The 288,358-nt window shown below is 43.6% G+C and overlaps 1 protein-coding gene across 1 annotated transcript; it reads left to right on the top strand.

The window, feature by feature from the left end:
* Positions 1-86,178: 86,178 nt before the first annotated feature.
* On the top strand, positions 86,179-234,215 carry LOC126235336 (uncharacterized). Its single transcript, XM_049944058.1, has 7 exons — positions 86,179-86,272; positions 96,517-96,707; positions 104,985-105,232; positions 139,547-139,814; positions 168,387-168,656; positions 227,720-227,945; positions 233,905-234,215. The coding sequence occupies exons 1-7, from the start codon at positions 86,179-86,181 to the stop codon at positions 234,213-234,215; spliced, it is 1,608 nt and encodes a 535-aa protein (XP_049800015.1).
* Positions 234,216-288,358: the final 54,143 nt, after the last annotated feature.

The raw sequence follows: 288,358 nt of genomic DNA, 5'->3' as shown, positions 1-288,358 counted from the left end.
GTAACAAGCCAGTCAGTATGTATAGAATGACGTGTTCAAACCTACCTGAATTTCTTTTTGCACCCTACTGAAAAGTATTCAGTTATGCTGCAAAATTTCAGTATATATATAAAAAGATTACGTTAGTGTCTGCATTTAATGTGGCAACATGTTAAAAAGAATTCGATGACTCATCAAAATGAGGTAAGCATCCACACACCACACACCACACACACAGAGGAGTGCACGCGCATGTGTATATATATATATATATATATATATATATATATATATATATATATATATATATATATATATATATATATATATATACAGGGTGTTTCAAAAATGACCGGTATATTTGAAACGGCAATAAAAACTAAACGAGCAGCGATAGAAATACACCGTTTGTTGCAATATGCTTGGGACAACAGTACATTTTCAGGCGGACAAAATTTCGAAATTGCAGTAGTTACAATTTTCAACAACAGATGGCGCTGCAAGTGATGTGAAAGATATAGAAGACAACGCAGTCTGTGGGTGCGCCATTCTGTACGTCGTCTTTCTGCTGTAAGCGTGTGCTGTTCACAACGTGCAAGTGTGCTGTAGACAACATGGTTTATTCCTTACAACAGAGGATTTTTCTGGTGTTGGAATTCCACCGCCTAGAACACAGTGTTGTTGCAACAAGACGAAGTTTTCAACGGAGGTTTAATGTAACCAAAGGACCGAAAAGCGATACAATAAAGGATCTGTTTGAAAAATTTCAACGGACTGGGAACGTGACGGATGAACGTGCTGGAAAGGTAGGGCGACCGCGTACGGCAACCACAGAGGGCAACGCGCAGCTAGTGCAGCAGGTGATCCAACAGCGGCCTCGGGTTTCCGTTCGTCGTGTTGCAGCTGCGGTCCAAGTGACGCCAACGTCCACGTATCGTCTCATGCGCCAGAGTTTACACCTCTATCCATACAAAATTCAAACGCAGCAACCCCTCAGCGCCGCTACCATTCCTGCACGAGAGACATTCGCTAACGATATAGTGCACAGGATTGATGACGGCGATATGCATGTGGGCAGCATTTGGTTTACTGACGAAGCTTATTTTTACCTGGACGGCTTCGTCAATAAACAGAACTGGCGCATATGAGGAACCGAAAAGCCCCATGTTGCAGTCCCATCGTCCCTGCATCCTCAAAAAGTACTGGTCTGGGCCGCCATGTCTTCCAAAGGAATCATTGGCCCATTTTTCAGATCCGAAACGATTACTGCTGGACATTCTTCGTGAATTTGTGGCGGTACAAACTGCCTTAGACGACACTGCGAACACCTCGTGGTTTATGCAAGATGGTGCCCGGCCACATCGCACGGCCGACGTCTTTAATTTCCTGAATGAATATTTCGATGATCGTGTGATTGCTTTGGGCTATCCGAAACATACAGGAGGCGGCGTGGATTGGCCTCCCTATTCGCCAGACATGAACCCCTGTGACTTCTTTCTGTGTGGACACTTGAAAGACCAGGTGTACCGCCAGAATCCAGAAACAATTGAACAGCTGAAGCAGTACATCTCATCTGCATGTGAAGCCATTCCGCCAGACACGTTGTCAAAGGTTTCGGGTAATTACGCCATATTATTGCTACGCATGGTGGATATGTGGAAAATATCGTACTATAGAGTTTCCCAGACCGCAGCTCCATCTGTTGTTGAAAATTGTAACTACTGTAATTTCGAAAGTTTGTCTGCCTGAAAATGTACTGTTGTCCCAAGCATATTGCAACAAACGGTGTATTTCTATCGCTGCTCGTTTAGTTTTTATTGCCGTTTCAAATATACCGGTCATTTTTGAAACACCTAGGCTTATCAGACAAAATTTATTGCTATTATGTATACACTTTGAGTGAAAAACTGAATGTGGGTGTAGTATCATTTTGCACAAATTAGCTTAAGTATTTCAGAATGATCAACACTATAACGTATGAGACTAATGCTCTCCCTCCTGTTAAACTGAAGGAACTTTTAGTTGAAATAAACAAAATTGTTCTATTATATGTCACTTTTTGAATTTTTAACGTAATTAGTTAATCAAAAGTCACATTTAATGTTTTCTACACTTTCACATGTAAACAAAAATCGCATTTAAATTCCTCTTTCCACTGCACTGCAGTTCGAAAGGAGCAAACTACAACACCAGAAGAAAAAATGACAATCATTACGCAATATTAAGATTATGCAGGGCACAGAAAAGGGTGCATGATGTTGCAATCAATATTTTTGATTACTTTCACAGTTGTATAAAATGTTTGATAGGAAAGCAAGACTTGAAACTAACTGAAAAACTTCCCTCTTGACATCTCCTATTTCACAGAATAATTTCTGTTATTGTAATGTGTAAAACATGCTGGATAGCAGCTACTAACTCCCATTTGTAAGTCTCCTTGTATTTTTTACTAAATAAAGAACCTGTAACTGATCAACATGTTGGCATATTTAAAAATGAATATGTGTTAGGAATATAAAATGACTCGGTCCACACCATTACGATTTATCACACAAATGATTCATGGAACATGAAACTATCTAACTCAATCTTGAGGTATACATCATATTTTACGTGTTCATACATACACAAGGATGTAGTGATCCAAAGCTGAGGTATCCATATATCTGGAAATACGAAACATTTATCATTTTGTGCGGATCAGCAACGACTACTATATGGCGGTGCAGTGCGTTCGACACAGTTGTCTATAATCATCAGTGGTTAACCCAGTAACATATTGTTTCATATCCCTTGCTCTATACATTATGAATTCGGACTCATCTTCGAGTGCATACTTTTCAGCTTGTAGACTAATATATTTAGTAATAAGATCACACCAATTAGCTCATCTTTCATTAATCAAAACTTCTATTTATCGACAAGTGGATTTCTATATCTGCTAGAGAAACGGTTGTGCCGTTTTGAATTAAATGAAATGTAATGTCGTGTAGCTAGTGCCTGCCGTCGGGTAGACCGATCGTCTGATGTAAGTCTTTTTACTTGACGCCACTTCGGCGACTTGCCTGTCGATGGGGATGATATGTTGATGAATACAGCACAACATCCAGTCCCCGAGCGGAGAAATTTCTCCGACTCAACTGGGGATCAAACTTGCATGACAGCTATCGACATGGTTGCTTTCCGCGCTGCGAGAGAATCATCTGGAGTGGAAGGTTATGCTGGAGCCACCAGGAACACATCGTACGATCATGTGAGAGCCGTAACTGCCATTGTAGCTAAGGTGATCTCAAGCATGAATGAAGGTAAGGGCAGTGAACTGCAGGAAATGGAACGAGACACATCTTCTGAAGGCCAGCAGTATCGATGGACGAACCAATGATGTGTCAACAGCGGCTAGACAGGAGCGGCGTCCAAGGCGTCCATAATGGCGTACATGGCCATGAAGTGTCTGAATCAGTACTCGCAGAGGAACGAAGAAATTATGGGGAGAGCCACGAGTGAGGGCCTCGAGAAGCTGCATACTATTGTAGGCACTGTGGGGCATGGCCGCTGTGTGGACAGAGCAGACTGGTGGAACTGTTGATGTCTTTTCGTCAACGCACAGACAGTGTTCCCAGTCCAGGTGCAGAAAGGGGCTTCTACACATCAAGACAAATATTATCTGAGTGATTTTGCAGCTGACAGTTGCACACTGATGGTTTTGTGGTTAATACTACGCACTGTGTAGATTACTAGTGGTGCAATGGGTGTGTTTGCTAGTCACAAATCTTTCACGGAAGTTCATGTGGTCACGTGTCAAGACGTGGTTGGTTATTAATGGCACACAGGAGTTCTGTCTGTGTGCTGTGAGAGAGAGAGCAGTTCAGTGTGTAACTATACTCTCAGGGCGTTATTAATGGCATTCACCCAAAATATTTTATTTAAACTACACATTGAAGATGATAGTATCTTGTTACTTGACTATGGGAACGAATAATTGTTTGTATGTATATGGATATAATAAGAGGTGTCCAAAGCTGGTTTGGTAGTGACTTGTGCGTAGTTTGTTGTGGTACCTATCTGGTGACAATAGTAGTAGTAGACCAGTATGTAAATGGGTGTTATGATCCTAGTTCAGTTTAAGAGTTGTCTGTCATCTCAGGTTTTACTGTTTCAGTAGCCTCATAGATTATTTTTGGTTACGATTGTAAATTGTTAACGTTGTTGCCCAGTTATGTGTATATTAGGGCAAAGGTTGGATTTAATTCTTTGATTCAGTGTAAGAGTTTTGTTTTGATAGTTGCGTGGAGCCTTGCGTAAGGTCGTTTACAAGACGCATTAATGTTTTGTTTCATCGAAAGTGCGTTTCTTTTCTGTTGCTAATATTGTTAGTTTTATCCCCACGTTTGCACAGTCCAGAATTCAAATTTCACTCCATCTAAATCCTCTGCTACATAAAATATAAAATTCGACGTATACAACAAACAATTAAAGCTGCCATTTGTCGTTTATGCAGATACCGACTGCTTCCTGTAGCCGGGCATTAGTAATGAAATACATGTGGACAAACAGCACAGTAATGTATTCTGTGCTGTTAGTGACAAATAATCTGTCAGCTGTACTGAGGTGCAGATTGCACGGAATGGCTTAGCAAACAATTGTATTTGATTGCAGAACGCAAAAAACCTCTTCCTGTTAAACAAGCAAATGATTTTTGTTACCAAAAAAGGAAGAGACATCATCAATTTACCTTTGAAGCTGACGATGTGAAACATAGAGATCACTGCCATTTTAAGAGCAGATTTGGTGGAGGTGAAAATGATATATTTAATTTAAATTACAGATCTAATATTATGGTACCTTTTATGTTTCACAGTCTAGTGAATTACGATGCGCATTTAGTAGTTATGAAACTACTGAAATGTGAGGAAGAAGGAAGAAGGAACTAAAATAAATCCATGCTATGTTTCTGTGATCGAGAAATATAAAATATTCATTAAATCTTTTGCAGTGGGCTGCCTTCGCGACATACAATTTAGGCTTCCAGATTCCTTACACTCTCTGGCTTGATCTTCAGAAAAAATGTATCTCATATTTAAAACTAGACAAGTTGGAAACAACAAGATTATTCCCCATGTTGTGTCTAGGAATCCTGCATACTCGGCTCGCTAGACACACAATCAAACAACTCGTATTAATGAGTTTTATTACAACAAGGCAAGTAATTACTTAACTTCGATCTGAGAATTCTTGTAGTCCTTTATAACTGAACAATTACACAGACGTATCGCAACCAAACGGCGTCTTACAAAATAATGAGTCATCTCCAGAATATGCCCGCATCTCGTGGTCGTGCGGTAGCGTTCTCGCTTCCCACGCCCGGGTTCGATTCCCGGCGGTGTCAGGGAGTTTCTCTGCCTCGTGATGGCTGGGTGTTGTCTGCTGTCCTTTGGTTAGTTAGGTTTAAGTAGTTCTACACTCCTGGAAATGGAAAAAAGAACACATTGACACCGGTGTGTCAGACCCACCATACTTGCTCCGGACACTGCGAGAGGGCTGTACAAGCAATGATCACACGCACGGCACAGCGGACACACCAGGAACCGCGGTGTTGGCCGTCGAATGGCGCTAGCTGCGCAGCATTTGTGCACCGCCACCGTCAGTGTCAGCCAGTTTGCCGTGGCATACGGAGCTCCATCGCAGTCTTTAACACTGGTAGCATGCCGCGACAGCGTGGACGTGAACCGTATGTGCAGTTGACGGACTTTGAGCGAGGGCGTATAGTGAGCATGCGGGAGGCCGGGTGGACGTACCGACGAATTGCTCAACACGTGGGGCGTGAGGTCTCCACAGTACACCAATGTTGTCGCCAGTGGTCGGCGGAAGGTGCACGTGCCCGTCGACCTGGGACCGGACCGCAGCGACGCACGGATGCACGCCAAGACCGTAGGATCCTACGCAGTGCCGTAGGGGACCGCACTGCCACTTCCCAGCAAATTAGGGACACTGTTGCTCCTGGGGTATCGGCGAGGACCATTCGCAACCGTCTCCATGAAGCTGGGCTACGGTCCCGCACACCGTTAGGCCGTCTTCCGCTCACGCCCCAACATCGTGCAGCCCGCCTCCAGTGGTGTCGCGACAGGCGTGAATGGAGGGACGAATGGAGACGTGTCGTCTTCAGCGATGAGAGTCGCTTCTGCCTTGGTGCCAATGATGGTCGTATGCGTGTTTGGCGCCGTGCAGGTGAGCGCCACAATCAGGACTGCATACGACCGAGGCACACAGGGCCAACACCCGGCATCATGGTGTGGGGAGCGATCTCCTACACTGGCCGTACACCACTGGTGATCGTCGAGGGGACACTGAATAGTGCACGGTACATCCAAACCGTCATCGAACCCATCGTTCTACCATTCCTAGACCGGCAAGGGAACTTGCTGTTCCAACAGGACAATGCACGTCCGCATGTATCCCGTGCCACCCAACATGCTCTAGAAGGTGTAAGTCAACTACCCTGGCCAGCAAGATCTCCGGATCTGTCCCCCATTGAGCATGTTTGGGACTGGATGAAGCGTCGTCTCACGCGGTCTGCACGTCCAGCACGAACGCTGGTCCAACTGAGGCGCCAGGTGGAAATGGCATGGCAAGCCGTTCCACAGGACTACATCCAGCATCTCTACGATCGTCTCCATGGGAGAATAGCAGCCTGCATTGCTGCGAAAGGTGGATATACACTGTACTAGTGCCGACAGTGTGCATGCTCTGTTGCCTGTGTCTATGTGCCTGTGAGCCTGTCAGTGTGATCATGTGATGTATCTGACGCCAGGAATGTGTCAATAAAGTTTCCCCTTCCAGGGACAATGAATTCACGGTGTTCTTATTTCAATTTCCAGGAGTGTAAGTTCTAGGGGACTGATGACCATAGATGTTAAGTCCCATAGTGCTCAGAGTAATTTGAACCATCTCCAGAATAGACAAACAAAAGTAACAATTCTGGTCCTAGCGACCGCTTCTAACAAAAGTCTGTCCTGGAGGCAGGTCGGTCAGCGTGCGATTGGCTGACCTCTTCTCAGAGCTGTGTCTTCTCTGTCGTTCACGACTTGCGTTCCAGCATTGACTTTACATTATAACACCCCTCGACAGGGAAGCATTTAATCTGATCTATAAGAAAGGCGTGTAAGTACGAGAGTAACAACTTCTTTTTGTTTCCGATAGTTGAAACATATAAAAGCTTGCTGAGTGTTAAACAAAAATCAGATAATGATAGGAGCTGAAGAAGTCAGTTCAAATTTGTACCATGGCAGCGACTCCTATCATTATCCTAGACAATGATGAACCCAAACATCTCAAGAAAAATGTAATTATATTAGGTCTAAGGAAAATCAAATAGCAGGATTACAAAGCGGAGAGTTGGGCACTACTGTGACCTCTTGCTTCTGGCCAGTGTGCTAGAAAATGTGCAGACTCTCTGCCTTAAAACGCACGAACTAGACTGAGATCATTATATAATCGCACCTGGCTTGGCATGGGAGCATGTCTGAAGACTGCTAATTTAAAACTGAAACTACTTATGGACACAGAACAAATATGTTTTGTTCAGCATGCCGTGAGAATTTGTAATGTGAGATCACACCAGGTGATTCTTATATAGGCTCCATTTTAGAAGTGTAAATCATGTATCCTTACTTTCCATGCTGTTTAACCTACAGTAACTGGTCCAAGACCTCAAGCTGGACTTCGGTCTTTGCCCTCCGTCAGATAGACGATGACAACGACAATGAAAACAGACTTTCTTTTTTTTTAATAAAAAATCTGTGAAATCTTATGGGACTTAACTGCTAAGGTCATCAGTCTCTAAGTTTATACACTTCTTAACCTAAATTATCCTAAGCATAAACACACACACCCATGCCCGAGGAAGGACTCGAACCTCCGCCGGGACCAGCCGCACAGTCCATGACTGCAGCGCCATAGACCGCTCGGCTAATCCCGCCCAACAACAGACAGTTGCTCCTAATTTCGTCAGGGATTTTTCGGAGACAGCTGATACTGCATACATTTCAGCAAGTAATCATTAGACGAAATGTAAGGTTGTGAATAGTACAATACGTCAGACCTACATTTTTTGGAGATTTGTGACAAAAAGGAAGGTATTGAACGATTACTAAGATGTCTCAACATCAACAATGTGCAACTAATTGCTGCCTCACATTATAACCGTCTTTTCACTTTCTGAGTTAGTCAATACTTTGGACTGTGGATGGAACGTTACTCTAGTTAGATGCCGTATGTCATTGCTTTCATAGAATGTTTCAAATTCATTTGATGATGTGAACTGAGGGCCGTTGACAGACACTATGATTTCAGGCAAACCTTAAAGGCAAAAAATAGAGGATAACGCCTGAACTGTGCTACATCCCACAATCATCCAACGAATGTTCCAAGAGGGACCCGCAAAGTCTATGTGCACACATTGCCATAGTGATAGCGACTTAGGACAAGCGGAGAATTTTCGTAGCGGAGCGGACTGATTTTCTGCACTTGCGTGACACTGTGACGTCGTCTGTTCTATTTGGGTGTACATACCCAGCCAAGTACAGTGTTGACGCGCTAACTGTTTCGTAAGGACAATCCCCCAGTGTCCTTAGTGAAGTAACTGCAACACTTATTCATGAAAAGCTTTAGGGATCAACACACGTGACGGTCCACTGTCATTGTGAACAAGATCACACTTTGTTGTATAGCGGGGCTATGCCGACGTGCAAAGTATCGGCGCAAGACAGAGTTGTTGGTGCTACGCAATGAGCGAGGCCAACATTGTGCGAATGTATTTTAGCAAAGTGTTCAGATCTGAATCAGCTTGCACGGCCTGTGCAATTTCCTTATAGTTCAGACGAAAGGATTGGAGCATTGAGAATCGCAAGCATCGACATGACAACAAGATGCAGCAAAAGCGTCAAAGTCTCTAGAAGGGCCAATCGGAAGACGTGAAAGTGCGTCCGCATTACCATGTTTAGCCGTCGGACAATACACAATGCAATTTTTGGGCAGTTCGTACAGGAACCTGCTTCATCGGATTAAACAAGGACTGCAATGGCTTTTAATCCGGCTGAGGAGAATTTTTTGCTGTACAAATAGCGGTGGTAATTGGTGGCACCATACACAATAGCCAATGGCTCTTTCTCTATTTGTGAATAGTTACACTGAGCTTTGGACAACGCTTTGGATGCGACAGTGATGGGCCTGTCTTTATCTCCAAATCTGTGCGTGACCATTTATAAAGGGGTTTTGCAACAGTAAGCAAACTGCGCCTCTGACCGTGATATCAAGGTGACATACCAAAGCTAACAGTGGTTAATCATCTGCAGGCGGCGACTATTGGGAGGCGTGGCAGATGGATGGCACTCTCCGAGTTCGCCACTTACCGGTTCCTCCGGGAAGAGGCGTTGGTTGTAACCTGTGTTCGCCGGTCGTCGCAGTGAAAGAAGTGACTTTTAACCACTTATTTCTGCAAAATACATCTCTCCTTTATCGATGCTACGGCGGTCCTTCAAATGGTTGAAATGGCTCTGAGCACTATGGGACTCAACATCTTAGGTCATAAGTCCCCTAGAACTTAGAACTACTTAAACCTAACTAACCTAAGGACATCACACACACCCATGCCCGAGGCAGGATTCGAACCTGCGACCGTAGCAGTCCCGCGGTTCCGGACTGCAGCGCCAGAACCGCTAGACCACCGCGGCCGGCCGGCGGTCCTCTGCCGCTGCTTGTCCGGGTGCGCCGCAACCGCCCTGCAGCTACTCAGGAAGGTGATGCTGCGCCCCCCACCCTCCGTACTCGAAGAAGCGGGCTCGTGCGTATGTGTCTTACACACGCCGGCCTAGGAGGTCCTCGATTCCCTCCCGCCACTGTGGCTCATCTCTACTCTCTGAACCTCGATGACGGTTGCCGTGTGGTCGAGAAGTGCTCCGACCCTGGCAGGTAGGCCCCATGGCTCGGCTGAAGTGTCTGGAACGCTGGTGTCCTGGCCTAAGTCGACACGGAAAACCCCCCAGGCCTTCTCATCTGAGTTGGAAGCTGTTAGCAGCGCCGAACTCGTGGCTGGTTTTTACGGAGAGGAAGACATCTGTCCGGTGGCTGTTGGCGGTGATGAATACGAACAGGAAACGTACTACAGACTTATACCCTGCGTTAATACCGTGTCAGAGAATCGAGTAAGCGGTTCCTGTACGCCATCGGTCCTTCTGACCAACTACCCTCGGAACTCAAATGCTGGAGTTTTTATAGTGTGAAATATCAGCCGGTGTTGATCCATCGTCACTTGTAATAACCGCTTAGGCGCTCTGTTTCCTTAACACATTTGTTATACCAAGAGACGATTCCGTGACAACATTCAGTACTGCTTCTTGCGTTAGCGATGCGGCTTCTTACTTCAAGTAACAAAGTTACGTGATACTTCTCAGTTGTATTGCTTTGCTAAGCTCCTGCTGATGCCAGCTACCCAGTTCGCACAAAACACTTATGTCCTGCTTTCCGCCTAACCTGGTGATGTGATGAAACGCTGCCGTTTCGTGTCGCGCTTGTTGACACTCCTGCAAGGAACACGAAGTGAACGAGGTCTCCCAATTACGAAATTCTTCTGCCAGCTGCCTGATACAGAGTTGGTACGTAACACTTCTGATCATACCCGCAAATAAATAGATAGATAGGAAACACTTCCTAGAGGTAACACATCTCATTTGACGGAAATCGATTTTCATCGTTCCTAATGCCAGTAAATAAATACATGTAACTAAACTGTTTAGCACTTAGCACAATATGTAAGCAAACACCATTGTATGAAGGTTATGTAAGAAGTCTAGTTTAATGATGGTAGAATGAACAGTATGGTAAGGATGATGAACGGATATTGCTAGCAGTCACTGCTATAAATCCGTCACATTTATATGATTTCGTTATTTCTTCATTTATAGCTTCAAAATGCGTCTCTCTTTATAACTTACCAATAAATTTAAGTGAATGAATAGACTTAATATGCAATGTTTCTTTCAGAAACAATACACCTCTTAACCGTGGACGTGTCTGGAATCTGCATATAAGTTACAGTTTGTGAGTGGCAGGAGGGTGACATTTGTTACAATTTTGCAGGAATGTGAATTAATCTGTCACACTTTTGCTGTAACATGGAGGGTAATTTCTTACAATTTTGTTATAGCGTGGAAAACTTGCCACAGTTCTGCTATAATGTGGAAAGTAATTTGTTACAGTTCTGCTGCGAGGTGGAGAGCTGTTTGTAGTAGTTTTGCTGTAACATGGGCAATTCATTACAGTTTTACTGTAATGTGGACAATTTCTTACGGCTTTGCTGTAACACAGAGAGAGATTTGATACAGTGTTGTTGTACCATGGAGAGTAATTTGTAACAGCATTGTTGTAACATGGATGGGAATTTTTTTCAATTTTGTTGCAAAAGGGATCAATCTGTTACAGTTTTGCTGCAGTATGGAGGGAGTTTGGGTACTGTTTTGTTGCAACATACACAAGTAGTTCCACTATTTCTGTAACATGGAGAGAAATTTGTTACAGTTTTGCTGTAATATCCGCTACCCGATAAAAAGTTTAAAGGTTTCCAGACATCTCCATGTAATGTGGAATTGAGCATCAGACGTCATAGGAGGTGAACAGACCAGACCAAAAGAAGGCTGTGAGTGTTGTGTTGTCAGTAGAGAAGTGGTAGCAGCAAACTTTGTTGATCAGGAGAGTTCAGTGAGTCACTGCTAAGTGATGCATGAAGTGGTGTAAACAGTGATGCTACTGGAGAATCAATGACTGGAAATAAGTGATTTGGAGTGGTTGGCCATGCTCTACCCTTCGACAGTCTGATGGGGAATGTTGCCTGCACCGAGCGAGGTGGCGCAGTGGTTAGCACACTGGACTCGGGAGGACGACGGTTCAATCCAGCATCCGGCCATCGTGATTTAAGTTTTCCGTGCTTTCCCTAAATCGCTCCAGGCAAATGCCGGGATGGCTCATTTGAAAGGGCACGGCCGACTTCCTTCCCTGCCCTTCCCTAATCCGATGAGACCGATGGCCTCGCTGTTTAGTCTCTTCCCCCAAACAACCCAACCCAACCCCAATGTTGCCTGCCATTGTGCGTAGTGACAGCAGTGAAGTATGGAGTGGGGGATGTTATTTTACGGCGTTGTTGTGCCATAGTTACCTGGTCCCGTTACTGCAGTTGAAAAAATAAAAAAAAAACATTAAATGTGCGAAGGTATGAGCTGCATTGTACACAGATTACAGTAGAGAAACAGCCTGGAGATGAAGATCGTTTTTATTAGTGTGACAATGCACACTGTTATAAAGGAGTGTCTATGATGCAATGGTTTGTGGGCAGTAACATTCTAGAAACCGACTGGTCCACCCAGAGTCCTGATATGAATCCACTGGAACAGCTCTTGACTGAGTTAGAAAGTTGACGTTTCTCCAGACCCCTATATCCTTCATCACTACCTTCTTTGCCTTCAGCTACTAAAGAAGAATTGACTTCCATTCCTCCTCGGACATTCAGACATACCATAGAAAGTGTCACCAGCAGAGTTCAAGCATTCATGAAGGCGAAGGGTGGACGCACCCCACATTTGGGTGTAACATCGGATAATTTGTTACAATTTAATTGTAAAATAGGTTGTGTGTTACAATTTCTATGTAATAGTGTCGAACTACACTCCTGGAAATGGAAAAAAGAACACATTGACACCGGTGTGTCAGACCCACCATACTTGCTCCGGACACTGCGAGAGGGCTGTACAAGCAATGATCACAAGCACGGCACAGGGGACACACCAGGAACCGCGGTGTTGGCCGTCGAACGGCGCTAGCTGCGCAGCATTTGTGCACCGCCGCCGTCAGTGTCAGCCAGTTTGCCGTGGCATACGGAGCTCCATCGCAGTCTTTAACGCTGGTAGCATGCCGTGACAGCGTGGACGTGAACCGTATGTGCAGTTGACGGACTTTGAGCGAGGGCGTATAGTGGGCATGCGGGAGGCCGGGTGGACGTACCGACGAATTGCTCAACACGTGGGGCGTGAGGTCTCCACAGTACACCAATGTTGTCGCCAGTGGTCGGCGGAAGGTGCACGTGCCCGTCGACCTGGGACCGGACCGCAGCGACGCACGGATGCACGCCAAGACCGTAGGATCCTACGCAGTGCCGTAGGGGACCGCACCGTCACTTCCCAGCAAATTAGGGACACTGTTGCTCCTGGGGTATCGGCGAGGACCATTCGCAACCGTCTCCATGAAGCTGGGCTACGGTCCCGCACACCGTTAGGCCGTCTTCCGCTCACGCCCCAACATCGTGCAGCCCGCCTCCAGTGGTGTCGCGACAGGCGTGAATGGAGGGACGAATGGAGACGTGTCGTCTTCAGCGATGAGAGTCGCTTCTGCCTTGGTGCCAATGATAGTCGTATGCGTGTTTGGCGCCGTGCAGGTGAGCGCCACAATCAGGACTGCATACGACCGAGGCACACAGGGCCAACACCCGGCATCATGGTGTGGGGAGCGATCTCCTACACTGGCCGTACACCACTGGTGATCGTCGAGGCGACACTGAATAGTGCACGGTACATCCAAACCGTCATCGAACCCATCGTTCTACCATTCCTAGACCGGCAAGGGAACTTGCTGTTCCTACAGGACAATACACGTCCGCATGTATCCCGTGCCACCCAACGTGCTCTAGAAGGTGTAAGTCAACTACCCTGGCCAGCAAGATCTCCGGATCTGTCCCCCATTGAGCATGTTTGGGACTGGATGAAGCGTCGCCTCACGCGGTCTGCACGTCCAGCACGAACGATGGTCCAACTGAGGCGCCAGGTGGAAATGGCATGGCAAGCCGTTCCACAGGACTACATCCAGCATCTCTACGATCGTCTCCATGGGAGAATAGCAGCCTGCATTGCTGCGAAAGGTGGATATACACTGTACTAGTGCCGACATTGTGCATACTCTGTTGCCTGTGTCTAGGTGCCTGTGGTTCTGTCAGTGTGATCATGTGATGTATCTGACCCCAGGAATGTGTCAATAAAGTTTCCCCTTCCTGGGACAATGAATTCACGGTGTTCTTATTTCAATTTCCAGGAGTGTATGTGACCAGTTTGCCACAATTTCTTTCGATGATTTATAACTGAGTATAAAGCAAGAATGTAACCGTAATTTTTTTCAGTTTGTTACAACATATTGCAAACAAGCTGCCAGTGTAAATTAGCCATCAAAACTAATAATGTGAAATACATAATTGTAGTAGGAGAAGATTCGTATGAGAATATCCTGTCAGTTGAATGATAACCATTCGAAAGTTGAGGAAACAGTTCACATAATTATTGTATAAGATTTCAAATATGAAACACGAGATATTGCATCTTGGGGACAGATTGCGATTTGAAAGGGTAATTGATCGAACAGGCAAAATTATAGTGTTAGTATTACAAGGTGGTGGTCACAGGAGGTGAAAGCTTAGCAGATACATGTGTATTCATAAGTGTATACAGTTCTCCCACCAGAAGTGCACAGAATTGTCTTTGCAAAGACATCCAGAGACAATGACTCTGTTAAGGTGCAGTGTTACTCATAAAAGATCCGGGAGGCAGCATGTACCATATGAGAGAATGTTTGCTGTTAGTAAAGCTGTAGTAGAGATCACAGTTAATTGCGGGTTTCACTGCTTCTGCTGACATAGTAATAACTACACAACTTCAAGGTAAGCCCTACTTTTGTATCACATAGTTACTTATTAACGGTTTTAAGCATAGTATGTTTTCGACTATTGATGAATAAACCCATGCATTTGGGATAACACTAGTAAGCAGGATCAAGGATGAATGGGTACACCCTGTAAACTGACCAACATTAGCCCAATAGTATCCCATTCTAAATATTTGTTAATGTTCCGATGGTTATGAAATACGTAAGATAGACAGATAAAGCTAAATGGAAGTCACAAGGTTTTGGAAGAAAAGCAGAGCAAGCTGTAGCTGAAGATTATTGACTGGAAAAATTACTGAAAATTTAGCACACTGCAAATCAGATTACAGAGTGGACCTGAGCTTAGTAAAGAAATGCGATTTTCCTCCTCCTACAAACAAAAAGGCTCTAGCTAACCATGTTAAAACACCTGAAGCAGCAGCTGCCCACAAAATGCAGTTTCGTGTCAGTTCAATTTTATGAAGTCAGATTTAGTTGTTAAAACTTGGTTAGCAGCTGGATATACGCTGATGAGCCAAAACATTATGACCACTACCAACAGCGAGGTTGAATCCCTTCTGGTGGTGTTGTGAGGCATTAAGGAAAGAATGTAAGCGGAAGAGGGGTGGATGGGCAATCATTATAGCGAAGATACGGGCCGCAAATGCGGAAATCCACTGATACAAGCGGTTTTGAGAAAGGGCACATTGTTGTGGCGCTGAGACTGGAAACGAGAATCACTGAAACGGCGAAGCTGGTCGGCTGTTTGCGTACTACGTCACGAGCACCTAAGGGAAGTGATTGAAGGATGGTGGAATAACGCGTCATCCATTTGGATGTCCACGTCTGATCACGGAACATAGTGGTCGGAGGATCCTCCGCTGTGTAACCCAGGATAGGTAGCGATCTGTGGCAGATACGACGACAGAGTAGAATGCTGGTGCAGGCACAAGTGTTTCGGAGCACACTGTTCAAAGGGCTTTGTTGAACATGGAGCTCCACGTCACACGACCCCTACCTGTTCCTGTGTCGACGCAACGACATCGTCAGTTACGTTTGCAGTGGTCGCAGCATAACCAAGTTTTCACCGTAGATCAATAGATAGGTGTCACCTGTCGAATGCATCGCATTTTTGTTACAACAGGTCGACGGAGCCGGCCGGGGTGGTCGAGCGGTTCTAGGCGCTACAGTCTGGAACCGCGCGACCGCTACGGTCGCAGGTTCGATTCCTGCCTCGGGCATGGATGTGTGTGGTGTCCTTATGTTAGTTAGGTTTAAGTAGTTCTAAGCTCTAGGGGACTGATGACCTAAGAAGTTAAGTCCCATAGTGCTCAGAGCCATTTGAACCAACCAGGTGGACGGTTTGGTCCGTACACGCCTTTATCCAGGAGAATAGCTGCTTGGAGCGTGCACCGCGCCACAAATGTCGGCCGGTGAGAGTAGAATTTCGCTATGGTGTACATTGAGTCTGGCTTCAATGGGACCTTTGGTAGTACTCCCAGACACTACAACGGCAGTAAACTACGTGAACATAATTGTGAACCACCTGCATCCCTTCGAAGTTAGAGTCTTCTCTGATAGTAATGACATCTTCCAGCAGGATAACTCCCCGCGACACAAGGCCAGATTCGTACTGCAGTGGTTGATACTGAACTCACAGTGCTGTCTGAGTCAGCAAATACGCCTAATCTGTACCGATTGGAACACATATCGGGCGCCAGCTGCATGCTCACGAACAACCGTCCCGTAATTTGCGGGAATTTAGTGGCCTGCGCGTAGACACCTGGTGCTACATACTTCTGGAAACCTATCAAGGACTTGTAGAATCGATGACAAGCAGACTCGCTGCTGTACTGTGTCTGAACAGTGGGCCAGCTCGCTGCTAAACAGGTGCTCATAATGTTCTGGCTCATCGTTGTATCTCACGTATTTACTCAAACTTTACTAACCTCTTGTTGTAGACAGAATTTAAAAAGGTATTGAAGATGAATAACAATGTGTACTGAATTCGTATATTTCCACTGCATGACAGCATAATTGGGTTTGGCGGCATATGTTTCTCTCAGGCGTTTTGCCGTCGTTTTAGAGGCAGTATCTTGCAATGACGCCGGTACACAGTTTGGCTGGTTATTGTTGCTTTCACGTGATTAAACTTGCTGTGTTAATATTTGTTTTGCCCATCTGTACCAAATGACAGGGGTCTTGGAAGGACGGTCCGCGCTTGGTCTTCCTGTATGGTGCAGTCTTGTGCTCCTTGCGTTTTCTGTTTTATTTTCTATTTGGTAGTCCTTCTTCAATGTAGCTATTATTAAAGAGGGTCTGTCTGTTGGTATTTGATAATTCTACTTAACTGAAGCTGTTATTATTGAAGACTTGTCTGTTTTCTATTTTGTAATGTCACTTAACCGTAGGTGTTATTAAAGAAGGCCTCCTTTTTCCTATTTGGTTATCTTACTTAACTGCTGTAATCATTGAAGTCCTGCCTGTTTGGTAATTTTACTCAACTGAAGCTGTTGTTCCATTTTAATTAAATCAAGAGCTCTTTCAGAATTTGGGTTAGATGAAACTCGTATTACTCAAGGCTTATCTGTTTTATTGCCCTATTGTTGAGATCAGATATCTTACTCAGTCTGTGTTGTAATTAACTGAAATTGTGACTGCCAAAGGCCCACCTGTTTCAGAGGTATTTATGTCAGAATGGCAGTAAAAGAAAATGACACGATGGTGCATGGGCTTTAAACTTTCGCCTTACATCGCTTTATCCATAATTATTGCAGGCTTTGTCATTTAAAGGTATTTACTCTTTTCAGTCACGTCCTATATCTATAGCTGTCTTTCCGCCTTTCTTTGTGTAGTCGGATATTGGTCTTTCTATTCCTCTCTGAGCTACTCAGTGTCTATGCCTCATAGCCATAAGTTATTCCTGGTAGTATACATTGCTCGCAAACTTTCTTCAGCTCAGCGACATCATACATTTGAAAACTAAAGATTATCTTCTGTAAGCTTGCCACGAAAATTTAAATACATGGAAATATTTCTGGTATTAACTCTTTTTCACATTTACAAGTTGACCCCAATTCATATACTCCGTGACCCTTCGAAGTTCTGTACTTTCAGCACACCCATCCTCTAGGTGTAGAGTCCCTGTCTAGTAATCTAATCGTCATGGGTCCGGGTTTTAAGCCCAACAACTGTTCATATTTTGAATAAACATCATCAGCAATGGGGACTGAAGTCTTCCGGCATAAGAAGTCACTCTCATTCTGGCAACGACTTACTCGAAGAGGGTGGACGAGCGACATAGATTTAGGGCACTCCATTGCCCCTTTGGTGGGAAACTGCTCCTACAAGTCGGATGAATCAGAAATTATCAACGGTATGAAGATGCAGTATTCAGTGAAAACCACTGCATGATAGGCATATTGTGGAATACAACATGCCTGTGCTTGGAAAAGTGTCATGGCGACCTCTCCATTGGCAAAAGATTCGGACTAGTCCCCCATTTGGATCGCCCTGAGGGAATTGCCAAGGATGAGGTGACCATGACAAAAACATTGAATAACCAACGAAAGGGTAATGTGCTACGAATCGGAGCGTGGAATGTCACAAGTTTTAACGAAGAGGGAAATCCAGATAATTTGAAAATGCAAACTCAAAGGATCAGGATCAGTGAAGTGAAATGGAGAGACGATAAGGATTTTTGGTCAGAAGAAGATAAGGTAATATCAACCACACCAGAAAATAATGGTGCGGTTAGGATTTGTTGTGATTGTGAAGTAGAGCAGAGAGTGAGCAAATGTCAACAGTTCAGTGATAGTGATTTATTATCAGATTCGATAACAAACCAACGTACAAGCAGAAGACGAAGAGATAGAGAAAGTATATGAAGGTATTCAAGGAGTAATTCAGGTATGTAAAGGGAGATGAAACTCTAGTAGTCACTGGCGACTGCAACACGGTAGTAGCGGAAGAAATAGAAGAGTGGGTTGTGGGAACGTACTGGCTTGGCGGTAGAAATGAGAGAGGAGAAAGACTAACTCTGCTCTGCAATAAATTGCAGTGGTAATAGCGAACACTGTGTTCAAGAACCACAAGAGGAGAAACTATACTCAAAAAACACCCAGAGACATGGGAAGACTCCGGCTTGATTACAGCATTGTCAGACAGAGGTTACGAAATCAGATATTGGATCGTAAGGCGTAACTAGGTGCAGATGTAATCTCAAATCACAATTTACTAACGCCAGACAGCAGACTGAAGTGTAAGAGAGTAGTCTAAAAAGAACTGGTCAAAGGGAGTGGGATCATGAAGTACTGAGGAATGACGATAAGCGTTTAAAGTTCACTAACGATTTGTATACTGAAGTAAGGAATACCAGAGTAGGCATTTAAGTTGAAGATAAGTACACATCAATAGAAAAGTCAGTCACGAATTTTGGACAGACAAACAAAGGTTAAATGAAGATAACTGCAAATAAACCTTGGATTTTGTTGAACGCAGAGGAGAGTATGGATAGGTGCAAAGAGTACATAGAAGGCATCTATGAGAGGGGCGACCGAGCGAGGTGGCGCATTGGTTAGCACGCTGGCCTCGCATTCGGGAGGACGACTGTTCAAACCCGCGTCCAGACATCCTGATTTAGGTTTTCCGCGAATTTCCTAATTCGCTTCAGGCAAATGCCGGCATGTTTCCTTTGAAAGGTTGTGGCCGACTTCCTTCCCTGACCCGATGGGACCGACGAGCTCGCTGTTTGGTTCTCTTTCCCAAATCAATAAAACCAACCAACCAACTGAGAGGGGGCGGGTAACTAGTCTGATGACGTGAAATAAGTAGTGAGCGTCGACATTGAAGACATAGGGGATACAGAATTAGAGTGAGAATTTAAAATAGCTCGGGAGATCTGAGATCAAATGAGGCGGAAGGGATGGATAAAATACGATCGCAATTTTTAAATCCATTCCAATATTCAAGTTGGTGTATACGATCTATGTGAAACGTTACGCTATTGGTAGGTCAGGCCACTGTCTCTAATAGAAGATCCTTTCCTTAGGGAAAGCGTATTTCGTGCGGAAATCGGAGACCCGAGGGAGAGAGACCGGGAAGGTGAAACAATTCGTGGCCGAGTTGGAACCTGGCGGTGAGGCTTGTTGTGTTCCGGAAGTTGATGGCCGGTACAAACGTGGCAGCGGTATCAGGAAGACACATTCGGGCGGTTTCCTGGATCATGAAGCATTATCACCTCAGTTGGCGTCGGCTGCAAAACTTTGGACTTTGACGTCTGGGGCATGTACCGAGGGTAGATGCAGACGGCCGCTGTGGTGAAGTTGTTTATCGGCTCCACACTGTCCTTCCTGTATCGTTGTGTAGATTTGTCTGATGATTTCCGATTTGGTTTATCCGATGCGAGTGAGCCAATGTCGGCAGTAACCATAGCTACAATTGCAATTTCCTGTACGACTACTGCACTGTTTAGTTCAGTAGTTTTCTGGTTGTTTGTTCGAGGTTCACGCCCGGTTCCATATCAGACTTCTATTTATTAATGCCGCTTATGTCTCTAGGCAGGAAATTTGTGGGTTCAAATGGCTCTGAGCACTATGGGACTTAACTTCTGAGGTCATCAGTCCCCTAGAACTTAGAACTAAAACCTAACCAACCTAAGGACATCACACACGTCGATGCCCGAGGCAGGATTCGAATCTGCGACCGTAGCGGTCTCGCGGTTCCAGACTGTAGCGCCTAGAACCGCTCGTCCACCACGGCCGGCCAGAAAAGTTGTGCGTGCACACCTATAACACTACTGAATTTGTTTCTTTATTTAAAGTTCCAATCTGAGTGTTATTTACTGTAAGGCGTCTAATTTGTGGCCGCGCATTTATATAGGGTGAGTCACCTAACGTTACCGCTGGATATATTTCGTAAACCACATCAAATACTGACGAACCGATTCCACAGACCGAACGTGAGGAGAGGGGCTAGTGTAATTGTTTAATACAAATCATACACAAATGGACGGTAGTATGTTTTTTAACACAAACCTACGTTTTTTTAAAATGGAACCACGTTAGTTTTGTTAGCACATCTGAACATATAAACAAATACGTAATCAGTGCCGTTTGCTGCATTGTAAAATGTTAATTACATCCGGAGATACTGTAACCTTAAGTTGACGCTTAAGTACCACTCCTCCGCTGTTCGATCGTGTGTATCGGAGATCACCGAATTACGTAGGGATTCAAAGGGAACGGTGATGGACCCTAGGTACAGAATGGACTGGAACAGCACATTACGTCCACATGCTAACACCTTTTTATTGGTCTTTTTCAGTGACGCACATGTACATTACCATGAGGGGTGAGGTAAACGTACACACGTGGTTTCCGTTTTCAATTACGGAGTGGAATTGAGTGTGTCCCGCAATGTCAGGCCAATAGATGTTTTTCATACACATTTATAGTGCAGTATAAAAGAGAGATGAATGTACTTATGAGGTAGAATTCTGATTGCTTGCGTATCTTTGATGTTCGGAACACTGTAAGTTACACCAGAATATAATTCTGTTGTTGTTACTGCTGATGATGCAGTACACTGATGCTGCAGTATTTTAGTTGCTGACGTAATTTTGATAAGTGATGTAGATGTTTATGATACTATTTCTGTAAACAGTTTTCTAGTGCCGCATAGAAGAGAGAGATATGAAATTTACAGGTGGCGTAGAATTTTGGATGGTTAAGGTTTTTATGTTGGAAAAATTATGAGTACTTTTGAAATCGTGTGTTTGTGTGTGTGCGTAAAGGCGTTTATGTAATTTTAATAAATAATCGAATACTGTTAAACGAATGATGCCAATTCAGCTGATATACTAATGTAATTATGTTTATGTGGAAACTGGATTCTTTTGAAAATGATGGAAAAAAGTAATCAGAAAGTTTTGAGCAAACCTACCGGTACTTCATTTTAGATAGAATACCGCATTGTTATTGATTGTTTTATTTTAATGAAAACTTTGCCACCACCACCATCTTGCAATTTTAGGTGCTGTAACTGGCCAAAAAGATTTCCACCAGTGCCATTCGCACTTATTTTAAGTTGTGTGATTTGCTGAAAAATTTAAAAATTTTCCTGTCGGCACCATTATGAAGTTTTTTCCAAATTTCCTGCCATTGCCAACTTGTTTTTTTTTTTTTTTTTAATTTTCTGCTGTGCCATCTTCCAGTTTTTAAATTTCTTACCCACCGCCATGTTGATGTCGTCATGTGGTTAAGGTCATTGATGACGTCATGTATGCATGTGATGGACACATTCTGGCCTTCACGTACTTCAGCAGACACATTCTGGCCTTCACGTACTTCAGCAGACGTTTGAATGTCGAGGTGCGCTGGAGTGCCTATAAATATGTTCGTGTCCTGTTATCAGTTTCGAGTACGGCCCTTTTTAAATTGTTTCTGTGTAAAATCAAACAATTATATATATTCTATGGTTTTTTTGTTGTTAGAGAAAATGAATCGTTTGTGGTACGATACACTATTATACACTCCAGAAGTATGAGTTGCCTTTTTGGCTGAAGATGGAGCCATTAATCGTGTAACACGTGGTCGTTTAGAGCGCGTTAGACAGATATTAGCACGCAGGTCTCATCTGTGCTTTAAGGTAAAGGACGACATTTTCATCAATATTTCTGAAACAGTGTCCATTACATGGCAGTTTGAACACAGTCTCTGAATATCACTGGCGTCGAAAGCTTCATGACCCCTACAGAGGAAACGTTAGTCTTGTGACAGTTTTTCACATTAGACGTGCGTCTTTTTATCTCTTATCCATCCTTAAAGCATTTATGAACTATGAAATTATTCTGTTGGGTCATATTTGTGATGTAAAGCACAGCCGTCGTACTATTCACTATTATCATGTCAGAGTTTTTACTGTCTTTGTTGGCAGCCAAGTATTAGTGAATGTAATATTTACGATTGCCTTTTATTATGGAGTTTCTAAATGTAAAATCAAATGCATTTCTCCTTATATAAAAATATACCGATAGCACAACATTAGCATAACAATTTATTATGTCATGATCGCTTATACAGAGTGAGCTTCGTAAGACAGTTTCGTTATGGGTTACAGATGTCAAAACGAGGTTTCACGCAATTGATAGCATGCTGAGGAGCACATATGATTTTGTTTAAATGTTTCTCTTAACTCTAGTATCAAACAAATATTGAAACAAGTACGGTTTTGTTAATGGAACCGTATAATTTTCTTCACTGCATTCAACAGCTCTTGGAAAGACACTTATAATGATACAGCACTAGTTAATCTTGACGGTGAAATCTTTAACAAAAGAATCCGAGAAATATACTAATATTGGAAATCAGTGTGGCCGGAGACGGTAATGCGGAGTAAAACCTGCCAAGCAGAGCTCTCGTGGCTGATTCCGACGTTATGTAAGGCAAGACAGGTCACGCTACCAAGATGGAACCTCATTTCCTTTACAACACAGAGATAGGGTCTGTAAATGGAAATACAACATACGCTAGCTTCTGGCGCATCAGGTGGGGCTTAGCAAAACTACTTCAAATTTATGCACGTTTCCAGATTTTTGTGGAAACAGCTACAGTCTCGTCAGGCAGTTTTCCGTTTAAAGCCTCCGCATTGCTCCTTACTTCTCAAAACCGTAACAGAAATGTCAGTCTTACATACTTCATAGTAATAAACAGCCCTATTCACGGAAAAAATAAACTATTGTCTTTGACAGGAGACGCCTCAATGTTAGCGGTAAAAAAACTGCTTTGTGACAAAAGTATCTGCAGATACTATGCGAAATCGTCATCAAAGGGAATACGCTGTAAATAAGGTAAACATTTTATTCAGAATGACTGACGACATGTCACCCATAAAATAAATAGCAGAGGTTGAAAGTACCGTTTCAATATACCCGCCTGGCTAGCCACGCGGTCTAACGCGTTTCTTCCCGAGCGGGAAGGCGTCCCGGTCCCCGGCACGAATCCGCCCGGTGGATTAGTGTCGAAGTCCGGTGTGCCGGCCAGCCTGTGGATCGTTTCTAAGGCGGTTTTCCATCTGCCTCGGTGAATGCGGGCTGGTTCCCCTTATTCCCCCTCAGTTACACTGTGTCGGCGATTGCTGCGCAAACACGTTTCCACGTACATATACTCCATAATTACTCTACCACGCAAACGTTTGCAGTTACACTCGTCTGGTATGAGACGTTCCCGGGGAGGTCCACTGGGGGCCGAACCGCACCATAACCCTGGGTTTGGTGTGGGGCGGTAGTGCGGTGGGTGGACTGCTGTGGCCTTTTGTGGGGTTGTGAACCGCTGAGGGCTTCGGCGGGACGAAGCCTCTCGGTCGTGTCTAGGCCCCGGTTTAATACGCAATACACACACACTGCTTCAATTAGAACACGACAGTTTCGGGCTCTTAATGCCGAAACACCAGTGTTCTAAATAAAAAGAACTTTACAACTGAAGCGGTATCTGCAACCCCTGCTATAACGCTCATTTTCGGATGTTCCTCCGACAGCACTGTTTGTCATGAAATAACTGGCTCTGAGCACTATGCGACTTAACTTCTGAGGTCATCAGTCGCCTAGAACTTAGAACTAATTAAACCTAACTAAACTAAGGATATCACACACATCCATGCCCGAGGCAGGATTTGACCTGCGACCGTAGCGGTCGCTCGGCTCCAGCATGTAGCGCCTAGAACCGCACGGCCACTCCGGCCGGCGTCATGAAATAAATATTTTTTTTTAACGAAATGTAGTTTTAAACTCTACTTCACCATGTGCTTAAACAGTTTACCATCGACTGAAGGGCAGACTTGCTGTAGCAGTAAGAGAGACAGATGAACAGATAATAGTACGTTGGCTGATACGTCACTGCTTGCGTGACGATTCGACAGCGCGTATTGTCTGAAGTTATGGGGGCACCACGATAGACTGCATCTCTTGTAGAGGAACAAGTAGAATGTTCGTAAGAAAGTGTGCGTACGTAGTTCCATTTAACAACCATGGGAAAATGTGAGGTCCTACATGGAATTTCCCACGATGCTGTACCATATTTTTACACTTCATGTTCACTGGTGTTGTATCCAACGAAGCCAGCATTGATTTTCAGCTTACCAGTAGCGCATGTTGTGTTAATTTACATTGCCGCGGTTTGTAAACGATAACAAAAATGTAGTGCAGAGCAAATCGTAGTGGAGAGCAAGCCGATAAAGTTCGGTACAACGTTCCAAATCACGTTTTCCGAGTACCTGATGTAGTGTCAGGTAAGGACGAAATTTATGTCAATACAAGATTCGAATGACCCGTGTGGCTGATTCCGCATTCCTTGGAAATATGTCTTGTGCCAGAATGGGGACTGACAAGTGTCGTTGCCAGAACAGTTTCTTCATATGCTTTGTCAGTCGCAGTCTTCATCCTCGACGTTGACGGTTCCTGTTCACATTATTCACCTAATGATCGTGCAAGTTTCTTGTGCGACAGATAGCGTCAGTCAAAATAGACATCTCTATACCGCTGTATCGACTCGACAGCATTCCTTTGACCTTCGTCGTATGAAGATATCATTTATATCTTCTCCACACTCGTGTGCATATCTAAACGCAAAGAAGGTTTAACCAGAAGTGACTTGCCTGTAGACAACACAGTTCATGATAGTGCAGTGCAAACAAGTAAACTGTCGAAGGGCTTGGCTATCATGAGCGAGTTCACGACGTAATAGCCTGTTCGAGCCAACCCGTCTTAAAATTTTACAGTATTTCTCGTATTCTTTTCTGAGGAGTTTCAGCCTCAAATTTAACAATCATTGTATCTCTGTACTCTTTTTAATTGCTTTCGGGTGCCGTTGGAAAAAGTACATAATGATATTTTAAGAAATAGTGTTTGCTTCAGTACCTCGATCGGTGCAAGAGTTAACAGTATCTATTGCGCACCGGAGTACGTGCCTCTTAGGGTACAACCATTTGCCGGAAACCTTTTTCGATATCTCGAATCGTTGACGAACTGAACTGGGTGTTACGTATTACGTGAAAATACACACACAATCGCTTTCAGCAAGTAGCTTCCTTTACATACATTGATATATTTTAGAGGACTTCATGAAATTCAGATTACATAACTGTACTTGTTATATATTTTCACGTAGTTGTTGGTGGATTAATCACATCTGAAGATGGCAACTATTTTCCGAAACTGGTAATGAGCACATTTTTATATATTTCAGTAGTCGTGACGTAATAAATGTTGGTGTACATATTTATAAAGGGTACATGTCTCAAGTTGGCAGTATGTCAACTTTTCAAAAAGATAACATAACAACTACGCAGTTAATTCATAAATATGACGAAGGAAAATAGTAACATAGTTTATAAACGAAGTTACGGAGCCCATATATGTAATTAAATAGTCGCAGTGTAACCAACGAATATATATTTACTTATATGTGAATAAATAATGGCTGCATTTTGTAAAATAACCGCTTGGAAACGAGTTATGCTCGAAACTGATGGCGGAAAAATAAAATTACATAAAAAAGAATAAATTGGAGCTTTCGAGGAATAAACTTTCAAGAAAATGTCGTTCATAATAGGCTGTTCTGAAGTGACACCGGCCACGAGGTTCTTTAACGTTCCAATGAGATGAAAATCACTTGATGCAGTAGCCAGGCTGTCTGTTCCAATACAGCCCATAGGAAACGCCAGATCAAATCACGAGTAGCCAAGGGCTTAGGCTCTTGGGCGTTGTGGACATCTTTCGAAAGCAACCCTCGTCACTTCCTCTGAATCGTCTTCTGCAGCATGACGCAATAACTGGTTTCGCTCACAAGTCCACCGTGTCTGAGGGCCAAATGGAACACCCCGTGGATATCAGAACATTGAGGCGTTAACTTCCTCCGCGGATACCTCTACTTAGACATCTTATAAGAAAGGGTGTTGAATCGAGGTCTGTGAGGGAGCTTCCATAACATCCCTGGTGTCATATCTTTCATCCACGTTTCCTTCTCTACTTGTATCCTATGCAGCAATGGAACACCGTCCGCCGGACACAGCAGCAAGTGCTGGAGACACAGTCCTATAAGTTCGGCTTTATTCTCGCACTATAGTTGCCGCAGTACCTGGCGAGAACACATCTTTTGGTAGTTCATTGTGTTGTTCATGATATCCACTACACTGCCAGTGGAGACGATAAGTTAGTGTGCATTCTGACATCTTCGAGTCGGCATACCTGCCGAGACGTTCTAACCTATGCTCTCCTTGCGCACCTATCTGCCTCACCAAATTTCTGTGTATGAAAATGCACTTGTTTTTCATGACATTGCAATAGTTCCGTAAACTGTCACTAGCTGATGATGAAATGCAGCTGCGTGTATTTAGAAAACTACGGCATAGCTACCTCTATCCACCGATGCGTTTTGAAAGCTTTGCCCATCTTTACTAAAGTGACATTGTATTTATTTCGCCCGAAGTATTTGCGTACCTATGGCAGCTATTATTATCATAGTGAACCACCGTCGTATGTTGCTCGCGGAGCCTGACATAACAAATACTGATAAACTGAAGTTGTGTGGTTTTTGATCTGAAGCGAGCCTTTTTTAGCAGGCACCATTTATGGGAGTTGTGCGGAGAGTCAGGTGTTTTAAATGTAAATGGTATAAAAGACTGAAATACGTATGCTTGTAAAACAGCACCTACCAAATTCCTTGACCATGGACGCTGCATCCCAAATTCGAAAATACATGGTTCGTTATTGAACTTGTAACCAGTGGTTTCTTGAAGCAGAAAGCTCCACGGTACCGGAGGGGAGAGTGGGTGGGTGGGGGGGGGGGGGTATTCTGAAACTTAAGGGGTGCGTTCATTGTATAAGTCAGACTTATTTATATTTTCATATACTTTATCACCACTGTGTGGGTGAAACGGCCTGGGTCACTACTTTGAAAGAAATATTGTTTCTACCTATTACAGAATCCGTTTTAGTAAATTTTTGTACGTTACTCCATATAAATATGAACACTGGGAGATGAGAAAGAGACATGTGGAGGGTATGCAGGGTGGTCCATTGATCGTGACCGGGCCAAATATCTCACGAAATAAGCGTCAAACGAAAAAACCACGAAGAACAAAACTTGTCTAGCTTGAAGGGGCAAACCAGATGGCGCTATGATTCGCCCGCTAGACGGCGCTGCCGTTGGTCAAACGGATATCAACTGCGTATTTTTAAATAGGAACCCCCATTTTTATTACATATTCGTGTAGTACGTAAAGAAATATGAATGTTTTAGTTGAACCCTTTTTTTCGCTTTGTGATAGATGGAGCTGTAATAGTCACGAACACATGGCTCACAATTTTAGACGAACGGTTGGTAAGAGGTAGGTTTTTTAAATTAAAATACAGAACGTAGGTACGTTTGAACATTTTATTTCGGTTGTTACAATGTGATACATGTACCTTTGTGAACGTATCATTTCTGAGAAAGCATGCTGTTACAACGTGATTACCTGAAAATACCACAATAATGCAATAAATGCTCAAAATGATGTCCGTCAACCACAATGCATATGTTAATACGTGAAACGACATTCCTCTAAACAGCGAGTAGTTCGCATTCCGTAACGTTCGCACATGCATTGACAATGCGCTGACGCATATTGTCAGGCGTTGTCGGTGGATCACGATAGAAAATATCCTTTAACTCTCCCCACAAGTAGAAATTCGGGGACGTCAGATTCGGTGAACGTGCGGGCCATGGTATGGTGCTTCGACGACCAGTCCACCTGTCATGAAATATGCTATTCAATACCGCTTCAACCGCATGCGAGCCATGTGCCGGACATCCATCATATTGGAAGTACATCGCCATTCTATCATGCAGTGAAACATCTTGTAGTAACATCGGTAGAACATTACGCAGGAAATGAGCATACATTGTACTATTTTGATTGCCATCGATAAAATGGGGGCCAATTATCCTTCCTCCCATAACGCCGCACCATATATTAACCCGTCATTTTCGCTGATGTTCCACTTGTCGCAGCCATCGTGGATTTTCCGTTGCCCAATAGTGCATATTGACGGCCGGAGTGACCGTGCGGTTCTAGGCGCTACAGTCTGGAACAGAGCGACCGCTACGGTCGCAGGTACGAATCCTGCCTCGGGCATGGATGTGTGTGATGTCCTTAGGTTAGTTAGGTTTAATAAGTTCTAAGTTCTAGGCGACTGATGACCTCAGAAGTTAAGTCGCATAGTGCTCAGAGCCATTTGAACCATTTGAATAGTGCATATTATGCCGGTTTACGTTACCGCTGTTGGTGAATGACGCTTCGTCGCTAAATAGAACGCGTGAAAAACATCTGTCATTGTCCCGTAATTTCTCTTGTGCCCAGTGGCAGAACTGTACACGACGTTCAAAGTCGTCGCCATGCAATTCGTGGTGCATAGAAATTTGGTACTGGTGCAATCGATGTTGATGTAGCATTCTCAACACCGACGTTTTTTTGAGATTCCCGATTCTCGCTCAATCTGTCTGCTACTGATGTGCGGATTAGCCGCGGTAGCAGCTAAAACACCCACTTGGGCATCAGCATTTGTTGCAGGTAGTGGTTGACGTTTCACATGTGGCTGAACACTTCCATTTTTCCTTAAATAACATAACTATCCGGCGAACAGTCCGGACACTTGGATGATGTTGTCCAGGATACCGAGCAGCATACATAGCACACGTCCGTTGATCATTTTGCTCACAATAAACCATACATCAACACGATATCGACCTTTTCCGCAATCGGTAAACGGTTCATTTTAATACCGGTAATGTATCACGAAGCAAATACCGTCCACACTGGCGGAATGTTACGTGATACCACGTACTTATACGTTTGTGACTATTACAGCGCCATCTATCACAAAGCGAAAAAAGTGGTCCAAGTAAAACATTCATATTTCTTTACGTATTACACGAATATGTAATGAAAAATGTGGGTTTGTATTTAAAAAAACGCAGTTGATATCCGTTTGACCTATGGCAGCGCCATCTAGCGGGCCAACCATAGCGCCATCTGGTTTCCGCCTTCAAGATAGACGAGTTTCGTTCTGTGTAGTTTTTTCGTTTGATGCTTATTTCGTGAGATATTTGGCCCGGTCACTATCAATGAACCACCCTGTATAAAGCTCGTCGGAGCGACGCGGGAAACAGCGCAGTCGTTGTTGTAATGCGGAAACGGAGCTGTTTTTCTGACGTCCAATGGGGCATGATCGTGGACTTTTGGGCCAAAGGTGGAAGCATTTCCCAAACGGCTGGGTCTGTAAACTGTTCGCTAACAACTGTGGTTAAAATATACCGCACGCGGTAAAATGGCGTCACCAAAAACCATTGTCGAGTCAACTGTGGTGCACCACGGGCCGTTGATAGAAGGAGTGAACCACGGCTGCGGAGTTGTATAGGGTTGCGTAGGCTTCCAACTGTAGAGTAGCTGACAGCCCAGTCTCCTCAACGACCGTTCAACGAACGTTATTGCGCCTCTACAGCAGGTGCCTGGCTCATCACTCATCCTGACTGCTGTTCATCGGCGACAAAGGCTTGAATTTGCACGGCAGTACCGCAACTGGACGCCCAGTAAATGGCAACGGCGGCCTTTTCAGATGAACAAAGTTTTATGTTGGGAAAGACGACCGTTGACGCGTCTGAAATTAAACAGACTGCGACAGTCGTCGGAGGGGTCGTGTCCGATGGAGGGAGCGTTATGATCTGGGGAATGTTTTTTGTCACATTGCCTGGGAGATCTCGCTATTCTAGAAGGCACAGTGTGTCAACGCAAGTATGCGTCTATTGTTGGGGACCAAGTCCACCTCTAGACGCGGTTTGTTATTCCTCGGCTCGATGGCATCTACCAGCAGGACAATGCAACTTGCCGCACATCTCGCAGTGTAGGGTTTACCGTACCTCCTGGTCACCAAACTCACCTAATTATAAGCCACTCCAGAAGCTGTGCGACCACCTTGATCGGACTATTCATGGCATGATGGATCCTCACCACGGCCCAGGAGTCATCGGCTATGCTTTCCTGTCCGTACCTTTCAGAACTCATTGACTCCGTTCCTGCTATCTCGCAGCGATCCGTACCGCAAAAGGTGGTTATTCAGGGTTCCGACAGGTTGTCACATTAACTTGGCTGGAGAGTGTATTATGTTGCGGGGATGGAATTCACTTTCAGTCAGCGCGTAAGCTATCTTGGAACTATAATTTAATTAGGTATAACCACTCGAACACATTTGTGAAGATGTTCATCTTTGAATATGTTTCCTTTTCAGTTGCATTCATGGTAGACAGATCTCCCACAAGCAGGCAGAACAGAACAATGCTTTCGCTCTTAGTGTTGTGTAGACTAAGGATGCTTCTACATCTAAATCTACGTGATTACTCTGCTATTCACAATAAAGTGCCCGGCAGAGGGTCCAATAAACCACCCACTCTCGAACGGCACGCGGGAAAAACGAACACTCAAATTTTTCTGGTCGAGCCCTGATTTCTCTTATTTTTTCGCGATGATCGTTTCGCCCTATGTAGGTGGGTGCCAACATAATATTTCCGCTATCTGAGGAGAAAACTGGAGATTAAAATTTCATAAGAAGATCCCGTCGCAAAGAAAAAGGCCTTTGTTTTAATGATTGACACTCCAATTCACGTATGATGTCTGTGACACTATCTCCCCTATTTCGCGATAATACAATGTAATGTGACATCGAAACGGGTTTCATAATAAAGAGTTAAAAATTTGGGATTGAAGATGTGATGCAGTATACTTAAAAGAGAGTTGGCAATCGATTTTTTTTTCCGGGCAGCATTTAAAGCCCTTGAAATGCAACTCATTAACTAAGTATATGATAGCTAAGTATGCGCTGGAACCCTCTGCAAATATTTCTTCAAAGCTGTGTAGTACTGCTGTCTCAGTTTCGCTCTACGCGCCAATCTGGATTATTACACACTGAATTCGGCGTTCGGTATCATATCACTTGCACGGTGAACTATATGTGCTGTCTGCATGGGAACCTAAAGCGGCTCGCAGTTATCATCCGGTATTGACGGGTGAAGTCGGCGCGCGTCCAGTGCTGGGGGTGAAAGCGATCGCGCCGCTCAAACGGTTTCAGCTGTCGGGCGAGCACGCACAGTGCAACAAAGCAGCTGGGTGGGGCAGGGCAGAGAGCCGGGGGCCGGCGCAGTGCGCGCCAGGGGCGCCGGCGGCCTCAGATTGAGCCGGCCTGTCCCGGCCTCTAATTAGCGGCAAGATCAAATGGAATCCCGCCAGGTGATGTTGTTAGCGACGTGGCCGCCGGAATCCCGCAATCAGCCCCGGGCGCCCGCCGGTCCGCGCCGCGCCGCGCCGCGCCGCTACTGACGCTGCGGTCCGCCGGACAACAAGCAGATGGCCGCCGACACAGCCGCCGCAGCGCGTCCCCGCACCTGCCGAATGGCGCAGCCGACACCTCGGGGTAGATTCTTCCTTTACTGAGCCTTCTGATAACGGTTGAGTCGGACACACGGACAGTGTATCGCAAGCTAGCAGCGTTTTTTACTAGAGCTTTTCAGAAACACACTTTGAGACAGTAGACAGTAGACGTGGTGAGGGAATTCCGCTCGCTAACCACGGCTGTTTCTCGTCTATCGCCGCGAGGTAGCATTCGTGAGAGAATTGGGCAGTACACACGAGATCGCAAACCTAGCAACAGCTGCCGTCAGCCTGCATTGGAGAAGCCATTTCGAGAAAGACCACATGGTTTCAAGGACGTGAAAACTTTTGTGAGTGTTTTGCTACGAAACAGGATCTGGACGCAAATTACGGGAGGTGCGCCAGGAAACGTGCTCAACATCCGAGAACCTTTCCCATCTTACTGTTGTGTACATAGTTCCACTTAGTCAGCGCGTACACAACTTTCCCACTAGAGCGCGCCCTGCTAAGCACAACAGCGCAGGCGCAGCACTCGTCTGTCTCCGCACTACGAGATGGCGCTGCCTTAGAGACGGACCAAATTCTGCTTTCACCGATCCACGTATTAATATGTAATGCAGCCAATGAGATTGCTGCTAACGCAGAACCTTTTCTCCTCGCGGATCACACTCGCGCAGTGATACATGAACGCGTGAGGTATTATAACGAGTGTACAGACCCCCGATTAGTCAGTCTGCATTTGTGTGCACCAGTCTGTACCAGTCTGCATTAGTCTGTACCAGTCTGTACGAGTTCTACATTTGTCTCTACCAATCTATAGTCACGTTTCAGTCCACCAGGATTACCATATTCCTGTACATAGGCATGAAGATAAATGTATAGACACTTTTGTCAAGTAAAATGGTTCAAATGGCTCTGAGCACTATGCGACTTAACTTCTGAGGCCATCAGTCGCCTAGAACTTAAAAACTACTTAAACCTAACTAACCTTAGGACATCACACACATCCATGCCCGAGGCAGGATTCGAACCTGCGACCGGAGCAGTCGCTCGGCTCCAGACTGTAGCGCCTATAACCGCACGGCCACTCCGGCCGGCTTTTGTCAAGTATCAGAGATATATATGAGAATAAGATTAACGTACCAATACCAAAGGAACTTCAGATTGTCAAATGTAAATAGCATCCAGAACCAAGTTAAGTAATTTTTATGCTTGTTATTATTTTAATAAATGTGTGTAAAAATCAATCAAGTTCTGTTTAAAGTTGGTCACCGTCAATCTGCTACTCTAAGCGTGCAAGTGGCATTTCTATCGCCTGACCTAACGGCAGAAGATAAACACGCCACGATAAGACCCCAAGACATATTGCTGACACTCGCGTACTTCGTTAGAGCGACAAGTCAAATGCCGGCCGCGATGGTCTAGCGGTTCTAGGCGCTCAGTCAGGAACCACGCGACTGCTACGGTCGCAGGTTCGAATCCTGCCTCGGGCATGGATGTGTGTGATGTCCTTAGGTTAGTTAGGTTTAAGTAGTTCTAAGTTCTAGGGGACTTATGACCACAGATGTTGAGTCCCATAGTGCTCAGAGCCATTTTTGACAAGTCAAATAATCTGATGGTGTGTGTACTGACGGTCTTAAAGTACGCACACCACACCTACCCAAATTCCCTGCCTGTTACACACTACTAACGTAGCGTCACCTACCCGTCGACGCCCTCGGATTCCCACCAGTGATCGGCTTGGCGTGAATATACACTAAGGGAATGGGTCTTTGGTCCTCGCCACCATATATATGTTGTCTCTTCATTCGCTGCTGGCCGACGCAGTTAAGGCAACCGATCGCGTTGAGTGGGAGAGACAGGTTCGAATCTGATCCGGCACAAATATTCACCCTTTTACTACTGATTAATTTTAATGCCCTTATGCGGATCCGTAAATAAGTATTTTTATGGCCGCTGGCTCGCATGAGGTGTCTGCTGTCTCTGACATGTCTCAAAGGATAGACTCTACACGCTTACATACCTATCGAGGGATGCGGAAGCAGCGTTAATTCGAAACAACAAACGGCCAGTAAACATGGGCTCTAGAATTCATATCTTAAGAGCTATAGGCACTTCATCATCTGCGATACTGTGAAACAATTTTTTTACCTCGAGTTCTATGATTTTTATATTTTGTGTGTTAATAGTACAGACCAAAACAAGAAAAAATTTACAAAGAAATATGGGCTGTAATATTCAGATCTTAAGATCTATGAGCACTTGTTCAGTAGAAAAGATGTGTCTCTCAATGCTGATAGCTATAGGTACCCACATTAGAGACGATGTTTAACAGATTTTCTACTTGTAATGATCGGTTCTGTCATATCCCTGAATAATTACTATTCCTTCTGCGATACCCTGTATAGGCAAGTATCATTATTTCTTGTTCTGGTCTGAATTTGATATTTAAGAGAGCTAACCAAGACTGCCTACACAAAATACTTATACCGTGTTTGTGTTCTAATGGTGTCGTTTCTTCTCGAATGACACCATTCCAAACATGAAATAGCCGTAACTGTTTATTTACTCTCCGTTGACAACCCTTGCGTCTGATCAAACAATTCCAATAAGTGGTGAGCAGTAACGTACGTGCTGCTACTCACTCTAGTGCATCGAGCCTAAAGAAGGCGAGTCTTGCACACTATGTGAATGACAGAAAGCTACATAACTGATGCCTAAAGATGGCGCATTTCTTCGAGGAGGTAGTTAAAACCTTATGACTGTCCTTCTTACTAACATTCACATCAGTTTTTGCTATTAATTACTCTGTCTTTTTTGTTTGTTTTTGAGTCATAAGTCTTCTGACTGGTTTGATGCGGTCCTCTCGTGTGCCAATCTGTTCATCTCAGAGTAGCACTTGCAATCTATCTCCTCAATTATTAGCTGGACATAGTCTGTGTCGTCCTCTAGAGTTTTTGTCCTCTACAGCTCTCTGTAGTACCATGGGAATCATTCCCTGATGTCTTAACAGATGTCCTATCATCCTGTCCCTTCTTCTTGTCAGTGTTTTCCCATATTTATTTCCTCTTTGATTCTGCGCAGAACCTCCTTATTCCTTACGTTATCAGTCGACCTAATTTTCGACATTCGTCTGTAGCATCACATCACAAATACTTCAATTCTCTTCTTTTCCGGTTTTCACGCAGTCATTGTTTACTGTATACTGTGCAAAATTAATAGCGATAGCTGATATGAGTGTTAGTAAGAACGATAGTCGTAAGGTTTTAATTATCTCTGCCGCCACTCCGTCGTTCCTGGCCGTTCTGTAACTGTCGGTCCCTCCATCCATCTTGGCCACGGCGGCGCTTAGGGTGAGACTCCTGTCATCCAGTGATTCAATACAGTGTTCAATGCTGAGCGCAGTCGGTGCATTCAGTGTATTCGATAGCAAGCAGTATTATGCAGCGATGTCCGCCGTTAACGTGTGAAAAACAGTGACCACTATTTGACTGCATTTTGAGCATGCGAGTGTGTTCTATGAAATCGAGAATTTTGCTAAATTATATGCCGTGCCCCTGACAGATTTGTATAAGAGGTGAACAAAAGCTTCAGTTCAAAGGTTGTACAATCCATAAACAGGTTTACCAATCAGGCAAAATCCACGTGCACATTGAGGAAATCCTTCCATCAACGCACCAGCTTGAAGATACCCATCTGGCAAACTACCTTGTTCTGTTGCGTGAGTCAGTCCGTAACTATCAGCTCGCATCATCATCCGACAGGAATCGTCGACATTTCGGGGCCTTTTTTAAAGGACCGAACGCATGATAATCGCTGGGGTGAGATCAAGACTCGAACGTCTCCCAGCTGAGCGGGCGTAATTTCTACGTTACGACATTTGCGTTATCATGAAGCGGCAGCATACCTGGGGGCACCATTCAACTAAGGCGTGTTTCGAGAGATATTCTGCCTCATTCACATTCTTCATTCTGCAAAGGATGTCTAGCGGTATTTGTCCTTTGGCGGGCAACTAAAGAATACCAACACTTTGGTCCTGTTAAGACGCATTTGGTGAAAACGTCATCGCAGTTTACCTTTTTGCAATTACCGCAAAACAGCAGGAAACCTCCACCTTGCTGCACTCGCTGGACAGTGTGTCTAAGGCGTTCAGCCTGACCGGATTGCCTCCGTACACGTATCCGACAATTGTCTAGTTGAAGGCATACGCGACACTCATCGGTAAAGAGGGCGTGATGCCAATCCTGAGCGGTCCATTCGGCATGCTGTTGGGCCCATCTGTTCCGCGCTGCAAGGTGTCGTGGTTGCAAAGATGGATCTCGCCATGGACGTCGGGAGTGAAGCTGCTCATCATGCAGCCTATTTCGCACAGTTTGAGTCGTAATACGACATCCTGTGGCTGCACGAAAAGCATTATTCAACATGGTGGCGTCGCTGCCAGGGTTCCTCCGATCGACAGTCCGTAGGTAGTGGTCATCCACTGCAGTAGTAGTGCTTGGGCCACCTGAGCGAGGTATGTCATCGAACATTCCTGTCTCTCTGTATCTCCTCCATGTCCGAACAACATCACTTGGTTCACTCCGAGACGCCTGGACACTTCCCTTGTGGAGAGACCTTCCTGACACAAAAAAATGGCTCTGAGCACTATGGGACTTAACATCTGAGGTCATCAGTCCCAGTTAGAACTACTTCAACCTAACTAACCTAAGGACATCACCCACATCCATGCCCGAGGCAGGATTCGAACCTGCGATTCGAACCTGCGACCGTAGCAATAGCGCGTTTACGGACTGAAGCGCCTAGAACCGCTGTTCCTGACACAAAGTAACAATGCAGACGCGATCGAACCGCGGTATTGACCGTCCAGGCATGGTTGGACTAAAGACAACACGAGGCGTGTAACTCCTTCCCGGTCGAATGAGTAGAACTAATCGCCTGTGGGACCCTTCCGTCTAATAAGCGCTGCTCATGCGTGGTTGTTTACATCTTTGGGCATCTCTGAACAGTCAAAGGGACTGTGTCTGTGATCCAATACCCACAGTCAACGTCTGTCTTCAGGAGTTCTGGGAACTGGGATGATGTGTGTAGATTATCTTAAGTCTGAGAATTGTTTTAGTATGTTACGGTTAATTGCAGAAGTACAACAACTTATATGTAGTACTGAAACGTCCCCTTAGAAAAATAAATGAATTACTGTGCTGATAAACCTCTTACATTATTTGATTTTCAAACAGTTGAGCAGAACTGAATGTACTCAGACATTTCGCTCTTTACCTATTCTGATCAACACTAAACTGACGCACAATATTTTTAGCGCAGTGCTTCTAAGTCCCTCTTCCCGTGTTGGAGCGCGAGTGACCTCTGAAATATGTAATTCTTGTATTACTTGTGCCAACTGATCTTGTACTTACCGGATTTCTCTTTTGTGTTGTGTATTGATTTGATTTTGATTTTGTTTGAATTTTCTAATTTGTTCATACTCTTCCTTGTCAGTGAAGGCTACGGGTCTTCTGTCATTCAGATCATCATCTACCTTTGTAGATAAGTTAGTGAACTGATCCGAAAGTTCGGCTACTTTCTCTGATAGTGAACTGATTTCCTCAGTGTGTTTTTCTGAACCAAGTTTCAGAGTGTCCATTTGTGTTGAAATCGTATCTACTGTGTCCTTTAAGTTTTCCTGAGTTTTTGCAAGTTGCGTAACCGAATCGGTAGATGCAACTGAGTCAGTTTTAGCTTGCAAGGTGTCGTTATTTTCATGAAAAATAGTTTGCAGTTCTTTTATGGCTGCTTCGTGATTCTGTAATTCATTCTCATGCCGCGAAAAAATAATCGGAAAATGCTCACAAATTTCCATTTTTACTTCATTACAGACTTTTTGAATTTTTAATTCGACCTTAAGTAACCCAGCAGTTAAACCTTCACGTGTTTCTTGAAGTTTTTCTTTAATTTGTTTCTAATTTTGTTCCATTTGTTGCTGTGATTGTTTCTGATTTTGTTCCTTTTGTAGCAATAATTGCAATAATAATGTATTAGTGTTCCATGTGCCTCCTGGCAGTGCATTTGTACCGGCAGCATTCGTATTTTGAAAAGCGGAAAATTGTGTCTTGACTTAATTGAGAAAAAGTTGAGGGCGCAAAACCTGAATCTACAGTATTTGCAAAATTTTGTCCTGTCATTTCGGATTCCTGAGGCGATCTGTTGCCGACCGATCGATCGACAATGCTTCCCTGTTCACTAATTGTTTCACTGTCTACACCATTATTTGCCACCTGGTCCATTTCCCTCTTCACAATTACCAAATTACTATTCTGAATATTTGTTAATTCATTACACGGTGGCGCTAACACACTGCTCTCGTCTTCACTGTCATTTCTCAGTTCACTTTGGAGCCTAGTGTTGCGTTTTTCACAAGCCATAACTGTCAAAATATTTCATACGATAACACAGAAAAACCCAATTTGAAGAGAAAAATAAGAAAACACATTAATATAGCACTGAAAATAATATCCAGTTAATTGCAAGCGTGGCTGCGAAATACTTAGTGTAAATCTACATGCATGCCACAACTGTTTTACTGTGCAACAATGAAAACCTAAAACTACAAAGGAAAATCTCCATACAATCACATGCTAGTAATAAACAAGAACTACACTAATTACTCAAACTACAAGAAAAAAAAAGCAACAGAAGATTCCAGTGAGGTGTCCTCGGCTAAGAGTCGACATATGAAACGTCCCCTTAGAAAATTTATAAATGACTGTGATGGTAAACTTCTACGTTATTTGATTTTCAAACAGCTGAGCAAAACTGAACGTAATCAGTTTTATCTTTACTTATTCTGATCATCACTAGACTGACACAATATTTTTAGCGCAACGCAACCTCACTTTCAAAAATCCCTACAAAAGAATGGCCCTGATTAACATTAACCTATACCTTTCAAAACTCACTTACCTCACAAAAATCTTCGTTCCTCGAACTACTGCAATACAGCGAACGCCACTACTGCCAGCTAAATAAAAGATTCAAACTACAGAACTCACTAACTACTGATAGGCATAGTTAGCAAATGAAAGATTGTTATAAAGAACAAGCAATGTATTTACCTTAATAGTGTTCAAAAGTCAAAATATATATAGCAGTTCATTGCATCTAGTCTTACAAATTTACTGTCTCTGATGGACACACGTCCAGATCACCCGCTCTCAAAACTCCGCTATCTCTCTCCCCACATCCACCACTGCTGGCGGCTCACCTCCAACTGCGCAACGCTACGCGCTGTTCACATCCAACTGCCCAACACTACAATAGCGAATATTACAACAATGCTAACCAGCCACAGACTGCACACAGCACCGGCAGTGATTTTCATACAAAGCGCTACGTGGCGTTACCAATATAAAAACCTAAACAGCCTACATACAGTACATCCACAGCCGAAATATTACATGCTGAAGAAGAAGGATCGCTGCGACTGTTTAGAAGCCACGAGCAGTTGCCCAAACTGTATTTGCATCATCAGGTGTTCATAGTCAATTCACAGAAGCTATCTGTTTAGAAGCCGGAAGAACCACATACCCCAACATTCTAATGAAGCTACTTAAAATTTCTACCTCGCAAATGTATGAAAATCGACAAAAAGAAAATGGGGCTAAGGCCATCCAAAAACTTCCGAAGTAGACAAACTTGGAAGGAACCGTTGTTGGTGGTATAACACCAGCTGCCTTCACTTTTTTGCCTCTTCGGGTAAGCATAGCTCGTTATGTACGCCCCTCTCTCTTCCCCTCCCAAACTGTACCAACAGACGATGCGTCAGTATGTGTGCGTGTGAATTTCTAAGGCACCAAACTGCTGAGCTCATCGGTCCCTAGACTTACAAACCACTTAAGCTAACATAAACTAACTTATGCTAAGAAAAACACACACACCCACCCCTTAGGTAGGACTCGAACCTCCGGTGGGAGGGACCACGCAATCCGTGACATGCCGCCGTAAACCGCGCGGCCACTCCGCGCGGCGCGTCAGTATGAGCAGCGTCGCTGCTGAGCAGTGCTTACTGGGCTGGAGCACACCTCTGTGCATCATGAAGCAGCTATAGATTATACAACGTTTACATTATGCGAAAAAATGTCTAAGTATGGATTAAACTCACTGAAGTTTGTGTAAGCATTATATTCATTACTGCTAATTTTCAGTCTGACAGATTCATTATTCCAATCCAAATTGGCTTAATTTCTTCAAATCAGTAAGTATCTTGTACTACGCGCATACTAATGTAGCCTGTGTTCGTACTCATGATTCAAACTACGTCCATACCAAATTTCATCGAAATCGGTCCGGTGTGTTGTTCGTGAAGACGTAACAGACAGATATATTTTCGCATTTATAATATTAGTACGGATGAAACTTTGAATTGGTTCCATGATATGAATTCGATGGAATAAAGCCTGTGCGCTCGCCCAAGGTGTGCTAAAGTTATCTGCGAAGACCTCATGAAAATTCGTCAAGTGGGTTTTGGAGAGGCGTGTTCAAACAGGCAGAAACGGCAGGTTTACAGATTTCTTGTTGGTATCGGTTAGAAACCATTGCTTATGTATTAGCAATCAAGGGCTTACCAATTTGCTTTTTCCAGAATAATTGTGAGGCGTTTACGAACAACCACTTCATTGTGAAATGTTGCCCAAGTTCGAAGTTATCAGAAATTTCAGTTGTTCGTTGAAGGTTCCATCTGACTGGACGCGAATTTTACCCATTGAACATTGTTGGAAATGTGGTACGTAAATGATGGGGCACCGGCACATCTGTATTCTGATATAAGACCACACTTGAAGCGCTAATACAAGATATACAAGATGTACCACCTTGGCCCCTAATATACCTTCACCTCAATCCTGTGGATTTTTCTTTCAGGGATCATCTTAAAAGTGAATTGTGTAGCATTTTTGGTGATCCGGTTGAAGAGATAGAGCAGCAGATACTACACTATTGTCAATTATTATGAGATGACGCTTAGCTCAATGCAGAATCGAATGAAGTATTGACTCCATATGGGAGGACGACACAGGAAACATCTTCTTCAACGCCTACGAGTGTACAGTAAATTGTAACATACAACGTGCAGCAGCAGTACTGCCTGTCTTGTTACGGTAGGCCATGGGTGAAATTTGAGACCGATTAGATGGAGACTTAATCCAAACATTCACATTTCAAATACATTTTTACTTACTAAGACAATTTACTGAAATGAATGGTAAATCGTAACGACACAATCGCTAACGGCTCTTTTGTAGATCCGTATTTACCGTAATGAGATTTTCACTCTGCAGCGGAGTGTGCGCTGATATGAATCTTCCTGGCAGATTAAAACTGTGTGCCCGACCGAGATTCGAACTCGGGACCTTTGCCTTTCGCGGGCAAGTGCTCTACCATCTGAGCTACCGAAGCACGACTCACGCCCGGTAATCACAGCTTTACTTCTGCCAGTATCTCGCCTCCTACCTTCCAAACTTTACAGAAGTTCTCCTGCGAACCTTGCAGAACTAGCACTCCTGAAAGAAAGGATATAGCGGAGACATGGCTTAGCCACAGCCTGGGGGATGTTTCCAGAATGAGATGGTAGAGCACTTGCCCGCGAAAGGCAAAGGTCCCGAGTTCGAATCTCGGTCGGGCACACAGTTTTAATCTGCCAGGAAGTTTCATATCAGCGCACACTCCGCTGCAGAGTGAAAATCTCATTCTGGAAACATCCCCCAGGCTGTGGCTAAGCCATGTCTCCACTATATCCTTTCTTTCATGAGTGCTAGTTCTGCAAGGTTCGCAGGAGAACTTCTGTAAAGTTTGGAAGGTAGGAGGCGAGATACTGGCAGAAGTAAAGCTGTGAGTACCGGGCGTGAGTCGTGCTTCGGTAGCTCAGATGGTAGAGCACTTGCCCGCGAAAGGCAAAGGCCCCGAGTTCGAATCTCGGTCGGGCACACAGTTTTAATCTGCCAGGAAGTTTCGTATTTACCGTTTTTGTTCCTTCTGTCATAACTCTCAACTGTGTCAATTATACACATGATCAAAAGTATCCGGACACTTCGTTGAAAATATTTACAAGTTCATAGCGCCCTCCATAGGTAATGCTGGAATTTAATATGGTGTTGACCCACCCTTAGCCTTGATGACAGCTTCCACTCTTGCAGGCCTGAAGGGGAATGGCAGCCCAATTTTCACGGAGCGCTGCACTGAGGAGAGGTACCGATGTCGGTCGGTGAGATCTGGCAGGGATATGGCGTTCCAAAACATCCCAAAGGTGTTGTATAGGATTCACGTCGGGATTCTTTGCAGGCCAGTCCCAAAAAGTGATGCTATTGTCGTGTAATCACTCCGACACAGGCCGTGCGTTATGAACAGGTTCGCCATCCCCGAATTGCTCTTCAACAGTGGGAAGCACGAAGGTGGTTAGAACATAAATGTAGGCCTGTGCTATGATAGTGCCACGCAAAATAACAAGGGGTGCAAGCCTACATGGGAAACACGACCACACCATAACAGCACAGCCTCCGAATTTTACTGTTGACACTAAACTCGCTGGCAGATGACGTTTACCGGGCATTCGATGTCCAACTCCAGATCGCCACATTGTGTACCGTGATTAGTCACTCCAACAACTTTTTTCCACTGTTCAACCTTCCTTTGTTGATGCTCCTTACACAAACGAGGTGTCGTTTGGCATTTACCGGCCAGATGTGTGGCTTATGAGCAGCCACCTCGACCATGAAATCCTAGTTTTCTCACCTCCCGCCTAACTGTCATAGTACTTGCAGTGGATCGTAATGCAGTTTGGAAGTCCTGTGTGATGGTCTGGTTAGAGTCTGCCTATTATACATTACGACCCTCTCCAATGTCGGCGGTCTCTCTCAGTCAACAGACGAGGTCAGCCTGAGAGCTTTTGATCTGTACGTGTCCATTCACGTTTCTATTTCACTATCACATCGGAAATAGTGAAACTAGGGGTGTTTAGGAGTGTGGAAATCTCGCGTACAGACGATTGACACAAATGACACCCAAGCATCTGACCACGTTCGAGGTCTGTGAGTTCCGCGGAGCGTTCCATTCTGCTCTCTAAGGATGACTAATGACCACATAGGACGCTGATATGGAGTATCTATTTGGCAGTAGGTGACAGTACAATGCACCTAATACGATAAACGTACGCTTTAGCGGGTGTCCGGATACTTTTGATCAGATAGTGTATTAATCTTCGTCACAGAATTTATGCTGTTACTATGGAATACGGAAAAACCATAGCTGACGCCCAGACGCCGCTGTTGAATCGTACTTTCTCAGCGTCAGTCATAAAGTGTTAGCAGAATCATCGGCCTATGAACGCCAATGGTCTGAGTGACACATTGTGTTAGTTCTTTTTATTAGTTTCAATTTTCACAGCTGAATCTACAGTAAAAGCAGTTACTATCATCACACAGCTAGAATGAAATTTTTTTATGACGGAAGATGAACTCGCGTCTATCCGCAGAGCACGGAATTAATTGTTTTTCGAATGTATACAGTATCTATTTCCCAAAACAAGAGAAGGAATTCAAGTAATCGTCATTTTCGTCTCAAGGGATATTATACACATTCTTAACGAACTGGAGTCTTACTACACTTACCAGAAGCGAACAGGAGGCGGATCTAGCTGTAAATGTGACGCCGGCCGAAGTGGCCGTGCGGTTAAAGGCGCTGCAGTCTGGAACCGCAAGACCGCTGCGGTCGCAGGTTCGAATCCTGCCTCGGGCATGGATGTTTGTGATGTCCTTAGGTTAGTTAGGTTTAACTAGTTCTAAGTTCTAGGGGACTAATGACCTCAGCAGTTGAGTCCCATAGTGCTCAGAGACATTTTTTTGTAAATGTGACCCTGGGTAATTGGCAAAACCAGAATTCGTTAAACAAAATTGTATTCATATCAGTCTCACCACCGAAGGCGACCGAGTTGAATTAGCTCTAAGTAGGACTTGCTTTTCCTTTTTCTTCCTTTCTGTCGTCAGCCTTCCAGTTGGTCTGACTCTGTCATCTAACTTTTACTATCATGTGTTAAACTCTTCATCTCTACTTAAATATTGCAGGCAATTCCTGCCTGAACTGTTTTCCGTATCCTCCTCTTTGGCTGCTACTGCCACAGTCCATCTCTACTGCGTCTTCCAGAGGTAGGTTAACTACAATTGGATAGTTTAGCAAATATCCTATTACCCTGTGCCTTCTACTGGAAATAGTCTTCCACAGATTTCTTTCATCAACTACCCGCATCATTCTTTATCGGTCCACATAATTATTAGCATTCTTCTATCGCATCACAGTTCATAAGTTTTCAGTTTCTTATCTCCATTTATGCTGGTCCACGTTTCACTCCTTACAGTGCTGTGCTTCACATATACCCTTCCAGAAATGTGCAAGCTACTCTGGTGCAATAAATCATCATACATTTCTCTCAAAGTAACCACGCGTACGTAGAAGATTTTTTCTTTTTTTTTGGTCATCAGTCTACTGACTGGTTTGATGCGGCCCGCCACGAATTCCTTTCCTGTGCTAACCTCTTCATCACAGAGTAGCACTTGCAACCTACGTCCTCAATTATTTGCTTGACGTATTCCAATCTCTGTCTTCCTCTACAGCTTTTGCCCTCTACAGCTCCCTCTAGTACCATGGAAGTCATTCCCTCATGTCTTAGAGGATGTCCTATCATCCTGTCCCTTCTCGTTATCAGTGTTTTCCACATATTCCTTTCCTCTCCGATTCTGCATAGAACCTCCTCATTCCTTACCTTATCATTCCACCTAATTTTCAACATTCGTCTATAGCACCACATCTCAAATGCTTCGATTCTCTTCTGTTCCGGTTTTCCCACAGTCCATGCTGTACTCCAGACGTACATCCTCAGAAATTTCTTCCTCAAATTAAGATGTCAAAGTAAAACTGATAAGCTGATCTTTCCTTTGAACCCGATACTGCAGGGGGACTACTTTTGTGAATCGGCGGGAAGCCTTAGTCGTACTTGTTCTGTGCAGTGCCTTCATTGATTCGGTTCCAAGTAGCAGGTACAATGGCGCATAGAAAATGTTCGAAGCAGCAACCACACTAATTATGTGGATATGACTGAACGTGCAAGTAGAAAATCTGATTTAAATAATATTCCGGGATGCCATTATGGTGCGTTTATCAATAAACACGCTGAACAGAATTACTCAGTTCAATACACTTGATTTTCTAGAATAATGAAAACAGAGAGCAAATCTGACACGGAGTTCAAACCAAGAGTATCTCCTAATGCCTACTGACTTCTTTTGTGCCACACAAGAGTTCCAAAAAACTTGGTACGGCTTCGGAAGGATCCGTACTTTTTCGTAGCGCATGCACCATCATTTGTATCTTATTACTATTATTTTTCTGTATAATGTAATAATAGTAAGGAATCTTTAACGACAGCCTCTAGTATTAATTATGCTAAAAGTTGATTCTAATAATGAATATTTGATATATATAACAAGCAGTCGTTTCGCTCCTCAATGTTGGATGATATTCCACATCTATGACCCCGTTCAGCTCCTGATCCGACCAGCGTTTCTGTAGCGACGTACGGTGTGGCCATATTCACTGTCTGTTTCCTAATAGTGGTAACTACATCCATGCGCGTTGCAACAGCGATCTGTATCACCGCTCGCGATAGCAATCTATTCAGTTCTTGTGTAGCATTCAAATAGTCTGTGAAAAATGACAGTACAATCATGTCTGAAATAAGTGGAACTTTTCCTCATTTCCGTATAAATATTTAATACCCGTGAAGATCTTTACAGACGAAGGCTCCTTCACCTGTGTCACTCCACTTTTTTCTGATACATTAATTGCTTCGGAAATCTTGTGTCAGATGGATTCCTATATGAGATTTTGATTTTATTTCTTTCTCCTCTAGTTCTCATTTTTAACGTCAGGCAGTTCGTTATTCTCGTCGATATTACTCTTCACCAACATCTCTTTTCTTTCAGCCACTTTCTAAAGGAATGGCCTTTAGAGAAGGATCTGGAACTTGATTGGGGATGGTAAGAAAGGATATCGGACAAGTCCAATTGCGCCAGCCCAGCATTAGACCAAAGTGATATTGGGAAACAATGGAAAGCTTAAATCAGAAGGGCTGGACGGGGATGAAAACTTACATCCGACGTATTATTGCACAGCTGCACCACCACGTTAAGGTTAAGTTATATTCAGTTCTAAGTGGACAATGCACTCCTTTTAATAGGCTTTCTGTTGGCTTTACTTCCGATCGGAGGGGCATCGTCTGTGCTGCTAAGTAAAATAGGGAACAAAACAGCGTAGAACACAAAGCAAGGATACGGAGCAAGCCTAATACAGTTGTTTTTACAGTGTCCAGGATGGAGCTGGAGATATATATTGAAGAAACAGAGAAGTCCTCAATCACTGGAAAAAAATTATGATGTAAAATATCCGAATAAGTGAAGGGAGACGCACAATGAGAGTTCCGTACAAACTTAAGTATATAGGTAGTTATTTTGTCCCGGGAATCGAGAAAATGGGATGATTTCTGCTTGTTGTCGATGTCGATACTGGCAACACGTCAAAATCCGACTTTTAAATGCATTGACGTTTCACACCGTCAACACAGCGCAGACTTCAAAATGTGATATAAATTTCATCTTGTTACGTCTATCATTCGTGAGGAAAAGGGATTTTAACAGATGGAGTGACGGACATACGGGTAACAAATGACAATATAGTTGAAAAGTAAGAATTTTCCAAATTTTTCTTGCTCTCTGCAAGTTTCTCAGGAGAGCTTCTGTAAAGTTTGGAAGGTAGGAGACGAGATACTGGCAGAAGTAAAGCTGTGGGTACCGGGCGTGAGTCGTGCTTCGGTAGCTCAGATGGTAGAGCACTTCCCCGCGAAAGGCAAAGGTCCCGAGTTCGAGTCTCGGTCGGGCACACAGTTTTAATCTGCCAGGAAGTTTCATATCAGCGCACACTCCGCTGCAGAGTGAAAATCTCATCTGCATTATAGCTTGTTTGTCCGTTCATGGAACGAAATATATCGCTGATTCTACGTATCAGGTATCCGACAGTTTGTTGGTAGCTTTGTGGAGGCACGTGGCATTAGAGGTAAAAGCACAGGTCATGTAATTTGCGTAAAAAGCGGGCCGCTGATTTGCATAAACAGTGATGGCGCCCGACGGCGACCAGATGGGTTCCGTAGGATTTACGTCAGGCGAATTTGGTAGCCGAGACATCAACGTGAGTTGACTACAATGCCTCTCAAATCATTGTAACACGGGTCTGGTTCCGGGATACGGACAGTTATACTGCTGAAAGATGACATCGCCGTCATGGAAGGCATCAAGCATGAAGGGATGTAGATGGTTGCCAAGTGTTATAGTGTCTTGGATTATTAGCACAGATCCCATTCAGGTGCAGGATAATGTCTCACATAGCGTAACACTACTCCTACCAACCACCACCGGTGGCGCGCTGCACGTTTTGAGTAGCCGTTCACCTCAATGAGGGCGTTTGTGCGGACGACCAGCAACCCAGTGTAGCAAAAATGCGATTCACCCAAAGAGCGGACACGTTTCCATTGATCAAAGGTCGAATCAAGATGGTCCCGTGCCCACAGCAATCGTAATTGACGATGTCGTTGGGTCGACATATGAACACGTAGGAGTGGTCTGCTGTGGAGCTCCATGTTCAACAATGTACGATGAACGGTGTTCTCCGAAACACTTGTGCGTGCACTAGCAATGTGCTCTTTCAGCAGATATGCCACAGGTCACCACCTATCCTGCTATACAGAGCACACAAGCGTCTGAACCACACGTTCTGTGTAGAGTAGTATACGTACAACCATTTACGCCTAATGGTAGTTTCACTGACCTTCTACCTCTTTCCACAGATGCTAACAACAGTAGTGCGTGAACATTTGACCAACATCGCTGTTTTTGAGACACTCGCTCACTGTTTCTGCGTAATAGTAATCTACCATTACTCAAAGTCGCTTATCTCAATGGAGTTTTTTATTTATCTTCACTAGGGTGACCCCCGTCCGTGTCTGCGGCATGCACGTAGTGGTGGGCAGAGGTCATAACGTTTTTGCGCTGGATGGTCATATGACCTGAAGTACGATAAAACGAGACAGAGAAAACCAGACTTGACACACAGAAGATAGTTAATTTAATTACAAACAAATCTTAAAATATGAGAAATCTTAGTAAAAATATAAAATATCAAGGACACAACAAAGTGCATTCGCAGCGTTAGAATAATGCAGAGAAAGCTACGTATCAGATTCAGACGAACTCGAATCCCCGCCAAAAAACAAGAACGAACGAAATCAGATCTAGCGTAAATCGCGATAAACGGGAAGCATTCGATGCATTCCGGTGGAACATTTTCTTCTTCTTGTATACGCCTTCTGAGGCATTAGCACAAAAACACCTGAAGTTAGCGTCCTACGTCAATGGAACTCGTTGTTGACCACTGCTGCAGCGAAGCGGAAGATGACAAATTGTACAATGAAATGCAAATTACGGTCTTACAATTTCTGAAGGAGATTACAACGCTGTTCCAACTTTTGGCCGCCAGCGGAGATGGAAATGACGGTTACAGAATTAAATGTGCTCGGATCTGGTATGTGCCCGTTAGATTATTCATTGATCACACCGAGGAAGTGTCACTCTTTTAGCATTAGTTTATCGCAGGACAATGGAAAAATGGGGCAATGGAGCTAGCCGCTAGACGCAACAGATGACACACATTGTACCAGTCAAGAAGATTGGTTATAAGTGCTACAGACCTATCTCTTTGCTCGTTGTATTCTTACGGAGCACGTGTTATCCTGGGTATCTATCCCTATGTAAAAACAAACGTAGCTTCCGGAAGTACCCATGGTGTAAATCACAACTTGACCTCGAAGGTTCACTAGCTCCAGGAATCTGCACGTAACCGATTTCAGGTGGGTGCCGTGTTCCTTCATGTCCAAAGAGGTTTCGATACAGCTTCACACCGTCACCTAGTCTACGAAGTGCTTGATGCGGATATCCAAAAAGATATGAGACTGGATTGAAGACTGCCGGCCTGGGTGGCCGGGCGGTTCTAGGCGCTACAGTCTGGAACCGCGCGACCGCTACGGTCGCAGGTTCGAATCCTGCCTCGGGCATGGATGTGTGTGATGTCCTTAGGTTAGTTAGGTTTCAGTAGTTCTAAGTTCTAGGGGACTGATGACCTCAGAAGTTAAGTCCCATAGTGCTCAGAGCCATTTTTTTTTTTTTTTTTTTTTGGATTGAAGACTTATCAGTAAGTAGATTGGGGAGGTATCGTCGGAACGATTGAAGCGTCCAGCGAAGTTCGAAGTGCACTGATAGAGTACTTGCTGTGTAGGATATAGGGTGATGAGACAAAACATTATAACACTGTTGACCGCGAGACTGGATGCCGCCGGATGGTGTAGCGACCGCGTGACGAGGTAAGGGAGAACACAAGCGAACAGAAATAAATGGGCAATTATTACAGTGACGCTGTTGGCCTTAAATGGGGAAGTTTAATCACACAAACGACATTGAAAAGAGGCAGGCTGTTGGGCACGGCGTATGGAAAACGGCGAATCTGATCTACTCAACGAGAGCTACTGTCGTGTGCATATATAAAAACTGCTTGAAAAACTTGAAAGCACAACTAGGGGACAAGGTATTTGACATCAACGCCTAATCACAAAACGTGGAGGCTCGCCTGCTGTGGCACGTCTCATGACGGAACAATGCTGGTGCAAACACACATTATTGATCATGAGACTCTTACGTGTGACATGTTGAGTCAAAGACATTTGAGATGGTAGTGGGTACGGGATGATCGCCATAGGAATGTCGGACAATGGAAACGTGTGGCCCGGTCGAATGGATCAGCAGGCCACAGGGTCCATGGTTGCGACCTGATACTGCGTCATCTAGGTGAACGGCTGCTCGAAACGTGCACTGCGCCCCAAATGCAGTGAACTGAGGTTAAAAAATACATGGGATACCTCATAACATCGTGTCGGACCTCCTTTAGTCCGTCGTAGTGGAGTAACTCGCCTTGCATGGACTCAACAAGTCGTTGGAATTCATGAATTATTGAGTCATGCTGCCCCTATATCCGTCCATAGATACGAAAATGTTGTCGGTGCAGGATTTTGTGCACCAAGTGACCTGTTGATTACGTCCCTTAAATGTTCGATAGGATTCGTGTTGGGCGACTAGGGTTGCCACATCATTCTCTTGAACTGTGTACAATGTTCTTCAAACAAATGATGAACAGTTGTGGCCCTGTGACATGGCGCATTATCATCCATAAAAACTCCATCGTTGTTTTGAATATGGCGTCCACGAATTGCTTCACATGAGGTAGCCGAACATAACGATTTCCATTAAGTATTTCATTTAAGCACAGCCCACACCATTTCGAGGTCACCACCAGCTAGCAAGGTGCCATGTTGACAAAGTGGGTCCATGGATTCGTGGAGTGTGCGCCACCCTCGAAACCTACCTTCACCTCTTACCAACTGAAATCGGGACTCATCTGACCAGACCACGGTTTTACAGCCTCTAGGTTCTAGGAGAGGCCTTGAAGGCGATTTGTACTGTTAGCAAAGGCACTCGCGTCTGTCGTTTGCTGCCATAGCACATTAACGCCAAATTTCGCCGCACTGTCCTAATGGATCGTTTGTCCTACTCCCACATTGATTTCTTTGTTATTTCAGGCATTACTGCTTGTCTGTGGGCACTGACAATTCTATGCAAGTGGCGCTGCTCTCGATCGTTAAATGAAGGCCGACAGTCTCTGTGTTGTTCGTGATGAGAGGTAATGTCTGAAATTTGGTATTCTCGGCACTGTCTTAACACTGTGGATCTCAAAATATTGAATTCCCTAGCGATTTCCGAAATGCAGTGTCCCATCCGCCTAACATCAACTACCTTCCACGTTAGAAGTTTTTAATTCCCGTCGTGAGGCCATAATCAGGTCGGAAACCTTATCACATGAATCACCTGAGTGCAACTGACACTTCCGCCAATGCACTGCCCTTTTATACCTTGCTTATGCGATACTACCGCCATCTGTACTGTGCATACCTCAGTGTAGTATGCTAATCACTTGGGCTTCCAAAGGTTCTGTGGCTGCATCTGAAATCTGTGGACCAAGTGAGCACTATTGCAGACCACCCATCCTTCAAGTCTTCCGCGACTGCGATGATATATTCCAGCAGGATAACTGTCTGTGTCACAAAGTCAGAATCGTACTATAGTAATTTGCGGAGCAGGATAGTAAACTCGCATTGATGTCTCGGATGCTGTAATCGCCTTATTTAAATGGATGGAACACATCTGGAACACTATTGGGCGCCAGCTCAAAGTCATAAACCACCGAGCCGTAATTTATGGGACTGCGAGCCTATTCGTAGGCTTCTGGAGCCACATACATCCAGAAGCCTACCAAGGATTTGTCTAGCCATCGCCAGTCAGAATGGCTGCTGTATTAAGCTCGAAAGATGGAGCAACAAACTGTCAAGCTAATAATGGTTTAGCTCATCAGGGTATATATGCATGGCAACAAATGTTTTATTTGGCAATGTGTAACTTGGTAATATCCAGAAACTCCAATGTGTGCAGGTTTTTGACGCTGTTGGAGACTTTGTGGGGCGTATAGAAAGATCTGCAGATGATCAGCGCCTTGTGCAAAGCTAGATATTAAGTAAATGTCACGTAAAAAGTTCGTGTAGTTATATTTTAATTCGCCAGTCTATGTATAGCTACTAACACAGTTTCACGGAAATATACTCAAGGCTGTAGCTAAGCCATTTCACCACAATATCCTGCCTTCCATAAGTTTGTACACTGAAGAGCAACAGAAACTGACACACATGCGTAATTTCGTGTACGGCCCCCTCAAGCACGCAGGAGCGTCGCAACACGGCGTGGCATGGATTCGCCTAATATCTGAAGTAGTGCTGGATGGGGGGTGGGGTGGGGAGGATGGAGGGGGGGGGGGGGGGACTGACACCATGAATCCTGCAGAGCTGTCCATAAATCAGTAAAGGCACGAGGGGTGGAGATCTCTTCTGAACAGCACGTTGCAAGGCATCCCAGATATGCTCAAAAATGTTCATGTCTAAATACCCGTACACATTCGCTCGATACAATTGAAACGTGACTTGTCCGATCAGGCAACATGTTTCCAGTGATCAACAGTCCAATGTTGGTGTTGTAGGCCCCGGCGAGGCGTGAAGCTTTTATCGTGCAGTCATCAAGAGTATACGAGTGGGATTCGGCTCTAAAAGCCCACATCTATGATGTTTCATAGAATGGTTCGCATGCTGACACTTGTTGATGGTCCAGCACTGAAATCTGCAGCAATTTGTGGAAGGGTTGCACTTCTGTCACGTTGAACAATTCTCTTTAGTCGTCATTGGTCCCATTCTTGCAGGATTTTTTCCGGTCCCAGCGATGTCGGAGATTCGTCGGATTCATGATATTCACGGTACACTCGTGATACGGTCGTACGGGAAAATCTCCACTTCATCGCTACCTCGGAGATGCTGCGTCCCACCGCTCGTGCGCCGACTATAACACCACTTGGATACTTAAGTCGTAGAGCACTTGACAGTAAAACGAAAAGGTTCGTGTCTGGAACCATTTAACAATTTCATTCTACCAGTGAGTTTCAAATCAGCGCGCACTTCGTAGCAGAGTGAAAGTTTATTCAGAAAATGTTGTGTAGTGCGACTGAGTAGATAACCGATGTCGACTGACTGAGATCTGCGATTAGTTCTGGAAACAGAGGTAATCTAGAATATCTCCGAGCGTTTACCCAGAGCGACTGAATGTTTATCGGCGTAAGACATCAAGCGATGAGGAATGTAAGAGACAAACTTGGTTTTACTGGAAGAATACTATCTAAGTTCGTACACGAATGAGTTCGCTTGCACAACCCATGTTGGACCTATTTTTGAATACTGTGTTTCAGACTGTGACTGTCACAAGATATGTTTGCACGCTACGTTTCTTAGAAGAGGTAGGGAAGATCTAAATCGAACTACATCTTTCGTTATAAGTTTATTTTGTGTCATGGGTACGCTCATAAGCGACAGTGGAAAATGCTATAAGAATGTGCATAAGGGGAAGCCTGACGTCAAAATCTCTTGAGCATAAATTTCAGGAGAACAACTTTTTATTTTCTCTCTCATAAATCTTGTGGAATAATTGTGTCGGAAAAAAATTAGAAGAAATGAGGCCCACACAATGATCCCTAGTGTTTCCACGAAAGGAACAGAGGTGGGTAGCGTGACTGTTGTGCCCGATGCAACTTCAGTCCACACAGTGGGTAGTAGCGTGTAATGTAGACGTAGATATAGCTGTGCACCAGTCAGGGTACAAGAAAATATTGCACATCGTTTCACACTTTTATTGTTCGTAACTGTATTTCCCTTACCAGTTATTTCATTGGAATAATGACACGAATGATTTACAACCACCACCAGCAGAGTAGAAAATCATCTCAAACTTTTCTGCACTTGTTTTAGGCCTTAACACTGATTCTTTTATTTATCCTTAAGGTTTAATATGAACACATAAACCCAACATGGAGCGAAAGTGCTACTTTCAAGATGATTTCAGAGATGATCGACTGAAGTTGTGAAAAGTCTGAAAACACAAAATTACCCACAATAATGAGAAGAAAACATTGGCACTTTGCAGCTATTTCTGCATTAAAAGTTCTGAATGCTGTGGTTATTGTTATTCCTGTTCTCAGAATTGTAATTATAAAGCTTACTGTCCACAAGAAGATACGTTTACAACCAATGTGACGTACAACAGGTATACAAGACAGATAGGAACAGTAAACATTATTGTCTTTAGTCGACATATTGTTGACGTGACTGTGGTTTTGGATTTCTCTAGGTATGATAAGTGAACGAAAACTTAACTATGAACACAGATACATGTAATATGATAAGAGCACTGTGTAATCCCACAATCTCGTTACCCTCGCCCATCTCAGATACTTAGCTGTAAGATGTATTTAGTCGATACTTCATTGGGAGAGCATGAAGTGTTCTAAATATAAAATCTAAGGCAGAATGCCTGGATTCTACACTGAAGTTCAACCTATACGTCGAATAGGCAATGAAGAGAATAAAAAAAGTTTCAGCAGCAGAACTAATGTTCACGGTGAAAGGACTATCAATGACAAGATTCCGTCTCGACATTGCTGTGTGAGAGCGAGCAGGAATAACAGGCCCTGCTAAATAAAATATTATAATCAGCACAAACTATGGAATTTGAGTAAACCAAAGTAGTGATTCAATCAAAATTGAGGACCACGAAATAGACGAAGTGAAGGAATTCTGCTACACGACAGACAAAGCAAGGAGAATATAAAAAAACAGAACAGCACAGGCAAAGAGCGTTTTACTGGGAAAAAGCAAGTCTAGTAGTATCAAACATAGGCCTTAAATTGAGAAATAAATTTCTGATAATGGCCGCTTGAAATACAGAATTGTGTGGGAGTGAATCATGGACTTTTGGAAAACACGAATAGATGAGATCCGAAGAGTTTGAGACTAAGATGTTACGTAGGTTTTCTGAAAATTATCTAGACAAAAGGAAATAAATGAGGTGCTCCTCTGCAGAATATATCGAAAACGCTGACAAGATGGAGGGACAGCGTGGGTGTAAGACATGTGGTATGAAAGCTGGGAATATCTTCCGTTGTACTGTATGTTAAAACAGTAGGCGAAAACTAACGGAAAAGAAATCGCAACACCAACAAATAACATATAGTAATGAAATTTCGGAAATACAGTTGTTTAAATAACATATCCAAATTATTGGCTTCATTCCTCCAGTGTCAGGCAGTATGTTGGACCACAAGTTTTCTCCAGCAAACTCTGCTAATTGCCAGGTTTCCAGCTTACACCCAGTTCGTGCCCGTGTAAAGATGATCCTTTGCAAAAGTCCGTTTCCAGATGTTACGAGGTCTTTGTCTATTTCTGAATCCATCCATTGGCTTTCACAACAGTGCTGATTTGGGGGTTCTTCCATAATTCATGCATATAAAACGCCCCGTAAGCTCCAGTCTTTTTTCAGAACCGATTTTGTGTAGGCTGCATAGAGTACTTCATTTGAAACGTGGTCTGACTTAAAAAATTCGCCTCATGTATCGCTGGTGGAAAATATTGAGCTTGTGTGCTGGTTTTTCTGTAGTTTTCCAGGTCTCACATATTTGTATGGCCATCGGTTGGATGATTCAGTATTTCAGCCAAAAGTTTCGCGGGTGTAGGCCTACTTATAGAACCTAATAGCCATATGCATCTTATTCGTTGGAATGGTTTAGTAGTTCTCCCAGGTCCACTACTGATGATTGTATGTACATCTCCGTTATTACAGATAAGGCTATCGAGATGCCGTATGTTGGACTATAATTTGAATAAAGGCATTTCCACTTTTTATGTAAATTGCTTTTGTCTTGTCAATATATTTTTGGTGGACCTACAGAACTGGTCATTCAATCCAGATTGGAAGCCTTAATTGTAAACTTTGTGGCCCTGCTGCCGGAGAAACGATATCATCAGCAAAATCCAGATCCGTTAGCCTATACTGCTCATTCGAACGGATGCTCATAGTTTTCTCGTTATGAAATCTACGACCCATATGAAAAGGAATCGAGACAAAATGGATCTTTGTCTGTCTCCTGTTAGAATGCTAAGGAAAGGGGAATTTTGATTTTCTATTCTTACACGGCAACTCGGGTTTTGGTGCAGTTTTCTGAAAACATCAATGAGACAATCAGGAATTACATATATGCTTACAATATCGCACAATGGTTCTGATATATAACGCAAAAGAAGAAATACGCAACAGAATTTAGGAGCTGTGGTCAGTTGTTGAATTCTGTGCGATGGTCTACTACATTTCTCAGAATAAATATACATTGGTAGCGGTATCTCCCACTCCGAAAGCTACCACTAACTTGCTGTTGCTAGTACCCCTCTTAGAAGAATGACGCGTAGTGCGGAGAGAAGTGTCATACGTTTTCAGTTTGTGCATACTATTAGATTTCCTTTCTTCGCTAGTTTAGCAATGATACCACGTCTCCAGTCTTCAGGAAAGTGTCTTCTTTGCCAACAAGTTTTCGACAGTCCAGTAAAGTAATGAGCTAAGTCCGGACCTCTATATTTCAGAACTTCGGCTGAGATTTCATACAGTTCAATCGCGTTATTGTTTTTGAGCTTTGTTATTTCTATCGCAGCCCTGCCTTTGTGATACTACCTTTTTTATCATTAGCTCTTGTGTTTTTGGCTCATTTTCTAAGTGTAAGCATTATGTGGATTGTCCTGGCTTACAGTTCCTTTGAAGTGTCCAACCTACCGGGAAACTTGTTCCTCTTATAGTAAGATCGACGAAAATGGTTCTCCTTTTCATGTGTTAGCTACATATTTAATTCTTGCATTTCTGAACGACAAGTTGTTTGCCATTTAGAATGAGACTAAAAGGGTTGGGATGTAACCAAGGGTATATCATGGCCGCGCTCGTGGTCTTTTGGAGGTGGGTTGGGTTTGTGATATTCCGTTATGGGTATCTCTCGGTCAGTTGCGGCATGAGGGAATTTTGGATCACTATTTGAGCGGAAAATCGGCTGCTCTAGCAAACGCACTTTTCAGCACCACTGTTTGATTTGCACGTATTTCTCCGATGCTGCAGAAGTAACAGAATTTCTTCGAGTTGAGCATTTTAACGATCGACGATTGACTATTGTTGTTTACCAGAGGAACGTGGAAATGTTCGAAGACAGTTTTGGTGAACGAGATTCGCTGAGTTAGATCACATCAGGCGTTCGAAATTATTCGGCTTCACACGTGATTGCACACGTTTGTGACAATTAGGAGACTCTGGATCATTTAAAAGGAATTTAATAAGACTTTTCTCGACCTGTCTGAATTAATAAACAATTTTTATTCCGTTGGTGAGATTGTTTCGCCTATAATTATTTATCAACATCGACTTTGTAATTAATGCTTTTTTTGCAATTGTGCTAGACTCTTTTTTCTCCTTCGCACATTCAGAATTGTTAGTGTTGTTTACGAGGCTCTCGTATGACATAATAACCGAGTTAAGCGATGAGTTCGGTACAGATGGCCGAACGCCATATTTGCCACGTAAACGGTAGCTTATTATTTGGTTGATCTCATACAGATATCAATGCATTACAGAAAGGGTAACGTATGGCGAATGATTTTTATCATTTTTCAACGACAAATTTTTAACTTTCAGTACTTCATATAACTATTGACCGAATTACATAATTGAAATGCTGAGATAATCTACTCATTGAACGGTGTAATCTCATATTAAAGGTTTAATAAGTATTATAGTCAGAAGCCGTGTTCATGACTAGAGGCAGCCTAACTCATGGCGCCAAAATTACCCAGACTACATTCATCAAGTATTTGAGAAGTACAGCACTTAACGACGTCTAAAAAACCTTACACGTAATTTCAAACCTTCACGAAGACCCTTATCGCTGACATCCCTCATAAAATAATGAAAATAAAAAAGATTATCACTTACTACGTCATGGAGTAAAACTTGTACATCAGGCATGACGTTTTAAACTACCATTTCTTTACTGCTAAATCTATTCGTTACACTTTTCAGAAAGTAGCTACATATATGACTGAACGTACGGGCAAAATTATATTACTACACGACACACATTTAAGGATACATCCAGTCATAAACAATGAAATACGTTGGAAACTACATTTTACTTAAAACATACCGTAAATTACCCGGGTATGCGCGTTTGATAACGAAAGCACTTAGCAACTTCCAATAAAGTTTAAACATAATTTCAAACATTTTGCAAACGCTCTCTCACGTGCTTCACCTGAGGAGCACGGAGTGGCTCCGCAGTTTGAGACGCCATATCACAGATAGCGCGGCCCCTCCCGTCGGATGTTCGAGTCCTTCCTCGGGTATGGGTGTGTGCGTTGTTCTTAGCGTAAGTTAGTTTGAGTGTAAGTCCAGGGATCGATGCCCTCAGCAGTTTGGTCCGTTAGGAATTGACACACACACACACACACACACACACACACACACACACACACACACACACACACACAAACAAAAGCGCGCGCGCGCTAGACGTGAAATAACACATAAACTCATTTGTAGAACAGTCATACATTTGAAGCGGTTGTATACGTGGAAGTTCGATTGATTAAAGAACCCATGGTAAAGGGTTCAATGGTAACGTATTGTTAAATAATGCGCTAGTGGTACGCGTCAGTTTTTGGGGAATCGAAAACGAAGAATGAATGGTCACATACCTCGCGCTTCTACCATAAAGAAAAACTGCAGGTGTAACAGCCTTACACTCCCTTTTCTTCTCGTTTCCACATTATTTTCTTTCTTTTTCGAGTCGACTCTGTTTGATGGTTGCAAGTTCCATACACGCTCCGCGCTCGCGTCTGAGATCATTAAGCGCGTTCAGCACTCGTAATTTTGCACACGCTGCGAGTCGCTAACGATCTGCAGCCTGCAGGGAGGCAGGTCGTACGTGGCCGGGCCCGGAGCTTACCCCTACCGCTACCGTAGCAGGGAAACCAGCCGCGTGCCACACGTCCACATGTCTAGACCTTACCCCTACTGATAATAGTTTAGTAGGGGCTCCTATATGTTGCGCCATCTATTAAGTTTCCGTTAAAGACCGAGGGGGGCTGTTGTTAGCCTTTAGTTTTCTCTGTATGGCCTCTACTGGTACGGTACTTGAGGAGCTGCATAATATTCGACGCTTATGATATAAATGTCACTTCTTCGTTGTCATATACTCGTAGTTACATCTTAGCAACATTCCGTCTGCACACATTCGTCAGTCAAGAAGTTCTATGGTTAATCGTGCCGCTGTTCTTGACCATTGCAATTCATTTTTTCACTTACTGTTTGTCCCTAAGCATGACTCAGTTATTGGCTTGTAAGTTGTAAAGATTGTGTTAAGATATAATTACATTTTCGAATTTCGCTCGGTGCACACCTTCTAATTTATCTACATTAAGAGAGAGTTTAAAAAATGTTCGAATGTGTGTGAAATCTTATGGGACTTAACTGCTAAGGTCATCAGTCCCTAAGCTTACACATTACTTAACCTAAATAATCCTACTGACAAACAAACACACCCATGCCGGAGGGAAGACTCGAACCTCTGCCGGGACCAGCCGCACAGCCCATGACTGCAGCGCTAGACCGATAGGCTAATCCGCGCGGCAAGAGAGAGTTTCCAACAGTTGCACGAAACTCCCGTTTTCTAGAGATGTAACTGTAAACTTCCGCGATCGGAAGACGCTTCGTCGTAGGTAACAGCATCACCTGCGTAAAGTGTAAACATAACAGTTAATATCCAAAGCTGATTAATACATAACATTGTACTAGTCCCAATATGCTATTCTGAGACAAAAGGCAATATCACATATGACAGTGGTTGACCTTACATCCAGTGTAGTATGGTAAATTCTGCATGTCCAGAAATTTCCGTAGTGACAACCTGGTTAGATCACCATTACAAACTTGTGGCAACTTTTAGTGGATGTCTATATGATAAATGAACTGAAAGCTATCGGATATTTTTGTCCATTGCATTATGGCTGTCATTTGTAATGAACAGGTGATGGGTTTTGCATGGTTGACGCCTTTTAGTCATGGCTGGTTTCCATGCATAGGGTCAATATGTTATATGTAGATCGCGTTCTATAATTCTATTGCATACAGGAGAAATTCATGAACAACTGCTATCGTGTTGCCCTTTTGTGGATAAGTGTAGACAAAACAAATGTTCCATTACTCTCATGAACAAGCATGCAAAATACATCGGCAGCTCGAAAAGTGCGGTGTTGAAGTTAATACTTAAAATGGTAAGACTCAAATCAGTTAATGTGATATCACAATACTGCAGCGTAAAAAAGCGCAAATTACTTTCCACATACACACTTATTCACCAAATTAGCGCCCAAAATACTAAATTGTGTACACAGCTGCTAAATATCCATGTCCACTAACATCCGAAATTTTGGAAACTAGGCCTAATAAGTCAGGCTTATAATTGCTGAAAAATACGCATTAATCAAAAAACGCTGCCCGAAGCAGGCAAATACACAGACCGAATGTCTGTAGACTAGGTCTACTCTTGATGTAAGTTACAGCACATACTGGAAATATATATTGCAACATTTAAATGATTCTAAACCACCATTTTAGGAAAAATGTGTGTGTGTGAATTTCTAAGGGACCAAATTGCTGAGGTCATCGGTGCTATGAACAACACACACACATGGACTCGAATCTCCGGCAGGAGGCCATTTTAGGAGGGACAGAGATAATACTTTATACTATTCACAAAAAATATAATCGATGATATTGACTGAAAGTTACTGCTGTTATTAAAAATGACACAGGCCCAATGGAAGCCATGTAGATAATAGTAGTTCGAATCACGATGCTCTCTGAAAGCTTTATAGACTGTATTTGCCCTACGTTATTGCCCTCAATATTCTAAATATACGTCAGCGACGTGAAAAGTGGGATGTTCACATTGCAGTGGCTTCTTAATACGTGAAGTCCTGTAACCAACTACACCGCCAAAAATACTACACGCAATACAATTGTCTTATTGTGGAAGAGTAGAATAAGGTGCTTTTGTCACCTAAATATCATTTAAACCGTAGAAGAACTTGAACAGCTTGTAAACACATGACAGTAACAGTGAGACATGAGACTTTTCGAAAGATAATGTCAGAGTCGTTTTCTCGGGAAAACTATTTATACGGCGAGGCCATTCATACTTTGCAAGCACAAATTAAATATTTCATCATCTAAATAGTCTGTGTAACTCATTAAAACACATATTTATTGTAATATAAGCGAAATTGCTACGAAAATTCGATTTCGAACGCCTTTCAAGCTCAATAAACCATGGAAATACGCCTGAAGCCAGCCTCCAAAGCTATATAGGCTAAACAAATGCCATAACACGTATTGAAGTAATTCAATTATGTTTAAACTGTTGTGTTCTAAATTTTAGTGTGTCACAGCCGGAAATGACATTAGAGATTCTGCCAACGCATGATACTGCCTCAACTGAAATATACGCCTAACATCAAGTCATCAACGACATCTTTCATGTTACAACTTCCAACATGCGAAACTTAAACAAAATGGCTCTAAATGTAACTAGGTAAGGTACCTCAACATTGCAGTGTCACACTATGACAATGCCTGTTTGCAGAAACGAAGATATCGATATCTCATACACGGAAAACGGAGACGAAATAGTGCGATTACGGCAGCAATAGTGATGAGTAATTACCAGTAACTGCCGAAGTGATGTAATTGTATTCCATAACCAGGTAGTTGCGTGCTTATCGAAACAGTCTTGCACAGGTATCAAACACAAGATTCAATCCGTGATGGTATCCTACCCGGTACTACCATGTTCCTTAGCGAAAGAAGATGCAAAATACTCGTATTTCGTGTAAGTACATATCTGTATACTTTATAAAATCTATAAGGTGGTTACCAATACGTTTAATACTCCTGGGCGTGTGATTTGACATGCATAACATATTACGTAAGTTTTACTGTGCAAGTACTGAGAGAGATGGCGCAGTGGTTAGCACACTGGACTCGCATTCGGGAGGACAACGGTTCAATTCCGCGCCCGGCCACCCTATTTTAGGTTTTCCGTGATTTCCCTGAATCGCTTCAGACAAATGCTGGGATGGTTCCTTTGAAAGGGCACATCCGACGTCCTTTTCCATCCTTCCGTAATCGGATGAGACCGATGACCTCGCTGTTTGGTCTCCTCCCGTAAATTAGCCAACCAACTCTGCAATTGGAGGCCACCCATGTTAAACAGTTAACCTCCACTGTCTTCTCGTATCACGTAGCCCTAGCTGTCGCTCTATATTCGAGATGTTGCCTCCACATGAGAAAATCGTTACACAATACCGTAGCATGATAGTTTCGTTCATATGTATTCCTTGAGTAGTTTCGTCAGAGTAGTATGTGAATTGCCGGCCGCGGTGGTCTCGCAGTTCTAAGCGCGCAGTCAGGAACCGTGCGACTGCTACGGTCGCAGGTTCGAATCCTGCCTCGGGCATGGATGTGTGTGATGTCCTTAGGTTAGTTAGGTTTAAGTAGTTCTAAGTTCTAGGGGACTGATAACCACAGCAGTTGAGTCCCATAGTGCTCAGAGCCATTTTTTAGTATGTGAATCCAACGTGCACTGTGTATAAATTAATGACGTTATAGCATATCCCATAGAAATAACGGTGACTAATAATGTTATAGAATAATGATATATTCCGTAATTTGTGTGTGACAGAGTACCAAACCGTTACTGACGGACTGTGCTGATGTCGCTCCTGCGAAAGACAAGCTTCCCCCCTCCCCCCCCCCCCTGTTTTTAACATAGCGCTTCTGTCGGAGGCAGAGTAGCTTATTATAGATGCAAGCAATCGAATATAGCTAATGGCCCACCTGTACGCCAGTAGACCAACAGTATATACGTTGTTAAACACCAAGCAGCGACTGTTGCAACTTACTCGTTAACTGATACCATGTGGAAGCATCTGGTACAGCGTATAGCGGAGCACATCTTAAAAGTGTTAGACGGTGTATAAGCTTCATCAAAGTTTACTAATTCTTGCATGTGCATTCACGCAAGGAAAACAACTCTTTCTTTAATTTAATTTGGCGTATTTTTAATAACATCTAGCTTAATTTAATACACTTAAGGGCTTTTGCACATGTATCCCAGCTATAAGACCCTATTGCACCTTTTATTTGGATTCTAAATTTTCTATCAGAATACATACGAGTTGCAAGTAAAGTTCTGGCAATAAAAACATAACAACCGTCTGCAAAGTTTAAGAATGATGGAATACCCTCTTACACTGATACTTCAGAAACGCTCCATAGCACCCTGCTCTCGTGTTTTAAAGGTGAGCTTCTCTGCAAACAGAAAAGGGCAATCTATGTGTGGTGTTACGCAGTCTGTATACTGGAGCAATAAGGTCCTAAGCACCTTTATTGTTTTTTATGTACAAAAGAAAGGAAAACCGGAAATGTGGGGCCTCGAAGTTAAAACTAAAGCGCCAAAGAAACTGGTATAGGCACACGTATTCAAATACAGAGATATATAAACAGGCAGAAACTGCGCTGCGGTCGGCTACGCCTATATAACACAACAAGTGTCTGGTGCTGTTGTAAGATAGGTTACTGTTACTATAATGGCAGGTTACAAAGATTTAAGGGAGTTTGAATGTGGTACTATAGTCAGCGCACGATCTATGAGGCACAGCATCTCCGAGATAGCGATGAGGTGGGAATTTTCCCGTACGACAATTTCACGAGTGTGCCTTGAATATCAGTAATCTGGTGAAACATCAAATCTCCAGCATCGCTGTGGCCGTAAAAGGATGCTGCAAGAACGGGACGAACGCATGCTGAAGAAAATCGTTCATCGTGACAGATCTGCAACTCTTCCGCAAATTTCAGCAAATTTCAATGTTGTGCCATCAAGAAATGTCAGCGTGTGAACCATTCAGCGAAACATCATGGATATGGGCTTTCGGAGACGAAGGCCAACTCGTCTACCCTAGATGACTGCACGACACAGAGCTGTACGCCTCACCTGTGGCAGTCAAAACCGACATTGAACTATTGATGACTGGAAACATGTTGCTTGGTCGAATGAGCTTCGTTTCAAATTGTATGGAGCTGATGGACGTGTACGGGTATACAGAGAACCCCATGAATCCATGGACCGCGCATGTCAGCAGGGGACTGTTCAAGCTGATGGAGGGTCTGTAATGGTGTGGAGCTTGTGCAACTGGAGTGATATGGAACCCCTGATACGCCTAGATACGACTATGACAGGTGACACGTACATAAGCATCTTGTATGATCACCTGCATCCATTCACGTCCATTGTGCATTCCGACGGACTTGAAAAATTATACCAGCACAATGCGACACCTCAGATGTCCAGAATTGCTACGGAGTGTCTGAAGGGACACTCTTCTGAGTTTAAACATTTCCTTTGGCCACCAGACTTTCCAGACATGAACATTATTGAGCATATCTGGGATGCCTTGCAATGTGCTGTTCAGAAGAGATCTTCACCCCCTCGTACTCCTACGGATTTATGGACACCCCTTCAGAATTCATTGTGTCAATTCCCTGCAGCACTACTTCAGACAATAGCCGAGTTCGTGCCACGTCGTGCTGCGGCATTTCAGCGTTCTGGCGGGGGTCGTACACGATATTAGGCAGGTGTACCACTTTCTTTGGCTCTTCATTGTATAAGGGCTTGCTCCGCTTTCAGCTACCTAGTTCCAGCTACTTTTAAAGGTCATATAACTACCCACATCCCATACATATAGATCATCGTAAATGGGAGCCTGTTTAGGATTTTTGGCATGACAGCGTATAAGGAAGCGTAATATGTTCTCAAACTTTATTAATTCTTGCATGTGCATTCATATACAGAAAACAAATCTTTCTTTATTTTCATTTGGTGTAATTTTAATAATGTCTAGTTTAATTTTTAACTTATAATTTAAATCTACATTTGGCTGCTCCAATTCTTTTTCCAACCAGTAATTTTACTGGTATGTATTTCAATACATATCTAAGTTTTTTTCCAGTAAACTATCTCGTTTATAGCTTTGACAATTATCTCTCTTCCTTCCAGCAGTTCTTCTAGGTGAAAGTATTCGGGGATTTTAATTTTACCTTTTATTTCTTGCATAACGCAACTGGCATCTTCCTTGGTGTACGCTACCATCTCTTCTGCAGCACGTTAGGTTTTCAACTTTCGCAAATGAGCCGCCATTTAATGCTGTTATTCCGTTGGCTTTAAGCTCTCCAAGCGGTTGTTTTGTTACTATGTACACAATATCGAGCCCAGCACATTTTGATACAATACAGGTATCACCTGTAATCTGTTCCACATGGGATTGGAGCTTTATAAACAGAATTTTTCGTGCTTCCTTTAATGTATCAGAAATGCTCCAATCCATCATTTTCGGCCAGGACTCCAACATATGGCCGCTTATCAGTTCTATTAACAGTAAATGCAAATATGTCATATTCTCTAGAGTTAGTCTGATTACACAGTGTTTAAAGCAGTATGTAAGCCTTGCCTGCACATCTGCAATAGCTTGTTCTTTTTCCAGTTGCAGTTTATGTTCTTCCTTTACGACATATTTTCGCCATATACCCCAGTTTCCGTTCTTTTAACATCGATCTCTTTCATTTCCAGTTTTGTTTTTCGTATACACACCACAGGAATTACACTTAAAGGAGTGATTTCTATAAAGGGGAATTATTTAAATCGGCGCAATAGATTTATTCTATACCAGTCCCATTTCGGTGACATCTATATTGTGGAGAATAATATCCCTGACTGGGAGAAGTATGTTTTCCCTTCTTTGATATAACATTCCTTTGTAATACTTACGTCGTCTTTCATGAAAACGATATTAAATCTCTCCACATAGTTTACAGGCAGATAATTAAAATTTTAAACTGACAGAACGCGATTTATAAGCTTTTCTCTGTGCTTTTAGAAATGGTTATTTGTACCCAGTCTATTTTCGTGTTTTCTTATTTTCACAGTATAGAAACTGCAGAACGTTGTTAAAAATCACATAGTAGCTGTTCTGCGAGTTATTCGTTAATTGAAATCACACAGACGTGATTGGCAAAGAGTACAGCCGAGCACATCGTAAATAATGTTCGTTAGATTTTAAAGGTCTTGCAAAAGATCAAAATCAAGAGCCATTTTGTGGATGTATATTGTAGATCCAGCCGGCTATGGCCACGTTCTTTACTCAAGGTGGATATAAAAGTTTCTCGTAGACGTATGTCTGAACACGTTATAAAATGTACTAGGTGGTTACTGATAACTTAGTTCACGCCTACGTTTGTGATTTGCCGTATGAATTTATTATACACCTTTATTCTACGACTGGATCGGAGCTCATCCATATTAAACAGTCAATCCCAACTGTCATGTCATTGTTTACAATCACAATAGTGTTTTTCTAGCAGAAGTCGTTGTTTCATATTAGACAGTTTCAAATCCCCATTTTATTTTAAAAAAAGCAGAGCAGATATCGTAGGCGGAATTGAATTGTGTTGGGGCTGTACTGTTTATAGTCAGGACAGTTAAAATTCTGAATGAAGTCGTTTTAGCAGCTGTTCTCTATCAATCTTAGCACTGCCGCTCCCTCAAGGATCAAAATCGATATAATTACGATAGGGGCGTCTCTATCTCCTGATAAGAGAAGTATTCATAACGTGATAAATACTCCATATTGTTATTTTCCCTACGTGGCGGTATGGATTGACATTGCTTCTAGTATGATGTTAGCTGTAGATGTTAGAGTGCACATGCTTCCATACGCCCTCTCTACGTTGATACTGTTACTGCAACGAGTGCATAACTTCAAACATTAGGCAGATGGTCTTCAAAGAAACGCGACTCCTTTATTGCAGCAACTAGCAAAGCTGTGACAGGCGGCGGTAGAAACCATTACAATTCAATTATAATAACATCAAAGAGAAAGGCAGAGAAGGATGAAAAAAAAACAAATGCTATTTCGGTAGTTGGTTGGCTTTGCGCCTCCTGATAGGGTTGTGTAACATTCAAATCCGTAAATTTTTGCATGTGTAATGGAGGAAAGGGGGAGTCCAGTACAGTGAGACTCACTGAATGTGCTTATTTCGATAGTTCCTCTTTTTCTTTGTTTTTGTCTCTAGGGAGGAGGGAGGGTTATAGTTCGTGCGGCTGGTCCCGGCGGAGGTTCGAGTCCTCCCTCCGGCATGGGTGTGTGTGTTTGTCCTTAGGATAATTGATGACCTTAGCATTTAAGTCCCATAAGATTTCACACACATTTGAACATTCTAGTACTTGTGAGATTTTATTGTGTTTAATCTCTGGAATGGACTCACATTCTGTGGCTCTTTCATCCATCGGATTGTGTGACGACCGTAAAGCTTCCACTGAGAGATGGAATAGAGAATGAGTTTAGTACAGTTACGGTAACGACAGCTAATGGATATAAGGAGAGCATCGCCAGGAAAATGTTGAAGAAACTGAAGAAAGAAAGCAAAGATGAAAATAAAAAGGATTCCCACCATAAGAAAAATATTTCGCACAGACGTACAGTGATGCACACTCATAGCAGACCGGCTATAGTTTTAAAAATGTTTCCGATTATAGGTATGTTGGTAACAATACTACCCCATAACGTCCGCAAGCAACGTAAGATATTTTTGGGTACAGACGTTTTTAACGTCAGTTGTGAACACTGTTGTACCGGTTCCTACACCTTTCTAACTAAATAATTAATTTCAAAGATTTTAAAGTTTTGATTGGAAAATAACGGCGAACCAGTTGTAGAAGTAAACGATTATTAACCTTTTACCACGGTTTTGACAAATATAAATTGGTCTTCTTCAGAAGAAAAATAGAATCGTAAAATCACTTATTTACATAAATGGATGCTGAAGCCCTAGGAAAAGAGCCTTACAGGTTCAACATCCGTTTATGTCAATACGTGACTTCATGAATCCATTTCCTTCTGAAGAAGACATACTCATGTATCCCGAAACTATGGAAAACCGCGAGACGTGGCGCAGTGGTCAGCCCATTGGACTCGCAGTCGGGAGGATGACTGTTCAAACCCACGTCCGGTCATTCCGATTTAGGTTTCCGTGATTTCCCTATATCGCTTCAGTCAAATGCCAGAATGCTTTCTTTGAAAGGGCACGGCCGACTTCCTTCCCCATACTTTCCTAATCCGACGGGACCGATGACCTCGTTGTTCGGTCCCCTCCTCAGAATCAACCAACCAACCAGACCACGAAAATGGATTAATAAACCTTCAATTCTGCATCTGACTGGCTGTAATTAAGTAATTAGCATGAGATATGGAATGCTTCTGCCATGCCATGTTAATGCACCCAACAAGCTAACGGCGAAAGTTACTTTTTTTGTTCGCGAGGGCTAAATTGAGTAATTCTTTACAAAAAATAGAGAATTTTGCCGAAATCCTCTCCTAGCTTGAATTGGGACAGGTTTGTTTACCTCGTATCTTGTATAGTTATCTTGTTGCCTCCACTGGATTTCTTCTCCATCGACCGCAGGTGGCAGCAATCGTAGAATTAACATTGAATGCTGTTATAGGATGCGACCTGATTTTTTTTTAATTTCTCGATATTACTTGTAAGATACTAGAAACAAAATAGCCTGGAGGCATTCTAATGGCAATACTTAAATCTATGTTCACGTAGTGTTATCGTCACCACTGTAAGTTCACGAAATTACCCCACTCGACTTCAGCAATTACTAAATCGTACATACGCGATGTCGCATAGAAAGGTCTCCCGAGACAGTGTTAACAACTAATCCACTTTTACGTTTAAATACAAAATGTTCAGAGTACATATGTGCTGCCACTTCGAAAACTACTCCAAGGCTGTATCATAAACGTTTTATAAGGCTAGCTAATACTTTCACTAAAAATGAAATGTGCTTATGGCATTTAAGGCCGTGTTCCCCCTTCTGGGGAATTCCGCCACCCGATGCATGTGTTTTATGTTGACGCAGCTTTGGCGACGTTCGCGTCAATGATGATGAAATGATGTTGAGGACAACACACTCATACACGCAGTCTCGAACGGAGAAAATCTCAGACTTGGCCGTAAATCCAACCCAGGCTACATGTGATAGACAGCAACGCCAATCACAAGACCGCAAGCTCCCATACACTTTCATTTACTTTGAATAATATAAAAAAAAACTCACTTGCAGTGAGTACATGATTCCGGTATGAAAGTTAGTTCCGTAAGAGGCAGTCAAACGAAACCAAGACACATGGAAAGTAAGTAAACTGTTTATCAATTTATAGTGGGACCACTGTAGGACAGGGTGGCAATGAGCCATGATAGTGCGAATGGGTCCAGAGAGAGGCATCTGAAAATATTACAAAGTTCTTAATTGGTCCATCTGCTATGCTTGATACTCCACGTCAGTTATGGTGGCCTGCATGCCGCATGCCGCATGCCGCATGATGTTGATGCAGATACACCTCCGAGCGCCGTGGCCCTTGTTGCGTGAACCGGTCAGGTGGTCCCTGTACAAACGTCGTATAGTCAGCTATGGTGTATCTGCTACAGCCCCGGGTTAGGCTCGGCTGCGTCATTGTGGTAGACGCCCAGCATGCTGAGACGCCTATCCGACGATGGCTAACGACGCCTGGAATGATGTTCTGATGGCTGTAAGCACTATGGGACTTAACATCTAAGGTCATCCGTCCCCTAGGCTTAGAACTACTTAAACCTAACTAACCTAAGGACATCACACACATCCATGCCCGAGGTGCCTGGCATGTGTGGGGTGCGGTCAGCTGTCCCCTTTGCAAGAGTCAGCCGTGTTGCTGGAGATAACCTGGTCCAATTGCGCAGTGGCTGTTGCCTCACCACAACCCCAAACTGGTATCTTTTACTGGCAGGCCTATGTGGCGTTCTTGTCTGGCAAATCACTATCGTCTTAGCAGAGCTGCAACCTTAAGAATAATTCTATTACAAAAATGTCCACTATTCAGAGTCGTCAGCAGACGCTTGTTGTGCATACACTGATCAGCCAGAAGATTATGACCAGCGACCTACTATCAATATAAACCCGTCCAGGCGACAGCGGCGTCATCCGGCAAGGAATCACTGCTTGTCAGACACACATACAAGGTGCATGTTATATCCGTTTGTGTACACCGGGCACGAATCTGTCGTCCTCCGATGGAAAAGCTCCTTGACACCTGCACTGTGGGACCGAGACAAGATGGTGGCGGCTCCGTTATAATATGGTTAACATCAACTTTTGCATTCATGGGTCCAGTGGAGCCCTTTCAAGGTACCATAACGGCCAAGGAGTATCATACACTGGTCGCAGACCACATGCAGTCCTTCATGAATACCATGTATCCTGAAGGCAGTGGCATTTTTCAACAAGATAATGTGCCATGTCAGAAAGCCGGCAGTGTGATCGAGTGGTTCGAGGAACACAGTAGCGATTTCCAGTTGATATCCTGGCACCCAAACTCACCAGATCTTAATCCGATTGAACACATGTTGGATGTGGTTGAACGTGTCGTCAGAGGACGACTTTACGGGAATTAGATGACTTGTGGGTACTAATGTGATGCCAACTCCGTCCAGCGACCTGCCAAGGCTACATTGCTTCTATGCCACGTCATGTGAACGGTGTTAACCCGGGCCAAAGGTGCACATACCGATTATCACGTAAGTGGTCATAATGTTCTGGCTGATCAGTTTATATGCCAATACTAGTCACATACCTTAAAACAGAACTGCCACTGTCAGTGTGGAAATGTGTCTAGCCCCTTGACGCACTAGTATGTACAGTGCAGCTGACTTCGCTGCACTGGCCCTGTTGAAATATTACAACACCCCGTATTCGTCACCTGTCAGCACTTTTACAGTAGACCACACAGGGTACATCGTCATGTCTCCTTTACTTGTAGCATCCTTTTTCCTGTCGATACTTTTTCGCGTGAGTTTTCGCTCGTTCATTTCATATGCTGTCGCCAATAAAATGGGCTTTGTCGGCAAAAATTGACTGAAATAGTGATTTGTGGAAGTTCGCTCCTTCAGCAAAGAGTTTAGGAGTTATAATAGATGAAAATCTAAATTGGACAGAGCACGTAACTGCAGTGTGCAAAAAAGCATCAGCATCCCTTCATGTCCTACAAAAATATAAAAAACACTTCCCTTTCGATCTCAAAAAGAAATTAGTAGAAACGCTTATACTCCCAATCATTGACTACAGTGATATTATCCTACAAGGCCTCTCTCAGGAAAATTCGCGACGTCTAGAACTGGTCATGAATGCCTGCGTCAGATATATCTGTGACGTTCGACTTTTTGATCACATTTCACCAGCATATGCAAAATTGTCCTGGCTGCGTGCAGAAAAACGCAGAGATTTCCATACACTCTGTGTCATCTACTGCCTTATAAATGTACACTGTGCCTCATATATCTCCTCCTCCCTAACGCTCATGTCGGAACAACATGACAGAAACACACGTTCCCATTATAATAAAATCCTCTCTGTTCCACTGCATCGCTCAGTCACCTTCTCCAAGTCCTTTACAGTAGCAGGAACCAGACTATGGAATAACCTCCCTCGTTATGTTAGAGAACTTAAAAACATGTCCGGCTTCAAAAAACAGTTAATGACGTATCTACTTAAGCAACAGTAATGCCTTCCTCTGTACATGAATGCACTTCACCTCATTACTTCCCTCTTTCCCCCTCCTTAAATCTCCCTTCCCCAAAACTCGCTACACTAGTAAACATCTACTTTACACACCAAGATATTAATGTACATCTGCACAAATCTTCATTACTATTGCCAATTTTTCTCATGTTTATCATTATTATTTGATTTTTTACTGTTATTATTATTGCTTTTATCATGATCTGTATGTATAGCACCTATTGTAAAATACTGCCAGCATTTACTTTATTAGGTCTTAGTCATGTTTATCATTATTATTTGACTTTTTTTTACTGTTATTATTATTGCTTTTATCATAATCTGTATGTATAGCACCTGTTGTAAAAATACTGCCGCATTTACTTTATTAGGTCTTAGTCACTACTCTTTATTCATATTGTCACTAGAGTAATCTAATTTTCTCATTTAAACTATTGTCATGAGGTAACTCTGATGTGTGAAATACTGCATGTGTGGAACACTGGTCCGATGTAAGAGAGGGCCTGATGGCCCTAATCTGATCAGGTCAAATAAATAAATAAATTAGTAAATAAATAATATAAATACTCTCTCAGCTTATACTATACAGGGTGCTTGTCGAACAGAAATGTATAAATATTGCCGGTATAAAACAACACCATGAAGAGAGACGATATAACCACCTATCTAGCTTTATTGTTGCAATGATAAAAGTAATATTCTTTCCAGACTGGTTTTAACCGTGAATTGCTTTTCAGTAACTTAATGAAAATGAATTTCACTTTTTAATGGAAGCTGTTAACTCAATATTGTTGAGCAAAGTTGTTACTGTTGATACGGGATAGAGCCTTGAAATTTACTCTTTGTTAAACTCAAATTGTAATTAGCCTGGCTTGAATGTAATGATTTGCAAATATTAAGCAAAACTGTTTAAAGTTATTTACTCCGCTTATCTTGTCGTGTGAAGCTTGTAAATAACCTACGGTTCCAATTTTAACGTAGTGGTTGCCTGCGTGCCACTGCAACAAACGAAAGTCAGATGGCCAAAAGAATCTCCATATGAGATTTTTATGTAATTATTTTCTTAATTATCTCACGTAGAGCGAGATGAAATGAACACACTGTTACGTTTAGTACTTATATTGCGACAAGCTGCTTACATACATCGACCTCTACAAGAAAATTCGTCCATAGCTTTTCGCTTCCAAAACAGAAATAACAGAATGAAGACCATTCTTCTTTTGCACTAGTAACACAATTCATTGTCAGAGATTTTAAAGAATATGGCCCCATGAGCTATTACAATACATAGATAATACGGAATTAAATAAATTTTTACATTAACTAAATTTCAGATTTCTTTCACTTCCTACTGTTTTACATTTATTGAAAACTGGATAATCGGAGTTTTCAGGTTAACACGCACTTTTCCTTTGTCTTTAGTTCTTACAGTCCAACATAATTTTTCCAAATGATGATGCAAGGCTCACAATAATGTGTCCATGTATGGTCGGTATGCTACACATTACCCCTTCTACGAACAAGAACCTTAAAACCAGTTTGTAAAAGATACAGAGAAAATATATAACCAAAGAAGTAGGCGATTTGCCAACCTGGGTTTAGATAATGCGTCCAGCTTTAGATACTATGCTGCTTATTAGACTATTTATCTGACTTGTTTTGAGCTTTTAGCAGTTCTACTTCCACGGCTTGTCCTGTTGCGTCCTTTGCATCTTTTCTGCATTCACAGTAAGGTTATACACACACTCTCTCTAACGATCTAGGGATCCAGTCTACTGGAATCGGACTGTTGTTGGGTTATGCAGATGGTCGGATTTCCACCTCAAAAGAATAAAAACCACACACAGCAGAATTAGAGCCACTGTATTACTGCACTCAAAATCACTGTTACGCGTCGTTGTCCATCTCTGAACTGCTCTGCTTGCTGCATACCTGCTGAGTTGAGATGCGCCCTTCCTGCACGGCAGTATACTGATCTTTGGAGAGGATTAGTTCAGGTACTAGAGCTTGATTCAGAAATGCTGGATTTGGTGCTGGCAGTAGCTCAAAAGGCACATCTGGCCAGTACCGCTGTGGTTGCGGGATCTTCACTTGCGTGATTTCCGTAATTGTGGCTGGTAGATTGGATTGGAGGTTGTCTCAGTTTCATCACATATAGTCCCACTAATAGCCCACTTCCCTAAGTTTTATCCGTATGGCCTCCGTAGATTTCCCATGTTAGTAACATCTCGCTGCTACTACCATATCGTCATAAGTGCAATAAAACCATTGAAAACCTGTTTACTGGAAATGCGACCTGTTTTCCACGATATCATCAAACAATCTACTCCCTCCGGTCTAGTTAAGAACACTGGCGTTGCAGATGTGCTATGGCTGGTTCGTATTATCCTCGTCAGATGCAGCTTGACCTTCCCTCTTTGTAACCCCTCATCCATCATTACTCCATGCTTGCTAGTATCATCCGAAATTAAAAATATGCCGTGGATTCTCACCTGCCCGAATTTTCCAAAAACTCCCCACTTCAATGGATGCATGTGAGTGGCATAAGACTTAAACTGTGCTTATCTTCTTGAAACCGGGAGTCGAATTATAGTATACAATAGTCCTCGGTCAGTTTTCATTTTTACTGATGCTATGTGGTAAGTGATGGGTAGGTTGGTCTGCTGGATTCCGTAATTATGCTTAACTCAGGCCGTATGTAGCTCTGTGCTTTCTGTAACTCTGACAAGTATTGTTCAGTCGACATAATGGAATAATGCTACGACTCGCATTGTTGCCCTTGACGTATCACAACCAGAGCACAGGGCCAGATATCATCCATTCTCTTTCCTCAGATGGTTGCTACTAAGATAGTAAGAACTCTATTCACCAACAACAATATAAAAGAAAAAGTACCTACACTAACAAAATATATTCACTACACTGATACAGATAATGCAGATATATAAACAAAAGAAATCCTTGACAACAGCCCTCATCTTCTTGATCCTAACGTATAAGGTGCTTTGTGTACAGGCTGAACCACATCTTCCTGTCTCTTCGTCTGATGCTTTCTTCTCGGGTTGTTTTCCACCTCCCTCCTTGAATCATAATTATCGTAATTGACACTCCAGACTAACATCCTGTTGTTAATCATTGCTTTTGCAACTGTCCCTGCCTGCCGGTTTGGAAGCATGTACTGAGAAAAGTTATGTATTATTGTGTAAGTCTCCAGGCTTTCATTGCCGTTGTCACTTAAGATAAAATATTCTGGGCTCTTAGTGGGTGTCATATTTCCTTTTAAAATAATAAACGTTTCTACCCCTGTGTTGGAATCTTCATGAGGCTGCTTCTAAAATAATCAACGTTTCGACCTCTCTGCTTGGATCTTCTTCAGGACGGTGTCTAACAATAGTGGACACCGAAACATTGTGAAGAAGATCCCAGCAGAGTCTTTGAAACGTTGATTATGTATTATTGTTAACACGAGTCGCTTTCCTGCTGACAATGAACGGTCCTAATATATCAGTCCCAAACGTTACAAATGGTTTTGAGGCTTCTGTTAGACTTCGCAACAGTACTTGTTTACGTTTCAACCTAGCTCGCTGTGCACACTTTACACAGTTTCTCACGTATTGGTCCACAACCTCTTTCCTTCCTCTACACCAGTATCTTTGGACACTGTTCTGTTTGTTTCCCTGCATTCTCTGTCACCAGATAACAGGTGATCATCTGCTTCCCGTAAAAATCCTACTTAAACTTCATTGGTTTTACTACCTCCGGCTCTAGTCTTGTTTGCTTGCACAACAGTCCATCACACTTTCTAAACTGCGATTGCGTCCTGTACTGTTAAAGTAATGTTGCTGCCTGTCACTTCACAAGGCCGTGACCAAGAGTCTTCAACAAAGTTACATTCCTGCTTAATGATTCTGCATTCCAATGCTTCTTCCTTCGTTTGTATATTATTAGTAGTCGAATTCTCCCATGTTCTCAGTCTCCCAGACGTGTTCTCCCGTACCAACAACCACTTTAGAGCTGTGCAGTAGGTGACTACCCACAACACTGAGATAACGCTGGTGGTGGACGATGTGCACCAGGTTAGACTCGCTGCCCCTTGGTAAGAATCGGCCATGCTGCTGGGAATGTCTTGGGATGGCCAGTTGTGTCTAGGGAAAGGACTTGGAGCATAGACCAGTTGCCCAGCTATGCCCTCGAAATGGTGTCTTCTACAGACAGGTCTAAGTGGCGTCCTCATATGGAGAGGTGCAGTGATACTGGTAGGACTGAGAGACAAATTCCAACACAGAAATGACCAGTAGTTACCCATTTGTAGTGGAGCGCTCGTTGTGCAAACTACACTCCTGGAAATTGAAATAAGAACACCGTGAATTCATTGTCCCAGGAAGGGGAAACTTTATTGACACATTCCTGGGGTCAGATACATCACATGATCACACTGACAGAACCACAGGCACATAGACACAGGCAACAGAGCATGCACAATGTCGGCACTAGTACAGTGTATATCCACCTTTCGCAGCAATGCAGGCTGCTATTCTCCCATGGAGACGATCGTAGAGATGCTGGATGTAGTCCTGTGGAACGGCTTGCCATGCCATTTCCACCTGGCGCCTCAGTTGGACCAGCGTTCGTGCTGGACGTGCAGACCGCGTGAGACGACGCTTCATCCAGTCCCAAACATGCTCAGTGGGGGACAGATCCGGAGATCTTGCTGGCCAGGGTAGTTGACTTACACCTTCTAGAGCACGTTGGGTGGCACGGGATACATGCGGACGTGCATTGTCCTGTTGGAACAGCAAGTTCCCTTGCCGGTCTAGGAATGGTAGAACGATGGGTTAGATGACGGTTTGGATGTACCGTGCACTATTCAGTGTCCCCTCGACGATCACCAGTGGTGTACGGCCAGTGTAGGAGATCGCTCCCCACACCATGATACCGGGTGTTGGCCCTGTGTGCCTCGGTCGTATGCAGTCCTGATTGTGGCGCTCACCTGCACGGCGCCAAACACGCATACGACCATCATTGGCACCAAGGCAGAAGCGACTCTCATCGCTGAAGACGACACGTCTCCATTCGTCCCTCCATTCACGCCTGTCGCGACACCACTGGAGGCGGGCTGCACGATGTTGGGGCGTGAGCGGAAGACGGCCTAACGGTGTGCGGGACCGTAGCCCAGCTTCATGGAGACGGTTGCGAATGGTCCTCGCCGATACCCCAGGAGCAACAGTGTCCCTAATTTGCTGGGAAGTGGCGGTGCGGTCCCCTACGGCACTGCGTAGGATCCTACGGTCTTGGCGTGCATCCGTGCGTCGCTGCGGTCCGGTCCCAGGTCGACGGGCACGTGCACCTTCCGCCGACCACTGGCGACAACATCGATGTACTGTGGAGACCTCACGCCCCACGTGTTGAGCAATTCGGCGGTACGTCCACCCGGCCTCCCGCATGCCCACTATACGCCCTCGCTCAAAGTCCGTCAACTGCACATACGGTTCACGTCCACGCTGTCGCGGCATGCTACCAGTGTTAAAGACTGCGATGGAGCTCCGTATGCCACGGCAAACTGGCTGACACTGACGGCGGCGGTGCACAAATGCTGCGCAGCTAGCGCCATTCGACGGCCAACACCGCGGTTCCTGGTGTGTCCGCTGTGCCGTGCGTGTGATCATTGCTTGTACAGCCCTCTCGCAGTGTCCGGAGCAAGTATGGTGGGTCTGACACATCGGTGTCAATGTCTTCTTTTTTCAATTTCCAGGAGTGTATTTGAAGCAGTGGCTCTTTTACTTGACCTGCCTATACATGACACCCAAGTTTGCTTTAAATACATGCTGTAATGGTCGTGAGCTTTAGTTACCTTTGAGATTACCTTGGAGATACATTGAGATTGAACATGTGGGCTGATGTTAGTCATGGCGACAAAGGGGCTACAATCAACACCTGCCTGAGTTTGATAAGATCTTGTAACAGGGCTACGAGAAGCTGTATTATCTTCCACGACATTGCAGAAGGACTGGCAGGAATGTCGCCATGTACAAGATTTCTGACAGCAGTGGCAATAAGAATGTACGATTGCAAAAAGACTAGGCTCCTGAGGGCCATGTGGCACTACCTAGAGGGACGACCATCGTGTTCGGCGTGGGGCTAGGTGAATCGTACTGCATCTGCAGCAGCAATTTGAGCAGCAGTTGGTACCGCAGTGACACAACGGTTAAAAACTGTTTACTACAAGGACGGCTTCGTGCCAGACGACCCGTCGAGTGCATTCTACTGACCCGAAACCACCGCCATTTGCGACTGCAGCGATTTCAAGCGACAGCTAATTGAAGGACAGGGTGGAGTCTATTGTGTTCAATGATTAAAGCTGCTTCTGCCCTGAAACCTGTGATGTACGTGTGTTGATTAGAAGGAAGCCAGGTATGCGCCTGCAACCAACTTATCTGTGTGCTAGGCACACTGGACCTATACCTGGAGTTAAGGTATTGGGCGTGGTATCGTACGACAGCAGGAACACTCCCGTGGGTTTCTCGCACATCCTCCCTGAAACTTTGCACGTCTATCTGGTGATTCTACCTGTTGTGCTGCCATTGATGTACAGCATTCTAGGGGGTGTTTTCCAACAGGATAACGCTCACCCACATACCGACGTTTTGACCCAACACGCTGTACAGAGTGTCAACATGTTGCCTTGTCCTGCTCGATTACTGGATCTGTCTCCAGTCGAGAACATATGGGACATTATTGAACAAGACTCCAGCGCCATCCACAAATAGCACTAACTGACCGAGTTCAACAGACATGAAACTCCATCCCACAAACTCATATCCGGTATCTGTACAACACAATGCTTGCACATTTGCACGCTTGCATCCAAAAATATTTCAGCTACATGTGTTATTAACGTACCAACATTGCAAGTTGCAATGGCTTATCTCAGGCTTACGTTAACCTGTGAACTTACAATGTTAATCACTTAAATATTATACCTTGAGAAATATATTAACGATATTTCATTACTATACATTAATTATGTTTTGGTGCTGCGATTTTCTTCTTCTTCTTTTTTTTTTTTTTTTTTTTTTTGCATCAGTGTACGATTTGAATTACTAAACACAATCCTAATAGGGACCCAAAATTTCATCAAGATGAAATATTTGTTGGTTCAGGTAAGTCAACTATGGAATTATTAATAATTTTTATTAAAGGGGGTCCTAATCGTAAGGGTTTATTCATTATTAAATTATCCTATTTTACGAATAGGTCCTCGATTAATATTAGTGATTTTAACTATTGCGAATGGTATTCCCCCAGGGTATTTGAAAAGTCTAGTTCGCCATACTCTGGTCGATAGTCACTTGTTCTGATTGCTATGGTTTTCATAGGTGATGAAAACTGCAGAAGTGGTAATCCAAACTCCTAGAGCCACTGAACGTGCAAGACAGTTGATGGTTGACAGTTGTACACTCCACTATAATCACGGTAGTCGGCATTTTGAACGATACCTCCGAGGAACGTTTAACATCTGTAACATATACTGTAAGAACAGATTGAAGACACTACGATAAAAGCGTTCATATTTTGTTTTGAGGGCTGTTACATTACTTTGTATTTTGTGTTGTACATTTGGTAACTGGATATTAGTGGCTTTTCATTGTTGTAAAGGTATTTTCATGGAAATGACTGTAATTCGGGTAAGAAACCGAAGAAATCTTAGTTTCCTTATTATTCTGTAACGGAACGTCGGAGACTATGGGTTTTCTGTGCCAAAATACTCAGAAAACATCCCTAAATAGCTTTAGAACTTTCGTGGCAGTTCGGGTCTGGTTCACCTTGTGCAGTTTGAGGCATATTAGTTAAGATCCGTAACTGTGAATATTTCTGCAAGTGCCAAGTAAAATATGCGACTTTCAGTTGCAAAGTTGTTTGAATTCAGTTATTGAAACTAGCCACTCCCACATTCCGCGATTTAGTGGCTTTAGTGGTAAATCAAGAGACATGCATAACTGTTATCAGAGAAGCGTAGTTGTTAGATTTCAAAATTACTGTTGTTGGATACTTCATATGCGTCACCTTGTATACAGTATCCGATCGAAAGTATTCGGACATCTATTAGAGAACATTAATAGAGGTGTGGCCAGCCTTCGCCATTGTAATGTCCGGAACTCTGTTGCAAACGCTTTCAATGAGGTATCTGACTGTCCGTGGAGGAAAAGCAGACCATTATTCCCCAAGAGCCGAAACCAGTGGTATTGGATGCTGGATTTTGCAGTGAAATTGACATTTTCTCCTCCAAAAAGTGCTCCATAGGATTAAGATCAGTACTCTTGAAAGGCCACCCTATTTCATGGAAGTTATTGTCTGTAAACCATTGCTTCATAGATGTTGCTTTAAGACAGAGTGCATTGTCATTCTAACCCGATCGTCTCTGAACTGAATGCAGGACACTGGCTCGTACAATATGTTCGTACCTTTCCTCATTTAGCGGTTACTTAAGCGTAATAAGGGGAACACACCGCCGTATCGTAACACCACCTCCTCCACACTTCACTGTGAGCACTATCAGGCAACGTTATGCAGGCATTCGGCTAGCTCAGACCCTTCCGTCAGATATCCCAAAGGTATAGTGTGATCTGTTTTGCCGTTACTGCTTCTAGGGAACAACTGACAACACTCCCCACGCTCTTTTATACTGGTGTGCTGGTGTGTCAGACGCCCTTAACATCTAGCGGTCAATTCCGCATTAGACTGGGGCACCGGATGCTACTTCTCAGATAGTTTATTTGATGTAACTGCTCTGCAGTTTAAGCGTTCCTTACATTTTACACTTGTAAAAGTGCTTTGGTACAGTAATTTTGGTGAAATAAGTGTAACAGGTGCACCACTTCGATACCATCAAAGAGCGTTACGTGATCCACAGAACGAGTTTTAGGTAAATTGCACATTGTGGTGCAGGCGACGCAAAGTTTGGAGTCCAGTACAGGCGTGTTTTTGTGATTCACGAGTTTCTTTCTTTACAACGTGGCGAACAAAGGATCAAGACAGGACAGCCACAGTTCCGCTCCTGCTTCCGCCTGCGCCACGTAGTGCTGGGAACACAGTTTACTGCGCGCTGTCAAGGAGTTCCGCAAACTGAAAAATATCTCCTGTGCATTCAGAGTCCAGCAATTTCAATAATACGGAATACCTCCTTCTTAAAATACTCCAGTCCATTGTTGCTGTCCAGAAGACAGTAATTCATTCATGACCCTTCTTAATAATTCGTAGACTTCGCTTCATATTGAACTGTTAGACCTCACCCTTGAAGTTGCGCTCTACCAAAACTATGGTTTGGTAGTTCTTGTGCACTGAGTAAATAACGAAGTAAATCGTAGGATTGCCGTTAGTGCTGGTAGAATTGGTAGGAAAAGAAACATAAACGAACGTGTCAGAGAGAAAGTCCATTGTGTATTTCATATCCTTACAGAATATAAGTTGCATTTTGTAATTACTTTTGATGCAAGTGCAGTTTACATGCACAAACATAAAAAAGTCATTTTGTACCTAACAGAATGTTCTTTATCATGACCAAAAGCAAAAGTTCCCTGGTATTATTGATGGTTTATGAATAACAGAAACATGTTTTATGTAAGCTCTACGTAGTATTTAAGCGATGTTTGACATATTTTTTGAGTTTTTTCCCTTTAATTTTACCTTCTTGTTGGGGAAATTCTATTTCCTAGATCTATATGACAAATATGTGTTGTTTTATTTATTTTTACTACAAAAACCTTCTGTTTCACGTTACCAATCAACAATTTTTGAATGAAACCTGTATTAAACACTGACAAATTCAGTTGTGGTATAAATACTGTTTATTCTTAAGTAACAGACAGAAGGATAACTACATAGAACAAAAATGTTCCGTATGTTACTCGCCCCTTTATATCTCCTCTCAGTTTCTAGGTGGTTTACTGCTTCTGGTTTGTAGGGGAATCTAGTAAGACACTAATCGTATAGTCAAAGTAAGTGATCGTTATAAGCCAACACTCGGTATGTATGCAACACACCCAATGTACAGGTAATGCGACCTTAACTGACCAAAGCTACTAGGAAAACTACAGTACTCTACACTTACTTATGGTAGTCTACGGGAGCCTACGGTAGTTTTACAACTGCGCTCACGCTTAATTCACTAAAATGGTCAATATATTTCTAAATTTGCTTATGTAATTATTTTCTTTATCGTAGATTCTGTGGTATTAAAATAATTAAATTTACGTTTAGATTACTGCTGCAAAAATTTACATAAAATTTATCACAAAAACACAGCCAGTTTTTCTTCACTTTATGTTCTATTTTTGCGTTACAGTCTTCAGAAAGACAATTTCCGGACTAGCCCGTTAACGCAGTGGAATTGGTGCGAACTGTTTACTACAAAACTCAAGCATCAATGCGAATTTGCCATGAGGTCTCCCGTTGCTCATTTATCGGCTCTTCCGTTCTAATCTCTTCGGTTCTGAAACTCTTAATGACATTACCATGACTATTTTCCTATCATAACCCTAACTCTCAACTAACGCACATCAGTCTTGGCATTGCTTCACAAGGGAATACTGCGTGTAATTCTCTAAAAAACCTGACTCCTAATGCTCGCTAATTATGTGTAGCGTAATTTTGCTTGTGCTTCTCTGTCCTAACCCGTGTCGTCTGCGACCACTGGTGCGGCCCAGCCTTCTTAACCCTTTCCGTGTCACCGGTAAACGTATAATTAACAGCAGTATTGTACAAATGCTGTATCGACCACCAAATAAAAAGCCATCAGCTGAAAAACCCATTGCTTTATTTGCCGTGTTAGTGTTAGAATCCATCTTCGGATTGTCCAAAAACGAGAAATACACAGCAAATAACAGAAGATGCAATTGTAAAATGAATATACAAGAGCATGAAACTACTAGTATCGTCATACTTTTGTAGTTAAACTTTTGTTATTGGCTATGTATGTCTGTTTTGCAGACAATCTGAGGCTCAAACTTCCTGGCAGATCAAAACTGTGTGCCGGACCGATAATCGAACACGGGACCTTTGCCTTTCGCGGGCAGGTGCTCTACCATCTGAGCTATCCACGCACGACTCACGACTAGTTAATCTGCCAGGCTATTCGGCAGTTGAGCAATATGGATGCAGCCTTACTGTGTGACTTGTCACAGCTACGAGGTACATTTATACACTGCGAGAGAAAAAAAAAACTCACTCAAGATTTATTGTTGCAACAGTGCATGCAGAATACATGAAACGATTACATTTTTAGGTTAATAGCACGAGCGGTTCTGAGGTACCGAATAAAACAATGAAACTCCCTTATTAGTATGTGGTGTATCCCTCATGGGGGCCGACGCAGGCGGTGACTCTGGCATCCAGTGGCTTGTACAGATGGCGAATACTCTCCTGGGACACGCTATGCCACGCCTGTTCGGCCTGCTCTCGTAGTTCTGTAACAGCTGCTGGTTGACGAGTCGCACACGTGCTCGACTGGAGACAAATCTGGATATTGTGCTGGTAAGGGAAGTTACGTGCAGGGCATATTGAGTTTCACGCAGTGTATGAGGGAGCATTATCCTGTTGGAACATCACCTTCCTGATGCAAGTATGGCAAAAAAAAAGCGGGTCTAACAACATACTGCACGTACTGTGCACTTGTTAGCATCCGCTCCAGAAATACAAAAGGTGAACGGGAGTTGTAGTTTATCGCACCCCAGAGCAGAAAGCCTTGGGTGTGGCCAGTGTGTCTTGGACGGAAGGAAATGTTGCTCACCATGAAGAACAGCTGTACAAGATCGCTGGGAGGAGTGTCTTCGATGAATGCACTCTTTGAGGCAGCACTCACCAGGTCTAACGAGGCAGATCTCACCAGGTCTACATGACGTCATAAGCGCAAACGAACATCACCTTCATGCAGGTGGAATATACTTTCATCGCATAAGACCATGGTGCGCCATTCCATCTTCTAAGTCATCCTCTGATGTCACCAGTCTAGCCGTGCACGTCGATGCTGTGGAAGACTGAGTGGAAGACTGCCTATAAGTGTGCTTCGTCTAAATCCCACAACACGTCTGGGCTCACAAGCCGTCTTATCTGTGCTGATGTACGATCTCTCACTGCTACCATTACAATACGACTATTCTGGCGGACGTCTGTGCTGCATGGATCTCCAGAACCTCGTCTACGGGAGCGAGAATGTTCTCGCGACCACTGATACCAGCATCGTTGCAGAACTCGCGCAACTCACCTTGTGTGGAAATTACATGAAAAGACCATCACTCGGAAGACTATAGTTTGACCCCTTTCAAACTTGCTCAGTTCTCTGTAGCAAACACGAGTGCGTTTCCATTGTATGGTTTCCTGGTTCACACGTTTGCTCTCTGTTGTGGTGAAACTGAAGTGCTGGACTTCTATGTGGCAGGTAGAAAGGTAACAATATCTTTATCTGTACATTATAAAGATTGCGGGCTCATGGTCCTTAAGGCTTTATCGTGGTTACTGGTGTTGACGTTATTGAGGGAATTCAGTGACGGCACGAGGTGCCAGCGCCGAGGCATGACAGTCGTGTATTCCAGATGTCCCGAGTGCGGATACAGCAGTTCGACCTCATCCAGCAACTTCCGTGAGGTGCGTATGGTCAACTCTTGGACAGTCGGCTGGTTGATCCAGAATTCATACACACCTCGGTGCCCCCCAGGATTAGACACAAGCACCGATTCTGAAGTCGTTGAATGCGTTGGAGATTTGAAGGAAATGTTGCTCACCATGAAGAACAGCTGTACAAGATCGCTGGGAGGAGTGTAGCTCGGAAGAAGCCAAGTTTCGGGTGGACTTGCAAACAGTGGTGCCAAACAGAGGTGCCAAACCGTGGGTACAGTTGTATGGTGAGGTGAATGGTCAGCACCCTCTCCTCCTGGACGTGTTGATTAAAGAGGAGTTTGGTATCAGGATGATCCCCAAATATTTTATATGGGCAGCCCATTCTAGTTCTCTATGGTGAAAGGTGGACCTGTCACACAGGTTAGGACGCCGGCGTGTAAACATTACAGTTCCGATCTTGACAGCGTTAAGGGTCATTGCGGTGCTGCAGCCCATCGTTCGGTAACAGGGTACTGCTGCTGGAGACGCCTAATAACTACAGTCACTAGGCGACTGCTTGTTAGTAGGCGGTATCATCAGCGAATTGGACCACAATTGAAGCAGTTCACATAGGCGATGAACAGTAATGGTGACAGTACTAGTCCATGAGTACTACCGTCCATGAGGTGTTTCAAGCTGGAGCGAAGCCCTTCGACCTTAACTAAGAGTTGCAGATGCTGAAGATAGCTGTCAATGAGACGGAGGCATGGGTGATAGTCATACAATGAAGGCTTTCATGACCAGATGTTTCAGCTGTTCAGCAAGTCTCAGCAAAACCAGGAGACCTCCGAAGATGTCCAACGAACTTTGGACGAAACGTTATCGATAGAACAGTTCTATGGACCATGGGTGACATTTTTCCCAAGTTATGAATTTTGACCAGTAAATTTTCCTTCCATACATGGACATAAGCCTCCTCGACGTCAAGTAAAGCAGCGGAGGTGTAGTTTGACATATTAAGGTTGAAATCAATATATTCTGTCTTTCATAGAAGCTAGAGCTCTGCGGACAGTTTCAGCTGGAAAGCAAACTGATGGGTACTGATAATGTATTGTCCAGAATTGGTTGTTTTCAGTCTCACAACGATGAGCCGTTCGAGGTTTTGATAACGTGGGTAGCACGTCGATTGGCCTGTACCGGGACTGTGTGGGCGATCCTCCAGTGTGATGGGAAATAACTTAGAGCAGGCACTGGCTGAAGATCTGGGTGACAAGTACCAACTGCTTTCTTGGTCCATGTTTGATCTGCTTGTTAGTCACCCTGTCTGTGCCTTGGGCTGGATGGTTTCCCAACCTATGGATCAGGGTCTCGGTTTCAGCAGGTGTTGTCAGCACTGGCAGCACTGGAAGAGCTGCGTCGCTGTTCTCCTGTACCAGTTGTCACTCCTGTGCCATGTTTCATCGACACCATTATGATCTACTGTATTTTGGGCCTCGAAGATTTCGGCTTTGCTTAAAGGATCGTAGATCTGGCCTGCCGGCCCCTGGAAGTCGCAGGTATAGGAGGGACTGATGAGGCTCCACTTGCTCCTAGACAGCAGGAAGTCCTCCCATACTTCTGGCTCGGATGTGAAGCTCCCGTTGCAGTCTGTTCATCTCCCTGTGATCAGAGCAGTTGCAGAACTGTTACCATCGCTATCGGGCCTTGTTCTTTGGCGTTTTGACGTCTTGCAGTAAGGGAAAGGAAGTCTCATGATGCCGCGGTGAGTATGTAGTGTGAACCGACGCTTGTCAGAATGCTCGTTTGGTTTTCCCTGTTAGAGCTGACGTGGCCTCATTAGCCCTATGAGTGGTGGAGACGTCTACCATTGGGCGAACATTGTTGTTGAGTCATTCAGCGTACTGATTGCAGTTAGTGACCACAGATGTGGGCGTTCCTAATTGCGCCAATGACTGTGTTGCGCTCCGAGGTGAGGTCCACTACGGTGGTGACATGGAGGTGGAGGTTATTTGGCTTCACCACATCGAGAACATCATGGCGATGGGTTCTGTTATGTGGAACCTGTGTCAGATCATCAGGGTCGAAGGTAATTGCCCCCAGGGGTTCTTCAAGGACCTTTAGTTGCTCTACCCTTGGGCTGTCACGACGAGAGTTCCACGCATAGTGCTTCACAGTTAGATCTCCACATAGGAGTCTCGTTCGTCGAATTGCCTCTGTGGACTCAGGTAGGCTGCTATCAGTGTGACAAAGCCATGTGCCGTGTTGATGGTGGTAGTCGTCGCCTCCAAGGTGGTAAGTTGAGACATTTACACTGAGCTTCTGGCTGTGAGCATTCCCTATTAAATGGTAGACACAGATGGCGCTCTGGTAACTATGCCACTACACTGACTGTTGGCGGACGATTTAAAAGCAGAGTTTTATTGGTGTTAATATAAATATACTAAGGTGGTATCTGTTCTTTCGGACCATGCAGCAAAATGTTAATATAATCACAATAGTTTCTTTGATTGGAGCGAATACCATCAATATCTTTGTAAGACGGCAAGCTTGAGACATCAGCGAACAATTAAGCAAGGGTAAGAATCTATGAAGGGTCAGTCTTTAGAGGTAGTTTTGTGTTCAGCTAGCCTACAGGTTCACTCTTGACGGTATGTGTAATCTACAGGACCACTTCTTACGTTATGAAGTCCAAAATCAAAATGGGGGTCGCGGTATGCATACTTTCACGCCGTCCATGGACGCAAGCAAATTGTAGTGAATTTTGAATTTTGTTCCTGTTTGTTGTTTACTGATTATATGCTGCGAAATGCTGCTTCAGAAGGATGAACATAGCTGATAATACTGTTTCACGAATTATCTCGAAATTGTTATCCACTGAAATAATGTAAACTATTGCTGCTGAGAGCGCACTTGTAGGATAATTAGTGAAAATGTGTAACATGATGAAAAACAGTTTATGTACACAGTTGATTGTGGTAGAAGTGCTTTTAGTCCTCATTGGTTGGTTTTCACTTCTTGAGGGATTGTATAGACATTCGTGAATATTTCTTTTAGATATATACGAATGACATCATGGAGGTAGTTGGTCATTCAGTAAATTTCCGTCCCTGAGTTCCAGATGTGTAAAGTTCTACCGGTAGATCCAACTTGCACCCTATGCCTTCTCTATGCAAACTAACACGGTCTTCCACATTTTTCAGGGTATGGTTGTTGTTGTGTTGTCTTCAGTCCTGAGACTGGTCTGATGCAGCTCTCCATGCTACTCTATCCTGTGCTAGCTTCTTCATCTCCCAGTACTTACTGCAATCCACAACCTTCTGAATCTGCTTAGTGTATTCATCTCTTGGTCTACCTCTACGATTTTTACCCTCCATGCTGCCCTCCAATGCTAAATTTGTGATCCCTTGATGCCCCAGAACATGTACAGTCGTGGACAAAACGAGCGAGACCCCTCGCCTTTACGTTATGCTGATCCGCACAGCTTTAAAGTCTGCTACACAGCATAACAGGCAAGGCGACGAAGTGCTACCAACATACTATGCACAGGCGTGAAATTGGAAAACTATCCGAAATTTGTCACAGTGTTTTCAATCATGTGTAAGACTATATTAATGCTGATTAGCGTGTTAACCACAACACCTAAATATAAGATATAAATGAAAGAAGAAACGCTAATTAGTATGAACTGTAGTAATAAAAACGAATTTCAGCTTATCGAGATAACGTAACTGTTGTAGTAAGACAATGTACCCCAGGTCGTTACGAATTAGCAAAATATTATGCGCATTCGGCAGCGAAATGGTCTGTGTCAACGTTCAGACCAGTCATACTGGATTACCGTTGCTGACCTACATTGAAAGTGTGCAAATTTAGCAATGCATGAAGATTCATAACGAAATTCAGTTAAAAATCATTCAGTGCCACACTTAAGTCAATTCAATTATTGACAGAAGCGGAAAAAGTAGGCCGTAACAAGTATGAAATTCTACAAGAGTTTCATATCAACATCCACAGGGCACCAGTACAGAATAAAGGTAGCAATAAAACGTATTGGGGGCGCGAGAATTTCTTAAAATTCCTTTACTGATAGTCTATCTGCCTCCATCGAGATTAGAACCGAAAACAAACCAGACCTCCCTTGCAGTAGCAAACACCTTTCACTACGCTAGCAGACAACCCAGGCAAATGGCCCTCTACCTGTATTATTACTCAAAAAATGGCTCAAATGGCTCTAAGCACTATGGGACTCAACTGCTGTGGTCATAAGTCCCCTAGAACTTAGAACTACTTAAACCTAACTAACCTAAGGACAGCACACAACACCCAGCCATCACGAGGCAGAGAAAATCCCTGACCCCGCCGGGAATCGAACCCGGGAACCCGGGCGTGGGAAGCAGTATTATTACTCCAGACATGAATAACCCGGCAATTTCGCAATTAAAGTGTCAAAATGATCAGCAGTTTCTGTGGCATAGAGCTTTCTGGACTAAAAAACATGAATTGTCTACCTTTATGTAACCGCTTATGTGACAATCATTCGGGATGTTTATCGAAATAACAAAAACTGTTATTAGTGAGTAAATTTAGTAGGATAATTCTGCATCACCCCAGGAAATAAACGGCGACGTAGCTGCCAAACGTATTCTACAATGTTTCGAATTCTCCATTAGACGTGTCACAGCCAGAAAACGTTCATTAGCCGAAATGTTCCTTAAGGTAGCAATGGGAATGCTCGCACATCTAAAACGCGGTGGCATTAATAGTGGGATCTGAATTACCACGTGTATAGGCAAATGGATTTTATTTGCATTCCTGTAAAGGTGATTTGGATCTACAGCGTAGCTACGATTAATATGCTGATGTATAGACTGCAACTGCAACATTTCGAATAAAGAGTAAGGTAGCTACACTCCTGGAAATTGAAATAAGAACACCGTGAATTCATTGTCCCAGGAAGGGGAAACTTTATTGACACATTCCTGGGGTCAGATACATCACATGATCACACTGACAGAACCACAGGCACATAGACACAGGCAACAGAGCATGCACAATGTCGGCACTAGTACAGTGTATATCCACCTTTCGCAGCAATGCAGGCTGCTATTCTCCCATGGAGACGATCGTAGAGATGCTGGATGTAGTCCTGTGGAACGGCTTGCCATGCCATTTCCACCTGGCGCCTCAGTTGGACCAGCGTTCGCGCTGGACGTGCAGACCGCGTGAGACGACGCTTCATCCAGTCCCAAACATGCTCAATGGGGGACAGATCCGGAGATCTTGCTGGCCAGGGTAGTTGACTTACACCTTCTAGAGCACGTTGGGTGGCACGGGATACATGCGGACGTGCATTGTCCTGTTGGAACAGCAAGTTCCCTTGCCGGTCTAGGAATGGTAGAACGATGGGTTCGATGACGGTTTGGATGTACCGTGCACTATTCAGTGTCCCCTCGACGATCACCACTGGTGTACGGCCAGTGTAGGAGATCGCTCCCCACACCATGATGCCGGGTGTTGGCCCTGTGTGCCTCGGTCGTATGCAGTCCTGATTGTGGCGCTCACCTGCACGGCGCCAAACACGCATACGACCATCATTGGCACCAAGGCAGAAGCGACTCTCATCGCTGAAGACGACACGTCTCCATTCGTCCCTCCATTCACGCCTGTCGCGACACCACTGGAGGCGGGCTGCACGATGTTGGGGCGTGAGCGGAAGACGGCCTAACGGTGTGCGGGACCGTAGCCTAGCTTCATGGAGACGGTTGCGAATGGTCCTCGCCGATACCCCAGGAGCAACAGTGTCCCTAATTTGCTGGGAAGTGGCGGTGCGGTCCCCTACGGCACTGCGTAGGATCCTACGGTCTTGGCGTGCATCCGTGCGTCGCTGCGGTCCGGTCCCAGGTCGACGGGCACGTGCACCTTCCGCCGACCACTGGCGACAACATCGATGTACTGTGGAGACCTCACGCCCCACGTGTTGAGCAATTCGGCGGTACGTCCACCCGGCCTCCCGCATGCCCACTATACGCCCTCGCTCAAAGTCCGTCAACTGCACATACGGTTCACGTCCACGCTGTCGCGGCATGCTACCAGTGTTAAAGACTGCGATGGAGCTCCGTATGCCACGGCAAACTGGCTGACACTGACGGCGGCGGTGCACAAATGCTGCGCAGCTAGCGCCATTCGACGGCCAACACCGCGGTTCCTGGTGTGTCCGCTGTGCCGTGCGTGTGATCATTGCTTGTACAGCCATCTCGCAGTGTCCGGAACAAGTATGGTGGGTCTGACACACCGGTGTCAATGTGTTCTTTTTTCCATTTCCAGGAGTGTATTTTCGTTGTTAGGATTTCGTCACGTAAATAGTTAAAAATGGAACCCTACTAGTCTCACTTTCTTGACCGTCTATCTGCCTACCCAACCCTTAAAACCCGTTTACCTCGAGTACGGTTGGACATGTTGTTGTTGTGGTCTTCAGTCCTGAGACTGGTTTGATGCAGCTCTCCAAGCTACCCTATCCTGTGCAAGTTTCTTCATCTCCCAGTAGCTACTGCAACCTACATCCTTCTGTATCTGCTTAGTGTATTCATCTCTTGGCCTCCCTCTACGATTTTTACCCTCCACGCTGCCCTCCAATACTAAATTGGTGATCCCTTGATGCCTCAAAACATGTCCTACCAACCGGTCCCTTCTTCTCGTCAAGTTGTGCCACAAACTCCTCTTCTCCCCAATTCTATTCAATACCTCCTCATTAGTTCTGTGATCTACCCATCTAATCTTCAGCATTCTTCTGTAGCACCACATTTCGAAAGCTTCTATTCTCTTCTTGTCCAAACTATTTATCGTCCATGTTTCACTTCCGTACATGGCTACACTCCAAACAAATATTTTCATAAACGACTTCCTGACACTTAAATCTATACTCGATGTTAACAAATTTCTCATCTTCAGAAACGCTTTCCTTGCCATTTCCAGTCTACATTTTATATCTTCTCTACTTCGACCATCATCAGCTATTTTGCTCCCCAAATAGCAAAACGTCGTTACTACTTTAAGTGTCTCATTTCCTAATCTAATTCCCTCAGCATCACCTGACTTAATTCGACTACATTCCATTATTTTCGTTTTCCTTTTGTTGATGTTCATCTTATATTCTCCTTTCAAGACAATGTCCATTCCGTTCAACGGCTCTTCCAAGTCCTTTGCTGTCTCTGACAGAATTACAATGACATCGGCGAACCTCAAAGTTTTTATTTCTTCTCTATGGATTTTAATACCTACTCCGAATTTTTCTTTTGTTTCCTTTACTGCTTGCTCAATATACAGATTGAATAACATTGGGGATAGGCTACAAACCTGTCTCACTCCCTTCCCAACCACTGCTTCCCTTTCATGTCCCTCGACTCTTATAACTGCCATCTGCATTCTGTACAAATTGTAAATAGCCTTTCGCTCCCTGTATTTTACCCCTGCCACCTTTTGAATTTGGAAGAGTGTATTCCAGTCAACATTGTCAAAAGCTTTCTCTAAGTCTACAAATGCTAGAAACGTAGGTTTGCCTTTCCTTAATCTATTTTCTAAGATACGTCGTACGGTCAGTATTGCCTCACGTGTTCCAACATTTCTGCGGAATCCAAACTTATCTTCGCCAAGGTCGGTTTCTACCAGTTTTTCCATTCGTCTGTAAAGAATTCGAGTTAGTATTTTGCAGCTGTGACTTATTAAACTGATAGTTCGATAAATTTCACATCTGTCAACACCTGTTTTCTTTAGGATCGGAATTATTTAATTCTTCTTCAAGTCTGAGGGTATTTCTCCTGTCTCGTAGATCTTGGCCTATCTCGTAAATCTTGCTCTCCAGATGGTAGAGTTTTGTCAGAACTGACTCTCCCAAGGCCGTCATTAGTTCTAATGGAATGTTGTCTACTCCGGGGGCCTTGTTTCGACTCAGGTCTTTCAGTGCTCTGTCAAACTCTTCACGCAGTATCTTATCTCCCATTTCATCTTCAGCTATATCCTCTTCCATTTCCATAATATTGTCCTGAAGAACATCGCCCCTGTGTAGACCCTCTATATACTCCTTCCACCTTTCTGCGTTCCCTTCTTTGCTTTGAACTCGGTTTCCATCTGAGCTCTTGATATTCATACAAGTGGCTCTCTTTTCTGCAAAGGTCTCTTTAATTTTCCTGTAGGCAGTATCTATCTTACTCCTAGTGAGATAAGCCTCTACTTCCTTACATTTGTCCTCTAGCCATCCGTGCTTAGCCATTTTGCACTTCCTGTTGATCTCATTTTTGAGACGTTTCTATTCCTTTTTGCCTGCTTTATTAACTGCATTTTTATATTATCTCCTTTCATCAAAATCAGTATCGCCGGCCGGTGTGGCCGTGCGGTTCTAAGCGCTTCAGTTTGGAACCGCGTTACCGCTACGGTCGCAGGTTCGAATCCTGCCTCGCGCATTGATTTGTGTGATGTCCTTAGGTTAGTGAGGTTTAAGTAGTTCTAAGTTCTACGGGAGTGATGACCTCAGAAGTTAAGTCCCATAGTGCTCAGAGCCATTTGAACCAATTCAGTATCTCTTCTGTTACCCAAGGATTTCTACTAGCCCTCATCTTTTTCCCTAATTGATCCTCTGCTGCCTTCACTATTTCATCTCTCAAAGCCACCCATTCTTCTTCTACTGTATTTCTTTCCCCCACTCCTGTCAATTGTTTCCTTATGCTCTCACTGAAACTCTTTTCAACCTCTGGTTCTTCCAGTTTATCCAGGTCCCATCTCCTTAAATTCCTACCTGTTTGCAGTTTCTTCAGTTTTAATCTGCAGTTCATAAACAATAGATTGTGGTCAGAGTCCACATTTTCCCCTGGAAATGTCTTACAATTTAAAACCTGGTTCCTAAATCTCTGCCTTACCATTATATAATCTATCTGAAACCTTCTAGTATCTCCAGGCTTCTTCAATGTATACAACCTTCTTTCATGATTCTTGAACCAAGTGTTAGCTATGATTAAGTTATGCTCTGTGCATAATTCTACCAGACGGCTTCCTCTTTCATTTCTTAGCCCTAATACAAATTCTCCTACTACGTTTCCTTCTCTTCCTTTTCCTACTGTTGAATTCCAGTCACCCATGACTATTAAATTTTGGTCTTCCTTCAATACCTGAATCATTTCTTTTATCTCATCATACAGTTCATCAATTTCTTCATCATCTGCAGAGCTAGTTGGGATATAAACTTGTACTACTGTAGTAGGCGTGGGCTTCGTCTCTATCTTGGCCACAATAACGCGTTCACTATGATGTTTGTAGTGGCTTACCCGCACTTCTATTTGCTTATTCATTATTAAAACTACTCCTGCATTACCACTATTTGATTTTGTATTTATAACCCTGTATTCACCTGACCAAAAGTCTTGTTCCTCCTGCCAACGAACTTCACTAATTCCCACTATATCTAACTTCAACCTATCGATTTCCTTTTTTAAATTTTCTAACCTACCTGCCCGATAAGGGATCTGACATTCCACGCTCCGATCCGTAGAACGCCAGTTTTCTTTCTCCTGATAACGACGTCCTCCTTAGTAGTCCCCGCCCGGAGATCCGAATGGGGGACTAGTTTACCTCCGGAATATTTTACCCAAGAGGACGCCATCATCATTCAGCCATACAGTAAAGGTGCACGCCCTCGGGAAAAATTACGGCTGTAGTTGCTTCTTGCTTTAAGCCGTTCGCAGTACCAGCACAGCAAGGTCGTTTTTGGTAGTGTTACAAGGCCAGATCAGTCAATCATCCAGACTGTTGCCCCTGCAACTACTGAAAAGGCTGCTGCCTCTCTTCAGGAACCACACGTTTATCTGGCCTCTCAACAGATACCGCTCCGTTGTGGTTGCACCTACGGTACAGCCATCTGTATCGCTGAGGCACGCAAGCCTCCCCACCAACGGCAAGGTCCGTGGTTCATGGGGGTAGGAGGGTATGGTTATCAATCAGTAAATATTCGGCAAACGTGTAAATATGTACAGTCACTTTTTTCTTTCGTAAGAGATGCTTTTTATATCTTGTCTTTATACAGGGTGATTGGAAATTCACGGTACAAGCTTCTACAACTTGTAGTGGAGAATGGGTAGATAATATTCTGAATTCGTTCCGATGTCGGGAAACGTACCGTTTTCGTGCTACAACCGCTTGAAAACGGGTTGGTAAAGCAACCACTTTTAGAAGTAATTGGTTGGGCTTGGCAATCCATCACTTGTTTTACAGTTCCACTCATTAATAGCCAAAGAAACTTGTGTACTCGTCGACGGGTGTTATTCAACGTGGTGCAGTATTACCTCTTGCAATTTGGGTGTCCGACGTCTCCTTGGAGCACCGCGGTCACGTCTGCTGACGGCCAAGGTACACTTTCTCGAAGCCCTTGCGTAATTGTGGCGAAAAGGCTATGCGGTAGAGCCAAACGCTCTGGAGAACATCTTGATAAATGCGACGAGCAGCTCTTCCATTACCGTGAGCTTCGTGATGCAAACGAGTACTCAACCATGTTACTCTAACACTTACAGACACCTGAACGAGGTTCGAACCAGTCATAGGCGTCAAATGAGATCAGCCGATCAGACGAATCCACCCGCCGCTATGACTACCCTGTTGCGTACCTACTGTGTGGCGTCCCCGACGTAGAGCTGCTACTGCCACAGCTCTCGCAGTGGAGTTGAGACACGATGCGCGATGACGTAGGTCCCCGTTGGTTAAGATTGAATGATTCTTTGCCCGATATGCAGTAGTTGTTAAATCTTGTCTTATCCGCATCGTGCACACCACCACTTGCGAGGAAACATTGTAATTATCAGTCTTCTTGTACGTTGTTGACTCGTTGCTATGGAGTTGTTGAACCTGTATGAAGCGAGATCCACAGATACTCTCTGATCACGTCTGAGTGAACCTACGCCGTAATGTTAAAAAAAAATGTTCAAAAGTTCTCTTTTCAATTAATGAAGTAGGCATTTTGATATTCAGATTAAATTGTCCTTGCTGAACAGTCGATGGTTAACTATCACTGATTAAATCACTTAATAATGTAGTCCACGCTTGATATTTCACTTGGAACGAACAGTTTATTGTTCCTTCACCAGTAAATACTTTACAAATTTCGCACCACACGCACACGCAATTGGTTGGTAAAGTCAGTTGTATTAAAATTAAGTTTCTTGACAATTACGACGACTTTTCAGCGCAATTGTATTATCTTCGTGAAGTCGTGTAATTGTGTCCTACTCGAGACTAATTGAGTGTAGTCCTTTGATATACTATTCACTCTTCTTTTAGTTCCAACTATTTGAAAGTCATGTACAATATTCACTAGTTTCGCCAATAAAGTTCAATTAACCCGTTATGCACGTTTATAAGCGTGTATCAGTTCCTGTCTGTGCTTAGAAAATCAGTTTTCGAAGTTCGTGATTCACGTCACGCAAGAAACACTTCTGAACGCAAAACAATCTCGTCGCATTCCGTACTCTCAATAACTAAGACAAGAATTGTTCTCGCACGTCCTTACAGGACGAGAGCCAGCAAGCGACTTCTTCTGTGAAATAGTATTGTAGGCGTACTGAATTTCTTCGTTGCGCTTACAACTCTCTTCCACATAACAGTTATCTCTGACTAACATCACCTTGGACTTAGCTTTCAAGATATTAATTGCAATTATCACTTGGATATTTGTCCATTAATTAAATCTGAGGTTTCTTCCTCCTATTTTTATAACAAAAACTCTCAGTGATGTATAATGTTGTTGTTATCAAAACTTCTTGGTGTTAGCTTATCGGCAAAGATGTCGTATTTTCCAAGATAACTCTTCCCTACTTAATATTATGATATTCTGTCTTAATTGACTTTAAGGGGGTCGTTGGGGTGTTATACTACGTACCAAACATGTTTTCAAACGGCTATAGTAGGGAACGGTGCGTTTCCGGATATGGATCATTATTCAAAATATTACCTACGCACTCCCCTCTAGAAGTCCTAGAAGTTTGTTACTGGATTTTCCGGGCACCCTTTATGCGAGGTCCAAATTTGATTGTGAACCACTTTCCTAAGTCTTCCTCGTGAGGGCACATGTTTACTAACAGAAGATGACACAGATAATTTAGTGTAGGTTTTTTCAAACTTATCAGTGAAACTACTATGAGTCAGTGGTAAGATTCATCGTAAACTTTGAAATGCACAATAATTTGAGAAATTTTGTTAGTTACTATTGTCAAAGTGTACATACTGACACGTGTTTCAGTATTCCGCTGGCTTCGCCGTTTGGACTCTGAGAGGCTTAGAGCGCCGCCTGTGCAGGGGCGCGGCTGTGCGAGGAACTGCAGCTGCGCGCCCTGGGCGTGGCGAGCGGCGGCCGGCTGCCGGGCACGGGCGACGGCGCCGCCGCCTGCTGGAGGGACGCCTGGCTCGTCTTCCTCACGCCGCGCTCCGAGACCGCCGTCGTCGCCTGGCAGCACGACCTCCTCAAGATTGTCGCGGCCCGCTGTCCAGTTACGTATCGCTCCTGTTCCTCCTTGGAGGCCGGACGGTTCTGGGGAGGAAACATAGTAGAATGCTGTACTACAAAATTTCAGTGTAGGGAACTGTAGGTTGGCAGCTGTGCAGGTGTGAGCTAATTTTATACAAGCATTAATTAATATCTTCAGTATTTTCACAAAAACACAGTCTCATCAATAGAATCATAAACAATTAATTACAAATCAAGAGCATTTCCTACAGAACAGATGCTTCTCCGAAATTGGCAACAACAACATGAAACAATAAAGAAAACATTTCCTATACAATACAGTTCAAACACAACATAAATGTGTTTCACTCTCTGTGACGTATAAGTGAGCACCAACCAAGAACAATAGGACTGAAAGCACAATAATCACACTCCCCTCCCGTTGTACGTTACAGTCGGGCAATCACACACACTCATAGATATAGCGAGCCACGTGCCGAAACTTGACGAGTTAGCCAGCGGGCAGTCTGTCAGCAGATGATCACCAACGATTTGCGGTGGTTACCCTCAAACTGAAAACCCCATCACTGTCTCCGGATCAAGACTCAGATAGGAAGGTGGCACTACTGAATGCCTTGACCCCCAAGCTAGATTATTCACCTCCTTATTGTTGCTGTGTCCGCATCTCGTGCTCTAGTGGCTAGTGTTGCTGCCTCTGGACGACGGAATCTCTGGTTCGATTCCCGGCCGGGTTGGGGATTTTCTCTGCCTGAGGACTGGGTGTTTCTGTTGTCATCATTTCATCATCATCGTCATTCATGACACTGGATCGATTCGACTGTGTAAAAAATTTGACTGAGTAAAAATTGGGACTTCGTACGGGTGCTCATGGCGGCGCAGTTGAGCGCCGCACAAACGAAACATAATCACTTTATAAATGTGATCTTCAGTCCAAAGACTGGTATGGTGCACCTCTCCATGCTCCTCTATGCTGTGCAAGCATCTTCATCTCCAAAAAACTACTGTAACTCATCCTTCCGGATCTGCTTACTGTATTCATCTCTTGGTCTCTCTCTGCTATTTATACCGCCCAAACTTCCAATACTATATTGATGATCCCTTCATGTCACAGACTGTGCCCCATCAACTGATTCCTTCTTCTAGTTAGGTTGTGCCACAAATTTCTTTTCTCTCCAATTCTGTTCACTACCTCCTCGTCAGTTACCTGATCTACCCACCTAATCTTAAGTTTTCTTCTATAGCGGCACATACTTATAGATACGCTACTGAAGTAGTCCTCCTGGGGAGGGACGGGGATGACGAGTGGGTTTGTCATATACTTACCCTATCAGCTTTCCCTAGTTCGCTCTTCACAGAGCACGAGTTGTTAGGCACGGTAAAATTTGCAACGTGTGAGTTTGTCGGTAGCACACAAGTGCTCAGAGTTACAAAATGATGCCTCACTCTTGGTCTTACTGTGTTGCAGCCCTAGCGGTTCTATGGGCCTCGGCCTTGACTTATGTCGCAATCCCCGTCTATCAGGAATGTTTTAACGAAATGTAAACAATACCGCCCAGCGGCTTACTAGGTATGTCATCGTGTCGGCCTAGCTTGCATCTACTGCCTGGTAGCGGCTAGACAAAGCTTTTAAAAGGATTGACGGAACGGGAGACAAACTTTTTCGAAGTTCAGCACTTGTGTTAGCCATTTATAAGTTATGGTTTCATGAGAGTAGAAAATGGAAACTACAGATTTATATTTCTGTTCTTTTATCTGCTTATTTATTATAATTTCGCTAGAACTGCGTTGGACTGGATTTTGCATGTTCTTAAAGCAGTGTAGCGTTTGTTTTCCATGATGCTTTCTATTATTGAAAAAATTGACTATAGTCAGACAGTTTTTATGAATAATTAATTAGTATGTCTTTTAAATATTTGTCTGACATACTGATGTCAAACAGCCGTAGACCTAATGTATGATGAAACTGTAAGTAAATGGTAATACTACACAGAGAAACTGTAGAGACGGAAAAATTATCCTAATGTTAAACTAAGTCTTGTTCCTCCTGGCACCGAACTTCACTAATTCCCACTATATCTAACTTTACGTATCCATTTCCGTATTTAAATTTTCTAACCTACCTGACCGATTAAGGGATCTGACTATTCCACGCTCCGTTCCGTAGAACGCCAGTTTTCTTTCTCCTGATAACGACGTTCTCTTGAGTAGTCCCTACCCGGACATCCGAATGGGGGACTATTTTACCTCCGGAATATTTTACCCCAGAGGGTGCCATCATCATTTAATCATACAGTAAAGCTGCATGCCCTCGGGAAAAATTACGTCTGTAGTTTCCCCTTGCTTCCAGCCGTTCGCAGTACCAGCACAGCAAGACCGTTTTGGTTAGTGTTACAAGGCCAGATCAGTCAATCATCCAGACTTTTGCCCCTGCAACTACTGAAAAGGCTGCTGCCCCTCTTCAGGAACCACACGTTTGTCTGGCCTCTCAACAGATACCCCTCCGTTGTGGTTGCACCTACGGCACGGCTACCTGTATCGTTGAGGCACGCAAGCCTCCCCACCAACGGCAAGTCCCATCTACAAGATAGACAGCTATAAAAGTAAGTTTAAAAGATAAAAGTGATACAGATTACGTCAAAATCAAAACGTTTATAGTTCGCAAAGTCTTACCAGATGAAAAAATCAGCACTTTACCCGCAAGTACTTGGAGAAAATCCGAACTTCCAGAATGAATTTCTACTTTGTAGCGGGTTGTGCGCTGGTTTGAAACTTCCGCCAGATTAAATGTCCCAGATACGAATCCATTCCAGCATACAGTATTAGCCTATGATGATGCTTCAGGTCACACATTGGTAATGGATGTGAATGAGAGGCGTCGTCCATATAAAGGCTGATCGCCTATCAGTCATGCATCTACGAGCAGCTATTCATATTCCGTTCCACGAGCTTGTAACCGTTCACGAACGGTTTGTGGCAGCACTATCAGCAGAGAATATATAAGCTGAATAAAAAGAATCTTTTCATACCAGTAGTATGATCATTCGAGAGACGAAATTATACAGTCGGATATTGGTGCATGACATTTCTTTAACATTGCTATTAAGAAAAACACTGTGACATCTACGATGAATTACAGATTTATGTTAAACTGAAGGTCCATTATAAACAGTTAACAGACGGCAGTGAGTTTTCACGGGTTGTATATTTAAATACTTTTGACATTTTAGAAACGCATTCCATTCCACTTGGCATTTGCAGCTGCTAGTGAACACGACGAGTGCACTCGTTGCCTGCTGGCTACCTGTGTGGTGAGGGCGAGAGCCCCGCAGAGCGCTGTCAACAAGCAGACGAGCACACAGTGCGGCGAGCTACAACCCAACCTTGTGCTGTACAGCAGACCCCGCATCTGTCCAATTTTTCCTCTTAATAGTAACATTTATAAACACAAGGTACCAGAGGTTGAAAATACCGCTTCAGTTGTTAATTTCTTTTATTATTACACGGCCGGTTTCGGGTTCTTGTAAGTCCACCTTCAGGTGTCGTACTGGAAATAACAAGAGACGAGAGGTAATTTTCACACGCCGCAATACACACAAAAGCAAAACATTTCACAGAAAAGTTTTAAAAACTTTTCAAAAACATTTAGAAACCACCGGTCGGGCTAGATGCTGTGAAACCTATGTCCATGCGAAAGTGACACCAGACAGCACTACGGGCGACTGCCTGGGTCGGGAAATATACAAATAATACCAGGACACTTACACTGAGCTGTGGCCCCTGAGCGCCGCGGTGGACGTGTACCAGGCGAGGTGTGCTACCTATGAGCGCACAACAGGAAGTAGCGGATGCGAACGAGGAGGCAAACTGCTAAACCAGGGTGGCAAAACTGCTGCCATCTGTTGACGGAGAGAAGGAAGCGGGGCCACTAGCCAGGCCGTTCGCAATTTGAATTAGTGGTTTACATTTAAAAAGAACAAACCTATAAATTACATAAAAATACACGAAATACGTTAAAAGTGCATTGTACGTAGTAAACGAGAGTATTGAAAAGGTCGGTATAGAACTGCTGTAAAACTGAGTGGAAGATGCGATATAAAATTATTATATAAACCGTAAAGCGCAATGAAAGTTTAATTTTAAATGAGAGGCAAACAAGTTTCAAATTTAGTGGGGAAATACAAGTGGCAACATGGAACAACGAGCCATAGTCATCAGTTAAAAGAACATACACATATGCCACTCCTATTTACAAGCTCTCGTTACTGGTCAACAGGGAAAGCATCGAAGCCTTACGGTCTATACTGTCAGAAAGTAATATGCCAATTAATAGCTAGCAGCAGTAGCACTAAAAGGACTCATTACAAGTGGGGTCGATTTAAAACCTTCTAACCAACAGTCAACAACTAATCGAGGCTTACATGAGATAATACCTGAGACGCATTTTACATCATGAGAGACAGATAAATTTTTAATCAGTGTGGGCACAGATAATGCCACAGTACACAAGCTAACGAAAAGTGGGATTCCATGCACTGTTATTCATTCGTAGAATACTGTGTGTCGATCCTCCTTCAGATCTTTAATCATATTGCTAATGTGGAAAGATTCTTGAATAAAATAGTTCCAGTTATTTTAGAAATATGTCAATGTATGTGGAATACCAGACGAGTAGTCAATTATACTTTCACAAGCTGTGACATTGTCACGAATAAAACAGTGACCCGTATGTACAATAAGTTTCCTTTAATTTAGGTCTATGGTCCCAAATTTTTGTTAACAGATTACCGGTTTCGGTCGCTAATGACCATCATCAGATCAGTTTTATAGAAATAAAATCCTAATGTTCTGTAGCCATAGTGGCATCGTCATGCTGGTGCTGATTCTGCATTTATCATTTGACGATGCCACTATGGCTGCAGAACATTAGGATTTTGTTTTTATAAAACATATCTGATGATGGTCATTATCGATCGAAACCGGTAATCTGTTAACAAAAATTTGTGACCATAGACGTAAATTAAAGGAAAGTTAATTATACGCCCAACAGGGGACTGGCCTCTATATACATCACGCCAGTCACTCATTTCGGTTGACAGTGTAGTTTCCTCAAAGTACTTCTCTGTAAGCTACTATTTCCTTCAGATGTTGTCAGATGTTTGTATTTTACACGTTTAAATTTTGGAGTATTCTATAGAGATCTGTTTTTAAAATTATTTTACACTACTGGCCATTAAAATTGCTACACCAAGAAGAAATGCAGATGATAAGCAGGCATTCATTGGACAAATATCTTATACTAGAACTCACATGTGATTACATTTTCACGCAGTTTGGATGCATAGATCCTGAGGAATCAGTATCCTGAACAACCACCTCTGGCCGTAATAACGGCCTTGATACGCCTGGGCATTGAGTCAAACAGAGCTTGAATGGCGTGTACAGAGGTACAGCTGCCCATGCAACTTCAGCACGCTACCACAGTTCATCAAGAGCAGTGGCTGGCGTATTGTGACGAGCCAGTTGCTCGGCGACCATTGACCAGACGCTTTCAGTTGGTGAGAGATCTGGAGAATGTGCTGGCCAGGGCAGCAGTCGAACATTTTCTGTATCCAGAAATGGCCTTACAGGACCTGCAACATGCGTCCGTGCATTATCCTGCTGAAATGTAGGGTTTCGCAGGGATCGAATGAAGGGTAGAGCCATAGGTAGTAACACATCTGAAATGTAACGTCCACTGTTCAAAGTGCCGTCAATGCGAACAACAGGTGACAGAGACGTGTAACCAATGGCACCCCATACCATCACGCCGGGTGATACGCCACTATGGCGATGACGAATACACGCTTCCGATGTGCGTTCACCGCGATGTCGCCAAACACGGATGCAACCATCATGATGCTGTAAACAGAACCTGGATTCCTCCGAAAAAATGACGTTTTGCCATTCGTCTACCCAGGTTCGTTGTTGAGTACACCATCGCAGGCGCTCCTGTCTGTGATGCAGCTTCTAGGGTAACCGCAGCCATAGTCTCCGAGCTGATAGTCCTTGCTGCTGCAAACATCGCCGAACTGTTCGTGCAGATTGTTGTTGTCTTGCAAACGTCCCCATCTGTTTACTCGGGGATCGAGAAGTGGCTGCACGATCCGTTACAGCCATGCGGATAAGATGCCTGTCACCTGTGCTACTAGTGATACGAGGCCGTTGGGATCCAGCACGGCGTTCCGTATTACCCTCCTTAACCGACCGATTCCGTATTCTGCTAACAGTCATTGGATCTCGACCAACGCGAGCAGCAGTGTCGCGATATGATAAACCGCAATCGTGACCTTTATCAAAGTCGGAGACGTGATGGTACGCATTTCTCCTCCTCACACGAGGCATGACAACAACGTTTCACCAGGCAACGCCGTCAACTGCTGTGTGTGTCTGAGAAATCGGTTGGAAACTTTCCTCATATCAGCACGTTGTCGGTGTGGCCACCGGCGCCAACCTTGTGTGAATGCTGTGAAAAGCTAATCATTTGCATATCACAGCATCTTCTTCCTGTCGGTTAAATTTCGCTTCTGTAGCACGTCATCTTCGTGGTGTAGCAATTTTAATGGCCGGTAGTGTAATTACTACCTGTATTCCAGATTTCAAAATTACGGTGATTTATTGTCGATTTTATAGTTTTACTTCTTGCTGCTCATTGTAGTGCACGTTTTACATCTGTATTATAGCTAATACACATAAAACGTCACCTACTTTTTACTAAGTTCCTCTGGTGGATTGGTTTCAGTGCCCATTGAATCATATACGAGGGATATCAGGCTAATAAAGTTCCATTCGGTCGCGAAATGGTAGCGACAGTGAAAAGCAAAACTGCAAAAGGTAGCTACACCCTCTAGCTGCTCTCTACAAAGTCGCCGCTCTGACTTAGACTCTTTTGTAGCACTGTACCAACTTCCCAGTACCCTCGCCATAGAAGGTAACTGCCTGTGTTTTCCACCAATTCTCTACGCACATTTGTTGCGAGTTGCCTTTGATAAAACATTCTTTTCACAGCCAGCGGTTCACTTGAGCAGAAATGAAAGTCAGGTAGAGCCGAGTCCGGCCTGTAAGGTGGGTGACGAAACACTTACTATGGGAAATGCTGCAGGAGCGTCTTCATTGTCCCTACAGTGTGCCACCGCTAGTTGTCGTGAATATGGAAATGCATGAAATTGGCGAAATCCCTCAGCAGGCCCTCATATTTGGCCGGAGGTACTGCTTTCTAGGCATCTTTACGTTCTCACTGGCGTCTCGTAAACAAAGTTGAGGGCTGGTCTGGAACCAACATACCATAGGGAACCTTAGGTAGTAGGCCTGCACTCTCCGCAAACTCGACGTCTTTCAAGCCAAAATGTTTGCTTCAGGTAAAGCTTCGAGACCTCCAAAATCTGCATGCTTCCCCCATAACACAGCCAAGGTCAAAGATACATTGCCTCCAAAAACAGCACTAACATCATATGTGAACTGCATTCTCAGTCCACGAAAGACATTTGGACCACCAATAAGCCGCTGCTTATTGAATTGGCCATCGAGGTCAACGTCTCTTGCTTTCAAAGGAACACTGCGCCGCCAACGGCGACGATGACCGCGTCGCACAGGCATTGCAGTGGTACGTTAACACGTGGAAAACGTAGAGTATAGGGGAGAGTACAGGCCTATTATCTATTGTTCCCTATCGTACATTGCTTCCACACAAGCCCTTTGTCTACAAGAAGAAAGAAGAAACTGAATGCTGACGAATACCTGTTTATATGGGCCAAAGTAAGCAATAACAATTGTAAAATAAGGATTACTGGTGACAGTATGTTGAATTACAGACCATAAAAATTCCTTATATCCTTTCCTAATTCCTTTTGTGACTGTATGTTTTATTATAGACAGTACAAATTCCTTATCTCCTTTCCTAATTCCTTATGTTTCCAAGAGAACCGTGATGCGATCTATGGGAATACAAGAGACTCCGCCCAACATATCTGTGCAAAGCTTCATCGGATTCTCATTGTGGCTTCCATTTCGCGACAGATCGGACATGGTACACAAATAGCTGTTGTACGATAAATAAAGAGTCAATAATTTGTTGGTAATGTACAGACGAAGCGACCGGAAATTTCTGTGAATACATATTTTGACTCGTCCAATAACCCTGAAGATTGTACTTCATGGTGTGATTTACAGAACACGATTTGTGAATGAGTGAATGGATATTTCAAGCTGCATTTGTCCCGCGTTCAGTGTGACTAGCAGCTAACGGCACCCTTTGTCTGCGCAGTCAGTGCGGCAGCTGCTGGTGAGCCAGTGGAAGTCTGGGACGGCGCTGGAGACGCTGCTGCAGTGGACGCCGGCATCGGTGAGCACGGTGGACCTGGACGGCGAGCTGGCGATGCGCGGCCGCCGGCCGCTGCTGCTGGACCACCTGCAGGCGCAGGCGCAGCGGACCAAGGCCGGCCGGAGGCAGCCGCAGGGCCGCCGCCAACCCCAGGAGCCGCCCTGGCTGCCGCAGGCCGAGGCGCTCTTCAGGTACGGCACGCCGTGGCAGCACCACCGCCACTGCGCAGCTGTCAACTGCTTGTTTACCAATCTGGAACACGAAACAAAGATCTTTTAATCATCCCTTTGGTAGGGAGGCGCTATTTCATATTACTGTATGGTGTCAGTTATTGTATTTGCACCCCATCTTTCAGTTGCACGCTGGACGCTATGTCCATCGTGTGTATATGTCTATGTCTGGGATCGCCTACGAAAACACTTGGATCGATTTGAACTAAATCTGTCGTAGAAACAGCAGTCCTCACGAGTATCATCACTGTGGTCTTTATAACCTCCAGTAGGAGCGGAGATGGCCAAAACCGTATTTTTCCAGCCAATGGCTTGTAGGCTCCCGTGCACAAAAGGCCTGTCGTGTGGGAGCCGTATCAGCTTGCCAAATCAGCCAACTTTGCTCGGCAGCCTCCATATTGGCCGCGACGTGTTGGCTGCCCTACATGGTTCCTGTGTTGAAGTTGTATCAACATACTTTGCATGGCAACCTATGTGCCCTGCGTGAGTTGTGGGAGTAGTACTGGCCTGCTTTATTGAACGGTATTGCAGGGGCTACAAAAGCTAATGATAATGGCTGGAGACAGGTTGAGACAGAGAAGGAGGTGGATAAAACGATGGGGAGGAGGGAATGGACAGAGAAATGGGGAGGATGGAAAAGGCATGAGGCAGGTGGAAAACGTAGAGGGATAGTGGACATATGGAAAGGGAATTGGAAGGATAGAAGGATATAGTCAGAGTGAAAGGGAGGGAAGATATGGTCAGGGGGTGGCAGAAATGTACAGAGAGAGAGAGAGAGAGAGAGAGAGAGAGATGGAGGAGGGGATGAAGAGTAACGAGGGGGAAATAGAGAGACATAGGTGGCAAGATGAGGTGGTCATACAGAGGGACGGAGAGGTCGGCATAGAGAACAGGAGGAAGATGCGATGTGTTCAATACATGTGTCGAATGCGTATGCAGACGAAGGCGTGAAACGGCTAGTACTTTAATAATTTTTCTTATCTTTATATCTCGCTTAGGTTTTTGCATTCAGTACCCAGTAGTTCCAATCAGCTACGCATGCCACTATATCCATACTGAATTGACAGATCAAGGTCGAAAGGCAGTACAGAAGCGTAGTAAGACGTTACATAATACAACGTAGAGTAACCAGCAAGGATCCTTGGGAGAGAAAATTATCTTGAACGTGTTCACCAGTACAGCTGAAGCTGATACTAAAATCAATGGTTAATGAAATCCAGCTCAGCTTTATTATTACACATTTATGGTGTTACGATCAGTTTCATTTGTAGAATTTCTTCAGGTTGCCGAGTTATGCCAAAGTCATGAGACAGTTTTACTACAAGCTCCATGCTGTAGCTTCCTGCCATACTTTCGCGAGATGCTCGAAAGAATGTTTATGGTCAGTGTTTTTGGATTTGGTCTTTAACATTACATAAGACAAGCAGACAATTTCAGCCACGTGTTTAGCGCAACCTGCCAACCTGAAGATGTTCTATGAATAATCCATGTCGTAAAACATTAAATGTGTAACAATAGAGCTGAGAAAGTTTTCTTTAATCATTAACTTGGCAGAGAAGAGACTGCCTCTCCCGTCTGCCTGTAGAAAGTTGCTTCTGGACCTCGCTGTTTTGTGATGTGAACCTTTTACAGAGTAAACGCTTTATGCCGTGTGCCACCCCTGTCTCTACTGAGTTCTGGATTTCCTCCAGGGCAGACGATTTAAGCCCCTTGAGTTCAGCTCTGCTACAGCTTATATCTTTGCCTCTCTTGAGATATGTATCTGCCCTTTGCTGTATTATTAAGTCATCGCCCACAAAATATCATTATTTCTTTAAAATCGTATAAATTTCTGGAGGACCATCCCTGAACCACCCCTTTCGTCCATGGGACGCTCATATGGAAAATCTATAACCACCCTGGAGATATCCATTGTGATAGCAAATAACGGAGTCACATACGAGAAGCTCTAATTTTGTCGAGCTGTAGTTTGTCACAGCTGCGAGGTCCCTTACTCCCACCACTTGATTGAAAATGGTGCCGTTTCTTCGGCGTCCACTATGATAGGCTTTCCGTTACCAGTATGGTGAGTTGATACCGTGTTCGAGTATCTTGCTTGGTTTCAGGTGTCAGGTATCAGAACCGGTAGATCATAAGCTTTTGAAAATAAGTGGAAACACGTTACTTGAGAGAAACTAATCTGATCCATTCGGTATTGTCCTCTGTTACCGTGTTCAAATCAGAACTAAAATGTGTAGTTATAAGTCTGAAATATTAAGAACTCCAGAGACTCTTTTATGTATTTGTGCGAATCCTCGATCTATTGCATAGCAAACTAGTACGGAGATTGTCCGCAGCTCGTGGTCGTGCGGTGTTCTCGCTTCCCACGCCCGGGTTCCCGAGTTCGATTCCCGGCGGGGTCAGGGATTTTCTCTGCCTCGTGATGACTGGGTGTTGTGTGATGTCCTTAGGTTAGTTAGGTTGAAGTAGTTCTAAGTTCTAGGGGACTGATGACCATAGCTGTTAAGTCCCATAGTGCTCAGAGCCATTTGAACCAGTACGGAGATTCTCTCTCCACATTGCGGCTGCGCGCGCTCTTAAGGTGACTGTAAGGTCCACCCATGCGAAGATCCTTGTAGAACAATCTAGACGTTTTCTGTATTCCCTCTCTAATCCTTGCCTGCTTACTCAGCCGTTTTTCTACGCGTTACTAAGACACTTCTCAGCATACAAAACAATTCTCTATCACATAACATTTTGTTTACTACTTGACTCTCACCTTCCCGCTATGCGCCATTTATAACCTTCCATACGTAACTTTGACGTCCGCCTAGTTAGGGTCACTTCAAATGCTCCCTCCTACTTTGAGTACAAAGTAAATCAATTATCTCAAATCGCCTTATGGGTGGGGTGAAATCCTTCTCTTTTAATTTTAAGTGAAACATTCTATTTTTCCTATTATTACCAAATATAAGTAAAAAGAAAACAAAGGAGAATACGTTTATAAATTACTCCATATCACAGTTGCTACGTTACAATTTGTTTGTGATACAACTGGGTAATTCCTAACCACTAATTATGCGTGGGCGGCGCCAACTTTTTATTCTGAAAAGGAAACCATCCACTGTTGTTGTAAATTCGGATTATAAAGTAAAAATACGTGAGGTTAGCCGAAACCATTTTTTTCCATGGTGCTGTAATCGAGAAATATTAAATAAATCTGTTTTTAGAATTAAGATTCAAAATGGTTCAAATGGCTCTGAGCGCTATGGAACTTAACATCTGTGGTCATCAGTCCCCCAGAACTTAGAACTACTTAAACCTAACCTAACCTAAGGACATCACACACATCCATGCCCGAGGCAGGATTCGAACCTGCGACCGTGGTGGTCACGCGGTTCCAGACTAAATTAAGAACCAACGCATTTGGTTCTACATTACATTTACGATGTACACTTAAATCTTTGTGTTCTAGTCGTTCATACTGGTGTTTAAACATTACTCGAGTGTTGCAAATGTTTTTGAACAGCACAAATAATATGCGCAAACACGAAATTTCTAGCAAATGAGCTTACATTGTAAGTAGTTCTTTATTCCCTATGGAGAGGATTGTTATGTGTCCCCAAACCATATGAACACTTGAATTCCTTGGGCGCCCTCGGACCCTACCATCCTGGTAAATGATATCGGTGTGTATTTCCGACAAACAGCCTTAAATCTCGCGCTTCTGGCTACGCGGCCGCCAGCCGAATGCAAACCACAACCACAGTAATAAGGTAAAATGTCCATGAGGTGCTGATGACAGCACCTACTACGGGTACTCACCGAAACAGAACACTCCAATGGTGGGATCACCAAAGTGAAGCACACCAATTTACTATCATGCACGGTAGCGCTCACGCTTAAGTGTGATGACGAGTCTGACGTCACCGCGAACCTTCCGCCACGTGCACTGCATTGAAGCTTATAGGCACAAGGCCCACACATGTTTAAATCATACGAAAGTTTGAATTCAACAGAGATTTTCCAGGCTTTAGTACATTATTATCAAGCTCACGTTTCCATAATTTATAATTGTTGACATAAGCACGTACCGTCGCATCCACAATAATGTTTGTTTTCAGAAGAAAAGTGTTGTATAGTACTAATTTTTTCATTAGTTGGTTTTCCATTTCTTTACGATAGCTTCGTTTTTGTATCCAAATATTTCTCTCATTATTAGGCTCATTACTATGCCCTAAATCAGTGCCGAGAATGGTAGATTTAGTGTTCGAGCAGCGTCAGTCTTCAACTTGCGTTTCGAAGGAATATTCAAAGTCATTTTTCAAACCCCTTTTATAATGCAAATCAGCAAAACGTATTGAGAAGAAATGATTATTTTCAACTGAAAAGGAATCTGCATGTTTACGAACGTTCACCCTTTTTCGTTTTGTATCTGTGTTTTTAGGAAATTTAGGAAACTTAATTCCAAATGCAATTATTTGTCTTCTGTGGTTAATGGGCTACACCTGGAGACCGCGCGGCAAACCATTGTTTCTAGCTTAAGACTTACTCTAAAAAAATCCCTGAATAAACTGAATATTGTGGCATAACTCTGTACACAGTCACCAATCACAAATAAAATCTCACACTGCTCCAAAAAACCTCTTTTTCGCCCGTAAACGCCATTACAACACAATATGTTATAGCAAGTAGGTTTTACTGAGCGCAACTTGAGTTTACACTAACGTCAGCCTGCTATTGCACATATCTCGTGATACCTACCGTCTATTTCAGTATGCGCGTATGAGAGGCAAAGGTACTCACCGAAATCGAGCACCCCAATGGTTAGAGGCTAGACGACTCACCAATATTAACAATCCCGAGGAAGCAGAGACGTATTACATTCACGTAGCTGTTCCTGGATCACTCAAAACGTACTTTCTAATCGGGCATTGAAGCGGATAACAATATTGTAATATACAATGAAATTTGCAACACAAAAGTAAATTCAGAACTTAAATATCAATCGTTATAACAGAAAGGTTAACAATAACATAGTAAATGAAATGTGAAATGAAATACGTTGGTTCTTAATTTCAAAATGAAACACATTTGATATTGGTCGAATGGCAACATCTACCACGAATTAAAAACAATCGTTTGAGCAAACGAGACACATTTTGGCGTAGAACACGAACATCCAATAAAAATGGGGTTCCTATTTGAAAATACAAAAGCTGACCCAGGCCATTCAGGAGGAACGTTATGAGGTGGACAGTTGCAGAAACTTATAATAATATTAACTTTTCACCCAGAACGCCGTTTTTTGCGAGGTATTTAGTTGTCACAACTTAAAAGCAACACCCTATATATACAAAGAACTTTATGGAGATGGAAACCACAGCTCCGGCATTGTGAATAAAAATAAAAGCACTTAATAACAAATCGAATCATAAAAATTACGACAGTTAAAATATTCAAAAATGATGAGATGTTTCCAAGAACCATATAATTGTTACAAGGCGCTTTATTCGCAACTACCGGCTTCACTTCAAGAATACAAAGAACTTCTTTTGTAGCGGTAGATACACAGAAATACAGATAGTGTAGGAATTCAACAACACCAAAAAAATTGATAAGTTCGCACAATCGTATTTTCGTAATGTACATGGATAATCGCAGAGTCCCAGCATTCGGTAAATTATCAATGTTAAGAGTCAAACCAACACGTGGTGGGCTGTTATAATAAAATTGAGTACACCAAAAAGACGCTTGTCAAATTGTGCAAATTATAATTGGTGAATGAGCCAGGCCTAGAAAAAAGCAGAGCAAAGCTAATTCACATTAATGTGAACGGGGAAAATTTGCATAGAAATTAATTAAGTCTATGGAAAGTAATGTAAGCACACAGGAAATATTATCCAAAAAAATAATATTACATTATGGAACCGAATCGTCGAGAATGAAGAAATCTGAAAAACAGCTTATTAGATAATATCCCGTAGAATATATTCCAGGATTGGTAGACACCAGCTGTATAAAACCGATATAAGTAAAACTTAAAGTCCTGTGTGTACTTCTTCCCTATTGCTAACAGACCGATGATAATTTGAGGCCGGCTGGGGTGGCCGAGCGGTTCTAGGCGCTACAGTCTGGAACCGCGCGACCGCTACGGTCGCAGGTTCGAATCCTGCCTCGGGCATGGATGTGTGTGATGTCCTTAGGTTAGTCAGGTTTAAGTAGTTCTAAGTTCTAGGGGACTGATGACCTCAGAAGTTAAGTCCAACACTGCTCAGAGCCATTTTTGATAATTTGAGTGGTTACTGTTGAGCGTTTTTTTTTTATTGTTATTCGCCCTGTTTTGTCCGACATCGTACGCAGAAGAGGGAAAGTTTGGAGATCTGTATGTAGATATTGAATACGCAAATCAGTAGCTAAAGGAAGCCGTAAATCTAAGAAGCATGGCTGATTGAGACGCTTGGTAGTGGTATGCCTCGGAAACAGTGTCACAGGCGAATATGGGCTAGCAAGTAGGAGTAAGAATTAGTTTTTCAATCAATTTCTGCTGTTAATACTGCATACATTGTTCAAAAATCGTGCGAGAAGGAGGTACACTTGGAAAAGGCTTGCGGTCGAAAATATTCCAGTTGGATTACGACATAGTTAGAGATTCCAAAACCATATATTGGATTACAAGGTGCACTCAGGGTAAGTATAGACTAAGAACACAATTTAAGAGGATAAAGAGAACACTGAAGAAAATAGTCTAGAAGAAACAACGTCGAAAAAAGTGGAATACTGAAATACTGAGGGCTGACGAGTTTCATCAAAACAATCAGAAAAAAGTTTACGATAAACTACAAACCACTATCTACGTCCTAAGTTTTCCAATTCTATAACATGAAGACCTCAACTGACAAGAAATAGTAATGTCATTTATAACAATCGGTCATATAAGATAACAATTTATTATCTGTGGCAAAATAATTGTACAAGTAAATAGTTACAGCTATTCTGGAAATGAAATAAGTTAGACAGACGATCAAGTTGTCGATAAAATCTTGGAAGTTCCCGTTTATGTGTGTCGCTGTAAATGTTCTTTAAAAAATAAGGTGAAGAAGGAAACTGAAATCAAATTTTATCTAACTATAGCAGTTCCTGTGCCTCTCTACCGCATTGCGCCCTGGACATTTTAAGGTAGAGAAATAATTTGAAATGAGAGGACCATATGGAAAGTATGGCAGAGCGGTGATTACCACTGCAAGTCCCACATGGAAAAAGAAGTCTTGGAAATCCCAAGGCTGACACACAAAGAGGAACAGGCTTCTCGTCTGATTCCTCAAAGTGAAGATGATGGTGAAGATGACAATGTTGAAATGAAATGAAACTTTCTGTGCTATATATTTATAAAAATAAAACGTACTACATAGAAGGCGAACAATAATACAAAGATATAACTAAATCTCTTGTATAATATTGTCTGTCAGAATCTGACTTTGTCACTCACATGTGGCGTAGCTACCAACAGGTCTTTAAAAAGCATGCTGCCGGACATATTTCATGGAAGGCACTATTTTCTATTCTTCTCAACGTTCACATGTAACTGCACGTGAAGTCCTACATTATTGTTTCAGTTCTGCGTGTATCTGCTCTTACGTGTTCGGCGTACCCATGTCGAAAATGCCACTTTGCGTCGGTTTCGATTTCTCTGGATGGTGCCACCCAGCGCAGCAGATGGTTGTTGCGTGGTCGCTAAAGTTCTACCTCGATCTACTGGCTGACTCAGTCAGATCTCTGGCTGAGGTCATCAAGCTTTTCCTCGACTTGAGGCTGAGTTGGTGGTCACATAGCTAAGAGGAGATGATGTAGCTTTTCCTTAAGGGTCACAATATCACGCCGGATGTTAGGGGAGTTATAAGGTCAATAGGACGTATATCTTTTCTAACGACATTTGTCTTAGGCAGTCGGTGGATAAACGGCAGGTCTCATTGAATACATCCGTTTAAAATGTCATGATCTGTGCACTACTGGACATGCATACTTGGCTGCAGAGTAACAGAAAACTAAGCCGCTGGTTCTCGGAGTTTGTGGGCAGGCATGCTGGATGCCGTTAGTTTTAGGATGATATAGAAGTGAGTAAAATAAAGAGTGCAGGGTGGTACGGCATGTGGAACCGCTAGTAAGTAAACTAAGTAAGATGTGTGAGCACCGATTGCGGGTGAGTTTAGTTACGCAGTTTCTCACTTTAGCTAAAGAGTACTCCTTAACTTCGACGCACCGTACCGTACTAATACATGTTTCGTGTAAAACGCCTTTTTAGCTCTTTATGACTTGCCACTGCCAATGTTAAAAAGAATTATGAACAAAGCAAATACTGTTGTAAAGTTGCCAAAACGTTTTATAGCAGTAACGTCAGTGTTAGTGATTGAAAATGAAACTAAAAGAAATTGATTGTAATAAGATAATGTGCGTTCTAGGTACCAAGGTGTACGCAGCATCGCTACACCATCATGAACTTTAAGAAATGTAGGGTGGTCAGCCACATTTAAGTTTAACCGTCCCGCAGAAGTCTGAGTTGAAGTAATTGACTGTAGTTCACGAGCAGCAGAAGTACTCTTTATAGAAGATTTTGGAAACGGCGTTTACAACGACAAAGTGTTGTGCGCGATTTATCTCACTATGACATGCATAGTATCTCGGCCTGAAGGGCGTTGGAATAAGGTTTACAGTGTTTCGCTGTTCGACATTCAGTGTGAGGGGATTCTATGAGTACACCAGACCTTTTAAATTGTTTCACAGGTAAGAATCAGGTGGAGAGAGATTAGTCGGTCTTTGAATCTAGGAGATTTTAGGGCCATTGTTGACTGTATTATCCTCACACAAGACCTCATGAACTTTTGATCACGTTACGTGTGCAATGGGTATTATTATTCCATCTTACTGATCATCTTCATTTAGTCGTTCATCTTCCAATAGTTGATGAACCGATCATTACGCTGCTTATATTGAATTCTCATTAAGTCTCGAAACAACTTTTCTGACAAATTTTAGCTAACCTGTACACGGGTGGACATGAAGTACAGTAAAATGGGTTAAAAAAGTGTAGCTTAACGTGTAATAGTTCATGGAGGAACGAGCCGAGGAGCAATTATTAACTATTAACGATTATAGGCCAGTAGCCCCTGCACAGCGAAAACGTAGATATGTTTTGGTCATGAAGTGATCAAGCGACATATGAGTAACGGTTAAATTATGTTCTGTGATGAAGTGAAAAAAAAAAAGGATTTCTATTTGTTTATGAATGAACCAAGAGCATCGCAGTAAAACTAATGGTGACTGTGAACGTAGTTTCAGTATCCAAAAAATACAGCACACTTCGCCGGCCGGAGTGACCGTGCGGTTCTAGGCGCTACAGTCTGGAACCGAGCGACCGCTACGGTCGCAGGTTCGAATCCTGCCTCGGGCATGGATGAGTGTGATGTCCTTAGGTTAGTTAGGTTTAATTCGTTCTAAGTTCTAGGCGACTGATGACCTCAGATGTCGCATAGTGCTCAGAGCCATTTATAGCAAACTTCAGATGAACCGCTTTAAGAAACATAATCTTATGAAACAAGCTTTGAATGCTATGTTCAGTCAGTATTGCACCACTGGCTAACAGCTCACGCCAAGAGTTGCGGAATAACAACTGACGATGTAAGCAAAAGATAGTACGACTCGCATCGTATTATAGATCACGCCTCTAGAAATATCTGCTTTTCTGGACTCCAAAGCCCAGGAACTATATTTTGCCACTCTTAGTATTTTTTTGTTTCAGATAATTTAATGTAAATCCAGTTATATGTAATCCAGTCAATTAATTTTGAACATTGACTATTGCAATTAACCAACAGACAGAACGCACATAGCAAACATTATTACAACTATCTGTGTAAATGTGAGAATACTTACGAACTCCAAGAATCTCTAGCAATCTATCAGACACTCGGAAGATTTAGACCTCTGTTACACTACTCCTACTTGGTCGGGTTTTGACTAACAACAACTAAGACTTCTACGAGGTATCCTCCAGTCTAACTGAGTGCAGAGTGAAATACGTGAATTTGATACTGTGAAGCGGCTCTAGGCGTTTCAGTCCGGAACCGCGCTGCTGCTACGGTCGTATGTTCGAATCATGCCTCGGGCATGGATGAGTGTGATGTACTTATGTTAGTTAGGTTTAAGTAGTTCTAAGTCTAGGGAACTGATGACCTCAGATTTTAAGTCCCATAGTGCTTAGAGTCATTTGATACTATGAACCTCACCTTACCGCAAGAATGTTCAGTTATAATTGGCTCCTTTAGGGAATCATTATTCGAATGAAGCTGTACTAACTTATCCATCCTACACAGTGCTGGGCAGCCAGAAACAGTCTAAAAAGCTTGTAAGGGAGTTGCACTCTTGGTTGTGCTGAGAAGTAACTTTTAAGAAAAAAAGTCGATATGTTGCGCCATTGAAGGTAGCCAATCAGTTCCTCGCGCGCGCAAATTTAAGCAGCCTGCGAGAGACAGTGGTGCCAAATGTGTTCTTCATTTGGTTTCCTCAAACCAAACAGGAAATCGTTACAAAAACTGAACATAGGAAGGAAGCAAGGATCAAACCGGAGCCAACGTCTGAGCAGTCTCATGCACTAGCATCTACGCTATGAGAGCAGCTGACACTAACTTTACCTGGTAGGCTGCTTGACTTTGTGCACACAGGGAAGTGATTGGCTAACGTCAATGTTAATTAAATCGGACACGGCGTGACGAATCAAATTTTTCTTAACAGATATTACTCAACACAACTTAACCTGCATCACACCTACAAGATTTTTACATTGTTTCTGACCAACATGTATATTGTTGAGAGAGAGCGGATGTATGTAATCTATCCATGATAACTGAGCATCGAACTTTATAAAAACTCAAATAGTAAAAGGTGTAGTGATCAGTAACAAATACAGTTTTTGCACATGCAGATTTCGATCACTGTGTGGCCATCTTTAGAACGGTAAATGTAAGTTAACACTTTACAACTACTTACATATGCACATAGTCCCAACTGGAGGTTCATGTAAAAGCCTGAGAATACACCGAGGACCCTCTTTACAGTTACAGCAGTTAACTGTAAACGGAGGCCTCAGTGTAAACTGAAACTTTACACGAATAGTCCAGTTCTATGTGCCTATGTAAGTGGCTTTAATGTTCTGACTTATATTTACAGCACTGAATATGGCCTTACAGGGACAGAAATCTGCATATGCAATAAACATTATTTGCGACCGATTGCTATTACCTTTATTATTTCAAATAAATACAGTACCTGGGCTTATTCGTCGACTTAAACCTGATGTAAAGTAAATGTAATAAGAGCCCGCACTCCCGCTAATAGAAGCAGTTCTTTCAATCTGCTGTTGCAGCTGTTTATTACGCATTACGAATTTTCTTGTGTGTGTATCAGTTGCCGTTCTTAATGTCTGAACCAATTTTGTGAGTCTAGGAAAAACCCTAGTGTACAGGAGAAAGCGATTTCTTCGGAACTGACTTAAGAAGCCGAGTGGATTCAGTCACCGAGCAGGAATCCGGTATCAGGAGGAAAGAGACAATTTTCCTTTCCAAAGTGTGTATCACAGTCTTCGGAGTAGGTTCTTCTGGATTCGACAACATTTCGTGAATTCTCGTTTAGGGCATTATCATGTAAAAACAGGTTGAGGAATCTCAGCGGAAAGTGACTCTGTAGCGACACGCTTCAATTTGCGGCTCCCACAAGCAGGGTGTCTACGCAAGTATTCTACCACGTGGCAGCCATTATACACTTGCAAGTCTTGTAGCGATTGTAAAGAAGTGGGTAAACGTGTAGAACACGAGAAGCACCACAAGGGTATTACATAACCATGAAAGTAAAAATCTTGCGAAAAGAAAATGCCGCCACTATTAGCGGGTGGATAACTGTCAGTTGCGTACTGTACCCTCTACTGTTCAGATGAAATTTCATGTATTGTCTTGATTATCGCAGGCATATCATGCAGACGAAATTGTCACTATGTGAGGATTTTTGCAACAGCTCCGTGGTCAGGTCACAATCGTGTGGTTGACGTAAAGAAGTTATACATACAAGAATACAGTGGTTTAACTTTAAAAAAGTAATTTGGCCGAAAGCAGAGAAGTACAGTCGACGATCAGGCGGGTATTTTTCCTCTCGTCTAAACAGTCGAGAGAAAAGGATATAATTTACTGGTGAACGGTATAGTTTACGATCTCTAACCTCTTTACACTGAGAACAATATCGACATTTTCCAGCATGCGTATCGTACTCTTATGTCCACTAACCTTTGGACAGTAACTTCCCACCCCCCCTCCCCATCATCCTTCACCTCCTCCTCCTCCTCATTCTCTTTCCATCTCCTCCACACCCTCTCTCTTTTCGTCTCCTCCTGCCCCTCCCTCCGTCCATCTCTACCTCTCTCTCTCTCTCTTCTGGATTCTCCACTCCCATGATTCTTTCAATCTCCTCTTTTCTGAATCTCCTCCTTCCTCACCCTCCCCTGTCTGAGTCAATCCCCTCCTGCCCCATCTCTTTCTCTCCAGAACTCCATTCCACACCCTTCTCGGTCAATCATCCCTATCCCAGTAGGAAGTATGTGGTCCCTCTGCCACAGAATTTCTTTCGAGATGGGAAGTTATATGTGTACCACGTTTTGTTGAGAATAGTCCTGCGGTTTACGAGGAGATATGGAACTTACATACATAAATATGTTTTTATAATGTTTATAGTTTCTGAATTCGACATTAATTATTGTCGCAGTCCGCTACAACGTGCAAGGAAGTACAGTATATAGTGTTTACCGTCTATTCCCGAAACAGTCTGTTTCCTTGTTAGAATTATTTATGAGTTGTAAAGTCTAGACAGAGGTCAGATTGACATTCAATCACACAACCTCTATAAGCTGTATGCTAGATTGGCGGCAGCAAAATAAATTTTTAAAAGTTTCATACGTTCTTGTTGCAACACCTGTTGGTACCTAAACGTACGAGTACAAGTAAACTATCGATCCACCCCTGCTTTGCGCAGGTATCACGGAGTATCTTCAGACGGATGACATGTGGTTATAAATTACATACAAAAGCATTCCACGTGAATTAGCCTAAGTATTTCTGCAATCCGTTTCCAGCTCTGTACAGATGTTCCTGAGTTTGCCTTTCACATAGAAAGAAAACCGCTACGTGACGGGAATTATTTTATCATAGTTTACCTTATATGCTCTAAATATTTGTAATTATATAGACCTTAGTCGTGAATCAATCTATGTACTACTGAAAACAGTATCAAAATCTCTACAGTAGTTCCTGATTTTAGTTCTCACATACGGACAAAAAAACGACGTGACGGGATTTAACTTATCACTGTTCAGCAAATGTGCGCGAAACGTTAATAGATTATATACATAAAACTTCCCTGTGAAACAGTCTATATTAATGAGCACAGTCTACAGTTCTTTTCGAGATTATTCACTCAGAATAAGTAGGTGGCGTACTTTATAAAATGTCTTCATTAATTCATTATGGATCGTGGGACGACGGCTGGTATGAATTTCTTGATGCAATAATTTACTAACAGCCGTATCTATTGTAGAAATTTATTTTATTTTATGAGCTTCTATGTGCTACCAGTTTCGGCATTACATTGATGTCATCTTCAGGCCCCACTCGCCATAGTCGTAAAATCGCTATATACGGAAGGAGCCATATAACTGGATCCGTGAATCAATCAGTCTGTATTGCCTGGCCACCAAGAGCTGTTGCAGGACGATTGATTCACGAATCAAGCTATATGGCTCCTACCGTATGTAGCGATTTTACGACTATGACGAGTGGGGCCTGAAGATGGCATCAGTGTAATGCCGAAACTGATAGCACATAGAAGTTCATAAAATAAATTTCTACAACACATACGGCTGTTGGTAAATTATAGCATCAAGAAGTTTATTAAATGTAGTTACCGTCAGCGCTTGTCTAGAAAATACCGTAATTTGCCTTATTGGTTGTGCTCTGGTGAAAAAATCACGAGAAGATCATAAGCATCTTGGCGTTGATTTGTTTACTGATACTGGAACTGATTTTATAAGTGCCACTTATTACTCCATGAGGTCATAGGCGCTTGTCACGTGATGAAGTACGTGAACTAAGCGTTTTTCGAAAATAAAATTATTTTACAAACAGCAGCTGAGGTGGTGACGTACATTTAGCGATGCGTTTTACACTCTAAAAGTTTGATTATTTTCTTGCGAGGGAACAAGATAATTTGTATTCGTAAATGCTAACAGTCTGGATACCAATGTTTCGTCTCGCAGCTATCCCTCTTTTCCTATCAAACTACGTGTATCGATCCAAGTACACATGCCGTACACGAGAAGACTTTTATGTTTTCTTCAGTGGATCAGTAGGACACACGAGACTCACACCTTCTACGGACGTATAAGTTGTTGCCACCAGGCAGTCGGAGAACCTCAGTAATCCAGATGAAGCGGTGCGTGGGACAAGGGTGTAGGAGATGTGTGTGTGTGTGTGTGTGTGTGTGTGTGTGTGTGTAGCCGTGCGCTCAACAGGTCCTCTGAGCAGACAGCCCAAACCAACCGAGGCCGGCCTGGTAATCTGGCGGAACAAATCATCCCCGGAGCGCCTTATCTTTTAATTTATAACGCTTCTTGCCTGCAAGTGGCGCCTAACCAGGGCCACGCGGCCACGGTGGGATGCGGCTCCAAAATTACCAATTCTCTTCTCACGCAGTCTATATATCAGACAGCCATCGCTATGTCCTTCCGCGAGCTTGCGAGCTGCGACGAAATAATTTAATTCTAGAGCAGACTGTTGAGTGTAGATTGAAAAGAAGCGTGAAATAAATCTTTGTGATATCCATGTTGCTACCGACGTTGGAAAGGGAGGAATTAATTTCAATATCAGGAACATCCTCCGTGATCACTGCATGACGTGTGACGGAACCTGTTTATTAACGTTTTATACATGTAATTATAAGGTTTCTGTTTAACAGAACGCTGTTGAGGTATCTACGACGAAATCCACTTCATTACCTGCCGCTACCGCCTATTACTGTTTGCGTTAGTGTCCACGAAAGGTGCGTTAATTTCAATATGACGTTCTTAACGTCCCGGTATTATAATTGTCGTGTAAAAGAAGTCAAACATGATTCTGTTGTTTATACATTTATGCTGTTGTTGCAAGGAGGAAATTTGTTACGTGTCATGTGAAAGAATTTAAACGTGTTTCTGTCGCGTTTACATTTATGTTGTTGTCGCAAGGAGGAAGTTTGTTATCATCATGTTGTTCTTCCATGGAAAAGATCAGCATTTTACCACTACCTACAATCTAATGTTATTTCTCGTATTGTTCTTCCAGCAGGTCTTCTCGAGCGTATCAGCTACTCAACATCTTTGAGTGGATAGGAGCTCCATAATTTTATTCGATGTTTATCAGCTGACATGTTTACTAATCCGAAGAAGAATGAATTCGTCATTCATATAATCATTATGTTCTGTGCATGGAAATTTCTGGAAATTTGTGGTAAGGTCTTATGCGACCAAACTGCTGAGGTCATCGGCCCTAAGCTTAAGCACTACTTAATCTAAATTAAACAAACTTACACTAAGGACAACACACACCTATTCCCGGGGGAGGACTCGAACCTCCAACGGGGATGGGTAGGGGGAAGAAGGGGGGGGGGGGGTAGCCGCAGCTACCGTAACCCGTGACAAGACGCCTCCGACTCAGACCGCGCGACTACCCCGCACCGCATTCTGTGGAAAAAAGTGCAGTCCAGTGGCCAAAATATGCCTTAATAACTTTATCTACAACAACTGCCTCGTAGCGTCGAGCAGAGCTTCGAATCCAACACGTTCCAACGTTTCGAGAACTGCTAGATGTTCGATAATCGCACGTACCCTGAAGTTCCGACACCGTGAACCCATCGGAATGTTTTGACTAGGTCACTATAAATGTCGCTAACACTAAAGAGTTCTCTGAAGAGTGACATAAAACGAAATTATATAACTTTTTTATACCTTTTATGGTACTGGGCTGTCACATTAGTTCGTTCGCTTTTCATTACAGTGCAATGACAAAGAACGCCTGGGAACTCACCTTCCGGCAGCACAGATATGACAGAGAGGTTTCCGGCCTGTCTGCTTACACACTTCACACACAAGGTGGTGCACAATATAAATAATAAGGGGGATAGGTTTTGTAAACAAGCGTTTTTTTTCCTGCAGTATACACAATTATTGTCCACAGTATATTGCCACTGGTAGCTTACAAATGCTGTTCTTCCAAAATGTGATGGTTTTCTGGTTGATGAACACTTCAAGTTTCAGTCTGCAGTCCTCCAAGGGGAAAAAATGTGGCGCTTTCATTCAGTAAATTCTGCAGTGAACGGAATAGATGGAAGAAGCAAAGTCTGGCGAATACGGCGGTGGGGGTAACATTTCCCACTCAAAAGATCGTAGCTTTTGTTGAGTGACCATAGAGGTATGTGGTATGGGGTTGTCGTGGTGAAGACGACATCGTGCCCCAAATCCGGTCATTTCTCATCAGTGGCGGCCTTGAGACGTTCTAAGTGCAAACACTATTTTTCGGAAATGCTGGTCTCATTCGGAAGAAGTTCGTAATACAGGACGTCTTTGGAATCCCACCAGATGCTTAGCAGAAACTTTCTGGGATGCACTACTGGCTTAGGAATCTATAGTGGTGGCTCCCCTGCCTTGCACCACGATTTGCTCTTCCGGACGTTGTGGACGATCCACGTGTTATCAACAGTTACGAGCCGTTCCATAAAACGAGCATTCTGATTGCATCTCAATAAGGAGTCACAGATTTGATTCAAAATTCGTTTCGGCCAGTTCATCAGGAAGGCATATATCAAGAATTTTTAGGTAACACAGCTTCTTCAAGTTTCTGGCTACAGTAGCACGGCGACATTAGAGACCCAATGCCAGCACCAGCATTGTCATTCCAAGTCTGTAACCGCGGGCCGTCCAGATCGCGGTTTTTCTGTTAGGGTGAAATTCCCGGCTTTTTTTTTTGTTGGTCATCAGTCTACTGACTGGTTTGATGCGGCCCGCCACGAATTCCTTTCCTCAGAGTAGCACTTGTAACCTACGTCCTCAATTCTTCATCTCAGAGTAGCACTTGTAACCCACGTCCTCAATTATTTGCTTGACGTATTCCAATCTCTGTCTTCCTCTACAGATTTTGCCCTCTACAGCTCCCTCTAGTACCATAGAAGTCATTCCCTCATGTCTTAGCAGATGTCCTATCATCCTGTCCCTTCTCTTTCTCAGTGTTTTCCTCATATTCCTTTCCTCTCCGATTCTGCATAGAACCTCCTCATTCCTTACCTTATCAGTCCACCTAATTTTCAACATTCGTCTATAGCACCACATCTCAAATGCTTCGATTCTTTTCTGTTCCGGTTTTCCCACAGTCCACGTTTCACTACCTGTACTCCAGACGTACATCCTCAGAAATTTCTTCCTCAAATTAAGGCCGGTATTTGATATTAGTAGACTTCTATTGGCCAGAAATGCCTTTTTTGCCATAGCGAGTCTGCTTTTGATGTCCTCCTTGCTCCGTCCGTCATTGGTTATTTTACTGCCTAGGTAGCAGAATTCCTTAACTTCATTGACTTCGTGACCATCAATCCTGATGTTAAGTTTCTCGCTGTTCATATTTCTACTACGTCTCATTGCCTTCGCCTTTCTCCGATTTACTCTAAAACCATACTGTGTACTCATTAGACTGTTCATTCCGTTCAGCAGATCATTTAATTCTTCTTCACTTTCACTCAGGATAGCAATGTCATCAGCGAATCGTAGCATTGATATCCTTTCACCTTGTATTTTAATTCCACTCCTGAACCTTTCTTTTATTTCCATCATTGCTTCCTCGATGTACAGATTGAAGAGTAGGGGCGAAAGGCTACAACCTTGTCTTACACCCTTTTTAATGCGAGCACTTCGTTCTTGATCGACCACTCTTATTATTCCCTCTTGGTTGTTGTACATATTGTATATGACCCGTCTCTCCCTATAGCTTACCCCTACTTTTTTCAGAATCTCGAACAGCTTGCACCATTTTATATTGTCGAACGCTTTTCCCAGGTCGACAAATCCTATGAAAGTGTCTTGATTTTTCTTTAGCCTTGCTTCCATTATTAGCCGTAACGTCAGAATTGCCTCTCTCGTCCCGTTACTGTTCCTAAAGCCTAACTGATCGTCACCTAGCGCATTCTCAATTTTCTTTTCCACTCTTCAGTATATTATTCTTGTAAGCAGCTTCGATGCATGAGCTGTTAAGCTGATTGTGCGATAATTCTCGCACTTGTCAGCTCTTGCCGTCTTCGGAATTGTGTGGATGATGCTTTTCCGAAAGTCAGATGGTATGTCGCCAGACTCATATATTCTACACACCAACGTGAATAGTCGTTTTGTTGCCACTTCCCCCAATGATTTTAGAAATTCTGATGGAATGTTATCTAGCCCTTCTGCCTTATTTGACCGTAGGTCCTCCAAAGCTCTTTTAAATTCCGATTCTAATACTGGATCTCCTATCTCTTCTAAATCGACTCCTGTTTCCTCTTCTATCACATCAGACAAATCTTCACCCTCATAGAGGCTTTCAATGTATTCTTTCCAACTATCTGCTCTGTCCCCTGCATTTAACAGTGGAATTCCCGTTGCACTCTTAACGTTTCCACCGTTGCTTTTAATGTCACCAAAGGTTGTTTTGACTTTCCTGTATGCTGAGTTTGTCCTTCCGACAATCATATCTTTTTCGATGTCTTCACATTTTTCCTGCAGCCATTTCGTCTTAGCTTCCCTGCACTTCCTATTTATTTCATTCCTCAGCGACTTGTATTTCTGTATTCCTGATTTTCCCGGAACATGTTTGTACTTCCTCCTTTCATCAATCAACTGAAGTATTTCTTCTGTTACCCATGGTTTCTTCGCAGCTACCTTCTTTGTACCTATGTTTTCCTTCCCAACTTCTGTGATGGCCCTTTTTAGAGATGTCCATTCCTCTTCAACTGTACTGCGTACTGCGCTATTCCTTATTGCTGTATCTATAGCGTTAGAGAACTTCAAACGTATCTCGTCATTCCTTAATACTTCCGTATCCCACTTCTTTGTGTATTGATTTTTCCTGACTAATGTCTTGAACTTCAGCCTACTCTTCATTACTACTATATTGTGATCTGTGTCTATATCTGCTCCTGGGTACGCCTTACAGTCCAGTATCTGATTTCGGAATCTCTGTCTGACCATGATGTAATCTAATTGAAATCTTCCCGTATCTCCAGGCCTTTTCCAAGTATACCTCCTCCTCTTGTGATTCTTGAACAGGGTATTCGCTATTACTAGCTGAAACTTGCTACAGAACTCAATTAGTCTTTCTCCTCTTTCATTCCTTGTCCCAAGCCCATATTCTCCTGTAACATTTTCTTCTACTCCTTCCCCTACAACTACATTCCAGTCACCCATGACTGTTAGATTTTCGTCCCCCTTTACATACTGCATTACCCTTTCAATATCCTCATACACTTTCTCTATCTGTTCATCTTCAGCTTGCGACGTCGACATGTATACCTGAACTATCGTTGTCGGTGTTGGTGTGCTGTCGATTCTGATTAGAACAACCCGGTCACTGAACTGCTCACAGTAACACATCCTCCGCCCTACCTTCGTATTCATAACGAATCCTACACCTGTTATACCATTTTCTGCTGCTGTTGATATTACCCGATACTCATCTGACCAGAAATCCTTGTCTTCCTTCCACTTCACTTCACTGACCCCTACTATATCTAGATTGAGCCTTTGCATTTCCCTTTTCAGATTTTCTAGTTTCCCTACCACGTTCAAGCTTCTGACATTATACGCCCCGACTCGTAGAACGTTATCCTTTCGTTGATTATTCAATCTTTTTCTCATGGTAACCTCCCCCTTGGCAGTACCCTCCCGGAGATCCGAATGGGGGACTATTCCGGAATCTTTTGCCAATGGAGAGATCATCATGACACTTCTTCAATTACAGGCCACATGTCCTGTGGATACACGTTACGTGTCTTTAATGCAGTGTTTTCCATTGCCTTCTGCATCCTCATGTCGTTGATCATTGCTGATTCTTCCGCCTTTAGGGGCAGTTTCCCACCCCTAGGACAAGAGAGTGCCGTGCCCTGAACCTCTATCCGCTCCTCCGCCCTCTTTGACAAGGCCGTTGGCAGAATGAGGCTGACTTCTTATGCCGGAAGTCTTCGGCCGCCAATGCTGATTATTTATGAAAATTTAGGCAGTGGCGCGGATCGAACCCGGGACCGAAGACGTTTTGATTATGAATCAAAGACGCTACCCTTTTTTTTTTTTTTTTTTTTTACATTTAGGTTACTTGTACAAATGAGAATTCTAGTAACTAAGTGTTACAAGTAAGTGTTAACAACAAAGGTGGTATAAAAGAGTAATCAAAAAAATAAAAATATAAATCACTGATGTAATTCCAACTAAAAGGTTCTTCAATAATGTAACTGGTTCCACTTGGAGCCTCGCCATCGTTATCTGATATCTCCAATAGCGCCTTTGAAGGGCATCTGCTTTGAAGGGCATTCTGCTTCGCTAGTGCCTCAAGGAGAACAGCATCCTTGCAACAGCTTGTCTCTTCCTTCGCTCATGGCTGACAAGGCAGAACGTTCAGCCGTTAGTGTAATGCGGCACATAACATTAGCCGCAGCTTGGCACTCCCCAGCTGAGTGGGGGGTTAACGAAAACGCTGCGTAAATAATTTGCGAACAGCGTACGGTATTTCGGTGTGCGTTCGAGGGCATTGTGAGCATTTTGTAGGAACCACCAGTAATCAAGCTGCTCTTTCTCTCCGTCGCTAAAGATGTAGGCGACGGTAAGTCCTTTGAACCATGTAAGCGCATGATATTTTGCAGCCGGAAAGTAAGTTTCATCGGGACAGAGTAGGGTCTGAGGGTCAATCATTTCAGGTGTGACCCGGAGGTAACAAGCCAATATCTTCTGTGTTAGTCGCCAAACTCCGGACGATGATGCGCAAGTAAAACGGTGTTCATCGGTATCCAAATGGTGACAATCTGGGCAATAAGGGGAGTCTGCCAGTCCAATTGTGTGAAGTCGCTGTCGTGTGGCATATTTTTTGTTGGCGATCTGATACCACTTCGAACGCACCGTGGATGACAGGAAGTTGTGGTGTATCGTTTTCCACACTCTTGGCCAGTGAACCGTAGGGTACTTGTTTTCCACCACGTTATGGGGAACAGCCCGCATAAGGTTGGTATAAAAATCTTTCGCCTTTAGTGGACGTGTGGCGGAGAAGTTCGAGCTGACATAGCTGTAATCAATAATGAAGGTCGACATATGGGAGAGCTGTGGTGCGACGTGCGCTACCGACACCGGCGGGACGTTAGAGACTGGCATCAGGACCTGTAGTAAACGACCCGTGAGAGAGGTATATTGACTTTTCCATCGTTTCCTCATGTTGCTCATGTAAAGGGCAGCTGCTCTCGCCCTGACGTTTACCAATCCCAGTCCTCCTTTGTGCACTGGGAGGGTAAGAGTGTCGTATCGTACTTTAAAGATATGACCTGCGGAAACGTAGTAACTGAAGGCCGCCTGAAGCCGACGACCTATCTGCAGCGGTAGTGGGAGGACCTGTGCCACGTGGTTGAGTTTTGATGCCACGTAGAGGTTCAGGTATTCAACACGTTGTAGCTGATTCAAGTCCCGGAGCAGGTTCTGTCGCACCATTGCGCGTATGATCTGTAATAACCGTCGGTAGTTTGCTGCAGCTGTTTTACGTACGTCTTTCTTGAACGTGATTCCCAAATATCTCAGATCAGAAACTGGTGGGAGGGGAGCGAGGGCTTCCGGTCCGAGACCACGCCCAATATCCAACGCCGCCGACTTGTTGATGTTCAGAAGACTGCCTGCGGCATGTCCGTATCGCTCAATCCAGGTTAGTACGCTTCGAACTTCGTCATTGCAACGAACCAGCAGTAGCAGGTCGTCAGCGTATGTCCTATAGCGAAAGGTGACGTCCCGCAGCGTGATGCCAGATAGGCGGTGGTTAAGGCCCCCTAGGAGTGGCTCGAGTGCGATTGCATAAAGGTAGGTAGAAAGGGGACAACCCTGTCTTAGAGACCTCTTAATGGGTACTGGTCCTACCGTCCTTCCATTGACCTGGACGTGTGAGCTGGCTGCGGTCCAAAGACGCCGTAGGGTGTCGATGAGGCCCGGGGGGAATCCCATACAGCCCATCACTCGTAGGAGAAAGTTGTGGTGCACTCTATCAAAGGCGCGGTTGAAATCGACGGAGACGATCGCCGCTCTCAAACGGCACGCAGAAGCGATCGCTATTAAGTCCCTGCAGTCACCGGTGGCCATGTGTATGTTGGCTTCTCCCCCCTGCGACGTCTGTTCTGGAGCGAGGATCATCGGCAAAGTCGTCTTAATACGGCTCGCCATAATCCTGGTGAAAATCTTGTAATCGGCGTTCAGCATTGTAAGCGGCCGATAGTCGTTAATCGATAGCCCTCCACCTGGCTTGTGTACCGGTATGAGAAGACCTTCTACAAACGCTGGCGGCACAACACAGTCTGGAGACATAAGTTCGCGGAACATTATAACCCAGCGAGGCATCATGATGTCACGGAAAGTCCGGTAGAATTCGATGGGCAATCCATCAGGGCCAGGAGACTTATTGGCCGCACCTTTGTCCACAGCGTCTTCGACTTCTTCGAGTGAGATTTCCTCTGTTAGTGCATTCACGGTAGCCTCGTCGATAGTACGTGTTACCTGCTGTAACACTTCAGTAGTGGCCTCGTCATCGACGGTTCTTTCCTTGTAAAGATGACGAAAATGATCCCCCACCGCCTTTACTATGGTTGCCTGGGTCGTACATAAGCGACCGTCGTGTGTCCTGAGTTGTGTGATTAAATGTTGGCGTTGTCGGCGCTTATCCGCCACAACGTGATGCATAGTGGGTTCCTCTGCAACCGTTCGGTCGTGCCGTCGCGAGCGGACTACTGCACCTTCTAGTCGGCGCTTCGTCAATGATAGTATGTGAGCCTTGATTCTGCTTTGGTCATGTTGTCTCTCCGGGGAAGGGAGTAAGGCGTCGAGGTCCCTGAGTGCCGCGTAGTAAAAATCGAGGGTCTGTCGATGCCACGCAGTCACGTCCTTGCCATATTGCATAAGTGTCCTACGGATTGCTGGTTTGGCACAGAGGAGCCACCACTCCAGGGTCGAGGTGTACCGTGGGTGGCGGCGTTCACAGTCAGTCCACGTTGCTGCAACTTGCCGAAGGCAATCCAGGTCTTGGAGATGAGTTATGTTGAGCTTCCAAAAGCCATTGCTGCGCCAGACTTGTTGGGGGCGTAGGTGTATAGTGCAGATATAGGCACTGTGATCGGAATAGGCTTGAGGCCATAGTTCGGCGTCCACCACACCTTGTGTAAGATCTTGTGACACATATATGCGGTCAAGTCGGCTGGCCGAATGACTGGTAAGGTGAGTGTGGCCAGAGCGGTTACCGTGGACTTTTTCCCACGTGTCGCTCAAGTGAAGTTCTTGGATCATCGCACCCAGTTCCGGACAAGGCATGTAATGTGGGATTTGGTCCTTGGGGTGAAGTACGCAATTAAAATCGCCGGCGAAGACGCTGTGGTCGTATCGTCCAAGGAAAAGGGGAGCGACATCTGTGGAGTAGAATCTGGCGCGGTCGTGACGTCTTGTGGTACCCGACGGCGCGTAAACATTAATGAATCGGGTGTTGAGTGCCGTAAATGCTATTCCTCGCGCGGAGGGAAGAAAAGTGACGTCGGTAACTTCAATACCTTCACGCACTAATATTGCCACTCCGGTGTCTGCAGGGCTACCGGGCGTCACATGTGTGGCGTAACCGTAAAAGTGCGGGAGTGCAGTCGTTTTCACTTCTTGTAGGAAAGTAAAGTCTACTCCCATGGCTCGTATGGTTTCTTTCAAAAGTTGGATCTTGACAGGAGAACTGATCATATTGATATTCATAGTCGCCAGGCGGTAAGCCTGGCAACGCGTTGTTTGGGCGAGGTTATCCATGTTGAAGTTGGAGAGAAGCGAACATCGGAAGTGATGTCACCCCCCGCCAAACGAGGTCCTCCTTGTGCTGCTTATGCGGCATGATCCGGCGACGCTTCAGCTGGCCGCGGATCGGGATCTTGTGTCTCGACGTCCTCGGCCCACGAAGCGGGCGCGGATGTCTGTTCATGTTCCATAGCCTCGGAATGTTTGATAGTAAGGGACCGGGCGACTTCGCTGCCTGCACTGGTACCTTCCCGCTGCTCACTGTTTCTGTCAGTGGGCTGATGGTCGAAAGCTACATGTTTTTCTGTCTGTTCTGCAAGGTTGGAGTCAGTGGAAACAGCCTCAGCTTCGCGGCTGGCTTCTTGAGTGGTCAGTTGTTCTTCCCCGGCCGAATGCGAACCACTGTGTTCCGACACGGTCCGACGACGGCGCTTTCGGCGTTTCGGTGATCGCTGTTTCCGTACATGGCCTTCATTGTCAGAAGACGGCACTGACTCACGCTCCGCCGGAACAAACGCTTCGGTCGGTACAATAAGGGAATCACTTGCCATCTTACTGCCGTCAATGTCTGTCGCGTTCGGTAGCTCCAGAGTCGTAGTACTATTTTCCACCACTGGCCAGGTCGGCGGATCATCTAGGTTTTTGTCCGTGGAAAGTGATTCCTGTACCGCTGAAACGGTCGGCTGTGTCTGTTGTGCGGAGAACGTCGTGAGCGCCGCCGCGTAAGTCACGGGTAGAATAGTCTTCGTCGCTGGTGGTGCAACGTCCTTCGGTGGGAGTTGTGTGATCCGACGCTGGAGGCACTCGGAACGAAGGTGACCTTTCTTGCCGCATCCGGAACACGTCTTCGGCTGGCCGTCATAAATAACTATGGCCCGGCATCCTCCTATCTGTAGATAGGATGGCACGTGTCGTTGGAGATCTATGCGCACTTGGCGTACTCCATTGAGTACTGGATACGTCTTAAACTGGGTCCATTTTTCAGCCACGTGTTCGTGTACCGTGCCGTAGGGGCGGAGCGCCGCTACAACTTCTGCCGCCGGGAGTTCAAATGGAAGTTCGAATATGCGTATAGTCCGCAGTCCCATTGCGGCGTGGCCGACCTCGACGTTGCCAACATTGCCATCTGCGTGGCAGAAGCGTAGTTCTTGTTTCATCTCACGAAGCACCTTGTCGCATGTAGTTTCGTTTATGAGTTTTACATAGACCGTGCTACTGACGATCGAAAAGTGAATGCCGACAATGTCGGCAGCCGGGATCTTGGCTTCCTCTTTTAAAAAGCGTTCGACTTCGAGCGCCTTTGGTCGGGTAAAGTCGTTCCGAAATGTGAATTTCAAGGTTGATCTTCTGAATTGGTTTGCCATGGTCTTGTAGCGCTACGTCATCATGTTAGTGTCGGCCGAAGAAAGTAAACAAGGCGCGCGGGCCCTCTCTGACAGCGGAGAGCACACACCGCACGTCTGCTTCGCTCGGCTGCGAGAGCCGCACTGGTATTGATTCTTCCTGACTAATGTCTTGAACTTCAGCCTACTCTTCATTACTACTATATTGTGATCTGTGTCTATATCTGCTCCTGGGTACGCCTTACAGTCCAGTATCTGATTTCGGAATCTCTGTCTGACCATGATGTAATCTAATTGAAATCTTCCCGTATTTCCAGGCCTTTTCCAAGTATACCTCCTCCTCTTGTGATTCTTGAACAAGGTATTCGCTATTACTAGCTGAAACTTGCTACGGAACTCGATTAGTCTTTCTCCTCTTTCATTCCTTGTCCCAAGCCCATATTCTCCTGTAACATTTTCTTCTACTCCTTCCCCTACAACTACATTCCAGTCACCCATGACTGTTAGATTTTCGTCCCCCTTTACATACTGCATTACCCTTTCAATATCCTCATACACTTTCTCTATCTGTTCATCTTCAGCTTGCGACGTCGACATGTATACCTGAACTATCGTTGTCGGTGTTGGTGTGCTGTCGATTCTGATTAGAACAACCCGGTCACTGAACTGCTCACAGTAACACATCCTCCGCCCTACCTTCGTATTCATAACGAATCCTACACCTGTTATACCATTTTCTGCTGCTGTTGATATTACCCGATACTCATCTGACCAGAAATCCTTGTCTTCCTTCCACTTCACTTCACTGACCCCTACTATATCTAGATTGAGCCTTTGCATTTCCCTTTTCAGATTTTCTAGTTTCCCTACCACGTTCAAGCTTCTGACATTATACGCCCCGACTCGTAGAACGTTATCCTTTCGTTGATTATTCAATCTTTTTCTCATGGTAACCTCCCCCTTGGCAGTACCCTCCCGGAGATCCGAATGGGGGACTATTCCGGAATCTTTTGCCAATGGAGAGATCATCATGACACTTCTTCAATTACAGGCCACATGTCCTGTGGATACACGTTACGTGTCTTTAATGCAGTGTTTTCCATTGCCTTCTGCATCCTCATGTCGTTGATCATTGCTGATTCTTCCGCCTTTAGGGGCAGTTTCCCACCCCTAGGACAAGAGAGTGCCGTGCCCTGAACCTCTATCCGCTCCTCCGCCCTCTTTGACAAGGCCGTTGGCAGAATGAGGCTGACTTCTTATGCCGGAAGTCTTCGGCCGCCAATGCTGATTATTTATGAAAATTTAGGCAGTGGCGCGGATCGAACCCGGGACCGAAGACGTTTTGATTATGAATCAAAGACGCTACCCCTAGACCACGGGGACTACCCCTAGACCCGGGTAGAAATCGAATAAACCACTTTTGACATGCTCGAGCCTTACTGCGTCGTCCCCGTATAGAGCACAAATCTTGCCTACATTGTGAGTCGATTTTCCCATTATGATAGTAAAACAGCATAAGATATTGGAAACGTTTCTCCTTCCTTTCAATATCTTGTGTTGTACATCCATCATTTCACGATTTTAATATTTTAAGATAACTTAATTTCAGCTACATCATGTAATGTGCCATATTTACAATTTCTCTTTTATTTGCATTCAACAGTCTTCTGAACGGATTGATGTGACCCGCTACGTGTTCCTCTCCTTTGCCAACCTCTTCTTCTCAAAGTAGCACTTGCAACATACTCCCTTGATTATTTGCAGGATGTATTCAACATCGGTTTTCCTGTACCACGTTTATCCTCCACAACTCCCTCTAGTACCGGAAGTTAGGTTAGTTAGTTGCCGTAACAGATGTTCTACCATCCTCTCTCTTCTTCTTGTCAGTGTTTCCAAATATTTCTTTCCCCGTCGATTCACCGGGAAACCTCCTCATTCCTTACCTCCACTTGATTTTTAACATTCTTTGAAGCACTGCAACTCGAAGGCTTCGATTCTCTTCCTTTCCGATTTCACACTGTCCGTATTTCACTACCGTACATTGTTGTGCTCCAAACGTGCATTTTCAGAATTTCTTCCTCAGATTAAGGCTTCTGTAGGCCTGTGTCTGCTTAAGTAGACTTCACTTGGACATGATTGTCGTTTCCACGAGAGCTACTCTATTTTTATGTTTTCTTTGCTGCGGACGTCATGGGTTATTTAGTAACCTAGGCAGCAGAATTCCTTAACTCATCTATTTAGTGTTTACCAACGCTGATAAGCTTTTCGTCTTTTCATTTCTGCTACTTCTCATTACTTTCGTGTTTCTTCTGTTTGCTCTCAGTCCCTATTATGCACTCATTACTGTTCGTTCCATTCAGCAAATCTTGTATCCGTTCTTCACTTTCACTGAGGATAGCAATGTCATCAGCGACTCTGATCATTGATTTCCTTTCACCTTGAATTTTAATCCTATTCTTGAACCTAGGTCGTATTTCCGTCACTGCTTCTTCGAGTTATATATTGAACATTAGGAGCTATAGACTACATCCCTGTCTTACACGATTTTTAATCCGAGCACTTGGTTCTTTACCTTCCACTCTTATTGTTCTCTCTTGACTTTTTTTACATGTTGTATATTACTCGTCTTTCCGTATCGCTTACTCGTATTTTTCTGAGAATTTCGAACATTTTGCACCATTTCAAACTATCGAACGCTTTTCGCAGATCGGCAACTCCTATGAACATGTCTTCATTTTTTTAATTCTTGCTTCCATTACCAACCGCAACGTCAGGATTACCTCTCTGCTGCCTTCACCTTCCCCAAAGCCAAACTGATAATCATCTAGCAAATCTCCGATTTTGTTTTCTATTATTCTCGATATTATTCTTGTCAGCAACTGTGATGCTTGAGTGGTTTAGTTAATGTAGTCAGCCATTGCAATCTGCGGTCGTGTGGATGATGTTCTTCTGAAAGTGGAGTGGAAACGAGAAGCTGGAGAATAGTTTTGGCAGTGGGAAGACGAAGGAACTGAATGATCTCGTGCTAAGCGCTAGGCTCATTTCTTTCCACAGCCCTACTTAATATATTTTACAATAACGGGGATGTGCTATGAGCCATTTTCAGCTGTTGAGCCTGCTCGATAATGACGAAATGGTCGAAACTAATGTAATACTTCTCATTAATTATCTGGTACTAATCTATATCTTTGTCGTAATGAGGCATTCTGGCTGGCGCCTTAGGAGGCAGCCACAGGCCGTACAGCCCAGTACTGCGGGTTGTCCTGACTAGGCGTCTACGGCTCTACCATAGCCCAGTGCGTCTGTTACAGCCGCAGCAATATCTGGAGGCGCCACATGTGTCGGATACAGTTTTTAGCCAAATGACACTGGAATGACTTCCTAATATTTCTCCGACGGACGACCTTAACGAGTGACAGCCCAGCAACACGCCAGTCAGTGCGAAGTCCAGTTTCGACATCGACTTTTCGAAGTCGCCAGTGCAGTTTCGCGTCTACGTGCCATCACACCTATCTGCAACCGTCGTTCGCCACTGACATCTATGGCTCGTGATGCACCACAGTTGCCTCAACGCTACTTTTGGATAGCGCCGTTTTGCCATGCACGATACATTTGAAGTACAGCGGCACGCGAACAGTTTACATTTGGATAACTGGAACTTGCACTGACTGGCGAGTTGCTGCTTTGACACTCGTTAAGGTCGCCCGGTAGAGATTCCACTGTCACGTGGCTCGAGAATGTATCCGGCCTCCAGATATTGTAACGGCTGTCACAGGCACACTGGGCTGTTGTAGAGCTATAGGCCCCTAGTCACGACAACCCGCAGTACCGGGCTGTGCGGCGTGTGGCTGCCTTCTAAGGCGCCAGCCAGAATGCCACCGGACGACAAAGTTATAGGCAAGTATTAGCAGGTAACTAATTAGAGGTATTACATAAGTTTCGACCTTTTCGTCATCATCGAGCAGGCGCAACAGCTGAAAATGGCTCATAGCACATCCCAATTATTGTAAAATATATTAAATAGGGCTGTGGAATGGATTGAGCCTAGCACTTAGCACGAGATCATTCAGTTCCTCCGTCTTCCCACCATCAAAACTATTATCCGGTTTCTGGTTTCCAGTCCACTTTCAGGAGAACATCATCCATACGACCGCAGAGATTTCAATGGCTGGTAGTCGCTCTATGGATCCTCAGCCTAGAAATCTAGAGCAGCTGGCCAGTGCATTGCTCCACATACCTGTCAGTATCTTCCAGAACCTCCCTGACTTCCTGCACTTGTCACAGCGGTCAACGTTGCAATATGTAGTGATTAAGACTTCTAACAGGCAATCAGATTAATGTGACTGGACAATGTAGAGCGCGTCCTTCTTTTATGGTGACAACTGTTAAGACTGCATCAGACAAAAGACGAAAACAAGAGCAGCGATACATCTGCCAAATAGAGCTTCCTGCCGAAAAAAATCATCTCAAAACAACATAATATGTCACGAAAATAAACGGATAGACCACACTCACTAATGATGGAGGCCTGTACATAACACTAACACCAGCATAAAAAAGCTTATAAGTACCTTTTTGTAACATATAATTTTTTTTATTAAAGCTGTGGCACATGCCGAAAGCCTGTTAATGCAGCTCACACACTTCACTTACTGCAAACTGATTTGCAGTTAACTGACAGAAGACATACGTCATATAATAATGAAAAGGATTGGCTCTCTTGGCATTGTCTATTAGTTGGATCCTCGAAAGCTTCTCTACCGATGAGAAATATTATCATGAAGTAACACATACTAAAGGCAGTCTGATACTTTACAAGACAAAAGCTTGATATCAAGTATTGAGACATAATTCAACGTTATATGATATTGTTCTTGTTGTAATTTCAGTCGGGTAACGACTTGCTCGTTTGCTATTTCATGGATAATGAACCATACAGACTGAGATATAGGCCATGAGCACTCTGTGTCCATCGAATAGTGATGCGTGGTACTTAATGAAATTAAGGAAAACGTGGAAGGGAGGACCCACCAAACTTTCTTTTCACATAACCTGTTTATTTAGCTATATACAAACTATGTTTCACAGATAATCGAAACATTTAACCATAAGATTTTCTTCAAGGAAATGAACAAATTTACAAAATTCTTTTGACCTTAAACCTTAAGTTGAATAAACTTTTAATTTTTGCAAAAGAAATCTGAAGTGTTGTATTTCAAAACAGCAAGCAATATGACGTTGATTACAAGACGGCTGGACCTGCAGCCCGCCCGGTATCGGGTGAAACAGCGGTGTTTACTACCGCGCTGGCCACAGTCTGTCTTATTAAATGCCTTTCCGCAAGCACCAATGATGACAAGAGTAATTCAGTTACTCAAAACAGATGACTTAACTTTTCATTTGAAAGCTGTATGTCGTAAGGTTTGGGGGTAAGATGAGCAACTGTGCTTAAAGGTTAAATAGATTAGCAAACAATATGATAAGGTTTACTTCAAAGCAACCAACCTCTTAATTTCAATCGGCAACCAAGGTGCAACTTTATCCCACCCCGTCCCTTTTGACAATTTTATTTTGACTAAAGCCCTGGTGACAGTTGGCTGTTAATATTTCCGCAGTTAAACTGACTGTCAGTTTTTAAGACCGCTCTGAAGGAACATCTTAAAACATTGCTTGTGAGCACTTATTACAAGAGAACTCACTCCGCGGAACCACAAGATCCAGCTAAAATGCACGAATAATGATCTGGTCTTTCAAACACAGAAACGAACAGTTTAGCACAGCATGTTGTTCAGATTATAACTAATGACTGAGAAATGCAATTACAATCAAAGAACTGAACCGGTTAGCATCTAAATCTGACAACAAGACCCCTGTTTTGTTTAACGGCAACCTGTGCCATAGTATAATTTTTCCGGCTTTATTTACGACAAAGTGCTGATTACTTAGAACATTAATGATCGGGTACAAACCAGAGAGGAGAGGCAATATAATAGTGGGACAATTTTTCAAACAACCATTAGTGTCTTGGTACAATACCGCTGCCTATATTCACGACCAAAGAGCCGACCGAGTAAAACTCTGAGGGTCAGATACAAACCAGAAAAAAATGAGACAGGTAGACAATGAAGCAAATCGCCACGAGGATTACAGACTGTTACTCCCCTTTATCAGCAAGCAGTTCCATGGATCCACGGTGCGTCGCAGCGGCTACTGAGTGGTGCCGATGAAAGCCAGGTAGAAGAGGGCAGCCAGGCCACGAGCGGTCGTCCGACACGAAAGTTGCCAACCAACCGGCGGGATGTCGGCCTGCTGCTTGAAGTCGACGCTGATCCCGGTGAAGTACTCGAGTATCTTCGCTCTGAGCAGGCCCTCCTTGAGCAGTTCGTGACTTCGGTGGCTCGGACCTCGTGATCACCTGTTGTTGCGACGCTACCGCCAATCCCCAAACTTCGTGTCCGACTCTCGGGCCAGTGAACCTCGTATATCCATCAGCAAGCAAAGACCTTCTAAGGATACAACCCACAGAAACCAGCTCTTCTTCATAGATATTCGCAATGGGGCCGTAAGAGGGCTAGTCGATCCTGAGCCAGTGGCGCCAGACCTGAAAAGTCAACTAACTCAATGGCGTCACGGCTCAATCTCTCATTCTGATGTTAAGTTTCTCGCTGTTCTCATTTCTGCTACTGCTCATCGCTTTCGTCTTTCTTCGACTTGTTCTCAATCCATATTGTGTATTCATTAGACTGTTCTTCTCGTTCTACAGATTCTGCAGTTCTTCTTCACCTCCGCTGCAGATAGCAATGTCGTCCACGAATCTTATGACTTATTTCCTCTCATCATGAATTTTAACCCCACTATTCAACCTTTCTTTCAATTCTTTCATTTCCATCATTGCTTACTCTGTGTATAGTAATACACGAAAACTGAAGGTGGAGGGGGACAGAGAAATGAAAGGAAGAGGAAGTGACTATTGATGTCAGTTGCATCGCGAATTGATGCGGAACCAGCGGCGGTGAGTGAAAATATATGCCAGAGCGAGATTCGAACGTGCATACTAGGCAGCTGCGTTAACCACTGCGCCATACGGACACAGTGTTTATCGCAGCCACGCGTCCTATCTTGGCACGCATCTCAAATGACTCACACTGCCACCTAACCGCAGTCCCTGTCTACGTCTTCCAAGCTCACTACTTGCACATTCCCACAGCAGGCCAGACGTAATAGAGCGTCCGTGCTGAAGAAGGTGAAAACATTGCCCATCGAGGCAAATCAATAATATGTATAGATTTGCACTGCAAGGCGACAGACTGCATCCCTGATTTACACCACATTTTGTTCGAGCGATTGTTTCTTGTTCCTCCAGTGTCATCTTCGAGAGGATATAATATATGAATACACTACTGGCCATTAAAATTGCTACACGACGAAGGTGACGCGCTACAGACCCGAAATTTAACCGACAGCAAGAACATGCTGTGATATGCAAATGATTATCTTTTTAGAGCATTCACACAAGGTTGGTGCCGGTGGCGACACCTAAAACGTGCTGACATGAGGAAAGATTCCAACCGATTTGTCATAAACAAACAGCAGTTGACCGGCGTTGCCTATCGCGATTGCTGTTTATCATATTGCGACACTGCTGCTCGCATTGGTCGAGATCCACTGACTGTTGGCAGAATATGGAATCGGTGGGTTCAGAAGGGTAATACGGATCGCCATGATGGATCCCAACGGCCTCGTATCACTAGCAGTTGAAATGACAGGCATCTTATACGCATGGCAGTAACGGATCGTGCAGCCACGTCTCGATCCCTGCGTCAACAAGACAACAACCATCACCACGAACAGTTCGACGACGTTTGCAGCAGCATGGACTATCAGCTCGGAGACCATGGCTGCGGTTACCCTTGGCGCAGCATCACAGACAGGAGCGCCTGCGATGGTGTACTCAACGGCGAACCTGGGTGCACGAATGGCAAAACGTCATTTTTTAGGATGAGTCCAGGTTCTGTTTACAGCATCATGATGGTCGCATCCGTGTTTGGCGACATCGCGGTGAACGCACATTGGAAGCGTGTATTCGTCATCACCTTACTGGCGTATCACCCGGCGTAATGGTATGGGGTGCCACTGGTTACACGTCCCGGTCACCTCTTGTTCGCATTGACGGCACTGCGGCACTTTGAACAGTGGACGTTATATTTCAGATGTCTTACGACCCGTGGCTCTACCCTTCATTCGATCCCGGTGAAACCCTTCATTTCAGCAGGATAATGCACGGCCACAAGTTGCAGGTCCTGTACGGGCCTTTCTGGATAAAGAAAATGTTCGACTGCTGCCCTGGCCAGCACATTCTCCAGATCTATCACCAACTGAAAACGTCTGGTCAATGGTGGCCGAGTAACTGGCTCGTCACAATACGCCAGTCACTACTCTTGATGAAATGTGGTATCGTGTTGAAGCTGCATAGGGAGCTGTACCTGTAGAAGCCATCCACGCTCTGTTTGACTCAATGCCCAGGCGTTATTACGGCCAGAGGTGGTTGTTCTGGGTATTGATTTCTCAGGATGTAAGCACCCAAATTGTGTGAAAATGTAATCACATGTCAGTTCTAGTATAATATATTTGTCCCATGAATACCCGTTTATCATCTGCATTTCTTCTTGTTGTAGCAGTTCTAATGGCCAGTAGTGTATATACTATAAGGGACGTGAACATAAAAAGTAGTATTCTGCCTAGTATGGTTTCTGGCTTTATTCCATCCACCTGTCGCTCTGAATGACACTGTCGCTCTGAATGACACTGCAGGGGGCTGCACGTGTGGAGACAGCGCCCGCCGCCGCCAGAGCCTCGTCCGCAGGCGGGTTGCGCTACGTTGAGCGAGCTGCACCTGGGGGCGGCAAAGGCGACGCTGGAGGACTTGCAGGCGCTGCTGCAGGGTCTGCCCGCGCTGCGCCTGCTGCGCCACTACCAGCTGGTGCGCGCCCTCCACGCGCTGCACGCCGAACAGGCGCGCCGCGGAGACCACCTGCAACAGTACCGCCTCACCAACCTAGACGTCGACTTCTCTCATGTGGTAAGGCCCCGCGACGGAACAGCACTGCTACCCAAGTCTCACTACCTCACCTGGTTTTCTGAATTATTGTGTCCCAAATGGTGCTATGAAGGGCGAGTCGTAACTAGGTGTGTTGATATTTTTAAAAATATCGGGAATCCGATACATCGATATTAAAGAAAATATCATTATCAGCTGTCGATATATAGAAGAAAAGTACTGATATGTCGATACATCAACGGAAAAAATGTCGACGAACCAGCCTACAAAAATATCGGCTGCACATTGTAAACATACTGTCGGTTTTAGAGCTGTGTATTTAAGTGTCGATATATACGAAAATGGTTCAAATGGCTCTGAGCACTATGGGACTTAACTTCTGAGGTCATCAGTCCGCTAGAACTACTTAAACCTAACTAACCTAAGGACATCACGCACACCCATGCCTGCGGCAGGATTCGAACCTGCGACCGTAGCGGTCACTCGGTTGCAGACTGTAGCGCCTAGAACCGCTCGGTCACCCTGGCCGGCTATTGATTTATTATTGGATATTCTGTACATCATTGATCTATAAGTCTGCTTATCGCACTTACAGCAAGAACTGAAAGGAAAACGAAGCAACTTCACGCTTGGCGATAACCACTTTGCTAACAATGTAAGGCGTCCGATAGGTCCATCGTTAGGTTTCATTACATATCGGTCTTTTCAGAATACTTCATGTCGACTTCTGTCTTTTCTTCACTTCCACGAACACCAGCGACCTATCAGTCATAGTGTCAAAATTGCGTGGTGAATTTAAATGTTGCAATTTCTGTTAGTAGCGCCGAGCACCGATTACGTCAACATTTTCACTAAGACGTCTCCGCCCGCCGGAGAGGCCTATGTTGTCACTTAGATTTTTGTTTATCATTTTCAGCAACTGTTTGTGAAGAATGGCGTTGTGAAGAAATAGCACGCTGGTTGCGTTAAAAAATGATTTTTAACGCAACTGGAGTACTATTTTTCCACATCGGAAATCTTGTTATACCATTCCCACAGCCACCCCCCAGCGCAATCGGACTTCTTCTTTGTGCCACCTACACTTGCTTTACATAGTCAAAGAAAGACTGGACGTGACGAAAGCTGAAAAAGTAGTTAGACTCCTTCTTACAGTGCAATAAAATTATATTCTACTACAATTTTGAAAGATCAATTTCAAATATTAACCGAATGTTGCGAAAAATATATAATAGAAAATAAAAATGTAGGCACTCGTTATTGCCATTTTGATATCGATATATCAGTACACTGGGAAAAAATATCGTTTATGTACATCAATACTTTTTAGAAAAAAGCTCTGTAAGCTTACAGGAAGTGGACTAAAATATGGAATAACAAAAACTCAACACCATATCATGCCTACTATAGCGAGTGAAACCCTTTGGCATTCACAACAGCTTCCAGTTGTCTCGAAATGGATAAATACGTATACTGCAGTGCTCAGTGCTGTCAAGGGAACTTCGTACTATTTTTCTTGAAAAATAGTGTTACGTTCAGGAAACGACGATGAAAACGGGTATAGAGATCACACGTCTCTCTGTCGAAAGTAGGCCACAAGGACTCGACTCTATAATATTGAGACTGGTGGCTGGAATTATGGAAACACATTACCATGCCTAATACAGTGAGTGAGACCCTTTGGCATTCACAACCCTAAGTCATGTCATTGATAGATACTAATCTTGTGGATAAAGAGTGAAAGGCGCTAATGTTAAAAACAAGAAGTGAAACATGGCTGAAACAGCAATTGCTGAAATTCTTCACGGTAAATGATAACAGCCAAACAGTTAAAGGATAAAGATTTATCAAAATTCTTGACCACGGTTTCGGTAGATCTAAATATACCTTCATCAGAAGTAAAATACACTAAAATCACATCCTGCAGTAGAGATACATGAAAACAATTGTGCCAAAGGCGTCGTCAGTAGTTAAAATATCATCTCCATTTATACAACTTAATTATGGACAGAGGGTTGATGCGAAAACCCGTTGTCCATAATTACGTTGTATAAATGGAGATGAAGTTTTAACTATTGACGACGCTTTTGGCACAATTGTTTTTATGTATCTCTATTGCAGGATGTGATTTTAGTGTATTTTACTTCTGATGAAGGTATATTTAGATATACCGAAACCGTGGTCAAGAATTTTGATAAATCTTTATCCTGCAACTGTTTGGATGTTATCATTTACCGTGAATGTTAAAAACCGTTATCGAATAGAAAATTTTTCTCCACAGACACACCATACATACACTGAGGTGGCAAAAGTCATGGGACATCTCCCAATATCGTGTCGGACCTCCTTTCGGCCGGCGTAGTGCAGCAGCTCGGCGTGGCGTGGACTCGACAAGTCCTTGAAAGTCATGCTGCCGTCCATAACTGAAAAAGTTTTGCTGGTGCAGGATTTCGTGGACGGACTGACAACTCGATTATGTGCCATAAATGTTCGATGGGATTCATGTCGGACCATCTCGGTGGCCAAATCATTCGCTTAGAATTGTCCACAATGTCCTTCAAACCAATCGCGAACAACTGTAGCCCGGTGACATGGCGTCTTGTCATATATTCAAATTCCGTCGTTGTTTCGGAATATGAGGTCCATGAATGACTGCAAATTCTCAGCTAAGTAGCCGAACATTAACATTACCAGTCAGTAATCCATTTACATGCAGACCACCCTATTACGGAGCCGCCAACAGCTCGCACAGTGCCTTGTTGGCAACCAGGGTCCATGGCTTTGTGGATGAGTCGTGGCGGACTGACGCCAGCACTGGGTACGCTCGTTATATCGTTGCCATCGATTTGGAGGTTATATGTGATCTCTGGATATCGTGTGGCTTTCTTCCGGGTGGCGGGCTTCAAGAGTCGGTCGTCAGGTTTCGAAAAGGAAACTTTGAGAGACTTGGGACGTCTCCGGAGAAAGCAGTGTCGACTGCGACCGGGTGTGCCGTATCAGCGAGATGTGCCGCGGAGTTGTATTGTTCGGCAAGTCAGTGTTTTGGGGCAGCTCGGAGATCCAAGTTTCATGATTTCTATCAAGGAAAAGGTCGCTGAAGTAAAGAGGTTAAGCTGCTTGAGCCGCTGAGTTTTTCTGTGTGCAAACATCAAGTAAGTGGGCTTTTAGTGTGTGTGACTGAGCGACGTGTTAAAAGGCGTTTCACTCGTTAGATGATTGTGGAACAGCCGTTAATCGAAAAGTATGTGGATGAGCTCCATGTGAGCTGGTTAAGTGTTGGCTTCGCAGTGACGTCTTAGTTATAACTGTACTGGTTGTTCTCTAATTGATTATTAAGGGTATTAAGTGATTGAAAACTGCACCTAAGTGATATTACTATTATCGGGGAACCGTCCTTAAATGGTTTCAATTTAAAGGTCAGTGATTGCTGTGGACGGAACATTTCATAGACTGATGCACGTATGTCTGGTGCAAGGATTCTGCCCTGTATTTTTGTGTGTGTTTCAGAGAGTTGCAATTGTCCTGTGTTTGTGAAAGCTGCTGTAAGTGCCGACGCCTTAGAGGGGAGTGTGTTTACGTATCCCTCCCAAGGCTGGATTGCTTTGGGCAAAGGCCCCATATCCAAAGTTTAGCATGTTTCCTTTCCGCCAAGGCGGGTAAAACGCGATTTGTAATTTGATTATGATTTTCTGATGCTTGAACAAATGTTTTCTTTTTTTTAGTTACTTATAGACTTGCAACTAAGTAAACGTTGGAAGATAGAGCAGGTGTAAAGTAATTAAATTCTCTCTATCGATTGTCGTGTAATTTGGGCCAATTGCAGTGATCTGTTAATGTAGAAATAGGCAGTCCACAGTGCCTGTTGTGTCGATGTCACATCTCTATGTAAGTTACATTGTGTATTCACGTAAATAATCTGCGTTTGTTTCATGACAGTCTTTCTTGTTTCCGTTACATATTCATGTTCTAGTGAATTGTGGTTAACCACGTGGGTTTCGAGTGTTGTTTGTTCCGTGTAGTAATAAAATGCAATTAAGTGGCTGGCCCACTCCGATAGGAACCGTACTGTGAGTTGTAAGCTTTTGTTAAGCGTGGCGAAACCACGGCAATACTGTGTTTGCTGGTTATTTCTTAACTGATTTCATATGCATTTTATGGTTGTACTTGTTGGGTTCCGATAACTGTCAATAAAAACTTATACTAATTAATTGATGCATTGTACTGAAGACTGTGGGGACTTATCTGAAGGAACCTTATGTTAATAAATTAAGTATGTGTAAATCAAAGTATAAATACCAGCCATGATTCGCATTCCCGTTCCCCATCCTGATAATAGTGGTGGCATGGATTGTGCAAGGTCGTATTAAAGGGGCCACGTACCAGTGGAGTCTGTGGAGTCTGCGCCACACTCGAAACCTACCGTCAGCTCTCATCCCCTGAAATTGCGACTCATCTGACTAGCCCATGGTCTTTTAGTCGTCTAAGACCCAATCGATATGGTCACGACCCCAAAAGAGCCCGCGCGACCGCTACGGTCGCAGGTTCGAATCCTGCCTCGGGCATGGATGTGTGTGATGTCCTTAGGTTAGTTAGGTTTAAGTAGTTCTAAGTTCTAGGGGACTGATAACCACAGCAGTTGAGTCCCATAGTGCTCAGAGCCATTTGAACCATTTGAACCAAAAGAGCCGTTGTAGGCGATATCGAGCTGTTAATAGAGGCACTGGCGTCGGTCGCCAGCTGCCATAACCCATTAAAGCCAAATATCGCCTCATTGTCTTAATGGATAAGTTCGTCGTACGTCCCACATTGATTCCTGTCGTTATTTCACGCTTTATAGCTTTCTGTTAGCACTGAAAATTCTACCCAAACGCTACTGCTCTCGATCGTTACGTCCGTCAGCCATTGCATTGTCCGTGGTAATTCCCGAAATTTCTTATTTTCGCCGCACTCTTGGTACTGTGAATCTCGGAGTATTGAACTCCCTCACGATCTTCGAAATGGAATAACCCATGCCTCTAGCTCCAACTGCCATTCCGCTTACAATGTCTATTAATTACCGTCGTGCAGCCATAATCATGTGGTAAACCAGTTCACATGAATCATCCGAGTACAAATGGCAGGTCCACCAATCCACTGCCATTTTATATCTTGTATAGACGCTACTGCCACCATCTGTCTATGTGTATATCGCTATCACACGACTAATTTCACGTCAGTTTAAAGTGCAGCACGGATTTTTACAGATGTGCATAAGTTTTTTACACAGTACACGGAAAAAAGTAGCAGCAGTGACAAAATGAAATAGCGCCTTTCTAATGAGCCACTGGAGACAACGTGCTCCTTACATCAGAACCCTCAAAAAATCCTGATGTATCTCTGAAAGTTGGTTGAATCTGGAGTCATTATCTGTTTTGTCAAAGACGTGCAATATTTCAGAATGAGGCAATGGAGCGAAATGCTTGAGTACGTGAGGGGCATTATTGTGGACTCTCATAGTTGGTTTACTGAAAAATTTTAGTTGTAAATGCTCCAGAAGTACTGATGATAAACATCCAATTAAAAGGTCATTCCCTCATATGAACTTGAGCACTGCAAGCCACACGTCACGGGACACCTCTGGCCAATATTCACAACACTGTACTTCATCTTGCTTAAAGGAGATGCCGTCGTTAACATGAAGACAAATTTGTTAAAATCTCAGATATGTTCGGTTTATTTGCGTTAGCCTTTGAAAAAAATTTAAGAAATTAAACAAAAAACCAATATTTACTATGCACAGTATTATGTGAGTATTATTATTATCTATTATGATGTAACGCATCGTCCATACTAAAATGCACTACATTAACGTGTCCTTTCAGTCTGAATTTTTATTTTTGTATTTAACCATCGAGTGGGCGCCCCTGTGTATATAGTGCCACAACCAAAAATAAAATGATTTTGTGCGGTTCCATTTTTGTTTCACAACTGCAAACATGTATCAATTCCTTCAGTATTTCTTCAAGTAACACAGCGATAAATTGTGTTGTCGTACGTCCAAGTGAGCAGCAGTAATATACAATACGAAGATAGCTAGGCGAGATATAATGTACGATCAATTAAAAAAAATGACGGAAGTAGCAACATAATCCAACATTGAGGCAGTTGTCTTCGAGATAATTCGTGATCGAATAAGCAGCTGACCGAGATCTGATGTAACTGCACTGCTTAATGGTTCGAATGCGTCATTACTGTCCCTTTAAAGCTGTCCTTCGCAACAGAGAGTTATAGTGAAAATTTCATTATTGTTTTATAAAACAGTAGTTTAGCTCATATCATATAAGTTTATTTCCTCCTTGTTTAAATAAACTAAAATTAAACTGTGATTTTCATCATACTTGACTTACCTAGGTAACATAAGGAAACCTATTCTTTTCATAAGTATAAAGTGTGCCGCGCTCCCGCTCGTGATATTTAAAACGGCGCGACCGCACGAGGGTTAATTATATACGGATAAAAAATTTCACGTTGTTCTAATGTGCTCATCTATGACTTACACACATATCACGTGTGTTCTCCCGGACCCATCTTTGCTTGTTATTTTCGGACAACGTTGGCAAACTACACTTTCGGTGCCAGGTATGCGTGAGTCCATAAAATTTTATTATTACTTCTAGTGTCCATGATATTAGCGTTCGTAATACAACATTTCCGTAAAATCATTATTGTTACTCCCTTTTTGTTTGCTACCTAGACTTGAAGTTAATCTGCAGCGCAGATTGAATCCGGCTGTCGGTAAAAAAACGTTGTGACGCAAACAGTGTTTGTGTAGTTCTTATAACAAAAGGTTCACGATTCCTACGACATGGTATCAATTATGATGCTACAGTTAAGGAAAAAGCGACTGCCACTCCAGACGATGTCGCTTCCATGCCGCCTGCTACTCTTTTCTGCGTCACCTAGGGGATTGAATACCATACAGAATTAACACCGCGACTAGGGTGAAGCAAACTGAACAGCCCTACGCCATGTTTGTGTAAGCAAAAGAAATGAGCGCCTTACACGACAGCATGTAAGGACGATACGAGATAACTTTCAACTGTTAACGTCCAGCAGGTATCATCAGAAACAACATTACTTCTGAGTATAGCTCACAAACAGTTTATATACTTAGTCTCGCTAGCGGAGGAATCCTGCACAAGACAAGGCTGGTAACATTACAGCGTAGCACCGCGGTGAGCGTTAAATAACTTGCCACAGCCTATCACTAAGTATATCTCATCTCTTTCTGCGTCACACCATCATCTTCACAGGATTTTTGGAAGTATATCACTTGTTAAAGACAAATCTTCCGGTCCTGACTGTTAATAAATTAGCTTCCGTTACGAGTAAACTGCCGGCCGGTGTGGCCGTGCGGTTCTAGGCGCTTCAGTCTGGAACCGCGTGACCGCTACGGTCGCAGGTTCGAATCCTGCCTCGGGAATCGATGTGTGTGATGTCCTTAGGTTAGTTAGGTTTAAGTAGTTCTAAGTTCTAGGGGACTGATGACCTCAGATGTTAAGTCCCATAGTGCATATAGCCATTTGAACAATTTTTTTGTACGTTAATGCTGCCGCAAATGTTTTCAAAATGTTGGTGATGTAACGCGCCGAAATCAGCGCCTGAAAACAGAAGATAGGACCAATAACGTGGCGTGCAGACACTGCACACCAAACGCCATACACCAATCTATGGTGTTTGGTGGAAGCCATGCGGATTCTCCGCTGCCCAGAACCTGTGATTCAGTGAGTTGACATAACCACTCAGGTGGCACCAGACTTCATAAGACATAAAAAATAGATCCATGTCGAATACATTCATTGTTATCTCAGTGGACAGCCAAAACTGAGGAGCATCCGCTGGTTTTAATGCATGAACCACAGACACTCGTCAGGGACGAATGTGCAGCTCCAGATGGAGATTCGTCTGCATGATCGTCGTGATACGTCTGTCTCTTGTGACAGTCGTCATATTGATTTGGTAGGACTCTGAAACTTTTAATGGTGAACTGCAGCCACATTTTCAACTGTGCGGGCACGTTTTTGAATTTTTGTGACTTGTTCAAAACAGATCCCGTTTGACACCATTTTCGGGCTAAGCGTTGCGTGGAACTCTTTGCTGGCACTTTGACACCATTAAACTTCTCAGGAAACAGCTGACCTCACCGTTCCCGCGACTTTGTTGTCAGGTAAGTTTCTACAACGAACACCCGCTGCTCCACTGTAACACAGTCTCCTTTGCACTGCTTCACTCACACTGATACAGCTTTCTCTATGCTCTGAAGTGGTGTGGATCATGTGGCAGGCATACCTTCACATCCAATCATATCCACTCGTCTTCACCACTTGTATTTGCCCCATCTTGTATTAGCCCTAAAGAAAAAATAATCAGAAAATTTTTGTACTAGGATATGTTTCTGTTAGAGGCTGAAGTTTCCGAATTATTCAGTGAAAACGTACAAAGCTTTTCTTGAATAATTCTAAAGTCGTGGCCTCCAGAAAATACATATCCATTAAAATTTCTTACAAAACTGCCCAGTTTGCTTTTTCTGAGGCCTAATAATTTTCCATAGCAAGTGAGAGAATGTAAAAATCTAGCACATGGTTTTTGAAGCCACCACGCGTAGCGTAAATCCTGGCGGTAGAGGCAGCTGAATCACCCAGTATACTGTTGTTTATTTACAGTGTTACATTTACAATTTCACGATGACAATTTAAAGAAATATATTATGACTGTTGTAACCTCCCCGCAAGAATATAAGACAATGATAATGAGCTAAAAGTGTAATCTCCCCACAAAATTTTTAAAGACAATAATTGAATATAAATGCAAATAGTGCCAAATGCTAGCTTCGCACAGTAATAAAACTCAATGATAATAAAAATGTGCAAAAATGTTAAGTCCCCACAAAATTAACGTTAAGATGAACCTGATAAATTTTATAAGGGCAGCTGCGCTGACCTTCGGCCCTGTGCAATAATTAAACCTGAACACAAAAACCAAAATTCTTACCTCAGTAAACTGCATCTATATCTGCTCTTATTTTATGGCACAGCTTCGTGCAATGGTGGCCCATGTTTAATTTTGATTCTTGGAGGGAATGCATAGGAAATATTATTTAACTTGAAATGAATCTTTTTCTTTAAAAAGGTTACTTTGTAGAAAAATTATTATTGGGGAAATTCTTGAACAAATTAATTACAATTAACATGTTATTAGCTGAGCGCAATGCTGCTTCATTACATTCGATAACAATATACCTCGTCCAGAACTGTGACCAGAGACCCATGTCGACGCCCGCTCAGTACAACCGTCCACTCGCTACAGGTACTTCCGACTCCTCACATACTACTTCCGACTGAGTCCAACTCACAACTGCAACTGACTACTACTGCAAACAGAGTGCAACTCGCAACTGAACTGAGTCCAACTCGCAACTGAACACTCGCGCGGTCAAGCGCAAACTTGCAACGATAAATAACTCTCTGGTCAGAGATTCTGTCATGGCTCGCCATCGCTGTACTGAATACATACATGTTTCACTGTGACCCTGTATACTGTTTCATAACATAATGATGTACCTAACAGGAAACGAACTATCGACGCTTAATCAGCACAGAGTCAGGAAATATCGTTGTGGCCCTTTGTCCACATAAGTAATTAGTGATGTCGACAAGGGATTTCGATTTCACGTTTCGGAGAAGGCTTTTGACACCACTCTTCCCAAGCGACTTCTAATCAAATTGCGTGCCATTGCAGTATCCTTCCAGTTGTGCCACTGGCATCGTGACTTCCGTAGTAAATGGCGGGAAGTCATCTAACAGGAAGGAAGTGAAATTAGTTGTTTCCCAAGGATGTATAATAATCTCTTTGCTGTTCTTTATATAAACGATTTCGGAGACTTCCTCAGGAGCCCAGTTACATTACACGCAGATAATACTGTCATTTACAGTTCAGTAAAGTCATCAAAAGTTCAAAACTAGTTGCCACATGATTTACGCAGCACGTATTTAAGGTGCGAAATGTGGCAACTAACGCAGAATATTAAAAAGTGTGAGGTCCTCCACAAGGGTAACAAGAAATTACTCTAAATTTCTATTATTTTATTCACAAATGTCCGTCTACATTGCACATTACTACAGAATCATCAGTTTCAGTTTACAGTTATTATGATGTCTGGTACAAAATAGAAAAACCGCTACTTTAAATTAATAGGTTCAATTGACTGAACGCGAAGTCTGCAGAAAAAATCTAAGAGTGCATAAAGAGGGAAATAAGGCTACCTAGCATAACATAGCATGTAAACATTCTGACATCAGTATAAACATCAAATAATTTGTAATCGCAGGTAAATGAGCAAATGATTGCTGTGGCCTGAGGGCGTCCTCTTCTTGTTCAAATACTAATCTAACAGTATACTGATAGACACACATTTAATTAATGACTGTGAATGCGGTATTTTAAGCTATTGAATCTGGGATTCTAGACACTTGCGTTACCACACAACTAGTTCCCTCTACCACCTACAACTCGTATTTCCGTCAGTACAGGACGCCCTCAGGCAATTGCTGGTACTTGCTCATGTACCTGCGTGTACAAATTATGTGTCATAGATGGTTGTGCAAGAATAAACTTAATGGTAAAGTGTAACTCTCAGCCACGTTATCCTTTCCATCTATTCCTAGATTTTTTCTCTAGACTTTGCTTTCACCCAATTGACTCGTTTATTGTTACAGTAATGTTTTTTCTTTTTGTTTTGTAACAGACTGGACGATGGATTCAAGCCGAAACTAGTCGTTGTCAAATCAAATGAGTAGTAATGTGCGATCAAGAAAGGAATTTATGAATAAAGTTGCGAACATTATCTCCACGTCGTTTAAGGACTCCGTGTTCATCTGATAAATTTCGGCCACAAGATAAGTCTAGGAGATTTGAAGGTTATCGATTCAACTAAATACCTGCCACTATGGATTTCAGTTCAGAAAAACTTGAAGTAGAGCCATCCCACGGGAATACTGTGTAGAAAGAGAACCAAAGAATGCGCTTTGTTGGCAGGACACGTGGAGGATGCAACAAATGTATTATACTATCTAAAATACGTTTGTCCGTAATCTGGTAGAGTATCGATGTGCAGTATGGGAGCCTTACCAGATAGGATTGGCGGACGACATCGAAAAATTCCAATTAACTGTAGCTCGTTTTGTGTTATTGTGAAATAGGGGAGTTTCACGTATATAATAGGCGATCTGGGGAGGCAATTACTAAAACATAGGCATTTCTCATTACCGCGAGGTCTTTTCAGGAAATTTCTACGTCAATGTTCTCCTAAGAATGTGCAAATATTTTGTTCATACCAAACTACACAGGGAGAAATGATCGTTGTAATCAAATTAGAGAAATCAGATCTAGCACGGAAAGATTGAAGTGCGCTGTTCCAAAGTGGGTCGGTCGAGAAATAAAATGAAAGTGACTCGACGAACCGTCTGCCAGGTTCTTACGTGTAAACTACAGAGTAGTCATGTAGATATACGTATACATGTAAATTATTCATTAAATTGACCTGGTAGTTGTTGCCAACTGAAAGTACTCGTACTCCGTTTGCCAAATTCTTAGTTAATCTAAAATCCTCGCTAGAGTTGTCAAATGAAACCCAACTGTTTCTCTTGCTATCTTTCTGGTTTAATAACGAAACCGACCCTATGATAGAGTGTAAAGGAAACAATTAATTAATTCAAAAGGTTGAGCCCTGGAAGCATGTAATACGTAATTATACTTTCTAAATGGTTGTCGGAAAGGCAGATTCAGCACATGGAAAGGTCAAAGTAACATTCGGTGAAATTAAAACCATAGGCGATAAAATGAAGAATGCAAAACGAAATTCATTCTTAAAGTGAGAGGAAACCGCGGATAGGTGGAAAGAGTCTATTGAAGGCCTTTACGAGGGCAGGTACTGTGTAACGACGTGACGGAAGAAGAAATGGGAATCAGTCTGGACGACGTAGAAAATCTAGTATTAGAGTTTAACAGATATTTGCAGGACTTGTGATCAGACAAGGAGGAAGCCATAAACAACAGTTCCTAGGATTTTCTAAAACCATTTGTGGTAGCTGTAATGAAACGATCAAGTTGTTGCGTGGTATCTGGAGGCGGCAAACGTACCAGAAGACTTACGAAAAAAGAATCAACCACACAATCCTGAAGATAGCAAGGGAAAGTAAGTGCGAGAACTATCGCACAATCAGCTTAATACCTCATGTGGAAAACAAACTTGAGGGTCTGTTAGATGGCGATTTATTTGGCTTTAGGAAAAGTGAAAGACACCAGAGAGACAATTTTGACTTTGCGATTGATATTGGAAATAAGACTGAACCCAAATCAAGACACTTTCGTAGGATTTATCGACCTGGAAAAAGTGTTCGGCAAAGTATAATGCTGCAAGACGTTCAAAATCCTGAGAAAAATAGGGGTAATGGTGGAAATGAAAGAATGTTTCCAGAGTGGGTTAAAAGCTCAGGGTGAAAGGATATCTGTGATAAGATCTGCTGATGACATTGCTATCCTCGGTGAAAGAATTATAGCACATACACAACGAAATTAACAGTTTTACGATCATATAAAATGGATTAAATGTAATCTGAGTTCGAAGAATGCACTTTGAAGCAGCAGAAATAATACTAGCGTTAATCTTAACATCAAAACTGGTGACCACAAAGCTGATAAAGAGAGAGAATTTAGCTACTACGGACTGGAATCTATCCAACAGGATTTTGGGTACTGGCGCTACTATGTAATGAAGAGATTTCAACCGGAGAAGTCAGAAGACTCAAGCACAAGAAAGAAAAAAATAAAACTCTTTAGTGTAAAAGGGATTTTCCTTGTAGGGACAACCAGTGGTAAGCACACGGTTATGCTGTCTTTATTAGATCGAAAACTGCAATATAATCGAAACAACATAAACTCATCTGACAGCGATTATAAATATATCTCCACTGGTTTGTCTACAAATATTAATTCACTATTGGCTACTCGTACAGGCCTTGACTGAATTCCACTCTATACCTCCCACAAGCATTTGTGGTGCATTCGGTTCCAGATCGCTGAACTCATTTTAACGAAGCATAAAATAACAAAAAAAGAAGAGTCACCTTGCGGTCGTGAACAGTTGTAACAAAAAGAGGTTAGCATAATAAATTATATATATGAAGACAGTAACTGTTCTCGAAAGAACAGATACTGTTGATGACCGTGCAGCTTTTCCCTGGAATAAATGATGACTAACTGAAACCCTCAGATGCCGACAGGTGTTGTTGATATACCTCGATGTGGACAGCTGAAGATGTGTGCCCCAACAGGGACTCGAACCCGGGATCTCCTGCTTACATGGCAGACGCTCTATCCATTTTTTTTTTTTGATCGTTGTGCTAGGTCGTTGCGGACGTCGCAAGACATCCTGTTCAAGTTCGGTGGTTGATCCTTCCACTCAGTTTTTTATTACAGATGCCACCCGGCGCTCTGACCGAACACGCTGAGCTACCGTGCCGGCTGGTCAGCCACCGAGGACACAGATTAATGCTGCGACTGCAGGGACTTATCCCTTGCAAGCTTCCCGTGAGACTCAGATTCCCACCTGTCCACAATTCTACATATGTAATGTACCTTATAGACATTTGCCCATCCACTCATTACTCGCGCACACTTTGGCGGGTACATTACGTATGTAGAATTGTGGACAGTTGGGAATGTGTGTCTCACGGGAAGCGTGCAAGGGATAAGTCCCTGCAGTCACGCTATTCATCTGTGTCCTCGGTGGCTCAGATGGATAGGGCGTCTGCCACATAAGCAGGAGATCCCGGTTTCGAGTCCCGGTCGGGGCATACATTTACAGCTTTCCACATCTAGGTATGTCAACAACACCTGTCGGCAGCTGAGGGTCTCATTTAGTCATCATTTATAATAAATTATGTTTCTTAGAATATACAAGGCCTGACCTGTGAGAAAGGATAATGAGGAGGTGTCTCTGTGATTCCGATGAAGTCACTCGTGGGCCAAAATTTAATTTTCCTACTGTTTTTTTATTTCAGCAAGATGTTAGATGAGGGAACGGTGATGGTGCTCGAGCTAATCAGCAATGGAAATGCCATCAACTGTATGGGAGTCCACTGTTTAAACTTCACACTATGATCAAAGTACCGTCTGTCAAAGAGAAGCGAAAAAAAAGTTAAGAAACTGTATTTAATCTATTAGTTCCTTTTAACATTTTCAAGCAAATACTTCGGGTAATACACAAACAGAAACAATTTTAAATTCTAGTGGCCTCTGAACACTCTGCACAGATGCGAAGGGCAAGTATCGAGTGGATACACTAGTCAGTATGGCTTTCTCATGAGAAACCGCTTAGAGAATCTACACTCTATCATTCCAACCAAATTTCCAATTGATTCTAAAAATAATATATAAAGTGAATTCGCTCAGAACCACTGGAATAAAGAGGGCACTTAGGAATATTATCAAAAATTATCTGCAGCGTATCATTTCACACACAAAACATGGTTATGTGTCACGTCAAAGAAAATTCCATATGACGCCGTTCATGTCTGCATTCTTTCTCCGCAGACAAGGGAACAGAACTATCGTGCTCAACGTGTTTGTGCTTCGCGCTTCCTCTGTATTCGCCACAAGAACTCCCGAAGTTACTATTGTCGCCTGTCCGCCTGTCGACTCAAAGAGCACAGGCTGAGATCGACTGTCGTGAGCACCTTTGTAGATGACGACAGCCAGTAGACGTGCGCACAAAACAATTGTAAAGTAATAAAGAAATGTGGCTAACAAGCTCATTTCATCACTCCAAGTACCTTCGATTCTTCCAAAAAGGCATCTTGAAAAGTAATTCCTCTGAATATTTTATGTGAGTTTTAAATAGAACAACCTTTATTAACATTCTACATCTTTATTCACCAGCTACTTATTTATTTCTCAATTTAGTCACCTTCGTGACGAACACTTCTCTCCCCAAAGGAGAGACAAGTTTGTTGTTGCCGTCACTTTAGAATGCTTGACATTGTTAACGGGTCCACAACCTCACCTCTGCTTGAACTGCTTCATCACTATGAAATTGCGGTCCACGAAGATGTTCTTAAAGTTACGGAGAAATGAAAATCGAATGGGTCCAAGTCGGGGTTGTATGGTGGATGATCGCTGACAGGAAACCGAAAGCGTCGGATTGTTGTAGATGCCGCAGCTTTCGTGTGTGGTCTCGCATTGTCATGCTGAAGCACAGAATGCTTCATGTGTGGATGAACTTTTCCAATTCATGATTTCAGTGTTTTGAGGGTCTCTCATGCACAGACGAGGTTCAGTTAGTCGTCTTCAAGTTACAAGCTACAATTCTGAGACCTCTACCGGGAAAGCGTCCATCTTGAGTCACTGAAGCGAGAAAGTCGATCGAGTAATAAGAATGACATGTAAATATCTCACCGAGACTACGAAGAGAAAAAAAAAAAATTAAAGGCATTACTTATCAGCACGCAGTCGAATATTGGGTATATCTTAAGTTTCTCAGTAACGGAGGGTACTCACAATAACAAAAATTCCTACTAATAGTACTACTAATACTAAGAATAAAATTGAGATCCGATTCGTAGGTCAGCCGGAAGAAAAACATTGTCTTCAAAAGTCAAAAATCATTAAATTTCGTATTCATCATCGTGCATGAAAAGTAAATATTGATTACGTTGTTGCTTCTAGATACTCATAGTAAGCTTAAAAGATCTTTGGAAGGTTTACAAAACATCCATGCACTTTAAAGTGCCTAAGGATTTACTTTTCTAGATGAAATAAGGAGACAGAGGTATCCTAAGGTACTGGCACAACAGTGTGTTGTTGTTGTTGTGGTCTTCAGTCCTGAGACTTCTATTCTCTTCGTGTCCAAACTGTTTATCGTCCATGTTTCACTTCCATACATGGCTACACTCCATACAAATACTTTCAGAAATGACTTCCTGACACTTAAATCTATACTCGATGTTAACAAATTTCTCTTCTTCAGAAACGCTTTCCTTGCCATTGCCAGTCTATATTTTATATCCTCTCTACTTCGACCATCATCAGTTATTTTGCTCCCAAAATAGCAAAACTCCTTTACTACTTTAAGTGTCTCATTTCCTAGTCTAATTCCCTCAGCATCACCAGACTTAATTCGACTACATTCCATTATCCTCGTTTTGCTTTTGTTGCTGTTCATCTTATATCCTCCCTTCAAGACACCATCCATTCCGTTCAACTGCTCTTCCAAGTCCTTTGCTGTCTCTGACAGAATTACAATGTCATCGGCGAACCTCAAAGTTTTTATTTCTTCTCCATGGATTTTAATACCTACTCCAAATTTTTCTTTTGTTTCCTTTACTGCTTGCTCAAGATACAGATTGAATAACATCGGGGAGAGGCTACAACCCTGTCTCACTCCCTTCCCAACCGCTGCTTCCCTTTCATGTCCCTCGACTCTTATAACTGCCATCTGGTTTCTGTACAAATTGTAAATAGCCTTTCGCTCCCTGTATTTTACCTCTGCCACCTTTAGAATTTGAAAGAGAGTATTCCAGTCAATATTGTCAAAAGCTTTCTCTAAGTCTACAAATGCTAGAAACGTAGGTTTGCCTTTCCTTAATCTTTCTTCTAAGATAAGTCGTAAGGTCAGTATTGCCTCACGTGTTCCAGTATTTCTACGGAATCCAAACTGATCTTCCCCGAGGCCGGCTTCTACTAGTTTTTCCATTCGTCTGTAAAGAATTCGTGTTAGTATTTTGCAGCTGTGGCTTATTAAACTGATTGTCCGGTAATTTTCACATCTGTCAACACCTGCTTTCTTTGGGATTGGAATTATTATGTTCTTCTTGAAGTCTGAGAGTATTTCACCTGTTTCATACATCTTGCTCACCAGATGGTAGAGTTTTGTCCGGACTGGCTCTCCCAAAGCCGTCAGTAGTTCCAATGGAATGTTGTCTACTCTGGGGGCCTTGTTTCGACTCAGGTCTTTCAGTGCTCTGTCAAACTCTTCACGCAGTATCGTATCTCCCATTTCATTTTCATCTACATCCTCTTCCATTTACATAATATTGTCCTCAAGTACATCGCCCTTGTATACACCCTCTATATACTCCTTCCACCTTTCTGCTTTCCCTTCTTTGCTTAGAACTGGGTTTCCATCTGAGCTCTTGATGTTCATACAAGTGGTTCTCTTATCTCCAAAGGTCTCAAAGGTCTCTTTAATTTTCCTGTAGGTAGTATCTATCTTACCCCTAGTGAGATAAGCCTCTACATCCTTACATTTGTCCTCTAGCCATCCCTGCTTAGCCATTTTGCACTTCCTGTCGATCTCATTTTTGAGACGTTTGTATTCCTTTTTGCCTGCTTCATTTACTGCATTTTTATATTTTCTCCTTTCATCAATTAAATTCAATATTTCTTCTGTTACCCAAGGATTTCTACTAGCGCTCGTCTTTTTACCTATTTGATCCTCTGCTGCCTTCACTACTTCATCCCTCAAAGCTACCCATTCCTCTTCTACTGTATTTCTTTCCCCCATTCCTGTCAATTGTTCCCTTATGCTCTCCCTGAAACTCTGTACAACCTCTGGTTCTTTCAGTTTATCCAGGTCACATCTCCTTAAATTCCCACCTTTTTGCAGTTTCTTCAGTTTTAATCTACAGGTCATAACCAATAGATTGTGGTCAGAGTCCACATCTGCCCCTGGAAACGTCTTACAATTTAAAACCTGGTTCCCAAATCTCTGTCTTACCATTATATAATCTATCTGATACCTTTTAGTATCTCCAGGGTTCTTCCAAACAGTGTATACCAACAAAAAGGATGCATATATAACAGCAGGTTGCAAGGCACCCCAGAAATGCCCAATAATGTTCATGTCTGGGGAGTTCGGTGGCCAGCGGAAGTGTTTAAACTAAGAAGAGTGTTCCTGGAGCCACTGTGTAGCAATTCTGTACATGTGGTGTGTCTTTTTGTCCTGCTGGATTTGCCCAAATCCGTCGGAATGCACAGTGGACATGAATGGATGCAGGTGATCAGACATGGTGCTTACGTACGTGTCACCTATGAGAGTGGTATCTGGTCGTATCAGAGGTCCCATATCACTCTAGCTGCACGCGCCCCACACCATTCCAGGGCCTCCATCAGCTTCAACAATCCCCTGCTGACAAGCAGGGTCCAATCCAGTATACATCCATCCGCTCGATACAATTTGGAACGAGACTCGTTCAACCAAGCTACATGTTTGGAATCATCAACAGCCCAATGTCGATATTGACGAGTCCGAGCGAGGAGTTGTTTCGTAATCAAGGGTACACGAGTGGGCATTCGGCTCCGAATGCCCATATCGATAATGTATCTATGAATGCTTCGCTCGCTGGCACTTGTCGATGGTCCAGCAATGAAATCTGCAGCAATTTGCGGAAGCATTGCCGTTATGTCACGTAGAACGGTTCTCTGTCACCGTTGGCCCCGTTCTTGAAGGACCTTTATCCGGCCGAAGAGATATCGGAGATTTGATGTTTAGCCGGGTTCGTGAAATTCACGTTACACTCGCGAAATGGTCTTACAGAGAAATTTTTACTTTATCACTACCTCGGAGATGCTGTGTCTTATCGCTCGTGCGCCGACTCTAACACAACTTTCAAACTCACTTAAATCTTCATAACCTGCCATTGTAGCATCAGTAACCGGTCTAACGACTGCGACAGATACTTGTTGTCTTATACAGGCGTCGCCGACGGTAGCGCCGTATTCTGCCTGTTTAGATATCTCTGTGTTTGAATATGCAAGCCTATACCTGTTCCTTTGGCGCTTCAGTATATAGAAAGATCTGCTAGCCAATGCACATTTGGAAATGTCAATCACGTGTTCGAAACGTTTGTATAGCAATAATGAAGCGAAACTAAATGCCACATTTCAAGGTTGAATGCAGAATAAGTACAGGTGAACAAGCGAAAGGATTTATGAACATCTTAAGTTATAAAGCACATTTTAAGCATTGAACTCTGACTCAAGATTTGTGATATTCCGCAAATATCTTAGTTACACCACAATATTACGTGGAAGGTCACAGAAAATTACCGCTGGAGTCTTAGCACCATCATAAATTTTTCTTAGGCGAAATGAAATGCTGATAACGTAGCCCGTTCAAACATCATATGCGAAATTTATGCCGGCAATGAAGGAGATAAAACGAGTAGGCCTTAGCCGGGACGTGGGGCGGCAGTGAGGGCGGAATCCGCGGCACTTGTCACCTCCGGAGAGCGCCGTCGTCTTATGCGCGCCCATAGATAACACGTGCCCTGACACTGAGCAACGGGGTCCGCCGGCAGATAGATGGTGCCGCTGAGCCGCTTATAATGGAGCACTCGAGTAGCTCAACCAGGGAGGGAGTCTGTAACGGAGCTGAACCTCGGCGCGTAACTGACAGCGGCTATGTAGCACTGCTCGTGTCGCTGCTGGCTGGTTCGCCTAGGCACGCCATTTGAGAAGGTGTTCCATCCTGCCGTATTCCCTTCACACCTTGGTGGTAGAAAAACATCTTACCTTCACAATTGAAAGAAAAACAGCCCTCGGTCACTATATTTAAACGAATTAAACGGGTTTCAACACTGCTAGGAGTGTCTTCCTCAGAATTTAAATCAAAGAATGGTCTATATGCTATAACATGGTCACAGAATTATGACTAAAAACGTATGATAGAGTATAAGTACGGAATTATCATACTTACGTCATTTATAAAATAATAAATATGCTAAAAGGGCATTAGTCATAAAGATATTTAAGATAAATAAAAATGTGATGGAGAGACGCTAAGGGCTGCTCGTTACTTGCGTGGTGCAGGTTGCAAAACGGAGTCTTTGTCCTTTTGGCATATTTATTATTTTATAAAGGACGTAAGTACGATAATTCCGTACTTATACTCTACCATACGTTTTTAGTCATAATTCTGTGACCAGGTTATAGAATATAGACCTTTCTTTGATTTACATTCTGAGGAAGACACTCCTAGCAGTGTTGAAACCCGGTTAATTCGTTTAAATTTAGTGACCGAGGGCTGTTTTTCTTTCAGTTGTAACTATTCACGGTCTCTGAACCTGCAGCCATGTAAAAAATTTTGCGAATCTTACCGTCAGTATGAGATTTTCATACTCAACTCGGGCGCAAATCACATGCCGCTATTTGGGATGGATAATGAGATGCGAAAGATGTGTTTATACTTGTTATTATAAATTACTTCTGACCCTTTTGTGACATGCACCAGCAGCATCGATGTGTTTGGAGGCCAGTAGCGATATTACGGCAGGCTGGAGTGCTTGTGGTGGATGACCGGCTGCGACAGGTGAAAATACACTACTGGTCATTAAAATTGCTACACCACGAAGATGACGTGCTACAGAGGCGAAATTTAACCGACAGGAAGAAGCTGGTGTGATATGCAAATGAGTAGCATTTCAGAGCATTCACACAAGGTTGGCGCCGGTGGCGACACCTACATCGTGCTGACATGAGGAAAGTTTACAACTGATTTCTCATACACAAACATCAGTTCACCGGCGTTGCCTGGTAAAACGTTGTTGTGATTTCTCGTGTAAGGAGGAGAAATGCGTACCATCACATTTCCGACTAGGATAAAGGTCGGATTGTGGCGTATCGCGATTGCGGTTTATCGTATCGCGACATTGCTGCTCGAGTTGGTCGAGATCTAATGATTGTTAGCAGAAGATGGAATCGGTGGGTTCAGGAGGGTAATACGGAACGCCGTGCTGGATCCCAACGGTCTCGCACCACTAGCAGTCGAGATGACAGGCATCTTATACACATGGCTGTAACGGATCGTGCAGCCTCGTCTCGATCCCTGAGTCAAAAGATGGGGACGTTTACAAGACAGCAACCATCTGCACGAACAGTTCGACGACGTTTGCAGCAGCATTGACTATCAACTCGGAGACCACGGCTGCGGTTACCCTTGACATCGCATCAAGACAGGAGCGCCTGCGACGGTGTACTCAACGACGAACCTGGGAGCATAAATGGCAAAATAACATTTTTTTGGGATCAATCCAGGTTCTTTTTACAGCGTCATGATGGTCGCTTCCGTGTTTGGCAACATCGCGGTTAACGCACATTGTAAGCGTGTATTCGACATCGCCATACTGGCGTGTCACCCGGCGTGATGGTATGGGGTGCCATTGGTTCCACGTCTCGGTCACTTCTTGTTCGCATTGACGGCACTTTGAACAGTAGACGTTACATTTCAGTTGTGTTACGACCCGTGGCTCTACCCTCCATTCGATCCTAGCGAAACCCTACATTTCAGCACGATAATGCACGACCGCTTTTCTGGATACAAAAAATGTTCGACTGTTGCCCTGGCCAGCAAATTCTCCAGATCTCTCACCTATTGAAAATGTCTGGTCAATGGTGGACGAGCAACTGGCTCGTCACAAGACGCCAGTCACTACTTTTGATGAGCGGTGGTATCGTGTTGAAGCTGTATGGGCAGCTGTACCTGTACACGCCATGCAAGCTCAGTTTGACTCAATGCCCAGGCGTATCAAGGCCGTTATTACGGCCAGAGGTGGTTGTCTTAGGTACTGATTTCTCAGGATCTATGCACTCAAACTGCTTGAAAATGTAATCACATGTCAGTTCTAGTATTATATATTTGTTCAATGAATACCCGTTTATCATCTGCATTTCTTCTTGGTGTAGCAATTTTAATGGCCAGCAGTGTAGTTAGTGGAAAAAGATGATTTTAAGTTTGATTGCGCGGGCCGAGTGAGGAAAGTTGGAGTTGGAGCTACGCTATGAGTGTAAACAGTTGAGGCGGCGCGCGACCCCGAGTGTAAACCGTGGCACTGGATGTTTGTACGTTCCCCTGAACAACGCCGTTGGATGCAGCCGAGACTGGGAACTGCGAGGTCTGTTGTGGCTCTCAAGTTTGAATTAAAGCTGGGTGAGCGGACGCGCCATTGCAGTTTCTGGTGAATAACAGAACTGTGTATTTAGTCGGTCTCTACTGAGTCAGCATTCTGTTCGCCATGTGTCATTTTTGTGTACATTGATTACAGGAGGCGCGTAGCTCTTAGTGGCGTTTAGAGATATATTACATTCTTCTGCTGTTGAAATATGCTTGAGATAGTAGCGAGCGATTATATTGTGTGCGTATATGTGTGGCGATGGTTCCTTTTGGGACTGTGTGCTTCCAGCAGTTCTGTGTTGCTCCTGTCGTGTGTGTAGTTGGTGTCATAAGTTTCAGGCGGTTGTGGCATTAAGTTTCTGAACCACCAAAACCATGACTGACACAGTTTGTTCGTAGTTCACTGACAGTAACATTTACTGTGAAGATATTAAACGAGTGGTAATTCTCATTGTACGCTTGTGGCTATTTATCTGCTGCGGCAGCCAAACAAAAAGTGAATGATTTTGTACCATCTGATATTGTTAAATCTTGTTTGTTTAGGGTGGGTTATGGTAGGATTGGGTTTAAAGTAAATTACTAGCTGATTTATGTGGCTAAACTGAGTGACCCTCAGGTGCCACTTCATTATTATTATCAAAAGTGTTTGCTATCGAAGCCATTACTTTCTTGCATTGAAGCACGTTCTCCTCCACTTGACTTCGTCGCATATTATTGTGTCCCTTTGATTCCAAAGGTTTTGGACTATAAATAAGGCTTCAAGTTCTTGATCTTATGTTAGCGCCCTTACCTACTGAAGTCATACTGACAGCGTCATTAGCTGTAGTATATTACTTTATGGCTGTACCCGATCCTGCTTTTTACTTACAATATTTCGGTCACTTACTTTTCTCCAACTTACTGCTGGCAGTTGGCTGTTACTGTGAATGTGTGGGTACCTGATTGGAAATTGTCTTTGATATCTCTCTGAATGAGGTAACCAGAGTTAATATACTCGTTTAGTTGCTGCCCCCCCCCCCCCCCCCCCGAAGATTAAAATTACTTACTGTTCCCCCTATACAGTATTAACAGATACAGTTTACTGACTATGTAGCTCCTCGTACACAAACAGCCTCCGTCCGTAGTTCGTGATCTAGTGGCTAGCGTTGCTGGCTCTGGATCATGGGGTCCCGTCTTCAACTATCGGCCAGCTTGAGGATTTTCTCTGCTCGGGTACTGGGTGTCTGTGTTGTCCTCGTCATTTCATCATCATCATTCGTGCAGCAAGTAGACTGAATTCTGTAAACATTAGGACTTTGTACGGGCGCTGATGACTGCGCAGTTGAGCGCCCCACAAACCAAACATCATAAACAGCCTTCAGGCCGTTATTGTGTCTATTGTGTACTTCTAGTGGCTATTTGCAGATTGCTTGAAGTTACTTGCGCCACATTCAAAGCTCAGTCCTGTTTAGGTTTACATGACATAAGTAAATTCAATATTTGTGTTAACGACGGTTACTCGTCTTGGAAGTTCTTTCTTCCGATTCCGCAACGGGCGGCGGGCCGTTATAACCGCTACTTGTGATACTTCAGTAGAACTTTATTAACTCTAAACCTAGTTACTTAAAATTTCTTTTTACCGTAGGGGGATCCGCTCTTGGGAGTAAGCGGCTTATCTTCTGTTTCGCCCGCATCTCGTGGTCGTGCGGTAGCGTTCTCGCTTCCCACGCCCGGGTTCCCGGGTTCGATTCCCGGCGGGGTCAGGGATTTTCTCTGCCTCGTGATGGCTGGGTGTTGTGTGCTGTCCTTAGGTTAGTTAGGTTTAAGTAGTTCTAAGTTCTAGGGGACTTATGACCACAGCAGTTGGGTCCCATAGTGTTCAGAGCCATTTGAACCATTTTTTATCTTCTGTTTCGGCTCTTATACCAATGGTATAACATATTTTAGCATTGTACTTTATGAAGACATAAAAACCGAACTGTAGATAGTACAGAAGATAAATATAGTAATACACAGTCAAATGGCGGTTTACTGTTTTACAAAGTATTGCATGACTGTGGCTCAACGCTATCGAAATACTTCTGTTTGCTTTCCTGTCGGCCTTCATTGGCCAACTCTTGCTTTTTCGACCCTGACGATATTGGGTCTCGAGAAACGAGGGAGTCTTTCGTTTTCCATCTTCAACTCAGACCGTCAAAGCATCTCCCTTGTAGAACAGAATGCTGTATCACCAGAGGCTAAAGGAACACCATCAATTCACGAAGAAATTAAAGACATGCAAAAAAATAAGAGATATTGCTATTTGAAATATAAAGCAATCAAAACACCAGAGTCTTATGATGATTATAAATTTGTTTCTGCAGCACATAGATGTCATATCATAAACTATTACAAAAATTTCCCAGTGTTCCTGTTCAAAAAACAAAAACAAAAAAATTGCTAGCGACTAGACACAGTTCCTTTGACTGTTCAGAGGTGTCACTAAACCCACCCAAAGATTAAACAACCATGCGTGAACAGCGCCTATTAGACGGAGGCGGTCTGACAGCCGAACAGTTCCAGTCATTCCACCACGAAGGAGTTACACTGCTTGTATTGTCTGTAGTTCAACTTGGCCCAGACGGTCAATACCGCTTCTCGATCGCGTGCGCGTTGTTACTTTGTGCCAGGAAGGGCTCCCAACATGGCAAGTGTCAAGGCGATGTTGTTCGGACATGAAGGAGATACAGAGAGAGAGACGAACGATTGATGACATTCCTCACTCTGGCCACCCAAGGGCAACTACTGCAGTGGATGACCGCTACCTACGGATTACGGCTTGGAGGAGCTCTGAGAGCAACGCCACCATGTTGAATAATGCTTTTCGTGCAGCCACAGGACGTCGTGTTACGATCCAAACTGTGCGCAATAGGCTGCATGTGCAACTTCACTCCCGACGTCCATGGCGAGGTCCATCTTTGCAACCATGTCACCCTGCAGCGCGGTACAGATGGCCCCAACAACATGCAGAATGGACCGCACAGGATTGGCATCACGTTCTCATGACCGTTGAATGTCGCATATGCCTTCAACGAGACAATCGTCGGAGACGTGTTTGGAGGCAACTCGGTCAGGCTGAACGCCTTAGACACACTGCCTAGCGAGGGCAGCAAGGTGGAGGTTCCCTGCTGTTTCGGGTGGCATTATGTGGGGCCGACGTACGCCGCTGGTGGTCATGGAAGGCGCCGTAACGGCTGTACGATACGTGAATGCCATCCTCCGACTGATAAAGCAACCATGTCGGCAAGATATTGGCGAGGCATTCGTCTTCATGGACATCTTGTGAATGACTTCCTCCAGGATAACGACATCCCTCGGATCGAGTGGCAAGCATGTTCTCCAGACATGAACCCTATCGCATATGCCTGGGATGGATCGAAAAGGACTTTTTATGGACAACGTGACCCACCAACCACTCTGAGGAATCTACGCCGAATCGCCGTTCAGGAGTGGGACAATCTGGACCAACAGTGCTTTGATGAACTTGTGGACAGTATGTCACGACGAATAGAGGCGTGCATGAGTGCAAAATGACGTGCTACTGGGTATTAGAGGTACCGGTGTGTACAGCAATCAGAACCACCACCTGTGAAGATTTCGCTGTATGGTGGTACAAGATGCAATGTGTGGTTCTCATGAGCAATAAAAAAGGCGGAAACGGTGTTTATGTTGAACTAAATTCCAATTTGCTGTGCAGGTTCCGGAACTCTCACAACCGAGCTGATGCAATACTTTTTTGATGTGTGTAGTAAGCTTGGAAACTTCAAAAAAAGAGCTTTAAAGCAACCAGAAGAGTGGCAACACGAAAATATAGTAGTAAGAAAAAGGTCTACTCAATCGACGAGAGGCATTACAAAAATATTCAAAAACGTAAATGAGAAAACAAACCCCAACAGATAAAATGGAGAATAACCTTCTGATTAACCTTCTTATTAAAAACAAGTGAATTAATGTAAACTGGGCAAAGTCTCTGAATAGAAAAAGAATATGCAAGATTCACAATAAACTAAAACAAACTGAACACGAGAGCTAAGAAATCGCGCTGTACGGGAGGTACAGATGAAGGTTTTGTTTAGTTAATGGTGCCCACAGACCCTGCCAGATTTCAGAATGACAAGAAATCAGAGTTATCCCTAGGCCTAGCTTACCACACAACAATTTCATTACTCATATACGCAAGCAACGCTGATCACAAATTCAAATTGGTTCAATGAATACTGCAAATAACCTGCCCAAAGTAATTTTGGGCTGTGAACTCAGAACCAAGTATAACCAAGTACCCACAAAGTCACTTTATGGCTGTGCAGTTATAATGTAGGTCACCTTGCACGGAGTAATTGCCCATATACAACACATAGTTCTAATGTCTGCTCTATCCTGTAAATATGATACCAGTCGTATAGCGGGCAGACTTAACAATAAATTGCACTGCAGTCGCGGGAGCACTTTGTGTAAAACACACACACACATACACAAGCGCGCGCACGCACACACGCAGCTCAAAACATTTCACATTCATGCTCTACAGGTACCGCAAGAAATATATTGCTGCATCACAAAAGACCACCGAACGTGTCATATCTCCACCTTTCGGACAGCAGACTCGTATCGACAGCCGCTGACAGGGCAAAGGATGCCGTCGTGTGTCATATCGTAACTGCACAGAATACCAGAATAGATGTTGACCCGGTGGACAGAAGATATTTAGAAAGACTAGGGAAAGGTCGACATTCAACCAAGAGAGCGTAACAGGCAAATACCTAATACACTGTCCATTCACATGTCAAAATCATGAGTAACCACCTTTTGCAGCTCGGACCACTGATAGACATCCTGGTAAAGAGTGAGGTTCTGGAATGTACCGACAAGAATGTGGAGCCATGCCGAGTCTAGTGACACTGCAGGTTGCGCTAGGTCTCTCGATTGAGGAACCGTGAGGCGAACAGCTCGATCGAGGTGGTCACGGATCCACGACTGGGTTTAAATCCTAGGAAGGAGGGGAGGGAGAGTGGTGGAGGCTGGTGGCTGCTCTTCGAACCACACACATACACTGCGAGGTGTGTGACACGTTTCATAATCCTGTTGGTAGATGCCATTGTGCCTGTAAAATAAAGTGCATATAGGGGTGGACATGATCGCGAAGAATAAAGCCATAGTTGTGTTGAACAGACGTGCAAGCCAACGGCGATCTGTCGCGACTCAGTGGACGTCCAGCTTTCGTCGCCTATGAGTATGTGCGCATGAACCAGTCACCTGCTGCAGGGGCCCACAGACAACATTGTTCACTGAACGGTATTTGACGAGACACTGTTGTAGCTTATTTGTTCATCTACGGCTCAATTGGACGTCTGTTTGGCTGTACATTGCTGACCCCAGTCATCTATGGCACTTGATGCACCGCAGTTACCTTGGCGCCGGTTTTGTAGAGCGCCGTTTTGCCAAGCACAGTATCACAGCGGCAAGATCGAATAAAGGGTAGAGCCACGGGTCGTAACACATCTGAAATTTAACTTCCACTGCTCAAAGTGTCGTCAATGCGAACAAGAGGTGACCGAGACGTGTAACCAACGGCACCCTATACCATCACGCCGGGTGATACGCCAGTATGGTGATGACGAATACACGCTTCCCATGTGCGTTCACCGCTCTGTCGCCAAACACGGATGCAACCATCATGATGCTGTAAACAGAACCTGGATTCATCTGAAAAATGACGTTTTGCCAACCGTGCACCCAGGTTCGTCGTTGAGTACACCATCGCAGGTGCTCCTGTCTGTGATGCAGCGTCGAAGGTAACCGCAGCCGTGGTCTCCGAGCTGATAGTCCATGCTGCGGCAAACGTCTTCGAACTGTTCGTGTAGATGGTAGTCGTCTTGCAAACGTCCCCATCTGTTGACTCAGGGATCAAGACGTGGCTGCACGATCCGTTACAGCCATGCGTATAAGATGCCTGTCATCTCGACTGATAGTGATACGAGGCCGTTGGGATCCAGCACGGCGTTCCATATTACCCTCCTGAAACCACCGATTCCATATTCTGCTAACAGTCATTGGATCTCGACCAACGCGAACAGCAATGTCGCGATACGATAAATCGCAATCGCGATAGGCTACAATCCGACCTTTATCGAAGCCGAATACGTGATGGCACGTATTTCGCCTCCTTACATGAGAAATCACAACAACATTTCACCAGGCAACGCCTGTCAACTACTGTTTGTGTATGAGAAATCGGTTGGAAAGTTTCTTCATGTCAGCACATTGCGGGTTCCACCACCGGCACCAACCTTGTGTGAATGCTCTGAAAAGCTAATCATTTGCATAATACAGCATCTCTTTCCTGTCGGTTAAATTTCGCCTCTGTAGCACGTCATCTTCGTGGTGTAGCAATTTTAATGGCGAGTAGTCTAAATATTCTTCTTACTGCTGACCTAATATCAGTTGGCCTGCTTTTTCAGTATGTGATGTTCAAAGTGTGCGCTTATGTTATGTCGAGACTGTAGGCAGCATGTCGTAAATGCCGCAAGCTATTGTCGTCGGTTAAGTGTGCAGACAAAGAGGAGGGTTAGGCCGTTCTCTGGTGACTGCCGTAGACGCGGTGCCGGTGGTCGGCGGAGGCGGTTCTGTCGCGGGACGCGCTGCCGCTGGCGGTGCGGCTGTGCCCGGAGGCGGAGAGCGTGCGCGTGCGCTGCGACAGCGACACGCCGCACGACGCGCTGGAGTCGCTGGCGCGGCTGCGGCGCGTGCGCGAGCTCAGCGTCGCCTGCGTCACCAGCGGCGAGCGCAGCCTGCTCGACTTCCAGGACCTGCTGCCGCTGCTCGACGCGCACGGCCAGAGGCACCTCGTCTCGCTAGAGCTCAAGGTGCGTACTCCACCCGCGCTGCGCCCTTGAGCTAGTGGCCGGTCTTCGGCCTGCGACGCAATCGGATACTTGTACTTTTTTTTTTTTTCAATCGTACGTGAGGTTCAGAACTCAAATACTAATCAGCCGAAGCAGTTCGATGCAACTCCCAGAAATTCTCGACAAAATCAAGTTTTCCGCTTGAGCCTTTATACCCTAGAACACGACTGTCCAAGCCGCGGCCGTCAGGGTACAAGCGGACCATGAGGTGAGGATTTAACACACGACCGGTAAAAAACAAACTTCCATAAACCGTAATGTCAATATTTTCAATTTGAAACTCCCGCCCACTCGATGCTATTCTCTCATTGGCCCACGAGGGTTTCTTCTTTATTTTTATTTATTCTTTTTTTTCCTCAGCTAACATTATATGCGGCTTAAAATGGTTCAAATGGCTCTGAGCACTATGGGACTTAACATCTGAGGTCATCAGTCCCCTAGAACTTAGAACTACTTAAACCTAACTAACCTAAGGACAGCACACGACACCCAGTCATCACGAGGCAGAGAAAATCCCCAGCCCCGCCGCGAATCGAACCCGGGAACCCGGGCTTATGCGGCTTAAAAGTGGTTGTCTTCTTCCGCTGTGCTCCGGGTAAGTTAAAAGTTTGAACACCACTGTCGTACAATAGTGTGCTATTTTTGATGAGGCTTGTGTTTCTGTGCTTCGCGCCTACCACGTCCGTGGCCCAAGTTCAATCCATGGCCATGATGAAATTTTACACCGTTCTGCATTTGCATAAACATTTCCATGAAGCATGACATACGTAAGGATGAAGAAAATTCAATTCTCTTTTAATTTAAACACTCATTCATAAAAATTCAAGGATTAAGAATTTGTATGTGCATTTTTTGTGCGCAGAGCGTTATTGGAAATAAGAAGACCTCCATTTTTCATAAAAACGATGGGTAGGTATGTGTTAATTACATGTATGTGATGAATTTTATATTTAAGTGATGCATGTATTTGAACGAAACGGAAAATAACGTAAAAAAATGACTGAAATAAGACTCGATCCAATGATCACCAGTTGCGAGAGCTACTGACTTATTTTCCAATCTCTGTGTATCTTGTGCTTCACGGAAATCCTACGAGAACATGCACCTATGTTTACAAATTTCCGTCAGCCAGGAATCGATCTTAAGACCCCTATGTTCCAGGATAGCATTCTATCACAGGGCCACGGTGCCTGTGGAGAAAAACGGACCTTCCTTCAACACATTTGAGGATGTCGGTAAACTTCGAAGTCGATTTTCTTGATATTTTTTTAGCGTTACATCTAACGGCTTTGCGAGATTAAATTTGAGTTCTGAATTTCACGTGCCTGATATGGTAGCTAAGCAGGACACTGGCCGCTGGAATGAAAGGACTGAACCCAAGCCGGGGATACATGAAAAATATATAGTTTTTTTTATTTGCCAAGGTACTAAAAACAGAATATACTTAAGGCATGCATAAAACGATTAAGGAAAATATGATCTATCAGAGAAGATCAACAATCTGAATCGTAAAACAGAAAGTCAGAGCAAATGCCTAAACAGACTTTAATTAAAGCAAAACATCACTTTGTTTGAAATATAAAACTACAAATACATTTTCAATGTGATAAAATTAAGAAAATTCCAATACTTGCGCATGCGTGCCCACAGTAGCCATAATCTTACTTAGTATTCAACAACACATGGTAGTGTGCAGCACATTCACAGTACCAATGTTAAGTGACTCTGTTGTAGAACAAGAGTCCGATGTCATCAGCTATTTGCTCAGTTATTAGATGAAAGAAAATTTTCTCACAATATTAAGAACAACGCACACATGATGGTTACACGTTCGTCGCCGGCCGAAGTGGCCGTGCGGTTAAAGGCGCTGCAGTCTGGAACCGCAAGACGGCTACGGTCGCAGGTTCGAATCCTGCCTCGGGCATGGATGTTTGTGATGTCCTTAGGTTAGTTAGGTTTACCTAGTTCTAAGTTCTAGGGGACTAATGACCTCAGCAGTTGAGTCCCATAGTGCTCAGAGCCATTTGAACCATACACGTTCGTCCCCTTAGGTCACCTAGGCACCGGACTACGTATACAACAACTTCAATAATATTACGCAAACAGATTGGGTTCACCAAATAGTAGTTAGTACATCTGATCAAGAGTTAGGCTTAAGCTTAACACATCCACTAACAAGAGTATAAAACAGTAAAATTCACCTGATGTGCCTTTAAAAATAAATTTAAGAAAAACTTTTCAAAAGGTTAAGCAAATATTCACAATGTAAAGTTACACTGAATCCTCCTTTCATGACGAAACTGAAACATTCAAATCTTAAACAAATATTCCCAATTTGACAACAGTAAGGCTACGCATAGCCGCCCTTACAGGAAGGTTAAAACTTTGCAAATTTTAAGCAAAGTTCAGAGTTGTAAGGTTACTCTGAGGTCTCCTCAAACGGTGCACACAGAATCTTCCCAATCTCCCTCGGTTCAGGGGAGAAGTTCCTGAATTAAAATTACCTACTATAAGTAGCAAAGAAGAAATTTTGTAGAACGTTACATCCTGGAGGGGAGTAGCAACAAGGGAACACATCCAAGACAGATGAAATAACAATTATGTCGACGTCGTGCAAGGAAACAGGGAGCTGTAATAGTAAGCATTCACGGTGAGAACCGAAGAACAACTCTTAACGTTCAAATAAAGCGGCTCATCAGTGTCGGTGTTAGCCAGCAGACAGACGTGTGGACTCAACACAGCAAGATATTCCGTAAAACGCAAAACACTGGTGCAACGAGACGTAGTTCCACCATGCGACCCGCTGCTCCTGCGCAGCGTTCTGACAGCTGCTGGCCGCTTCACACCCACCGCTACAGTCCGGGAACTCACCTTGTCCGCGACGCTCTGCCAAGCCCGCTGCTGCCTTCCAAACGCAGCAGTACCGCCGGCAGTCAGCCCCCCCCCCCTCCTTTGTTAGTCGCTCGCCAATGCCACATCCCACCTGTCCACCAGCGATGGCTGGTAATTAAAACTAGAACTACCATATGGATCATTCTTGACCAACGATGGTTTTTTGGTCCTTAGCTCCCTCCATAATCATTGCAGGACCAAATGCTCCCGTGACTTCTCATCATTAATGCGGTTATACAACTCACCAAAATTTCATCCCCCTAGCTCACCTAGAAGTATGAAAAATTTACCTGTTATGCCAGTAGTACCATATGGGTAATTTTTGACCCATACCCATTTTAACGCAGTTTGATATCACCAACACCGGTTTTCAGACACTAAATAGTTTCTGGACGTGCCTCGGCGCTATTCACGAGATGCTAGAGTATATTATGATACTTTGGGCCAAAAAGAATGTAAAATACGAAGTATTCGGTGCTCGGATAATACTTTATATCAGCGCGACTTTTCGTTTTCTGTGGACTGGCGACATGTACATCTACTGAGTGACACTGCGACAGACATAGGCCTTAACGTGAGGAAGAAATTTCTGAGAAGGTACGTTTGGAGTACGGAATTGTATGGTAGTGAATCATAGACAGTGGGAGAATCGTAAAAGGAGAGAATCGAAACGTTTGAGATGAGTTTCTACAAAGGGATGTTTGCAGATTAAGTGGACTGCTGATACAGGGAATGAGGGCGTTCTCTGCACAATCGGCGTAGAAAGTAAATACGGAAAACACCGACAAGAAGTGACAAAATGACCGAATATGTGTTAAGGCATCAAATAATTACCGCAAATTAAGTAGCGGGAACTGTAGAGGGTAAAACTGTGAAAGAAGACATAGATTGGAACACATTCAGCAGTTAATTGAGGATATAGGGTACAAGTACTACTCTGAAATGAATAGGCTGGTGCAGGAGAGTAATACCTGGCGGGCCACATCAAACTAGTCAGAAGGATTATGGAAATCACACAAGTAGTCATGGGAGGAACCTTCCTTACGATGGTAAACGTGCTCTAGTTCCCGTCTGATCATGACGAAAACAATTATTTATTTGAAACTTCCTGGCAGATTAAAACTGTGTGCCCGACCGAGACTCGAACTCGGGACCTTTGCCTTTCGCGGGCAAGTGCTCTACCAACTGAGCTACCGAAGCACGACTCACGCCCGGTACCCACAGCTTTACTTCTGCCAGTATCTCGTCCCCTACCTTCCAAACTTTACAGAAGCTCTCCTGTGAACCTTGCAGAACTAGCACTCCTGAAAGAAAGGATATAGCGGAGACAGCTTAGCCACAGCCTGGGGGATGTTTCCAGAATGAGATTTTCACTCTGCAGCAGAGTGTGCGCTGATATGAAACTTCCTAATCTGCCAGGAAGTTACATATCAGCGCACACTCCGCTGCAGAGTGAAAATCTCATTCTGGAATTATTGATTTATTTCTGCACTGTGCAGTTTCAAGGAAATAATTTTATGCATTAAAAGGAAGAGTGTCGTCCACTAGCTTTACCAACGTTCTGTACCGTTGTCGTCTAGATATCTTTTAAACAGATTCAGTAATAACATCAAAATTCTTTCTTTACAGGATCTTTGTGAAATTCCTAAATACACACAACAGGGAAAAATCTATGACTGATACCGCAAGATCAATCACACCAGCATAATGCATCAACAACAAAAGGAAATCTGATGTCAGCAGCTGAAATCCCCATACGTCCGGACGGTGTCAGTCGTTGTATAGAGTATGCCACACTGAGCTAACAGTAGAATTTAATAGATACTGAAATACACTAAATGGATTAAAAATGTTGATTACACACATTCAAAACTATATGACTAAACAAAGAAATTACAAACAAGTGAGGTAATCAAATGAATAAAAATAGTTCTTCAGAGTCACTACATTTCATCTGTTGCTCTAATCTGCGTTCACTTTGCAATCAGCTACGGTCCACATATCAGTGAGTTTTAGTGATCTTCAGAATTAAATGTGTATTCAGAGCAGCGAGGTGAAAATGAGGACAAATGGTTGTATATTTGTAAAACGACCGTCAATAGGAACAGAAAGTAATTTGAAGTCTTTGATCTCACCTCTCCCTTTCGGTTACTAAAATTGCCTAATGAAAAAGAACAGCACCCAGAAGATATGGCTGGATGTCACTGTAACTTCGTACACGAACACACCACCAGCAGGTACGTAAATGATTACAGATGCAGTCGTCCATGGCATGTAGGATGACCACCATAGTGTTTTTCGAGTTTAGTCTTGTTACCAGGCTTGGTAGGGAAAGTAAATGGCGTAAAAGTGTAAGATGTCGAGCGATCACCGTGAGGTTCATTAGTTAGTTACTTGTTCCATAGATAGAATGTACGATAAACGTTATAAAGTGCAACGATTCAACACAATAAACATAAAACAGTTTATGTACAGCTAAACAAAAACAAAAAATATACGACTAAGTGTTGGCCATTTATAGTTTTTTAAATGACGACTACTGCTGAAGAATTTCTCATTGGTATAGTAGGAGCTGTCAAGAAGACACTTCTTTAATCTCTAATTGAAAATATTACTGCTACGTGTCAGGCATTTTATTCCCATTGGTTGGTTGGCTAAGTTTTTTATAGCTGCATATTTCACCCCCGTCTTGTACAAAAGCTAGATTCATTAAAGGGCAATGCAGATCATTTTTCCTTCCAGTACTGTATTTGTGAATATATCTGTTACTCTCAAACTTAGACGCACTTTTGATAACAAAGTTCATACGCGAACAAATGTACTGTGAGATTGTTGTTAATATTCCCAGCTGCTTAAAGATATACAAGCAAGATCTACGTGTGCATACTCTGCGCGTAATTCTTATTAGTTTCTTCTGCACAATGAATACTTTTTGGGTAAATGTACCACAGACATCACTGAATGAAAATATGCAGAATACGTTAACTTATTGAGTTCTACATTATTCTTACAGCAAAAGTAGACGAACCTAAATGTTTTAGCAAGTCTGGTATATGGTTTTTCCAGTTTAAGTTTTCATCAGTATGTACACTCAAGACAATAATTATCTACTCTGCTGAAATTCCTTGTTGGTATACTCTGTTAATAGGTGGTCGGATATTTTTACAGTACAAATGTGGTTGACCAGCTTTTAGAGATAGTCCATTTGAGCAAAACCGTTCAGTAACTTTCACAAAAACATATTTACTATTTTCTGTGTTGAAGCTTCTTTGCTTGATTTCAGAGCAATGCTTGTGTCATCAGAGTGCAGGACTAATTATGCCTCCTGCTCAAATAACAGATCGGTACCATAAAGCTGGAACAACAGAGGGCCAATTATCAAGCCCCGTGCGATTTTCATTATAACCTTCCCATGCACATGAAGTGGTATCCATTTTGTGTTACTCGAACAGCCTACGAAACCTATTAAGTCCCCAAGAACTTAACTGCTGTAACAGAATATAATGATTGACACAATCAAATGCCTTCGATAAGTCTCAAAACGTCATAGATGGTGATATTTGATCATTTAAAGGTTTTATTATGCGCTGAGCATTGCTGACTCAGCAGAACGACCCCTGCGAAATTCACGCTGTGATTGGCTAACTATCCTGTTACTACATGACAGGTGACAACACTGCAGGGTTCTACCTTCTTAAAAATTTTGGAAAATGATACAAGGTGGAGTGACACTGGATCGTAATTATTGACATCTGTTGAGTCACCCTTTTGTAGAGAAGCCTAGCAATGGCATGCATCAGTATTCATGGACAAAAACACTCTATTAATCATGCATTACATAAGTGACTAATAATATTACATATTGTAGTGTTACTGTTTTGTTTGTTTTCTTTGTGTGTACTGGTCTCCTATCCTCAACTTTCGTGTATGTATGTCCTGTAATTTGAACGTCCTTTCAACTGAACAATGCAAGTGGGTTCCTTATGCAAACGCTATCTGATGGAATGGGTCACCAAATCCATCCGAAATTGTCACTGAATTCCAATTAACTTTTTCAAAAAAATAATTAGGAAAGTTAAACTGTGTACTAAAAAATTATGTGAAATTCTGTATTGTGCAGTTCAGGGAACAATACTATAACGCTTGGCGTAACTTTACGTGTCTTTCAGCTCTAACACACAAAACTGACTAGTAAAAACTCCCACATGAAATTACAAACTGACATTTGAATGAATTTGTGTAACCAAAAATTCCCACATGAAATTACAAACTGACATTTGAAAGAATTTGTGAACCCAGACTGACTAAGGAAAATTCCGAACATTAAATGACACGCATGAGAACATGTAACACCGCACTGTAAGACTAACAAGGGGAGGCCGCCAATTGTGAAATTCAGATTCGATTCATACTGCGCATAATAAAAGCTCATGGCCAGAGGTGTAATGTGGCAAAGCACCAAGATGCACTTCTCAGCCGTTGTCGAGAAAATAACTTCATATACAAACTGGTTACATAAAGTATATATATATATATATATATATATATATATATATATATATATATATATATATATATATATATATATATCTGCCAGCTTAACCAGAGTTGACGGAAGGGAGATAAATACTACACTTTTGAAAGAGATATGTGAACAGCTCCCGTAGTGGCCAGGTACTTAAACACTGCTAGGTCTAGACCTTGGATGACATTTCACTCCACGCCAAGGCGCTGGCACAATCAAAAGTTTCTGCCCGAATCACAAAGACATTTGAATAACTCTGAAACATAGAAACACTAGGCAGAGCCTTTGACTCACTTACACATGAACAACTGTATTAATAGAGTGCGGGCTTTAGAAACGGCAACATAAAATGATTTGATTGCAAGAGACACAAAGCACTAGTAAAACTTCTGAGAAAATTTTCAAATAGCAGCCACTATTTAACTAGGCCAACTAAACTCTTCCACACCGTATTAAGGTCCGACTATGAAAGTCTCACCAAACTAATAAAGTTCAAAATCTCTGAGTGCGTCGGTGAGCAAACAGTTACGATGACTTACTCCATATCAGGTACACAATCCGAGGAAGCGGGTTACACCGCTTCCCTTAAAATCTTGTTCCCGGCGAAGTCACAGAACTTGTATCTCCAAGGTGCCCATGTCGGCAAAATGCCCAACCAATTTCACACCACAAAGTGTAACGGTCATCACGCTCGTTCGGCAGTCGTGGCCACTCGTCTCCCCCACGAATGGCACGAGATCTCGAGGGCTACTCGTCGAAAGCTAACAACCAACTCGCTTCGCCTGCCAAGCCACAAGACAAGACACGCGAAAAGCAAAGATAGCTTACCTCAAACACAATCGATCAACGATACATGAACAAAATATGACTGGCCAGCTCAGCACGGCTCACTATGACTAGGCTACAGTTAACACAATAACACAAACGACTGAATGTGGAGCAATGCCGTAACCGCAAAGCATTTACGGGTGGTGTACGTTGTCATATTGTGTTCAGCGGTGAATCGTGGTTCTGCACTACCCGGATGACTAGGTCAGAGAGTATGACGACGATCCAGGGAGAAGTTGCATTCTTCCAATGTTTTGGAGATGCACAGAGGTGTTACTCCTGATGTCATGGTGTAGGGAGGCATCAGTTATCACTTCACGCTACGGCTGTTAGTGACTTTACGGCACAATGTTGTGTCACGGACATCCTGAGCACTCATAAGTTACCTGCGACAGTTACGTGGTGCGACTTTACAACAGCACAATGCTTGTCCACACATTGTGCGTGTCTCTAGGAAATGTCCTCGTGGTGTGGAGGTACTCCCGTAGCCAGCAAGACCCCCAGATCTGTCCCCGATAGAACATGTGTGGGACCAGCTCGAATGTCAATGTATCCAGCCTATCAAGTACCTGTTACGACACCATTCCCAATCGAATCAGAGGACCTAGGTGTCTGTAAATTTGACTCAATCACATAGTCACTGAAATAACGTCACATACCCTCTAAACCCATGAAATTCCACATCGTTTGCTCCTCCCCATCTGGGTGCTTCGCTTTTCTTGCGAGACAGCTTAGTTTTAAATTGTGTTTGCAGTAGTAAATGGTATGGTAAAAGTGCGTGCTGGTAAAGTATATGGCACGAATACATATCTAAGGGCGGTTACAAATCATAAAATTTATAATCCTTTCCGCAAGTTGGCTCTAGAATAGTTGAATTTGTACTGAATGTCCCAGCAGTAGGTGAGAACCGCAAAGTATAGGATCATTTGTAAATAATATCCATGAAATACGATAGAACCATGAATACGATAAACATTTGTGATCGATTGAGAAATGAAGAATATTACTTTCATGAAATAAAACTGAAATCGATTGTAAGGTTAACCTCATAATACAAGAAATACAGTTAAAGTGGTTTTGACGTAAACAATTTGTCAGCAAGGTTCCTAAATGAGAACAGTAATTTTAGCACTGCATGAGACCCGCACACAGCGAAGTGCATATCAAATTAATGCGACGCTCAATTTAAAAGATCGAAAGCGCTTTCACTTTAAGAAAATCTGATATTAAGGTTAACTATAGAACATCATAGTCACTGAATAGCAGAAATAAACCTGTCCGATAATATCCACTTAGTTTCTGATTAGTGGTAAAAGATTGTAGGAAAATATTTCAGCAGTATTTAGGAGATTGCAGCACATGGTGACACTCAGCAAAAAGGGAAGTTTCAATAGATTTGAGTATCTAACACTTATCGACAGTTAAATGGTTCAAATGGCTCTGAGCACTATGGGACTTAACTTCTGAGGTCATCAGTCCCCAAGAACTTAGAATTACTTAAACCTAACTAACCAAGGACATCACACACATCCATGCCGGAGGCAGGATTCGAACCTGCGACCGTAGCTGTCGCGTGGTTCCAGACTGTAGCGCCTAGAACCTCTCGGCCACACCGGCCGGCATCGACAGTTAAAGTTCTAACAGACCGCCAGCAGCTGTCATCAACAAATGATGAAACACAAACACCTCGCAGCGGTATAGCCTTTCCACTCCTCGCGGCCGTCCTGGCGCTCAAAATCTGTGTCTAGAACTGCCTACGTCAAACCCCCATGACCACTATGACTCAGATACTAGAGTCATAGCAGATGTGTGTCTCCTGATCCAAAGTACTGGTACATCGTTCAACTTTCACATACGATTCATTAAAACTAACCTTGTGTAAAGATGTTCTTGTTCTTTAAGTCATTTCATTGTACCCTACTTTCCAGATCTGTCGTTTACTGGATAAAAGAAATTTTTAAATCATTCGTATACATGAAGATATCATGTTTATCACTTAAGATGAATTCTTCTTTCGACGAACTTTCTTCTGGTTCCCTCGGAATTTTCAGGAATCGCAACACACCCACACATTTTTTGGTGAGCGATGTAAACAACCGTAATATTGTTATTACGAAGAAGAGCCAAGGAAACTGGTACACCTGCCTAATATTACACCGAATAGGCAAAGAAACTGGAACACCTGCCTAATATAGTGTAGGACCCCGTGAGCAAGCAGAAGTGCCGCAACACGACGTGGCACGGACTAGACTAATGTCTGAAGCAGTGCTGGAGGGAACTGTCATCATAAATCCTGCATGGCTGTCCATAAATCCATAAGAGGACTAACGGATGGAGATCTCTTCTGAAAAGCACGTTGCAAAGTATCCCAGCTACGCTCAACAATGTTCATGTCTGGGGAGTTTGATGACCAGCGGAAGCGTTTAAATGCAGAAGAGTGTTCCTGGAGCCACTCTGCAGCAATTCTGGACATGTAGGGTGTCGCATTGTCCTGCTGGAATTTCCCAAGTCCGTCGGAATGCACAATGGACATGTATGGATTCAGGTTATCAGACAGTATGCTTCCGTAGGTGTCACCTGTCAGTGTCGTATGTAGAGGTATCAGGGGTCTCGCATCGCTCCAGTTACACACGTCCCACATCAATACAGAGTGTCCACCAGCTTGAACAGTCTCTGCTGACAAGCACAGTTCATGGATTCATGGAGCTGTCTCCACACCCGTACAAGTCCATCCGCTCGATACAGTTTTAAACGAGACTCGTTGAAATCTGCAGCTATGTGCGGAAGTGTTGCACTTCTGTCACGTTGAACGACTCTCTTCAGTCGTCGTTGGTACCGTTCTTGCAGGATCTTTTCCCGGCCGCAGCGATGTCAGAAATTTGATGTTTTACCGGATTCCTGATATTTACGGTACACTCGTGAAATAGTCGTACCGGAAAATCCCCACTTCATCGCTACCTCGGAGATGCTGTATCACATCGCTTGTGCATCGACTGTAGCACCAAGTTCAAACTCACTTAAATCTTGATAATCTGCAATTGTAGCAGCAACAACCGATCTAACAACTGCGCCAGTTATTTGTTGTCTTATATAGGTCTTATATAGGTGTCGCATACATCTACCATATATCTATATTTTAATATCCATGTCCATACCAGTTTCTTTGACGCTTCAGGGATTAAGCACTAATATACGAAACGAGTACTGGATATGCCTACACTGTGCTGATTTCATAATACGTGTTATTCCTGAGAACTGCGTATTTTGGCTTAGCTTTTTAGCAGTAATATTGTTAATCGCTTGCGGCGTTAAAACTATTTTACGTATTGATGCATGACATTCATAGGACGCAATATAAAAATATGTATTTCATTTGCTACCTCACTGGAGGGCGTAGCACATCAAATTCTCACGCAATTAATCACTAAAGGAAATAAGAATAAATAACAGCTATTAATGCTCCTCTAGCTCCCGTAGTTTTTAGCGTATAAAAACATTGTGAGTACTGTTAGAATAGCTACGGTTAGGTAGCTCTTAAACTAATGTAGCGTTACTGGATAGTGTGACACCAAATATCAAACGTATTGTCAGAGACATGTGTAATTTCAGTGAGTGCTCTCACCGTGCAGTCGCTTTCGCCCCACGCTCGCGGACGTGCGGCGCCTTGATAGCAGAGAAATCCTCCGCGCGTCTAGTGTCTCTGGCGCCCTGGCGCTCACCTAGCTGCCAGAGCCGGGCCTAAGCAGAATCACTTCTTACGCCAGTATTGCAGTGCCAAAGTTCTTTGAAAAAACTTTTACAAAAACAACGATTACGCTCTAACTTTTATAAAAGATATGATAAAAATACGCTGTGAAACATTTTATAAAATATCTTTAACAAAATGTATCTGTCAAAGATTTTTTACGGTGTAATACCGACGTGACCGGCGCGAAAGCTTAAAACGAGTTGATCTCCGTACATCCTCATCTGTTAACATACAAATACATCAAGAAAAACCTTTAAATAAGTTTCTCCTGCAATCGCTATTGTTCTTCGTGTGAAATTTTGGTCGTATATCTGAAATCTTTCGCAGGACAGAGCGGATCAGGTTGTGGAAAGGGCCCAAAATCAGTTACTGTTAGTTACACAAGAACACACAACTTTATTCCTCGAAAGCTAATGCACAATTTGCTCTTTAAAACAACAAGGATCAGTTCACGGCTGAGGGTCCAAGCAGCTTTTCAATAATAAAGCTTAAATAAGTCCTTTAAAAACACAAGGATTTAGAGAAACGTCTGAAGGCCTTACTTAAATAAAAGTAAAATATCTCCTCGGCTAAAGGCTGAAATAATATTTCAGATCAGCAAAGGAATTTCTTAAAAGGCAAGCATTTACAAGTTTCGGCTCAAAGCCATGTTAAGGAAAATTTAAATTAATTCCTGGGCTGAAAGCCCAATAATTTTCAACATAACAAAAGGGAACCTTTACAGACAGTCATTTACACAGTACAACAGAAAACCATCTTAAGAAAACTTGAAATATCTTGACGGCTGAAGGCGCAAACAATTATTTAAAATAATTAAAGGCAAACCGTAAGATAAGCATTTACACAGTACGGCTGAAGGCCATTTTAAGATTTCAAGATAATTAAGGAGAAACCTTACAGACGGGAATTTACACATTACGGGCTGAAAGCCATAGATTTTAAAACAAACGCGGCTGAAGGCACAAATACAGCGCAAACAAGAATTTTAAATAAGACACAGCTGAAGGTCTAATCTAAAAAACGATCAAAAGACCAAATACACCAACAGAACGACCAACCGGCGGTCGTTTCCGCTCCAGTCTCGTTCCGTCGGACAGATCATGTGTGTGGCCAGCGGTCGGCAAGTACTGGCTGTCCGCGCCTTACTGGCGCTGCGTCCCTGACTGAACTCCCGACAGATGACGACCCGGAAACACTAACGGTCGCTCCAGAGATAGTACGACAGAGCACTTATCGATACGCACAGCTGCTGCCACTCAAGGGCAAGCAAACCAGCAACTTAGTGACGCCCAAAAAAATTGAATAAGAAGGAGGCGACAGAACCATAAAAACAAGATGACGAACAGTAAACGGCATGACCGCGAGCAACGCACCGCTCAATATCCGGCACAGGGAAGGTATGGCACTGACAGATAAAATTTGACAGCGTCAACTTCATTTTCCTGAACCAGGAGGCTATATGTAAACAACATGGTTGTCACTGTGAGAGCCTCGTTTATTGTAGAGGACAAGAGGTTGTTTTTAGGAAATATGGTGCGAAATTATGATTTAGTGTGTTTCAGTGCGCAATGCGCCAGCCTCACGGCAGACGGCGGACGAAGGCAGGGCAGCGCGTTATGCAGGTGACAGTTTTGCAACGAGCGTCGGTATGTGTGTACATGCACGGAAGCCATCAACAGCCAGAACGCAGCATTAGCAGAATTACTCAGGCGCGGGCCACGTGTGTCATGGTTGCATTAGCCAAATCATCGAGAACATTCTAATGAACACTGCGCCGCGTAAACGGCGGATTCAGCAGCGGTCTGCACTATTTAAGGGCATCAGGGGTGGGCGTCGACATTCGGTTCGACCGACTGTGCGTTCGGTCGCTGTTACGTCGTCGCCAGCAATGATGCTGTCCCCGAGGAACGGCCGGCGGAGGGCGTTGCCCGCTGCTGCACCGGCGCCTCCCGGCGTCGTCACGAGCCACCGTGTCCGCAGGAGGCGAACTGGGCCCGGCCTCGTGCTGCTAACCTCCTACCGCCTGCGCAGCCGCTGACCGAGCGCGGCGTCACGTTCCCTGGGCTGCGTGCATCAGCACGTCGCCACCATGACATGAGCAGTGGGGCTGAGCTACCGTAAAATGTGTTGGAAGAACCAACAATAAAGACGAAGATTGCCAGAAACAGCCACTTTCTTCTACCCAGCCATGCCCTACAACCCAAACCCCGTCAGCCGCTCCGCTCATCCTATTTCAAGTGGTGTCAGTCGGGCAACCTGAGCATCACAAACTCCTGTTACAATTGGTGACATTAGTGATCTTCTCCCTGGATTTGGAGGAAATTGTGGCTGGTAATCGACGAGGATATGTGGCACCTGAGAAGGGTGACAATGGATCAGCAACTCTTGCAACATGACGAGTAAGTGCCAATTTTTCGTTTGGTGGTTTGTCTGAACCTGTAGCATAGTCGGTCTTCCCTTCCTGTTCTTCTTTGTGGGCTTGCTGTAGTATTGATTCGATACCTGGTAGTGATGGAACAGTTTGTTTCAGCCGAGGTGGCTATTCAGCAGCTACTTGAGCGAGTGTCGGAATTAGAGATGGAGTGTGCTCAGTCTAAAGAGGCGAGCAAAGAACGGTTTCCTGTTAATGCAGTAATTCTTGACACTAACGCTGTGTCTCTGGTCACCCCTTTATCGGGAAAAGCTGGGGAGGATGTTATGATTTTTTTTTAGAACCTCAGCAGGGCCGCCAAATTGGGAAATTGGGGTGCAGAAACACTTTTGCATGTGGCTAAGTTGAAAGTAACTGGGGATGCCAGAGCGTACGTTATATGCCATGAAGAATTAATGGATGCCCAGACATTTGAAGTATTCAAAAAAGGTTTGCTGGGAAGGTATCGGAGGAAAAATACATCTAGATATTATCAGGAACTATTGAATAGAATGGATGAGCTAACGGATTCCGATAGGGTTAATGAAGCCATTCTGCAGGAAGCTGAGCAAAGGGCACTAGACGCATTTTTGTGGGGAATACAACCCAAAACCTCCCGCAAGATTAGGATGGAATTCCCTAAGACTCTCAATGAGGCAGTCGGAATCCCTGTGGCATTACAGGAAGTGGAAGCAGTAACAAAGATGCGAGACAGGAAAGCAGTGTTTAATGCAGAAATAAAATGTTTCAGATGTGGTCGGATGGGACACATTAGACGCGATTGCAAGGAAGTGCAGTGCAGGAAATGCAGACGTTGGGGTCATCAGGAACGTAGTTGTAATGGGTCTTGGCAGAAACATGATAGGAAACCGCAAGGTGGGCCTCACCCCTCTCAGTTAAACGGGGCAGGGGGTGGTGCGTCCACTGTGCAACACCCCCAGTAAGGATTAATGCTAGTGCAGAATCGGTGGCAGACTTTTTTCTGACCGGCTTGGTGAGGGGCAGACCCTGCAAATTTTTATTGGATACCTGGTCTCAGGTATCCGTGGCGAGTAGAAATGTACACAGTAAAGTAGAATTAAAACCACCACACTGGGCGTTAAGTGACGTGGGTGGGGGACAGATAAAGTCACTCGGATCAGCGGTGTTAAACTTCCGAGTGGAAATGAGGAACTTCCAGGTGAAGGTAGAAGTTCTTCCAGTTGTTGCCAGCAGCTATGATGACATACTCGGATTGGATTTACTGGTTGCATCACACAAAAGTTAACCTGGAACGGGGTACAGTAGACCTGGATGGAATACAGTTTCCCCTAGGTTCTGTGGCCGAAAAACCATTACTGTCGCAAGGAACCGCCAAGACGTCAGGTGGGCCTCCTAAACTGCGTACAAGGTCCCTTAGGGTTAACTCCTGGGGTACTATACCGACGGGTACAGGAAAAATAATCTGGGGAGATGTTGGAGCTAGCGTGCCGGTAAATTCGTTGTGTGTCGTTGAACCTTTGTCTGAGAATGAGCCGCTTGATAAAATGAAGTGTTTTACGCGCTGTAGCGTGTACTACGTGCCTGTGAGTATTGATAATTTGGGCCTTGAAGAGGTGCAGTTAGAACAGGGTACCATATAGCGAATCTGGAGATAATAGGGGAAGATGCTGGATAAGGATTTCGCAGCAGATTACACAATCCCGGGAGAGTCTGTCAGCTGGTCCGCACTGAGGGGTAAAGTAGCACATTTAGAAGGGCAAGACAGAGAAGTCATGGAGAACCTCTTGACGGAATATAAAGATTTATTAAATTCTCATGGTGCACTGGCCGCCACACCGTTAGTTCAGCATTACATCCCCACTGGGAATGATGCACCGGTGTATAACCGTCCATATCGCGTGCCAAAAATTTTTCAGCCTGTCATGGAAGAATTTATTAATCAACACCTTAGGGATGGGATAAAAGCTACCAGTAGTAGTCCCTGGTCCGCTCCTGTCGTAATAGAGGGTAAAAAATCACCTGATGGGGGCAAGGCATATCGTTTTTGTTGTGATTATCGTTTCCTGAATCAAAAAACTGTATCAGATGCATACCCAATGCCTAATATCACTGAAACTCTGGATAATTTGGGTCAGTGTCGGTACTTCACGACCTTGGATCTTCGAAGCGGGTACCACCAGTTGGAGGTCGCCCCAGAAGACCAACCGAAGGCAGCTTTTTCAACACCTACAGGTCATTCTCAGTCTCGGCGAATGCCTTTAGGACTCAAAAATGCTCCGGCAAACTTTCAACAGTTACTAGATAGCGTGTTACAAGGGCTGAAACCTAATCAGTGTTTGGTATATTTGGATGATATAATTGTTTTCTCAAAGGACGTGCAAGAACATGTACGCCGTTTGCGCGAAGTTTTCGATCGTCTGAAAGCAGCGTGGTTAACTCTTCATATAGAAAAATGTCATTATTTGTTGAAAGAAGTCCGTTATTTAGATCATATTATAGAACAGGAGGGTGTCTGCACGGATCCAAAACTTGTAGAGGCGGTAATGAATTTTCCGACACCTACAAAAGTAAAAGAGTTGCAGTCTTATGTAGGTCTCACCAATTTCTACAGGAGGTATATTCCAAAATGTGCGGAAATTGCAAGGCCCCTCACGCAGTTGCTGAAGAAGGGAGCAAAATTTCACTGGACAGCAGAATGCGAAGAGGCTTTTCAAAAGTTAAAAAATTGATTAACATCTAGTCCAGTTTTGGCTTTTTCCAAATTTTGGTAAACACTTTATATTATCTTGTGACTCTAGCAATTTTGCCTTGGGTATTGTACAGGGTTATTACAAATGATTGAAGCGATTTCACAGCTCTACAATAACTTTATTATTTGAGGTATTTTCACAATGCTTTGTACACACATACAAAAACTCAAAAAGTTTTTTTAGGCATTCAAAAATGTTCGATATGTGCCCCTTTAGTGATTCGGCAGACATCAAGCCGATAATCAAGTTCCTCCCACACTCGGCGCAGCATGTCCCCATCAATGAGTTCGAAAGCATCGTTGTTGCGAGCTCGCAGTTCTGGCACGTTTCTTGGTAGAGGAGGTTAAAACACTGAATCTTTCACATAACCCCACAGAAAGAAATCGCATGGGGTTAAGTCGGGAGAGCGTGGAGGCCATGACATGAATTGCTGATCATGATCTCCACCACTACAGATCCATCGGTTTTCCAATCTCCTGTTTAAGAAATGCCGAACATCATGATGGAAGTGCGGCGGAGCACCATCCTGTTGAAAGATGAAGTCGGCGCTGTCGGTCTCCAGTTGTGGCATGAGCCAATTTCTGCGTGCTACGCGTGAAACTTGCCCGCACGCGTTCAACCGTTTCTTCGCTCTCTGCAGGCCGACCCGTTGATTTCCCCTTACAGAGGCATCCAGAAGCTTTAAACTGCGCATACCATCGCCGAATGGAGTTAGCAGTTGGTGGATCTTTGTTGAACTTCGTCCTGAAGTGTCGTTGCACTGTTATGACTGACTGACGTGAGTGCATTTCAAGCACGACATACGCTTTCTCGGCTCCTGTCGCCATTTTGTCTCACTGCGCTCTAGAGCGCTCTGGCGGCAGAAACCTGAAGTGCGGCTTCAGCCGAACAAAACTTTATGAGTTTTTCTACGTATCTGTAGTGTGTCGTGACCATATGTCAATGGATGGAGCTACAGTGAATTTATGAAATCGCTTCAATCATTTGTAATAGCCCTGTATTATCTCAGGAAATAGATGGGACAGGAATACCTGATAGCATATGCTTCCAGGCAGCTAAACAATGCACAAAAAAATTACTCAACAACCGAGAAGGAGATATTGGCATTAATTTTCGGAATAACCTTTTTCCGGTGTTATTTGTATGGACGACGTTTCAAGGTGACTACTGACCATGCAGCACTTAAGTGGTTATTAGGGCTTAAAGACGCAACGAGTAGATTAACAAAGTGGGCTTTGCGTCTTAGTGAGTACGATTTTTAAGTGATTCATCGACCGGGTAAATCGCTGTTCCGTCGTCGTCATCAGTGACGCTGTCCCTGAGGACCGGCCGGTGGAGGGCATTGCCCACTGCTGCACCGGCGACTCCCATCGTCGCCACGAGCCGCCGCGTCTGCAGGAGGTGAGCTGGGCTGGGCCTCGTGCTGCTAACCTCTACCACCTGCACAGCTACTGACCGAGCTCGGCGTCGCGTTCCGTGGGCTGCGTGCATCAGCACGTCTCCACCACAGCCCGAGCGGTGGGGCTGAGCTACCAGAAAATGTATTGGAAGAACCAACAATAAAGAGGAAGATTGCCAAAAACAGCCAACTTTTTCTACCCAGCCACGCCTTACAACCCTAACCACGTCACCTGCTCCGGTCATCCTATTACATTATGTATGGAACTAAGGATTTTGGGTACGTAAATGTAAAGGGACACCATGGTCTAGCATACGGAACTACTGGGAGTGTGATGAAAAAAAGAAAATATAGCCTCTTTGACAAGTGATCAAAAACATTCCGACTCTCGCATTCTAACTCACCCACTCTTTAAATTTTGAATAAAAGCCAACAGCAATGGCGGCCGAAGACAACTCGTATAAGAAGCCACTCTTGTCCTGCAAACAGTCTTGTAGAAGAGGGCAGAGGAGAGTGCAGATTTTCAGGGCACTTTGGGTCGAAAAGTGCTTCTGAAAGGCGGAAACATCAGTAATGACCACAGGCATGAGGATGTATAAGTCAGTGTACACCATTACATTAAAGACATGCAAGGTCTGTCAACAGGACATTTGTTCTGTAATTGTAAAAACTGATCATCATAATCTCCATAATCGCTCCGCTGGTAAAAGGTTTGATTTGGGCCTCCGGATAGGGATTGCCAAGGGAGAGATGATTATGCGGAAAAGATGGAATAGCCAACGCAGGATACCATTATATGAACTGGAGGATGGAATGACAGAAGTTCTAAAGTGGTAGGGAGGGTAGAAAATTTGAAAATATAAATCCAAGGGCTCCATCTACATATAGTCGGGGTAGTTAAGTGAAGTGGAAGGCAGATGAAGTGTGTGTGTGTGTGTGTGTGTGTGTGTGTGTGAATCTCTAAGGGGCCAAACTGCTGAGGTCATCGGTCCCTAGACTTACACACTACTTAAAGTGACTTAAGCTACGGGTAACACACACACCAATGCCCGAGGGAAGACTCATACCACCGGAGTGAGGGACCGCGCAGCCTGTAACCTGGCGGCCTCAAACCACGGGACTACCCCTCGTGGCTAAGAAGATAAAGGTTTTTGGTCACACAGATATAGGATAATATCAGCAGCAGCAGAAAATAGTACAATGGGAGTACGATTCCCTATGAATAGGGAAGCATGACAGAGAGTGAGCTACTTGGAACAGTCCAGTGACAGGGTTCCAATCACCAGATTCGACAGCAAAGCGAGGTCTACAAAAATACTTAAGGTACACGTGACAATATCGCAAGCAGAAGATGAAGAGATAGAGAGGGAATATGAGGATAATGTTCAGGTAATTCTGTGTGTAACTTCAGATGAAAACGTAATAACCATGCAGGGTTGTAACACGGTAGTAGGAGAAGGAATAGAACGAAGGGTTACAGGAAAATATGGGCTGGCAGTTGGAATGAGAGAGGAGAAATACTATTCTGCCATAAACTTCAGATGATGATAGCGAATATCTGTTCAAAAATCTAATGAGGAGGAGGTATACTTGGAAAAGACCCAGAGACAGGAGAAGATTCCAGCTGGATTACATCATGATCAGACAGATATTCCTAAATCAGATATTAGGTTGTAATGCCTACCCAGGAGCAGATAGGGAACAAACCACAATTTAGTAATGATCAAAAGTAGACTGTAGTTTAAGAGAATTGTCCGGAAGAATCAGCGTGGAAGGTAGTGGAATACTGAAATACTGAGTAACGATGAGACAAATTTGACGTTCGCTAAGGATTCGGATACTGTGACAAGCGATATATGAGCAGACAGTTCATTTGAAGTTAAATGCAAATTTCTATGAAGGGCAACCACAGTTGTTGGACACACAAACATATGTACAAGAAAGGTAACTGCGAGTAAACCTTGGGTAACAAAGGAAATACTTTAATTCGAAGTAATACAAACATATTAAGGGAAATACGGGAGTACAATGATATGAATCTCTTAGGAATGAAGTAAATAGGAAGCGCTGGGCAGCTAAAGCGAAGTATCCGCAGGAAACACGTGAAGAAATCGATAAGGAACTGATGATAGGCCGCTCTCTTCAGTCTGGAACCGCACGACCGCTGTGGTTGCAGGTTCGAACCCTGCCTCGGGCATGGATGTGTGTGGTGTCCTTAGGTTAGTTAGGTTTTAAGTTCTAGGGGGCAGATGACCTCAGACGTTAAGTCCCATAGTGCTCAGAGCCATTGGAACCATTTGAACTGATGATAGGAAGGAGTGCACCGCCATATAGAAAAGCCAAAACAACGTTTAGTGAAATTAGAAACATTAAAAATGGAATGGGAATTCCATTGTTAAAAGCAGACGATAAAGCGGATAAGTGGAAAGTACACTGATGTCCTCCATGACGGGGAAGACTTGTTTGATGACATGATAGAAGAAGGAGTCCATGTGGAAGACTTAGGAGATCCACTGTTGGAATCGGTGTTTAAAAGAGCTCTGCAAGACTTGAGATCAAATATTGCAGAAGGGGTACATAATACGCCATCGGAATTTCTAAAATCACTGGGGGAAATAGCAACCAGAGGACTGTTCAGTTTGGGTTCTAGAACCTATGAGAGTGTCGACGTACGATCAGAATTTCGGAGAAACATTGCCCATACAGTTCCGAAGTGCACATATATCCTAAACTAAAAAAATCTGACAATCAGCTTAACGGATCATTCATCTAACTTGCTGACAAGAACAATATACAAAGGAATGGAAAAGAAAATTAAGGATCTGTAAGATGACGATCAGTTTTCCTTTACCAAGGGTAAAGGCACCAGACAGGCAGTTCTGACACTGAGCTTGATAATGGAAGCAAGATTGAAGGAAAATGAAAGTACACGCATAAGATTTGTCGACCTGTGAAAAGGGTTCTACAATGCGAAATGATGCAAGAAAAATACGGGCAACCAGTTGGGAAAGAGGGTAGTATAGAATACGTACGAAGATCGAGAGGAAACAATAAGAATGGAATATCAAGAAAGAAGTGCCAGGATTAGAAAGGACGTAAGACAGGAGTATAACATTTCGTTCCTACTATTCAAACAATACATCGAACGAGCAATGGTGGAAATAAAAGAAAGGTCAAGACTTCGATTACAATTCTGTGTGAAAGGATATCAGTGATAAAATTCTCTGATGATATTGATACCCTAAATGAAGGTGAAAAATAAATGCATAATCTACTGAATGAAATGAACAGTCTAACGAGTGGAGAATACGGTCTGAGTACAAAAGTAATGAGAATAGTAGAAATGAGAAGAGCGAGAAAACTTCAAAATAGGTGCTCACGAAGTAGACGAAATTCAGGAATTCTTCAACGTTGGAAGCAAAATAACCCATGACGAACATAGGAAGAACATAAAAACAGACCAGCACTTGGAAAGGGAGTATCCCAAGACTACAGGTATGAAATATACGCTTAATTTGATGATGAACTTTTAGAGTTTGGACCACAGCGCTGTATCGTAGTGAATCATAATCTGTGGGAAAACCCGAACAGAGGAGAATCGAAGCATTTTATGTCGTGATACAGAAGAATGTTGAAAATTAGCTGGACTGAGGAAGTAAGGAATGAGGATGTTTTCCACAGAATCGGCAAAGAAAAGAACATATGCAGAACATTGACAATAAAAACTGAGCACAGGTGTTTCCTTCATGGGGCCCTATGGAGGGGTTCGGGTGTCAACGCCGATCAAAAACTCCCTTCGACAGAAAGTTACTGGCTTTCAAAGTGAGTTCTATCGTGAGAATTCGAAATGTCTATCTCCTAATCAAACGACATTGTTGATCAGCACATTGACTATCTTGGGAACATTAGCTCATTCATTTGGCATCAGATCAATTTTATGTTAGGTAGTCCTTAACAGATTCCCTAATAATGAAATTATAAAATTTCGTATTTAATTCCACTAGACACCAGCACTCATAAACAGATGATTACTATTTAGATGTACACATGTGCTGACACTTGAACGGAAAAATGTTTCATCGAAGAATTTTTGTAAATTGAGTTGTATTCATCGTAGCTGATCTTACGACCTGACTTGCTGTTGTATATAAATTTAACTGGTTACTAATAAAATGAGGGTACAGTGCTTCCGTTTTATAGGATACCAGTGGTCTAAGAAATTGTGTAATCGTACAACGAGTGAAGAAAAAATTAACAACTGCAGGCGGTATTAAAACACTTAAACAAGAAAATCCGGTGGTGAATGATGAAGCTAGAGAGTCACTCGTGCTTTGTATCCTATGGTTTATAAAGTGGACGAAGTTCAGCAGAATTTGAAATACGAAATTTTCTTCTATTTCTTATAAGAAAAACTTTCCAACGAAATATTGGTCTATTTGGATGAACAACGAAGTTGGAAATCTTCAGACACCACCACATAGTGTTAGAAAAAACATTCAAAATCAGACCTGTAGCTTGACACAACAACTGACATAACCAGTTACAATACGAGCAGCGACTACAGTTCACTGTGTTGCGCTATGTTCCGCTCCTGGTTCCTTGCAGTTGCAAGGACTGGGAAAGGGTGAGATTGAACATCACCCGCAACACTGGAAAGTTTACAAAACAACGTTTATTAACCCCCAAAGACATATAGTGAAACACAGGTACTAAGGTTAACACTCAGTGTATGACAATTTATTAAACAGTTAAACACGTATCAATACTGAAATATGAAAGTAATTTAATTAGTAAATTAGGGAGTTCACTTAAAAAGGAAACAATACAGTGGTTATTAAAACATTAAATTGGTTTAGAAAGACAAATAAGGTCCAATAACATCAAACATTGATACTGATTATGGTCACTAGGTAGTCCAAAAACATTTTCCAACATTAAAACCTGGGAACTAATAATACTAGCTCCAAAATTATAAATCAGAATAGCAGAGGTCTCCAGAGAAATTTAACCAAACTCTGATCAACAGAATTTGGCCAAATCCTGTTCAAATAACAATATAAAGACAGTTGACCAACAGTGCCCGCCGTCAGTGATCCGAACTCAGGACAATTAACAAATCGATAGGCTTAAAATTCTGGTTCTCACCTTCTCTAATACACGTAGGAGACTCAGTTGACTTGCATATTGTAATTAATAGTTAAAGAGGTTCAAATCAGTTGGGAGATAGAAGAAGCTGTTTCAGACAGTACTTTAATGCCCAAAGAAAATATGTTCGGAGCCCGGGGCCATAATTGCAAAATTCGCGCACCAATTATGGAATAACTGCAACGCTGTATAGAAGGCGGGAAGCACCAACAGAACAGTAGTAATAATAATAATATTGATAATAGTAATAAATAGATTGATGGCAATGCACTAAGAGTAATTTCTGACAAGCAAACCTGTCAAATCTAGGTAACAAATTTAGCAGGTTGGAATGGATGCCGCCCACTTGATCCCTGTAGAATGGAATAAGTTCAAACTCCAGCCATTTACCGAATAAAATATTTCGCCTTGGGCGGAACGGGAAAGAACCACGCAGAATGGAATTCAGCTCACGTGCGTAAATACTATAGGAAGGTTGGGTAGAGAACTTCCTCCAGGTTGGGCTGGAAAATTATTCGCGGGCGGCAGTAATTAATGATTCACTATAATTACTGTAGAATACCGTGAGACTTGAGTTTCGAGACACATGTCAGTCCCGGCTGGAAATCAACAAAACACTTCAGTAATAATATACACTCCTGGAAATTGAAATAAGAACACCGTGAATTCATTGTCCCAGGAAGGGGAAACTTTATTGACACATTCCTGGGGTCAGATACATCACATGATCACACTGACAGAACCACAGGCACATAGACACAGGCAACAGAGCATGCACAATGTCGGCACTAGTACAGTGTATATCCACCTTTCGCAGCAATGCAGGCTGCTATTCTCCCATGGAGACGATCGTAGAGATGCTGGATGTAGTCCTGTGGAACGGCTTGCCATGCCATTTCCACCAGGCGCCTCAGTTGGACCAGCGTTCGTGCTGGACGTGCAGACCGCGTGAGACGACGCTTCATCCAGTCCCAAACATGCTCAATGGGGGACAGATCCGGAGATCTTGCTGGCCAGGGTAGTTGACTTACTCCTTCTAGAGCACGTTGGGTGGCACGGGATACATGCGGACGTGCATTGTCCTGTTGGAACAGCAAGTTCCCTTGCCGGTCTAGGAATGGTAGAACGATGGGTTCGATGACGGTTTGGATGTACCGTGCACTATTCAGTGTCCCCTCGACGATCACCAGTGGTGTACGGCCAGTGTAGGAGATCGCTCCCCACACCATGATGCCGGGTGTTGGCCCTGTGTGCCTCGGTCGTATGCAGTCCTGATTGTGGCGCTCACCTGCACGGCGCCAAACACGCATACGACCATCATTGGCACCAAGGCAGAAGCGACTCTCATCGCTGAAGACGACACGTCTCCATTCGTCCCTCCATTCACGCCTGTCGCGACACCACTGGAGGCGGGCTGCACGATGTTGGGGCGTGAGCGGAAGACGGCCTAACGGTGTGCGGGACCGTAGCCCAGCTTCATGGAGACGGTTGCGAATGGTCCTCGCCGATACCCCAGGAGCAACAGTGTCCCTAATTTGCTGGGAAGTGGCGGTGCGGTCCCCTACGGCACTGCGTAGGATCCTACGGTCTTGGCGTGCATCCGTGCGTCGCTGCGGTCCGGTCCCAGGTCGACGGGCACGTGCACCTTCCGCCGACCACTGGCGACAACATCGATGTACTGTGGAGACCTCACGCCCCACGTGTTGAGCAATTCGGCGGTACGTCCACCCGGCCTCCCGGATGCCCACTATACGCCCTCGCTCAAAGTCCGTCAACTGCACATACGGTTCACGTCCACGCTGTCGCGGCATGCTACCAGTGTTAAAGACTGCGATGGAGCTCCGTATGCCACGGCAAACTGGCTGACACTGACGGCGGCGGTGCACAAATGCTGCGCAGCTAGCGCCATTCGACGGCCAACACCGCGGGTCCTGGTGTGTCCGCTGTGCCGTGCGTGTGATCATTGCTTGTACAGCCCTCTCGCAGTGTCCGGAGCAAGTATGGTGGGTCTGACACACCGATGTCAATGTGTTCTTTTTTCCATTTCCAGGAGTGCATAAAACACAAGTAAACAGGAAAAGGATAAAATTTAACAAACTTCATCCAATAGCTTATTAAACTTTAAGGCAAATGCGACATCAGTGAGACTAACCGGGAGGTGGTTAGAAGCGGCCAGTGCTGTAAAGCTGGCCGTTACATCCAGATTTGGAGGCCGTACAAGGGCGGCAGCCACTATGTTCTGAATCAGGAGGCTGATTAGAATCATCGACCGGGAGGCAAATCACTTCGCTAAGTCATGGAGTAACGACCAAAACATGGACTCCTACCGCAGCTGGATGTACTCTAAGAAAACTAAACGTGGTCACAGCACAGAAATGACCATTCCTCGGTTAAAACTACCCCCGAGAAAATTGAGAGTTCCAAGGTGTGCTCATGGGGAACATCTTGTTTGTGTCAGGTGTTCAGAATAACTTCCGGTGTTGTCCGAAGCTCGGACGGGGCAGCAAACGCCTTCCTCCCACTTGCTTCCCTTAGAGGGTGCCCACGTCGATCAGCTGAGTTGCCTTGTCCACATCACTTTCGGAAACACGGCCAGAGTGTTCAGGAGCCAAATAAACAATGAACCGTACGATTCGCAACACAAGGCCCCACGGCCAGCAGGCACGCCGAACTACTGACGCTTCCCGCGCGCCTCACCGCGAACTCTGTCTTCGCCACCGCTCACGTCGGCCGCCCGATACCAAGTCCCCTCCGCGCCGCCACTCAAGCTGCGCCACTAGGGCTCCAAAGATAAGCCTGCACTATCGACCGTGCCTCTTGCGTTGTCAGACGAAGTGTGCTATGTCTGTGACGTAGAGTGCCTATTGAAACTCTTCATACCAGTCGTGGCTACTGATGAAACGTCCCCTTAGAAAAATTAACATGACTGTGCTTAAACTGACACACAATATTTTTAGCGCAACGCAATCTGACTTTCAAAAATCCCTACAAAAGAATGGCCCTGACTAACATTAACCTATACTTTTCACAAATCACTTACCTCACCAAAAATCTTCGTTACTCGAACTACTGCAATACAGCGAGCGCCACTACTGCCAGCTAAATAAAAGATTCAAATTACGGAAGGCACTAACTACTGAGAGGCATAGTTAGCAAATGAAAGATTTTAATAGAGAACAAACTGTGTATTTACCTTAATAGTGTTGAAAAATCATAATATACATAGCAGTTCATGACATCCAGTCTTACAAATTTCAAAACTCTGCCATTTCTCTTCCCACATCCACCACTGCTGGCGGCTCACCTCCAACTGCGCAACGCTACGTGCTGTTCACATCCAGCTGCCGCTGCCCAACACTACAATGGAAGACAAAAATGCAAACTAGCCACAGACTGCACACAGCACAGCCAGTGATTTTCATACAGAGCGCTACGTAACGTTGCCAATAAGAAAACATAAGCAGCCTACTTACATAGCCCCCATGCTCCCCACAAAAAATTTTACAAATTGTTTCGGGCAGTGGCCAATACAGATTTGAAAAAAATTTTCGTAATTACAATAACAAAGATATCAAATGCACACACTTATTGATACAATGTTGGTCAAAAGCTAAAATTTTCTCACAGTCTATAAAGACAGTAATGATCGTTCATCATAGTAAAATTGCAGTGTTTTTCTCAAAGTCTGAGCAGTAAAAGAAAATGCACACGGAAGTAGTGAATTTCCATGCAGTCTGGAAGAAGTAGTGTTGTCCGTCTAATGGAAAGACAGTGCTGACTCTTGACATGCAGACAGGTAATGGGCCACAACAGAGCAAACCCGCATCAGAGTCAGTCGAAGTTTTGAAGAATATTGGTAGGTAGGTCATCACAGAGCAGACCCACTGTAGTCCTGGTAGAGACAGCCAGCAGCCATCTGTTGCAACTGTGCAGGTACACAATCACCATCGAAGAGTCTTGCAGACAATATAGCAAGTCCATAAACCACCATTTGTGCACTCACAAAATTTTTTTCTAATTGTCCTTAGAACCAGCAATGCTGTTAACGAGTCCATTGCTGAATTATTAACACACGTGCAAACACTGTCAGTCCCTACTTCTCACATATTGTCCATATACTATGACCAACAGAAACGTGTGCAGTGGCTAAATGGCTCTGAGCACTACGGGACTTAACATCTTAGGTCATCAGTCCCGTAGAACTTAGAACTAGTTAAACCTAACTAACCTAAGGACATCACACACATCCATGCCCGAGGCAGGATTCGAACCTGCGACCGTAGCAGCCGTGCGGTTCCGGATTGCGCGCCTAGAACCGCGAGACCACCGCGGCCGGCAAACGTGTGCAGTGAAATGTAACTTACAAGTTACTTAATTTGATGAACTGGTGTCAATAACAATTTTATAACATAAGAAACAATAACAAAGGTACAAAATTCATCATTAAAGAACATAACAATACAGATGACATTTGTAGTAATATGGGCTTTACAAAAGAATAGAAATAACACATACATCAGTGTCACAGGAATTATGACATAAGTACATACAAGAAAGATCAGAATAACTTTTGAAACATCAACTTCACACATGAGCAACAAAACAGAACAGATAAATAATGTCTAAACATCTTTACAAAGTAAGTAATATATTAAAAATGCAAATTATATTTGAGGATAACAGTATTCCTCATCGTAGTGAATGTAGCTTAGTACTAGAAAAATTCTACAACATAAGTCTTATCAGATAAACACATAAAGACAGGAAGTACACAAATACACAAGGGTACACAAACACATAGCATAATAATACAAAAGGAAAGGACAGGGTTTGTTTTACTGCAGTATTTTGCAAACAAAATCTTTACTTCTTGGAGATCTCCCTTCATTCATCATTATTCCCAAAAAATCCTGTCTATACCTGCTTTCTGTATTCTATTCATATTTCTTTCAAAATAATTATTTCTCAGTGCACAATACTCACTCATTTTTGCCAAATCTGTTTCATATAACTTCTCAATGCATTCTTTCCCTATTCTTCATAGTTTCTTATATAGTATCCCCCCTCTTAAGCTAACCTAAATCTACTGAGCTCAGATGCTAAACTAAGGGACGAGGCAATGCAGCAGCATAAAACAATTAATACAAACAGCAATGAAAAAAATGGAAATTGTCAAAGCAAGTTACAGTAAATCTAAATTACCAAGCAATGCAACATTACAACTAATATGAGCCAATGTGCAGCAACAAGAAAAATAAATCAGTAGTAAAACTAGCTTAACAGAGTAATACAAAGTGAAATTTAGTAGCACTATGCCTGGCAAACAGCAGCAGCAAATGCAATAACTTATGTATAAACATGACATAGCTCAAGGAGAAAAAATATTACAGTAAAGATAACAATGCAGATAAGGGAAATGTATAATCACATCTTAATTCTACGTAATTAAAGTGGTGCACCACAACTATTTCTACAAAAGAAATTACCAAGTACTTGAAAAGAAAATTATATTTGCAGTTCCTGTTATTAGTCCCTTCTTATTGTTCTTTCCATTCCAAGAGCTCCTTTTTCGAAGAATGTGGATCATAAAATAATTATTTAATAGATCTGTTGACAGAAAGTGTTCACATTAGCAAATGCATTTAATTTTATTTTATAAAACCAGTGCTGCAACATAGCTGGAAACCAGATATCAAATGAAATAAGCAATTACGCAAACCAAAGCATAAAAATATCATTCAATAGTCATGTGACATTTCATAAGTTAGTAGAAATTCTCTCAACTCTCGTAGAAAGACGCTTGTCATAATCAGGTGTGCAGATGTAAGTATCTTTCCAAGTAATGAGCGTATCGTATTTGCGATGCTTTCTAAAAAGGAATGTCAATAGCGAGGATAATTGCCTTTTTTTTCTCTCCACCTAATGGCTTTCTTTTGTCAGACGACTACCTCTCAGCTGGGCGCCCAAAACGCATTATGTCAAGGTCACTTACCTTTCTTACTGAAATATTTACGACAGCAGTTTCCGCTACAGTGGCAGTCTCATATAAAAAATTTCGCAGGTCAAGAATTTGCGTTACAGATTTGTAGAAACAAAATCCTATTGATATAACAGTATCCAAAAAATTTTCATCGGCATTGTAATACATTCATGCATTTACATACATTTCATAGCTCTTAAAGTACGATTCTTGGTTTCCATCAACCTTTTTCACAAACCAGAGCCCCTAACCACTACTCATTATTCCTTACCTTATTACACATATACATATTCGTCGACACTTCTTCAATATTTCATCATAACAAATACGTAGCATACCCAAATTCCTCATATAGCATCAGCTTATTGATCATAAACATACCTCAGCAGCATAATACACATCGTCGTCGTAAAAATAACCTCAGTCAAATCTAAAAAACGTCGTAGCTTTCTGCAATAATTTCAAACGTACTTTAAAAATCATGATCCCATACGAAATACATCATTCATAGCTCTCATAGCATCACAATGGTTCCGAAAAAATATGAACAGTTCACAAAGTACCGACAAAATACAATTTCATAAGTGTGAAGTTATCCAACTGTGTAATTACGTAAACATCTGTGACTGATATAGTGAAATAAATGTTTGTCTCTCTCAGTTAAATGATCAGATAGCTGTGTAATTTGTGTGTTAGAGAAATATGGTACCGATGTGTAAAGTTGTATAAGCAAATACCATATTAGCTAGGGCTCCTTGTGCTTGCCAAACACATGGTACACAAAGTAAGCGTGTACCCCCCTGAGGATTAATGTAATTATACCCTCAGGTGTCACAGATTACAGCAATGGAATGAAATGTATCACAGAAAACTTTCTTTTAATTCAAAAATCTTAAAAAATAAATGGTTTAAGTACAAAATTAATCACTCAAATGCGTGTCCTGTACCGCTAAATGTGCGTCTTGTTATAAGATAATCTCTGTGGAAGCATTGTAGTTATCGTCCTCCGAAAGCTGAGTTCTGCAGAAGCCAATGTACTTACCTCATCATAAACGAAAGTGAATTTCTTTGTGTATAGATATCGTACTTATTACGTACCTTACCGTGATCAAGAAAGTACTATAATGCAACGTATTGTTGTGCTATGGAAAAGGCTGTCACATTGTAGCTACAACACAGAAGTTACTACTAAAACACGTTTTACTTTCCAGAATAATTCAGAAAAACTGTGCAGATATAAACAGATATACCACAAAAGCAACATTTTAAATTGTCACTCATTAGTAGCGTCATGATAAAATCGTGTAGTTATCACATAAACTAACCACTGTGTCATCTGGTATCTCACAGAAAGTACTTTAAATCCAGAATGTATCTTCAAGTAAACCAAAATGTTGCATGAAAATCTCATTAGCAGTACTATTATATGTTCTAAGTATGTAAGCCTGATAGTCGTTAGGTAATCGTGCAACTAAGAAGCAAGAATGAACACACACAATAACACTGTGATGTCTGTTCACTATAACAATGCATTCGTAATTTCTGTTTAAACAAGTTCTCTTGGTTCTTGATTGGATATTTAACTTCAAACCTTGTTGCATGTTTACAGATTCTAAGTGTGACAACGCGTACTAATAGTGGGAAGTGAAAAATTTTATGGCGAAGTCTACGTTAAAAAGCAGATTATCTCTCAATAAATGGTTTTACATGTGAAATGTGGTGTAACCCTTTGCTCTTCCTAGTACGCAGAGTTTCAACTTTAACGCAATTATCATGTGGTATACGTCGGTAAAGAATACTGGAATTTTTCTCAAGGTTAGCGTCTATGTTATTTTTCCCTGAGCCAGCGGGCGCACGTGGCTGCCTGTGGTGTGAGTCATTGTCTGTTTCTTTGTTGGCGCACGTCGTTATTGGGATTAGGAGACCTAACTTCTACAAATTCACCTTGGCGAGAAGGCCCTGCCCTGTTTGAAGCTCGCCAGTTCTGATGGAATTCAGGTCTGTCGTTTTGTCGGTAGTTTACATAGTTTCTTGTTTGTCGGTCATGTGGTGGAAAATTTCTCCCTGAATCGTAACTGCGTGGTGGACCGTTGCGTCTGAAGTTATTCCGTCTCCCTTGATAATAATTATTTTGGTTCCCAAATTGTCTGTTTCTCTGATTGTCTCTGTGATAGTCACTACCACGGAGAGGTGATCCTTCCCTGTAATTATTACTACTTTGCCAACAGTTGTCATACGAGTGGTGTCTGTTTTGGTCACGATTTGTGTTGTGAGAATAGCCTTATCGTGTTCAGTTATTATTTCTTTCATCGCGGAATTGCGACGGATGTGACCTGTAATTGTTGTGTTCCTGTTTTTGCGATTATCAGTGTCAATTTCTAATTCTTGTAAGAGTCCCTGAAAAGCTTCAGTGTCGTCTTTGCAACGTCCTGCCAAAATAATATGCCGTAAATGTTCAGGTAATTTGATTAAGCAAATGCGGATGGGTTCTGAGGGGCTGTAGAGGTTTGACAGGTACTGATTCTTGTGCAACATGTCTTCAAAATATTTGACAAGACTGGAAAATTCAGATCGTTCCAAATGTTTCATCATTATGATGCTATGTTTTACTCGGTCTTGTGTAGCTTGAGACCAATATGCTGAGAGGAAGGCATGGTAAAATTCTCCTTCTCTGTGGCAATCGTGAATCACCGATCGCATTCTTACAGCTGGATCATTCTCTAAGTAGCCACACATAAATTCTAATCTGTGCTCTAATGACCAGTTGGGAGGAAAACAATGAGAGAATTGATGAAGCCATGCTTGTGGATGAATGTCGTTGTCAGAATTCTTAAATGTTTTAAATTTACATGTAGTAATGAACAGCTTATAATCAAAATCATCATGTCGGCGAGTCGCATATCGGTCATTGTTACGTCGTTTCGGCGGTTCCATTTCAAAATTCGGTGCACCTTGCCAATTTCTTTCATAATTTCCGAAATGCGCTGTGTTATTATTTTGTGGCTGTTCCGTATTTCTATGTCCCTCTTCCCGTATTGGGGCGCGAGTGTCCTCTGAAATATGTAATTCTTGTATTACCTGTGTCAGCTGATCTTGTACTTCCCGGATTTCTCTTTGGTGTTGCGTATTAATTTGATTCTGATTTTGTTTGAATTTCCTAATTTGTTCGCACTCTTCTGTGTAATTAAAGACTACCGGTTTTGTGTCATTCAGATTATCATCTACCTTCGTAGATAAATTATTTAGCTGATCCAAAAGTTCAACTACTTTCTCTGATAATGAACTAATTTCCTCCATGTGTCTTTCTGAACCAATTTTCAGAGTATCTACTGTGTCCTTTAAGTTTTCTTGTGTTTTTGCAAGTTGCGTAACCGAATAGGTAGATGCAACTGAGTCAATTTTAGCTTGCAAGGTCTCACGATTTTCATGAACAATAGTTTGCAGTTGTTTTATGGCTGCTTCGTGATTCTGTAATGCATTTTCATGCCACGAAAAAATAGGTGGAAAATGCTCACAAATCTGTGTTTTTACATTACAGACTTTTTGACATTTCGATTCATTGTTACGTAACTCAGTAGTTAAATCTTCACGTGTTTGTTCAAGTGTGGTGTCTAACTTTTGAAGCTTTTGCTGTGTTTGTCTCTGATTTTGTTCCATGATGTCTAGCTGTTGCTGTGTTTGTCTCTGATTTTGTTCCATTGTGTCTAACTTTTGAAGCTTTTGCTGTGTTTGTCTCTGATTTTGTTCCATTGTGTCTAACTTTTGAAGATTTTGTTCCATTGTGTCTAACTTCTGAAGATTTTGTCCCATTTGTTTTTGATTTTGTTCAAGCGTTGTGTCTAACTTTTGTAGCCTTTGTCCCATTTGTTGCATTAACTGTAATAACACTGCACTGGTGTCTGAAACATGTTCCTCAGTGCTTTTCGGCAGTGAAGTAGCACCGGCAACATTCACATGTTGACAAGCAGAAAATGTATATTGACTTATTTGAGAAAACGGTGAGGACCCAAAACCTGAATCTACAGTATTTGCAAGATTGTGTCCTGTCATTTCAGATTCCTGAGGCGAACTGTTGCTGACCGATCGATCGATAATGCTTCCCTGTTCACTTATTGTTTCACTGTCTACACCATTATTTGCCACCCGCTCCATTTCCCTATGCACAGTTATCAAATTACTACTTTGAACATTAGTTAATTCATTACACGGTGGCGCTAACTCACTGCTTTCGTCTTCACTGTCATTTCTCAGTTTACTTTGGAGCCTAGTATTACGTTTTTCACACGCCATTACTGTCACAATAACACAGAAAAACACAATTGGAAGAGTAAAATAAGAAAACACATTAACATAGCACGGAAAATAATATCTTGTTAATTGCAAGTGCAGCTGCGAAATACTTGCTGCAAATCTACATGCATGCCACAACTGTTTTACTGTACAACAATGGAAAACTACAACTACAAAGGAAATTCTCTTTATAATTACGCGCTAGCAATAAACAAAAGCTACACTAATTACACAAACTACAAGAAAAAAATCAGAAGATTCCAGTGAGGTATCCTCGGCTAAGGGTCGACATATGAAACGTCCCCTTAGAACAATTATACATGACTGTGCTTAAACTGACACACAATATTTTTAGCGCAAGGCAATCTGACTTTCAAAAATCCCTACAAAAGAATGGCCCTGCCTAACATTAACCTATACCTTTCTCAAATCACTTACCTCACCAAAAATCTTCGTTACTCGAACTAATGCAATACAGCGAGCGCCACTACTGCCAGCTAAATAAAAGATTCAAACTACGGAAGGCACTAACTACTGATAGGCATAGTTAGCAAATGAAAGATTTTAATAGAGAAAAAACAATGTATTTACCTTAATAGTGTTGAAAAATCATAATATACATAGCAGTTCATGACATCCAGTCTTACAAATTTCAAAACTCCGCCATTTCTCTCGCCACATCCACCACTGCTGGCGGCTCACCTCCAACTGCGCAACGGTACGCGCTGTTCGCATCCAGCTGCCCAACACTACAATGGCAGACAACAATGCAAAAAGCCACAGACTGCACACAGCACAGCTAGTGATTTTCATACAGAGCGCTACGTAACGTTGCCAATAAGAAAACATAAACAGCCTACTTACACTGACTATGCGAGATCACCGAGCGAGGTGGCGCAATGGTTAGCACACTGGACTCGCATTCGGGAGAACGACGGTTCAATCCCGCGTCCGGCCATCCTGATTTAGGTTTTCCGTGATTTCCATAAATCACTCCAGGCAAATGCTGGGATGGTTCCTTTGAAAGGGCATGGCCGACTTTCTTCCCTAATCCGATGAGACCTCTTCCCCCAAACAATCAAACAATCAAAAAATCCAATATGCGAGACCCTTGTTAACATTACAACAGAAGAGACATTGGTGGTAAAAACGGGGAGGGGGCAGATGAAAATGTTGTTTGACAGTTATGATTGGTTTTACGGAAAAATATGTAGCGTACTTCGACCTTCATGTTCTTCTTCTTCCTGTCCTTGTTGACAGAAGTTATTGTAATGCTGATCGTTGAGTAATTATTTATTTATTTATTTATTTATTTATTTTTACTTTGTCTCGTCAGACATAAGGTAGGGCCCTAAGGAAATTGCCCGGTAAACATGGGCGATAAATAGTTTGGACAACAAGAGAGTAGAAGCTTTCGAAATGTTGTGCTACAAAAAAATGCTTAAGATTAGATCGGTGGATCACATAACTAATGAGGAGGCATTGAATAGAATTGGGGAAAAGAGGAGTTTGTGGCACAACTTGACTAGAAGAAGGGATCGGTTGGTAGGACATGTTCTGAGGCATCAAGGGATCACCAATTTAGTACTGGAAAGAGACCAAGAGATGAATACATTACGCAGATTCCGAAGGATGTAGGATGTAGTACGTTCTGGGAGATGAAGCAGCTTCCACAGGACGGAGCTGCATCATACCAGTCTCAGGACTGAAGACCACAACAACAACAACAACAAAATAAGAAATAAATGAGACATTTGTCATGAAGTATTTGAGCTAGTGCGAGAAGTCCTCTTTCCTGTGACAGAAATTCCTTGTCTAGGTACCCTGCAATCACCTTCACTCTTCTTTGTGGGCAGTTATATGTAGATACGTCACATAGACGTCCACAAATAGTGATGTGTAGTGTATGTGTGTTATTTGGTATCGAATTGCATCCGACATATCGTCAAATCCTTTATTTGTCTTTATGAAGATATGTCAAAGAACATGGTATAGGCATGCGGCTTCAAATACAGATATATGTGAACAGACAGAATACGGCGCTGCGGTCGGCAACGCCTGTATAAGACATCAAGTGTCTGGCACAGTTGTTAGATCGGTTACTGCTGCTACAACGGCAGGTTATCAAGATTTAAGTGAGTTTGAACATGGTGTTACAGTCGGTGCTCAAGGGATGGGACACAGCATCTCCGAGGAAGCGGTGTAGTGAGGATTTTCCCGTACGGCCATCTCACGAGTGCACCAAGAATATCAGGAATCCGGTAAAACATCAAATCTCCGACTTCACTGCGGCCGGAAGAAGATCCTGCAATATCGGGACCAACTAAGACTGAAGAGAATCGCCGGCCGGTGTGGCCGTGCGGTGCTAGGCGCTTCAGTCTGGCACCGCGTGACCGCTACGGTCGCAGGTTCGAATCCTGCCGCGGGCTTGGATGTGTGTGATGTCCTTAGGTTAGTTAGGTTTAATTAGTTCTAAGTTCTAGGCGACTGATGACCTCAGTAGTTAAGTCGCTTAATGCTCAGACCCAACCAACCTGAAGAGAATCGTTCAACGTGACAGAAGTGCAACCCTTCCTCAATTTGCTGCACATTTCAATGCTGGATCTTCATCAAGTGTCAGCGTGCGAAACATCATCAATATGGTCTTTTGGAGCCGAAGGCCCACTCGTGTATTTTTGATGATTGCACGCCACAAAGCTTTACGCTCCGCATGGTCACGTCTACACCGACATTCGACTGTTGATGACTGTAAACTTGTTGCCTGGTCGGACGAGTCTCGTTTCAAAGTGTATCGAACGAAGGGACATGTACGGGTATGGAGACAACATCACGAATTCATGGACGCTGCTTGTCAGCAGGGCTGCCTCGTGATGACTGGGTGTTGTGTGATGTCCTTAGGTTACTTAGGTTTCAGTAGTTCTAAGTTCTGGGGGACTGATGACCATAGCTGTTAAGTCCCATAGTGCTCAGAGCCATTTGAACCTTTTTCTTTTTTTTTTACAAAATTGTTGAGGCTTTCGTGGCCACTTGTTGACAAACTGCCTATTGGCTTCTGTGTCGGGTTCTTCGGCCGACGTTCATCTAATGATTTTTCTGACGTTTCGCCAGCACGAGTGGCTGGCATTGTCAAAGCTTCACCCGCCATTGCCGGTGGTGAACTGGAGGCGAGCTCGCGGCCGCAGACTATATGTACCTGGCGCGCCAACGTCCGAGGGCTTCTCCGCGGTCATTTCCGGTGCGGTTCTCCTCTTGCTACCTGCGACGGTCGTTCGCTGCAGTACGGGAAGCCAGGATCCGTTTACCTTAAGGCTTTCCTCTTTCTTGTTGAAACTGTTCGCGTGTTTTTGGATTTCTACAGCTTCTCTGAACAAGCGCGTGTGATAGTGCTTCTCTACAGCCAGGACTTCCGTGTCGGCGAATTTTATTACGTGGTCGGTCTCATTCAGTGCGTGCTCTGCCACGGCCGATTTCTCCACCTGCCCCAACCTGCAATGTCGCTTATGCTCTTTGATCCTGGTGTTAATGGATCGTCCAGTCATTCCGACATAAACTTTTCCGCATGTGCAAGGTATACGGTATATTCCCGACATTGCAAGTGGGTCTCTTTTCTCCTTCGCCGATCTTAGACACTCTTTGATCTTCCTTGTCGGTTTGAAAATCGTCTTTACGCCGTGTTTGCGCAATATACGGCCGATTCTGTCCGTCACTCTGGGAATGTATGGCAGAAAGGTCGTACCTGACATTTCTTTTTCTGGTTCCTTACTTCGCCGAGTGTTTGGCTCTGTTACACTTCTAATGTAATTTGTGGAGTACCCATTGCTCCTCAGAACAGTTTCCAGGTATTGCATTTCTCGTTTGAGGTGTTGAGGCTCACATATTCGTCCCGCTCTCGTTACGAGCGTACTAATCATGCCTCTTTTCTGGCTCGGGTGGTGGTTTGACAGTTTGTGCAGGTATCGGTCCGTGTGTGTCGGTTTTCGATACACGCTGTGTCCCAGGTTTTCGCCGTCCCTTGTGACCAGCACATCTAGAAATGGCAGTTTCTTGTCCTTTTCTACTTCCATGGTAAATGTTATGTTGGCATGGAGGCTGTTCAAGTGTCTCAGGAATTCACCGAGCTGTTCTTCACCATGGCTCCACACCACGAAAGTATCATCGACGTACCTGTACCAAACCTTAGGTTTGCAAGTCGCCGAGTCCAGTGCCTGTGCTTCGAATTGTTCCATGAAGAAGTTGGCCACCACTGGACTGAGAGGACTACCCATGGCGACGCTTTCCAGCTGTTCGTAGAAATCGCCATTCCACGTGAAATAGCTCGTGGTGAGACATGCATGGAAGAGCTTTTTAATGTCTTGCGGGAACATGGAACCGATGTGCTCCAGAGCGTCGCTGAGTGGCACTTTCGTAAATAACGAAACAACATCAAAACTGACCAGGATGTCGTTTGGCGCAAGTTTCAGTTTCTTCAGCTTCTCAATGAAATGTCCTGAGTCCTTAATGTATGTGTCGGTCTTTCCCACGTGTGGCTGGAGTAGAGAGGCCAAGTGTTTCACCGGTTAATACGTTGGTGAGCCAGGAGCGCTAACGATCGGTCTCAGTGGAACGTTGTTCTTATGGATCTTGGGTAATCCATACAGCCGAGGTGGTAGGGATTCTGTGTTGCGCAGGTTTCTCTGTATCTCCGCCGGCAGAGAAGACGCCTTGATTAATCGATTCGTATTCCGAGTGATACGCTGCGTCGGATCTGCGCTTAGATTTCGGTACGTCGTCGGATCTAATAGGTCTCGGATCTTTTGCTCATAATCTTCGGTCTTTATTACGACGGTCGCATTCCCCTTATCGGCAGGCAGTACTAATATACTCTTGTCGGCGTTGAGATTCTTAATGGCTTGTACCTCTTCTTTCTTCAGGTTGCAAGCTGGTGGTTTTGCTCGGCGCAGTATCCTGGCTGTTTCAGTGCGTATTTCCTCTGCCCTTTCACAAGGAAGGGTCCGAATGGCTGCTTCGGTGTTGGCAATGATGTCCTCCATAGGTATAGTTCTCGGGATGATAGCGAAATTCCCACCTTTTTGAAGAACAGACATTTCCTCTTCGGTCAATTGTCGTTCAGTGAGGTTGACCACTGTGTGTGACATGTCGGGAATCGCCTTGTCGGTCTGCTTCCGGCATCTTTCAAACTTTTTCTTTTGCCGCTCGGTGCAGCGCTCGAGTTCGTACTGCATGCTCCTGTGAGTGATGCTGTCGATCTTGTCCCAGTCGTCTCGATGCATTCTGCTACTTAGTTGATAGAAAATGTCCAGAAGTTCCTGATCCGTTCTTGCCAAGTCTCTCCGCGTTGTATGTATTCGCTCACGAAGAAAAGCTCGTTCCATTCTGTCGTAGATACGGTGTGCTTGGGCGGTGGTGAATAGGCGCTTGCATCTCAAGAACTTCGGTGTAGCACATTCATCTCGGCACCGTGACAGAAAGGCAAGAAAGGACATCAGTCGCGCTTTCTTCTTCCGTCGTTGGTCAAGGCGTCGGTACAATCTGCAAATCTCCTCCCCGTAGAGGCGTAATACAAAATTGTTGAGGCTTTCGTGGCCACTTGTTGACAAACTGCCTACTGGCTTCTGTGTCGGGTTCTTCGGCCGACGTTCATCTAATGATTTTTCTGACGTTTCGCCAGCACGAGTGGCTGGCATTGTCAAAGCTTCACCCGCCATTGCCGGTGGTGAACTGGAGGCGAGCTCGCGGCCGCAGACTATATGTACCTGGCGCGCCAACGTCCGAGGGCTTCTCCGCGGTCATTTCCGGTGCGGTTCTCCTCTTGCTACCTGCGACGGTCGTTCGCTGCAGTACGGGAAGCCAGGATCCGTTTACCTTAAGGCTTTCCTCTTTCTTGTTGAAACTGTTCGCGGCGGGGTCAGGGATTTTCTCTGCCTCGTGATGGCTGGGTGTTGTGTGCTCAGAGCTATTTGAACCATTTTTTGAAACTGTTCGCGTGTTTTTGGATTTCTACAGCTTCTCTGAACAAGCGCGTGTGATAGTGCTTCTCTACAGCCAGGACTTCCGTGTCGGCGAATTTTATTACGTGGTCGGTCTCATTCAGTGCGTGCTCTGCCACGGCCGATTTCTCCACCTGCCCCAACCTGCAATGTCGCTTATGCCTTTTGATCCTGGTGTTAATGGATCCCCACACATGAACATTATTGACCATATCCGGGGTGCCTTGCAACGTGCTATTAAGACGAGATTTCCACCGCATGGTACTTTTACGGATTCATGGACAGCCCTGCATCATTCATGGTGGCAGTTCCCTCCAGCACTACTTCATACATCAGTCAAGTCCATGGCACGTCTTGCTGCGGCAGACGATATTAGGTGCACCAGTTTTTTTGGTTCTTCAGTGTATTTCACTGAAAGGTTTCCAGCTCACGAAAGGAATACAATCATTGGCGTTTTTTTATAAAATACACGAAATTGTGTAATTCAGACACAGGATACGTTACGCTCTGACTTTCCCTACACGACCTAATTTATGCCACCTAATGCTTCAATCAATCACCTCTGTATAGAGCAACAAATTAGTGTAAATATTTAACTACCTTCGTCGTAAGATTCGATAAGCAGATTATATAAATGATGAGTGTGATCGAACAAGATGAGCGATTCTGTGAAAATCTGCCACTATAGTTTCTGTAACCTAGAATCAGAGGGCTGTATAGTGATGTAGTATTTTTCTAACCTCAAATAATTTGGAAATAGAAAATATGAACGCATTATTAGTCGGGACAGATACTGAGCCATACTAGTCTCTATATATTCACGTTCCTTTACTGTACCGAACACACCTAAATGAAATTCATACCACGTCATGTCTGTCACTAATTTTATTGAGCAATGCAAAATATAAAACTAGACGTTGCTCTAGATAAATTACAGCATAGTAACTCCAGTTCGATGGTTGCAAAAAGAGGGCAACATCTAAGCCTCGTTCAAATTATGCTTGAATACGCGTAACTGGCGCGGTCATTGTGCATTTAAAAGCGGTTTCCCATTATTCCACGTACTGAAATGGATCGGGAGGACAGATAACAGGATCCTATTCCGGAGAGTCATTTCATTAAACGCAGGACCACACTGTGTTTCAATTTTTCTGTTCCTGGCAACGCACTATATAAATGTCGCTCTAAATCAGCGTCACGTACTCCATTAATTCTCTCTGGGGGTGGCCGACCGAACTTAACCGGATATCGGATTTCACCGATAACAAATTTATATTGTAGGACTAAGGGTAATTTATTAATGGCTCATTCAGCATTGTTATTTGAATAGAACAACGGTAAAAAACCTTTATGAATGACATTGATTTGACTGAACACATCATCGTAAAGCGTTTGATGTAGCTGATTGAGAACTGCAGACGTTAAGTTACACGAAGTGACAGTATATCGGAAGACAGATATTCGATATTTAAATGGGCTTAGTCACCTTGAGACGATAACCTGCTCACGTATTCCCTATCTTATCTTTCATTGATACCGATGTATTAGGGCGTATTTTACGTAATAGTTACAAAAGTGGTTCTGATTTCATCTTAGGATGTCAGGCAAACAATCCTACTGTGCGTGAAGATCTTTATAAAGAACAGAACGTCCCAGGATGTGGTTGAGTAACGACAACTTTTCGTATTGCATGTAATTCACGGGGCTTTTATTACATTATTAACAGAAATTCTCTTCTATCATTCCCGTATACAGTATATTTATTGCACACGTTAACATGTATTCCTTGCTTGCAACATAGCTGTATTTTGTGACAAAAGACCTATATTTTGGGGAAACTACCGCCGTCGTAAGAAGCTACGTGCTAATGAAGGGTCCCGGTCGACCATCGCTGTTTTGAAGCAGAGTGTAGACGAACTACGGATTTTTTGCAAATTTCAGGGTGACAATTTAAATGTAATTCTCGGGTGATTTGGTCATCCGTGTTTTTTGTAAGTGGTCGACCAGTCATATACTCCTGTGAATCTATTTCACTTTTCTTTTTGTCTTAATTATGTTTTAATTGAGAGTTTTGGAACCTCTCACATTCTTAACTCTTTCTTACATGGTGTGAGTTAATGTACTTAATTACGGGGTTGGTAATGTATGAGACTGAGAGAGGGTGAACGCCCTTTTCATTCATTTTATTACCTTTTCAACTTTAATCTGATCCGTTTCTTCTCATGGGCGCTGACAGGCTACACACACACACACACACACAAACACACGCGCGCACGCGCGCGCTCACACGCACATACACAGTGAAGACAATGGAACACCGCCACTGGACATTAGAAGGAAGGAGGAAGAATGGAAGAAGAAAGCTGAAAAGCACTTCGACGATGACGTCAATAGAGCCTGCGGACAGGATATGGTTGAGAAAGGATAGAAACCATCCTGGCATTTATCTTAAGCGATTTAATTAATCGGGGAAACATAAATGTGTATGGGCGGTCGAGACTTGGTAAGGTGTCCGCCCAAAACGTGTCAGCACTGCGCCACCTCGCCCGACTTGTGTCCTCGAGAAGCCGATAAAGGCCACGCTGACTAAAGTTTCCCGGGACACGTTTGTAGAGACTGACGACATGGAACGAGTTTGCTAATAAATACTCCTGACTTTACATTACGATTGCCAAAAGGACACAATTCAAACAATCGATGGATGTTGTCTCATTCGGCAATGTTTAAATCGGATGAAAAGTCCTTGGCTTTTCTGCCATCGACTTCCGTCTACGGACGTACTGCATTCTGACGTCCAACGATAAGCACTCTTTTGTTCGCCCACCGAACTTCGCAGATAATTTATATCGTAAGAAAAAGGCTGCACCATTCCATCGCACAGGATCTATGTTACAATGGTTTGAAGAACAGTCTACGGATGTAAGTGTGTTTGCGCACTCCATTCACTAGCCCCATCCACAACTATGTTACTTGTCTTTAATTCCGATGAGCACGTCTAGGGCACCTTTGGCCAAAACGTTCACTCTTTGGTCACAGCTCCCTACAATCTTCTTTGTTTGTGGGGACCAGTTGTAAGGATTTTGTCAAGACGCCTGCCCAACTCTCTGTCTCTGTTTCATTTCATGCCACAATATTTGAACGCTTCTCGTTGACTGATTCAAACTTTATGTTGTCTCCCATTCCAATTTAAAGTTAACGAGACCTCACCGATTTTGCTGTAGATATGTCAGAATTTAACACTATCACCAAGTTTTGCTGTTTATGCTGGGAATAATTTCTCCTGCACTCGTAACACGCCGTACGTAGACATGTAAAATTTTGTGATGGTCTGAGTTAGGCAATGGACACTAAGAGCTTAGAGTGCAGACCCATTTTCGATCTTGCACCGACGATTGTCACATACCGTCAACAGATGTATGCTCAGGGGATTCACATAATTTTTAGGTTGCACACCCAGTATTAGTAGTAAAAGGACCTGACTGCTATGTTACAATACATCCGAAGAAGGTCTGTTTATGACAGAAACAGGTCGTATAATAAATTAATTACTGCAGCTATCTGTAGCTACGATTTTTCAGGAGTAAGGGAACTCTTTCTCATTCTTCTCCTTTGAATCCGCGACACTTTTTTCATACAGATTTAACAGAAGTGAGCATGGGCAGCGGTTAACATAACCACTAGGAGGAGAAATTAGCATATATGTAGGGAAAGTCGTATGTGACGCGAAACCAAAAATCAAGCTTCTTGTTAGATAGAGGACACCAAACAATATGTAATGCTTTATTATGTCATGAAATGGCAGTGTAACTGAATTTCATAACTTAAACATATGTGAAGTAAGCTTTTGAGTTTTCCTGTGCTCCTTTACGAATAAGACCGAGATCAGTCGCAAGATCAGCTTAACAGCCCATGCATCCAATTTGCTGACAGGAATAACACACAGAAGAATGGAAAAGAAAATTATGGAAGTGTTAGATGGCGATCTGTGGCTTCAGGGAAGGTAAAGGCACCAGTGAGGCAGTTCTGACTAAAGAAAAAATGAAGAGACGTTCTTGGGATTCTTCGACCTGCAAAAACCGTTCGACAATGTCAAATGGCGTAACATGTTCGAACTGAGAAAAATAGGACTAATCTAGATGGAAACAATGATAATATACAATATGTAGATGAACCAAGAGGGAACAATCGGAGTGAAAGGTCAAGGAGAAATTGCTCAGATTGAAAAGAGTGTAAGACAGGGTCATAGTTTCTCGCCACTTCTCTTCAGTCATTACCTAGAAGAAATAATGATGAAATAAAAGAAAGGTTCAAGAGTGGAATTAAAATTCAAGGTGGAAGGTTATCGATGGTAAAATTCCCTGATGACATTGCTTTTCTCAGTGAATGTGAAGAAGAAATACAGTCTCTAGAACTATAATAAGTATAGAAATGGAGAGAGTAACTTAAAGAAAGACGAAAGTAATGATAAATAGCAGAAATTAGGAGAACAGAAGCTTAAGATCAGCATTAGTAATGACGAAGTAGATGAAGTTAAGAAATTCTTCTACCTAGGCACCAAAATAACCCCTGACGGACAGAGGAAGGAAGACATCAGAAACAGACTAGCACTGGCAAGAAGGCTATGCCTGGCCAAGAGAAGTGCACTAGTTTCAAACATTAGCCTTAAATAAGGGAAGAACTTTCTAAGATTCTACGTTTGGAGCACATAATTGAATGGTAGACAAGGATTTTGGAAAAACCAAAACAGAAGAGAATCGAAGCATTTGAGATGTAGTGCTACAGAAGAATTTTGAACATTAAGTGGAGTCTTAAGGTATGGAATGAGGAGGGTCTCCACGGTATCAGCGAGGAAAGGAATTAACAGAAAACACTGACTATAAGAAGGGACAGAATGAGAGAACACCCGTTAAGACATTAGGATATAGCTTCCATGTTCCTATAGGGACGTAAAGAGAGTAAAACCTGTAGAGGCAGACAGAGACTGGAATACATCCAGCAAACAATTGAGGGAGTTGGTTGTATTCCATCAAGGGAGTGGCACGGAGAGGAATTCTTGGTGGGCCGCATCAAACCAGACAGAGGTCTGAAGACCAAAACAAACGTGAGCACACATTAGCGCAGCGTGTAAATTACTCAGTCGTTTCCTGATTTTATAAACTTGTAATAGTCCCAGTTTTGTATTTTGTTTCTTGTTGTCGTGTTAGTAGTATGGCTACCAATTCTTTGAAACACTTTCTTATAGAAGGAATTCAATCCTATGAAGCAATAAGGCCTGCCCACCTTATAAGTGATATCTTCAGTCTTACCAGTGGTGTCACCATCTACATCTACATCTACATCCATACTCAGCAAGCCATCTGACGGTGTGTAACGGCGGGTACCTTGAGTACCTCTATCGGTTCTCCCTTCTATTCCAGCCTCGTATTGTTCGTGGAAAGAAAGATTGTCGGTATGCGTCTGTGTGGGCTCTAATGTTTCTAATTTTATCCTCATCATCTCTTTGCGAGATATACGTAGGAGGAAGCAATATACTGCTTGACTCCTCGGTGATGATATGTTCTTGAAACTTCAACAAAAGCCCGCACCGAGCTACTGAGGGTCAGTCTTGGAGAGTCTTCCACTAGAGTTTATCTGCCATCTCCGTAACGCTTTCGCGATTCCTAAATGATACTGTAACGAAGCCGCTGCTCTCCGTTGGATCTTCTATCAACCCTATCTGGTACGGATCCCATTCTGGTGAGCAGTATTCAAGCAGCGGGCGAACAAGTGTACTGTAACCTACTTCTTTTGTTTTCGGAATGCATTTCCTTAGAACTCTTCCAATGAATCTCAGTCTGGCATCTGTCTGCTTTACCGACGATTAATTTGATATGGTCATTCCATATGCCTACTCCCAGATAATTTATGGAATGAACTGCTTCCAGTTGCTGACTTGCTATATTGTGTAAAATTTTCCATTGTTACAACCTCTCGATATACTACAGCATCATCCGCAAAAAGCCGCAGTGAACTTCCGATGTTATCCACAAGGTCATTTATATATATATTGTGAATAGCAACGGCCCTACGACACTCCCCTGCGGCACACCTGGAGTCACTCTTACTTCGGAAGACTACTCTCCATTGAGAATGACATGCTGCGTTCTGTTATCTAGGAACTCTTCAATCCAATCGCACAGTTGGTCTGATATTCCATATGCTCTTACTTTTTTCATTAAACGAGTGTGGGGAACTGTATCAAACCCCTTGGGGAAGTCAAGAAACATGGCATCTACCTGGAAACCCGTGTCTATGGCCCTCTGAGTCTCGTGGACGAATAGCGTGAGCTGGGTTTCACACGATCGTGTTCTTAGAAACGATGCTGATTCCTACAGATTAGATTTCTAGTCTCTAGAAAAGTCATTACACTCGAACATAATACGGTTTCCAAAATTCTACAACTGATCGACGTTAGAGGTATAGGTCTATAGTTCTGCACATCTGTTCCACGTCCCTTCTTGAAAACGGGGATGACCTGTGCCCATTTCCAATCTCTTGGAACGTTACGCTCTTCTAGAGATCTACGGTCCACCGCTGCAAGAAGGGGGGCAAGTATCTTCGCGTACTTTCCGAAAAATCAAAGTGCTATCCCATCAGGTCCAGCGGCCTCTCCTCTTTTGAGTGATTTTAATTGTTTTTCTATCACTCTGTCATCTATTTAGATATCTACTATTTTGTCATCTGTGCGACAATCTAGAGAAGGAGCTACTGTTGTCTTGGCAGAAGAGCCAACACAGTGCTGCGAATGGAGGCCGCAAAGCACGCGTTTTAGCTGAAGCAGGCTAGCGTGATGAGGTAAGAACTGTACTGACGTGAGGTTTGGAACATGACAAGGAATTAGAATTCAGAAAGCGGACGTAATTAGTTTTATACTTAACTTTAATCTATTAATGATGAACGTCGCTCTTGACGGTACATGATTCACAATATTATCTGTTCAGAACACATTCTTGAAGAATATGGCGCCTTGCTAGGTCGTAGCAAATGACGCAGCTGAAGGCTATGCTAAACTATCGTCTCTGCAAATGAGAACGTATGTAGACAGTGAACCATCGCTAGCAAAGTAGGCTGTACCACTGGGGCGACTGCTAGGGAGTCTCTCCAGACTAGTCCTGCCGTGTGGCGGCACTCGGCCAGCAATCACTGAAAGTGGCGACACGCGGGTCCGACGTATACTAACGGACCACGGCCGATTTAAAGGCTACCACCTAGCAAGTGTGGTGTCTGGCGGTGACACCACAACTACAGTGCAGTCTTCCTCTGTGAAACAGCTTTGGAAAAAGACATACAGTATTTCGGCCTTTAATCTGCGATCCTTTGTTTAAGTACCATTTTGGTCACAGAGTATCTGGACATTTTGTTTTGATCCACCTACCACCTTAACATAACACCAACATTTCTTAGGATGTTTTCCTAGTCAGTACATAGAACTTTGCCGGCCATAGCGGCCGAGCGGTTCTAGGTGCTACAGTCTGGAACTACGCGACCGCAACGGTCGCAGGTTCGGATCCTGCCTCGGGCATGGCTGTGTGTGATGTCCTTAGGTTAGTTAGGTTTAAGTAGTTCTAAGTTCTAGGGGACTGATGACTTCAGAAGTTAAGTCCCATAGTGCTCAGAGCCAGCCACATAGAACTTTACCTTCGAATTCGTTGAACGCCTCTCGCATAGCCCTCCTCACACTACATTTCCCTTCGTGTGATTTTTGTTTGTCTGCAAGGCTTTGGCTATGTTTATGTTTGCTGTGAAGTTCCCTTTGCATCTGAAGCAGTTTTCTAACTCGGTTGTTGTACCAAGGTGGCTCTTTTCCATCTCTTACGATCTTGCTTGGCACATACTCATCTAATGCATATTGTACGATGGTTCCAAGCTTTGTCCACTGATCCTCAACACTATCTGTACTTGAGATAAAACTTTTGTGTTGAGCCGTCAAGTAGCCTGAAATCTGCTTTTTGTCACTTTTGTTAAACAGAAAAATCCTCCTACCTTTTTTAATGTTTCTATTTACGGGTGAAATCACCGATGATGTAAGCGCTTTGTGATCGCTGATTCCCTGTTCTGCGTTAACTGTTTCAAATAGTTCGGATCTGTTTGTAACCAGAGAGTCTAATATGTTATCGCCACAGGTCGGTTCTCTGTTCAACTGCTCAAGGTAGTTTTCAGATAATGCACTTAAAAAAAATTTCACTGGATTCTATGTCCCTGCCACCAGTTATAAACGTTTGAGTCTCCCAGTCTATATCTGGTAAATATAAATCTCCACCCAAAACTATAACATGGTCGGGAAATCTACTCGAGATATTTCCAAATTTTCCTTCAGGTCTTCTGCCACAACAGCTGCTGAGGCAGGGGGCCTATAGAGACATCCAATTACCATGTTTGAGCCTGCTTTAACCGTGACGTTCACCCAAATTATTTAACATTTCGGATCTCCGTCAACTTCCTTTGATGCTATTGCACTTCTTATCGTTATAAACACGACCCTGCCCCCCCCCCCCCCCCCATCCTTGACTGTCGAGCCTGTCTCTGCAGTATACACTCCGATCTGAGTTTAGAGTTTCATTACAGTTTATATCTGCTTTCAGCCAATTTTCCGTCCCTAGTACTATGTGGGCATTGTGACCGTTTATTAATGAGAGCACTTCTCGGACCTTTCTATAGACACTCCTGCAGTTCACTATTACCACATTAATATTGTCATTCCCTGTTGCGTTTTGCCTACTGTTACCTTGTCGCGTCTCAGGAGGCGTCTTGTCGAGCCTAGGGAGGGAATTCTCTAGCCTTAAAACCCACATGTGCACTCCGCACGCACTCCGCTACCTTTGTAGCCGCTTCCTGCGTGTAGTTCACGCCTGTCCTATTCAGGGGTACCCTACATTTCTCCACCCGATAGTGGAGCCTTCCACTCGGCTCCAAACCAGTGATCGGTTCTGGGAACGACACTACAAATAGTTAGCTCAGATTTCACACCGCGAGCGAGGCTTTCCACCTTTACCAACTCTGCCAACCGCCTGTACGAACTGAGGATGACCTCTGAACCCAGAGTGCATGAGGCATTGGTGTCGACATGAGCAACAATTTGCAGTCGGTTCTCACCAGTGCTCTTTATCGCCGCCGGCAGGGCCTCCTCCACATCTCGGGTGGGACCCCCCTGGCAAACAGTCATAGTGAACACTGGCCTTCTTCGCCGACCTTTCCGCTATTTCCCTAAGGGGCTCCATCACCCGCCTAACATTGGAGCTCCCAGTCACTAATAAACCCCTCCCCCGTGTGCCTGCTCGGACCTTGCTGAACGAGCTGCATGTCCACTCACATGCACAGCGGGTGATGCCACACGGCCAGCCTCCACATTTACCCTCCGCCACGTGCGGCGCGAACGCCGTTGAACCCGCCACTCCCCTTGGGGAGCGGGTGGCTCAACCGCGCTCGGTACCCGCGAAGATGCCTCGACAGCAGGAACCGTGGGTGAAGCATGTAACACCTGGGGTGTACCATGCGACGCACCAGACTCCCCACTGCTGCTACATTCCGAGGCAGCAGCCTGAAGACGGCTGACCGTAGTTATCAACACGATCAGCTGTTCGCGAACAGTGGGCATCTCCTCCTGCGTCCGTACACAGCAGTTACACATCCTATTCATGCTAAGAAATCAACAATTTACTGTAGAGAGATAAGTAATCAATTTTTAACTAGACTGTTAATTCACTAAAGGCGGCTGATAACTGACTAAACCGTGGTTACTAGACACTTGGAAACAATGAAAATACTGTCTCTGGACTCTATTGAAAACAAACACGAAATCTATGGAACACTATTAATAGTACCCGAAAATTAAAGCTTCCTAAAAGCAAACACACAGGGAAAAAGAAGTGAAAAGTAAGAAAAACAGTTAATACTTAAATTTACGTAGCTTGCCGCACGTGAGATGTGAAGCAGACGGCAGTTACGACGACACTGGCAGTACTGGCACTACCACTGTTGTCAGTGACCGCATAACCCGTATCACTGCATCATCATCATCATTGTCAACATAATCACGGGACGCCACCCACTCCCCGCTCCCGCCCCCAGCCTCCTTTCTCAGTCCATCTCAGTATGGTACTGAAACAAGGAGTCTACTATTTGAATTGCGTAAATGGCGCCAATTAAACGGCGCCAAGCTCGAATATACGCAGTACTGCCGAAAACATACTTGTTTCCCCTAGAATTGGCGTCATGCTTAAAGGTATTTACACAAAATTACGATATGTTCAAAGATCTTTGCTCTGGACCGTATAGCCTCTCTCTGTCTCTCTCTTTCTCTCGCTCTCTCTCTCTCTCTCTCTCTCTCTCTCTCTCTCTCTCTCCCCTTCTCTCTCTCCATATGCACATACACACAAACACACGCACACACAAATACATAACCTCCACCAGAAATGCGTAAAATGGCACCATGTTCAGCATGATATGCTTTGATACTATTGTGTACATTGCTCAAGAGGCACACAACAGTACTCTTAGGCCGCCACCACACAAGCACAACCACTAGTTTGGCGTCTCTAGTTCCGAGCAGAATCCTCTTGATAGGGTTCACAAATCCAGATAACCTCAAGCTTCCATGTCAGCACGTCGTACTCGTCCGCCAGTAGGGGTGCCAGCTTCCAAGAGAGGGCTGTCAGCCATGGACAGCGCTATATCCGTCTGCTACTGGCAGATAGGAAAACCCTTTCACTGACAGGCAGGAAAGACGACATGCCGCAGCCACTCGCACAGTTCCGTTCCTGCAGTTTGACGACGCAGTTTAGTGCCACCAACAACCTCAGTGCAGTTCCGCCACTTACACTACGGAGCACAGTTCCATGAGTTCCATTCTGAAGTCTACAATGCTATTTAGCAGCTGCTGAGTGTCGAGATCTAGGACAGTCAAATGAGTACATAGTTATTTACGGCAAAGTCACAGTATTCACAATATGGTAGACTACCAACAGAAAGCGAAGTTATTTAGATTTCAATGCATTAAATACAGGACACCAATTTCCACGCATCTGACTTGTACCGAAGGCTGTGTAAAATTCATACCTCTAGTCAGGATGGTTTCTTAAAAAGAGCAGAGCCGTGCTTTCTTCTCTATCCTTTCTCAGTCCCATCCTGCCAACAGCCTCTACTGACTGCATTGTCGAAGTGCCTTTCAGATCTCTCCTTCCATTCTTCCGCCTTCCTTCTACTGACAAATTGCGCTGTTCCATTGCCTTCATTGTGTGTGTGTGTGTGTGTGTGTGTGTGTGTGTGTGTGTGTGTGTGTGTGTGTCTGTGCGCGTTGAAAGTAAAACTGTGACACAATGATGGAAACATTACATTTTTTTCTGTTGTTGATGTCCTTCTGAAGACTTTTTGAAAGAACGTTGTGATACTTGGCAAATTTCACAGAACTAATGGTGTGTGGAAAATAAGTGATTCGAGGATCTGTTGTGCCTTGCGCCGTGTGTAGCACAATAATTGATCTATGAATAGTGTCCTCTGTTGACAATGACGAGCAAGACACGTATAAAGGAGCAGTCGATTTTATTTTACATTTTAAAGCTTTGAGGAACAGTATTTAAAGTTAAACTCATAATCAGCAACTTCATATTTGTAATTCATAAGTACTTTGTATAAGCAAAGCTTATTTTTAACTATTTATGGAAAGTACATTTTATAACAGTATACGTATTTCATAGCAAATGTCATATAATTACGAATAATATTGGTAAATGGGAGATGAAATATACTAACAATGCAGTCCAGTATGTGACACAAGCAGTCTTCTTTAGCAAAGTGAATGTTGGTTTGTTACAAATAAATGTTTCTATTAATGCAGTCCATAGTAGCAGAAAACTTGTTACTGCTATTGTTTCTACTGCTATAGTTAATTGAAATGAGTGGCAGCTAGCACACTAGTACTACAAAGTAAAAGGTTGCTTTGACAGAGCGGTAGTAGAACACACACACACACACACACACACACACACACACACACACACTTACACACACACCATGTTTATACTACGAACTTACGGAAGTTAAGCTGTGCTAGTGAAACATTCAAATTTAGTCCGATGTACTACACATGGTGTAAGGCACAACAGCGCAACAAGTTCATTATTTACCGCATCAAAACTGTTCTATGATTCTTGTCAAGTGTCTCCAGAAATAAGTCAGCGATACAAAAAACGCACTGTCTCAGTCAAAAGTCATAATCCTACTTTCCACACACATTTGCATCAGACAGATGCCTATGACATGATTGCGAACTCTAAAGTACAAGTTGCTATATTTTTCCATGTTTAAATAATTACAAATAGCATTCTAAGCAGACAGTTGACATTTCAGATAGGCCTAAAAGAGTGCTGCAGTGAAACTACCTAGAGCAGACTCATAACTACAGGGTTCACACGTTAGCTAAAATACTACGCTAAGCAGACAAATACATTAACGAATAGGCAGTCTGAATAACACCCAGCTACAGCACAGATATAACTAATTCATTTTCTTAGGCCTACTCTTGGTGTAAATCATAATACACCCTCAAATTAAACATTTCCACGTCTAAAGTGTTCCATGGTGCGTTGTTGTTATTGTAGAAATAGTGAACAGTCTATCAGTTGCAAAATGGAACTTTTATTAAAACTTCTTTACCATGTTTCCATCTTAAAATTGATGGTCATACCTCTTTTGAGAGTTTTCGACGAAATGTCCATAAATGTAGAAAAGCATTTGAGACCTGGGGAGGTAAGTTCTTTAAACTTTGCAACCATAGTGAAGGGCTTTTAATTAAACTTCACTATTTCTACAAGAAGATTTCATTCTACAGTTGCTGCTCCAGCCATACACAAAATTTAAAAAAATCTGCATGCCCAAACCCTCGAAACAGTTGTGGCTATCGATTTTACTATTCTGAACAATCCTTTGTACACAAAACAAAATATGATTATATCCTTCCGAGTACAAAATATTATTCAGACTAATAAAGTCGATAGCCATACCTGTTTTTGGAATTATTGCGACTAGTAAAATCACTGTTAACTTGCTTAGGTTGTCAATATTTCTTTCTGAAAAAAGCCTTTCTTATAAAAGTTGAAATCATGGTAAAAGGATTTTATAATCCTTCACTTCGCAACAGCTGTTCACTATTTCTACAAGAAGATTTCATTGAAAGGTTGCTGCACCAGCCATGTACAATATTTTAATATGTTCTTTGTAGATCTATAACCGCAGAAATCTGATCTCAGCTAAAACACTATGGTAACCAAGTAACACACAAATTGATAGGCTGTGTGAATTACTTCCAGCTGCCGGAAGTATGTTTATTCAGTCCATTCGTGCTCTTGTTGTAAGGTACAATGCACCCTCATAGTTCATATTTCCACATCTGTATTGTACTACAATGGCCATCAGTCTTACAATAGTATCTCCTTCACGTTTTTAGAATTTTTTTGGTACATTTTCACCTTGAGAAGCACAAATTTAGGGGAGATGGAAGATGTTTTACACTAAAAAATGTAGTCCATTATCTTAACAGCACAAGGTTGCTTTTTATTTGCATTTGAACTAGACATTGAAGAGAATAAGTACAAAACGAACTTTCAAGGAAGACTGCTATAATTATCAGTGGAACAATGGTTCCAAGTCCCTGTAAAACTTTAAAGACAGTATTTCATATAATTAACTACTAAATAACACAAAAATCTACCCATAATACTCATTGTAAAATTCAAAGTAGCAACATCGTCAACATATTTTGATGAATTCAGTGCATGATACTAAGTTTTAAGTGTGGTCATCGACGAACATATAATTTATTTCAGTAGTGTCAAAAAGCGAACTCAATGTATTTTAATAACTGATGCAAACTATTTAGATGTGGAAATGATGAAGTTGGAGGTCCAGTATGCTTGCAAAGTACGGTAGTAATATCTAACTTTGGGTTTTAGATATGAGTTTTTTACGAAGTTAGTTGTAGGATTAATATCTTTACTTCATTAGTCTCACTGACAGGTGCCCTTTAATCTGTAAGAATAGCAGGAGTATTCATGGTGTTTTGCTGTGTTATAGAATGCTTTATATTATGTAGTTTGATAAATTTAATTTGTGGTACTAAGAACAAACAAAACTTTTCTACTAAGCTATAATTTACTCAGTAGCGCCAATAAGCAAGCCATGTATATTTAAAAAAAATTAATACAAATAATTTAAATGGGGAAAATCTTAACTTGAAGGTCCATTGTGTCTGCAAAGTGTGGGACAGGTATCGAATTTTGGTCATCAGCAAGTGTTCGCTAACCTATAACTTGTATTAGTTGTGCAAATATGCAAACCATGCTTTTTTGTCCTGGAAGACAATTAATTCACGACAGCTGCGCCATGTGTGTTTAGTGGTCGAAATCTATCATATTTTGAGAAACACTACCAGTTTATTTTGATGCAAAGTCTGAATATCAGTTCACAGACATCTGTAATTGAACTTGCATCGTATGATAAGCAACCTATGTATACTTCGTACCCAATAAATGATAAATAATTTTATGTTGGTGCCAATATCTTATTTTCATGCTTTCGACCTCGCATCTCTATCTTGTTGCGACACAGTCTATGGCAATATTTCCTCTGTCTCTTCTTTCAGCAGTGAGACTGGCCATGTTTTGATGTACGCAGGTATAGCAGAAGTTCACCTTGTGTCGTTTGAAAAGGTGCAGTTAAAGCGTAATATATCAACAAAGAACACAAGAAAACACGTTCTTCCTCCCTTCCTAATATCTTGTTTCACCAACTTGCTTTGTCCTTTGGCTGTGTTATGTGAGAATGTGGTTTTACAGTGTGTATTTTGATTAGATTTTGGTGTTATTTAGTAGTTCGTAACAGGAAATACAATCTGTAAATATTGTAGAGAGCGTCGGCATTACAGCTCCAGTTGGTAAATAGTGCAATCTTCCTCTAAAGTTTCTTTTGCTCTCAACCTCTACTGCAGCTTGTTCAGATACAAATAAAATGCAAAATTAAGGTGTTAATAACATCGATTGTATCCTCTAATTCAGAGTATGACGCATTATATTCATCACCCCAAAATGGAACTTGTTAATGTGAAACATACTGAAAAGCTTGCAAAAACGTCAAATAACGACAATAGGTTCTATGAACCAACAATAACATATCCACAGACAGAAATAACAACCTTGTCTATGTATTTCGTACCTGGAGATACCTTTGTAACACTGAAGATCATCACATAACAATTTAAACGTCGAAGTATTGAATTTACGTTGCCCCACACACAAAGAGTGGACCTAAAAGCCGGAATAAATTACATTCTTCTAGTAGCTGTAAGTAATTCAGACTGCTCATTTGTTTATGTATTTTCCTGCTTAACACAGTATTTTAACTAATATGAGACTTCTGTAATTATAAGCCTTATCAGGTTACTTTTACTACATAATATTATATTTAGTTGACTTTTAAAAAATAATGTTAATAATACTATGTTTATTGTGATTATTTAGGCTGGAAATAGCACTGGGCCATTTACCTTAGGGTTCACCGTCATGTTTTACACGTAAGCGTGATGGATACATGTGTGGAAAATAATATTATGATATTTGACGGAAACATTCACTTTTTTTCAAGTTATATACATTAATAACGTTTTTATGACTAATAAAAGTCTCATTAAGATCAAAAACATTTTGCTTTATTTTAAAGCATCTTAAATGGTAAAGTTTCTGTTTCTTACGTCAATCCTGACGTTTTTCGTTATACAAGTGTTAGGCTTTTGCACACAGTACTTTCACTCACACAAAATACATTTCCTTTTTCATGTTCTGTAGACCGACTGCCATTTTGCCACTTTGTGTACTTTGTATAACTTCGACTGCAGGAAAAGAGCTGTAAAGAAAAAAAAAGACGTTATCATTGCATTTTTTGTATTCCTGACGTATCTTTGTTGACATTTCAAACACTGAATTAACATTATGACAGTTGACAAGTGTTACAACTATTTATATGTGGAACAAAATTCATTTGAGTCTCTATAGCACCTACACCAGTTCTGGTGCACAGATACGTCTTCGAATGTTAACTAATGCAACTTAATCTATAATTCCATGACATAAACAACTTGTGTGTGTGTGTGTGTGTGTGTGTGTGTGTGTGTGTGTGTGTGTAAATAACACTGTGACGAGGCAAACATTGCATTTATTGTGTTGGTGGCGTATTTTAGCAGATATCTTAGAAAGAACGTTTTGACACTTCCAAAGAATCACAGAAAAATTAGATGTGAAAATTAATTAAGTTGAGGGTCCATTATGTCTTACACGATGTACGTTACAATCACTTCTGATGGTGATGACAAGCGACGGGAGTAGAAAGAAGAGCTTTTTATTTTGGAACTTGGAGTTTTGCAGAAATATTTAAGATTGAATTCATGTTCGGCAATTACATATTCCTAATTTTTAATTACATTATATTGCGGTTTTCAACTATTTACAGCGAGTATTTTGTATATTTGTTCTCATATTAGATGCTATATACTGTAGTTTACAATGAAATTTAAAGGTGTGAGATAGAAGTTACTTACGAGACAGTCCAGTTTTTGACATAAACAGTTTTTGTAGGGAGGAATGAAAAGATATGTGGCAACTTCTTTAACAAGTGCAAGGAGTGTGTGTGTGCCGTGTTTTGTGTAGTCAGTTCAGAGGCAAATATTTTAGAAATTGATGTTATTTTCTGTAAATTTCTAGGAATTTGAGACCATTCTCCCTAAGTAAGCTTGAGTAATTTTTCAGAAATGCTGCATATCTTTGACTTTGAGGCCATTTTTAAACATTTCAAGTAACTAACTCCTCATTTTAATACTACTCTGTGGTTATCTCTTGTGACGTCATCGTACTACGTCTCATGAGTCAGTACTGAGAATGTTACGGTCCTGTTTCCGAATGCGTGATGTATGTACTACAAAATAAATATGACACATCTGACAATTGGTGGGTAACATTCTTAGTATAATTCAGAGATTGATTGAATGGGGGTGGTAAGGTGCCATAGGAGCGGGTGTGGTTTGTCACGAGAGGACGATGGCATCATTGATATGGTTAATGACCCTACATATCAAGTGAACAGTCACTGATAGGGCTGTCGGAAGTTTTGATGTCTTGGGTTTGTATTCTTTCTGTTTCAAAGTTTTTCAAATTGTTGGTTGTCGTACTATTCGTATTGATTCGGAATTGGACTATTTACAGACAGCACTGCAGGAAATGACTCACAAGCCATACGTTCCACTGTGCCACGATTACTTGTCTGTGGTTTACGTTTTCCCTCAACCTCTACTGCCACCCTTCAACATAACTAGTTCGATGAACATACTACCAATAAGGGGTCTGGAGGTTAAACAGTTTATCATTAACACTGAGTTTATTATGTCTTGAGGTAATGAAAATGTTCCTTTGTAGATCTAACGTGTATCACATTTTCATTTGTTTCAGCCGTTGTCCCGTATGATTTCACTCGATCGCCTTAAAGAAAAAAGTTTAACATCCCTTACTTCTTGCCCCTGTTTGCTCCATTCCAGCGTTCCGATTCGTACTTGTTCACTGCCTGAGCAAAACCAGCAGACTAACTGGCTAAGGCGCTACGTGCTAACCCCACTCACTAGGCAACGGGCATCCCCATACCACTTGTGATCCAGGGTCCAGAGATCGGTAAGATAAACTTTTTTTTTTGTCATCAGTCTACTGACTGGTTTGATGCGGCCCGCCACGAATTCCTTTCCTGTGCTAATCTCTTCATCTCAGAGTAGCACTTGCAACCTACGTCCTCAATTATTTGCTTGACGTATTCCAATCTCTGTCTTCCTCTACACTTTTTGCCCTCTACAGCTCCATCTAGTACCCTGGAAGTCATTCCCTCATGTCTTAGCAGATGTCATATCATCCTGTCCCTTCTCCTTATCAGTGTTTTCCACATATTCCTTTCCTCTCCGATTCTGTGTAGAACCTCCTCATTCCTTACCTTATCAGTCCACCTAATTTTCAACATTCGTCTAGAGCACCACATCTGAAATCCCTCGATTCTCTTCTGTTCCGGTTTTCCCACAGTCCATGATTCACTACCATACAATGCTGTACTCCAGACGTACATCATCAGAAATTTCTTCGTCAAATTAAGGCCGGTACTTGATATTAGTAGACTTCTCTTGGCCAGAAATGACTTTTTTTGCCATAGCGAGTCTGCTTTTGATGTCCTCCTTGCTCCGTCCGTCATTGGTTATTTTACTGTCTAGGTAGCAGAATTCCTTAACTTCATTGACTTCGTGACCATCAGTCCTGATGTTAAGTTTCTCGCTGTTCTCATTTCTACTACTTCTCATTACCTTCGTCTTTCTCCGCTTTACTCTCAAACCATACTGTGTACTCATTAGACTGTTCATTCCGTTCAGCAGATCATTTAATTCTTCTTCACTTTCACTCAGGATAGCAATGTCATCAGCGAATCGTATCATTGATATCCTTTCACCTTGTATTTTAATTCCACTCCTGAACCTTTTTTTTATTTCCATCATTGCTTCCTCGATGTACAGATTGAAGAGTAGGGGCGAAAGGCTACAGCCTTGTCTTACACCCTTCTTAATACGAGCACTTCGTTCCGGATCGTCCTCTCTTGGTTGTTGTACATATTGTATATGACCCGTCTCTCTCTATAGCTTACCCCTACTTTTTGCAGAATCTCGAACAGCTTGCACCATTTTATATTGTCGAACGATTTTTCCAGGTTTACAAATCCTATGAAAGTGTCTTGATTTTTCTTTAGCCTTGCTTCCATTATTAGCCGTAATGTCAGAATTGCCTCTCTCGTCCCTTTACTTTTCCTAAAACCAAACTAATCGTCATCTAGCGAATTCTCAAATTTCTTTACCATCGATAACTATATATCCATAAATGTGAAGCATTTTGTTTCGCAGATCTCAGAGACAGTGACGTTGTGTACGTACGTACAAGTTTGCTCGTTGTGTTAAGTGTCGTCCTGAGTGTGGGCGGTGGTTGCGGCAGGTGATGGAGAACGTGGACACGCACGAGATCACGGCGCGCTGCCCGCGGCTGGAGCGGCTGCTCCTGAGCGGTTGCGGCACGGCCTTCCCTCACGCGTGCGCACAGCACGGCTGTCTGACGCGGCCACGGTGGATGCTGCCGCGCCTGCGCACGCTCTTCTTCGCGGACGGCGATGACTTCAGCTGGGACCACGCGCTGCCGCCTTGCTTCTGGGACGCCGCGTTCGGTAACAGCCCTCTTACTTTGACTCTAGGGCAGTGAAGAAGCACTGCCTCGAACAACGTGGGTGTTATCGCCCACTGGTGGGTTGGAGACGTTGGGACGGGTGGTAGTGGGCAATTGGACGGTTGGGTCGGGACGGGCATTGTATGCTTATTATGTTGAATATTGTTTTATTTACTAGTTGTCAAAATTGTACGTTAATTTAGTTTTCTACATACCGGTGTGGTAACAGATATTATCGAGATACCAAATACTGACAAATATACATTTCGATAACCTTATTTTAAAAATGAGACCAGAGACTTAAAAGGAGCATACAGCTACGAAAACGCTTCTAAAGCACTTTTTTGAAGAGTTAATGCTGAAGCCTGCTGAACCTTACGGACACTTTACCCTTCTGAAGGGCTGCCTACTCGGTAGACGTAAACAGCGTAATCGTAATATACAACGTAGCCACACTACTTTTCTATGCTAGGGCGTGACGTGTATCCTGGTAGTGGGGCATTTAGTGAGCTGCAGGACCCTGCAACAGCGAGCTGCTTTCGAGTCGGCGTCGCGATGCGTCCGAGCTGCTTTCGAGTCGGCGTCGCGATGCGTCCGAGCTGCTTTCGAATTGCCTCCGAGTTGTGTACAGTGGTTTACGATGTATACTTTAAGAGTGTTTACTGCCTGAACGAAACCCTGCCTGCCTGCGCCCTTCGAACGAACTTATAATCTGTGGCATAGGATTTTATTCAGGATTTTTGTGCGTCAGTTATCACCCGCCAGGTTAGCCTAGAGCGCTAATGCACTGCTTCCTGGACTCGGCGCGCCGGCCCTGGATCGAACCCGCCCGCCGAATTAACGACGAGGGCTGGTGTGCCGGCCAGCCTGGATGTGGTTTTTAGGCGGTTTCCCACATCCATATAGGTGAATGCCGGGCTGGTCCCCACGTCCCGCCACAGTTACACGACTCACAGACATTTGCAACACATCCGTACTTTTCCATGATTTACACTATACGCTGACAGACGGGGTACTCTGATTCCGACCCGGGGGGTAAGGGGTGGCGGCTGTAAGGGCTTCCGGCCACCCCTTCACATTAACATGCCAAATCCGATTTAACTACGCCAACCCCGCGCAAAATGCGGGACACAGGCGCAAGCGATAGATAGAGCGTAAGTTATCATGAGTGTAATTGTACGTTTCTATTCTCTTAATACGAATTACAAATGCATATACTGCATTTGTTTAAAGATGGTGACTGATTTGTTTCTGTCTCTCCATAGCTGTGTAGCTCTAGTTACAGTCTGAGACATCAACTTTTGCGTGCAGTGCACAGTGACGACAACCACAGCAAGGCTGATGTAAAGTTACTTTCATCGTTTATTACTGGAATTTGTCCAGAGTTGACGACATAACTATTGCTCTGACAACAGTGTAGTAGCGAGCGGGCATGTATTGCGCTGTATCAGCGCTGAGGTAACTACTGCAACATGACACCACCGCCAACAGGAGCAAAACACTTAAAAGGCACAGTTTACGCGTACCCTTACAGGTGCAAGACATGTCTCATTCAGTCGAGCCATTCGGCTCAATACTGCGTGATTTTACATTCATGCAGCTTCCACTGGGCAGCCTTTCACCGTTCCTTGGCCGCCACGCGTACATTGAGATACAGTGTCCCGTGCCGCCCATGCTGGCCCAATTCGCCACTGCCCCAGCACCGCGTTAGCAAAACCAAGCGGAAGACGAGCTGCATGGCCGTGACAGGCAGCTTTTTCAGCGAAGACAGCAGCAGCTGCGCTTGTCGTAGTACCACACAGGCCAGTCTTTACTGCGCTACTGCGCGACAGGCCGGAACTTCTATTCATGTAGATACCATGCCACGCTAACAGGACATGAGCTTCTAATCATCACCGGCAGTGTACTCAATGACGTGAATTACCGAAGATTTTATACAGCTGCTAGTGTCTTACTGACTTGAATATAGCCTCCTTTAAACGCTCATCGAAAGATCTGACAAGGAAATTCCCCAAAGTGATTTGGCATGGACCACCAATTTAGAAGCACTGAAGCTTCGTTGTTGAGACTACTGCGTGCGTACTTTGTGCGAATATTCGATGGACCACCAAGGGATTAGGGGGCATACGCACAGGCCGAATTGGGTCTGGTGTTTAGGCATAGTTACACTACGATAACACACAGGATGCCGCACATTTCGTCTCTTTCTAATGACTGTGACGACAGGAAGAACACCCAGCCACAAAGTTAAAATAAAGTAGGAAACACCAAATCAGGAAAATAGCACCCCATACGGCGGACAAACAATAGGAAAGGAGGAGACACAACTGTTACCTATACCGTCCATATTCGAATAATCATTGGAAAAATGGATGTTTTCTCTTGGCTAAAAATGGGCAGTTACCATTGTACCTAATTTGTGAGAATATTTTCAGCTGAAAGTATGAAGCCTTCCAGAGTAAAGTGGTCACTTCGAAAAGTTGCATCCTGCCAATTATGGTAAGTCCCTTACATTTTCCCAAGCCTTAAAATCCAAGTCTGATAAACGCAGCCAACGTCTTTGTTTCGTACAAAGTCTCATTAATAGTGAAATGCGTGAAATCATTTACCATCGGCCACACATTTCTACAGCTCATTTTTAAAAGAATGGTGAGTGTAATGCAAGGACCTGGCTCACGTGCTATGATTAAATTTGTTTCTTTGAAAAAAGATACAGTCTCGTGAATAATTAACTCGAAAGTCATTGATATGAAAGGAAATCTTTACCATGTCTTGAAGAACACAAAATCTGTATGGGGAAACTGTGAATAGATAAATACAGCCAATGAAGCGTGGCAATGCAATGGAGGAATTGTGACCACCGAAACGGAAGAGAGCATGTAGTTGCTCAAAATTTGTTTGACACATTGCGTGATCCTGCTCTAAATTATTTATGTTCTTGTTAGCCTTGCCGAGGTTGTTTGGTCAGCTAAACGTATTGTTTGTTTGGATTCCATCTGCAACATTTTCACAATATCTATCTTGCAAACGAAATCTGCATCTTACACAAACATCGTAAGTCGAACAGAAGTCTGATACTTTTAGACTCCTCAAGGAATTCATCAGAAGAAGTCAGACTTTCAATACAGACTTATCCTTTGCTCATACATCGACAAACCATAGAAGATACGAAATGGGTAGCTCTGTAATACCAACAACCACACTCATTCCATTTTCCGTAGACGTAAGAGAATGCCATCGGACGATGCAAGAACTGGTTACTGACTTGGAACATGGCCACTAAATTACAGGCTTCTTTAAAAAAAATGGTTCAAATAGCTCTGAGCACTATGGGACTTAACAGCTGAGGTCATCAGTCCCCTAGAACTTAGAACTACTTAAACCGAACTAACCTAACGACATAACACACATCCATGCCCGAGGCGGGATTCGAACCTGTGACCGTATCGGTCGCGCGGTTCCAGAATGAAGCGCCTAGAACTGCTCGGCCACTCGGGCCGGCGCTTCTTTCAACGATATGCTATTACAGTCCGTGAAAGTGATCAATTTCTTTAGAGATTTCTAACTAACACCTTAGTGGAGAAGGTCTTCGGCGTGTTGTGCCAGTTCCTAGCGAGATGCAAGTAGAATGAGATTTTCGAACTCGGGACGATCTCTGGTTCCCAGTTCGAGTTTCAAAATGCAGATATTGGAACAAGGCAATTTCAGTCTCGGTTAATGAATATAGATCTAAGTAAAGAGAAATTGCCATCAGCTGACCAGGTATAAGACAACAACTAATCACACGAATCAATCTGGATATTATAGCAAACGTTATTATTATTATTTATTTATTAGAATTTCATTGTACTTCCATTTTCCATTACTCTTATGGCCGTTAAAGCTTTTGTGTACCTTCGAGAGTCATACTGCGTTCTCTGTTTATATCACATAGTAACTGAAGCTTGAATTATTTATTCCCTCAAATCTACTCCATCAGAATGTCTTCTGTTCATCTATTTTCTAATATTCAGATGATTAAGATATCTATTTTCCGTTTCGCAGTCAATGTTAATTTGCAAAAAATATCACATTTTGGAAAAATTTGTAGAGTAATATGGCATCTGTGAATTATTTTTTAAGAAAAGATGACTAGTAAATAAATCAGTGAAATATTTTTGAGGATAAGTAATTTGAATTTATGCTGATGTAAAGCTATTATGTATAACAATTACCCATATTTTTCAAATGTGGTGATGGAAATAACCTTCTGCCTCAGGCATGGATGTGTGTGATGTCCTTAGGTTAATTCGATTCAACTAGTTCTAAGTTCTAGAAAGAAGATGCTGTGATATGCAAATGATTAGCTTTTCAGAGCATTCACACAAGGTTGACGTCGGTGGCGACACCTACAACGTGCTGACATGAGGAATGTTTCCAACCAATTTCTCATACATAAACAGCAGATGACCGGCATTGCCTGGTGAAACGTTGTTGTGATGCCTCGTGTAAAGAGGAGAAATACGTACCATCACGTTTACGACTTTGATAAAGGTCGGATTGCAGCCTATGGCAATTGCGGTTTATCGTATCGTGACATTGCTGCTCACGTTGGTCGAGATCCGATGATTGTTAGCATGGAATCGGTGGGTTCAGGAGGGTAATACGGAAAGCCATGCTGGATTCCCAAGAGCCTCGTATCACTAGCAGTTGAGATGAGAGGCATCTTATCTGCATGGCTGTAACGGATCGTACAGGCATGTCTCGATCCCTGAGTCAATAGATAGCGACATTTGCAATACAACAACCATCTGCACGAGCAGTTCGACGAAGTTTGTGGCAGCATGGACTATCAGCTCGGAAACCATGGCTGTGGTTAACCTTTACGATGCATCACAGACAGGAGCGCCTGCAATGGTGTACTAAGCGACGAACCAGGGTGGACGAATGGAAAAAGATCATTTTTTCGGATGAATCCAGGTTCTGCTTGCAGCATCATGATGGTCATATCCGCGTTTGGCGACATCGTGGTGAACGCACATTGAAACCGTGTATTCGTCATCGGCATACTGCCGTATCACCCGGCATGATGGAATGTGGTGCCATTGGTTACACGTCTCAGTCACTTCTTGTTCGCATTGACAGCACTTTGAACAGTGGACGTTACACTTCAGATGTTTTACGACCCATGGCTCTACCCTCCACTCGATCCCTGCGAAACCCTACATTTCAGCAAAAAAAAAAAAAAAAAAAAAGATCAAATGTGTGTGAAATCTTATGGGACTTAACTGCTAAGGTCACCATTCAATAAGCTTATACATTACTTGATCTAAATTATCCTAAGGACAAACACACACACACCCCTACTCGAGGGAGGACTCCACTGCAGCGCCTTAGACCGCTCGGCTAATCCCAAGCGGCTACATTTCAGCAGGATAATGCACAACCGCATGTTGCAGGTCCTGTATGGGCGTTTCTGGATACAGAAAATGTTCGACTGCTGCCTGGCCAGCACTTTCTCCACATCTCTCACCAACTGAAAACGTCTGGTCAATGGTGGCCGAGCAATTGGCTCGTCACAATATGCCACGCACTACTCTTGATGAACTGTGGTATCATGTTGAATCTGCATGGGCAGCTGTACCTGTACACACCATCCAAGCTCTGTTTGACTCAATGCCCAGGCATATCAAGGCCGTTATTACGGCCAGATGTGGTTGTTGTGGGTACTGATTTCTCAGGATCTATGCACCCAAATTGCCTTAAAATATAATCACATGTCAGTTCTAGTATAATATGTCTGTCTGATGAATACCCATTTATCATCTGCATTTATTCTTAGTGTAGCAATTTTAATGGCCAATAGTGTATTTTATTGCTGTCGTTCCCTTATGGCGTCAATTATTCCTGTTCTTGAAAAGACCACCATCCTTAACAACACACATGCGTATTTGTATGTGTGTGTATGCGCTATGCTGCAGGCCCCGACAGCGTCGCAGGCGACGCCAGCGCGCAGAGCCGCGTGGAGGGCGTGTTCCTGGAGTCGCCGCGGCTGCCTGCCGAGCGTCTGTCCCAGTTGCTGCGCCGAGCCGGCGGCTGGCCGCAGCTGCGCGTGCTGAGCGCGTGCCGCGCGCCTGAGCTGCGCCCGAAGCCGCTGCAGGCCGCGTGCCGCGCCGCGCCGCGCCTCGCCTACCTGCGCGTGTCCGCGTGCGACGCGCTGCCGCCCACCCTGGATACCGCCGCGCAGCTCCGGCAGCACATGCCGCCCGACGCTGCGCTCTGTCTTGACTGAGGGGGCGCGCCTAAAAACGGCTGTAAAACACCGTCAGTTCTAAAAGTAAAACACACACGTTGGTGGCTGAAACTGCAACACCAGGAAGGGTAGCAAATAACAAAAGTTTGCTTATTGTGCGTATAAGTGCGGTACAAAGAATACATGACTATGTTTCGAGTTGCAAACTTCAGTAACAAAGCTGCCATCAAGAATGGGTCTAACTGTGCAGGGTATACTGTCCCATTGAGATTTGGGTATGTCATTCCAAGCTGCCTCAACTCAGAGCCAAGGTTCATCAGTTGTGGCCAGCAACTGGTAGACTACTGGACTGTAAGCAGCACATGAACAGTGGTTTTAATGCATGAGAGATCAGCAACCTTTAAGCTGCAAATTACGGTCAGAAAACGATGAAAAAGTTTTCAAAATACATACAAAACGGTACGAAAAAGGTACTAATGAGAGCACTTCATTTCGGTTTGAAACAGCTGCATTTACTTCCTTAGTCACTTACACAGGGTTCTGTTATAATGGATTACTGAAATGATCTGCTTAACCCTTAGGATAGGACAGATAGAATAAATTGGAGAAAGGGGCCAAAATAAGACACTGTCAGTTAAACATGAACATACAATTTTATTATTTGATAAAACATTACAAAAGCCCAAAAATTTTTTCAAACACACAGCTTTAATCTTTGCAACTTAATCACCAACTGAAAGCCACTTTAACTTGGCTCAAGGCCAATAAATTAAAACCCAAGCATAATCAGAAATTTAAAAGGCAAGCCTTATCTTAAAACAGTTCTTTAGTTAGGCTGAAGTAAACTAGTTTAATTCAAATCAGCTAAAGGCCAAACACTTAAAATTCCAAACATTAATTTATTTTTAAATACCAAAGTCCTTACATGAAACAGTTCTTTAATTTAGGCTGAAGGCCTTAAGAACAAACAACTGAAACTCAAACTGGCTGGAGGCCGAAGATTTAAAAATTCAATAGGTTGAAGTAAACAAGTAAAATTGAAATCGGCTGAAGGCCGAAGACTTAAAAATTCTAAAATTTTTGAAATGTCAGAGACCTTACGTGAAACACTACCTTAAACTAGGCTGAAAGCCTTCAGAGTGAAACAACTCTAACTTAAAACACAAAACCAGCTAGAAGCCAAACAAGTACCAACAACAAGAACAATTAAAAAAATAGGCAGTGCACTCAAGGGCTCCTAGATGTTCGAGGGTCGACCTGTAATTGAAACACTTAGGTGAGACAGGCAGTCGGGCCTACCATTCACGATCCGACGACATCCAAACGACCGACAGTCAGTGGACCCACCGACAAAATAACTTCCACTTCACCCGAACAAGGCACAACAGGAGTACAACGGAACAATAAACTGAGTCTAGAGTTTTTCTTCTTCTTAACCCTGAGCACGATTTTGTTCTGAAAAATCAGTTGTGGTAAAACACTAACACGGCCATCAAGATAGTACACAGTCAACAGACAGGAACCATTAAATTCACGCCAGCACTAACTGAATGTAGGTTTCAACTGTTGCAGCGTCATTGTTCAAACTTTATTTGGTTTCACAGCGGCAAGTTGTCCATTCGTACTGTGACTGACTGTTGTTGCTGAGGTTGGCCATTGTTGCAGGGGGTATGAAGAATTACTGTTACTTTACATAAATTATATTTTATTATTCGTTGATTATTGTTGACTTCTGATTACACACAATCTTAAAATACGCAGATAAAAATGAAAGCTGCTGAAGCTTGAAATAGAAGGGAAAGGAGCAAATATAGTAACATTACAAAAACGGCAACAAAATGTTTATTTTGCTTCATTTTATGTCCCCAAATGCATATACTGACCAACATGTATGAGAATAGCTATATTTTAGGAAAGGTGCTGCACCTTAAAATCCTCTCTTTAGTGATGACCCATGGTATCTGGCAACGTTTGCTCTCCTCACTGCCTGCATACATCCATCTGGTACGGTACGAAGAAAAGGCACTCATCTGAAAAGATGACACAGTGCACTCTGGTAGTCCGATTTCCATTGTGTACGTTCGGCACTCCGCTCTGTGCGTCTCTCTCTCTCTTTCTCTCTCTGCTGTGGCGTCAACATAAGGTGCGATAATGGTTTCATGCCAACAGTCTCCGGTGCTACAGACGTCGTTGCTATGTCCCCATGGACACTTTCCGCAAGCAAGCCCGTTTCCCAACCCTAGCTATATGAGGTGACTGCACGATCCCGCACGGCTGATCAACTGTATCTGTAGCGCCTCCTTTTCTTTTCTCTCAGCAACACAGCGAAATATGAATAAATTTAATTCTAACTTTACTGAGGATGAGGAACCGGAGAATATGAATCACCCACAAGCTTGACTTTAAGTTTGCATTTATTGCAACACAACCAGTTAAAGCACCAACAATTATATGTTGCAGTTAGGTCACAGCTATACTGACAACAATTTACACAAAACAGATGAAGGCTCGCAAATTTAGAAATTTTGAATTCCACGAAAATTAGTGAATAAACAGTTCAACTGGAGAACAACTTGGTTCAGATTTGACGAGTATACATTATAGCACTGAAACACTTTTAGATTGACCTCCACAAGGTGCTAAACTCATTAACTGAAGCGATTGGCTGAAGAACAAACAATTCACGATAGAAATCGTAACAGCCACCAGGAGCCAGGCAACTGTAACAGCATAAAAGAAGAGACCCGTCAGTAAATCTTTTCAGATTACGGGCATTCACACTTCCAGAATAAGGTTGGTTGGTTGTTGTGGGGAAGGAGACCAGACAGCGAGGTCATCGGTCTCATCGGACTAGGGAAGGATGGGGAAGGAAGTCGGCCGTGCCCTTTGAAAGGAACCATCCCGGCATTTACCTGGAGCGATTTAGGGAAATCACGGAAAACCTAAATCAGGATGGCCGGACGCGGGATTGAACCGTCGTCCTCCCGAATGCGAGTCCAGTGTCTAACCACTGCGCCACCTCGCTCGGTCCCAGAATAAGGGTAGAGAATAGAAGACCTTGTAGTGACTCAAGAAATGAGTGGACTGGAATGAACTGAATAAAATTACTATTAATTAACGTACGTAATAATTAGATATACCCCATATGTCTGCTGCGAGTGCTGAGGCACTTAACAGACGATTAAGATAAGATAACGTGGACTTGACCAGAACACAAAAAAAGAGAACATCGCATGTTAAAACCCAATTTCACAGGTGGAACAAGTTTTACATAATTTAAAGTATAAAATACGAAATTAACTAATTAACTAAAATCTTATAGAAACCTGGAAAACAAGTTACACAAATGCTAATTCAAGTCACATTTACCCTGGATGCTTGACGTGCGCCGTGAGTGGTATGGGAGGTCCTGGTTATCTATTCAAACAAACCCAGAACTCAAACACAAGACAACAAGAATTTATTTATAATACATTGGCCTGAATATTAACACTGAAATGATCCCAACAGCACACAGCGGAAGAAACGGAAGAGAATACTAAATCATCTGATAGGAACAGTCAACAGTAGTCACGACGAATAACTTCGGCAATAAGGCCGGGTTACTGAATCACCGTTTTAGCGGAATGTCAATGTCAACCACCGCTAAACAAAGGTGTATGATAGGTCTTACTTTGACTGATGCACACTCCGACGAATAACTATCGGTACCGGAACACAGTCTTGCTTCCACACTGGCAACATTGAGGAAACAAAAATGATACAATTTCCATAACGTCTTGAATCAGACACCACTATTACGTCCCGACGCCAGTGACCTTAGCGAGTTCACGTCCACACTAGCCAGAGAGCGTCGACAACTGTATCACTACTCGCGACCACTCCCCATTTCCGGCCTTCCCGTCATCTCTTGCTGCACGTGCAACGAGGAACCGCTCAACGCAAAGCACACAGCTCCATTTTGGATTCGGTAGTAAACAAAAGATGGCGCGTGGCGGGAACTGAAATTAACTCTGCAAGGAACATTAAGAGGGAGAGGAATTGAACTGAAGGGAAGACACATTTCAGGATGTCTTTTCAAAAGACTCACTAAATGTTTCCATCTCGGTTATGGTTCACAAGTATTCCCTTCATTACATCTTGCACGACTCGCCAGTCTTGGCCTTAAAGGGCCAGTTCCCAATGCGGTATACACCACATGTCTTTCCTCTTTGGCTTGTGTCCCTTTGGACAGTTAAGATCTTCCAAAGCGTTGAGAGGAGACCTCCTGGAAGAAAAAAAGTCAGCGGCATGAATAAAAAATTGTACTGCACACAGCTATGGCTGGTTGATCGTTTGAACAAAAAAGATGAGCCACTCTCTCTGCAGCGCACAATTTTTTCGCCCTCTGTCAAAATACAAGGCAGGTCCCCGACAAAATGTGCTTCTGCCCTCTCATCGCAATATAAAAGGCACTCTATTAACATGTGCCTTATAGTGAGTCGTGGGCAACGGCCTTGCCGCAGTGGATACACCGGTTCCTGTGAGATAACCGAAGTTAAGCGATGTTGGGCGTGGTCGGCACTTGGATGGGTGACCATCCAGGCCGCCATGCGATGTTGCAATTATTCTGGGTGCACTCAGCCTTGTGATGCCAATTGAGGAGCTACTCGACCGAATAGTAGCGGCTTCCGTGAAGAATTCCATCATAACGACCGGGAGAGTGATGTGCTGACCTCACGCCCCTCCTATCCGCATCCTCCACTGAGGATGACACGGCGGTCGGATGGTCCCGGTAGGCCACTCGCGGCCTGAAGACGGAACGCTTATAGTGAGTTGCAAGCGTCACAGGCTCAGAGATCTTCTCGCCAAAGCATCAATCCATGTTTGAGGGCACAGAAAGGTAAGGGTTATACTTTTTCCTGCAGAGTGACCACTGTAAGGAACGACACGGTTGGAACAGACAGGTTCACCAAACTCACTGGCAGCCACTCCTATTATGACAGCTTCAATGGACACTGAAATTGAACCCTGCTGAGGAATAGCACATTGTTTCTCTGCAATTTTGTTTGGCTGATTTGTCTGCTTGTTCGTTTCGCCAAATTACAAAGGATAATGTCTGCCTTCCGCTGCTGTGGGAAAAAGAGCTTTTTGCATTGGATCATTTGCTGCAAATGTTTATAGGGCAGTAAGGGAGTAGGAGGAGATGAGAAACTATTTGCTCTGAAAACGCTTCATTTCATGGAGAGCTTCCCAGAATACTTGGAGTTCTACGGTAGATACGGTGTAGTGATTTGGAAGGCAAATCCTAAAGACATGGAGAACGCGACTGGACAGCCAAGAGTGTCCCCTTCATCTGCAGCATCCGTATACAATATATGATTCCTATCTCAAATCTTATAAAACGGTGATGCTGATTTGCCGTTGATCGTTCCGCCTCAACAGACATCCATCACATCAGCAAGGAGAAAACATTGAAACTGAGATTTTTTTTCATATACGTTTGTATAATCTCTGCAGTTTGGATGGCTACGTCAAGATTCCCACTCACTGTGTCACACAACGTTCCACCGCCGCTCCCTACGGTCGTCGCTGTAACACGTCCACATCTTACGGTTAGAGAGCAGTGGTGACGTTTACCAGGAAAACCGGCTTCGCCAACCCATACCATCTCACCGGGATGCTCACCCAGGAGACAGACGTAGCTTACTAAATCACTGACGCAGCGACCATCCCCACCCCGTTCCCTCCGCCTCTCACTCCTCGCGATTGTGTTGCGATATCAAGTAACTCAAGCAGCAATTACACAGAATGGTAAACTGTACTCTCGATATGTCAAGATATTGCCACAGTCTAATTACGCCACGTGCCTGTAGATATTTCGCTATCGTAATAAACTGACCACCTCTCAAACACTATTCAGAGCGATTTCAGAGGCAGGTAGTTAAGCGTGCCGTTACTAGGAAATATTGATCGTTTATCCAATCTTGTAGTGTACTTTACGCAAATTTGACGTTTGTTGCATGCCGCCTTCGTGGTGCTGCAGTTTGAATGACTTGCAGTGTAAACGACACTTCAGAACCTGTGGGAGAAGAAGTGACGAGTTTCTGCTCTGGACTTAATGTGGATCGATTCAAACAATATTCTTTGTCTCGTTTGGCTCACTGTAGTTTTAATGTTCATTTCATGTTTTCTTATTTATTTAAATGTTAAAAATGGATCCTATATTTCAATGTAAGTAATACTGTCTATAAATGTAAACAGTCACTGTATCTGTTATGTACTGCTAATATATGTATATATTTCAAATTTCTGTAAATGAAGTATAATGCTCATGAGGGCAGCATTGCTTATCTCTGTCACCAAAAAGACACGGGTACACTCATTTCACAGCACTTCCTGCTAACACGATTTTATTTTGACGTCACACGCAATACCAACAATCGCAGGAACAGCTATCGACTTTCGTTAGCGTTCCATGCTGGCCTTTCTCGCATTAGCAACAGCTCACACAAGTCGTTAGCGGTAGAAATGTACCAACTGGAAGTGCCACTCGTTCGTAGGAAGTTTTCTAGATAGGTGTTAATCAGTCAAATACGGGGTGTTCAAAAAGTCTCTCCGCAGTGCCGTATGGTTGTTAGCCGCGCGCGCCGTAATGATGGTTCGTCTGCCTGGGTTACTTCCCTTCAAGTAGACTCTCCCAACATTCCACTGTTTCGTTTATCTCAGACAGCGTCAGTAGTATCGCTGGTGTGTGTCGTTACTTGTTGACGTGAACGTTTAAGTTCTTTTGTTCGTTTGTTTCGTTTTTGTCACTGTTAAAATGCTAACCATTGAAGAACGTGTGTTATTAGTCAAACAGATGTTCAAAGCTGGCGGTAAATACACAGTTTCAGTTCGTCAAACATTTAACTCAATTTTCCCGGAGACAACACTCCCACGTCACGATACTGTGCGAGATTTGATTAACAAATTTCGAGGTACGGGTTCAGCGACAGATGCACCGAGAAGTGGCCGTTCTAGCGTTTTATCTGAGGATAAACACTCGATATTTCCGATAAAATGTCCATGAAACCGAAAAAGTCAGTAAGAAAACTCGCCCAGGAAATCGATGTTAGTGTCGGTACGGTCCATACAGCTGTAAGGAAAAAATTAAAACTTTTCCCATACAAAGTGACAGTCGTGCAAAAACTGAAAAATACTGATCATGGCAAGAGACTGCATTATTGTCAATGGTACAAAAATTTCGTTCAACAAAATGGAAGGGATATTCTTAATGAAACGTTTTTCACTGATGAGGCGTGGTTTCATTTAGCCGGATACATGAACTCGCAAATTTCTCGTATGTGGAGTACTGCAAATCCATTGTGTATTCATGAGGAACCACTTCATTCTTTGAAAATATGAGCCGCGCGGGTTTAGCCGAGCGGTCTAGGGCGCTGCAGTCATGGACTGTGCGGCTGGTCCCTGCGGAGGTTCGAGTCCTCCCTCTGGCATGTGTGTGTGTGTTTGTCCTTAGGATAATTTAGGTTAAGTAGTGTGTAAGCTTAGGGACTGATGACCTTAGCAGTTAAGTCCCTTAAAATTTCACATACATTTTTTTGTGAACATAGGAGTTTGGATTGCAACTTCTGGACGTCGAATTGTGGGTCCCATATTTTTCAACGAAACAATAAACGCACAACGATACTGCAGTGATATTCTGTACCCATCCATGGGAGAACTTGTGTTAAGTGAAATACTGAACGGCTATTTTCAACAAGATCGTGCAACGGCGCATACAGCTCGCGTTTCAATATCACTGCTTGCTGATATTTTTGGTGATCGCATAATTTCACAGGGACTTTGGATTCCACGATCGCCTGACCTAAGATGACCTGAATTTTTCTTGTGGGGTGCAGAGAAAGCAACTGTCTGTCCAAAATCCAGCGACGAATTGAAAACTGCAATATCCAGTGTCATAGATTCTGTTACGGAAGAAATGTTACAGCTTTTGTTTGGAAACATGATTAGACGAATTGAATTGTGTATTCAACAACAGGGGGGCACTTTCAACATTTAATGTGAAAATTTGTAAGTAAAATTGAATATTCAATAGTTAATAACTTGTATGTCACTGAGTTTCATTTCGGTATATTCACTGCGGCATACAGCACGCGCGGCTAACAATTATACGGCAGTGTGGAGAGACTTTTTGAACACCCTGTATTTGTGGCATGGAAGAATATGAATGTTATAGCAAACTGTTTCACAAGCAGCATTTTAAGTTGTCCTCTTAGGTTCCCGCCTAACCACACACTAGTAAAGCGCCACGTAATCGAAAATAAACAGTGAAATATTTGTGAGAAGAAAGAATGTGAAACTTAGCGCTACTCGGTAAATTCGCGGCAATTTAAGCTGTCCTCTTAGGTTCCTGATTAACCACATACTCGTAAATCACCATATATTCGGAAATAAAGATCCAATTATTCATGAGAAGGAAGAATATGAATTTTATTGTTCCTCGTTTCTGTCGCAGCAATTAAAGCTGTCCTCCTGGGTTCCTGCCTAATAATGCACTCAGAAATCACCACATATTCAGAAATAATCCTTTAACTATTTATTTACTTGTTCCTTTGCTACCAGAAATGTTAAATAACATCGAGTACTACAGAACATACCTGTATTACATTCGTAAGAAAGTCCCAGAATGTATTAATAAGATGGCATAAAAAATATTAAGATGTAGTTGTATATCAACCTACATCCCTTGATACCATAAAACTCGGCATTATCCGTTACACTATGACTTACCCTTTTCTTACAATTGCTCTACCAACCTTTTATTGTCTAATGCTCAACGACCTTTCTTTTTAGTGTAATATCTATTTGACAAAAATATACAATTTAAACGAAAGTAAGAGAAGAAAGAAAAGAGGATTCGAACCAGAGATTCTTCTATTACCAAACTATAGTGTTTTTTTGTGACCAGCATTGCACTTTATTAGCTAAAATATGAAACAGGTAGCAATCAAACTGAGGCTATCCTTTCGGTGGTACAATACAAGAACAACGAGCACTAGACTCAAGAATGTCTTCTCGGAATACAGTTTTGTTCAATTTTCCATTTCGAGATTCAGTTCAGTGTCCACAAGAATCAACTTCTCTTAACCGGTACTACCCTTCTGAATACACTGTTTAAGTACTCAGAAGAAGTCCGACGATACCTGGTCGTGTCGTTCCTGTGAGAAAGCCCAAAAATCAAGCGCCTGTGGCACTCGAAGATAGAACGCAAGCGTCTTCTGGATTAGAAGGCACACATCTGCAGAAGGTCTACATTCAATGCAATGTTCTTCCGTGCCTATTGCACGACACCGCATGTGCATTGGGGAGTCGGCTAGAGTAATGTTGTGCAGTCTTGGCAGCTTTCCGTTGATGACAAGGTACCAGGTGACGCAGATCTCCGTTGTAAAATATTTTTGGTGTATTGCTTTCCACACTGAGGGCCACGCCCCTCCTGCGTGGTACAGGGGAGGCTCGTCTGCACATAGCAGCAACGGAGAAAGAATATTTTGATGTGAGAGAGTGCAGGCATGAAATGAGCGAGTACAATAGGGCAGGCAGAACCGAGGTGCCAGTTCCCCAATGTGGAAGCCTGTGATAGGGTTTCGACTATGGGTCCACATCTTGATTAAGGTGTTCATGCAAAGGGCTGCTACACGTACTCGAACGCTGATAATTCCTAGAAGTGAGGGAGGAGGGTGACGGCATCATATCATATCTTGAAGAGAAGTCCATTACTAACAAAGTAGCAAATGGCCACCTGGATCCTCTGTGCCATCTTTGAGGCGCCGGTAGTATTTGCGCCAAATGAGGTATCTGGGACGCCATGTGGGCGTTAATGAAGGGGGCTCTTTGCACCAAATCTAAAGCTTGCACGAAATTGCCTCAGAAGTCCGTGTGGAGAGCTTCTAAAAGGTATTTATAGTCCAGCGCCTTTTACGGCCGACATCTTTCTTAAATACGATGCCCAAACACCATAGTGTGTCCATCGTCCTGCAGTCAGGACTTATTACACTCCCGGAGTCCTCTGCCGATTTCCATAGCAAAGACTTGACCATGTTGATGCTGCTGCCTGCCGCTTTTTCATACTGCTCAGTCTGTCATATCACCACCTGGATCCTCTCCTCAAGATGGGCGAAATAGATTAGATCATCTGCTTAATCACGTCATCTCCAGAATAGGTTGTTTCAGCCCACAGAGAAGTGTCTCCATCACTACTGCATGCAGGATAATTGAGAGAGGATAGCTCTGTTGGAACTAAGGGGGGCGGGAATGTGTCATATGATTAACCATCACTCTCGTCGAGGCACTGTCGGAAATGATTACGTGGATAACAGCAGCTAGGAAGACCATCCGATATACTATGACAGCCAGAAAGGACTGATTCACTTTATCAAATGCGCGATCAAAGACCTCACAGACTAAAGCACCATACAAACACCAGACAGACACCATGGCAATGACATCTCGATAGGCACTACGGGCTGTTTGGCTATTATTGTTCTTATGAGATAACTTGGTACAATAATCGCTTTAGACGTTTCGCCAAAATTCTGATGAAGATCTTGAAATCACATATGAGGAGGGTGAATCGGCGGTGATGCTAAATCCATCTGCCTCCAGCTGGTTTGGGCGCCGAAATAACGAGACCTTCCAGGAAATCTGGCGGAATGGGGACCACTAATGACAGAAGTTCTTGGTACATCTCCTTCCACTGCACGGCCATCAGAATTCCAACGGAAGGCCTTCTGATCCTGGTGATTTAACAATTTCCCCCTTGGCAAGGTCGTCCTGAACATCATCACTCGTGATCTCCTCCAAACCGGATGCCAATGTTGTGTCATCAAGTGTGCCAGTGTGGGTGTGGGGGTTTGCACCAAAGTTGCATCATCATGGTGCACCTCCTCACAGTCAGTGGTAATGGTCGACGAATGCATGTCTGCCTGAGTCATCACCCTACTTCCATCGCGGATATTCAAAGTGTCTGCCAATTTTCGTCATCTATGTCGGAATTTGCTGTATAGGTGAAGGTTCTTCGCTGATCCTGTCCTGGCATCTTGTTCATACCACAATATCTTTAAGCCTGTGGAGGTAGGAGTGAGAGTCTTCCCTTTGGCGCGATAGATCTCCGTCTGGCGATTGGGGGATGGTGGAAGTGCCACAAGTTCTTCGAGAAGCGCTTTATTGGATTCCATTGTTTGTCGGTGCAAAAGCGATTTTTGTCTGCTATAACCAACCAGCGCACGTCGTAAAGCTGATTTGACACTTTCTAGCCATCACTGAAGCCGTGATGGCTACCGAAGCAATCGACGTCCACATGAGGCCCGTGTATTCTCTAAGAGTTACCTATATTTATGATACTGTAGGAGTGCTCTCTTCACTTTCCCTAATTCCCAACCTCTCCACAAAATCTGCCGCTGGAGGTTGACTATGCAGATGTATGCAGTATGGTCTGAGAAGGTCGTGGGCTACCGCTCTGCTGCTAGACTCGCCAGGTCAGAGGAGTTGAATATGTGATCGAATTGCTGGAGAAGTGACTGGTCACTTAAGTGACGGTTGGACCGTCAGTGAGACTGCACAGCGATTTCCTGCTGCTAATATGGCAAGTACACCGTTTTTGTTTATAACATATTTTTACGAGCTTCAATCTGAAGCGACTTCTGTAATGGATAGGAACTCTGGTTGCAGTGTACAGATGCGAGCTGAGTTGGTGACCCTTCGCTCACCGCTCTGGGCTGTGTTGGCTTCTACCACATAGCTTGAGGCTGTTGCCAAGCGGCATTACTGTGTGGGTCGGACGCGGGTATGCGAGGCAAGTCGAGCACGTCCCACGTGTCCTCGGATCGGTCCATTGCTGTGGTCGCCCCGGGTACTGCCTGCACTGAGGTTGATCCCTTACCTGTGGTCGAGTGGGAGATCATTCCAAAGTCTGTCAGGCAGCGAAAGACTTTCCGAGGGGCCTATCGTAGGGCCTCCCCAGTTCGTTTGATAAACAGGTTTCGGGCGTTATCTGTGGCTGACGACGTCTCTGAGCCGGATGCAGTGGTCCACCCTGTTCCAGGGGAAGCTTCTCGGCTCGCCAGGTCTGGGCATTCACAGAGGGTGGGTTTGCTGGTAGTTGTGAGCTCCAATGCTAGGCGCGTAATGGAGCCCCTTAGGAACATAGCTGCCAAGGAGGAGAAGGAAGCCAGTGTGCACTCCATGTGCATTCCCAGGGAGAGTCAGTCTGAATGTGGAAAGGGTGCTTCCGGATACCATGAAGAGTACAGGGTGCAGCCAACTGCAGGTGGTGGCTCATCTCGGTACCAATGACGTGTGTCGCTTTGGATCGGAGCAGATTCTGTCTGGGTTGGGGCGGCTTGCGGAAATGGTAAAGACTGCCAGTCTTGCTTCCGAGATTAAGGCGGAGCTCACAATCTGCAGTATCGTCAACAGAACCGACTGTGGTCCTGTGGTGCAAAGCCGAGTGGAGGGTCAGGAGTTTCTGTGACCGTGTAGGCTGCAGATTCCTTGACTTGCGCCATCGGGAGATGGGTTTCCGGGTTCCACTCACTTAATAGGAGTCCACTACACACAGGAAGCAGCTACACGGGTAGTGGGGGCTGTGTGGAAGGGACTGGGCGGTTTTTTAGGTTAGAGGGTCTCAGGGAACCACAGAAAGGGCGTCCGTCTAAAAGGTAGTTGTAGAAGCGATCGGTACTGTAGTTAAAATTGTCGTAGCTGTGTCGGGAAAGAACAAGAGCTCCAAGCCTTAATAGAAAGCACTCAAGATAAAATAGTTATAAGTACGGAAAGCTGGCTAAAGCCGGAAATAAGTTCAGCCAAAATTTTTTCAAACGACCTAACCGTGTTCAGAAAGGGTAGATTAAATACAGTTGGTGCTGAAGTTTTTATTTTTGTCAGAAGTAGTTTACGTTGTTGTGATATTGAAGTAGATAGTTCCTACGAAATACACTCCTGGAAATTGAAATAAGAACACCGTGAATTCATTGTCCCAGGAAGGGGAAACTTTATTGACACATCCTGGGGTCAGATACATCACATGATCACACTGACAGAACCACAGGCACATAGACACAGGCAACAGAGCATGCACAATGTCGGCACTAGTACAGTGTATATCCACCTTTCGCAGCAATGCAGGCTGCTATTCTCCCATGGAGACGATCGTAGAGATGCTGGATGTAGTCCTGTGGAACGGCTTGCCATGCCATTTCCACCTGGCGCCTCAGTTGGACCAGCGTTCGTGCTGGACGTGCAGACCGCGTGAGACGACGCTTCATCCAGTCCCAAACATGCTCAATGTGGGACAGATCCGGAGATCTTTCTGGCCAGGGTAGTTGACTTACACCTTCTAGAGCACGTTGGGTGGCACGGGATACATGCGGACGTGCAATGTCCTGTTGGAACAGCAAGTTCCCTTGCCGGTCTAGGAATGGTAGAACGATGGGTTCGATGAGGGTTTGGATGTACCGTGCACTATTCAGTGTCCCCTCGACGATCACCAGTGGTGTACGGCCAGTGTAGGAGATCGCTCCCCACACCATGATACCGGGTGTTGGCCCTGTGTGCCTCGGTCGTATGCAGTCCTGATTGTGGCGCTCACCTGCACGGCGCCAAACACGCATACGACCATCATTGGCACCAAGGCAGAAGCGACTCTCATCGCTGAAGACGACACGTCTCCATTCGTCCCTCCATTCACGCCTGTCGCGACACCACTGGAGGCGGGCTGCACGATGTTGGGGCGTGAGCGGAAGACGGCGTAACGGTGTGCGGGACCGTAGCCCAGCTTCATGGAGACGGTTGCGAATGGTCCTCGCCGATACCCCTGGAGCAACAGTGTCCCTAATTTGCTGGGAAGTGGCGGTGCGGTCCCCTACGGCACTGCGTAGGATCCTACGGTCTTGGCGTGCATCCGTGCGTGGCTGCGGTCCGGTCCCAGGTCGACGGGCACGTGCACCTTCCGCCGACCACTGGCGACAACATCGATGTACTGTGGAGACCTCACGCCCCACGTGTTGAGCAATTCGGCGGTACGTCCACCCGGCCTCCCGCATGCCCACTATACGCCCTCGCTCAAAGTCCGTCAACTGCACATACGGTTCACGTCCACGCTGTCGCGGCATGCTACCAGTGTTAAAGACTGCGATGGAGCTCCGTATGCCACGGCAAAACTGGCTGCCACTGACGGCGGCGGTGCACAAATGCTGCGCAGCTAGCGCCATTCGACGGCCAACACCGCGGTTCCTGGTGTGTCCGCTGTGCCGTGCGTGTGATCATTGCTTGTACAGCCCTCTCGCAGTGTCCGGAGCAAGTATGGTGGGTCTGACACACCGGTGTCAATGTGTTCTTTTTTCCATTTCCAGGAGTGTAGTATGGATAGAGGATATACTGGACAGTCGGACTAAACTATTAATTGGATCGTTTTACCGACTACCCGACTCAGAAGGTATAGCTGCGGAACAGTTCAAAGAAAACTTGAGTCCCTTTTCAAATAGGTACTCCAGTCATATAATTATAGTCGGTGGTGACTTCAATATACCCTCAATATGCTGAAAAAATCATAGGTTTAAAGCAGGTGGCAGACATAAAACGTCATCCGAAATTGTACTGAATGCTTTCACGGAAAATTATTTTGAACAATTAGTTCATGAGCCCACTCGAAGCGTTAATGGTTGCGAAAGAATACTTGACCTCTTAGCAGCAAATAATCCTGGACAAATAGGGATTATCATGACGAGTACAGGGATTAGCGACCACAAGGCAGTTGCTGCTAGGCTGAATACCGTAACACCTACAACAATCAAAAAGAAACGCAAAGAACGTCTATTTGAAAAAGCTGATAAAAATGCTCTTAACGCCTTTTAAGAGACAATTTCCGCTCCTTCCGACCTGATCATGTAGGCGTAGAAAAGATGTGGAATGATTTCAAAGAGATAGTATCAACAGCAATTGAGAGATGTATACCACATAAGTTAATAGGTGATGGTACTGATCCTCCATGCTATACAAAACGGGTCAGATCGCTGTTGCAGAAGCAACGAAAAAACATGCCAAATTTAAAATCCCCAAGACTGGCAAAGTTTTGCAGATGTTATATAGCGCTTACTTCAATGAGAGATGCATTTAATAATTTCCACAACGAAACTCTGTCTCGGAATCTGGCAGAAAACCCAAAGAGATTCTGGTCATACGTAAAACAAACCAGTGGCAAGACGCAATCAATACTATCACTGCGCGATAGCAACGATGAAGTCACTGATGATAGTGCCACTAAAGCAGAGTTATTAAACACGGTTTTCGGAAACTCTTTCACCAAAGAAGACGATGTAAATATTCCTGAATTCCAATGAAGAAAAACTGCCAAGGTGATAAACGTAGAAATGGTTATCCTCGGTGTAGCAAAGCAGCTTAAATCACTAAATAAAGGCAAGGCCTCCGGTCCAGATTGTATAGCAGTCAGGTTCCTTTCAGAGTATGCTAATAAAATAGCTCCATATTTAGCAACTATATACAACCGCTGCTCACAAAAAGTTCCGTACATAAAGACTGGAAAGTTGCTCAAGTCACACTAGTACCAAAAAAGGGAAATAGGAGTAATCCGCTGAATTACAGGCCCATATCACTAACGTCGATTTCCACTAGGTATTTGGAACATATACTGTGTCCAAACACTATGGATTATTTAGAAGAAACCGAGTTACTGACACATAGCAATGAATCAGAAATAATCGTTCTTGTGAAACACAACTAGCTCTTTATACTAATGAAGTAATGAGTGCTATCGACAGGGGATGTCAATTTGATTCCATATTTTTAGATTTCCAGAAGGCCTTCGACGCCGTTCCTCACAAGCTTCTTCTAACCAGCGTGCCTATGTAATATCGCCTCAGTTATGCGACTGGATTCGTGATTTCCTATCAGAAAGGTCACAGTTCGTTGTAATAGACAGAAAGACAACGAGTACAACATAATATCCGGCGTTCCCCAAGGAATTGTTAAAGGCCCTCTATTGTTCCTGATACATATTAACTACATAGGAGACAATGTCAGTAGCCGTCTTATATTGTTTGCAGATGATGCTGTCATTAACAGTCTTGTAAAGTCAACAGTTGACCGAAAGGAATTTCAAAATTATTTAGATAAGATACCCGTATGGTGCGAAAAGTGGAAATTGACCCTGAATAAAAAAAAGTGTAAAGTTATTCACATGAGTAATAGAAGCTCGCTAAATTTTGATTACGCGATAAGTCACAAAAATCTGAAGGCTGTAAATTCAACTAAATGATTAGCGATTACAGTTACAAATAACCTAAAGTGGAACGATCACATAGATAATGTTGTGGGTAAAACAAGCCAAAGACAGCGATTCATTGGCAGAACACTGAGAAGGTGTAACAGGGCTACTAAAGAGACTGCTTACACCACGCTTGTCAACCCTATTCTGAAGTATTGCTGTGCGGTGTGGGATCTGCATCAGGTGGGACTGATGGATGACACCGTGAAAATTGAAAGAAGGGCGGCTCGTTTTGTACTATCGCGAAATAGCGGAGACAGTGCTACAGACATGAAACGTGAATAGGAGTGGAAATCATTAAAACAAAGACGTTTTTCTTGCTATGGGATCTTCTCATGAAATTTCACTCACTAGTTTTCTCCTCCGATTGCGAAAACATTCTGTTGGGACCCACCTACATCGGGAGAAATGATCATCACGATAAAGTATGAGACCTGAGGTCTCGCATCGAAAAATTTAAGTGCTCGTTTTTCCCGCAAGCCGTTCGAGAGTGGAATCACGTAGATGTAGATGTAAGAAGACCAAGCCGATGACCATGTACTATCTCCTATGTACCTGCAAGACATAGGAGTTGTACCAATAGACGCAGTTCAGGGGCGGAAGCGTAGTTCCTGAGACAGTCCACAAATAAAGTCTGCGCCAATCATGTTGTGGTTATAGCAGCCCAAGAAGAGAAGTGTAAGTTTTTCAGCGGAAAATCGGTCTCGCCTAATATCTGTCACAGAAGGGGCGAAGACATTAACACGTCGAGTCCCCAACGTATCGAAGGCCAGTGCCTGTGCCGTTGGCAAACATATCACATTGGTAATCTCTGTTTCGTAAACCTGTGGAAACCTGGGAAGATCTCCAGTCTAACTTCCTTCAGTAGAGCAACATCACGTCCACTACCCTCAGCATATCGAACAACCATTGTAGCGTGATATTTGTGCTGGTCATGTTGAGTTTGATGGACGCTGTCTTTTAAGCCTATATCTGATCTGCAGGCTGTATGAAGTTCATTACAATAGAGGGAGGAGGTGTAACCACAGCAGCCCCTTCACAACACATGCTTTCTAACGTTCCTGTTTCACTGAGGTAATACCCGGCTGTGCATCCATGGCCAAAACTTTGACGACGGTATCATCCTCCCATGCCAGCGGGTGAGTGGTAAGGTCTTTAGAGGCCTCCCCAATGGAATATGGTGGCAGCCAAGATACATCACTGACACAAGGTGTTGTTCATCAAGTTGGTGGGCAACCCGCGACCGCACGTTCGACAAGAGCGAGTCGGTGGCCAGCCCAGTGGAAGGACACGCTTTAGTATCCGACGTTGAGGCGTCCATCGGAATTTCATCGTGCTGATGAGAGACCGTTTAGTATCGTGACTGTTCCGTGGACGTACTGGTGGAGGTTGCGTTTCGGTTCTTATGCCTTATTGGGAGGCCGGCCGGAGTGGCCGAGCGGTTCTAGGCGCTACAGTCTGGAACCGCGCGACCGCTACTGTCGCAGGATAGAATCCTGCCTCGGGCGCCGGCCGCGGTGGCCGTGCGGTTCTGGCGCTGCAGTCCGGAACCGCGGGACTGCTACGGTCGCAGGTTCGAATCCTGCCTCGGGCATGGGTGTGTGTGATGTCCTTAGGTTAGTTAGGTTTAAGTAGTTCTAAGTTCTAGGGGACTTATGACCTAAGTTGTTGAGTCCCATAGTGCTCAGAGCCATTTGAACCTGCCTCGGGCATGGATGTGTGTGATGTCCTTAGGTTAATTAGGTTTAAGTAGTTGTAAGTTCTACGGGACTGATGACAAAAGAAGTCTTATAGTGCTCAGACCCGTTTGAACCTTATTGGGAACCGCTGTTTCTGAGAATGCATCTCTGTGTCAGAAGACGGTATTGAGTCCTGATATTGGGGCACAATGTCTGCCGTGAGCAAAACATTACATCAACTTCCGAGCTGCTAGGGGGCTTCTCGCTCGTCCTTCTAGTCTGGGAAGGGGGGCGTGGGAGGGGGGCGTGGGGGGGGGGGGGGAGACCGTGTTGCGCGTCGGCTGCCTCCCGTCGTTCTGTCTTGACAGCACAGGTTGCAAAGATCCTGTGGGTGATCGGTCTGACTAGGATCCATCCAGAGGTCCACTACATTTGTGAGAGGTAAAGATGCTGGGGCAGTGGAAGGCATCAGATCATTTGATATGAGCTGGAGAATCCGTCACTGCTAACAATGTGATACGTTGCCTTTTCCTCTGCAGACCTAGTAGATCTTTGGTTGGCCGTCATACATGACGGTCGCTCTGCGTCTCCCGATGTAGAGGTAGGACGGAACATGCTTACTGGGTTCAGTGCACATCTCCCACATTTCTTTCAATACAGAGTGGGTGGTAAATTGTGCCTACTTCTCCACGAGGTGGCTTTGAATCATCCCATAGGACCGATGCAGCCAACCACATCACCCGCTGGTACTTCGAACGGGAATTCGAATGTACGGATCATCCTGATTACTACACCCGCACGATCTACAGTCACTGCACCAATATTGCGTCCGAATGTTGGAATTTGCTCGATTAAATCAAGGAACATTTACAATGAATCGGCCTGGAGTATTTTTCGGTCAATGCTCGTCTTCGTCCCGTGTCACAAGCAGCAACAGTTACTAATTTAACGTAAACCACGCTGCCCATAACTAAGAGGTGGATTCCAACAGGTTCGTTAAGAGGAATCTTCACATCGTCTCGAAGAAATCGTAGTGTCTCAAGCGCTATGGGACGTGCGTATTCATTTGAGAAACTGAATTTCAGCTTCGATTTCCGATATGAATTGGCCGTTTACTTCGAAAGATGCTCACTCACACGAAATCCGCTGAAGGACGTAGACATATCGACGGTGCGTACCGCGGCGACGTCGTAAATAGCTCCGCCGACGAAGGCAGACCGCCGACTGGGTGTTTGTCTCTTGTCTCGGCTATCGTAGTATCTCTTAGAGACTTATATTACTTATGCGCTCTTAAGTGACATTTAATGATAAGGGTGACGTAATTGTGATACGTTTTTAATCCGTCGTTATCTTGAAACGGAGTACTGGAAGTTATAATACAAAACAGCTAAATATGCCTGAATGAATATCACGCTTGCCCCATCGACTATCGATATTTCGTGTGACGTCAAAATGATGTCACGTTGTAGGAAGTCTTATGAGATGAATGTTACCCAACCAACACGAAGACAGTTGAAACTAAGTCTAGGAAGATGCTGTAAGTCACCGAAGTCTGTTAAGAGACTATCATATTTAAGTGCCGACCAAGAAGCAGTATTTTAAGAGATGGTTCAGACTGTGATGAGTTTATCTGAAGGAGAAAGTTTTACGGTAACAATAAGAAAACCAGGAGCGTTTTTGGAAGATTACAAGATGCAACGAAAAGATCTGTCATAGCCTGAGAAATGGGGTCTTGGTGGAAGGTATTGGGAAATTTTTATCGAACATAAAGCTTACTGAAGATTCAGAAACAATGAAGGTAAATAGAAAAAAAGCGTACTTATTGATGTGAAAAGAAGAGAAAGTTAATTTCTGGTGAAGATTTAAGGCAAAAAAGGAGATAGGAGGAATCAGAAATCGTTTAAGGGCGGATGTAGATACGACGCGGTTTTGAAGAACTGAGCAACTAACTCAACCATGACTTGAATCTAGCAGAAGGTTAATGAACTATGTTATATCATCTAAATGATGGAACCATTATAGCCACTGTAGGGTGTCAGTTTTGTTCTTTTAATTCACCAGCCTTATAATTTACATAACTGGCCACTTTCGTCCTTAGGCTATTTTCAAAAGTATGATATTGATTATGTGTGTGTCACATTTAAAATTTTTTTGTTTCTCATTACGTTTAATAGTGACACATACCACCAATGTCATACATCTGAAAATGGCCTAAGGCCGAAGCTGGCCGTAATATAAATTAAATGCGTGGTACATAAAAGGAGTAAAATTGACAGCCTATAGCGGTTACAGTGGTTCCGCAATTAAGACAATCCACTGAGGTCGAGAACCCATACCTGAAGAAATTATTGTGTTATACGGGTTATGGAGCTACATGGACTCTGTTGATCAGTGAAGTGAAAACCTTATTTGCATTGTATAGTGCACAGCAGAGAAGTGACAATGAACTTACGAAGTGTGCTTAAAAGAACTGTGTGTACTATTTGGAATTTCACTAGCAGCATACTATGAACAGCTGCTTTCAACTTCCTGTAACGCCGCAGTACAGATGTGTGAACTTTCAATCATTGTGCACTTTGCTTGTCAAATATAGGAATTGTGCGAGTGTATTGTTGCTATATACAGTTTTTAATTCACCTACAAACAGCAGCTAAATTCTTTCCAACAGTTTTCTGTGAAAAGCTTACTACATTTCATGTCACAGAGCTGATTTTTGAAGTTTTGTTGGAGAAAAATACTGTTCTACTGAATTTATAAAGTTTGAAGTGGGAAGAGGCGCCATACTCTCACCATATGAGCCCAGCAGCATCGAGACGGTCAGATGTCATGTGCGAAAACATAGGACCATGCAACCGTCTATATTCCAGTGCCATTAATGACTTAAAAATATATTGTAAGACAAAAAAATGACGCACGACGAAGGAATTATCCCAATAGGTCGGAAGTAGGTAGATGTGATGTGCATGTACAGACAAACAAATTAATACAATTTCTGTAAATGTGGATCATTTATTCAAGAGAAGGAGCGTCGCTAATTGAGCAAGTCAGGAACCCATTAGCAGACCTCTGGCCGTTATAGAGGCAATGATTCGGCCTGGAATTAACTGACATAGTTTTGGATCTCCTTCTGAAGGATATAGTGGCAAATTGCGTCTAACTGGTGCTTTAGAACGTCAAAATCTCGTGCTGGTTGCAGGCCCCTGCCCATAATGTTCCAGACGTTTTTAAATGGGGAGAGATCCGGCGACCTTGCTGGCAAATGTAGTTTGGTCAACAGTAAAAACTCTCGCCGTGTGCGGGCTGGTATTATCTTACTGAAATGTTCGTTCAGAACAACAAAACGGGGCGAAGAATACCGTAGACGTACGGGCGTGTTCTAAGGGCGCCGCGGACGACAACCAAAGGGCTCCTGTTGTGAAAAGAAATGGCACCCAAGAGCATGACTCTTGGTTGTTGGGCCGTATTGCGGTATCACACAGCTGCCCGAGGCAGGCTCGTTTCGAAGCGAGACTCACCACTGAAGACAATTCTATTACAATCAGCGAGATTCCAGAGTAAATGTGCCCAACATCACTGCAAATGGGATTGTACTAAGGTGCACCGTGAGCTCAGCCCTCTTTGTGGGAGCCGTCTATTAATAGCTCTTGCGATCGCTGGAGCACCAATTGCACTTCAGGGCGATGATAATGAAGAATCCGTTACTCTGAGCGCCTCTCTGAAGACTGTTTAGCTGTTTCGTTCTGCTGTATCTCAAGGTCGAATGCTTCCTTATAGACGCTGTGTTCGGACATGGTTCATCCATTACTACCAATATCAGCGAATAGTGGCATTGCTCCTGTGCACATGTCGAGCAGTTGGCCGATTACTCCAACAGACTCATCTGCCCTTCCTCTCTCAAATGCTGACATCTGTGTATATCGTTCAGCGCCTGTATGCGAGGAATAGTTACTGCTCTACTGAGAAAACGGGAAGAAATTCGCAAAGGCTTTTTGCACTGATATCGACATCTTCCCTGTTTACCTTCCTAGCCAGATGCACGGTGATATTGCGCTGCAGCATCAGACATTCATCCATCGGACAGCAAAGTTTATAATTTTGGATTTTGCGTTGATACCTGCATAAATACCAATTTGTTACTTATTTGCATAGTTTCTTCGCGGTGCGCCGTTCCTCTTTGCGTTAGAATGTCTAGCTGAACAATCTCGGAAATTAATAGCAATAAAAGTCAAAATCTTTGCATTTAAAACGTTTGAGTAACAGATTCGGGATATCTCATTCAGTCTAATTCTCTCTGTGTACGAAGTTATAGCCTTTTGTCCCGCAGGTACGAGGGCTATCCATAAAGTAAATTACGTTTTGGAATTAAAAATAAATAAAGTATTGGAAATTTTTTTTATTATATACAGATGAAAGCCACACTTCAATACTACTTTTCTACATAGTTGCCATTTAAATTAAGGCACTTATCGTGGCGATGGACGAGCTTGGAAATTCCTTCGTCGTAAAATTCGGCCGCCTGCGCCTTCAACCACGTGGTTATCTCTACTTGATGCGGTGCGTCGACATCAAAACGCCGCATAGCCAACCACTTCTTCATTGCTGGGAATAAGTGGAAGTCGCTCGGTGCCAGGTCGGGACTGTACGGCGGATGAGGAAACAACTCCCACTTAAAAGATTCGAGAACTTCACGAGTGGCATTTGCCGTGTGGACCCGGGCGTTGTCGTGAATCAGCAAGATCTTTGAGCCCAACTTTCCCCTCCGCTTGTTTTGTATTGCTCTTCTGAGGTTGTGCAGAGTTTGAATACCTTTGAGAGTTTATTGTAGTGCCTCTTTCCAGGAAATCCACAAAAATCGTATTTCTACCGGGTTACTGATTAACCACGTGGATGAAGGCGCAGGCGGCCGAATTTTACGACGAATGAATTTCCAAGCTCGTCCATCGCTACGATAAGTGCCTTAATTTACATGGCAACCTTAATTTACATGGCAACTAGTAGAAAAGTAGTATTTAAGTGTGGTTTTCGTCTGTATATAATAAAAAAATTTTCCAATTATTTATTTTTAATACCAAAACGTAATGTACACTCCTGGAAATGGAAAAAAGAACACATTGACACCGGTGTGTCAGACCCACCATACTTGCTCCGGACACTGCGAGCGGGCTGTACAAGCAATGATCACACGCACGGCACAGCGGACACACCAGGAACCGCGGTGTTGGCCGTCGAATGGCGCTAGCTGCGCAGCATTTGTGCACCGCCGCCGTCAGTGGCAGCCAGTTTGCCGTGGCATACGGAGCTCCATCGCAGTCTTTAACACTGTTAGCATGCCGCGACAGCGTGGACGTGAACCGTATGTGCAGTTGACGGACTTTGAGCGAGGGCGTATAGTGGGCATGCGGGAGGCCGGGTGGACGTACCGCCGAATTGCTCAACACGTGGGGCGTGAGGTCTCCACAGTACATCGATGTTGTCGCCAGTGGTCGGCGGAAGGTGCACGTGCCCGTCGACCTGGGACCGGACCGCAGCGACGCACGGATGCACGCCAAGACCGTAGGATCCTACGCAGTGCCGTAGGGGACCGCACCGCCACTTCCCAGCAAATTAGGGACGCTGTTGCTCCTGGGGTATCGACGAGGACCATTCGCAACCGTCTCCATGAAGCTGGGCTACGGTCCCGCACACCGTTACGCCGTCTTCCGCTCACGCCCCAACATCGTGCAGCCCGCCTCCAGTGGTGTCGCGACAGGCGTGAATGGAGGGACGAATGGAGACGTGTCGTCTTCAGCGATGAGAGTCGCTTCTGCCTTGGTGCCAATGATGGTCGTATGCGTGTTTGGCGCCGTGCAGGTGAGCGCCACAATCAGGACTGCATACGACCGAGGCACACAGGGCCAACACCCGGCATCATGGTGTGGGGAGCGATCTCCTACACTGGCCGTACACCACTGGTGATCGTCGAGGGGACACTGAATAGTGCACGGTACATCCAAACCGTCATCGAACCCATCGTTCTACCATTCCTAGACCGGCAAGGGAACTTGCTGTTCCAACAGGACAATGCACGTCCGCATGTATCCCGTGCCACCCAACGTGCTCTAGAAGGTGTAAGTCAACTACCCTGGCCAGCAAGATCTCCGGATCTGTCCCCCACTGAGCATGTTTGGGACTGGATGAAGCGTCGTCTCACGCGGTCTGCACGTCCAGCACGAACGCTGGTCCAACTGAGGCGCCAGGTGGAAATGGCATGGCAAGCCGTTCCACAGGACTACATCCAGCATCTCTACGATCGTCTCCATGGGAGAATAGCAGCCTGCATTGCTGCGAAAGGTGGATATACACTGTACTAGTGCCGACATTGTGCATGCTCTGTTGCCTGTGTCTATGTGCCTGTGGTTCTGTCAGTGTGATCATGTGATGTATCTGACCCTAGGAATGTGTCAATAAAGTTTCCCCTTCCTGGGACAATGAATTCACGGTGTTCTTATTTCAATTTCCAGGAGTGTACTTTGTGGATAGCCCTCGTATTTGGTTCACAGAAAAATTAGTTCCGAAAACTGGTCTACTTCAATCATTGATTTCAGGTTAGACATCCTTTGTGTTCCACGTCCTAAACACAAACACTGACCACCAATTAAGGCATGCTACATGATTTCCGCAAGTAATTTTTATTGTTACTTTTTTGTGGTAATTTCCTATGGGACCAAACTGATGAGGCCATCGGCCCCTGGGCCTACACAGTACTTAATCTAAGGACAACAACACACACACACCCAACGTCCGACCGACGGGGGGGGGGGGGGGGGGGCGAACCGTGGGGCAAGGCGCCTACACCGCGAAGCTACACCGAACGACTAATTATTCTTATTGTACTTTATTATTCTCCATTTATGATCCACTGTACGGTATGAATCTGACTGAGCTAGCCGTTGTGTTTATGTGTCGCGGGGTGGGGGGGGGGGGGAGGGGGAGGGGGACCACCCGGCTATACTGGTCGTATTAGCAAGCTAAGACATGAGACAGTGCTGTAACACTAAAGTTTCTTATCAGTGTAGATATGTGTCAACTAAACAGACTTAAGGACAGTTAACAGCAGAGTCGTGTGTGTGCATGAGATCAGTAATAAAGAGCAATTGCCATCGTAGCAGTAAGACACCGCGAAGAGGGGGTATACTATTATAAGCCGTTTATCTAGTTATCTGGTGAAACGAACGTAAGTACAAATTAGTTTAACCGTAAGTGAACCATTTTATGCATAGCAAAGTGATTCCAGGAACACGAGCCGTTCGGCACCACGCTCTCTCAGGACTGACTAAGAACGGCGAAACGGCAGGAGACGAGGAGACACCAGTCTTACGATCTCCTGAATTTCGTACAACACAAAATGCAGCACCCATCGATTCATTTCGGTAGTTTTTCCCTGCCATTCTCAAATTACTTTAACATCGCAACCTTCTAACGTCTCTAAGCTTTTTGTCGACAAGTGAAAAGAAGCCGAAGGATAGCGAATTACAAGGTAGACATGTTTCCCTTTCGTATTGTGGCGTAGTATTGCAATGACCACCCAGCGAAAATGCATATTACTGACTTCGACGTGCAGAAGCTACGAAGAACCAGTATCTACTACTTAACGAATCCTTATTGCGATGGCTGTAGAATTCAGAATTTCTCCCGTGCGTGAAAATAAATGTTGAATGAATCCTGGGCGCTGTTAACTGCTGCTGCAATAAGCGTGAAACTTGTTATCGTCTAGTATAGTTTGGTGATGCGTAAGGACGTCCTCCACCAGTAGCTGAGTGGTTGCCGGCACGGTAGCTTACAGTGTTCGGTCAGAGGGTTAACTGCTCTCTGCAGTAAAAAACTGAGTGAACGGACATCCGCCCCGAACAAATTCAGCGAACAATATAGAATAAAATGAGATGACGAAAAAAAAAAAAGGAAAAAAGGAAGTGGTCAGCGCCCCAGAATGTCAATCCTAAGGGCCCGGGTTCGATTCCAGGCTGGGTCGGAGGTTTTCTCCGCTCAGGGACTGGGTGTTGTGTTGTCCTAGTCATCAACTGTCCTGGATGGATTTCAAATTTTATTTTCACTTGTTACGAAGGCATTCATTTCTGTAACAGCGGAACAAGAGATAATACACGCCACAGTTTTCGCTTCCACAAATATTCAAACGAAATGTTTATACTTTCTGCTTCGACTATGCAGAATTGTCATCTACAGTCAACAGCAAGTCATAATAACGTCACCGTGCTCAAAATACTGGAAAAACATAATATTTTTTTGTTGATAATCACTTGAGAACGCTCTTTACCAGAAACACGAGAAACTTTGTGCTCATTTGAAAAGCAAAGCAAAATTCATGTACGTAGTGTTCCTCTCTGTGAGCCATTGTGTGTCTAATCGATGTTTCTCTATTATGTACGAATAGCACGTAAGCTCCAATCAGCCCAACGCCACCTACGAGCGTTCCGACACAGTGAGATACATGGCCGACTGATGAATTACGGATACCTCCTGCCTGTTACGCTGTTGTACAAGCAGAGGTTCAGACGTGCTTTTGTTATGTCCCTTTGATCGCTACAGACGAATGGTACTGCAGATAAGCACATTAACCAAAACGTGAACACTTATGTATTCCTCTGTTATCAACGAATCGCTCAACTAACACCTAGGCGAGGTAATTAATGTAAAGTGTTGATAATTTGAATTAAAACTGAATAATAAATACTGATGCACGAAGTAAATGATAAACTCAAAAAAATGACGGTAGGTGTGATGTATACTTACAGACAAACAAATAATTACAGTGTCAAAAAAGTGGATGATTCATTCAAGAGAAAGAGCTACACAAATTGAGCAAGTCAATAACGCGTTGGTCAACCTCTAGCACTTGTGCAATCAGGTATTAGGCGTGACATTGAATGACAGAGTTGTTGGCTATCGTGCTGAGGGAAATCGTGGCAGATTCCACCCCATTGGTGCGTTAGATCGTCGCAATCAAGAGTTAGCTGGAGGACCATGGTCATAATCCTCTATATGTTGTCAATTGGGGAGAGATACGAAGACGTGGCTGCCCCAGGCAGGGTTTGGCCAGCACAAAGGCAAGTAGTAGAAACCCTGTCCATGTGCGGGCTGAAATTGCTTTGCTTAAATATAAGCCCAGGATGGCTTGCCATGAAGGGCAACCAAATGCGATGTACAATATCGTCGATGCACCGCTGTGCTGTTAAGTGAGTCGGGGATGACAAGCAAAGAGGATCTGCTATGAGAAGAAATTGCACCCTAGACGATCACTCCTTGTTATCGGTCCGTCCGGTGGTTGGCAGTCAGGCTGGTAGCTCACCACTGTCCGGGGAGTCTCCAGACACATCTTCGGTCTGGAATCCCACTGACTGGAGTATCATTGTCTTCAACAATAAACCTTCTTCGAATTGAGCCCTAATGGCATGCGAAAATCTGTGTAGTGACGCGCGAGTCACCGGTGAGATACCAAGCTCACTCTCGCCCGCCATTGGGCTCGACAGGCCAGAACGATGGTCTGGCGTTCTTTTTCGTTTCATAGCTGGATCCCTTTGGTTGTCATCCATGGCATCCTTACGGCAGAATGGTATGTCGAGGATATTTAAACCCTGTTTTGCTGACCTTCAAGGCAAGCCATCCCGGGCTTATATTTTAGCATGATAACGCCCGCGCTCACACGGCGAGAGTTTCTACCGTATGCCTTCGTTCTTGCCAAAGCCTGCCTTGGCCAGCAATGTCGCCGGATCTCTCCCCAATGGAGAACGTTAGAAGCATTATGGGCAGGGCCCTTCAAAGAGTTCGGGAATTTGACCATCTATCGCACCAATTTGACAGATTTTTTCACGTTATCCCTGTGGAAACAAATGTAAAAACTCATCAATCAATGCCAGGCCGATGTTTTTATAGGGGCCACAGGTGGACGAACGCCTGATAGTCTTGTTGAATTTGTGAAGCTCGTTGTTCTGAATAAATTATACAACTTTTTTGAAACTCTCATCATTTCTGTGTATGTACCCGTACACGTACATCACATCTAGCGATTTCGTCCCATACTTATAATAACTTCGAGATACGAAGGGTTTGTTTGGTTATTTTATTCTTCTTACAGTGTAATTTACGGAGATTCTATTGCTTATTCGTGCTGTAAATTGTGGTGCAACAACCAGAGTATGCTGGCTTTAATGAACGGCATAGATATTTGGTGATAGGTGATATGAAGCATTGACAATGGAGCTACTGTGCGTGAAGTGAGTACGTACAGCATTGTAATCGATAGCAAGAAGAGGTTAGTCGATGAAAAAGAAGAAAATTGTCTTTATTCGTTGATTCCTCGCAATAAATTAATAGTGGCGGTGTATTTAGGATTATCACATCACGAAAATCAAGGTGCCGCCTTGAAACTTGATGTTAGCCTCCGTCAACATATTGAAATTCCCCCTACGGTGGATCACTTGGTGAAGGCCTCGGTGGACCGAATTCACTGTCGGAAATGGTTAATGCAACATACAAGACAGACAGGAACATGAAACGACTGAAACTGAATTTAACGGCACGATTCATACAAGAAAGGAATAATACATAAACGAAAGTTTTTACACACTTCTTACACGTTTCTAACTCCCTCTGATCATCATTCTCCGCACACAGTTGGATTTGCTGCCATGTGCGATTGGTTTCTCTGCCCAGCATATCAGCAGTACAGGAAATTTCTTCTTTCAGCTCTTTAACGGAAGCCATACGAGTTGCGGACACCGTTTCCTTGGGGAAGAACTAGAGCCAATAATCGCATGTTGTCAAGTCCAGTCGTTTCGCGACCATACAAGAGGACTTACAAGTGAGTCTGTAACGAAAATCAGTAGTGTACAGGGTACGAACGTCGTTCAACAAGTCTACTTTGTTGACTTCAGGTAACTGCCCCTATCACAGACTCATCGAAGAAGTGGAAATGGAAATGAGCGTTTGGCGGCATTGGCCTGGAGGCCCCTTGCAGGGCATTTCCGGCCGTCTTGGTGCGGGTCTTATTACATTCGACGCCACACTGGGTCATCTGCTCGCCGGATGGGGATGAAATGACGATGAGCCTCCCGCTATGGCCGAGCGGCTCTAGGCGCTTCAGTCCGGAACCGCGCTGTTGCTACGGTCGCAGGTTCAAATCCTGCCTCGGGCATGGATGTGTGTGATGTCCTTAGGTTAGTTAGGTTTACGTAGTTCTAAGTTTAGGGCAATGATGATTTCAGATGTTAAGTCCCATAGTGCTTAGAGCCGTTTTGAATTGATGATGAAGGCAACACAACACCCAGTCCCTGAGCGGAGAAAATCTCCGAACCAGCCGGGAACTGAAATCGGGCCCGTAGGACAGCAATCCGTCACGCTGTCCACTTTGCTATTGGGGCGGACATCGAAGAAGTGAAAACGTATTGTGTCACCGGTAACGCCTTTCCCATTGCTTAACATGAGGATGACGTCAATCAATGTTTTCGTACTAGTGAGAGTTGTCTTTCATCCAGACACATACATTTCGAGACCGGGAGCTAAGGTACACGGCACATTCATCTCTCATCATAACCTTATGGTGAGCCGCTAATGTTGGAAAAGCTGCCAGTAACTGTTCATATGAATGATTCACATCGTGACCACATAATTAAAAGTTTTTACCGTGTCAAAATGAACGGTAATCTTGTTTCTTCGGCCTACGACGCATTGCAGATTCTGGGAATGTATACCTCCGCCGACCCCTTCCTTGTCGATTTTGCTGGTGAATGAAGCAACGATGTATTTAAGCGTTCAGGGACTTCATTGTCTTTCCCATATCTCTTGAGCCTTGAATTGCATGTCCAAGGGAGGACGGTAAACCCATCCTGATGCTCTTCGAACCACACGGCCAGACTGCTACATATGTGACACTTAAAATTGTCCTGCTGGTAGATGCCATCCAGCCGAGGAAAAACAAGCTTCATATAGGGGTGAACATGGTCCCCAAAGACATGTGCAAACTTGTGTCCATTCATTGTGCCTTGTGGAATGATGACATCACCCAGGGTTGCCACGAAACCATTCCACAGACAATAACGCTTCCTCCCCCGGCCAGAATCCTTCCGACGGCAGGTGCCGGCCATTTTGCCATGCACGGTGTATTTTAACCACGGCGGCTCGCGAACAGTTTAAAAACTTATCCGTTGCGGAAATGGTCCTACCACAGAACCGAAAACGAATGTCACGCCATTTTGAATGTGAGATCAATCGCTTCGTTTCCACATTACGACAACGACTGCACTAATTTCCAAGTCCCCACGATTCATTTTGTATACCCTCCCATGCTAGTGCTGCCACCTCCCGTCTGAAAATGGTTACTGCACGTTGACGTCGAATATAAGCGGTGATCACATTAATGTGACTCGACCGGCCATATGTCAAGTTACTCGAATGATTTTCGATCACGACATCTGGCCCAGCCTATAGAATGCATTTCTGCTATTCACGAAAGTTAGCACCCGGTAATCACCAGATCGTCATTCAAGAAATGCAATCTCCCAAAGGAAAGAGGAAGAAGTTACAAGTGTCATCTCAGAGGATTACTCTGGCGGTAAAAGTGAAAGGCCAAATTAGATAGCCAAAGAAGCAGCATTTCTGACTGCTATCTGTGCGGGATGAGCTGGAGTTTTGTGAAGCAAAAGCACACCTTGTACGGATTCCCGCTGCGCTTCGTCTTGACGGCGTTTCGTAACCTATTCACGAGATTAGAATATATGTTCCACTGAGGATTTGTTCTCTGTGTCCATAATATATTAGCACTGCACTGTGGTAGCTCCAAACAACGATCTTGCGGGATCATTGTCGGGTCTTCTCCTTTTCAGGCAGTGGCGAATCCAAATATTTCCACCGCTTTCTTCCGTTCTTTGTTCGGAGTCATTGTGAAACTGAAGTTACGCATTGACCTTACGCAGCAGCAACATTTCTGGGCAGAACCAACACAGGTCGGTGACATTTCTCATGTTAAAAATGTCGTGCAAGATGTCCCACTTTTTCCACTACCGCCTTGATTGTAATACACCGCCTTTCGAGTACCAGCGATTTCCGGCTTTTCACAGTGTTATTATCTGTCACTTCATTCTTCGGCATTCTGACTTCTCTGAACACGCTGAGATCGTCCGCGCCAAACAACCACCGTGTCATTTGATATTGCATTATTCCCTTTCACTTCCATCAACTCGGTACTCGGTATGGATTGTTCCAACGTTGTTTACCAGTAATTACACAAAACAAATTACCGCACGTTGCACCATTTTATTAACAGGTTGGGCCATTATGTTTAGGCACGTACAGAGGCGTGATACGATAGTGGTTCAAATGGTTCAAACGGCTCTAACCACTATGGGACTTAACATCTGAGGTCGTCAGCCCCTAGACTTAGAACTACTTAAACCTAACTAACCTAAGGAAATCACACACATCCACGCCCGAGGCAGGATTCGAACCTGCGACCGTAGCAGCATCGCGGTTCCGGACTGAAGCGCCTGGAACCGCTTGGCCAAAGCGGCCGGCTGTTACGATACTGTAGTGCAAGATTTTTTTGTGTACGAGACTTTTAATACATGAGTATTACTGCCACTTTCGAATGCTTGTTTATGTTTTGTCACTAAATCACCTTAGAGGTTTGTTTGTATATTTTGTTTTAGCGCGCTAGTACAACTTAGGTCCTACGCACCCATGTCAGAACCTTAGAACACTAAGACGAAAAATAAGTTAAAAAGCAACCACACGTTAAGCCCGATAGACGGAAAGAAAGACGGCTAAATGCTAGGAGTTCCTCATGGAGAAAGTGCCAGGATTTTTTAACAGATGTTTAGACACCTAGGAGACTAAGAGTATTAATTCCAGAACGACTTCTCGTGACCTCCGTGCTCATATTTCACGTCATTCCGCAAAGATACTAGTCGCTCGGAGATACTAAAGGAGAACAACGTCATAGGCTTCTAAATATGTCTTACAGTCTCACAAATACTGTTTTGGTCATTGCATAGCTGCCGGCCGGAGGGGTCGAGTGGTTCTAGGCGCTACAGTCTGGAACCGCACGACTGCTACGGTCGCAGGTTCGAATCCTGCCTCGGGCATGGTTGTGTGTGATGTCCTTAGGTTAGTTAGGTTTAAGTAGTTCTAAGTTCTAGGGGACTGATGACCTCAGAAGTTAAGTCCCATAGTGCTCAGAGCTATTTTTTCATTGCATAGCTCTAGGGTTGTGTATTGATTGTTTCGTCATCTTGTTGCTCGATCCGTCCTGGACATTTTTGTCGTTAGAGTAAGGGCACTCTTCCTTGAAAGATGCAGTCATTTACTGGGGGGCAACTGCGACGTAGAATACATATTATACTGTGGAACAGTTTCAGAGACTGTATCAGTTAACTTCCTTTTCACTGGTATGAGACTAATTCCAAAGTATGCCGGAACACAAGCTCACTGCAGGTGAGTGAAAACGGTAAATGATGACAACAGATTTTGACACATCACTGAAATCTGAAAGAAAACAACTAATACATCTCTGACACCTACAATTATGGATAAGGGGTGTAGGGCGAAAGGTTTGCGTCCATGTACCATCATGTATCATTTCTTATTACTACGTTATTGACATAAATACCTCTGAAACAGGTAAAATGGGAATGCCGTGTGGCTAGGGCCTCTCCCGTCGGGTAGACCGTTCACCTGGTGCCAGTCTTTCGAGTTAACGCCACTTCGGTGACTTGCGTGTCGATGGGGATGAAAATGACGATGATAAGGACAGCACAACACCCAGTCACTGAGCGGAGAAAATCTCCGACCCAGCCGGGAATCGAACCCGGGCGGTTAGGAATGACATTCCGTCGCGCTGACCACTCAGCTACCAGCGGCGGATCTGAAAGAGGTAAGCCTTTGGCAATCTCAATTTCAGTTAATTGCAACACATATTGAGTAAGATACTAGATCTCAATAATAAGGAAATTTAAAACATGTTAATAAGAGTTTCAGCTTACACAAATTATGAAATAGCTCTGAGTTTAATTAAAGGGAACCGGCGCGCCTTCAATAACAGCTACAGTTACATAAAATTACCAAATAGAAAACAGGCTGGGCTTCAATAATAACAACTTCAGTTGCGTAAAATTACCAAACAGAAAACAGGCAGGCCTTCAATGATAACAGGTTCAGTTAAATAAAGTTACCAAAATAGAAAACGGCACACCTTTTTTAATAACAACTTCAGTTAAGTAAAATTACCAAATAGAAAACAGCCATATCTTCTTTAATAACAGCTTAAGCTATGTAAAATTACCAAATAGGAAACAACCGGTCTTCAATGATTTAGTTAAGCAAAATTACGAAATAGAAACAGGTAGACTTTCATTAATAATAGCTTCAGTTAAATAAAATTACCAAATAGGGGAGAGGTAGGACTTCTTTAATAACAGCTTCAGTTTCTTTAAGTAAGACTATCAAACAGAAATCAGGTAGGCCTTCTTGAACCACTGCTTCAGTTAAGTGACCAAGAGTTTCAATTGCCTCTCACAAGGGGTGCATCAGAAGCATCAGTAGGGTTATACGTAAGGAGCGCAAGACTACACCAACTAGTAAAAAAATGGTTCAAATGGCTCTGAGCACTATGGGACTTAACATCTGTGGTCATCAGTCCCCTAGAACTTAGAACTACTTAAACCTAACTAACCTAAGGACATCACACACATCCATGCCCGAGGCAGGATTCGAACCTGCGACCGTAGCGGTCACGCGGTTCCAGACTGAAGCGCCTAGAAACGCACGGCCACACCACACCAATTAGTAAGGCCAAGAATGGTTACAAGGAGAGAATCGACCTTCCATGGCGCTTTTTGTTGGATGTAGACCGGCAAAAGAAATATTAACACAGTAAGGTTAATTACGTGAAACCAAAATAATCAACGAAACTATATACCCGCGTTACTGCAAGATACCGGCTGTACAACGACGGCGAAACGCCCGACAGAAAACTAAGCTACCACACCCAATAACATGACCTCAGCAACTGCAAATATTGAGATCCAGGTACCTCCTAAGCCAATAAAAATAACAGAGCGATGACGTCTGCAATGCCCAAATGTATCTCGATACCGGTACCCTGTCGTATTACAACAGAAAGGTACTTATCGAAGACATTTGCCGGGGAGGTTGTCTAAAACCCAACCATATAAGTACTGCATGAGGAAGAGGGGTCCGACCACAGCATGGAAGAAACGCGTTATCACTCCGGCTCAGGAAACACCATTGGCTCCCACAGTTTAAATATTCTGTTAACAAACAACCAAGGCCAATATCGACTCAGGAAAAGAAAATAACCGCAATTCAAGGAACCAACTGGCGGTGGAATAGTTCAGCTAAGAAACCGCACTGATCGCAGCAGACCGATAGGCATAAGTAAGGAATAACTGTTAAGATTTCATAACCCAAATCTTAAGTTCACGAATCGAAGATGAAGTTTGCCAGTTCCAAAAGGGGGTCAATAATTCAGCTCAGTATACTGGCTTCAACTCTCTCATCTGTGTGCCACATCTTAGAGCTGGCTGGCCAGGCTACGCTCCAAGACGGCACTCGAAGTCAGCCACGAATTCAAATAAGTCCACAGATAAGGGCAGCAACCAGTCGCCGGACTCTGTGCCCAAGACGCTTGCGCAAGTGATCGCCTTACTCGCCGGGCGGACCTTACGTATCGTCCTCCTCACTCCGTTAGCACTCCTCAGCTTGCAGTGCTACAACGCGCCCCGGCCCCATCAACAACCTCGAGCAAAGATCTTAGTGGCCTCAAACCAGAGGGACATCATACGACGGATCAAGCTAATGGCCCTAGGAATTCGAAAGGTGACGCCAGCAACCCATCCACGGCTCAATCAGCAGTCACATCATTCTTCATCAAGATCTACATCTACATCTACATTTATACTCCACAAGCCACCCAACGGTGTGTGGCGGAGGGCACTTTACGTGCCACTGTCATTACCTCCCTTTCCTGTTCCAGTCGCGTATGCTTCGCGGGAAGAACGACTGTCTGAAAGCCTCCGTGCGCGCTCTAATCTCTCTAATTTTACATTCGTGATCTCCTCGGGAGGTATAAGTAGGGGGAAGCAATATATTCGATACCTCATCCAGAAACGCACCCTCTCGAAACCTAGCGAGCAAGCTACACCGCGATGCAGAGGGCCTCTCTTGCAGAGTCTGCCACTTGAGTTTATGAAACATCTCCGTAACGCTATCACGGTTACCAAATAACCCTGTGGCGAAACGCGCCGCTCTTCTTTGGATCGTCTCTGTCTCCTCCGTCAACACGATCTGGTACGGATCCCACACTGATGAGCAATACTCAAGTATAGGTCGAACGAGTGTTTTGTAAGCCACCTCCTTTGTTGATGGACTACATTCTCTGAGCACTCTCCCAATGAATCTCAACCTGGCACCCGCCTTACCAACAATTAATTTTATACGATCATTCCACTTCAAATCATACAATAAAGGATCCTTCTTTCCATGTATTCGCAATACATTACATTTGTCTATATTAAGGGATAGTTGCCACTCCCTGCTCCAAGTGCCTATCCGCTGCAGATCTTCCTGCATTTCGCTTCAATTTTCTAATGCTGCAACTTCTCTGTATACTACAGCATCATCCGCGAAAAGCCGCATGGAACTTCCGACACAAACTACTAGGTCATTTATATATATTGTGAAAAGCAATGGTCCCATAACACTCCCCTGTGGCACGCCAGAGGTTACTTTAACGTCTGTAGACGTCTCTCCATTGATAACAACATGCTGTGTTCTGTTTGCTAAAAACTCTTCAATCCAGCCACACAGCTGGTCTGATATTCCGTAGGCTCTTACTTTGTTTATCAGGCGACAGTGCGAAACTGTATCGAACGCCTTCCGGAAGTCAAGAAAAATAGCATCTACCTGGGAGCCTGTATCTAATATTTTCTGGGTCTCATGAACAAATAAAGCGAGTTGGGTCTCACACGATCGCTGTTTCCGGAATCCATGTTGGTTCCTACATAGTAGATTCTGGGTTTCCAAAAACGACATGATACTCGAGCAAAAAACATGTTCTAAAATTATACAACAGATCGACGTTAGAGATATAGGTCTATAGTTTTGCGCATCTGCTCGATGACCCTTCTTGAAGACTGGGACTACCTGTGCTCTTTTCCAATCATTTGGAACCCTCCGTTCCTCTAGAGACTTGCGGTACACGGCTGTTAGAAGGGGGGCAAGTTCTTTCACATAACAGGTAAGACGCTTGATTACTTGATGCACAAAAACATAGAAGTAATGTCTCATATCGTTTGTTTTAGTTCCTAACAACTTACTTTTTATATGTTTTGTCACACTAAAAAAAATGGCTCTGAGCGCTATGGGACTTAACTTCTGAGGTCATCAGTCCCCAAGAACTTAGAACTACTTAAACCTAACTAACCTAAGGACATCACATACATCCATGCCCAAGGCAGGATTCGAACCTGCGACCATAGCGGTCTCGCGGTTCCAGACTGTAGCGCCTAGAACCGCTTGGCCACTCTGGCCGGCCGGCCGCGGTGGTCTCGCGGTTCTAGGCGCGCAGTCCGGAACCGTGCGACTGCTACGGTCGCAGGTTCGAATGCTGCCTCGGGCATGGATGTTTGTGATGTCCTTAGGTTAGGTAGGTTTAAGTAGTTCTAAGTTCTTGGGGACTGATGACCACAGCGGTTGAGTCCCATAGCGCTCAGAGCCATTTGAGCCATTTGAACCACTCTGGCCGGCATTTGTCAGACTAAAATTGCATGGATTGCGGTTCCCATCAAGAAGCTTATGAATGCTAATGAAACCATGTTTATAAGGCACCAGCATTAAAGTGGAAAAAAATTTCCAGAACTGCAGAACTGGCTCAATGCGTCCAAAACTGTATAAACTTTGAGGGCACATATTTTGAAAAACAGTAAAACTGTATCCAAAAACGATCCTCCCTCATTGTTTTTGTAAAATTTGAAAAGGTGTCCTTCATATTCATTATTTTTTATTGTTTGGAAGAGGTTTTCTGGTGTCCTTGATTTTTTTTAAATATGTGTGGCTGCAACTAGATACATAGCTTTTTTAGTCACTTGTTTTGGACGGTATCGTATAGCAAAAGTCTTGTAATTAACACCGTTAGCGAGCAGGTATGACACTTTGTTCAGGAAATACATACCCAAAAAAAAAAAATGAGGTAGTTGGAATACAGCCTGAAACTAGTGCAAATATTGATGAGAAGAGGTGAGAAAGCTTTCTTATTGTTTGAAACAATTACCTGAATTCCACCTGCCCGTAGCATATAGAACGGTCCGGACGACAAGGTAGAAGCATCTACAGCATACAAGCTGCGTCACGTTCGTGCCCCAGAATGCCGCACAAATCCTTTGGCCCTTGCTGGCCTACAAAGAGGCGAAAACGTTCCTAGACAGCCCCCGCAAGCAGCTCGGTGTGGCAGTGGCAGCAGACCTGCCAAATGGCGTCATAACGCGCGCCGTTACTTTTGATTCCGCGCCAGCACATTTTCGGTTTCACAGTCTTCCTCTGAATTAAATCGCGGACTGCCAGTGGTGGGGGGACTTTTTATGGGACGGATAACACGCAGCAGAGAAAGGCGCTGCCCCTGCGATTGCACTGCGCATGTGCGCAGATACTGCCGGCAGCCCGTGTCATATCCACGAGACATCGCGTAATTTCCGCTGCTACATTTGCTGGTCCGCGGAACAACAGTACTTCAGCTGGGGAGTAGCTTCTCTGTGGCAGATAAAGCAACTTAAAAAAAAAGAGTGACTCCGAGTCTTCTGGGACCTCTTATGGACTCTAAAAATTGTCGGCACTCGCATTCGTTTGGCGCATCATAAAATTTGATCGGCGTTGTAAACATTACAACTGCGCGTTCGCTGCATCGTATTTTCAGAATACGATGTGCTAGTTGGACCCATAAACGGAATCGCAAAACCAAATCAGCACATTTTAATTACAGTTCATCGGAAAAATAAATTCAATGCTCTAACACAGCAACACATCTCTCTTTAAAACATTCAGATCACACCACATTGACACAAGAGTCTCATTTTTTTTTACTGTCAGTAGTCGCAGCAGCCTATTAATATGACTTAAAACAGCGCATTTCGATTATAGCTTAAACAACGTGATTTCATTAACGTGGAAATTCCCCAGAGACCTGTATTAAGGTATTTTCTTCTCTTCTTCTTCTTCTTTTTGTCCCGCATCGGCGCAGGGTCGGCCTGGTTAGTAACGAGTTTGGCATGGGAAATTTAAGGTACTGTCGGATGTCCTTCCTGTCGCCATCCCGTTACTCTCTGGGACGGAGGAAGTGTACCCTAACTGTCCCCTCGTAATTTTATTCATGTGAAAACGAAAGAAACATTTTTCTGATGTTTGCGAATCGTGTTACTGAGGGGGTGCTTGGGTACCAGGCCAGTATTCACCTAGTGGGATGTGGGAAATCTCCTGAAAACCACATCCAGCGTGGCCAGTAGACCAACCGTCGGCGTAAATCCGCATCCGGTGCCGGTGTTCCTCCACGTTCCGGACCCGGCGTTTTAACACTCAATGCTATCAGTTCGTTTTGTGAAATTTCTTCCGCTAATATTGATTAATGACATTCCTTCAAATGTGGCAGCTGTGTTATTGTCATATAGTACACGTATTATCGAAGCACAACTTATCCTAAGGTAGGAAAGAAAGGAAGGCAGCATCAAACCAGAAGAAAGACTATGTGCTGAAAAGACAGGAAAATGTACAAGGAAGCCGCCCGCTGGTGTCCGAGCGGTTATAGGCGCTTCAGTCTGGAACCGCGCGACCGCTACGATCGCAGGTTCGAATCCTGCCTCGGGCATGGATGTGTGTGACGTCCTTAGGTTAGTTAGGTTTAAGTAGTTCTAAGTTCTAGGGGACTGATGACCTCAGAAGTTAAGTCCCATAGTGCTCAGAGCCATTTTTTTTGTACAAGGAAGTGGAAAATTCTCGTGAGTCACACATAGTCCACAACCTGCTACAGAGGCTCAATGCAGCGACACACTGATATCTGTTTACTTTGCATGCTTTGATTGTGTGTGGGTGAAGGTGGAAGACAACCCACTTCCAAAAAAAGCTAGTCATTGGAAGGATTAACTGACGAAAATCAAATAGATCTTTATTTGGCAAGCAGTATTTACAGCTGATTATGAAACATGTGGTTCACTAGATGCACAGATTTAAAAGGAACAGCAGTGTGCATGAATAGAACTCAAAGCACATGAATAATATTTGGATGAGGAGTACATCCTCAAATAGTTCAAAGGAGATCGTATACTGTCATTTGGCTTTTGAGTATTTTTTAGATTATCTGCAAATTAATTCACAGCAGATGAAAGGTTTGTACCCTAGCCGACTCCTTACATTCATGGAATAAATGTTCTGTGTCCACTTTCAACAAGAAAATGTGTAATATTGTAGGAGTCTGATCTCTGACTCCTTCAGCCATCGGGATGCGGTGGGGAACACCTAGTTGCGCCAGACATCGCCAAGAAAACATTACTGACAATAACAGATTTACTAGACAATGATACAGTACTGTCTTCCAAAGTGCCGCACCTCAGCCGGGCCGGTGGAGCAGTGTCTCGTCAGCGGCGGAAGGCTAGCTTGAGCTTGTCTAGCAGTATCGCCAACACAGCGCTACGTCACGGGCGACCGTTGACCGCGTAAACTGGCATCCTCTAGCTCTGCGTATCGGTCTCCAAAGTGCCCTCGTGAACGTTAAAGATTTGCACTCAGATGTCTCGACCCAGGTCCAGGAAAGTACCTGCTGGTAGGTAGGGGTCAGCTCTCAGCCCCCATTCAGGAAACAGGAGCCAACAGCATCGGTGTCTGCCGCAGGAATGGGATGAGCAGCAACCGTGCCCACAATGTCGAAGGCGGATGACGGACTGCATCCAGGTCATGCTGGTCAAGCGCCTAGTAGACCGTCAGGCAGATTGCGGCCTCCGCCTCCCTTCAGTGTGGCCTCGGTAACTGACAGTGCAGCCGACATCAGAAGCGTCCTTCCAGTTGGACACGATCGGAGACAGCTAGGCGAGCCAGGGATCGATCTTCATAGCCTCGCCTCACTCTGGATAGATTCATCTGAAACAAGACCTTAGATTACGCAGTGGGCAGCACTAAGCAGTCATCAATCACACATTTATTAAGACAGGTGGCATACGTATGTCGGTGCTTCCAGTGTGCTCTGCGGTGGCGGGAATAGCTGTGGCGTCATGTATCCTCGTTTTACCTCGCCGTCAATTCTCCTAGAGACTTTTGCAGCTTCACCTTTCAGAGACTCTTTTCTGCTTTCTTTGCACCTCAGTACTTATTGTGGCGTTGTGCCTAGCCTTCCTTACAAAACTCTGTTTTATCACTAGTATAACGGTATCTGTCGGTGTTTATGGTGTCATTACCCTTCGCTTGCAGACGTAGGCACTCAGTTGTTCCCCCATGTTACGATAGCTTCCGTGTTTGCCGCAACTCGCTCAGCATTCCCCCAAGCTGGCACTCTGTGCGTCATCGACACAGACGGTTCACCATTCCGGAGCCGTCATGATAGAATTTCAACGAATTTTTAATGTCCGCCGAGGACCTTACCCTGAAGCGTGACTTCTCCCCCTTTCTTCAGAAACTTCGTCTCAAATTTTTCAGTTTTGAGTACCCTTAATAACTTTACCCTACATTTGTGGTATCAGTTGTTACACATTATATAACGTTAATTATTCTTTCGTTACCATGCAGTCTTGTAAATAATTCTCAAGCATTGATATATTGAAGTATGTCTTTGCAGAAGTCATTTCTTACACATCAACACAGTTATTCAGAACCTACAGTTTGGTCTATTGGTTTACACGTTAATTCCATTTCTAGGTATGAGCCTTATTTACAAGCCAATCAAAGGGCGTCTGGTGCACATGTACATCTGAGCAGTGCACTGACTTTCGTCTAAAACGTAGAATACTCAAAAAATGGTTCAAATGGCTCTGAGCACTATGGGACTCAACTGCTGAGGTCATAAGTCCCCTAGAACTTAGAACTACTTAAACCTAACTAACCTAAGGACAACACACACATCCATGTCCGAGGCAGGATTCGAACCTGCGACCGTAGCGGTCGCGCGGTTCCAAACTGTAGCGCCAGAACCGCTCGGCCACCAGCGGCCGGCGTAGAATACTCAAATCGCAATCAGAACCAGTACAGCGCTTGTAGATTCCAATCTAATAGCCGCCTTACTATCATGTCTATCACGGTATTTTTGTATTTGCTGAAACATTTGTTCGACTGCAACTCTCCCTTTTGGTGTTGCTACTAGCTCGTCTAGTGAGCATAGAATTCCTGGATTCGGGTATTATTTAGAAAGGTTAAGGATTTTGTAGGCAACACCTATGGCGGCTTCTCGAACCAGTACAACATAGGTTGCTCCCACCTACGTGTAGTCGTACCAGTGATAGTACGTGACAGATGAAATGTCGCGCCTGCAAAGTCATAAGCTGTGCAGTTTTTTGGAATTCCGCTATCCCGCAATTCCGCTCTATTCCGACCTGTTGGTTTCCCGTGACCGTAACAGTTTATTATGACTACTTCTGATGAAAGAACTAACTAAGCCCAGTGGTGCCTGTTCTCTGGAAATGTGGATATGGCGTTAACATTTCCCTTTGACATTCACTTGAATCGGTTTTTCCCAGAAATAAATAGACCTCACATGCCTGTATACCTGTCTGTGCCATTCTACTTTGGCAGATCGTAACACTTTTCCTCTGACGTCTCTGTACGTCTTCCAACGACATTAGAGCTCTTTGCTCAGAAATTATTAATACATCTTTGTTCCGTAACTGTACCTGTTTTGGTACGCGGCCTGAGTCCCCTACAGTCCCCTACCGCATACAAAAACATTAATCTCTTTACAATGAAAAATAATAAAAAAAACAAATTAAAATGTACTATAAATAGTACAAAATGAAACCAGATGACTGCTTAACAATCTACTTGGGAACAAACGAAGTGCAATGTAGGGAAACAGCAATCCCAAATCTTACTTATCGACGTGGACCAAGAGCGTAAGGCATTTTAGACGGAGGTCTACTATGGTCATCAATCGTCTGTTTCTTCTTTGTTCCACGTATTCTGTACTGCAGATGTTGCTGGTGTCTGTGGCAATGCACAAACAGCTCTCTTAAAAGAAACTTCCTGGCAGATTAAAACTGTGTGCCCGACCGAGACTCGAACTCGGGACCTGAGTACTATGGTATTATGGTATGCGAAACAGCAGGAGAGCTTCTGCAAAGTTTGGAAGGTAGGAGACGAGATACTGGCAGAAGTAAAGCTGTGAGTACCGGGCGTGAGTCGTGCTTCGGTAGCTCAGATGGTAGAGCACTTGCCCGCGAAAGGCAAAGGTCCCGATTTCGAGTCTCGGTCGGGCACACAGTTTTAATCTGCCAGGAAGTTTCATATCAGCGCACACTCCGCTGCAGAGTGAAAATCTCATTCAGCTCTCTTAAAAGGCTGAATATGTCCCATGTGTGCCGGCCGGAGTAGCCGAGTGGTTCTAGGCGCTACAGTCAGGAACCGCGCCACCGCTGCGGTTGCAGGTTCGAATCCTGCCTCGGGCGTGGATGTTTGTGATGTCTTTAGGTTAGTTAGGTTTAAGTAGTTCTAAGTTCTAGGGGACTGATGACCTCAGAAGTTACGTACCATAGTACTCAGAGCCATATTTTGTCCCATGTGAATCATCAAAGTCTTCGTCGGCATCTGCACTTTAACATCGATAGCCGACGTCATTTGCACTGCTTGGTATGGTACATGGTATCGGCTCAGGAACTGGTTTGCTTTTAGTTATGCGTACAGTAGTAACTAGTACCCACTGCCCAATCCTGTGTTGCGGTCACTTCCCTACGCGTTCTCCTGTAAGCTCTTGTAGTTCTAAGGCTTTCGTATTTCTACGTTTTACTTGTCGCCAACCGTCTCGCATGTCAAACTTCTACTTAATCACATCGAAAGGCGAAGGCGTTTTTCTCCCACATGTTACCTCATCTTGTAGCCATATTGGCTTTAGAATTGGATGCGTAAATTACAAAATTTAAACATACGTCCCAGTTTTCATGACTGTTGCTAACGAAATGGTGCGATTGACTCCCTCTGCTCTTCCACTGGCTTGAGGGTGGAAGGTGCTTGTTCGCAGCTTGCAAATTCGGAACAATCGACAAAACTGCTTCATAAGATCGAACATAAAGTTACTACCTGGCCCGTAATTAGCCTGTGCGGAATACCAGGTGTGAGTAAGCAATTATTTACTATCGCTGGATCAACTGCATTCGCTTTTTGGACAAGAATTCCAACCATTATTATATAACGAGAGAAATGGTCAATTATAGTCAATATATATTTATTTACTGCTTGTGTTTATTTTAATGGGTCTAAAATATTCAGTCCAAGCATTTCTAACAGTTTAGACGCTTCTGATACACGTTGTAACGGAATCAATCAGTAGCTAAGATCGGCTCGTAGCGCTCAAGGTACGGAGTTCCTGACATATTGCTCGACATTTCGTTTCCTAGTCCTCCATCAATATTTTTCGACTGTTCACCTGTCAGCTGCTCTTCAATCACCATGGCCTGATAACATAGCTCATATGCTTGTACCAAGACGTCGTTCTGGAAAGCTGCAGGTATGTATGTATATATCAAAACTGGGGACCTAGAAACGACTGTGAGGCTTCGTCCCGCCGAAGCCCTCAGTGGTTCACACAACCCCACAACAGGCCGCAGCAGCAGTCCACCCACCCCACCACCACCCCACACCGAACCCAGGTTTATTCTAAGGTTCGGCCCCTTGTGGAAACCCCCCCCCCCCCCCCGCCGCTTAACACCCACCGCCCGGGAACGCCTCATACCAGACGAGAGACGAGTGTAGCCTCGGATGTTTGCGTGGTACAGTAATTATGGTGTACACGTACGTGGAAACGGTGTTTGCGCAACAATCGGTAACACAGTATAAATGAAGCGGAAAAAGGGGAACCAGCCCGCATTCGCCGACCGGACCTCGATACTAACACGCCGAGTGGACTCGTGCCGGGGACCGGCACGCCTTCCCCCTCGGGAAGCAGGGTGTTAGACGGCGCGACTAGCCGGGCGGGCTTAAGCTCAGGTACTGCCACTCATAATCCGCAGTTTGTCATTCTGCACAGCAAGCCGTCGTGCATCACGAACAACGGTTGCAACTTGAATTGTTGACTTGTTGACAGTCAATATCAGTAGCTTGAGCCTGTATCACAACACAGTGTCCAACATACGAAATTTTCGCAGTGTAAATGTTTTAGTGTGAGTAAAGGCTTAATTTTTTATGTAATATATTTTGTAAATATTTTTTATTAATGAATATGATTGTGTAATTTAAATTCAGTATCTGAAAACGAATTATGTAGTAACAGTAAACAAGCTGGTCTAATCAGGCGGTCTGCTACTGTGAAGAGTCAAAGAATATGTTTGAAGTGGGGAGCACTGTTGCTGGACGCGCACACTGCAGTTACGTCTGGTGCCAGCATTTGTGCGGTAGAGTCTGACAGAAGCTCTCAGGCGCTGTGGTTGCTATGGCTTGTAGTGCGGCACACCGCAAGGTACGAAAATTGAAGAATTGTATATTATGCACAGCCATAATTACGGTGATAATGAAGTTGAGTGCAGAAAGCCTCAGGAGGAATTGGTATGAAAGAACAGCCCTGTGGGCCTAGAATTATTTATTGCAAAGCTACGCTAAGATGAGCCAGTTGCCACGCATTAACGGCGATTATTACGTTACTCTGCACCATAGTGCGGTTCGCGCATGTCGAGGCACGGACGGAGATGGTACTGCTGACGATACCAAGCGACAGTTGCGGTAAGAGCAAACGCGTGCTTTCCGCTTGAAGGAAGAGTGTATCATGCAGATTATGTCTCTCGCTTGCTTCTGCATAATTTATCCCTTACCACCACCATCAGCGATACCAACTCACAACAAATGAGATAGAAATTCAATAAACAACTCTCTCCAATGACCTTTCATGCTCGTATTAGCTACGGCATTCAGACCAGAGCGCTCAGAACACTACTGAACGCTCATTGGCTGTCGAAGTATGCGTGGCATAGGTGCACATAACAAGCGTAAACTTGACCGCCGGCCGGTCTCTGTGGCCGAGTGGTTCTAGGCGCTTCAGTCTGGAATTGTACTGCTGCTACGGTAGCAGGTTCGAATCCTGCCTCGGGCATAGATTTGTGTGATGTCCTTAGGTTAGTTAGGTTTACGTAGTTCTAAGTTGTAGGGGACTGATGGTCTCCGATGTTAAGCCCCATAATGCTCAAAGCCATTTGATCCATATGTGCTAATAACACGCATTTTTCTTAACAGAAAATTCACTGAAGAGCCAAAGAAACTGTTACATCTGTCTAATATTGTGTTGGGTGCCCGTGAGACCTCAGACGAATGTCTAAATTAGTGCTGGAGGGAACAGACACCATGAACCCAGCGGGGATGTCCATAAATCCGTAAGCGTACAGCAGACCAACACCGACGACGATAGTTCAGGTATACATGCCGACGTCGCAAGCTGAAGATGAGCAGATAGAGAAAGTGTATGAGGATATTGAAAGGGTAATGCAGTATGTAAAGGGGGACGAAAATCTAATAGTCACGGGCGACTGGAATGCAGTTGTAGGGGAAGCGGTAGAAAAAAAGGTTACAGGAGAATATGGGCTTGGGACGAGGAATGAAAGAGGAGAAAGACTAATTGAGTTCTGTAACAAGTTTCAGCTAGTAATAGCGAATACCCTGTTCAAGAATCACAAGAGGAGGAGGTACACTTGGAAAAGGTCTAGAGATATGGGAAGATTTCAATTAGATTACATCATGGTCAGACAGAGATTCCGAAATCAGATACTGGACTGAAAGGCGTACGCAGGAGCAGATATAGACTCAGATCGCAATATAGTAGTGATGAAGAGTAGGCTGAAGTTCAAGACATTAGTCAGGAAGAATCAATACGCAAAGAAGTGGGATACGGAAGTACTAAGGAATGACGAGATACGTTTGAAGTTCTCTAACGCTATAGATACTGCAATAAGGAATAGCGCAGTAGGCAGTACAGTTGAAGAGGAATGGACATCTCTCACAGAAGTTGGGAAGGAAAACATAGGTACAAAGAAGGTAGCTGCGAAGAAACCATGGGTAACAGAAGAGATATTTCGGTTGATTGATGAAAGGAGGAAGTACAAACATGTTCCGGGAAAATCTGGAATACAGAAATACAAGTCGCTGAGGAATGAAATAAATAGGAAGTGCAGGGAAGCTAAGACGAAATGGCTGCAGGAAAAATGTGAAGACATCGAAAAAGATATGATTGTCGGAAGGACAGACTCAGCATACAGGAAAGTCAAAACAATCTTTGGTGACATTAAAAGCAACGGTGGTAACATTAAGAGTGCAACGGGAATTCCACTGTTAAATGCAGAGGAGAGAGCTGATAGATGGAAAGAATACATTGAAAGCCTCTATGAGGGTGAAGATTTGTCTGATGTGATAGAAGAAGAAACAGGAGTCGATTTAGAAGAGATAGGGGATCCAGTATTAGAATCGGAATTTAAAAGAGCTTTGGAGGACTTACGGTCGAATAAGGCAGAAGGGCTAGATAACATTCCATCAGAATTTCTAAAATCATTGGGGGAAGGGGCAACAAAACGACTATTCACGTTGGTGTGTAGAATATACGAATCTGGCGACATATCATCTGACTTTCGGAAAAGCATCATCCACACAATTCCGAAGACGGCAAGAGCTGACAAGTGCGAGAATTATCGCATAATCAGCTTAACAGCTCAAGCATCGAAGTTGCTTAAAAGAATAATATACAGAAGAATGGAAAAGAAAATTGAGAATGCGCTAGGTGACGATCAGTTAGGCTTTAGGAAAAGTAAAGGGACGAGAGAGGCAATTCTGACGTTACGGCTAATAATGGAAGCAAAGCTAAAGAAAAATCAAGACACTTTCATAGGATTTGTGGACCAGGAAATAGCGTTCGACAATATAAAATGGTGTAAGCTGTTCGAGATTCAGAAAAAAGTAGGGATAAGCTATAGGGAGAGACGTGTCGTATACAATATGTACAACAACCAAGAGGGAATAATAAGAGTGGACGATCAAGAACGAAGTGCTCGTATTAAGAAGGGTGTAAGACAAGGCTGTAGCCTTTCGCCTCTACTCTTCAGTCTGTACGTCGAGGAAGCAATGATGGAAATAAAAGAAAGGTTCAGGAGTGGAATTAAAATACAAGGTGAAAGGATATCAATGATACGATTCGCTGATGACATTGCTATCCTGAGTGAAAGTGAAGAATAATTAAATGATCTGTTGAACGGAATGAACAGTCTAATGAGTACACAGTATGGTTTGAGAGTAAATCGGAGAAAGACGAAGGTAATGAGAAGTAGTAGAAATGAGAACAGCGAGAAACTTAACATCAGGATTGATGGTCACGAAGTCAATGAAGTTAAGGAATTCTGCTACCTAGGCAGTAAAATAACCAATGACAGACGGAGCAAGGAGGACATCAAAAGCAGACTCGCTATGGCAAAAAAGGCATTTCTGGCCAAGAGAAGTCTACTAATATCAAATACCGGCCTTAATTTGAGGAAGAAATATCTGAGGATGTACGTCTGGAGTACAGCATTGTATGGTAGTGAAACATGGACTGTGGGAAAACCGGATCAGAAGAGAATCGAAGCATTTGAGATGTGGTGCTACAGACGAATGTTGAAAATTAGGTGGACTGATAAGGTAAGGAATGAGGAGGTTCTATGCAGAATCGGAGAGGAAAGGAATATGTGGAAAACACTGATAAGGAGATGGGACAGGATGATAGGACATCTGCTAAGACATGAGGGAGTGACTTCCATGGTACTAGAGGGAGCTGTAGAGGGCAAAAACTGTAGAGGAAGACAGAGATTGGAATACGTCAAGCAAATAATTGAGGACGTAGGTTGCAAGTGCTACTCTGAGATGAAGAGATTAGCACAGGAAAGGAATTCGTGGCGGGCCGCATCATACCAGTCAGTAGACTGATGACAAAAAAAAAAAAACGATGGGCACGTTGCAAGCCATCCCAGATACGCTCAAGCGGAAGTGTTTAAACTCATAAGAGTGTTCATGGAGCCACTCTATAGAAATTCTGGACGTGTAGGGTGTCGCATCGGCGTGCTGAAATTTGCCAAGCCCGTCGGAATGCACAATGGACGTGAATGGATGCAGGTGATCAGACATGATGTTTACGCACATGTTACTCCATCTACACACGCCGCACACCATTACAGAGCCTCCACCAGCTTGAACAGTCCCCTGCTGACATGCTGGGTCCATGGATTCATGACATTGTTTCCATACCCGTACACGTCCATCCGTTCGATAAAATTTGAAGTGAGACTCGTCCGACCATGTAACATGTTTCCAGTCATCGACGGTCCAATATCGGTGTTAACATGCCCAGATGAGGCGTAAAGCTTTGGTTGTGCAGTCGTCAAGGGTCCAAGAGTGTGCCTTTGGCTCCGAAAGCCCAGATCGATAATGTTTCGTTGAATGGTTCGCACGCTGACACTTGTTGATGGCCCAGCACTGAAATATGTAGCAATTTGCGGAAGGGTTGCACTTCTATCAGGCTGAAATACTCTCTTAAGCCATCGTTGGTCCCGTGCTTGCAGGATTCTTTTCCGGCCGCAGCAATGTCTGAGATCTGATGTTTTACCGAATTCCTTATATTCACAGTACACACGAAAAATCGTCGTAGGGGAACATCCCAAATTATCGCTATCCCGGAGATGCTGTGTCCAATCGCTAGTGCGCCGACTACAACACCACGTTCAAACTTACTTAAATCTTGATAAGTTGCCATTGTAGCACCAGTTACCGATTTAACAACTGCGCCAGACACTTGTTGTCTTGTACGGGCGTTGCCGACCGCAGTGCCGTATTGTGCCAGTTTACATATCTCTGTACCTGAATACCCATACCTATGCCAGTTTCTTTGGCGCTTCAGTGTACTTACTTAAGAACAGTTACTGCATGCAGCAGATATATTAAGAGTTGGCATGGTGGTAGGTTTCGGGAAGCTATTTAATATGGAACATGAGTGTTAAACAGTTAGGAGTCAAGTGGATATGCTTAATGCAACTGGTTTCACGATTAGATTTATTTAATTTTGCTACCCGTAACTTTTAATATGAGATCGAGTCAGTGTTATTGTTCCCGTTCCAGCTTGATTGCCTGCATTAATTATTACAAATACTTTTCCAAATTGATTAACAGCTATATAACACTGCTCACTCACACCAAAAGTTGGCGACCGTTTCCTATAAATGTAATATAAATTGAAATTTCGCTATCTATTTCGCACTTATTATCATTTGCCAAATTTCTTTCGATCACTATTGAGCAGAAGTAGTTGTGCAATATTGATTCGGCTATTACAGATTATACAATTCTTTGATTTAAATTCTCCTTGGGAACCGACTTCTTTTTCCAAACAAGAGGGACATTATTATCAGGTGTCATCAATTATTTCAGGTATCCAAAGGTATAGGTCTGTTACAGGCCTTTTGCCATTTAGCAACGCTCCTGCCCAGTGTTTGCAGAACTGCATTCATTCTGTTTAAACTGTCAGCATTTTCCTAGTTTGTGTATTACCATGTAATCAAATTCACTCCAACTTAGTGCCCATCTTGTTAATCTGCTGCATGTGCCCCTCAGTCCTAATAATCATTTGAGAGCATCGTGACCTTTGACTTTTGGTCGTGTACATAACAAAGGAAGTATACAATACCATATCTTACCGCTAACATCTCCTTGTCAGTCGTGGAATAATTTTGCCTTGCTTTGTACAGCTTTCGGGATGTGTACGCTACAGGATACTCTTTACCATCTGTATGTCTCCTAGGACACATAAAAGAGACTTATTCACTACACCACCAAACAGAATAAATTCTTTTTCAAAACTGAGAAATATCAAAACTGGACCTGCTGCCAGTGCTCGCTTTAAAGTAGAGAACGCCGTCTGACATTCGGTAGACTATATAAATTTTGCTCCTTTCCGTAACAAACAGTTCAAAGGTCCGACAGTTCGAGCAAATTCTTTTACGAATCGAGGGTAATAATTACAGAGACCAATGAAACTGTGCAACTGCGCAACTACCTTTGGTGGCGAAAAATTCTGAACTGCTGGAACCAAATGTGGATCTGTTCCTACACACCCCTTGCTAATTGTATACCCAAGATAATTTATTTTCGTTGCTGCAAAATGATATGTATCGATGCATCGCGTTGATCGTGCTATTCTCAGACCAACATAAGATTTCATATCCTTTTCAAACACAATTATATCATCCAGATAGATTAAACTTTGTTTTGGTTTCAGTCCCCTAAGTATGTTGTTGTTGTTCTGGTCTTCAGTCCTGAGACTGGTTTGATGCAGCTCTCCATGCTACTCTATCCTGTGCAGGCTTCTTCATCTCCCAGTACTTACTGCAACATACATACTTCTGAATCTGCTTAGTGTATTCATCTCTTGGTCTCCCTCTACGATTTTTACCCTCCACGCTGCCCTCCAATGCTAAATTTGTGATCCCTTGATGCATCAAAACATGTCCTACCAACCGGTCCCTTCTTTTTGTCAAGTTGTGCCACAAACTCCTCTTCTCCCCAATTCTATTCAATACCTCCCCATTAGTTATGTGATCTACCCATCTAATATCCAGTATTCTTCTGTAGCACCACATTTCGAAAGCTTCTATTCTCTTCTTGTCCAATTTATTTATCGTCCATGTTTCACTTCCATACATGGCTACACTCCATACAAATACTTTCAGAAACGACTTCCTGATAGTTAAATCTATACTCGATGTTAACAAATTTCTCTTCTTCAGAAACGCTTTCCTTCCCATTGCCAGTCTGCATTTTATATCCTCTCTACTTCGACCATCATCAGCTATTTTGCTCCCCAAATAGCAAAACTCCGTTACTAGTTTAAGTGTCTCATTTCCTAATCTAATTCCCTCAGCATCACCCGATTTAATTTGACTACATTCCATTATCCTCGTTTTGCTTTTGTTGATGTTCATCTTATATCTTCCCTTCAAGACACTGTCCATTCCGTTCAACTGCTCTTCGAAGTCCTTTGCTGTCTCTGACTAAATTACAATGTCATCTGCGAACCTCAAAGTTTTTATTTCTTCTCCATGGATTTTAATACCTACTCCGAATTTTTCTTTTGTTTCCTTTACTGCTTGCTCAATATACAGATTGAATAACATCGGGGAGAGGCTACAACCCTGTCTCACTCCCTTCCCAACCACTGCTTCCCTTTCATGCCCCTCGACTCTTATAACTGCCATCTGGTTTCTGTACAAATTGGAAATAGCCTTTCGCTCCCTGTATTTTACCCTTGCCACCTTCAGAATTTGAATGAGAGTATTCCAGTTAACATTGTCAAAAGCTTTCTCTAAGTCTACAAATGCTAGAAATGTAGGTTTGCCTTTTCTTAATCTTCTTCTAAGATAAGTCGTAAGGTTAGTATTGCCTCACATGTTCCAACATTTCTCCGGAATCCAAACTGATCTTCCCCGTGGTCCGCTTCTACTAGTTTTTCCATTCGTCTGTAAAGAATTCGCGTTAGTATTTTGCAGCTGTGACTTATTAAACTGATATTTCGATAATTTTCACATCTGTCAACACACGCTTGCTTTAGGATTGGAATTATTATATTCTTCTTGAAGTCTGAGGGTATTTCGCCTATCTCATACATCTTGCTCACCAAATGGTAGAGTTTTGTCATGACTGGCTCTCCTAAGGCTCTGAGTAGTTCTAATGGAATGTTGTCTACTCCCGGGGCCTTGTTTCGACTCAGGTCTTTCTGTGCTCTGTCAAGCTCTTCACGCATATCGTATCTCCCATTTCATCTTTATCTACATCCTCTTCCATTTCCATAATATTGTCCTCAAGTACATCGCCCTTGTATAAACCCTCTATATACTCCTTCCACCTTTCTGCCTTCCCTTCTTTGCATAGAATTGGGTTTCCATCTGAGCTCTTCATATTCATACAAGTGATTCTCTTCTCTCCAAAGGTCTCTTTAATTTTCCTGTAGGCAGTATCTATCTTACCCCTCGTGAGATAAGCCTCTACATCCCTACATTTGTCTTCTAGCCATCCCTGCTTAGCCATTTTGCACTTCCTGTCGATCTCATTTTTGAGACGTTTGTATTCCTTTTTGCCTGCTTCATTTACTGCACTTTTATATTTTCTGCTTTCATCAATTAAATTCAATATTTCTTCTGTTACCCAAGGATTTCTATTAGCCCTCGTCTTTTTAGCTACTTGATCGTCTGCTGCCTTCACTACTTCATCCCTCAGAGCTACCCATTCTTCTTCTACTGTATTTCTTTCCGCCATTCCTGTCAATTGTTCCCTTATGCTCTCCCTGACACTCTCTACAACCTTTGGTTTAGTCAGTTTATCCAGGTCCCATCTCCTTAAATTAGCACCTTTTTGTAGTTTCTTCAGTTTTAATCTAAAGTTCATAACCAATAGATTGTGGTCAGAGTCCACATCTGGCCCTGAAAATGTCTTACAATTTAAGACCTGGTTCCTAAATCTCTGTCTTACCATTATATAATCTATCTGATACCTTTTAGTATCTCCAGGATTCTTCCAGGTATACAACCTTCTTTTATGATTCTTGAACCAAGTGTTAGCTATGATGAAGTTATGCTCTGTGCAAAATTCTGCCAGACGGCTTCCTCTTTCATTTCTTCCCCCCCAATCCATATTCACGTACTATGTTTCCCTCTCTCCCTTTTCCTACTGACGAGTTCCAGTCACCCATGACTATTAAATTTTCGTCTCCCTACACTACCTGAATAATTTCTTTTATCTCATCATACATTTTATCTATTCCTTCATCGTCTGCAGAGCTAGTTGGCATATAAACTTGTACTACTGTGGTAGGCATGGGCTTCTTGTTTATCTTGGCCGCAATAATGCGTTCACTATGCTGTTTGTAGTAGCTTACCCGCACTCCTATTTTTTTATTCATTATTAAACCTACTCCTGCATTACCCTTATTTGATATTGTATTTATAACCCTGTATTCACCTGACCAAAAGTCTTGTTCCTCCTGCCACTGAAGTTCACTAATTCCCACTATATCTAACTTTAACCTATCCATTTACCTTTTTAAATTTTGTAACCTACCTGCCCGATTTAGGGATCTGACATTCCACGCTCCGATCCGTAGAACGCCAGTTTTCTTTCTCCTGATAACGACGTCCTCTTGAGTAGTCCCCGCCCGGAGATCCGAATGGGGGACTATCTTACCTCCGGAATATTTTACCCAAGAGGACGCCATCATCATTTAATCATACAGTAAAGCTGCATGCACTCGGGAAAAATTACGGCTGTAGTTTCCCCTTGCTTTCAGCCGTTCGCAGTACCAGCACAGCAAGGCCATTTTGGTTAATGTTACAAGGCCAGATCAGTCAATCATTCAGACTGTTGCCCCTGCAACTACTGAAAAGGCTGCTGCCCCTCTTCAGGAACTATACGTTTGTCTGGCCTCTCAACAGATACCCCTCCGTTGTGGTTGCACCTACGGTACGGCCATCTGTATCGCTAAGGCACGCAAGCCTCCCGACCAACGGCAAGGTCCATGGTTCATGGGGGTGGGGGTGGGGGAGGGGGCCCCTAAGTACACCACCCAATATTCGCTGAAACGTGGCGGGTGCATTCTCAGGATCGAATGACAATCCACCATATTCAAAATGACCTCCTGAGCCGGAAAAAGCTGTGTTTGATAGAACCTCTCGCTACTTCTATTTGATGATATCTGTTCTTTAAACGCATTGCGGAGACCTAGGTATACTGGCCCAAGTTCTTGAGAGTCGTATATGCATCAGTGATCATTAGTGCATTTAGGTATCGGTATTCTCAAAAAAATCTGTATTGTTTAGTGTAGTCTGGTTATTTTCTCGAGAAAATAATTACGGGTTTCCCCCCCCCCCCCTCACCCCCCAAGGGACTATCACTATATT

The sequence above is a fragment of the Schistocerca nitens genome, chromosome 2, assembly GCF_023898315.1.
Source record: "Schistocerca nitens isolate TAMUIC-IGC-003100 chromosome 2, iqSchNite1.1, whole genome shotgun sequence".
Classification (NCBI taxonomy): domain Eukaryota; kingdom Metazoa; phylum Arthropoda; class Insecta; order Orthoptera; family Acrididae; genus Schistocerca; species Schistocerca nitens.
The sequence above is the reverse complement of the archived record's forward strand: the minus strand, read 5'-3'. Positions and strand labels throughout refer to the sequence as shown.

Coding starts and splice junctions, on each gene's coding strand:
- LOC126235336 (XM_049944058.1), top strand. CDS start 86,179: ATGGAGGTGGAGGTTATTTGGCTTCACCACATCGAGAACATCATGGCG. Junction 105,233..139,546: donor CAGGCCGAGGCGCTCTTCAG/GTACGGCACGCC, acceptor ATGACACTGCAG/GGGGCTGCACGTGTGGAGAC. Junction 168,657..227,719: donor TCGTCTCGCTAGAGCTCAAG/GTGCGTACTCCA, acceptor TGGTTGCGGCAG/GTGATGGAGAACGTGGACAC.